The 284,678-nt window shown below is 42.0% G+C and overlaps 19 protein-coding genes and 3 long non-coding RNA genes across 30 annotated transcripts in view; 12 read left to right on the plus strand and 10 right to left on the minus strand.

The window, feature by feature from the left end:
• Window positions 1-10,278: 10,278 nt before the first annotated feature.
• On the minus strand, window positions 10,279-14,700 carry LOC114442002 (homeobox protein unc-4 homolog). Its single transcript, XM_028415238.1, has 3 exons — window positions 14,442-14,700; window positions 13,743-13,918; window positions 10,279-11,740 (listed from the first exon to the last, which is right to left on the minus strand). The coding sequence occupies exons 1-3, from the start codon at window positions 14,698-14,700 to the stop codon at window positions 10,583-10,585; spliced, it is 1,593 nt and encodes a 530-aa protein (XP_028271039.1). The 3' UTR covers window positions 10,279-10,582.
• A 12,536-nt stretch (window positions 14,701-27,236) lies between these two features.
• LOC114453137 (ubinuclein-1-like) lies at window positions 27,237-32,709 on the plus strand. The gene is made up of 13 exons (XM_028432871.1): window positions 27,237-27,480; window positions 28,531-28,635; window positions 28,713-28,811; window positions 28,922-29,062; window positions 29,148-29,230; window positions 29,316-29,901; window positions 29,993-30,063; window positions 30,248-30,377; window positions 30,480-30,604; window positions 31,617-31,700; window positions 31,776-31,919; window positions 31,994-32,044; window positions 32,115-32,709. Exons 1-13 carry the CDS (start codon window positions 27,262-27,264, stop codon window positions 32,707-32,709), a joined length of 2,433 nt encoding a protein of 810 aa, XP_028288672.1. The 5' UTR covers window positions 27,237-27,261.
• Window positions 32,710-33,483: 774 nt separating this feature from the next.
• LOC114442046 (intercellular adhesion molecule 1-like) lies at window positions 33,484-39,022 on the minus strand. The gene is made up of 7 exons (XM_028415318.1): window positions 38,774-39,022; window positions 36,809-37,007; window positions 35,651-35,726; window positions 34,790-34,928; window positions 34,383-34,715; window positions 34,072-34,302; window positions 33,484-33,880 (listed from the first exon to the last, which is right to left on the minus strand). Exons 1-7 carry the CDS (start codon window positions 38,826-38,828, stop codon window positions 33,810-33,812), a joined length of 1,104 nt encoding a protein of 367 aa, XP_028271119.1. The 5' UTR covers window positions 38,829-39,022; the 3' UTR covers window positions 33,484-33,809.
• LOC114442079 (pyrin-like) lies at window positions 38,931-42,219 on the plus strand. 2 transcript variants are annotated; one of them, XR_003671308.1, is made up of 5 exons: window positions 38,931-39,121; window positions 39,423-39,652; window positions 40,257-40,619; window positions 41,388-41,661; window positions 41,747-42,219. XR_003671308.1 is itself a non-coding variant. In XM_028415359.1 (3 exons), exons 2-3 carry the CDS (start codon window positions 41,397-41,399, stop codon window positions 41,923-41,925), a joined length of 444 nt encoding a protein of 147 aa, XP_028271160.1. In that variant the 5' UTR covers window positions 40,258-40,619; window positions 41,388-41,396; the 3' UTR covers window positions 41,926-42,219. The 2 variants fall into 2 exon arrangements, 1 of the variants encoding a protein (XP_028271160.1); XM_028415359.1 differs by lacking the exons at window positions 38,931-39,121; window positions 39,423-39,652 and having other exon boundaries at window positions 40,258-40,619.
• A 741-nt stretch (window positions 42,220-42,960) lies between these two features.
• LOC114442125 (uncharacterized) lies at window positions 42,961-44,609 on the plus strand. Its single transcript, XR_003671317.1, has 3 exons — window positions 42,961-43,179; window positions 43,661-43,811; window positions 43,915-44,609. It is a non-coding gene; the product is annotated as an uncharacterized LOC114442125 (long non-coding RNA).
• Window positions 44,610-45,348: 739 nt separating this feature from the next.
• LOC114442090 (pyrin-like) lies at window positions 45,349-47,197 on the plus strand. 2 transcript variants are annotated; one of them, XM_028415375.1, is made up of 3 exons: window positions 45,349-45,482; window positions 46,483-46,756; window positions 46,840-47,197. In XM_028415375.1, the coding sequence occupies exons 2-3, from the start codon at window positions 46,492-46,494 to the stop codon at window positions 47,001-47,003; spliced, it is 429 nt and encodes a 142-aa protein (XP_028271176.1). In that variant the 5' UTR covers window positions 45,349-45,482; window positions 46,483-46,491; the 3' UTR covers window positions 47,004-47,197. The 2 variants fall into 2 exon arrangements, with proteins under 2 accessions (XP_028271176.1, XP_028271182.1); XM_028415381.1 differs by having other exon boundaries at window positions 45,363-45,463.
• Window positions 47,198-48,482: 1,285 nt separating this feature from the next.
• LOC114442110 (pyrin-like) lies at window positions 48,483-50,275 on the plus strand. Its single transcript, XM_028415382.1, has 3 exons — window positions 48,483-48,616; window positions 49,618-49,891; window positions 49,975-50,275. The coding sequence occupies exons 2-3, from the start codon at window positions 49,627-49,629 to the stop codon at window positions 50,136-50,138; spliced, it is 429 nt and encodes a 142-aa protein (XP_028271183.1). The 5' UTR covers window positions 48,483-48,616; window positions 49,618-49,626; the 3' UTR covers window positions 50,139-50,275.
• Window positions 50,276-50,934: 659 nt separating this feature from the next.
• On the plus strand, window positions 50,935-59,223 carry gpr108 (G protein-coupled receptor 108). The gene is made up of 18 exons (XM_028415191.1): window positions 50,935-51,553; window positions 51,806-51,925; window positions 52,896-52,946; window positions 53,141-53,238; window positions 53,335-53,405; window positions 53,512-53,759; window positions 53,837-53,899; window positions 53,992-54,093; window positions 54,169-54,302; window positions 55,243-55,318; window positions 55,412-55,485; window positions 55,572-55,689; window positions 55,765-55,895; window positions 56,162-56,205; window positions 56,318-56,367; window positions 56,784-56,867; window positions 57,159-57,280; window positions 57,684-59,223. Exons 1-18 carry the CDS (start codon window positions 51,458-51,460, stop codon window positions 57,769-57,771), a joined length of 1,770 nt encoding a protein of 589 aa, XP_028270992.1. The 5' UTR covers window positions 50,935-51,457; the 3' UTR covers window positions 57,772-59,223.
• Window positions 59,224-59,840: 617 nt separating this feature from the next.
• Window positions 59,841-64,488, plus strand: soul5l (heme-binding protein soul5, like). Its single transcript, XM_028415328.1, has 7 exons — window positions 59,841-59,934; window positions 60,628-60,687; window positions 61,766-61,847; window positions 61,936-62,056; window positions 62,138-62,277; window positions 62,569-62,732; window positions 62,815-64,488. Coding segments are annotated over exons 1-7 (1,053 nt in total). The 5' UTR covers window positions 59,841-59,932; the 3' UTR covers window positions 63,299-64,488.
• A 217-nt stretch (window positions 64,489-64,705) lies between these two features.
• On the minus strand, window positions 64,706-83,798 carry LOC114441851 (calmodulin-regulated spectrin-associated protein 3-like). Its single transcript, XM_028414967.1, has 17 exons — window positions 83,597-83,798; window positions 74,079-74,332; window positions 73,841-73,981; window positions 73,392-73,478; window positions 71,726-71,864; window positions 71,366-71,505; window positions 71,071-71,164; window positions 70,892-70,943; window positions 70,500-70,552; window positions 70,384-70,414; window positions 67,746-70,215; window positions 67,538-67,659; window positions 67,146-67,432; window positions 66,955-67,054; window positions 66,742-66,854; window positions 66,511-66,629; window positions 64,706-66,393 (listed from the first exon to the last, which is right to left on the minus strand). The coding sequence occupies exons 1-17, from the start codon at window positions 83,730-83,732 to the stop codon at window positions 66,058-66,060; spliced, it is 4,674 nt and encodes a 1,557-aa protein (XP_028270768.1). The 5' UTR covers window positions 83,733-83,798; the 3' UTR covers window positions 64,706-66,057.
• Window positions 83,799-85,371: 1,573 nt separating this feature from the next.
• Window positions 85,372-86,247, plus strand: LOC114442132 (uncharacterized). Its single transcript, XR_003671320.1, has 2 exons — window positions 85,372-85,493; window positions 85,847-86,247. It is a non-coding gene; the product is annotated as an uncharacterized LOC114442132 (long non-coding RNA).
• Window positions 86,248-86,390: 143 nt separating this feature from the next.
• lpar2b (lysophosphatidic acid receptor 2b) lies at window positions 86,391-99,447 on the minus strand. The gene is made up of 5 exons (XM_028415305.1): window positions 99,060-99,447; window positions 95,589-96,060; window positions 94,168-94,662; window positions 91,888-92,147; window positions 86,391-88,253 (listed from the first exon to the last, which is right to left on the minus strand). The coding sequence occupies exons 2-5, from the start codon at window positions 95,842-95,844 to the stop codon at window positions 88,149-88,151; spliced, it is 1,116 nt and encodes a 371-aa protein (XP_028271106.1). The 5' UTR covers window positions 95,845-96,060; window positions 99,060-99,447; the 3' UTR covers window positions 86,391-88,148.
• Window positions 99,448-104,499: 5,052 nt separating this feature from the next.
• Window positions 104,500-118,559, minus strand: LOC114441861 (bromodomain-containing protein 4-like). 3 transcript variants are annotated; one of them, XM_028414995.1, is made up of 22 exons: window positions 118,472-118,559; window positions 116,437-116,528; window positions 115,545-115,785; window positions 115,358-115,450; window positions 113,220-113,357; window positions 112,945-113,077; window positions 112,056-112,537; window positions 111,596-111,967; window positions 111,034-111,162; window positions 110,509-110,730; window positions 110,114-110,331; window positions 109,927-110,027; window positions 109,584-109,841; window positions 109,373-109,468; window positions 108,903-109,271; window positions 108,167-108,763; window positions 107,738-107,835; window positions 107,502-107,622; window positions 107,210-107,343; window positions 106,879-107,048; window positions 106,437-106,680; window positions 104,500-106,362 (listed from the first exon to the last, which is right to left on the minus strand). In XM_028414995.1, exons 3-22 carry the CDS (start codon window positions 115,671-115,673, stop codon window positions 106,294-106,296), a joined length of 4,173 nt encoding a protein of 1,390 aa, XP_028270796.1. In that variant the 5' UTR covers window positions 115,674-115,785; window positions 116,437-116,528; window positions 118,472-118,559; the 3' UTR covers window positions 104,500-106,293. The 3 variants fall into 3 exon arrangements, with proteins under 3 accessions (XP_028270796.1, XP_028270778.1, XP_028270788.1); XM_028414977.1 differs by having other exon boundaries at window positions 109,373-109,471; XM_028414987.1 differs by lacking the exon at window positions 116,437-116,528 and having other exon boundaries at window positions 109,373-109,471; window positions 118,472-118,556.
• Window positions 118,560-119,081: 522 nt separating this feature from the next.
• Window positions 119,082-126,986, minus strand: akap8l (A kinase (PRKA) anchor protein 8-like). The gene is made up of 13 exons (XM_028415158.1): window positions 126,852-126,986; window positions 125,957-125,995; window positions 125,541-125,772; window positions 123,709-124,315; window positions 123,039-123,153; window positions 122,881-122,930; window positions 122,673-122,703; window positions 122,475-122,580; window positions 122,087-122,228; window positions 121,659-121,764; window positions 121,451-121,581; window positions 121,071-121,166; window positions 119,082-120,928 (listed from the first exon to the last, which is right to left on the minus strand). Exons 1-13 carry the CDS (start codon window positions 126,874-126,876, stop codon window positions 120,551-120,553), a joined length of 2,058 nt encoding a protein of 685 aa, XP_028270959.1. The 5' UTR covers window positions 126,877-126,986; the 3' UTR covers window positions 119,082-120,550.
• Window positions 126,987-132,281: 5,295 nt separating this feature from the next.
• On the minus strand, window positions 132,282-136,533 carry LOC114441983 (uncharacterized). 2 transcript variants are annotated; one of them, XM_028415212.1, is made up of 10 exons: window positions 136,444-136,533; window positions 136,205-136,267; window positions 135,047-135,346; window positions 134,739-134,972; window positions 134,548-134,640; window positions 134,155-134,370; window positions 133,407-133,733; window positions 133,019-133,273; window positions 132,815-132,902; window positions 132,282-132,663 (listed from the first exon to the last, which is right to left on the minus strand). In XM_028415212.1, the coding sequence occupies exons 1-10, from the start codon at window positions 136,454-136,456 to the stop codon at window positions 132,603-132,605; spliced, it is 1,650 nt and encodes a 549-aa protein (XP_028271013.1). In that variant the 5' UTR covers window positions 136,457-136,533; the 3' UTR covers window positions 132,282-132,602. The 2 variants fall into 2 exon arrangements, with proteins under 2 accessions (XP_028271013.1, XP_028271005.1); XM_028415204.1 differs by having other exon boundaries at window positions 134,548-134,652.
• A 2,213-nt stretch (window positions 136,534-138,746) lies between these two features.
• LOC114442011 (zinc finger protein GLIS2-like) lies at window positions 138,747-158,554 on the plus strand. Of its 2 annotated transcripts, none has more exons than XM_028415250.1 (7): window positions 138,747-139,156; window positions 150,884-151,072; window positions 151,547-151,740; window positions 152,750-152,935; window positions 153,758-153,891; window positions 154,375-154,493; window positions 155,928-158,554. In XM_028415250.1, the coding sequence occupies exons 2-7, from the start codon at window positions 150,907-150,909 to the stop codon at window positions 156,593-156,595; spliced, it is 1,467 nt and encodes a 488-aa protein (XP_028271051.1). In that variant the 5' UTR covers window positions 138,747-139,156; window positions 150,884-150,906; the 3' UTR covers window positions 156,596-158,554. The 2 variants fall into 2 exon arrangements, with proteins under 2 accessions (XP_028271051.1, XP_028271060.1); XM_028415259.1 differs by having other exon boundaries at window positions 150,888-151,072.
• A 2,899-nt stretch (window positions 158,555-161,453) lies between these two features.
• On the plus strand, window positions 161,454-166,673 carry LOC114442032 (beta-1,3-galactosyltransferase 2-like). The gene is made up of 2 exons (XM_028415295.1): window positions 161,454-161,852; window positions 164,789-166,673. The coding sequence occupies exons 1-2, from the start codon at window positions 161,809-161,811 to the stop codon at window positions 165,894-165,896; spliced, it is 1,152 nt and encodes a 383-aa protein (XP_028271096.1). The 5' UTR covers window positions 161,454-161,808; the 3' UTR covers window positions 165,897-166,673.
• A 2,252-nt stretch (window positions 166,674-168,925) lies between these two features.
• LOC114442066 (beta-1,3-galactosyltransferase 5-like) lies at window positions 168,926-171,835 on the plus strand. 2 transcript variants are annotated; one of them, XM_028415341.1, is made up of 2 exons: window positions 168,926-169,061; window positions 170,022-171,835. In XM_028415341.1, the coding sequence occupies exon 2, from the start codon at window positions 170,027-170,029 to the stop codon at window positions 171,038-171,040; it is 1,014 nt and encodes a 337-aa protein (XP_028271142.1). In that variant the 5' UTR covers window positions 168,926-169,061; window positions 170,022-170,026; the 3' UTR covers window positions 171,041-171,835. The 2 variants fall into 2 exon arrangements, with proteins under 2 accessions (XP_028271142.1, XP_028271151.1); XM_028415350.1 differs by lacking the exon at window positions 168,926-169,061 and adding an exon at window positions 169,076-169,350.
• A 2,324-nt stretch (window positions 171,836-174,159) lies between these two features.
• LOC114442127 (uncharacterized) lies at window positions 174,160-177,479 on the minus strand. The gene is made up of 4 exons (XR_003671319.1): window positions 177,345-177,479; window positions 177,018-177,258; window positions 176,848-176,932; window positions 174,160-175,099 (listed from the first exon to the last, which is right to left on the minus strand). It is a non-coding gene; the product is annotated as an uncharacterized LOC114442127 (long non-coding RNA).
• A 3,965-nt stretch (window positions 177,480-181,444) lies between these two features.
• Window positions 181,445-203,398, plus strand: LOC114441930 (vasorin-like). The gene is made up of 2 exons (XM_028415114.1): window positions 181,445-181,672; window positions 200,217-203,398. The coding sequence occupies exon 2, from the start codon at window positions 200,238-200,240 to the stop codon at window positions 202,356-202,358; it is 2,121 nt and encodes a 706-aa protein (XP_028270915.1). The 5' UTR covers window positions 181,445-181,672; window positions 200,217-200,237; the 3' UTR covers window positions 202,359-203,398.
• A 52,387-nt stretch (window positions 203,399-255,785) lies between these two features.
• On the minus strand, window positions 255,786-261,373 carry LOC114434418 (dnaJ homolog subfamily A member 3, mitochondrial-like). Of its 2 annotated transcripts, XM_028403665.1 has the most exons (12): window positions 261,148-261,373; window positions 260,507-260,643; window positions 260,174-260,257; window positions 259,871-260,077; window positions 258,908-259,060; window positions 258,625-258,772; window positions 258,346-258,410; window positions 258,092-258,220; window positions 257,771-257,886; window positions 257,409-257,503; window positions 256,623-256,759; window positions 255,786-256,488 (listed from the first exon to the last, which is right to left on the minus strand). In XM_028403665.1, the coding sequence occupies exons 1-11, from the start codon at window positions 261,350-261,352 to the stop codon at window positions 256,635-256,637; spliced, it is 1,464 nt and encodes a 487-aa protein (XP_028259466.1). In that variant the 5' UTR covers window positions 261,353-261,373; the 3' UTR covers window positions 255,786-256,488; window positions 256,623-256,634. The 2 variants fall into 2 exon arrangements, with proteins under 2 accessions (XP_028259466.1, XP_028259475.1); XM_028403674.1 differs by lacking the exon at window positions 256,623-256,759.
• A 20,810-nt stretch (window positions 261,374-282,183) lies between these two features.
• Window positions 282,184-284,678, minus strand: part of LOC114437875 (platelet-derived growth factor subunit A-like) — a 10,104-nt gene continuing 7,609 nt past the window's right edge. Inside the window, exons 5-6 of the mRNA XM_028408810.1 lie at window positions 283,337-283,463; window positions 282,184-282,674 (exon numbers count right to left, since the gene is read on the minus strand). Of these exons, the coding sequence (XP_028264611.1) occupies window positions 282,664-282,674; window positions 283,337-283,463 (138 nt within the window). The 3' untranslated portion in view covers window positions 282,184-282,663. The remainder of the gene's footprint in view (window positions 282,675-283,336; window positions 283,464-284,678) is intronic.

Genomic DNA, 284,678 nt, shown 5'->3' on the forward strand with positions numbered 1-284,678 from the left:
CAGCTGACTGACAGCCTCTGCTTTCAGTGTGTGTCACAGTGGTTGAAATCTCACTGAGGGGCTCGATGCAGATAAGCAGTGAAGATGTGGATAAGCAGTGACAGAGCTGGGGCTTGGATGGGGAGGAGAGAGGGAAGGAAAGATAAAAATGATTCAATATGTGTTGGAGATGCACAAATACACAGAAGATACCTGTGTCTTTAATGGATTTTGCAGGAAATCTTGTATCACACTTCAACAGCCAAAGAATTTAGTTAAACAAATCAGACCAGCAGAACAATTCAATTATTCTGCGTGGCTTTAATAAATGTTTGATATGCATTACATGGGAACTTTCTAATTCAAATTTTACGATTTAACAGTTAGGGCTTTTCCCATTAATTCTCGACACACAAAGTTACAATTTGAATTCGGAAGCATTTATTAAATAAATATGAAAAAGTCTAACAAAATTATGGTAGGTGCAGGGTAGGGTGGAGATTAGTGCACATGAGTAAAACAAAAGTTTCAACTACCGGTGCGTTTATAATACAAAACTCCTGGCATGTGCGCGCTGGGATCTGGCAGATGAAGTATTTAATTCTCTGCTTTAATAGATTTTTCCGCCTTTTTGGAAATATGGAAATAGCCCTGCTCCTTCAGCACGTGTAGTCTTTTCTACATAGTAAGAGCAAATCCCTTTGTTTGTCCTGCTCCCTCTTTTGATGAGATTTTGAGTCTCTGTAAATTCTATAGACATCCGTAATGATTTACAAATGACAGATTTACAAACACTAGCATCTGGAGACTGTGTGGCTTCTGCTGTGTGTTTCTCAGAAATCCAGGATTTTGCTACCAGAGATAATACTTCTCTGCCAAAAAACAAAACAAAAAAAAAACAAAGAAGAAAATTTTAAAGTGTTAGCACCAATTAATCCATTATTCTTTAATTGCTTAAAAACTGCATGAAGATCAGAATAAAAATCAGAATTCCTTTATTTATCCCCAATGGGAAATTCTTTTTTGTTACAGACATACAAGATTCCCGACCAAGAATCGAATGATGGCATAGAGTTTAAATATAACATGTAATAAATATAAGTAGCATCTCAATCCCTGAGTTTTATCTAAAAGAAACATATTTACCACTGTACACCTTTACCTGGTAAAAAGCATGGTATACAAGAATATACAAGACCAAGTATGTATGTTTAATTGTGACAGGCAGGAATGATTTCCTCTGCCTCTCTGTGGTGCAGCATGGGGGTGGAGTCCGTTGGAGTTTCATTACAGTCTTTAGTTTGAACAACATCCTCCTCTCAGACACATCTGTCAGAGAGTCCAGGTCCTCTCCCACAACATGGCCGGCCTTCCTGATGATTCTGTTGATGTCCCTCACCCTCAGACTGCTGCCCCAGCAGACAACAGCATACAGGATGGCACTGGCCACCACAGACTCACAGAACATCCTCAGCATCGTCCTGCAGATGTTGAAGGACCTCAGCTGCATCATACAAATAGATGCGACTCTGGCTCTTCCTGTAAACAGTGTCCATGTTCATGCACCAGTCCAGGTACACCCCTCAGTCCTGCACCCCCTCCATACGGCCCCCTTTGATGTTTTTATGGGTGTACAGACACAACATATAACAGTCTTGAAAATTTCTTTTACCTCTCATGTTGCACTGAATTTATAAAACAATGATGGGGTTCCTGTTGCCACCAGCGCAGAAATCTTCCAATGAGCGATCTAGGTAACGTACACAACCCTTGCTTGGGGCCTCCTTGGAATGACATGTGGCCGATGTGCCACAAAAATGCAGTATAAACCATGCTAGATTAAAAGCAACCCCTAGCACGTCCCTTCCTCTGCTAATCCTATTGTCAATGCTTCTGTCATTGTTGTATTCATGGTGTCATTCTTCAGCTGCTTGTCCATCACGATTGACAAGAGATTACAAGTGTAGACCAGATAAAAGGGAAACAACTTGATTAGCAGCACTGTTTCATCTTCTTAATGGTGTTGTTATTGATCAGACGACCTTATGTAAAATGCTTAAGTGTTTAAAAATAAAGTAGTGCATTTGTGTGTATTCGACATTAGGCCCTCCATGCATATTAAGCCCTCCATGCCAATCACAGTCATTCTTATATAATTTGAAACAAAAATTCATGCAAATTTTCTTCATTTCTAAAACAATTAATCTTAAAATGATGACGACTGTGTGCCGTCTGCGTTCAAACAACCCATTCTGCCCAGAGAGTGAATCTGTCCTCAGAGTATTTAGATTTATTAGACTGAAAGAAAAAGCTCATTTACATGGAGCGTCGGTGAATTGTTAGGCAGATGAATTTTCCAGCCTCATCCAGCAGCAGCAGAGAGTTCAGCTTCAGGTTCAAGTGAACTGATTTAAACTGCTGAATTATTGAGTTGTCAGCCTACGATCAGTGGAGAGGGCAGCACAGTGGAAGGTTTCATGATTTAATGCTCATTGGCACTTGCAGTTACTTCCTAAAGTTTTTCTATACCCACTTTTTACCTTGTATCAATGAGTCGTGATGCTGCTGATGAGTTGGGAGCACTTTGATGGCACGTCACCAAATATGATCAGCACAGAGCCAGTTTCCATCAGTCTGTCTAGTTTCTTGGCACCATGGAGTCATGAGTCACTCCATCTCTAGGCACATGTCAGTTAAATGGACCCCAAACCTGCCCAAAACAAATACCTGAACACCAGTATTTTGCTCAGTGTGAAACTGATGACACAATTTAAGCCATAAGTAACCAGGAGTGAAGAGTATGCACATTTCTTTTAATGATTCTAATTCTAAACTACTCACTTCAAACAGAAGCTCCTTCTCATGGGTCTCTCTGGCCGTTGTCATATCCCTGCCGGAGGCTGACACCTGCGAACTCTGCTGGTAATGCTTTTGTTCTGTTGGGCGAGGTGACCTATCTAAAGGATCAAAGTGGGCAATTTCCCTGCATATTTTCGTACATGTCCTGATAGTCCTTCAAAGACAGATTGTACAGCTGTGAGCAGTAGTGATCATCTTTCTAACAGCCTTTATTCAAAGTCCGTTTTGGTCTTCTGACAAATGTGCAGTTAGTCCTCCTCTGGTGATCACATTTACATCACACAGACTTGTGCTTTTAATTGTGAATAATAAAGAGAGAATGGCGTCAGCACAGACCTCAAGACTGTCGCCAATAGACACAGTCAATAATTCATCCATACCTGATACTAATACCCATACACAGCAATAAGGCACAAGTAAAATAGAAACATAGAACTCTATATTGAAACAGGGACTTCACCGAGCTAACCTGCACGGAAGATGGCACAGACACACATTTTATACACAGTCATTAAACAATCATTTTTCCAATCAACAGGGAAACACCTACAGAGAAGCCTGCTGGAGCTGCCCTGACACTCAGCAGGCTTCCACCTGCAAAAAGCATCCTGATCTGCATACTTCCAGTTGAACCTGAAACTGCAGTACAAATGCAGTGTATGGTTTTTCAACATTAACATTACAACAACCTGTCATGGTTGTTCTCTGTAATGTATGATGTCTGTGCATGTTTGTTCCTCTCTCGCTCTCTCTTTCTGCCTCTCTGTCCTGTCTCCCTCTTCTTCTCCTCCTCAGCCCGGCCAGCTATCAGCAGGATGGTTCTCCATTGTGAGCTGGGTCTTTCTCAAGGTTTCTTCCTGTTAAAGGGAGTTTTTCCTTGTGTGCTGGTGGGTTCAGGCTCTGGGTTTCTGTAAAGCACCAGAAACAATTTTGATTGTAAAAGGTGCTGTATAAATAACATTAAATTGAATCGAATTGAATTGATGTTGGGATGATTGTGAGCTCTATGAATGCATGGTATGGCTCAACAAATTTACACTACCGCTTCACAGTTTCAAATGAAATTGAAGCTCAACAGATCAAAGAGTTTTTCTGTCTGAAAAGTAAAGCGCCTGTAAAATCACTGCTTCCTTTTGTATTGTACTTGACTCCTGTTTTAACTGTAGGCTGCCGTGCTTGGTGGACTTACCATATTTGCAAACTCTGAGTCAAGCAAAAACACACAATGATACATAAAGAAAGAGAACACAAGTGTTTTCATGAGTATCACACTTATAATTGGCGTCTAATCTGCTGTCAAGGTTGGCAGGTTGGTTAAGCTTACAACATTACAATTTGTCCAATTAATTTACTATCATGGATTCCCTGTTGCCATAAAAAACAACTGTAGGTATACCTGCATTAAGAATAATGACTTAAACATACAAACCTTCCTTTTGCTCCTCCACTTAAATGTGTTTTGTCATTAGAAAGAGAGAAATGAAATGGTTAGTTGAATTTAGTCTGTGGTTTATGACAAATCCAATTTTAATCCTGCAAATAGAAAAGTCATAGTAAAACCTAGAACTGTATTAAACACGTGGACACTGGGTTTAAAAAAAATAGGAATTGTTACATTAGGGGCATGCTGAGGAACTTTTCTGTGATTATAAATACCAATATGTGTAAAATAAATACATTTAAAAGCCATCTCAGATTCAGACCCTGAAGACAACGGTGAAAGTTGTGGAGTATCCTGTTACACAGTGCGTTCACTGCAGCCGTCAGCTCACAGCAAGCGGGTTATAATGTGAAGCGGTTTCTTGAGTTAAAACTGTAATTGGCTTTTGGAAATCTTTTTATTCAGTTTCCAGGTGGCCTTTCAGCTACAGGCTAACAAGCATGTGAGCTAAAAAAATAGCTGAATCAGCACTGATTTACCCTACACATATAGAAACAATTTTTGGAAACTTGTGAGGAGGATGATAAAATATTCTTTATGTCAAACATTACTTTTGTGTCGTCCCAGTAAATAAATAGGAGGAAATATGGCAGTGTTATCTTACTCAGTTGTAAAGTCTGGCTACATTTTCTCAGGTATACTTGACACATGTTAGAGGTCTGTGTACTTTGGAGCATAGGTAAATACATTCACATCCATGAGACTCCCCAAAGCTTTACACCCTCAGAGGTGGAGTAGGGTAATGGCAAGCCAACTCAGTCACCTAACTTCAGTTCAGTAACTTCTTCTCTTGCTGAATAGTCAGTAGTGCATCAGGGCCTTAATGCTCTCATATTACCAATAGCTGCTACATATTGTCTCTAAAGTGCTTTAACGATGTGGTGGCACTGCTTTTCCTGAAGGACCTGAATACTTCTTCCATCAATGCACAGTAATGGTTATGGTTGTTTTTAAGTCCAGACAAATATAGCAAAGTATTGATGATCAATTCATGGGGAAATATGTGTTTGAATCTATTGTCAGGACATGTCTCTGTCACTCCTGAGCCTCAGTTAACCCCAATCAGATGGTGCCAAACCTTTATTGAACAATTTGTCTCCTGGATACTTTAGATAAATAAAGCTGTGCACCATATTTCTCCCTCTCTCTCTCTCTCTCTCTCTGTGTGTGTGTGTGTGTGTGTGTTTAACTCTCTGATGCTGAATCAATGCGACACCTCAGGGATGGCACGGTGGAGGGGGAGGAGGGGAGGGTCTGTGCCAGGCTTGTTCTTCACACTTTTTAAAAGAGGTGTGTGTGTGTGTGTATGTATGGATGTGCGTGCGCGTGTGTATATGTATGTGTGTGTGTGTGTGTGTGTGTTTTTGACTGAGTATGTGTGCGCGCACAAAATAATACCCGCTCATTAGGAGCGCGCTGGCTCCTGGTTAATTCATCCTGGACTGTCACAGGCTTGTGTACGACCCCCGGGTAACACATAAATCACACGCAGAACCAAGCGGTCGACCGGCAAGCTTCATGCCCCTAACGCCGCTGATTTATCAACCAAATTACTGCGAGTCCTGCTCGGCCCCAACATTTTGCCGAGGAAATCACCGACTAACCCCTGAGCGAACCGATTTATTGAAAAGCTGTCCCCCTCCACTTCCATCTCCCCGCCCTGCCCCGCTTTCTGTGTCACTCCACTCATCTCTCACTGACTTAATTAAAATCTATCCCGTTGGCTCGTTGGCATTTATTACAACCACTGGGCTAATGAAACAAAGAACACGACACAACCAAAGCAGCTTTGCGCCAATAAACGTTCATTATAGGCTGCAACATACAGCAGCCCTGACTGTACTTATTGGCAGTTAAACAAGGTGTGTGTGTGTGTGTGTGTGTCATCCCGAGACACCAAAGAGGGCCTTAAGTAAGTGAAAATTAACCTTGGTGTTTGTTGACACTGCTTCTTCGTTGTTTGCTGTCTAACAGATCCCACACATATGTAACAGTTCTGCAAACAAACACAGCTGTATTATAAGCACAAAGCAATATACCAGGTTTTCTAGATTGTACGAGCTGTAAGTGAACAAATGTAGCTTCATTTGCCAGAAACACAATTAAAAAGTGTTATCAGATTCTTTCTGCAGTCACTTTGTTCCCCATGGAGTTTAAACTCTCCCTTAAAGTGTTATTAAACATAAGTCTATTGATATTATTTTGGAGCAGGGTGGAGGGAACACTGGGTTAAATACTGATCTTGGTGACATTCATATTTATCCCAACAAATAATGTGACTGTTTTTTCTGTACCTGAAGGTGTCAAAGTGATCAAAACAATGTTAAGTATGTAAAGAGCTCCAACAACAACATAACGATTAAACATTAACCCAATACAACTCTATTACGCCCTAAACTTAGGCTGACAGGCTGACAACGTAATATGATAACATTTTTTAATGCTTTTAATTAGCTTCACCTCTAATTAGTTTTGACAGAATTAAGGGTTTCTCTAACATGGACGGGTAATTGATTTAAAAATTACTTTAGTTGGAAATTCAATTGATTTATTGAAAAAAAATTGATGCACTTTTCGTTCTCAACCCCACTTTGTCTGATAACATGATATATTAAGAATAAAAGAACATGAGCAAACTTTCACACATGATGGTGACGACATGACTTTTAGACTGATATGCTACACAACAAAGCAACACTTAATCTAAGTCAGTGAGGCCTATATGAATCTTTGCGCCACACTTCCGAAACCAGGTCTCACTTGCGTTACTGACAGTAGGGCAGCCTGTCACAGGTTTGTGAGCTAAGTGGGTCTAACGGAGGATCAGAGATGTCTGCTGTTGGCTGCAGGCCCATCCAGCACTGATCAAAGAGCCTTAATGACAAAAGCTGCTAATTTACTCCGTGGCGGAGCATGAGAGGTGATGGAGAGTCAGAGGCGGGTGTGGGTTGGGGGGTGGGTGGGTTGTAATAGGTTCTTGAAATTACACTGATAATTAATTGTGCAAATTTGTTTCTATTAAATAAAAATAGCACGTATTGAAGAACTCAATTAGCGTTAATTAATCCTGCCACTAAAATGCGCAAGAAAACCCCCACACTGGATTGGAGGACTCTTCTTCTTCTTCTTCTGATATTCTTTCTCTGATTCTAACCCCAGGGTTTTTTTTCTTCGCTGTTGGAGGTTAGGCAGCCATTGGACTCTCTCCTCTCCTCCTGTTATTTTTTTTTCTTGCCTCTTGAGAATTGGAAATGGGGGATGGAGACGGGGAATGTGGAAGGTGCTAAATTAGCTGGCTGATCCGCGCTCATTGCCGCATACACATCCCCCTATTACTGCGCCCCAGCGCCGCTTAATATTCCGGGCATGGCGGGCGCGTCTAGATAGCAGATTTATCAAATGGGAAAATGAATGTATGATGATCAGTTAAATTGAAAATCAGCGCCCGGGTGACAGGCCGCACTGACACCTCGGTAATTAGAAAGAAAAATGATGGCGTCCGAATGCATAATAGAGCAAAAACAATTTACGCTACGCCCCCCCCCCCCACCCCCACCCCACACGCCATAATGATCGCGCGTTCAAATTGAAAATTTCTCCCGGATGAAATTGAATTCATAAAGTGTGATGCATGAGCGGCACGGACACTGCGGGAGGGCCGGCCCGGTCCAGACTCGGCTTGATCGATTGGTCGTTTGTGTTGGTGTCACCAAAGTGCATCTCTCTCTCTCTCTCTCTCTCTCTCTGCTGCTCTCTCACCCAGTGTTTTTACTCACAGGCTTGTTTTCTTACCTAAGTCTCTTAAGTTTTTAAAAACACCTGAATCATTTGTTCTGACATGTCTGCAGCTCCATGAGATATTTTATTTCTCTGAAAGTTCCTGTAAACACCCAAATACATCATGGCTGAGCTGTAGGCCTGTTTCCAGAGCTGATGTGCACATATCTCTACCTTAAATATGCAATGTGATATTAACATTCCCAGTTTAAATAAAATCCAGGACACCTGCTTTCTGTATAGCAGTGCATGTATTATTGCAGTACTTGAAGATTAGTGATTATTTCACATCCACAGTTCCTATACAAGCTGCTTTAAAGTGACTGTGAAGGATCAGATGTGTTGCTTTGCAATATTTTCTGCCTACTTCTGTTTATTCCTGTACATTATTTGAGAGAAATGGATCCAATTTCTATAGCACAGACGCATTTTCTGCGTCTTAGCGCGCAGCCAGTGCCATAAAGGCCTTGCTAAAGGGAGATCAAACCTATATTTTCTAATTAATCGCACTCTTGAAACTAACCGATTATAATAAAGCGCTTTCCCCCCTTTCAAAAAAAAGAGAATAAAAGTAGAAATTTCACACAGCGCACGCGGAATGAACGATTTAATGTGATTGTTTCGGTCGAAGGGGACGTTTCCCGAGGCCTTATGGGAAAATAATGTCCTTATGAATTAAATAATAGGGTTATTACTTTCATTGATTTTAGCTGTCTGGGAATTTAGTGTTCAGCTTCGGTCTTAACCCATCCTCCTCCTGCTGTTTTTCACTCTGGCTCCCTCCTCGTCCTCTTGTCTAATTATTTTCCTGTAAGCCCCCCGCTTCCTACAGCGCAAATAGCAGAGTCACTGAGCGAAAATTATGTAAATATTATTAAAGGGACTCAGGCACGGAAATTCATTTTAGGTCGGCGCAGCAAAGTAAAGCTCTGTCCCTCGGATCCCCCTCAATTTATTTGCAAATAAAGGCGAGGTGACCGGGAGGGATCAGGGATATTTAGCCGGGCTGTCAACACGGCTCCTCTGTGCGCTGGCTCGCCAGAATTAATGGTTTTAATAATTGGGATTTCACTTTCCAGGGAATTGGTGGCGTTTACACTTCATAAGCTAAACACACTCTTTTCTAACCGGGCAGTGTGTGCACGCTGACTGTACGCATACACACCTGCACATGTGGGAGATGGAGTCTCCTAAACATCTTTAATTCAGCCATTCTTCACTTTCTCTATACTTTGGAGCTCACACAACAATTGGTCACAAAATTATGAATGCACGGCCTGTGCATTACCCGCCTCCTCTTCTTCTTCTCCTATATCTTTATCTGTCTTCCTCCCCGAGGGACTCGGGAGTCCTATTAGAACAAATGACGAGGGGCCCAGGCGCTTTTGTAAAAAGGCGCAGGCAGGCGGGCGCGCGCCTGTCCTATTATGTGCGACACATGATCAATAGGGCGATAACGCAGCAACATCAATATAAGCGACAGAACAATGAGGGATATCATCGAACATCTATCTTAATATAGCCGACTACAAGGGCCGTCTGACAACCGCGGCAGCTCATGAAAATTCCGCCCCACGAATCTACCACCATCTCATCCTCCTCCTCCTCCTCCTCCTCCTCGCGCTCAATAGACTATGCGCACTCACGCACACAAGCGCACGCCTGCACGCACGCACACATTCACGGTGCAGCTGGCGCGGCTATTATTTTCCCATTTCAATTTGACACCCCTGCCTTTCATGCTAATTCTATTATTGTAGGAAGTTTATGTGATTCCATATCACTAGAAATCGGTAATGTCTAATAACCCTTTGGGCTGAAAGGAGGAAAAAAAACTGCCTCGAGACCCGCGGCAGCCAGTGGGAAAATAATTACTTTCATATCAAAACTCAGCAGGAGGCGCAGGGTCCTATAGCCCGCGGCCACTAACCTCATTCCAGCTCGGCCTTTCAAATGAATAAATTTGTTAAAGCAATAAATACAAACAGCCAGACGGACTTGAGTCCCAGCTCCGGCTCACTACACAGAGGGAAAAGGGGGGATTTATCTGCTGTAACACGACAAAACTCCAGCCGCCATGATCCAAGCTTCTGCCACACAGCAACCAAGCCCCCCATCCCCCCCCCCTCTCACCATGGCCCTGGAAAGACAGGGATTCAATTTAAACAATAACTTTATTTATCAAAATGTTTACATATAAATATCATTTTCTCGGTTTTTTTTTACAATATCTGAGGATTTTTGTTGTGTGTAGGATGTTTATTGTAGCCTAGGTTTTGTTACAAGTTGGTCACCAAAGAAAAGAAACCTGCTTCTAAAGGTATTTGGGCCTAAAGCCTGAATATGAGGACAGCCACAGCTTTGAGGGGCCATCTGTAGTGATTACACCTTATGATTAAAAAATAAACGAGGATTAAGTCTCCTGATTCCTGATATGTTTTAGAGTGTCTCAGCAGAGCTTTGGGAATGTTTGAATAGTCTGAGCCGTGTTCCTGGTCCTTTGTTTATGTTTGCTCCTTGAAAGTGTTAGTCCATATCGACATCTTCTCCATCTGTTCCGGGTGTTTCTTGACAGTCTGTGTTTGCCTTGAGACACTCTGAGAGGTCTGGAGACGCTCGCTCCTCTCTTGCACCCTTTTCTTTTGCACACTGCTCAGCAGATTGGCAGCCATTGGTCGCTGTCTCTGTTTGAACGTCCGGACTCCTCTCCTCAGCTCTGTCACTGGACTGAGCTGAGCTCAGCCTGGCCAGAGCTGCACTGCCTGGCGGAGGAGAGACGGGGAATCTTCCATTGCTGCAGTCACCACCACACTCATCCGTGTCAGTTCCATCCACTCTGTTGCTAATGTGATTGTGGTGATGCTGCGTGTTATGCTCCATATGATCCGAGTTTAGAGGCTTAGTGATGCTGCCAAAGCTGGAGAGGTCAGAGGGAGCAGGGCTGCCTTCACTTGGCACACACCTCTGTCCCAAACTGTATCTGTTCATGTTGTCCTGACATGGTGCAGCCTTCAGGGCTGTTTGGGGCACTAGAAAGCCCAAGGGCTGATGGGTAATGGGGTAAAGCAAGAAGTGACCTTTACCCACCAGTGTCCTCTGATTAGGCAGAGAGGGGAAGTCCAGCTGAGATTTCCGGCGAGGCATGGTGTCAGAGAGGAGGCTCTCCACGCTGAAAGGGTTTCGTTTCTGCAGGGTGGAGGACCTCGGACCTCCAGGACTGGAGCTGTGCGTGCTGCCTGGAGAAACCTGCTCTGGTTCTCCTGTGGTTCTTTGGTTTGGGGGGTTTTGTAGTTGACTGAAGTCGTGTCGTGTTTGGTCACAGCTGGATTCAGTTTGGTGTCCTCTTGCACCCTTTGTTGCTGGCAGTTCAATGTGAATACTCCCATTAAGGTTTGAAGGCTGCTGCTCGCTGTCAGTGAACTGGGAGACCCCGCTATCGCTCTCTGAGCCTCCAGGTGTGTGGAAGCCGTCACCTGCGAGGAGTTTGTTCTGTGACTTCAGCAGCTTTTTCTCCTGTTTCCGTTTCTTCTTCTCGGCCCGCTCACGCTCCCTGCGTGCTATCTCCTCGGGGTCCATGGGCTCACCGCTGCATGTGGTCGGGTGGGAGTTGTGAGCAGGCCGCCCCGGCCCTTTCTTTGTGTTCTCCTTTTTTCTCCATTTAGCACGTCGGTTTTGGAACCAAACCTATGCACATGTACACACATAAACACATACATGAAAACCACACATACACATGTGGAAAAGGCTGCTTGCACATCAGGGACATTTTGTTTAACATCTGACACACAGCATTGTTACAGTTAGTGATTTTGTTTTCACTAACGCTGAAGTGATAAGTTATTCAAACAACTGATTTTTTTAATAAAATGTTTTAACCAAAGATTTGCCTAATTTGGAGATTCGCTGCTTTTATTGTAGTATCTGTGTGTTTTATGCCTGTTATCTATAAAAAATACTTTACGTTTCCTTGTGATGACAATTTTTACTATTTGCTGACATATACAGACTTTATCCTAAAATTATTGGATTAGTCAGTGAAGAATAACATAAACTCCTGCAGCATTATGTAATGTAAATAATAAAAAAAATAGCGCCACCTTAATAATATCAGCAACATTCATCTTTTGACAGTGTATCAGAAATGAGTTGATATTTAGGGTAATTTTCCAATCTTCACCAAGAATTGACTGATATGGTCTATATTAGGGAAAATGTCACTCTCACAGTGTGTCTGACAACAGCAGACCTCGCTGCCTTAAACACTGATAAACCAGTGTCAGGGTGGTTATCAGATGGTAAGGACACAAGCAGATTGCCTACAAATCCACACAGATTGCACAAAGCCCTGAAACAAGACATTTCATTGTGCTCTGACTTCCTGTGTTTTTGTTTACTGCATCTTCAAACATCTACAGACTACATTAGGTTAATAGGTCACAGCGGTGGACCAGCAGACGCACAGATGTGCCGCTGTTAATTACCAAAGAGTCTGTGTAATAGGCACCTCCGCCAATTACATTTAATTGTACCATAGCTAAATCAGCCATAGCCCTTCTGTGCAAATTGTCTCACAGTCGCCCGCTCGTGTGCATGGAAATAACCCGGCTCTCCTCCCTCTGCGCCGAGCCAAGAGAGGGAGCGTCACCCCGCCTAAGAGCTCTCACTGCCCGGCCTCTGGGCGCGCTGACGGCCGAGTGTTCGGCACTGATAACGCCAGGAGTTTAGCATGCAGAAGTAGGATCTGCGAACATTGCATAATAAGGCCGACACACCAACATCATGTGCGACAATGGCGCTTCTTATGAATTGTTAATGTTGGTTATATCTTTCCTCCGCAAACCTGCTGATAAAGGAGCGTTAAGCAGCTTGAGGCAACAATAATCTGAGGTTTAGGAGTAAAATCCCCAAACAACATACAGCAACGCAGGGCTCTGATTCTGCCCCGCTTTTACTCATGCAAGTGAATTATAGCACATGTGCTGCACTGTACATATATGGAAACAAATACTATATTAATATTATAATATTATAATAATTATTAAAGTAGGCACTTCTGATGGCACAGGCTATATATTAATATATTAATTATATTAAAAACATAAATAACATTATTAGTCTATTAATACCTAGGCCTGAGTCAAATTTTGTGAAAATCACTATGTAATAATAATAATAGCTTTAATTTTTATTGCTTCTCCAATAATAATAATAATAATAATAATAATAATACATTTTTTTGTTTTAATATATTTTAATATATTAACCTACAATGTTCTGTTTCAATATATTAAATGTACAATCACTCACAAAAGGGGTAGTTTTGTGAATGAACTTCAAATACTACAAATAACCTGGTTATAGTAAAATCAAGCCAAAAATAAATAGTGTTTACTATTTTTTACCCCTTGGTTTGCTCAGTCAATAGCCTTGTTTTTATTAACCCATAAATCAATAGGTTGCCTACATGCATAATTCAAAAGAGACTCCTTATTGATGCTTTGATAATTGACAAATAGCTGCCTCAGTATGGGGCAGGCCTTCATGGGCCAACACAAAACAGTGATTTGTAAATGACAAAAATAAAATAAAATAAAATAAAATAAAATAAAATAAAATCTCATGCTGAATATTCACAAATCAGAGAACGCCACTTCATCACATGTGACTAATTTGTTGGTGTCTTTACCTGAACCCTGGACTCCACGAGGTCCAGCCGGAGCGCGAGCGCCTCCCGCATGAACACATCCGGGTAGTGACTCTCGTTGAAAGCCTTCTCGAGCTCCTCCAGCTGCCACCCGGTGAAATTCGTCCTCGTGCGCCTCCGTTTACAACCGGGACTGTCCTTATCCGGGTCCCCTGAATCTGCAGACGTGTGTGTACGTGTATGTGTGTGTGTATGTATGTGTGTGTGCGTGTATGTGTGTGTGCGTGTGTGTGAGGTAGAGAGAGGGATGTTCAGATTTATGGCACAATAGTAAATTTGAACCATTTTTTTCTGGCCTATAACACATTTCTTTTCATCATTTTGCTGTCAGAGATGAGTTGGTTACAACAATGTGTTTTTTACTCTTTAGGTATATTTGCTAACCTTTGTAAACAGGGACTCTCATGATAAGTTGTCTTTTTTATTTTAGCATGTTTTAAAAGTCAAATATTCATATAACTGAGCCTGAACTTTTTAATTTCTGTCATTTTAATTCCCCAGGCTTAAAAAACCTTTAAAAAGTTTTCTTGTTGACCTTTCCCTTTAAACCCAGACACAACATATTATAAATTATTATTTCATGCAGCATCAAAATCTAGAGTAAAAGACACATTTATGTCACTATTTAAAAAACAAAGCAGCGCCGCTTCCACCCCCTCGGACAGACAGAGCCGGGCCTACCTGAGAGTTTGAACTGCTGGCTGTCGGATGAGAGCAGCGGGTTGGAGCTGACCACCGAGGCCGAGCAGGAACCGTTAAGTAATCCGTCTATAGAGAAGGGCACGGCGGCCGCGGACTGCAGCTGGTGTCCGCTGGCGAGCTCGTAGACGTGCTGGTGATGGTGGTGGTGATGGGGACCCAGCGGGTACGGGAAGCCCACGAGCCCGCCCAAGGAGCCTCCGAACTGGGCGTGAGGATGCTCGAGTACCCGACTGTCCATGCTCGCCCGGACTGCGGCGGGGCCGAAGTGTAGATGCAGAGGGAGGCAGTGTGGCTGAACATGCAGTCAAAAAAAAAGTCAAGGAGAGGAGGAAGAAGCGGCGAAGAGGAGCAGGAGGTGGAGGAGGTGCGAAGGCGGAGAGGGAGAGAAGGAGGACCCAGGCGGACGGCCGTCTCCCGCGGCCACGGTACGGTCTGTGTGGAGCGGTGGAGACCGGGCTTTGGGAGGTATTTCACGTTTACGGTCCAGCCGAGATGTCAACCCTGCTCTTTCTCTCCACGAGCCAGCTCATTAGGACTCCTCCATCTGCTCGCGGGACCAATAAGAAACGTTAATCGCCCTGTGACGTCAGAGACGCGGTTAATGGAGTAACGGAAGAGCAAGCGTGCGAGAGAGAGAGAGAGAGAGAGAGAGAAATAGAGAGAGAGAGCGTCCTTCTCCCGGATCGATCGCTAATTACACCTGGCGCGCGCTCCTTTAATTCAGTCCTGTCAAAACAGTGAGGACGAGGCGAAGCTGGCGCGTGGAAATCAGCAAGTGACGGAAAGGCCGGCTCCAATAAAGTCCCAGAGATATTTAACCCACATTTTTATGATAAAACCCGTTTTCTTCCAACTTTATTAAACAGAGGCTGCTCCTCTGTCTGTCTCCTCTCTCTCCGTGTCGTTCAGTCGTAAACGCGTGCGCGGTCACGCGTTTTTATATATATATATAATGTGTGTGTGTGTGTGTGTGTGTGTGTAAGTGTTTTTCGGGGGCATGCGGGGCCAGATTGATCCAATAACAGCGCCTTTATCATCCCCCCTTTTTCCTGAGCTGTCACATCGCATTTTAGACTACAAGCCTCTCTCCATCCACCCCCCCCCCCCATACATCACACAAACCCCAGCCAGCGTTAGTCCACCAAAGCCAAACTCTGCATTGGTTATTTCGATTTTCCACCTTAACAGCTTACACCGGCGTTTAGTTGTAAAGATGATTGTAGCCTACATGAAGTCAATATGGGCAGTGTAGCCTCCATCCAGCCTTATCACGTGAGCATGTGAGTTTAGTCATTTAGTCCATCATTTGAATAGGAAACATAAATAATAAATATTACACTCTTATTGCAAAACATCTGTGAGAAGTTTAAATGAATACTTTGTTCTATAACTAGTTCCCTTATAATGTTAGATTTAAAGATAATAACCAAAAACAGTTTAGGAGCTTTTCTGGGACTTTTGATCACATGATGTCCATCAGTAGAGTTTTTCCACCTTTGGGAATCATATCATAACTCACTGTGTCCTCAGAGCTGGGTGGCAGAAATTACACAACAGTTTGATCTCAAAGTATCTTTGCTAACTCTTCTGAAGCTTTCATTCATATAACCAGGATCTCAAATTCCAGATGCAGGTGGTGATTATTTAAACTCATTGAAAGCTCCACCTGTGGATCTCCATCTTGTGGAGAGAATGATCTGCAAGGAATGAACTTTAACCCTTGAATAACCCATTATTACCTCATATTTTTAAACCAAGACAAATTAATGCTTAGAAAAAAACGTAGAAACCCTGCTGCTTCCAGTGGACCATATTCCTCTCTCTCCTTTAGTCCACCAGATGTGGTGGCACTTTGCCTCAATACTACAGAAGACAGTGAGTGAAAAAAGCCTGCAGTTATAAAAACGTGAAGTCAGTTTGAGTTTTATTAAGCAAAAATAAAAAGATTATTTCAGATAGATTTGCTAATATTCTGCCATTACTGACAAAATCAGAAGAATTATTCTGTGCCTGTGAATCTCACTCATTATTTAATTCTACTGTTTGTTCTTCTTGAGTGAAATGACTTCATAACATTTTAATACAGGCTTATACCGACTCCACGTGTTAAACATGGAACATTCGAGTCATGAGCTCCTTTGAAAATAAAACTGCACAATAAGCACTAAGCTTTTGATTGCACAGCCTCACAGAGACAAACAGAAGCTAACTGGGGTAACACTATTTGACCCAAGTGGCAATAAGTTATGTCCCTCTACTACACCTTAAAGCACCTTCCAGCAGCCAATAATTCTGTGCTGCTCTTTATTAGGGTTAGGGTATATTCTCTGCTCTGACTAGCAAAACAGCCACTCCAATAAAAACAAGAGTCTGTTATGATCTCAGAGAAAGGGCAGAAATAAAAAAACAAAGCCTAAGAGCTGTTAACGTTGTGTAATCTGGACTGCTGGGTCAGAGTATTCAAAGCAGCACAGTCCTCACAGCAGGCATGGAGATGTTAAATTTGGATTATTCAGGGAGAAAACACAAAAGGCTGCTGTTCTTTGAATTAGTGTGTACAGACAGGTTAATAAAGATGTTGCCGGACAGAATATTGATAATCATTCTTACTGAGAGCTACAGAAAAGCATCAAATAAGCTTCCAGGTATTCTTGTAGGCTAACAGACTTAAATAAGGCTCCTGGCAAGAATTGAATCAAACACTCAACATGCATTACACACAGGTCTGTGCAATGCTTTCTTAGGATGTTGTAGGCATTGTCTATATATGTCATGCAGACCAAGGACGCATAAACACTTAATCTAAAAAAATGACACATCATGTGGCTGAGGTTGTTTTTGTTTATCCATTAAAAAGGTATTTCCAGCCCGTATACATGACAGGAAAATGTAACATGAGGTCAATATTTCAGTCCTTGAAAACAGAAGATGTGTTTTTGTGGGTCAGGACTCAGCAGAAGGGAAGTATTTTCTTTATAAAATTCATTTATTGTTATGAATGTGTGTTTTATGACAAACCACATTCTTTACCTAAACCTAAGCCTGTTTTTTAACACTCAACCTTAACCAGTGGTTTTTAATGCTTGATCCCAACAATGAGTAAAAACCAAACATGTCTCCTAACCCTGACTATACATTTAAATGTTTTTCAATGTCTTTTTATGCCAACTATGGTCATGTTATTATCAAATGTGACATTTTTTTTTGCTGTTGACCAGTATAAACATGTCTTCAGAGACACACTCCTCCCCTTGCCACAGGTTTCTCCACCTGTTTCTTTGCTTTGTTGGCCCATTGCTTACAACAACTCCTACAGTACATCTTCCTAGTGACAGCTGGCTGATACCATCAAGGTGATGGGTGTAGGCAGACTCCTTCCAGTAAGCTGAGATCTTAATGGTTATATGTTTGGAAAGCAGAAGGTACATTCCTGTCATGTTGTATTACAGACACTGCAATATACTGAGCTACATTCTATTGTTGTATGCTAACATGAGTTAGTAGCAATGGACAAGAAGTACAGTTTAAGAGGATGTCATCATTTTTCACTCACATATTTGATGATAGACCCAAAGTATTGAGCAGATGATATTTGACTGGGTGATGGAATAAGATTTAAAGTGTATCAAGATTATTATAATCCATCCTGTAGAGGAGACACATCCGTTTTATGTCAAGACATTTCACCCAAATCCAGAAAAATGTCAGCCTTGGGTGCTGTTGGAGGAAAAGTCAGCAGGTCACCAATGTCAATAGAATTCATCCTTTAGAGACAGCTAATGCTCACAGAAGATTTTGTCCCAATTCATTTTGTAGATGTTGAGATTTGATTCTGGACCAGCATACTGCTTAGCTAAACTGAGGTGAGGCTATATAATGCCATAGAATTACAGTGTTACTGTTATATAATTATTGAAGTAAAAACCAAACAGAACAGCAGTCTGTCGGTTCTGTCAAGTAGATGTTATGTGTAAAAAAAAAACAAAATAGTGAGATGACTGCAATTAATATCTCAAGTTATCCTATCGAGCTAAGGGTCTGGCCTAATGCAGGAGAAATGGTACTCAAATTGAAGTGTGCATTGGAAAATGGAAAATGAAAGGTTTAGAAATGTACAATCATGGCACAGGCCAGGAGCAACTGGGTGTCCAGGTGGACATCTTTGGGGAAGCAGTGGAGGGGGGGAGAGAGAGAGAGAGAGAGGGAGAGAGATTATACATATAAATTGTAAACGGTGTCGCAGGGGCCAAATCTTGCCCGAGGCGGTGACTGCTTCATTTTGTGTTAAATTTCTTGACAGAAAGCCACCCGCGTGCTGGTGAATACTGAATGGTAATCAGAGCTGGTTGAATAAGTGCCTCCCCCCTCCCTCTTCCATTACTGTGAATTAATTCGACTTTATTTATCCAATTTCTGGAGCTGACAGAATGTTAATTTGAGTTGAGATTTCTCTCTGCTGTTCTGCCTGTGACCCATAGCCCTGGGATTGGCGTGTTGTAATAACCTGAATCTTTCACCAGAAGCTCCGATAATTGTTACCTTATTAGCATGTAAATTGTTTAATTAATATTATTATGAAGAACCATATAATCCCTCCGTTACTTGACCCTTAGTCCACACACGAGCAAGCTTTCTGCATTTCAATGTCTAGCTTTTAAATGGACTCTTTAATGTTGGCTGCTCGTCGGGCTGTTATAAACCCCTTCTCCCCAATCTTAGTGCAACTTTGAACAGCTTGAGAGCCGCTTTTCATGTCGCCCCTTCTCTATCTCCCTCTTTTGCTCTCTCTATTTCCTTTTTATTTCTTTGCTGCTCTTTTTGATGTGTATTTATTTTCCTGCTGCAATTTTTGAACATCAAAATCCAACGCCTCCTTGTCATTTGCTTATAAAAGCGTTCTTTTTTTTAAACCCCCCCACCACCCTTCTCCTTCTAGTTTCCCAGTGGCTGTGTGAGCCAAACACATGCAGTGCTCGATGAAAAGCAGCCCTTGACATGAGGTCCTGAGAGACCGCGGCATTTAAATTCGCTTTTCTTCCTTCCTCCTCCTTTTTTTGCTGGGCACGAGTGACATTGTCAGATGCTAGCTTTAATTAACTTGATAATAAGATGGGCGACTCGCACACAGGCCATGGGTTCGGCTTGCCGTGCCTGCAGCCCTCCCTCCTCCCCTCTCTGCAGTCACTGCCACTAAACCCACGCTGAAGGAAGAGAAGATAAAACACAAAACACTGTGTCCCCACTGAGGTGACTAACTCAGAGTGGTTATCTAAGATCTCTGCCAGCCTGCTCGGGGGAAAATTACCTAAAATATTTTAATATGGTGGAAAAAGAAGACATCAGAAGCTTTGAAGTAATTAGAGGGGGATCCCCAAATCAAGAAGGAAAATTCTCCCAATTATCTAAAATAAAACAATTTCACCACAAATGCTATGGATTTTAAGTGACTCTCATTTTGTCCAGGACCAGGCGTTGTTTGGTCACATGTTTGGTTCAAACCAAAAAGAGTTTTTTAGGGAAGAACCTCATGCCAGCTGTGAAGCCTGGTGGTTTGATAGTTTGCTTCATTGCCTCAGGGACTGAGCAGCTTGCAGTCATTGATTTAACTATGAATCCTGCATCATATCAAAGAATGCTTGAAGATAATGTGAGCCCATCTGTCTAAGAATCTTCAATGAACCAAAGGGAAACATTTAAAGAGGATAGTGATCCTGAGCACACTTCCTATTGGCTTGAACAGAAGAGATGGAGGGTCTTGGAATGAACCTGTCAAAGCCTTGAGATTTGAAACACATTGAAATGTTAGGGGGCTGCTGAAAGATGTTTGTATGAAAGAGTGGTCATACATTACAGTAAACGCATGTCAGAGATTCTTTGACATTGGACTTACAGTAGTAGTACAGTATAGGGAAGTTAGCACTTTGTTGATGATGAGACATTGTTGATTTGATAGTCACTTCCCTTCCCTGATCATTTCTGGATTTTGTTTAATTCCTTTATTATTATTTTAGACCTGAGAAGCTACTGACCTGACCCACTGTCACACAAGTCCTTGTTGTGTATGATCTTGATGTATTTTCAGACTTAAATGAGTCAACTATCCCTGACACAGACTACAGGGGTGTGTTCTTGTAACAACCCAAAAACATCCAGGATTAATTCAACCCATATCAATTATCATCTACTGGATTAGCAAACAGCTGTGCACATGGAACCATTGAGCCTGGGAACTACCTGATTGCCCAGTTAGAAAACTATCATCCATGCCTTATACAGGGGGTCAGATTAAATGTTTAGCAGACTACATGTGAGCATCAGATGCTTGTAGAAACTATATGCATGAGAGACTTTGAAAAGATCAGGCGGTTCACTGAGAAAACGACCAGATGAACTGTCTTTTTTAGATGATCTTTGGTGGCACCTATCTCTATCTCCGGGGTCTGCATTAGAGTGGACACACTGTGATGGAAAGTTGACCCCATGGACTGTATATAAAGGTGGATAAAGTCTCTGTTCTCGCACAATCCTTATTATTAGTTTGTTGCGTTTCCTCTTTGGTGACTCATTGATGTGGTTGGTTGAAGGTAGCCAATGGTGGACAGTAGCTGAAAGATGCTTCATCCAATGACTGCCAAGAGTTCTTTGAATCGCCCGCTCTTTCTCCAAACATGTTCCTAGGGCCACCTCCCTGACGCTTCCCCATCATTCTAACCTAAAATACCTCAGCCATGTGCACAGAGGGAGGGGTGACTTTTGATCTTCCTCACCCATTTCTAGAAACAGCCTGGCCCCACACAGTGCGAATGAAAGACGTCACTGTCCAACAGTAAGCAAGTTCCAATAATACATACATTTTGGTGTGTCTATTTCTGCATTGACCAAAGATGTCCATGTGTCCAGAAATACCTGGACAGGAACAAGGCAGAATAACATGCTGTACATAACCTGAGATCACATGTCCTGTGGGGAACCATGCTGTCTATAATTACATGTAGGCTCATATGGAAAAAAAAATCAACCTAAGTCCATGAGGGGAATGAGAATCTCTTTTGAGCCTCAAACTCCTCAATATGCCTCCTGAGAGGAGGAATCAAGTCATATTTATTTTTTAATTAGCAAACTAAGGTGAAGCAGTGGAGAGTTAATTACTCAATTACTGCCTGCAAGTTAATTTTTAACTATCTGAAATGAAGTCAGTCATTATTTAGTCGATTGGTTGATAATTAAGAGTCTAATCTAAATTAATTGTTGGGAGCTGCTTTTGATCCTGCAGTGTGCTTTGTGCAGCCTTAAACCAGAAAAACTCTGCCATTCCAATTAAAAGTGAAGGGATTTTATGTATTGATGTTTTGTTTTGTTTTGTTTTTTTTTACTCCACAAATCTTTTTCCTGACACATAATGGAAGCTTTGATAATTTAGAAAAGGAAAGAGCCTATTTCCAGGCCAGTGCGTTTCAGCTCCCTCTCTCCATGCAATTAGAAACTTTCCCTCCATCTAATTATGAGCCTAATTGTGCTTCTGACAGAATACTGGGTGGAAATGCAAATTATAGCTTTAGTTATTTCTTTAATTCACCTTTAAAGTGATGTCTTTCCAATCTGAGTAAGTCTCCTTGTATACACATTTACACAACAGACTGTAACAAAAGCCAAACTTCCTCTGGAGCAGTAATTCCATTTCAATTAAAACTGACTTATCACCTTTTCCTAAAACATGCTTAATATGCCAAAAATCTGCAATGCTTGAAAGAGTCCAAAATGCCATTTTAATTGTTATCATTGAGTTGGATCTCTCCCCCCCTCCCCACTCCGTCTCCCTCTCACTCTTTCTTCTGCCCACCCTCTTTTTTTCCTTGGCTGTCTTGGCACAAGCTGCACGGAAATAGACCTAATTAACCCCCCCTACCCGCAGGGAAATCCGCTATGCAAATTAACATTTTCAAAATATAGTAATTTGAGAAATGGTGACGCCAATTTTCCACGCACCAGCTAAAAGTATTTGCATATACATTTAGCAGCTCAATCAATACCTCCGTCCTCATCTTTTGATAGTCTGGAGCTCGTGCACGTGGCTGCGTGCACTTGTGTGTGGACAGTGGAGGGGAAGGGAAGGGAGGTGTTAAAACAAATGCTCTGATCTGAAGAAGAATAGATCAGCCTATCCGGCTACTGGCTGGCTACTGGAGCCCAACAAAACCATCTGCTGGGAGTAAAACGATGGAGGAGAAGTCACCTCCCTCCCTCCCTTCCTACCTCTCTCCCTCTTCCTCCCCCAAAACAGCTAAGCTTAAAGCCAGCTCTGTAAACGAGCAAAGATGTTTTAATTAGGAAGCAAGTTCACGCGCATCTCATTTAAATCACTTTAATGAATAGCTCAGTCAGAGCAGCCTGTGAAATAGGGATGACCGATGCTGTTTGAAACAAAGGCCTGACGTTCATGTTTTGTTTGTTCAGCTCACAGAGGTTCACTTCAGGATTTCAGCTATAAACACGATTTTAATTTATTAGTTTAAATGTCAGAAATATGCAGGATTTTATTCACACAAGAACTCCAAATTATAGCATGATGTAAATATTCCACTGCAATTTATACAGTTCTTCAAATACATATTTGTAATTTGATGACCTTATCAACATGCCCATGCATGTTGTCAGTAAAAGCAATGAAAACAATGAATTATTATTCCTGTTCAAAACAGATAATATGGCATCTTTCAAGTCAAGATGATCAAGTTCTGTGTCTTATCCTCCTTTTGATCATGGATGAAAACAACGCAACATGTACGGATGGAACATGGTTTGTCATCATCTGTATAAAGTTATGCCATTATGTTCTTTACCCTGAACAACATATACAACATATGTCACAGTATCTTATATCAGAATACTCCAAATAGTGTCCAGGATCATGAGCAGAACATAACCAGGGTACTGTAAAAGCTCAATTTGATCCAAGTTCCAGGTGTGCACTGGTACATATACCTGTGAGGTAAACTCTAGCAGAAGTCTTATTTCAGTCATGTCATGGTTGATTTATCCAAACCAACACAGCTTTTGTTGATACAGTATATGGTTTTAATCAAAATGTATTTTACCGTGATTTCAACCAGCAGAAACTGTCTGTGGCAGTGAGCCATTTAAATAACCACACAACAGAGGAGGTAAGAGAGGCCTGCTGACAAGTGAGAAAACTACTACCACAGCATCACTTTTAAGGAGCCATGACACTGCAAGTAGTTGAGTTATTGCCATTAAAAAACAGATTTCTCTAAACCATGTCGTGCAAAATATAACAAGAAGGATGAGATGAAGTGAGCAGGATGGCTTTTCAAGGATACAGCGATAGATATCAGACATAAAATGACAAATATGATCGGCCCATATCTGCACACAGTTAAGAACCGTAGCTTCTTTGTCTTCTCATTTAAAACATGATTAGCAATGTTTTTGTTTTTCCAATGAGCTGGTTATCTGAAATGTTTCTACACACTAGTTTATGATAATCCGCCACTGTACTTTCTTTAATAGAGTCACATGTGATAATTAGATAAATATTTCTGACATTTATTACAACATATATAGTATGATAACACAGACAGTGAGTAATCTGTATGGCAGATTCTTGCTGGGTGCAAAGATCACCTTCTCCTTTACCCTAAAATTAAAGTTCATTTGTCTTCATTGGTGTAAAAGAAGTGTCTTTCATTTCTTCCCTGTCTTTCTTTTTGTTGCTGTGCAGTCGATGGCACGCAGCCAAAATGACAGGAGAGTTAAAGCAATTAATGTTCAAAGATATCAGTCAGTGAGAGCAAATAATTTCACATAAACTGCCAGTTCACCAAAGCACAGTGTGATGATACCCTCTGGAATATCCCATCCTAACATATGCCTAATTGTTTACCACTGCTTGTTTACATAAACAGAAAATGCTGCAGGGGGGGTGGGGGTGGGAGGGGAAGAGGGGGTGGGGGTTTAGAGGACGGTTTAGAGTCACTGCATTACAAGACAGAGCTCCAGAATTAATAACAATTTGTGGCAAATAATTACTTATCAATTAAAGCTGTTATCCTGCCTAATTAGGCGACGTTCATTAAATTCAGCCAATTTAAACCTTAATCAAAGTTAGCAGGGCCTGACAGCAGAGGCAAGGCTCAGTGGAGGAGCGCCCCCCAGTGGACCACAGAGGAGGGAGAATGCGTATGTGAGCAGATTTATATAGTTTGCTCATCTTCTTTTTAACCTTTTTCATATATAAAAACAACTTTAGTGTTTCTACATGGATTAGTATCAAGTTACATAAATTGTATATTTTATTATGTGAAGTGTATATATGGTAGAGAAATGTATAAAATATTCCAGTCAGGTATCAATTAATGCCTTCAAAATAATTAAGTTTCACTAGATTAATGCTGAGGGGTACTTGTGGTAAGTAATTACCTCCAGACCTCCAAAAAGTACCTTAAGTTCTGTCGACTTAAAGTCACAGACAAAGCTACATCATAACAATACTTAAAGGATATATGTACTTGATTATTTATCATTTTTCTACTCAAAAGCTCACAAATCTGCTCTCAGCCACACAATGACTCCCCCTTCACCCCCTGCCCTGTCAGCTCTGATTTTAAAGCTTTTACTTCCCAAGAACAGTTGTGGCCATTTGACAACAAAGCACGTGCTTCTTGGGGTGCCTCGGCACAAGGAATGAGTTAATTAATATTGGCTCTTGTTTGGTCTAGTTAATGAATGAGTAAATTATGCACCTCTGGGACACCGCCTCCCCAATAGGTTTAAATTATCCCCCTCACCCCTCTTCCAACATTGTCCTCCAATTTCCCCACTCTGATCCTGCACTGATGGGGTCCCTGTCACCAACCAGACCACCACACACACACACACACTACGGCTGCCCCTGCCGTCTCCATCTGTCCGTCTTTGTCCTGCTTTAGTGTGTTTAGTTCATTGTCTCCTGCACATTTATTGACGCCTTTCTCTCTCTCCTTTTTTTTAATTTAACACTTCTGTTCGACCCTGCGTTGTCAGCTCAGGGTGGCAAATAACTTCCATCCCATTAACTCGTTTGAGAGAGAAGACTAGTCAAACAAAGCTTGGCCGCAATCTGATCCTACACACACACACACACAGACTAACACCCTCAGTCCTGTTGGTGAGAAGGGGAAAAAAAAGATCCATATTATTTGCATTAAAAGCCTTGCACCGTGAAATTCATTTATAATTAGAAAGTGGGGTGCTGTGTGTGTTATGCAGATCAGGGACATGTGTGTGTGGAGGGGATCTCAGTTGGACTGGTTATTTTGTGATTTGCTAACACTGAATGTATGGTGACAGATTGCAATTATCCTGTTATTGTAATTGTCAAAGTCAATTCATTGCTGCATGTGTAACGGCTGCATGAAGGGTTTACATGTGGAGTTACACACAGGCCTTCACCTCAGACTCTCTGTACAATGCTTCCAAACTGGACCTGGTAACAAAGGTTGGTTGTTTATTAAATATGCTTTGTTAATCTCTCGTTGACTCTCTCTCACATATGAAGTTAAGTGTGATATAAGTATGCGAAGGTGTATAAATGAATGATAAAGCTGCTGACTGTGAGTTGATCTGCATCTCTACACAGCACTGTCCTGTAGCCTGTGTGTGACCAGGAGCTCATTTTACTGTCAACACTCTTCATCCTCATGGATCTCCAGCACCACAATGTGGTTAACAAACAGTTCAGGTTTCTATCAAGCTTGTGCCTCTCTTCCTACAAAATATACAGCTAAATAATATTAAACATCAAAATATTGATATTAATGAGATCAATTCATATTAAAATGGTTTACATCAAACAACCTGACGTAAACCAGGCAAATATTCTGATCTAAAGATGGATACCAGTATGGTAAAGCGAACAGAGTTATAAGTGACAAGGTTATAATATAAAAAGTCACATTAATACAGTAATATGACTTTATGAGTGGTCATGACAGTGGTGTGGTGTCGCCCTCTTCTGGTAAACCACAGGGTTTTTTTGTTTTGTTTTTCAAAAAATATACACTAAGTCAGGACCTATTACGCAAAACAACAAAAAATGTGGATGAACTCAATTAAACATTTTTTTTTTAAACTTGAAGTTGACCCGGAATGTCCTCTGTGAGATGAACATTTTGATAGTTGAATGGCTTAAATCGGCCAATGTATGCTGAAGATACGCTGCGCCAAAAAAAACATACGGAAGAATAAAGAAGAAAGGGTGAATAACAACAGTTTGATTGCCTAGCAACAGCAATCAAACTAAGTCCCAACAATTGTTTTAAAAGTAATATGCTTAATTACATTGACCAAGTGAAATGTATTTACATGCATTATTAATATACTAAAAAGTTAAGAATTATGAAAGGAAACAAAACTTCTTTTTAAAATGTAATATAATGTTTGTATTTTTTCCACAACTACATTTGGGGACCAAATCTTAACCTACTCTGACTTTACTTTTCTTGCACATGTGACAAACCTAAACCCAACTAATTTGTGTAACTACTTTTTCAAGAAACCAACGAATGGTTTTCACTTGACGCCCAGTTAGTCCTGTGTATTGTCAACTGTTTTGTCAACAAAGCTTTCATTTCTTCTTCAGTGGTTTAACTGGGGGGGTGGCGCACAGTGCGTGGTGACGCATGTATCTAATTGTGAGCTGAAGGCCGCGCGCACACCTGCGCCCATTTGTACCTAATTAAAACCCTCCGTGCCCCCCCACCCCCACCCCTCCCTGCTCTAACCAAAGTACCGAGCGTGCGTGATGGCTGAGTCCCGCAGGGTTCCGTTCACCACTCTGAGCTGTGACGTTCCGCCTACAGCCTCAGATGTTTCACGTTCGCTCCAGAAGTCTCAGGCTGAAGTTCTGCAGGAGAAAGAAAGCGGCTCAGACACCAGCACAGTCCGGCTCCTCCTCACTTTGTTTGAGCCGGACCAACGGAGCTTCCCTGAGTTCAGTTATACTCAGCTTATTGGCAACAAGGTGGGACTAAATCACACTTGGACTTTGCATTCTGGTTTGTTTTTATGTAGGCTACTTAAAGGCTTCCCAAACTTGCTGTGTCAGCATTTTTCAGGCCTTTAATGATGTTTGCTATAGTGATGCGAGTGAATTTAATATCATGTCTGGTGGTTATTAGGAGTTAGCTTTGTTGGTTTGTGTGTGTTTTGTCTGGAAAACATGAAGGTCAGGGTGATGGGAGACATTCATACTGATCAAGCTGGAATCCTAATGCATGATATAAAGAGTTAACTGTGACCGTTACACTAAACCAACCAATGGAGCCAACAGGTGTCATAACAACTTCTCATTTAGAGGTGCTGCTCAGATCAAATACACTCAACAAAAATATAAACGCAACACTTTTGTTTTTGCTCCCATGTTTCATGAGATGGACTTGAAGATCTAAACTTCATTCCAGATACACAATATTACCATTCCTCTCAAATGTTGTTCACAAATCTGTCTAAATGTGTGATAGTGAGCACTTCTGCTTTGCTGAGATAATCCATCCCACCTCACAGGTGTGCCACATCAAGATGCTGATCTGACATCATGATTAGTGCACAGGTGTACCTTAAACTGCCCACAATAAAAGGCCACCCTGAAATGTGCATTTTGTTTCTGCTTTATTGGCGGTCTGGGGACTCAGAACCAGTCAGTATCTGGTGTGACCACCATTTGCCTCATGCAGTGCAACACATCTTCTTCGCATAGAGTTTATCAGATTGTCTATTGTGGCCTGTGGAATGTTGGTCCACTCCTCTTCATCTCATGAAACATGGGAGCAAAAACAAAAGTGTTGCGTTTATATTTTTGTTGAGTGTATTTAGGCTTCATTGATTTTTATTAAAACCTGATGGTGTGTTATTAAGATATTTAACAAGATGATCTCTCTTTTTTATAGCTACCATAGTTCAGATCTCTGAATTAGAAATGTGGACATTGTTGTGATTACATACATATCTCTTTATCAGTTTAAAGTTCTCTCTGTTATTTTTGTATGAGGTTTATAAAGTTTGTTTATTCCAGATTAACCAATCCAAGGACAAGCCCCCACTGAGCAGACTGGAAGAGGAGGAAAGGAGAGAGAGTGATGAAGTTGCTGCCGTGGCAAGAAAATTGGAGGCGAAATATGTGAGCCACCCTTTGAAGGTTTGATTTGATGCCTTTTAAAAAATTTAGCAACAGTATTTTGCATCTTCTCTCTGCAGGGTGAAAAACCCAAGAAAAAACAGGACCGCATTCAGGACCTGATCGATATCGGGTATGGCTACGATGATGAGGATTCATTCATCGACAACACTGAGGCTGTGAGTGTTAAGATGCATGTTTAAACTTCTACAGAACTGTGAGGAGGTCATATCGGCAGCTTTTAACACACACACGCTGAAATATTCTATCACTTCTGGATGGTCTCTAGTATGATGAGTTTGTGCCGGCCTCCATCACAACTAAATTTGGTGGATTCTACGTGAACTCAGGCATACTGCAGTTCCGCCAGACCTCCGACACAGAGACTGACGACTTCACAGGAGAAGAAAAAACAGCTGAGCCAAATAAAGTAAGCAGCAACGGTTTGAATTTGTTAGACTTTGACGTGTTGAGTGTGCAGTGCTGTCTAATGCTTTTTTTTCCCAAACCATTAGAAACGTAAACTGGATGGCAAACAGGATAAGCCGAAGAAGAAGCAGTGTGGAGCAGGTGGAATACGTTTGAATGTGGATCCAAGGTGAGGCCGACCTTTGTTTGTTCTGCTTTGCCTCTTATTTAGACTCAGATTGACAGTGATGGAAGAACTTTGTCTTATCTTGTAGCACTTTGTCTGAAACTGGGCAGAGAAATGAGCTGAAGAACAAAAAGAGGAAAAAGGCAGCCAAGATGCTGAGTGTCACCAGCATGCTGAAAAAGTTTCAGAAAGAAAAGGAAAGGGAACGACAGAAGCTGGCGATGGCAAACCAGAGGGCGGCTGCTGTTATGGGTGCAGCCACACTCCCTCTGTTCCCGGCAGATGCAGCAGGGGGTGGAAGCTCTGTGATGGCCGACCCTCTCCTCAGTTTAATCGGCTCAACCAATGACCACGCTCTTTTCCAAGCAGCCAGCACAGTGGATTTTGATATCGACTTAGACTCGTTCTTAGACGTTGGTGAAGAGACTTTGTCGCCAAAATCACTTCCTCAATCTGCAACAGAGACGCAGCTGTTCCAAACCAAGACAGATGATCAGACCCAGTTAAGCACTGATGTCAAAGCACCAAATACAAAGAATACCTCCCAGCTGAAGAGTTTTCCAGAACAAACCCAGCCCCTGTCTGATGCCAGTTCTACAGCATCACATCAGTGTGCCCCCCTGCCAGAGGGTCTTCCCCCAGGACTGGAAGAAAGCATCGCAAAACTCACTGCAGTAAGGTTTTTTTTGAAGTAAAGATGTCCGTGTAGATGTTGACACATTGAATGGAGGATGGATGCACAGATAATGTTCAGTAATTTTACAGGCTGCAAAGACGTCAGAAGGGGAGTCAAAACTCAAGTTCTTCAGTCCAAACATCAACTCAATCCTACTAGAGTGAGTTATCACACAAATGCTGCACATTGTCTTGTTGTCACCCTAGAAAGGGTCAAATAAACAGTGTTGTCCTAAAATGTCCACTGTGCTTTTTCTATAAGAGAGCGTAACACCAGCAGGGCTGACCTGTTCTTCCTCCATGATGTCGAACATTGTGTTGTTCACTTCTCACTTGTGTCTGCAGTATTGAGCTGCAGTGCCGGGAGCAGAGCGGCCAGCTGCGCTCCAAGGTGTACACACACCTGTCGTCTTTCCTTCCCTGCAGCAGGGATACAATCCTCAAACGTGTAAAGAAACTTTTCGTTGCACATGTGGTGAGTGTGTTTTTGTGTTTCGGTTGTATCTCTGTTAGAGGTAACGGGGTTTGTTTGCAAGTGCCATTGATTGCATGTGTCACTACTTATGAATATTTTCAGGAGGAACCGTCTGACGTGGAAGATCTAATGCAGAAACTGAAGGAGGCCGTTGGAAGATCCATGCCTGAGCAGATTACAAGTTTCCATGAAGACTGTCAAGCATATGAACAAGTTAAGACTTCAAAGTAAGTTCCTTAATATTTGCTCTAGGCTAGCAAAAATCAATTACTAGCGAAATCGAGATGATTAATCTTTAATCCATTGTGTTGTGGTTTATTACTTAAGCAATCCTTCAAAATGATAAAAATGCCACTAAGAAGATGTTAAACCTGCCATTTGTGTAAAAACAATACTAAATGATCTGATTGTAGAACAAGTTATAACTTGTTACACTGTGCCATTATTAATTAAAGTCAGACAATTGGGAATTTTGTGCATTCACTTATGCAGAGTCCTCTTAATTGGGTTAAGGTCTGGACTTTGACTGAAACTCTGATTCATTGAATTTTCATTTGCTGCTGTGCTTTGGATCACTGTCCTGTTTCATGACCCAGTTTCCTCCAAGGTCTGGCTGTCAGACAGATGGCCTCACTTTGCCTCTAGAATAATCTGGTGTACAGAGGAGTTCATGTTGGACTCAATGAATGAAAAGTGTCCAGGTCCTGTGTTTGTAAAACAAGTCCAAATCATCAGTCCTCCAGTGCTGTGGTGGACAGTGTGTATGAGGCAGTGTGTGCACATTAAGAATGAAAAACTCCACTTTGGTCTGATCTGTCCATAGGACATTGTTCCACAAGTGTTGTTCTTTGTTATGTGCTTTTTCAATTCAGTTTTATTTCTATAGATTTCTCTCCTCACACACCTGCTGACGATCAATTCATCCAGGGATGATTATTAGCAGCCCAAATGAAATCTTATGGAAGCAGTAACAGCTATTGGACTGTTTCTGCTAAATAGATAAAGGCAGGCTGAAATAAGTTTAGGTATTTATCTAAAGTTATATTTGCCTAATACTAAGACCCACTATGATAAGATGATGTATGTTTTTGTTATTTCACAGAAAAAAATTGGAATCAATTCAGTGTTGCTGTTAGAGAAGTTATTTCTCTGTTTTTTAAGACGTATAAAAAACATAATGATCACTCTATACATGACGATGTAACTGGGCTTTGGTGTACCCTGTTTGATTCACATCAGGGCCACAGAGGAGGACAGTGTGGAGCAGAAAGGTGGGAAGAAAGGCGGTCCTAAAAAGCTCTTCAAATGGAACGAGGAGATCAGGTCGGAGACTGTTTCCTGTCTGAACACATGAAAACAGGGATCAGAATATTTAGCTGTTTGTTTTCTTTCATGCAGGCAGTGCCTGGGCAATGTGTTGAAGGCAAAAATGGACAAATATAAAAAGGACAAAAAAGGAGAGCAAGAGGTTGAGGAGCATCTCAAGGCCTTCCTAGACAATGAGGTCAAACCGCTTTGGCCTAAAGGGTGGATGCAATCAAGGTATGCGAGACCGATACAAACTCAGTCATGAAAACACAACTTTCTTTACCTATGTGTTCTGTTAACTGTTTCAGAGTCCTAATAAAGGAGAGCAGGAGACTGTTTGGCCTCTTTACATCATTACAGTGAGTACAGCTCCTCTACATTTGAGTATACCTATAATTTGTATACCAACATATTCTCATGTGTACTCAGAGTAAAAAAGGCCAAATCTGACAAGCAGCAGCCCACCACCAGTGGGGCTTCCACTTTGTCAAACAGCTTTGACAGTCCTCATGGAACTGCACCTCTGACAGGAGAGCTATCCCCAGTACCAGATCGAGTCTTTATCCAAAGCTCAGACACCAGCGATCCTGTGACACTGGGAGGTGTGCCAACAGAGGGCGTTGCTTTGAAAAATGCACAGGTTAAAAAGATGGAGGAGTTGGGTGGCGTTAATCCTACGACTGTACAGTCAGACGAACCTCCAGGAAGCGTCACACCCGCTCCCGCTCGCTCCTCCCTGGATCTCCTCGCTGATCAAGCGCTGGCTCGGGAGCAATCCCTGACAGTTTCCCAGGAGCTCCTAACAGCAGCTGTTGCAAAGTACAGGCATTCAGTTCAGCACTGGAGCTTTGACACCAAAAGTCCTCCTCTTCCCCCTCCACCTCCTCAGTCCAGCCCCATCAATTTCCCAATGAGCATGGTGTGTCAGGTGGTGTTGCCTCAGCTGCAGCAGACTGGTGATATCATACAGGTGAATCCCAGACAGGTGCAGACTGTTTCTGGGAATGCTGATGTTATACAGTGACAGCGCTGCATGCACAGTAAGTTTGTGTTACTGTCACCAATAAGAGCATTCTTTAAGAACTAAATATTGGCGTCTGGTGACTGGGATAAAGTGACACACTGGCTTATTTATCTTCTTTGTAGATGCACTAATAAATGACAGCAGTAGTGTGACATTAGTCAGCAGTTTGATAATAAAATAGTATGTTGTCTTGTCTTCATCACAAGCTGAGCTTCTCAGCTGATGCTGTGTGGTCTCTGTCATCTTTCTGTTTATAAAGGAGTTTCATGTTTTGACCAATGATTGAGACAAGTGATGTGACATCCAGGCACTACCTGTAATAGTTTGCCTGCCAATCACTTCTCTAACAAAGACCTTGTTTGTAATTTAAATGATTTACTTTCAATTATTAAATAAAAAGATTATATACAATGATTTCAGTGTTATTTTCTGCTTAGTATTGATACACTATACCAAAAAGAACTTTTTTCATGTTTATTGTAAGCAGTGTACAGTTAAAATGGCCAAAACCTCGCTTAAGTATTATTTACACATTATTATTCTACTAGGGCACTAGTCAGTCTGGATTCATACATGCACATTGGAGTATTACTTTGTGAGGTCACATCTTTGCACTGATTGCCACAAAATATGTTTTTGGCCTTACCTCACCTTTTTATGTATAATCTTGTGTCTTTGATTGTATCATGTGAGAGCACAACTTGATTAAATCTAATACCACAGCTGATTTGCTCTGCAGTGTTAAAATGTAGAAAGAAAAAGGCACACAGCAAAGACGCATCAAAAACAAGTCTCATGGGACCTACATCTGGATGAGAACACAGACCTGGATGACAGTGATTAAGTAACTATAGAGATGGTCAATGTGAATGTATACAGCAGCTTTCAGTCTGAAAAAAATGTGAACTCTTTACATTTTAGACAGATTACATAGAAATGTCATTTAACATAAAAACATGTACCTGAGCAGAAGCTCTGAAAAGAACTTCATCTGCTTTCAGCAACATTTTGAAATAAGAAAACACATGAAGCAATACGTCCTTACCAACAAACCAAAGCAGGAGCAGCTCATCCAAAGTAAGACAAATAAAATCAACAATTTACAGCCAGTTGATGATCTGAGTAAGCAGGGCCACCAATAAGAAAAGTCCATTACCCCCATGTGCAGTTCCTAGAAAGAGGAAGAAGAAATACTTTCATGAGTACATGATGACTTTAAACTTTAACTTTCCTTTTTGATTGAGCAAGATAACTGAACAAAGCAAGTGGAAGCAGGAGTCAGGACAATAGAAGACAATAGAAAATAATGCTTTTCAGCATTTTGTTGTGGGTGTGGAAAAAGGAAATAATGCGTAAACCTACCGCTGCCGGCGAGGACTTCCACCTCCACCTCACAAATCCTTTTTCCTTGAAATCCTATTGCTACTATCGTATAATTTCCAGACATCTCTCTGCTTGAATTTGCAGGCTGGGCAACTTTCTTTCCATCTCTGAACCAGGTCACTGTGGGTGGAGGGTTTCCCATCACCTCATATTTGAGACTTTCTCCCTCCCTTACTGGAAGTTTTGCAGGACAAATGAGCTGTGGACCAACTGAGAGAAGAAAATGAGTAACTAGGTGACAGGAAGTTGCCTATTCAAGAAGAATGAGTGCCACCATTGGATTCACTTACATTGGACAGCGACACTGAATTTTTGTGATGTCACCACTGGAGGGGGCTGTGGTCCTTCAGGTCCCAGTTCTAATTTGGCTTCACACCAGTAGTGGACTCCAGTGTCTTCTTTCCTGAAGACGACGTCCCAAGTGAAGGTCTCTGTCACTGGTATCTCTGTGTCGTTGTTGGACTGTAATTGACCCACTGCTGTCTTTCCTCTGTAGAGGGTCACAATGAGGTTCGCAACAGGTGCGACTTCCTGAACTGTGCACTGCAGAGTGTACAGCGTATGCTCTGTAACTAGCACACCGCTCTGATTAACAAAGCTGATGAACACATTTTTTGGAGGCTCTGTGGAGACAGAAAGATGGAAAAATGAACCTCACAGAAACTTTTACATGTCTGAAAGGAGGAAATTAACTCACGGTAGACTGTTAGAGGAAGACTGACGAAGCAGTTTCCTTGTTGGTCAGACACAGCATAGCACACAGGCTTGATCCTCCACATAGTTATGTTGTCCACGGTCCAGACCAGAAAATGTCCCATAATAGGTTCAGGACTGCCCTGGTGTTACAAAAGATCACAGGTAACCCTAAGCAATGTATTAAACAGATCCCTGCGCTAAATACACCTGTACAATGAAACTTATAAATCCTATGTTTGTGGGTATAAGAGTGTCCAGTCTTGAGTTTTTAGAGTTTTGCTTTGACATTTCATTGCTCATATGGGCGGCAACTGAAAAACACAGAGGGCATGATTTGTGCTTGAAGGATGCTCTCATCTAGTCTTTAACTGGCAACAACAGACAAGGGGTTCATACCTCTAATTTGAAGGTAGCCACATCAGATTGTGGCTTAAAGTTTCTAAAGTAAAACCCACTAACACATAGGATAAAACATTGTGATGTTCTGTGAGAGGGGCTCAGTGTAAAGGGACATTTGCCTGGGAGAGAACAATAAGAAGATGCAGGAAGAGAAGGCCAGAGTCTCCCCAGGCCTCCCTGTGCATGTAGTGTAGGCCTCTACACACAGCACATCCAGAGCACACCGGGGAGGTTACAGCTGCTGCAGCCAGTAAGTGCATTTTTTGTTGATATCATGCGGTATTTTGCAATACACTACAACCTCAGAGGATGAATGGAATGTTAGTAATTGTCTTTGTTTTGGATGTGTTTAAAGAAAATTGTGATTGAGTTTATGAGAAATAATAAGTCTGATATAAATATATAGGAACATAAAAATAATAAGATTCGGCGGTGGTCCTTCATCAGAATGAATTCCACTCACCAGTGGGGCTTCCCAGCCCAGAAGGGGAAACCCACTCCTTTGTATAGAGCAGTTAGCTTTGACAGGATCTCCAAACCTGTGACAGCAGAGGTAACATGATTAATTGACACTTATTGTATAGAGCACATCCAGGTGCCATTAGAACAATGGGGAGGAGAGAGTCTGAAAATAAGTCACATATCTGAATGACACAGGCCTGAGAGAGGATTATTATTTTAGATACACACAAGTAATCACCACAAACAGACCAGTGTTGGTGACACAAGCAGAGAAGAATGGGTTGCTAGTTAGAATGTCCTTTCAATCAGCCTTAAACTAATGTTATCATTTCTTGGAATAGTTAACACAGTATTTACAGCATACACTGCGTATCATGTAGTGTACAGTCCTCTCCAGAAGTACTGTAACAGTGAGGCCAATTCCTGTTTTTTGCTGTAGACTGAAAACATTCACATTAAAAGATAAATATAAAACAAAAGATTAACATTTCAGCTTTTGATACACAACTTAGAAGATAGCACCTTTTATTTGCACCCACACAGGATTCATGTCAGCAAAAGAACTGGAACAGACAGGCTCAAAGTAGATTCAAGTGAAAACAGAATTCATAATTAGTTGTTGGTAATTTTTTTTTTGGGGGGGGGGGGGGGGTTACTCCCTTCAGTGTCCTCTTTAGCAGGTGGACTGCATGCTGTATAGGGTTTAAGTACAGAAAATGACAATGACCAGTCTACAACCCTCCATTTCTTGGCCCTGATGAACTCCTGTTGTTGTTGTTTTGGCGGTGTGTTTTTGCTGCTGCCACCAGGTGTTATATCATCAGTGACAATTAATGAGCCTGTCCCAGCAGAAGCCATGCAAGCCTAAGCCATGACGTTACCTCTGCTGTGTTTCACAGATGAGCTTTTGTGTTTGGGATCATGAGCAGATCCTCTCTCTCTCTCTTTATTGTTTGAATAATCAATGTAACTGGACACACCAAAGGTCCTATCTTCTAAGTTGTGCATCAGATCCACATGTAAATACATGGAAATAAAGCTGAAATGTTGATGTCTTGTCTCATACTCACCTTTTGATGTAAAACCCAAATGTTTTCAGTCTACAGCAAAACTTAAAGGAATTGGCCTGATCATTTTCCATCATTGATCCCTGCCATACCTGACCACCAGGGTGGAGGGGTACACCGTCAGCAGACAGCTCTCTGTGGACTCTGTGCTGGTGACAGTGGAGAAGGGGGATGGTGTACTGAGGGAAGGTGGAGGTCCAGACGGGTGTCGCCTTGGAGACGGAGTGGGAGGTAAGATTTGTGATGGAAGAGGTGGAGCAGGTGTGTACATGGAAACAGGGGATGAGGTAGCTGAGGTCACAGGAGTGGTCGGGGGGGACAGGAAGCAAGACACAATAAGTCACTTAGATAAGTAAACATTAAGCAAATAGAACTTTAAGTCTCCCTCCCTTTTACCTTTAATGCTCAGAACAGATGGTATCTAATGATCATTATCTTTTAGCATTTCCTTGAATAGTTTTCTTACAGAGATCATTTTAAACAATAGTGATCATTCCTTTGTTTCTATTGTGTTTTTATCTGTCAGTAGCATAAATAAAGCGTCATTCTGTCTCCTCCATGCCTAAGCTTTGACATGAACTTTAATGTTAAGGACACTGTAATGTCATCAGTGGTTGTCATGTTACCTCTGTGCTGTCTATACAGACGAAACAGTAACCTTTAGAGAGAAAATGATGCCCAGCAGTTGTTTTCAATGGATCTTATGTGACGTTTTGTCTTAGTTGGATCTTTGGAGTCTAAATCTTTAGGGACACTGTTGTATAGAGTCTGACAGATTTTATCCAACACCATAGTTCCTAAAATAGTGGTTATTCTCTTAAAATGTGCTGGTAGTCATCAGAGCCAGCTGTGTCTATTCCAGCTGCAACTATTTTGGATTATGTAACTAAGAGAGTGAACATTGTTTCACACTGAGTCAGCTTCACTGCTCATCATTCCCATCATTTCAACTGTTTACTCAGTTTGGATTTAGTCCATGTTTTATGCGGTTTATGGCACAGTTTTGTATAAGATATTTTAGCAGTAATCAGGAGGCTGTGAAGGACTTTTTCACACACTTTGGGTTTGTGATGCCATTTGAATAATGTGGTGTATCTCTTCATATTTATCCTGGCACCACAAGCTGTGTGAACTTGTGGCTCATCTTCTCCTGTCCTTTACATAATACAGGCAGGGGTCAGTTGAGCTGGAAGGTCAGCTAGTGCGCATCCTTACAGCCTGATAGAATATATATCTGCAACACATATGCACATAATACCTCATAAAAGTTAAGTTGTGTTAATCATTTTTTGTCTATTTCGAAACACAGTACTTTTACTCTAAGCTTTGCTTTGCAGGCTGGGGTCAGCTGAATTTTGCCATCTCGCATAATAATACTCTTTTTAGCTGATCTATTGTAAACCATTGTTCCATAGCTCACTGAATACACCCAGCATGTTCCTCTGAGGAAGGAAGGACACCCTGCCCAAGTCAGAAGAACTCACTCCTCTTTTGAATTGACCATTGTTCCTCTGAATCCTGAGGCTGAGCCTGCCTATCGGATGATCTCACTCACAGTAGGCATGAAGGCTGTCAAAATTTATGTTTCCCACATGTCACTCCACAAAAAAAAGGCTGGATGAAGAGAAATCCCAGTCTCAGCCATAGAGTTTAATACTGTCAAAACTCTCTAAAACTGGGATTGAATTGTTTAAAGAACTTCATCCTAACCCTGTATTTAGTTTTCAGCAGCAATAGAAGGTGTCACGTTCCCCTTTGTAGTGGAAAGTCATACAAATGTCAATAAAACTGAGTGCTGGTATTTATTGACTTTTTATCATCATAATCAGCTCCAAATGTCACAAATATTTACACACATATTCCATTAGATTATATATCCAATAAAAACACTTTACCACAGTCAATTTAATTTATAACCTCAAACCACAACACCTGCAACTGTAATTTAAACTTCTGCCTTTTATGTCTTATCTCACTGCTGATCTGATCAGTAAATGGCTGTTTGGCTGTTTGCTCAAACATTAACCTCAATGGTATCAAGCTGTGAGTTCACTCACCTGAGCCGAAGAGGCGAAACAGCAGAAGTGTGATTGGCCATCCAGCGGCACACATCCTTTACCAGGTTTAGGAAACTACCTCCTTCTGATATGACGTCTCTGTCAGACGTGCATTAATAGCTGGCTGATGCTGGCAGTGAATGAGACTTCTGAGAAAACACAGGCTGCTTTGGGTTTTTATAGGAATGTGTGTGTGTGTGTGTGTTCTGTTTCAGTGTGTCTGAAGCTGATGATCAGGCAGTTCCTTTGCTTTGGCCTCTACAACTCGCCATGGGCGTTCTCTGTTGGTATATCAAAAGAGGAAGGAAGGGAGGGTCAAGAATAATGCAGTGCAGTGCTGCATGGAGGGTAAGAATAAGTGTGTGTGTGTGTGTGTGTGTGTGTGTGTATGAGAGAGAAAGAGGAGTGGAGCTTTGGAGAATACAATACAGTTCAATGAAGATGTTAAAGGATGTCACTAATAGAGACACAATAATAACTGATCAACTGCCAATGATCTTAAACGATGTACAAATATGGTGAGGTAGTGTGGGGACTGACATCATCACTCCAGACTTCACTCATTGTTTTAGTTTTAAAGGCTTTATGTGTGTGACCTGTGCTGCTTTCATTCACTGATTTCTTATATGTTTGTGTCTCTTTGTTACAGGTTGGTGCCAGTGACATCTTCTGATGTGACGAGATGTCATGAGAATCCAGGCGAGGTGCTAATACAGTGATGTGCTAATGTGACACCATCCTTCCATGATTCAGACTGAACATGACAAAAAGGTTCACATGTAAGTCATTAATGAAACTTTATGGCTCGGCATCACGCAGACTGAAGCAAACAACAGAGAAGATCAGTGATGAACTGGTGTGGTTTGTCCTACTTTACAGGTTGGTTGATAAGAGTTCAACTACAGTGGCTGAGCAAGTTATCGGGCAAAGATCATTATAATATAAGAAACGCAGTGTGATGTAAAAACTTGATGATGTTTTATAAGGAGTTTTAAGACTAAACAAAAATGATAGGGCTGGCTTACCACACCCTGTAGTGTAGGGGTGCTTAGATAAGAAATAACCTGAATCTGATAAAAAAAATGTGAAATATAAACATTTTTTATTTCAAAAGTGCACATTAGTATCTTTTCATAAATATAATTTAAACATTAAAAACTTAATAGAAATAGAATTCTGAAGAACAAAAATAATTAATACAGAACAATAAAAGATCAATAAATGCACCCCACTAACACAGTGCACAAAAACTCCCATATGCACCTTTCTTGTATATAAATTCTATAATTTAACATTTTTATCTTGACAGTGAAGCTGCTAAGTAAAGAAAAAGTATTGTCCAAGTTAGCTGTTTTTAATTCCAGCCTGCTATAGGCAAATGAGTCACTGCAGATCACAGCAGGATCAGCAGTGTATAGTCACCAGTTTCTTGCTTTCTTTTCTCCCCTTCCTCATTTTTCTTCTTTTTTCCACTGCCGCACAGGTAATGACTTCTCTTCATTTTGACGCTCGGACTCTCATTTGTTCAGGATGTCAGACACTCCCGGCTAGAGGTGAGGGTAGGGGCCCCTTTAGGGAGTCTGCGCCTGCATACCACTGTCATTGCAAACTTGTCATTACTGCCACAATCACTGCCTTAGTGATTCATCGTTGGTCAGCCCTCGAAGGGGCCCCGGACTGGGGCCCCAATGCTTTGCCTGCCTTGACTGTGAGTAGGCAGCGCCCCTGGCTCTGGCTCTGTATTCCCGGAAACTTCCTCGCAGAGATCGAAAGTAGCCCCCTTGGTTTGAGGTAGTTTCTCTACACGGGCTCGGCGTGAGCTCATCTGTGGGCGACGGCAGACACGGTAAGTTTCCTTTTGTGGTCATTTTAGAGCAGGTTTGGTCCTGTGGAGGTGGTGGTGCGATGAATGGATCAAATGAATGGATCAAAGAACTAACACAACGATCAGCCATTTATCATTGATGATAAAGAACTGCAAATGGTCCAGTTCTTCGAGTTGTGAGTTTGTATGATTAAAACTGACGAACTACCCAACGAACTGTGTAGAGCAGAGGTGGACTTTTACAGATAGAAACACATTCATGTCACCAGCATTTGCACAGGGAGCCGTTTTATAGGCGCCTGGTATCGATGGAGACCATGTGTAAAAGTTACAGCCATAAAGCAGCTTGTTTGACTTGTGTACCTTTGACCGTGTCAGTAACACAGAATAGAACAGCAGTCAGTACACGCTATAATAATAATACTACAAATGTTGACAATCTGGTATTAGACTCTTTTTAACATATAGATTTGAACTTGAACTTCTGCTTAGACTCATTTGTGTCATTATTAGTAGTTAAATAATATAAATAAAGATGTTATATGAAGTCAACACATTTAATGATTTATTATATCAATATTTTTAATGTTACAAATGCTGGGAGCCCCCCTGGAAGATGCTGGAAATCTTTTATCTTGTTGTGGCCAGCTTTGCAGCCATTGAAACTAAAACACCTTTTGGGCCAGTGCAAAACAATTTCTGTTGCAGAATTACCATATTGTTTTGTGATGTCACAGTGATGTACCAAAAGTCCATAGTTACTAACTTCTCTAACCTCTCCCTGTTCAGTAAGCAGACATGAATGTTCCAGAGCTGCTCCTTGGTGCTCTGGAAGACCTGGTTGATGAGGACTTCAAAAAATTTAAGTGGTTCCTCACACTGAATATTTTGGACAGCTGTGCACCCATTCCCAAATGTCGTCTGGAGAAGGCGTCCCAGTTTGAAACTGTCAGTAAGATGATAGAAAACTATGGCGAAGAGCTGGCTGTGGATGTTACTGTCCAAATCCTGACGAAGATGAGGATGAACAGTGCTGCAGAAGAGTTAAAGAAAGCACACACAGGTACACTCACCTAAAAAAACTATTTATTACAAACCTTCTTCACATATACTCATTCCTTGCATATATACCTTCTTGTCTCCTGCAGCGAGGAAAACATCTGCACCCTCCACCTCTTCTCCTGCTGTGACACCGGCTATCGCCATGTTAGAAATGCTCGGTCGCATAGGCACCTTGGATTCATCGAATAAGATCAGTGGGTCACAAAACACAATCAAAGGCTCAGGAAATAAAGTCACTGGGTCAGGGAATATAGTCATTAACTAACCACAAATAAACCAAAAAAAGGATACCTAGAATTTATAATTACTTTTTTATACCTATTGAAAATATTCAGGCAAACTGCTCAGGGTTTTGATTTGTTAAGTACACAGACACTGACTCTGGTCAAATCTTTGATCATGACCTGATCCAACTCTTTATGGCTACTGTAATAAACTGCATTACTACAAATAGAGAGCCTGCATACAGAAGTATTTCTTAATACAAATTTCATGCAGCTGTTACACACAAGGTACTGTCTCTGCACCCCCCCCCCCCCCCCCCACACACACACACACACAGGTGCAAGGTACAAATAATAATATAATAAGTAATAATAAGTAGCAGCAGCATTTTACTTCTTTTCTAGTTACAATATTAAAGCTTTTAAATATGCACTGCCTTCACCACAATAACCTGGATTGTTATCAGCAGCCTATTTTTATCATTATTATATTCTTACAGCCTTAAACTCTTTTATTATATAATTCCATTTTGTAAGACTCGGATGTAATGTCTTTTTTTCCCGTTTTTTTATGTAGTGTCCTGTTGTTTACTTTAAGGTAATTAAACATTGTGCAGTATCCACTTTGTGCTGTTTTTTATATTTTTGTTTATTTGACCATACATTTGTGATACACTTTATTTATTTATTTATTTATTTATTTATTTTAAGTCGAGTCAAATGTAGGCTATTCAATATTTAATGATTAGTTATTTTTATAAGTACAGATAATGAATAAAATATAAAAGAGAGAATATTGTTTTAGTGTGTGGCTGCTCTTCTGTGTGTTGAAGTTGAAGTTTGATGGTGACAGAAACTTTCCAGTAACTTTATAAATCTAGAGGTATAAGACTAGTGGAGCAGTTAGAAAATGCTGGAATTATAATAAAAACACTTTGAATGGTAAATGTGCCCTTTAGATTTGTAGGCATTGATTATTCTTTCTCATCGGCGCCCTGCTCCTTTCAGCTCTGCGCTCAGGTGCAGCCACCTGCTTCCTTCCTGCCTGGCACCCAGCGCTACTGCCAACAGTGAGTTTCAGGGAGCGGTTTTACGGTCTGATAGTGGGATTCCTCGACAAGCGTCTCTTTTCACTTCGTCAGTCATCTGTGCAGTCTCTGACTCTGAATTACCAGAACCTTCCGGGTAGACCGTCAGAGATCGAAAGCAGCCCTCTGGTTTGCGCGATTTCACTGCTTTTCTCCATATCGCGTGCAGGCTCTGCGTGGGCTTATCCGTGGACGGCTGCACACACGGTAAGTTCATCTTTCGTTGGTCGTTTTAAAGCAGTTTTGGTTCCGTGGCTGTGGTGTAGTGAGGCCGATTTCAACAGACAGACAGACAGAAAGAACTCTGCGCCTGAACAGACTGGACCGGCATGTGGACATGATGGTGATGCTGGTCCACCCAATACTAGAAGCTGACGTCCTTAGTGCTGCAATCTGTCTAACGTTACAAACTCATTTCATGTTATCAGCAGTTAAGATGTGGGCTCTATCTTTACTAGGCGCTGGTTTAGAGGCTACAAACACACATGATGTTAGACTTTAAACTGACTGTGTTACCTTGGACCCTGTCAGAACAAAAACAAGCACTGAAGAAACGTTACAATTAAAATATGTTCATATGTTAATCTGTGATTATAATCTGATTATAATGCAATAGCTAAAATACCCCCCCCCCCCCCCCATGTAATGATCACTGTTGACATCCAGCCCATTTCTAACTCCTGAACAGACACCTTCTCCTAACTGAAGAAGACATCCTGACACCATGAGTAATATGACCAAGAGCTTTGATGAAGAGCTGACTCTGGATGTTGCTGTCCAAAACCTGAGGAAGATGAGAATAAACAGTGATGCAGCGGAGTCACAGAACACACACGCAGGTACAATCACCTATGGAACAAAGTATTCATTGTAAGCCACTCGTCATATATATTCCTTTCATAGACCTCCATATTTTATGGAAATATATTTTATTTCCTGCAGAGAGAAAACCATCTGCGTCCTCCGCCTCCTCTGCTGTGGTGCCTGTTATCACCAAGGTTGAGATGCTGGTTCAGACACTTCACGGTGGCACCACTGAGTCCGGGAATAAGGTCACTGGATCAGGGAATAGAATATCCGGGTCAGAGAATAAAGTCTCTGGGAAAAACAATATAGTCATTGGATCAGGAAATATAGTCACAGGGTCAGGGAATAGAGTTGTTGGGTCACGGAATAAAATCACTGGCTCACAGAATATTGTCACTGGATCAGGTTTTGTAATTACAGGGTCAGGGAAAAAAATCACCGGGGATGAAACAGATGGGCCCAGAATGAGACAACTACAGGGGAATTTCTAATTGTTTTTTGTACTGCACACAGTGAGTACAGACTTCAAGGAAGCTTGTGTTTTCAGTGTTTACTTTATGGCCTCAGTAATGACACTCAGGGTGTGAATTAACATTATGAATTAACATGTAAAGACACTGATTCAGCTTTCTGTATTGGAACTTCAGCAGGGAAATAACAGTAGTGGTCATATCTCTGAGTGGACTGACAGCCAGTGTGCTCCCATTGGATCCTTGTGGTACTGTGCTTGCTCACACATGTGGCTAAGGTTAGGGTTGAGGATGGGGGTGGGAGTAAATTCTGCTACTCATCGTAAAGATCATTAGAGAGTAGCGAACTCAAAAAATAACACGTGGATCCAAAAATACTTTTGAAAAAAATGTGTGTGTGTGACGTCACATCAGATTTACAGCAATATCTGTACACTTTGTCATTTTTTAAATTGTTTTTTTTTTAATGTTAAATAAATAAATCATCATAAGTCTAAATGTTTGTTTGAATGGAACAAGACATCTGGCCTAAGGTTGTCTCCTCTCTTCTTGTTGCCCAAAACCGAACCAAATATGCACAAATGCTGCAAAGACTAATCCTGGTGCACATAAACAAAAGCACCAAACACCAAAACTAACCATCAGTTTATAAACGCAGTGGAAATATATCTGCATGTAGTTCACGTCTCCACCAGAGGGTGTCGCTCCTCTCTCTCTCTCTCATAAGAAGCCAGGGAACGCTTTGTGAAGTATGTGATCCTGAGTCTGGAACTTTAGGTCTTACTCCTTTTTTGTTTTCTTCTGACTGCACCTGAACTTCTACATCTGTGTGTGGCCACTCTGAGTCTGTGGATAACCGGTGAAAAGTAACTCATGTCCATGTTTCCATACAGGCCAGGGACATTAAAAAAATAATAAACAACACATTTTCTTAGAGTGGAAAGTTTATTCAAGAAACCAAATTGTGGTGTAAAAAAGCCATCCACTTTAGAGATGGAAAACAACACACACACGGACCTTAAAGTCCACATTCTCCTTTTGTGCCCCCCCCCCTTTTCATCATATTTTCGTTGCGTGTTTCACAGCACCTCTGTGTCACATCTGCTGCTTGGCACTGGACGGATGCACACTTCCTGTAAAAAGCGCAGAAATCGAAAGTACCCCGCTGGTTTGCGCCATTTTCTAGATTTCGCCTGCAGGCTCTGTGTCATCTGGTGCGTGGTTGGATTAACGGTAAATTCTCTGTTGTGGTCTTTTTAATGACTCTTTGATTGTGGTGTAGTGGCGCCACTTCCACAAAGTGGATCTGCAGATTAATCATCTACCTGGTGTTCGGTCTGTGGTGTTTACTCGCACCAGGAGCCATTTGTTGGAGTTGGAATCATGCGTGGATGATTTTTTTAACTCCAGGAGACCGATCGATCGATTCGGTCCTGAAACTTTTGAAGAGTCTTAGCCTAGTGTAAACTAGGACAGGTTTGACTTTTCACAGCACAGATGTTTTGGAGCAGGGCCTGGTCTCATGTGTAGGCCCTGTGTCCTCCGTCCTTTTAATTCTGAGCTTGTATGGACACAAACTCATTTTCCAGAGGAAATGTTTGAATTTGTATTTGAACGGATGTTGTTCCCCCTTAGTCAGGAGAAAAATAACACTAAAAAGTCAATAAAAGTACTAATAATGTTAATGTTTCTATTAAAATGTCTGACAATGTGCTGACATGTTATTATAATAATACAGAAATTATATTAGTCTAATTTCTGGTAAGTTTCCTTTGCTGCTTAGACTGATTCTGTGTCACAAGTGTAATTTATGTTAACATGGCTAACTATATGTACCACACAAGTGTTGGTAATAATCATTATAAACATCTTTAATATTATAAATGCCACAAATGCTGAGATTGAGACATGGTTCAGTGATAAATAAGCCACAGCAGCACTCCCTAATGAGTTTAAATATGTACGATGTGTTTAAGGTGAAATGACGGCCTCTAAAAATACCAGTCCGGAGAAGTAATGATATATATTATTATTATAGTATATATCATTTTTATAATAATGTAATATGCATAATTGTATGATGATTTTTAAGTATTTGTATAGTGCACTATTGAGTGTATTTCACGTCCACCATATTGTTTTGTGATGTCACAGTGATGTACCAAAACGTTGGTCAGTTTTAGTACAGATAGAACTCCACAGTTACTAACTTCTCTAACCTCTCCCTGTTCAGTAAGCAGACATGAATGTTCCACTGCTGCTCCTTGGTGCTCTGGAAGACCTGGTTGATGAGTACTTCAAAACATTTAAGTGGTACCTCTCAATGAGGGTCTTGGACAGCTGTGAACCCATTCCTAAAAGTCGTCTGGAGAAGGCGCTCCGGCCTGAAACTGTCAGTAAGATGATAGAATGCTATGGCGAAGAGCTGGCTGTGGACGTTACTGTCAAAATCCTGAGGAACATGAGGATAAACAGTGCTGCAGAAGAGTTAAAGAAAGCACACACAGGTACACTCACCTAAAACAAACTATTTATTACAAACCTTCTTCACATATACTCATTTTCTGCACCTCCTTCTTGTCTCTTGCAGCGAGGGAAACATCTGCACCCTCCACCTCTTCTCCTGCTGTGACACCTGCTACTGCTGCACCTGCAATATCAGCTCAGCAAGGGGGAGTGATCATAGCCCCGATGGTCCACGGTGGCTCCACGGTGGGGGCGTGGAATATAACCATCAACAAACCAAATGAATGAAATGAATGAATTCAGGACAGGACAACTAGAAGTTAGGTTTAGGTTGTTCTGTTGCCCCTGTCAGTCAGAACAAAAACAAGCACTGAAGAAACGTCACAACTAAAATATGTTCATATGTTAATCTGTGATTATAATCTGATTATAATGCAATAGCTATTATGTTAGAAAAATAAATGTAATCTTTTTAAATATTGCTTAGGCTCATCCGGTGTCATTATTAATTAAATATAATGTAAGCTGCTTTCGTGCAGTTAAATTCACATGGATCAGGTTTTGTAATTACAGGGTCAGGGAAAAGAATCACCGGGGATGAACAGATGGGCCCAGAATGTGACAACTAGAGGGGAATTTCTAATTGTTTTTTGTACTGCACACAGTGAGTACACAGCCTTCAAGGAAGCTTGTGTTTTCAGTGTTTACCTTACGGCCTCAGTAATGACACTCAGAGCAACAGCTCAGGGTTATGAATTAACATGTAAAGACACTGATTCAGCTTTCTGTATTGGAACTTCAGCAGGGAAATAACAGTAGTGGTCATATCTCTGAGTGGACTGACAGCCAGTGTGCTCCCATTGGATCCTTGTGGTACTGTGCTTGCTCACACATGTGGCTAAGGTTAGGGTTGAGGATGGGGGTGGGAGTAAATTCTGCTACTCATCGTAAAGATCATTAGAGAGTAGCGAACTCAAAAAATAACACGTGGATCCAAAAATACTTTTGAAAAAAATGTGTGTGTGTGACGTCACATCAGTTTTACAGCAATATTAGTACACTTTGTCTTTTTTTAAATTGTTTTTTTTAAATGTTAAATAAATAAATCATCATAAGTCTAAATGTTACAGCAGCAGCTATTTATTGCTATCATTTTCAGCTTGAAGGTTCTGAATGGAACAAGACATCTGGCCTAAGGTTGTCTCCTCTCTTCTTGTTACCCAAAACCGAACCAAATATGCACAAATGCTGCAAAGCCTAATCCTGGTGCACATAAACAAAAGCACCAAACACCAAAACTAACCATCAGTTTATAAACGCAGTGGAAATATGTCTGCATGTAGTTCACGTCTTCACCAGAGGGTGTCGCTCCTCTCTCTCTCTCTTATAAGAAGCCAGGGAACGCTTTGTGAAGTATGTGATCCTGGGTCTGGAACTTTAGGTCTTACTCCTTTTTTGTTTTCTTCTGACTGCACCTGAACTTCTACATCTGTGTGTGGCCACTCTGAGTCTGTGGATAACCGGTGATAAGCAACTCATGTCCATGTTTCCATACAGGCCAGGGACATTAAAAAAATAATAAACAACACATTTTCTTAGAGTGGAAAGTTTATTCAAGAAACCAAATTGTGGTGTAAAAAAGCCATCCACTTTAGAGATGGAAAACAACACACACACGGACCTTAAAGTCCACATTCTCCTTTTGTGCCCCCCCCCCCCCCTTTTCATCATATTTTCGTTGCGTGTTTCACAGCACCTCTGTGTCACATCTGCTGCTTGGCACTGGACGGATGCACACTTCCTGTAAAAAGCGCAGAAATCGAAAGTACCCCGCTGGTTTGCGCCATTTTCTAGATTTCGCCTGCAGGCTCTGTGTCATCTGGTGCGTGGTTGGATTAACGGTAAATTCTCTGTTGTGGTCTTTTTAATGACTCTTTGATTGTGGTGTAGTGGCGCCACTTCCACAAAGTGGATCTGCAGATTAATCATCTACCTGATGTTCGGTCTGTGGTGTTTACTCGCACCAGGAGCCATTTGTTGGAGTTGGAATAATGCGTGGATGATTTTTTTAACTCCAGGAGACCGATCGATCGATTCGGTCCTGAAACTTTTGAAGAGTCTTAGCCTAGTGTAAACTAGGACAGGTTTGACTTTTCACAGCACAGATGTTTTGGAGCAGGGCCTGGTCTCATGTGTAGGCCCTGTGTCCTCCGTCCTTTTAATTCTGAGCTTGTATGGACACAAACTCATTTTCCAGAGGAAATGTTTGAATTTGTATTTGAACGGATGTTGTTCCCCCCAGGAGAAAAATAACACTAAAAAGTCAATAAAAGTACTAATAATGTTAATGTTTCTATTAAAATGTCTGACAATGTGCTGACATGTTATTATAATAATACAGAAATTATATTAGTCTAATTTCTGGTAAGTTTCCTTTGCTGCTTAGACTGATTCTGTGTCACAAGTGTAATTTATGTTAACATGGCTAACTGTATGTACCACACAAGTGTTGGTAATAATCATTATAAACATCTTTAATATTATAAATGCCACAAATGCTGAGAGTGAGACATGGTTCAGTGATAAATAAGCCACAGCAGCACTCCCTAATGAGTTTAAATATGTACGATGTGTTTAAGGGGAAACGACGGCCTCTAAAAATACCAGTCCGGAGAAGTAATGATATATATTATTATTATAGTATATATCATTTTTATAATAATGTAATATGCATAATTGTATGATGATTTTGAAGTATTTGTATAGTGCACTATTGAGTGTATATCACATCCACCATATTGTTTTGTGATGTCACAGTGATGTACCAGAATGTGTCCAAACATTGATCAGTTTTAGTACAGATAGAACTCCACAGTTACTAACTTCTCCTCTCCCTGTTCAGTAAGCAGACATGAATGTTCCACTGCTGCTCCTTGGTGCTCTGGAAGACCTGCTTGATGAGTACTTCAAAACATTTAAGTGGTACCTCTCAATGAGGGTCTTGGACAGCTGTGAACCCATTCCCAAAAGTCGTCTGGAGAAGGCGCTCCGGCCTGAAACTGTCAGTAAGATGATAGAATGCTATGGCGAAGAGCTGGCTGTGGAAGTTACTGTCAAAATCCTGAGGAACATGAGGATGAACAGTGCTGCAGAAGAGTTAAAGAAAGCACACACAGGTACACTCACCTAAAACAAACTATTTATTACAAACCTTCTTCACATATACTCATTTTCTGCACGTCCTTCTTCTCTCCTGCAGCGAGGGAAACATCTGCACCCTCCACCTCTTCTCCTGCTGTGACACCTGCTACTGCTGCACCTGCAATATCAGCTCAGCAAGGGGGAGTGATCATAGCCCCGATGGTCCACGGTGGCTCCACGGTGGGGGCGTGGAATATAACCATCAACAAACCAAATGAATGAAATGAATGAATTCAGGGCAGGTCAACTAGAAGTTAGGTTTCATTCATTTGTTCTTTACACAGTGAGACCATATCTCTTTGTATCTCTCTGTATAAACATCCAGCAGCTCAGGGTTATGAATTCAGAGTTTTATATATGTACTGTATATATATATGTATATATATACATATATATATATGTCCTGTGGTGGTAAATTCAGTGCACATTGTAGTCATTAAAATATTTGCAGATAGGAGATTTACTACTATCATGCTTTACATGTTATCCAGGCATGTGGATACCAAGACACTGTTTACCCATGAATTTGTAATAAAATATTTTTTACCTCATGTAATGATGAAGAATGTAATTTATTCTTAATAGATAGTGTCTTCTCAAAACTTTATTGATTAATGTCTTCCCAACATAAAAATGTTTAGTGAGACTTTTCTATCATACCGTTGTCTGGCTGTTTGTATTATTTTGTGTAAGAATAATAAAACGACTGTAGTAGAAAAACTGTGACATCTCGCAGAAGTGAGGGTAGCAGGCTACACAGCTTGTGTTAATGTTTGTCTAAATAATCTGAGTTGTTGCAGACTTGGTCCTTATTGCAGTGAAAATTGAATTTTATAGATATTTCAATGTCACAGATGTAAATTCTAGATTTTCGCAAAACTAAAATGTTAAAAAAAAAAAAACGTTCCGCGTATCAATCGGTTTGACGTCACTGATCTCTGCAAACATGGCAACCCAGCAATTTCATCCGACGTGGAGGGTCATTGCATTCACGTGACGAGTTCTTCCGGAAGTTCTCTATCAAAGATGACCACGTGACCGTGTCTAGGACATCTCATACATGGTATAGTCACATCCGTACAGGTGATCAACTCGGTTGTTTGACAGAAACTGGGACATGCTGGTGGACTTTTTACATCGAAAGCGTTTTTTTTCTATACCTGGAGTCACACGTCGTTTTCTGATTTGTAGCCATGTTGGCACACCGGCTGTAGCCCTGCTGACGGCCTTGTCCGCTCCTTTCTTAATGTTTTGTTCGTGATTCAACACCAGGAAGCCGGACCTTTCCACCTACAAGCTAGTTATTACCTCGCGCGATGAAAACACAGAAGAGTCAGGAAACATAACATATGTGTTTATAATTTGACAATCAACGACGTCGGTTGGGCGCAGATACGGTGGCTCTGAAGATCAACATCACTGTAACTGGTCGCGTAAACGATCGAGCCCGCTAGCTAGCTTGCTATTTAGCCATCTGGCAGGATCGTCGCTTGCTAATATTAGCAGTTCATTGCCGTTAGCAGGTTTGTAGCTGCCTGGTGATGGCTGAGGAAAACAGAGTCTGTTTTGTGGCCGGGTTTTTACTTCTACTGCTGCTTTCTGGGTGCACGGCAAGAATACACACGCTCACACTGACGGTAAGGCGACAATCTTAAAAGTATACTAGTTTACGAGAATGTTAGCATGGGTGACGTCCTGACGACATTTTATTAGCTAGCTAGTTTCATTAGCTTTATTGTAAAAAATAGCTCCTAACATATGTCGTGACGTTGTGACAGTGTAAAGATGATTTAAAGGACGTTTTAAATTGAACCATGAGTACTGTTCACTCCAGCTAGGGAATAACTGAGCAGCTCGATTCAGCTCAACCTGTTTGTTCCTCTTCACAGAATGACACTCGATCCACTGTCGACCTCAACAACTTTGGGTTTTTTGCTAATGGAACTTTGGAAGTTAACCTGTCTTCCCTGCAACTCGATGAAAAGCGTGTGAACTACAGCAAGTATCCAGTAAGGACTGTTTTCTTTCTGTGTGTGTGTGTGAGTCTCTTTCGCTGTACAGGTGTTATTTTAAACGTGTTATTTGCTTATTGTGTGTGGATTAATCAAAATTGAGCTGTGTTTGTATACAATAGTCACCTTGCTCTCTACCACTACACACCCCATTGCTACTTAGCACAGCAGCCCTACATGAACTCTATATGCTGATGTGTTTTAGATTCACATTCACAGCAGGGGAAGGTGTCACAATATAATGAGTTAGTAATTTGATATTACTCTGATCATAGTGCTAGCACTATAGTTATAATGATTAAATGAATGTTATTGTAATGCACTTTGCCTTTGGTGCAACATATGAGGTTTTTTTCTTCATTTAAAAAAAGACACTAAAATCAATAAATGGTGGATAAAAAGAGGAACCAGTATAAAATAGCCTGGCTACGATATGCCATGCCATCCTGCTTGGTATTAACATGTTGCCAATGCCTAATGGAATTTTGTATCTTTGGCATCACAGTGCTCATTTCCTTAAAAAAATCTATTTAAAATGTCAAACACATCAGTACTCTGTGTGATCTGCTGAACTGGTTTATTTGTGAGCTGTTTTCCTCAGTAGAGTGGTGGGTAAGAAAATATTTATTCAATTGGGTACTACCAAGACACTTAATTGTATGTATGACTCTGCAAGAGGGTGACAGTACTGTTGTAATTACATATATAGTCATAGTTTTTGGCATGTCATGGTTTGTTCTGTGGGTGATGACTTTGATAATAATAAATACCATAACCTGTCACTTCTTTTATAGTATTACAATATAATAATACAGCTCTATGCTGCTCATATCAGGCCATGTAGGTTACATGTATTTATGTATTACTTTTATTTTGAAAAGAATTGAAACATATGTAAAACAAAACAAAACAAAAAAAAACATTTACTGACACAAACCACTAACTGATTACCTTTATATATTTTTAGGTTGGTTTCACCCTGTCCAGGTCACGAGTTAATGGAGTCTTGTCCTACACAGTAAGTACATGAAATTGTAGTATTTTTAGTATGTGTAAGTATTTTATGTAAACATTGCTCATGGTTATTTTCAGGTCTGAATTAATTATTCTCCTCTGGAAATAACATTTTAATGTACTTTGCAACATTGTTTTTAATTCCACTCCAGTGTTGTAATATAAGCTGATAATACTGTGGTGTTTTTGTTTAACTAGGCAGAGGAGCCGGAGACATGTCCTCTCACTCCTCCTTCTCCTAAGCAGGCCAATGATGAACCTCTCATTTTTTTTCTTATTGATATCAACAAGCTCAGGTTTGTGTGTTGCAGCACTGATGTTTACATTTTTTTATTTTACAGTGCCCTGATATTGCAATGTGAAGTTTGATTAAATAATGTCTGTTTGTGCAGTGTTATTGTGAAAACTATGGGTGTACAAGACAACATCTTGACTGCCGAGGAAAAGGATGGTGCAGAAAAAGGTCGGTTCTACAGTCAGTTTACAGTTTACATACCTTTGCAGTTGCAGATTTTAAACAGACTGCACTTTAAATTTGGGGTATTTGTGCCTGCATTTGTGTTCTTTAGGTCAAAGGAAAGCTAGAGATTCCCCTGCCGACCCTGCTGCTCCTGCTGCTCCTCCTGGCCCTCCTGCCCCTGCTGCCCCTGCTGCTCCTGCTGTCCCTGCTGCTCCTGCTAAGCCACCAGAGAATGGAGATGAACCAGCAGAGGACAAGAAGAACAAAGAGTCTGCGGTTCAGAAACCAGACGAGCAAAAAGGAGAAAAGCCAAACACTGAAGTGGAAGCTAAGAAAGTTGCAGGGAAAACTTTCCATGTAAGAGGTCTTTCTGCATCAGTTTGTTTGATCAATGCAAGATTCATTTCTAATCTGTGTCTTTATTCTTTTTTTAGCTGGACAAACCTACCCAGCTGGTCTTGGCTTTGAAAAAAGTTGATGACCTTTTTAACTTTAGTGTAAGTTCACCTTTTTAATCACTAAATGTAATCAGAAGATTTGCTTGCTCTTCTTTGTCCTTGTGTAAAATGCTTTCTTGGTTCCTCCACAGTTCCACATGGTGATCGGACCGAAGGCAGAGGGTCTGTACAGCCTCAAGTTCCACTACTGTCGGAACAGGGGGCCTGTAGACAAACTGCCCTACTCATTCACAGTGAGTTCAGTGAATTTGTGCCATTACATGTGTTTTGGTGTGGGCACGTGTTAAACTTGACCATATCCACTGCAGGTGGGAGTGAGAGAGAAGAATCCAGGCGGCTTCCTGTCTGCGGCAGAAATTCCTCTGTCCCGCCTTTACATCTGTATGGCTGGTGTCTTCTTCACAGCAGCCACGGTCTGGGTGTACACACTCATGAAGCACAGGTACACATGCACAGCAACGTGTAGGCTTACCATGTGCTGCATGCTACAGCTTCCTTATTTTAAAATGTCAGATCACTTTGTGTGGTCTTGTGGTAGGACGTGTTTTTCAGTGTAAACTGTCACATCGGCAACCTTGTGACAAGATTATGTAGCCGTTCTATCATCTCTGTGTCCTTTTATGTGGTTGCATTTTGGTATGTGATGACACATTTACCTGCTCACTATGCCTCAATGTATGAGTTTTATGTTACCTATATAGATTTAGTGTATAGATTAGATATAGATTGCTAATATTTACTGCTATATTGGTGCTACATTGAAAGCTATCCCTTTTCCATTTTATAGCTGTTGCGGTATTTTAGATTTTTTAATTCCAACTAATAAAATAGTAAATTGATGATGCATAGAAGGCTACCCAGGTAATCCCAATTCTTAATAATTATGTTGTAGAAATCATTTGAATATTTTTACATCCTTTTGTGATTTAGTAACCTTCCGCCAAACAAACCAGTTGCAATACCGTACAGTGCTGATGTGTTGCATATACATTACTATAAGGTTTACTTATTCCACTGTGACAGCTCATAGAATCAGTTGGGCATTACTAGCACAAGCATTAATGCTTTTTTTTTCAGTACACACCAGTGTAACATTGTCCATACAGAGAGCATTAAACGTGTGTTTTAACTATGCTGTGGATTTTAAATAAGTAAAAAATAAACAAATGATACCGCCCTGCCTAAGTCAAACAGGATAGAGGCAGGCCAGAGCATATGTTGTAAGTTATCAGCTGGAAAATGCAGTAAGTAAAGGAAAAGTCTCTAGCTGGGTGGTTTCATTTGTACTTGACACATATAGAAAAAAATAATAATTTATAATAATGTTTAAAAACAACACTGGTACATGACACATTTCAGCATCTTTGTGTATTTTCTTACAGATACAGTGTGTTTAAGATCCATTGGCTGATGGCAGCACTGGCATTCACCAAGTCCACGTCACTGGTTTTCCATAGTGTAAGAGCCACAGTCACCACAGTGCAGGCTGTTATCTCTTCTTTCATGTATTCTGTTTGTTTTGTTTATGTGACCACTGTCTGTCTATATTAGATCAACTATCACTTCATCAACACTGAGGGGCATCCCATCGAAGCCTGGGCAGTCATGTATTATATAACACACTTGTAAGTACAGCTTACTGCAGGATATGCAGATTAGTCTTGTTTTGTATTTATCCTTTAAACGTGCTTGGTGTTCATGTATTTTCCAGGCTGAAGGGGGCTCTCTTGTTCATCACTCTGGCCCTGATTGGCACCGGCTGGGCTTTTGTTAAATACATTCTGTCAGACAAAGAAAAGAAGATCTTTATGATCGTCATTCCACTGCAGGTACTGTATGCATGTGCATAAGAAACAGCTGCTGTGTGTTTACTTTTGTTGACTCACTCACCGGTCATCCTCCAGGTCCTGGCGAATGTCGCCTTCATCATAATTGAGTCTACCGAGGAAGGTTCCAGTGAATACTATCTGTGGAAGGAGATCCTCTTTCTGGTCGACCTTATCTGCTGTGGAGCCATCCTCTTCCCTGTTGTGTGGTCAGTGTGCTTTAAGTGGTGTCAGTTACACAAAAGTTACCAAAACTAGTTTAAGGAAAAATATATAAACTTACTCAGACCCTAATAAAGATCAGCGGGTCCTGTTAGGGACAGTACTGTACACAGTGTGTTTTATAGAAGAATATACCTTATTGGCAGGAACAGGAAAGTAGTAGATTTGCCAAGTGACCAACCTATGTTCGCAATGAAGTTAACAGATCTCAAACAAGTAAAGCATGTATATTTATAGTGTCTTTGTCTTTAAGGTCAATCCGTCACCTGCAAGAAGCTTCTAGTACTGATGGCAAAGGTAAGAATCTTCATCAGTTACAACCACGAGATGTCAATGAAGATTCTCAGTCACCAGATGTTGGAAGCTGTAGAGCTGGTGACTTGTGTATTAAATGTTTTTTTTGTTTCAGCTGCCATGAACCTGGAGAAGCTGAAGCTCTTCCGGCATTATTATGTGATGGTAAATATAACTTAAATCCTCCATCCAACTGCAGATCTGCTCATTACTATGTTGCTGATGATATTGAAATGAACATGCATAATTCACTTTTTCTAGCTAAAGCTGAATAATAATGAGGCTGTCGATGATGTTGCTGATATTGCTGCAATAGGTTTAATTAGATATTTGTTTATTTATCTGGCATCAAGCTTTAGTCGTTACAACGAATTATACTGAGTCACAGTCTCTGGCATCACCTCTCCAGGCTTCTGATTCAGCCGAGTCATTCCTGCAGAGCCTGAGCGAAAACATTGTGAAGAAACACATATGTAGTACCATCTGACCTGTATAATTATATGTATAGTATGCTCAGAAGAGCAAGAGTGTCCTGGAGTATAAAAAAGTCAGTTTAATCTTTGCTGTTCTCTTCATTTCAGATTGTGTGTTATATCTACTTTACGAGGATTATAGCCATTCTACTCAAGATCACCATGCCCTTCCAGTGGCAGTGGTGCTATGAGGTGAGTGACTTTCTGTATTTCACTCTGAATCGAAAAGCACTGGCACAATGTCTTGTATAAAGTTTGCAAGTGCATTACTTATTTAAATAATTTGATTGCTTCATTACAAATGGGAAACATTAGCCCTACCTTACTCGGGTAATAATGAGTTGATGCCTGATGTTTGGGAGGATGTTCATTTAGGACTGTGACAGTAGCTTATGGACAGATATGACTGGCAGCTGTGGAGTGAATGTGTAAGCCTGTAAACCCTGCACAGCGTTCATCCTTCTGCTCTGCTTGTTTCTTTAGTTTCTGGTGGAGGTGTCTACTCTGATCTTTTTTGTGTTGACGGGCTACAAGTTCCGACCAGCGTCCAACAACCCCTACCTCCAGCTTCCCCAGGACGAGGAGGACGTAGAGATGGATGAAGTGTAAGCATACACCGTGTGAGCCAACACTTTCCATTTAACCCTCTAAACCCCACTGTTTTTACCCCGTTAAACCAAACTGTAAGTAACTTCTCTCTGGTTTTATTGCGGTTTTCTCTACATAAAAATGTGATCCATACAAATTGACTAAACTTGGCAAATTACTATACACACTAAATAACATAACAAGTCTACCATTGGTTACACAATATATTCAATGACCCATCAGATTCTTTGTCCTGAATCTATGCAGCACTAAAGCCGGACACAATAAATCCATTAACATATATTATGCATCTTTCTTTTGGCGGAAAAACAAACACATAGAAGGGATGGAGTTTCTCTCATTGGTATCTTTCTTGGGTATTATAAACAGGAATAATAGATTGTCTTTTTGTGTTTCTAGAGTGACAGAGTCAGGTGCACTGGAAGGCATTTCCAAAGTTAAGAAGACGTCTAACGGACGTGAACGCCAGAAAGAGTCCACCTTGTGAACAGGAAGTGGCGTCTTTGGGAGAGACCAATTAAAACATCCCCAGGCCAGCCGGTGTAAGGGGGTGCACACGGACCAAGACTCCCCCACTTCCAGTGACAGCTGTTCTTTTGAAACTCTTTATGTGGTTGCAGTGGCCATGCCCACTGTCTGGCTATGCAAAAAAAAAAAAAAAAAAAAGACTAACTTAGCGGATGCTCTCGGTTTTCCTGGAAATCTCTACACAGAAACTCTGGAAAGATGCAGGAGGCTCCTGCTGGACAGGTGGAGATATGGAAAGGAGCTCTGATGTTCTTTAGAGTTTTCATTTTTCTCTCTCACTCTGTCCCTCTCCAAAGATAACTATGGTTTTAGAAAAGAATTGCTTTTTGGGTGTGTTTATATTGGCTATTTAAAGCGGTACTTCTGCGAGCCTCTTAGCTGTACCTTTTTGTGTGTGATGTGAGTACACGTGTGTGTGAATGTGAGACAACGCAACATTTGAATACAAAAGTTTTTTTTTTCCCTTTGGAGACAATAGCCCATACTCAGGTGAAAAGCTATTCAGAATATTTAAAATTTAGGCAACAACACAGTGTGTGTCCTTCCCACTTCAAGGGTCATCAGTCATTCTACTGCTTCATCACCACACAATACAATATGTTACTCTTTCTTATATATTAGATTTTTATATTGAAATATATGGATGTAAGGTGGGTATATTTCAATATATTGATTTATTGAAATTTTATATTTCAGTATTATTTGTTTTTTGGTGGAGAGGTAAGAGCTCCTCCCAATCCGTCACTTGGACCGCTGCTGTAATTTAGTGCTTTTAGTGATTGAGGACTACTTACAGCCCACGTGGAGACATGTGGACCTCTTAATGAATAAACAGGTTTTCAGATCAGTCACAGAGCAGTGGTCCTGCTTGTGGTTAATGATGGCCTTGTTCTTGTTTTTTTTTTCCCTTTTTGGCATTGCTGTGCCAACCTGGGCAGAGAAGTGAACTAACTGATCATTTTTGAATTTGCCTGCTTTGTTGTTATTATTATTTTGCTCTTGATGTGAAGCTTATTTTATTAATTATTAATGACTTGTTGGTTCATGAAAGATCGGTGACATTGTGCAGCCAGGCGGGGTAAGATGGCCATTTGTAAATAATTTAAGGCTGTACAAACGGAGGCACATAACATGTTCCGTAAGAAACTGAAGGAAGCTTTCAGACAGTTCTTTGTTCAGAGATACAGATGGGTTCAAGAAAGCAAAGAGATTTAACCACCTTCATGCCTGTTGGGAGATGACAGAGCTGTATAGTGTTTACAGACAGTTAATGTGTCTCCAGGCTCTTGGTGTCAAGAACTGTCAGTTTATCTTCACTTAAGATGAGTGAAGGTCTTGTGCTTGTTACAGAGGGATGTTTGGTGTCTGTAAAACTGTCACAATAAAGCTGGAGCTCTGGAAAGGTCTCAGATGGCAGTGTTAACATCCTGTGTGTCTGGTTTTAGAAAAAAAAAGAAAGAGGGGTGGCCACAATTGATGACAGACAATCCTGTCACTATTTTAGTCCTCTCCCCTACGAACCGTGGGTGTGTAACACAGACTTATTACTTCAGCTACACGAATATAACCCACTACATCACAATCACAACTGCATGTCGTCAGGATAAATGTCCCTTTCCCTACCATCAGCATCGTAGCTTGAAGTGAAACGTGGTTTAGTCAGAAACATAAACAGACAGATAAATATTTGTAGCCCCAGTGCAGAGAAGTGTTGATATCCATGGTAAATCATTGCCTTAAGACTGTCCTGAACATGAGGCTGGCACTTGCAGTGTGTCATGTAGTATTCATCCTCCCCCGTCAATCATTTTACAGAAATTGCTCATTTGTGCTTAAACATTCTGCACTATATATATATTCAACATTCGTAGTATCACAAGGAAAAGAATGAATACCCTCAGATTCAGTGTCCTGCATTCAGGAGGTGTGTGGAGGCTGGTGCCAGCAGCTCGGAGTCAGCCCCTCCCTGCTGTGAGCTGCACGCTGGTCCTCACTGCAGTCCGCAGTAAACCCACCGGAGCCCGTCAGAGTGCAGCAGACTGCAGTCTCCATCACACCGCTCCTTCCTGCACCCCCCTGGCAGGTGGAAAGGACACACACACACACACACGCTTGCGACAATGTAAGTACTGACTCCGATTTGTAATATATATAGCTAGATGTTATACAGAGGAGACTATTTTAGGCAAGGAAAGTTGATTTATGGGCCATTTGTGATGGGCTGTGCATGCAAGAAATCCAGCAACTCAGTATTTTACAGTCTGGTGGACAGTCTAAGGATAGGCAGTTCTTAAACTGAACTGATGATTGCATTTGGAAACACTGCTCCATCTTAAAATAACCTCATTTCTTATTCTGAACACGCTTTGTTTCCCCTCCTCTGTATTAGCTGTAGATATGGATGCGGTGAAGGAGGTGCAATCAGCTTTTGAATGTCGTTCTGTATGACCTCAAAACGTCTTTGATTTTCTAAAGACAGCCTGATGATGCAGCAAATCTCTCTCTCCTCTCTGGGAGCAGGGGAACGTGTCCCGTTTCATCTCTGCAGTGTAAAACACGGGGGGTGCAGGATACTGACGCACAGACTGCACATTTCACAGCTGTCACTCACAAAGTCTCTTCCTTAGATTTAAATCCTATAAATATTCAATTTCAAGTTCATAGAGAAACTGAGATTATACTTTTCCCACACATCCAGTAGAAGCCTTTATGTTAGGAATGACATTTGTTTATATGATTATTTGAGTTTTTTATAGATTTTTTTCTGCTGCTTTTCTGCTGTAAGTGCAGGTTTGTTTTGTGTTTCCTTGCCCAGGGCTTTCCTCTCAGTCTTAGTGACGTTGGCCCTGGCGGTCTCAGCTGATGGTAGTGTTGGGTGAGTCGACTGCTTCCATTTTTCTGCCCAGATAAACTGGATATATGACACAACACACGAGTTACATGCAGTATGTGACTGTCAAACACTCTTCCAACACAATGGGTATTAAAGCACAAAATGCCCTTCACCCTTATAGGGAGGCTTTTAATGAGATCTGGCTGGATTTGTTTCCTCATTTAGCTCTAAAAGCATCAGTGCAATCAGGCTGTAATAAGATGTTACCTTCAGCTAACAAGGCATTATAGTGTAATACAGTTAAAGGGGTGGCAGGTCCCCTGATTGCTGGGAGGAGCCACTAGTATTCACAACAGGCAACTTCTAGTTGTGCCAAGGTCAAAGCCAAAAGCAAAGGTGGTAGAAATGTTTCCTCTTTTATTCTTTGCATTCTATTTGTAGGTTACATGCTTATTTTTGTTTTTTAACCAAACTACCAGCATGACTGTAATGATATTATGGTTATTCTTTAGTCAGTCTGTTGATGGATTGCTATGAAAGTTGGTTCAGACATTCATGTTACCTTCTTATAATGAAGCCAGCACATTTGTGAGCTGCATGACCTTCCACCAGTCCAACCATGAGGATGACATTTTTACATTTGTTTTTCATTAAGCAACAATCATAAGGCAGCCATTGACTTTGGCACATCTGTTCCCTTTCAAATACGTTGTTGTAACTTTTGAATGTTTATGGGCACTTACTGTAAAAACTAATTATTACTATTTTTTTTTTAATTAATTTAAGCTTCAGCTCCAAAAGTTAGGATACCAGCCTGGTTAACTGAATAGGTAAACACCAGCTTGTCAACATTGTAAATAGTTGGACTTCAATGTGAATATTTTACTTAAAGATCAGTGCAACAAGCTTCAGTCTCAGAAAGCTGTTAGTGCATATGTTATATGTATTTAAAAATAATAATAAAATAATCTTCTACACAGTCATTATTTTAAAAAAGTGCATGATAATACTGTTTCACTAATCAGACCTAAAAAGTCAGCTTTTTGGGTTGTGTCTACATATCTTGCCTGCACAGGTCGAATAGATAATTAGTATAAAGTCTCATGTCATTCTGTCGTAGACTGAGCACCAACACCAGCTTCTGCACCGAGTCTAAAGAGTGTCTGGAATATGAGCTTGTCTGCAAAACTGATGAGTATGAAGTAAGTGAGTCCTCTTATCGACCAGCACAAACACACACGTTACCTCTGCACCATGCTTTTACTCCTCACTCACTGTGTGTCTGTATAGGTGCGGCACTACACGCCCACTCGCTGGGTGTCGACAGACGCCGAAGCCTACTTCATGGGAGTGGGTGCAGCCATGGCTTTCAGGAGACTTTTCCAGTACATCACTGGAGCCAATGAAGCAGGTACACGCAGGACAGAGGAGGGAAAAATCAGCTTTGAACGGGTTTGTGTTTGATCAGTGCGTCTGTGTGTGTGTGTGAAAGGCATCCAGATGGAGATGACCGCCCCTGTCCTGGTCAAGATTCCGGAGGAGACTAAAATGTGGGAGCCAGCTATTTACACGCTCAACTTCCCGCTGCCTGCAGCCTATCAGGACAAACCGCCTGCACCCACTAATGACAAGGTGAGCTGAGGGACGCTGCAGAGTGAGGTCATTTTTCCACAGCTGGCTAGTTTCCCTTGTCTGTAATGAGGTCAAATGCTGTTTATCCTTTCAGTGTCTGTATGTGATTTGATCAATGGTTTTTACATTAGGATCAATAAAGAGCATTGATGGATGTTACAGTTAATGTAGCTGACTTCAGTGCTACTGTCGCTCAGCAGATGGAACTAGACTGTGCTTACAGGAAGGTCTTGCTCCAGACATTTATATAGCTTGCTGTTTGCTGATTCTTCCTGTGTGTCGACCACACAGCTCTATTTCACCGAGATGCCGGATATGGACGTGTATGTGAGGAGTTATGGAGGCTGGATGCTGTCAGTCACCTCCAGGCTTCATGCCCACCTGCTGACCAAAGAACTAGAGAGAGTCCGAGCTTCCTACAACCACAGCTATCACTATGGAGTCGGCTACGACAGGTGACACACTCACATGATGGTGCAGGTTATTTTTGCTTTTCCTCCTTCCTCATTTTTCTTGTTTGTGTTTGTGTGTGTGTAGCCCCTTAAAGTTATTGAACAGGCACAACGAGGTGTGGTACGTTGCCGAGGGTGATCCAATTTGCACCGACCCACAGGAACCGACTCCGGCACACACACCCAGGTCCACCCCAACAACTTCGCCCACAGACTCCCCGTCTGACCCTCCCCCACACACTCTCTCTGATTCCCCTGCACTCACTCCCTCCAACCTGTCTTCAAATACAATGTCCAACTCGTCCTCACAGCTGCCTTCTGACATCCCCACTCTGCCCCCATCTAACCCTCCACCCAGTCCTTCATCCAGCCTGTCCTCTGAGCCAGTAGTCAGCCATGCCCCAACCTCTGCCCAGATCCTGCTGGACCAAAGCACCAACTCCTCTCTCTCTGTGAGCCCATCATTGGAGCAGCAGTCTGATAGTGCTGTGTGGAACAGCACAGCACAAAGCTCTGTGGACATAGCAGCGGAAAATACCCCCATGGTGGAGCCAGAGGATGCACATTAGCAGCAGTCAGAGAGGATTGATACAGCAATAAGTATGTTAACATGGAATCTAAACTGAAGGCAAACACTGGACGTGTGAGTGTGACAGATGGACATGCTTTTCTCTTCCACCTTATCTCTCTATCCCTGTATATTACAACAACCCCTCCTTATGGCACTTAGTGTTTAACTACATGTTCTATCAAAGCTTTGCACCTGCAGCTTTCTGTATCACTGAGCACACACCTTTCTACGTCGTTGTCCTGAAGTTAACACACAGCTGCATCATAGAATTCAGTGTGCATTAGTTAGAAGGTAAGTATTCAGAGCCGAACAGTACTGAAGGCACAAACAGACGTCCTGTAACGTCAGCTTGGAAACAAAATGTAGGGAATGACCTCAGCGGGCCATTATATACCACAAGAAACATTTATCTTAATGTGTTCTAGCCAGTGCAGTTTGTAACTTTATCTGTTTAGCATCATTGGTTACTTTTGTGATGTGTGGCAACATGTTGGTAAATCCTTATACGGTCAGTGTGCCTTTCATTGGGATCTTTGCTGCAGTCTTATATCTAAATCCAATCATTTCTCCTTGGATCAAACCTCTATGTTTTGCAAAATGTTGGATCGAGAAATTATAGTAATCTTATAACTTAATAAAGAGACAGTAACAGAGTATACAATGATTTAAGGGTATATCCAAATGTTCCATTATAAGCTCAGCAAATACAAATAAGAGCAAGCAGAGTAGCATTCTGATCAGCTGCTTGCTTTGCATCCAGTATGGATGGCCATGGTATGAAGTCAAGTATGATGTTATTTTTCTTGAATAATAGCAATTAGTGCCATAGCAGAGAGAAATATACCTACTCAGAAGAGGAATGTAAACACTGCAGTAAATGGTAAATCACCTAGTGTTTGCAAAATGCAGAAAATAATGCTAACACAGTCTGCCCTCATGTGTATCTGTTCTTAGAAAATCAACTTTCAAATTTGAATCCTTTCTGTGGTGTTGCTCTGTAAACTGTGCTGCAAACCCAATGTCTGTCTCATCTAGTTGTAGTAGGACTGCCCCAAAGATCCCACAGACTCACACCTGATCAAACTAATGCAATAAGACTTATATATGTTAGTAGATTACATTCTCAACTTAAGCATCTCTGAGCTGTATATGTTCTGAGGAAGATGCAATAAAATAACACAAACCCGTTGTGGACTCATTGTATTACTCAAACATTTGTTTAAAAAAAAGTATTATTAGGACTGTTCACACACATTTAAGTGTTTAAACAAATATTGTGCAAACACCTCAAAGGTGTGTGTGTGTGTGTGTGTGTGTAGAAGAACTGACAATATTTCACGAGCAGGAGGTTAAAAGAGTGAGGAACAAACAAGACTGACAGAGACAGACGCATGATTCAGGAGTTTAATCCATTTGTTATTTCACACATGTATGCTGGTTTGAAACACCGGTTTAAAAGTGGGCACTGTAACAGGAGCAGGAATGGGCTTCAATAGCATGTTACTGTGGAATCTCAGACTGAAGCCTTATAGGTAGATTGTTGCGTGGTAAGAAAGAAAAAAAAACTGTGTGCCATGATTTGAGTTTTCTGAGCATTAAAGAGCGGATTTTAATTGTGTAGTAAAATTCATTAACCCTGTCCTGACTGTGCATGTGTGCTGTGTGACACTTGCAACAGGCAGTGTGATCGCCCTCCTCAGGTTGGGAGAAGTATAACAAGTTCTTTCTTCTTTCCATTGGTACACCATGCTCCACTATCAGCCATTTCCCTGAGTTAGCGCTTCTTTCTATGCATCACATGCCCGCACTGTTAGAAAAAAAAAGAGGACTTCTTGATAAAAGAGTCATCACAGTCAGAGAATCAGAGCAGAGATCAATAAAATAGTTTTCAAAATAAAAGCTGCTATTGTAGCCCATCTCTACCTGAGAGCACCAACACTCCAGTTACTTCTAAATGTATGCTTGATTTGACACATGACACAGTATGCTCTTAGTTCACTGTAGAAAAAGTCATTTAAATTGGCATCTAATGCTCACACACTATCAACATCATCCACAGGGTTTCACTCTGATATTATTTCGAAAGTAGCTTATACCACATACAGGAAGTAATCATTCATGCTGTGGTAGTCATCTATGAAAACCACTGACACCTTTACACGTGTCCAAATTAACCAAAGTTCCCATCTGCATCACATGGTTATGGCTGTCTTTCATTTTGTCGAACAAATGTGCTTTAATCCACCCTAGAATTAACATACAAAATAAAAGTCCCGTCAGTCACTCTGACATGAAGGCATTTTCTTTAATGTTTGGCTTTATATATAAAACTGATTTTTTATTTTTAGGACTTCAGTCCACAGAACCAGGGTGGGATCAGATGTGTGTATTTTGAATGTTTTAATAATAAATGGCTCAATATTTTCTTTTCAAAGAAAGAAATGATACTTTAGATGACGGAAGTATATTGAGACTTTTTAAAAGTGACTCTCCTCTGACATTTTACAAAACCTCCCTCTGTATGAGGGTCACTCATCCACACCAATGGGAGTGCAAACAATCGTTTTATATGTTGTGTTTCTACTAAAATCCAAGGGCCACAGAGGTGAGGTGTATTTACTCACACACATGCCTATAGGCCAATCTGTGTGCATATAAATAACTGCTTCTGTGTCTGACTACAGTTTTCACTGTAATTACGGTTTAATTATAGTGTTTTCTTTAATAATGTGTGGATGTGAAGCTATGTTCTAGTCCTCACTTGGAAGTGACCGCCTTCTTAGTAATGCTTGCCCTCCTGCTTCCTCCTCCTCCTCCTGCTCCTCCTCCTCCTCCGTGCCAAAGTTGGCTGGGGATGGTGAAGGCGTCCACACTCATGCCCATGGTTTTAGAGGGGATGGCACTAAACTGCTTCCTGTCTGAGCTGTACTTGTAAATGGATTCCACCTGGGTGGAGCTGACAGTCCGTGGGCCCACGCCAGCCACTCGCACCAGCTCCTGGGAGTCGGGGTTCATGGTATAGACACCTCTGAACTGACAGTTGGTATCACGGAAGAGGATGAGGAAGTGGTTGCCGGGACTCTTCTCCATCTCCTGAGGATTGAACAAAGTGGAAGTAAGTGGTAGTTTCCATCTGCTTGTGTGATTGTCAACCAGACTTCACAAAATTGACTGTAAAAGGCTAACCGTCAAGTCAAATGAGCCATATACCTCAACTATCTTGTTTTTTTGAGTCTCGTTGACCTTCCCAGCGAGGCAGCAGCGAGAGAGGGCGTTGTGAATGATGAATTTGTTGGACTTGAAGCTTGGTTCTTTGAAGAGTTTTGGACCTGAAAATACAAACAGCAAAACTTGTATTGTAGCCCACATCTGCAATTGAAACCACTCACATTAAAGTCCTCAAAAACTGTGAGACTGTTAGAGCCCATCTGGACTTCAAACCTGTGTATTCCGGGGCAGGAGAGGTTCCATTGGAACCAGTCTCCCAGTCTTTATCTCCATTCTGGTTTGTCAGTGTGCTGGGTGTCACACATCCTGCAGGTGAACTCGGACGGCTGCCCGGGAGAAATCAATCAGTAAATCAATAAGCCCTTAACACATCAGGACGTCAGGACAGTGGAATGTTGTAGAAGCTGTCCACATGCAGCTGTGTACCTGTTGGGTTTCTTTGCAGAGTCACGACCATTGTTTCCTGTTTCCTCCCTGGCTGCCAGGTTAAGTGAGGAATGTGAGTAGACTTTGGTTAGCTTAGAGACTGTGGAAACAAAAGTTGATGTATTAAAATGATTTAGTGATTAAAATCATCCACAAACACCCTTGTGTACATTGTGTAATTTTGATGTTACCATTTGTTCCCTTGGCTGGACTCAGAGACAGCTGCGTTTCCTCCCTAGTCATACTGCGAGGACGGGACCGGGTTTTCTTAGCAGCAGGTCGGCCTTGACTAGTTGATTTCTGCTTAAGCACTTTGTCCAGGTCATCCATGATTCTGAGTTGCTGGCGCCGTGCATACTCCCCTCGTGTGAAATCTCCACGGCGAGCAGGAGTAGCAGGCGGTGTGGGGGACAGTGAGGTTGTGCCTGCAGCATGTGTATGGGAGGGAGATGCCACTCTTTTGTCTGAGGATGCTGGTCTGAAAACAATCAAGAGGGATTATATTACTTTACAAATGTGCAATTCTACTTTAGACAAACAAAAGACTGGAATGTTTGGATGCCTCTTTATACATGTGAGTTACCTATTTTCCCTTTCTGGCTCATGCCACTGTCTCCTCTTCTTCAGCTCTTCAGCTCTCTTCTGCTGTCTTTCCAACAGCATCGCTTTACGTTGTGCCATCTCACCTTCACTGTGTAGCTCCTCCTACAACCACACAAGTGCACATCAACCAAATGTCAAGACATATCCATGTGTATGTTTCTCTTCTCTTCTTGTTTGACTGCTCTCACCTTGAAAAAGAATCCAATTCCTCCTCTGGTTCCCACTTCGTTCTGCTCTCCACTTGGTTCCAAAGTCTCAGTGTCAACTATGTGTTCCTTAGATTCAGCTTGTTGTTCTGGTAGCTCCTTGGCTTCTGTGGCCAGGTTCAGCTGCTCTATAAGATCTAAAGGTTCTACTACAAGTCCTCTAGTAGGCTCCACAGCAGACTCTGTGTGGTCACTCATAGAATCAGAGGAAAACTCCTGCCCTTCATCTGTTGGTTCATCACTACCCCCCTCTGGCCCTCCAAGAGATGACAATGACACCTCAATCAGGCTGCAGCGCTTCCCTGCACCTCCACCTCTTTCCCCTTCACCTCCTGTGCTGTGTGCAGCGGACAAGGACAAAGTCTCACTCTCAAACGAGCACTCGGAAGGAGCACCAGAGCTGCTGCCGCCACCAGCAAATTTCAGGCGATCTTGTCTGGGCTGGGAAAAGATTGGCAACCCCCCCACAGCTTCTGTATCCTCCTGCTCCAACTCAAGGCTGAACTGGGTTGGTGTCTCACTGGAGCCTGCGTCTGAGCTCTGCTCATCCAGCTGTGGCTGCTGGGCAGGCTGTGGAGACTCCTGAGGAGTCTGAGGTCCACCGATACGGAAGGAAGAAGTAGTCTGCACCTGACATTTGCTGGGGGACACACGCCGCAGGTGGGGGAGTGTATCCACATTCTGCGTTGGAGTCAAGACACGATTGAGTGGTGGGAACTTGAGTTCGGAGGGCCGTGGGTGGGGCTGATTTTGAGGACGTGGGTGGTGTTTGGGACTGCGTGGAGTGGAGGAAGAGTGAATTTTGGTGCGTGGAGCTGGGCAGGAAGAAGAGATGATTGTTTTTGGAGAGGTGGAGGAGGGAAGAACATGAGAACGCCGCGATGGGGAAGAAGCAGAGGGAGCATTGGGACCAGCAGGAATCACCCAAGCTTTACTCGTGGTCCTAGTGGAAGCCTTTGTTGGGGTTCTGGGTGGTGTCTTTGTTGGGGTGAGTGGAGGGGTTCTGGGTGGTGTTTTGGTATTAATTCTAGTTGCTGATTTTGTAGTTGTTTTGGGTCTGGGTCTTTGGTTGCTCATGAGCTGCTGTTGCTGTTCAGTAAGTTTCTGCATGTCCTTCTGTAGTGACTGCAGAGCTTCACTCAGTTTCTGCACCACTTCATTGTATTCCACAAAGACAGCTTCACCTGCTGCCTCTGCCCCCTTTTCTTTCTCTACTCCTTTCTTACTTTCAATAGAGAATGTGACCTGCTTCTCTAAGCGAGGAGGATTTGACACAGATGCTTTCTCTTTTTCCTTCTCTCCATCTTTCTCTTTTTCTTTCTCTTCTTTCTCCTCCTCCTGCTTCAGTTGCTCCTCCATGTGAGTGAGACGCTCCTCCAGGGTCATGCTATCCTCCTCTGCTCCCTCCCCTCCTCCCTCTCCTTGCTCTCGTTTTAGTTGAAGGAAAGCAGTTTTTCCAAGCCTCTGTCTGTGTTTAGCAAAAATGGCTTCAATACGTCTTTTTTGGGCCTCAATGCTTTTGCGTTTTTCCTCAAGACGAGCTCCCAGCTCCCAGGCCTCAGAGCCTGGTTCAGGGCCTCTGGGGCCTGGGCTGTCCTGGCGACCGGGTGCCCCAGCTGGCGTCGAAGGTGTGTGTGGAGTTCCTGGGGTTGTCGGGGTTGGAGCAGATGCTGAGTCCTCCCCGGGAGCTGCAGGTTGTCGTCGTCTGTTATCTCGCCTTTCAGCAAAGCTGGTCATCCGTGGACTGTTGTTGGTGCTGTGGTTTCCTTGGCGACCGTTACTGGGTCGAATATTACCAGGGGCATTTCTAGGCGCATCATCCGATGCTTCAGAGGAGTCAACGCTGCCATCGCGCAGTACAGAGTCGTCATCACGTGACATGTCAGAGCTCCGTCCTGATCTCTCCCTCCTCTCGCTCCGTCCTTGCCTCTCATTGCTACCCACGTCTCCTCCGACTGGCCGGTAGAGGACTCCAGAGCGACAGGGAGCAGAGCTACTAAGCTGGGGATCAGCCTCGTCAGGAGAGTGCAGGAAAAAACCTGCAGGTGCACCCTCAGGGCGTAACCTGGGCTCTGCTCTGCCTATTACTCTCCCACTTTTCTCAGTGGTCCTTCCTTTCTTCCGATCTTTGCTGCCTGGTGTATGAACCACCTGTAGGGCCTCCTCAATGGTTGGCAGCTCTCCTAGAGGCGCTGTGTGCGCATAAGGGCCCCAGGAAGACCGCTGTGATGGGGCTGATGCGCTGACCAGGTGGCTGAGGTCCTCTGGAGGGCTGTAGGGGACACGAGTCATTCCTGCTGATGTCACCGGTGAGGTCATGGCGGGGATGCCAGTGGCGAGGCTGTCAGTGCTGACAGAGCGAAAGACAGAATCTATTGGGTTTCCCATCACAATGTCAACATCACTGTCCAGGCCAAATGGGATGCTGAAAGTCACTGCTGACAGAGGACGACTGCAGAGAGGTGGGTAGCAATGGGAAGATGGACACATGATGAGGGGTACCAACACATATGGAGAAGCAGAAACCACAGAAGCCAAAGTAAGAAGATTTAAGAAATTAAGATAAAATATGAATGCAACACAACAATTACAATACCACATACAGGATTCATGTATCTACCTGATTTGTTTCTTTGTCCAACTTTTGTTTTCTGGAAAAAAAAAGATTTAAATCAGATAAAACACAGTGGTTTTAATAATGAACAGAACAAATGCATTGGCAACAGTATTTCTTACCAGGTGAGGGGATGGGTACAAAGGGCTGTTTGAAGATAAAGGAAGGAGAACCACTGAAAAATGACGTTTTAAAATTCTGTTAGTAAGAGTAGAAAATGCAAGAAAGCACTATTATTTTAATTACTTCTAATTGATCCTTCTGGGGAGCTCACTACTAAATAATCACACAGTATATATGCGAATACTGCCAAATACTACCTCCTCTGCTTATGTATTTTATCCTCAACAATGATTAAAGTCTAGATCAGCTTCTCCTTGGCTTTTCCAGCTGCTGTCTGACAATTTTGTATCTGATTTTCCCCAAATAAATTCTGTAATATTTTAAATTTACTGGGCTTTATGACAGATTCTTAATCTGGATTACCTGTGTGGCTGCAGTGATAGTAAGTTACCTGTTGCTGTTCCCACTGACAGGGCTTGTACAGTCAAGAAACCCTGAGATGTCTAAAACACACACACACACACACACACACACACACACACACACACACACACACACAAACACCTAATGTCACATTCTGCTCCAGTATAATAAGAGATGTAATCTCATTAATGTGTAAAAGTCACAAACCTGTGAGGTCAATGGGTTGTATGGGCTGGACAAAATCAGGCTTCTTAACCTCAAACCACTCTAGCAGCTCTGCTATGAAGCCCATGATGTTCAGCTGAGGAAAAAAGCCATTTGTGTTACTATAGATGAAGGTGATGCACATACAGACTATGACATTCTAATAACTTTTTAAAGCATGACCACTGTAAAATCTTGCTTGTACTGCCACCTGGTGGTTTGCCCACAACCATCACAATACACATTCTGATGGCGAAGTTACATCCAAGTTATACCAAGTAGAATAACTACAACTTACATGCAGAACTGCTGGAGCATAGAGCAGGTCCTCCACAGCCAGGGGGCAGCAGCTCTGTAAGCTGCTCTCACAAACATCTTTGATTAGCTGCAGGTTGTAGAGACTGTCAGCCACTGACATGGTATCCTTCAGACACACATCTGGAAGGAGCGGATACAAAAAAAACACACACATTAATATGCAATGCATAATCTATACAGATCTAGAAACAAAGGAAGTTCCATGACATGCATTTATTCAAGACATGTTATTTAAATGATGGGCCTATAATTTAAGCTGTTGAGTGTCTGGAAGTGAAATATAAATAATTAATCATACAGCGTATGTTTGTGCATGTGTTAGTGTGTTTCATGTATATACCCTCTAAAGGCAGCAAGCTAGGGCAGTAGTAATGCATCACAGCAGCTACTGCACAGCCATTAGAAAGATCTTTGACCGCAGAGACCAGAGGGAAAGTAGGAGTCAGCTTAGACTGCACTTTGTCCTTCCTATAGCGGATCTACAGAAGAAATGAGGGAGGTGAAGAGGCGGATAATGGGATGGGGAGAAAAGGAAGAGTTTTAAAGAGAGGAGACAGCAGCATAAGAGAAGGGGAACTCATGTTAAGGAGAATTCAAATAGACATACAAGTGACAAAAGGAAATATAAAACCAGCCAGGGTTATCTTTCTATCAGATAACCAACAAAACCAGTGAGCCAATAAGCCAAGAAGATTGCCAAGAGAAGAAAACCCACAGGAAATAAAGCACAAGACTAATGACGCCTCAAGTAAAAGAAAAGAATTGTGCACATACACACACAACCAGACGGTGCAGCGCAAATAACAAAACCAACAGATAACTATGGGCAGAAAAATGAGAGTGAAAATGAAGACGTTTGTCCACCGGTGTCCATGCAGCAGAAACAGGCACTGATGACACTGTGAGCTTTAATTCTCATCCAAATAATCAAATAAAAAATAGTGTTGCATTGATCTTTAATGTCCACATGAGAGAAAACACACCCAAAATCAAACAAATGCTGCATGTCTATGATCTTCACTGAAAGTTAAACTAACTGTTACACAGCCTTGTTGGAGGAGGATTCATCGTCAAAGAGTAACACTCTTATTAAACCTCCTTTAACACGGCTTTGCAACAAGAGAACATAATAGATGTGTTAATATCTAATGAGTTTCAGTTGATCCATCCAGCCTCGGGGTTGGAGTGGTGATTAGTCTGCGGTCGCTCAGTCAGCCATAGTGTGGGTGAGGTGTGGCTGTCAGTCAGTCAGTCAGGAAGATTTGGAGGATGAGCGTGGAAAAAAAAGAGCGAGGTATAATACGTTACCACTGGAGGCTTATTCCCCGACTCCTTCAAACAAAAAGCGATAGCATGCTGGATGAGGGATGGCAGAGAGAGGGAAACAAGCATAAATGACAAGGGGGCCGGTCATCATGGAAACCGCCACACCACAAAGTCACATGGCCCTGCACAGTGAGAGAGGAGCGACGGAGGAGGGAGCGGAGAGGACGGGGACACACAAGGGGGCTTTTTAATAATCAGCAGACATTTCACCTCCCTCCCTCCTCTCCAACACTCCTTCTTCCCTTGGCTCTGATAATCTGGGCATTTTGAGATGAACCCTAATGACTGAATGTACCAGAAACACTGAAGTGTCCAAAAACATCAGCTGTTAACAGTAACCATACACAGGACATACAGGTCAGTAAAAACAATATCACCATCCTACTCAAAGCCACTTTTCATGAGGGGACAGATAAGAGGTGTGTGTGGCATTTCCAGCAGGCACAATAATGTCAGCCATAGCAGATGGACAGACAGAGAGAGAAAAGACAAGAGAAGGGTACACTTACGGGGACTAGTTTCCAGTACCAACGGGTGGACTGACACTGCCAGAGAGCAAGGAATGACAGAGACCAAAGAAGCAGAGCAACAACCGTGTTAGAAGCTTCAGCAACACACCAGTGACACATCAAAGCATGTGAGTATATTCATGTGTGTTAATGTGTTGGAGGTATTATTACCGTCTCCTGGACAGACTGCACATCTGTACACGTCTGTGACTTGGGAGGTTCTTCTTCTTCTGTGCTTTCTCTCAACATCTGGTTCAACTGTGCAAGACAGGACAAACATCTCCAACATTAGCATGAGAGTTATAAATGAAAGACCACTTGATTATCACACAAAAATAATCCACATGATACACTATATAAAAATAGTGCACATGCCACACAAACAGAGAATCATCCCTACAATAAGCCAAATCCCAGTAAATAATTTAATAGAAAACATAATGAGCAAAGTGTCAAGGAGCCAAATCATCAGCAGCTGGACTGTGACAAACTGCAGCAGACCTTTGCCATGACTAAACCTGCTGATAATCATGTTGAGTGTGATCATCTGAGGTGTGTTCTGTGTACCAGAAGCGTCAAGTGAGAGCGACATCAGCACTGTCATGGTTTCATCATCTCACCCGGTTGACCCAGAAGATCAAAGAGTTCTCCCACGGAGCCCCGACACCCATTTGTTCAGCCTCTGTCGCCATCTTCACCCGACCCACTGTCTCTTTGGCAGCCAGTGACATCAGCGAGTCAATGAGTGCAAGATGAGCTTTCTGCACCAATTAGAGACAAGAATAAGCGTCAGGTGATTTATTTCTATTTGACTGAGAACAAAAAGTGTAAAAAAACAAAAAAAAAGAAGAAGCATACCATCTTGATAGGGGTGCTGCTGAGGTCCTCCTCTGTGACGTCTGCATCCTGGATCTTTGGAGTGAAACCTTTCTTAATGAGGAACTGCAGCAGAGCAGTGTTGTCAGCAGGGGACCCCTGTGCCTGGGCCAGCAGGGCCTGCGCTCGGCAGTAGATCTCCGGGGAGAGGAGCAGCTTGGAGACGGCCGGCTTGAGATGCTCCTGTTCATACTGGTCTTTGTAAAGCGGATCTCGTAACTCCACAGGTACATTTTCTAAAATAAATAAATAAAAAAAGACAAATCTCACTGAGTTCTTTGGCCACAAGGTTTCTGTTTGGGCTCTATTTGAAGGTTTCTATTATTTGCAGTTATGGTGGCAACCAGCATGGTGCAAATTGATTTTACCTTTAGGAAATAAATACATTTATATTATCTTTAGTGATAGTTGGACTGAGCTTTGTTTGGGGGGAAAGGGCCTGGTGCTGTTGAAAACAAGCACTCAATCATTATCTACAAGCTGAGATAATTACCGAGCACAAGCACTCATCTACTCAACTGCTAAGAATGCTTTCTGAGCTGTGGGGAACCATGAAGCCGTTTACAGTGCAGATGTAAGATATCTCTGCAGAAGGAAAACTGTGTCAGCATCACACTGCATTGGTCTCTGAATGATAAAATGCCTACAGTATAACAATGAATTGCTTTGTCAAAGAATCGTTTCATGTAGAAAATGTTTCAGCCATCATGCTGCAAAGAGACTGCAGCCTTACTATAGGATGTGTTCCAGTAATAAAACTGGGAGACATTTTTCCACGATGGAAATAAAATAACCTGTGACAGTGAGCGACAGTGTCTGCCTGCAGGAGAGGATAATGCCATCATCTGCATGAGCAGCTAACCCAGACAAGAGTGTGTTTGCATGTCAAGTAATCTCAGTCCACTATGAATGGGTCATTTCATAGACACAAAAAAAAACACACACACACTTCCCTGACTGACCCATATTCCCATTCGGGATAATCCTGAGGACTCCAGTGGGCTTCTTAAAGGAAATATTAGGCTCTACATCTCTTTCAGTTATGCCACAGTCAGTCCTCATCACCTCGAGGTCTACAAAGTGTCTTTGTTGCTCTTTTACTTCTTCATCTGCATCCAACCGTGACCTGTAACAATGGATACTACTACTCTTTTTTTCTGTCACTGTTGAGAGGAGAGGAGAGGAGAGGAGAGGAGAGGAGAGGAGAGGAGAGGAGAGGAGAGGAGAGGAGAAGAGAGGAGAGGAGAGGAGAGGTTTGGTTTTCAAAGTCCTTTTAATGACCACTTACCAAAACTAACAAAATTTCAACATGTGAGTAAAGAACAAATACAAAAATTTTCAGGGTACACAATCAATCCTGACCAACACAAATGAAACAACTCTCAAATCATAACTTAAAGGTTAACTCCCCGTTTTCTGCCACAGCACACAGCACCCCTCCCATAGTCCATACATGTACGAAGTCCTGCAGCTTGTCTAGTGTTTTGTGAAAGGTGTACTCCACCCGAAGGCGAGATTTTAGCAGTCCTTCAAAAACTGGCACTACATCCACACACCCAGAATCCTGGGTTTTGTTCCTGCGTGTCAGCCAGATAGCCAACTTTGCACACCCAGATACAAAATTCACCAATGTACACACAGATTTCAACAATGCCTGATATTTTGGGCCAAAAATAAATAAATCAAAAGAAAACCTCATCTCAAACCCCCGAAACAGCCTTTTCACCAACTCAAAGAGTGGTCCTAGCCTGGGACACTCTACAAACAAATGTGCGAGAGTTTCAGTTTGCATGCAAAAGACACACTCTAATCCCACCCCAGGGTCCATGTGCGCTCTGTATCTGTTCGTAGCTATTGCACCATGTATAACCCTCCATTGGAGATCTGCTGTTCGCTTCTCAATGGGCGGCTTATACAGGGACCGCCAGCTGCCCTTCGGGGAAGCATCTGGGCCAAAGAACTCAGTCCACCTCGACTCCCTGACTTCCGAGAGGGACTGGAGATGGAGAACTTTCACACAGGTTGTGTACAGATCCTTTTTCCCTGCATCCTTGAACTTGTCCAGGTGTGGTGTTTTAAAAGACAGCAACCGACCCCCCTCCTCCCGCCACTCCCCCACTGCAGGAGAAACAGACAGAGCAGGGAAGCCATACTCACTGCCTTCGCTCCATTGCTCACACAGGGTAGAGTCTCTTACAAAAAGTCTTAAAGGGGGTGGAAAAGCCTCACAGACCTCCACCACCACCCTGTTGAACAGACGAACAGAGGTGAGTTTACTCCTCTCTCTCAGAACGTCCACCGGTAAAGCAGTCAGCTTCATTAAATGACCAACTTTAGTGCAACCGGCACTTCTGAGGTTAGCCCGCAGGCTAGCAGATTCCAGGGATAAAGTCTTTAAAAAAGCACTGCAAAACAGTGGCTCTTCAAAAACCCACATGCCCGGAGTCTCACTTCTTGCACGTTGAAATTTAAAAATCCTCCAGGACTGCAGTACAGAGCTGTAGAATGGTGTAAGTCCAGATAAGTCAAGAACCTCGCTCTGTATAAGGAAAAGTTGTTTATCGTAATCCAGCCGGCCAGCTCTTCTCATGAGGAGCCGAGCTGTGTCTAACCAGCTTGGACCACTGTTGTAGAGGATCTGTTGCGCTGTCTGTAGTCTGAAGGCAGCAATTTTGGACTGAATGTCAATTAGACCTTGCCCACCCTCGGCTACAGGTAGGTATAAAACTGCTGCCCGAATCCAGTGCTTTCCAGACCAGAAAAAGTCCAGGATTATCCTCTGGATGTCCTCTATGAAGCCCCTCGGCGGTGTCAGAGGGATGAGTTTGTGCCAGAGAGTCGAGGCAACCAAGTTATTAACAACCAGAACTCTCCCCCTATAAGACAGCTGAGGTAGCAACCATTTCCATTTAGACAACCGAGCGCACACTTTATCCCTGATTCCCTCCCAATTCTTAGCTTTAAAGCCCTCAGTGCCTAAAAACACTCCCAACACCTTCAACCCCTCCCTCTTCCAATTGAGACCTCCTGGTAGAAAGGGCACTGCCTGATCCCTCCACTGGCCTAACAGGAGAGCCTCACTTTTACCCCAGTTCACCCGTGCAGAGGATGCCTTCTCATAAAGGAGCAGGGCATCTTGCAGACGACGAACATCCTCCTGACTAGACACAAAGACGTTCACATCATCTGCGTAAGCAGACAATACTAATGCACGCTCAAGCCTGCAGGACCCAGGTAAAGAAAAACCCCTGAGCCGATCCCTCAACCTGCACAGCAGAGGTTCAATTGCCAGACTAAAGAGCTGGCCGGAGATGGGACAACCCTGCCTTATGCCCCGCTGTACAGAGATCGGCCTGCTCAGCCCAGCACCCATTTTTATCAAACACTGTGCATTGCAATAAAGTGTTTTTAACCACCTTACAAACCCTTCACCAAAGCTAAAAGACCTAAGCGTGGAAATCAAATACGAGTGATCCACCCTGTCAAACGCCTTCTCTTGGTCCAAAGAGACAACACCAACATTTACATTAAAACAATCACACACATCTATTACATCTCTAATTAGAAAAATATTGTCCATAATATACCGGTCAGGAACACAATAGCTCTGATCTGTGTGAATAATAATGCCTAGAGTTTCTTTTAGTCTATTAGAGAGTGCTCTAGACAGTATTTTGTAGTCTGAGCAAAGTAAGGCAACTGGTCTCCAGTTCTTTAAAAGTGCCAAGTCCCCCTTTTTTGGCAGCAGGGAGAGGATTGCCCTCTGACAGGACACCGGAAGAGATCCAGATTTAAAACACTCCAAGAAAACTCCGAGAAGATCATGACCAATGATATTCCAAAAAGTTTTAAAAAAGTCCATGGGCAGGCCGTCGATCCCTGGTGCTCGTCCAGACTCCATCTGATTGACGGCAGATGTCAGTTCCTCCAGGGTCAGATCTTTGTCCAGATCAGCCTTTTCCTCTATGCTGAGCTGGGGAAGATCTTTCAGGAGCTCTTCCCGACACTCCAGATCACAAGGTTCCGATCCAAACAGGCCTGCATAGAAGTCCATAGCATGCTTCCTCATCTCAACTGGGTCCGTGGTAGTACTTCCCCCCGGCAGCCTTAGGCATGTCATTAGCTTTCTCTCCGCCACCGATCTCTCAAGATTGAAGAAGAAAGAGCTCGGGGCATCCATGTCCTTTAGCTGGAGAAAACGTGATCGGATAAGGGCTCCCTTAACCCTCTCCTGCAGGAGTGAACTCAGCTCCGACCTTTTCTCCTTCAGCAAAGGGGCAGTGATGTCATCTGCACTCCTATTTAGGCCTTTTTCTATGTTCTTAATATCTAACTCTAGATCATTAATTGCAGCTTTAATCCTGGCAGAAGAGTGGGAGGTGTACTGCTGACAAAAAGCACGTATTTGTGCTTTACCAACCTCCCACCACAACTTAAGGGAACAAAAATTAACCTTTTGAGTTCTCCAATGATCCCAAAAGCGTCCAAAATCCTGACAAAAATTTTTGTCCAGCAGTAATTTATTATTGAAATGCCAATAAGACTTGGGGCGTGCACCTAAAGAAATCACTATTCTCACCGCTACTAAATGATGATCAGTAAAACCAACTGGATGAATACTGGAGGAGAGCAACCTTGGGTTGAGAGACTTAGAAATGTAGATTCTGTCTAATCTAGCTGCACAAACTTGATTATTGCAGACCCTGACCCAGGTGTACTGCTGAGATTGTGGATGTTTGACTCTAAAAGAATCAAGCAGGTCTAGATGTAAAATGACGTTGCTCAGGGACTGAGATGACTGCGGGTGAGGTTCTTCACCAATTCTGTCAATAGTGAAATCTAAGGTGCAGTTAAAATCGCCACCAATAATAATATGTTCCTGTTGATGCATTATCAGCTCATTTTTTAACTGGGTGTAAAAAATAACTCTCTCCGCTCCACTATTTGGGGCATAGATGTTAACAAAGCAGTAAACTGCGTCCTCTATGGCTACTCTAACAATGAGCAGACGGCCTTTCACTACTTCAGTGCAAGATAAAAAAGATGTAGCGACAGCTTCTCTAAAAAGAATAGCTACCCCTGCACTAAAATTTGTTCCATGACTTAGTCTAAAAAGACCCTTCCACCATAAACCCCACTCTGTCTCATCGTGTGTGACTGTGTGTGTCTCTTGTAAAAACAACACATCAATCCTGTTTTGATTGGAGACCTCAGAGATTAATGCCCTTTTCTGTCTGTCCCTCCCGCCATTTATGTTAAGAGAACCAATGTTAAGGCTCCTCATAGATAGGTCAAAGAAAGAACAGAGACAGATAAAGACAGTTAAAAAACGGAGGAGCGAAAATAACACCCAGTGCTGCATCATCATTTACATTTTTTTACTCTTCTGGCTTTGCCACCGATTTTCCTCAGAGTAGTGATGTGTTTCTTAAGCCGGAAACGCTTCTTTTCATCTAGTTGGTCGAAACCAACTTGTCTTTTAAGGATGTTAACTGATCTGATGAATTTATCAGTGTCCCTGAAATAATCCTCCACTCTGACAGACTTTTTGAAAGTTTCATCCAGAAACAGATTTATCTCTTCTAACGAGTAAAGGTCTGTGCTCAAGCTGGAAGAGCCAGAGATGGATGTGTTATCTGACTCATAGTCTTCTTCCATATCTTCTCTGGTACATGAAGCCTGGCTGGCAGACAGCAGGCCCTCTTCACTGCAGGCTGCTTCCTGACCAGTGTGAGGCTTTGCAGGAACTTCCATGTTCCCAACCAGCTCTGCTGCAACGTTATTGTCTGCAGCCTGAGAGGAGCTCATGACACCACCTGCAGGCTGACTTTCACTCCTGCTCAACCCGGTACTGATGAGATCATTGGACCTCTCTGACTCTGTAACAATCATCACGTTATTTACATCAGTCACCGGAGCAAGAACTTTAGCAGAGGCGGCGGCTTCCGCCGCGCCGGGGACAGACCCGCCAGCCGCGGTGTCGGGCGGATCCGCCGCCCCGGCGCGAGCGGGGCCGCCCGGATCCGCCGCCCCGGCGCGAGCGGGGCCGCCCGCACCCGCTCCCTGCTGCTTATGAGGACATGCAAACCTCTTGTGTCCCACATCACCACACTCAAAGCACTTCATCTGTCCTGAGCTCGCGTACACCATGTAGGAAGCGTCACCCTGCTTCACACGGAAAGACACCTCCAGAGTCTGTGTCGGGGAGTCCAGGAACATGAACACCTGTCTCCTCAGAGACTGGACATGCTTCAGTTTGGGGTCCTTGCACCCCAGGCTCACCGTTTTAAACCCACTGGCAAATTTTCCAAAGCGGCGGAGCTCCTTCTCTAACAGCTCATTAGGTATGAACGGCGGAACGCCGGATACGGTGATCCGCGTCGAGGGAGCTGTGAGCGGGGACACCTGCACAAACAGGTCCCCGAAGAACACGCCACTCTCAATTAATTGGTGGACCTGAGGTTCCGTTTTTAGGAACACGACAACCGCCTTGTTCATACGAGAGGCGAACAAGATGTTGTCGTGTCCTACCTGTTCACCTGCCGCCAACAGAACCTCCTCCACGGAGACCGAGCCGTCAGGAGGGACTATCCGCGCACCTTGCCGGATAGTTGGAGGCGGCGTCTCAGACGCCATACCTCCCGAAAGCAACCAGACCCCACAGAAAAGTAAAGAAAACCGTCTTACCTGATGATGCAGAAAGTAACAGTAGAAACACCAGTTGAAAAACCGACCAGAAAACCAGTTTGAACTCCGCGCCACTCACACACCGCCACCACCACTCACGCTCACACTCACCGGAAACGGAAACGAGAGGAGAGGAGAGGAGAGGAGAGGAGAGGAGAGGAGAAGAGAGGAGAGGAGAGGAGAGGAGAGGAGAGGAGAGGAGAGGCTGCCACTGCATAAAAACTATTTGAGCACACACTCCACTGCAGTGTGACACACACATTTGGGGTTGAACCTTCGCCTTTCACACTCTGCAGTACTGGGAGGAAATCGGCCTGCTGTCACTATGGGAACGATGCAAATGGAAAGAGGCCATTTGTCCCAATCACAGCAGAGGCAATGAGCCCAGACTGCAGAGTATCCAGCTAAACCATTTAGCATAATACTAATTCTATCTGGGATGAACAGAGACCAGCCTGAGCAGCTATAGCCAGCACAGCAATAATGTATTATGGATTTTATGAATATAAGCATGTGCTAGAAATCATTTCAGAGCAAATGTTGGAGTCTTCAGATTCTGAATCTTATGCAAATATCACTATCATTCAAACTGAATGTAGTCTGTGCTTCCTGCCTTACTCAACAAGACAGATGAACTGCTCTGACAGCAAACACGGCAGAGGATTTAACAGCTAGCAAGGGCCAGATCATGTCTTCAGGAGTTATAGAGACCCAAAACAGAGCTAAAGGAGCAGAGGCCATGCATCTTTTGTTTACCAGACATTCTGAAAAAAAAAATCCCATGTCACTGATAAATCACCATTCAGACCTCAGATATTTAGTTAGCCTCAATTATTCTCTCATCCACTAGAAATACTTCTTTGATCATCTGTAACTCTTATGTGAATTCACTTACAGCAATCGGACAATCCTGTAAAGATTAAGGATAGATAAAGATATATAATCCAGGCAAGCACATTTTACTGTAGCCTACCTGACTGAGTGGTACTGAACATGTTTACATGTGCACTTGTATCCTGGTTATAATCAGGTTTTTGACAGTTTTTGTATTAACTTATGTGTATAGCCTATGTAAGGGTCTTATTTGGTTCTTTTTTTTCTTTTTCTAGGAAATCTGGATAAACTGTGACGGTTGATGAAAATCCTCTCCTGGCAAAGAACATGTTGTCACCACGTGAGTGTATAACCAGAAAACCTCATATCTTTAACATGATCAAAACCAGGTTACAAATCCTAAAATGTAAAAAGTCACTGGTACCCTGGAAATCTCTGGTTTGATTATATCACAGAAATTAGAAGAAGCAATGAAGAAATGACAAAGCTTTTTTTTGTAGCAGTCACCCATTGGCCACGTCAGGCACAATCAATCTTAGCAGCACCAGGAGTGTCTGTGTGTGTGTGTGTGTGTGTGTGTGTGTGTGTGTGTGTGTGTGTGTGTGTGTGTGTGTGTGGTGAATGAACCCCATGTGCAGCTATATTGGTGCTATTTTATTCTAGGCTTCCATTAAAATTCTATGAGGCACCCAGTGGGCATTTTCCAGTTAACAGATAACAATGAGGCCTCCCTGCTGAGAGGTTTTCACTCATCTCTCCATCCTGTCCGTCTGATGGACACAAACGTAACATGAAACTCTGTCTAAAGCTATTACTACAGCAAAAAGCATGGATCATTACATCAAGAGAAACTATGCAACTTCACGACTGCAGGCTGACAGTTAGTCAGCAGAGCCTGACTGGACTGTGTCAGCATGGGGGTGGACAAAATACCAGAAACAGAACAATGGCAGTTGGCTGGCCTTCAAGGTGTTTGATAATCAATATCGTTCAATTATCCATTAAAAGCTTAATGTGAGGACTGGACACGTCTCACATGTGTTGTCAATGGCTGGCCAGACAAAAGGAGGAGACAGATGGTTAAAAAAATGACACCAATCACTGATCACAGCTTTAAGGAGCAGTATGATGTCATCCAATACAACAACCCTCATAAGGACCACAGAGTAGACTGCACATTTCTGGCACTAAACATAGTAATAATCTTATTAAAGGTTACTTTGCTCACTCAGATCAGGATTGCACATAAGTGTTTGTATCCCCTCTACATGTTTGGACCTCTAAATATCTTCTTATAGGGAAAGGTGTAGTATGTCTGACTTACAAGAACGTTGTAAAGTTCAGTGAAATGTTTGCATTTGGGGCAGCTGCAGCCAAAATCCACTTCATTGTCTCACAATGTGTCACCTTCACTATACTGCCACGCGCTATAGCACAGCGTGCGTGCGTAACACTGACACAAATATTATGCGGTCCTGACCTAGATGTGGCACCCACACATGAGCTGCATCTTAAAAAACACGAGTAAGGCTGGTTTATTCAAGTCTAAGCAATAAAGACATTTTTTTCTGTCCCGCGTGGAAAAAAAAACCTTCCACAGGCCCGATGAAGCCCTGCTCTGACAAAGGCTTTGTTGCATCGCAACGATTGACAGCCTGCATCACACAGCGCTGAGGAGATTCCTTCTGACAAGCCTCATATTCACGCAATAATTGGCTGAAGATGCGCTTCGGTAATATGGGAGCTTACATGCCGTATTGAAAGGCTGCACGCCCGTGGGGACCCGCGGGTTGACTACAGGCATCGGGGCAGCGGTTGATAAGGATGGATGCTGAGCAGAAGGCTTCTGGGGGTTCGATGCAAAATAACAGGACGAGTCTAACTCAGAGATCCACATATAGCAGGATAAATTATTGAGCGCCCCACCCAAGCGGCGCCTCGCTGATGCTGAACAGCGGCGGGCAGAGACTGGAGCCTACCTGCAGAGCCGTAGGATTTCGACAGCAGCCATCGGACGCTGGCGCAGATCTTGGCACGGTTGAAGTCGTACTTGTCCAGCGGTTTGATCTCCGGCACCGAAAAGGTCTTCTTCATCGCGCTGGGAGAGTCCACCATGGCCGCGCTGTGCCGCACGGAGGACGCGGAGGCAGCAGCAGCAGCACCGCACCGGGAAAATGTGAGGAGGAGGGATGGAGGAGGAGGAGAGGAGGAGGAGGAGGAGGACCCTGTGATGCAGACACAGACTGAAACAAATGGATAAAGACAACGAAAGTTCAGCAGGCCTAAAGGGTACAAAAGATAGAAATTTATAAGCCAGCAACAAAATCCAAAATTTGGTTATGTGAAGAAACAAGAGGCTGGTTTGTGCCACCAAACGTCACATGTCTGCCAATCAATCAGGGTGTCACAGGAGATAAAGTATTTTCATATTTGTTGCAGAAGCACAAACAGACCTAATCTCCAAGGAAGTATAAAACATTGTCCTCAAAGAGGAATTTGATTTTTATGAATAGGAGCTTCTGTAGTGGTAACAGTGCATCCTCCCTCCACATGGTGGCGCCATTGAGCAAGGCATCATCTTACCTTAACCAGTATTGTGGATGTTATGTAAGGGTGCTGAGACAGCTGACACAGATTCACATCAGGACTACAAACTGCTCATCAGACTTACAAGGTCCATCAGGACCAACATTAACATTTTTATCAGCAATCTTAGTGACAACAGATGATGTGTGATCAGACCCCACAGGCCAGCCTCCACCCTCTGTTTTAGAGACGCTCTGACCCGGTAATCTATCCAGCATAATTTGTGTCAGAGTGATTTTAGGTCCCTAGTAAACATACCATAATAAGTCTGCAACATGTTACCGGTTACAGCAGTGTAGGTGGCTGGACCTGCAGTATGATGGACAGATGAGCCGTCCTCCAGGATCAGAGAGGACGACTCCTGAACACACCTTAAACATAACACATAACATAACATACTGCACAGTTTAGATGCTGAGTTTACCTTTTAGTGTCTCTGTCCTAATTGTGTGGTTGCGCTGTGTGAGGACCTGCATGTATATCTGTGTGTTGGCTACTTAGAACCCCATTTGGGGCAACAGTGGCTTGGTGGTTCGATCCCAACTCCTCCCTAAGTCATTGTTGTGTGTCCTTGGGCAAGACACTTCACGTGTGGCGCACCTTGCTTGTCATTGTATGACACTGCTTGGCAGCAGCCTTAAACAATGTCCCTCTGGGATTACTAAAGTATCTAAAATAAAAAAATAAAATAAAAAAAATACCAGCAGACCAACAGCAGTACTATGGGATTGTTTGAAATGAGGCCAAAAATAGCTGGAATTCAACAATCTAAATGAATGTATGTTTACATATGTTTGATTTACGAATTTTTACTCCTCACCAGGTGCTGTTCCTCACGTTCTGCTTGGGAGGACTACTCATGTTACATCTGCCTCATACAGCAGGTCGAGCCAACTGTGTCACTTTAACACACACAGGATATGCCCAAACCTCAGCTGAACTCCAGTAATAGCTATGGCTATTGTCAAGAACCACTAGAGATCATAGTGTTAATAATACACATAGGTTAGTAGTAGTGCATTACCTTCAATAACTTGTACTTTGTGTCTATGACATACAGCTTTTTAAAAGCCAAACGTGTTTGGTGTCTTCACAACAGGTGAAGTGTCAGGCTTGGAGAATGTCACAGAACCAGTTTGGTCTTCTTGTATGTTCTGCGCAGCCTGTTCAGGAAGTAAATCACAGAAAAGAAGACTTAATATACCTTGGAGCTGACCAGTTCTCTCAGAGGAGGAGTGGATAGTGCTGCTATCAGATCTGCTCAATCATACGCCTCCCACCATGATAAAGGTAAGAACAGGCTCGCTCTTATTACACTCAGGATTAAGGTCAACGCGGAAAACGCAAAACCTGTGCTCTGACAGACGGCGGAGAAGACTGGAGGTAAGTTACATTTAGGTCTGCATGTAGTGAACATCAAACATCTACTGCTAGGCTGTAATGTCCAAAGTATTAGAATACAAATAATTTGATTACCATCAGTGTTCATTTATTAACATTGACACTTTTGAGTTTTTATATTTTTTTTTGCCGTTTAAAAACTAATCAAATCCTGTAATAATCTAAAACAGAACTCATGACTTTCACACATTGATCTGCTGCGACAAAAAACTAGACCCGTGTTTTCATTCTTCCTCCTGCAGATCAACCAGTGATGGGCGGCTCCTCCTCCAAAAGAACTTTTTTTTGGCAAAAGAAGAAGAAGAAGTCACCTCTGGACAAAGGCTGGGATCAGCTGAAGAGGGCGCTACCCAACAAAAAACACAAGAGGAGTAGTATCCCATCTCTGGATAAACTCAGCCTGAAGAAGTCGAGGAGGGACAAGCATTCCCAGAAGAGATTCTCACTGACAACAGACAAGAAAGCACCGATATCACTGAAAAGACTTTCTCTTGGTAACACGAGGAAGGAGTCGATTCAAAATGCTTCACCGCAGAGGGAGGAAAAGGACAGAGGGGGGCTGGAAAACTTTGGAGAGCAGATAAAAAGGAAATTTTCTCAAGATCACAAAAAAGGCTTTGCAGCCCAACCAGAGGCCACTCTGAAGGAAGCAAAGGAGGAAAAAGTGTCCAAAAAGACACTCAGTGAGGTCATGAAATCAATTCGCCCGGCAGCATCCAAAGCAAAAGGACAACAGCCTTGAAGCTGGCAGGAAGAGTGAAGAGGCCAAAGGAGAGTCAGAGAGACTTGGATCACATGTTTTTAATGATGTCACTGTGTGTTACTGAAAATCAGACACAGAGCAGCTTCCTTCCAAACATGTCGATGTCAGTTTGATGTTTACATGAATCAGAACATCTTACTTGTGCTGTTTGTTCAGTCAAAGGAAGCGTTCAAATCAAAACATGGATCATCAAGTGGATATACTAGAAAAAAAAAATCTACTGCTGAGAGTATAAAAATCTTCTGTACATGATATCTACAATCACAGTGTGATCATAAATAAAGATTTATATCACAATAAGTCAGTCCAGCAAAGACAGTGACAGAAAAAAAACACACGTGTCTGCTAAAAAAAAAAATACAAGACTGATACTTAAAAGTCAAATTTAAAAGAAAAAAACAATCAGGTGTGTATGATGAATAAAAAAAAACTTCTACATGTTTGTAGGATGATTTGTACACCCACTGCAATAATTTCAATTTAAAACAATATTTACTATTAATAAATAATATATCTCGCTACACTGTCAGTGGTAGGCCATTAATAAAAAAAATATTTGGGTTGCCAGGTAGTGATCTGAATTTACTTGTTGTATTCATTTTGAGTTTAAAGATGGGTGACACATTAACACTGCAGCCACAGAGTCACAAAGATTCAGTGCAATAATCACACAGGGTGTTTGGTTTGGAATGATACCATCACAATAATCAAATACACCACAGCAAATCAAATGATCACAGCAGAAAATCCAAGGAGCCAATGCAGGATGACAGGGCTCAGCAGACAGACCAGACGCCATGATGATCCCTAAACTACTTAACATGCGATTGCACCATAAATGATTACATGATCAGTAGCTCTATTCAATTTGCATCAGACTGCTCCAATCCGTTTGTCCTTGTGTTCATTTAAAAGCCATAAAACACTTAGTGGATTACACAACCTGGCAACCCACATGTCATGTCCATAATGGCCCCTGGATGATCAATAAAGCATCAGAACCCAACAGTATATCTTCTTTGCAGCTGTACACGTTAAGCTTAGTGAAGCAGTGCTGGGCTTTCTTTGACATCCATTGTCTTCTGACATTCAAGGTATTCGACCTCCACTCAGCTGCCAGTTCATTTACAACTAACATAAAACATAGGCAGTCCTGCAGTTAATCCTCTGCCATCAAAGTTTTCATGTTAAAGCTTTTAAAAGAGTTTTAGCTTTTGTATCATATTGTTTCTCTCATTGTGTCCACCTCACTGTTAAAGACGTGGGCAGAACCAAACCTCCAATGGCGGAGGATTTATTGCACCGTTTAAAGTTATGATTACAAACTGTGCATGCAGACATGTGGTGGAGCCTTCTCCCCCCAGTCTCAGCCTGTTCCAGGTGTTCCTCTTCTGCTGTCGTCTGTTTAGGGGAAAAGCCGGCAGGTCACATGTGTCCTTACAGGAAATGAGCTCTCAGATGTCCCCCCCCCCTCTTGTTGTGTAAATGGCTCAGTAAAGTGGAGGGGGTTTGTCTGCTGAAGGTTCAGGACGGAGCGTCTAAATTCAGAGATGCATTCACTGTCATGTTGGCCAGCTGGTGTCAGAAGGTAATCCCTTCTTCTCTGTAGCTTTAGTGGACACAGACCGACTGCTGCCCACTGACCTCAGAGGTAAAAAAAAAAAAAAGATCTTGTTTCACTCCTGTTACAATAGTCTGCTGGCACAGCTGAGGATCGTTCATTTACACACACACACACACAGTGTGTGCACACATCTTTAAAATGTTGAGAATGTTTTGAGTTAATCCCAATTTTCTGAAGCGGCAGGGACGTCTGCTGGGCCGTCACGGATGAGAGGTGTCCCATTCTTCTTCAATACCGTGCCGGCAGTACGAGACTTATAGGTCTACAGACACAAGTGGAGAGACAGATAAAAGTATGAGGAAATGAAGTCAAAACAAAATAGAGAAATAAAGAGAAAAATCCAGAATAGAGATTAGTTTTAGTAGAGGGAAACAGACAAAAACAGAAAAAATGGGGTTAGTAATATCAACACAAAGATCAAAATTAGTTGAAAACTAAAGACATTAAATATATTTTTGTCCCACAGGTGGTGTATCCACACAGATATTATCAGAAACGTGGCTGTTTCTAAATAATAAATGTGCTTTTTGATTATCACAAAGAAAGCAACCAGAGACAGCAGGCAGACCAAACACACCACAGATGTAGACAGGTTGTGCATTTATTAGTTAGAACAATGTTTGTACAAAAATAAACCCAAAATAAAGTCAATGTGTTGGTGCGCCGGAACAACACAACACACAACTGAAATATGAAATAAGTGTTAACATTTGAAATCTGAAGACATCCCTTTAACAGCTACCAGTAACTGAATTCCCCTTATGAGTCCTAATCATTTACTTTTGGCCATAAAGTTCTTTAATGAGATGAGTCACTGCATGTTTTACTATCGGCACACAGTCAGGACGAAACATGCAAATATGTCCTAACCAGCCACTCTTCCTGCTTCCTCTCTACAGCCTCCTGTCTGATCTTAATGTCACTTAAACAAATGCAAAACAATGTTTTTCTGACTCACGCTCAGCTATGCACGTGTGCACGCATAAGATTACACATTATGACTGCGCTTCCTGTGTGTGTGAGAGCGTGAGCGTGCGTGTGTGCGCATACTTCCAACATACACATGTGCCAGAGTAACAAGTCAGAGGAAATGTGGCAAAAAGGCATGACCCACTCTAACCACCAGCACACATCTGGACTGCTTTAAGACTGTACAACATGAGCATACGGACTCATGCACGCACACACACACATTAACAAACTACACAGCGGACACAGAAATTTGTGGTCAGTATAAACAAAGTAACAACTGCAAAAAGCTACAGGGTAATTCCAGGTATTTGGGTCATTCCAGAAAACAAGTCTGTTTACAGTAGAAGGCAGCGAGGCCATTAAGACTTGGTTTTATGGGATTAAAGGAGGTTTTATCAAGGTCACCCCTTGATGTTCTGTTGAAGTTTGACTCATGGAAACATGACATCTTGGCTGGATGAACATCCATGTGTGTGCGATTATGTGTGTGCCTCAGTTCTGCAGGAGTGATGGGACACATTTTGAGCACAGATAAAAGATGACAAGAGACATTTTTGATCAAGCAACCTCCAGTTGTTACTGATTCTGATTAGATTTGGACAAAACTGAAACGTCAGCCCGACAGTGTGGCACTTTGTAGCCAGAGAGAGGAGGCATGGAAGAGAGGGTTAAGTTGAGCAAGGAGGTTTATAACCCACGAACAAGCAGAAATGTTTTCCTGAACTCAAAACGTCCCACACAAATTTAATACTGCACACATGGAGAAAGAAAAAAAAGAAAAAACATTCAACCAGCAACCCGAATTAATCACCCTCCTTCTTTCTTCATCATTTAGCTGCAGCACATTTCATATGAAACAGATTTTTAACAGGGTGAGGCCTGTCAGAGACGAACTGACAACGTCCCAATGTCAAATCTTTGTCCTAATGGACACTGTGATGTCTTACTGCATGTGTACTGAATGTATGCCCAGAGGGCTCCAAACGTCACTGATGCTGTTTGGGGCGTCAGCGTGGCTCTGCTTTGTTCACACAGGTGACCAAAGGTCCAGCAAACATTGTATGCAGCTGATTGTGTGTTGGCTCCATCCAACAAGAGTGCTGGGAGCATCAGCTGATGTAGTTCGGCATGAATATGACTCTAAGCAGCATTGGTTTATGTTGCAAATGCTAGTGTCAATATTGAGTCAATGTCACGTGTAGTTAACCTAGAGACACCATGCAGATTTGTCTGCATGCTGTGATCACACATTTGGAAGAGAAGTATAAGTATGATTTCTCCATTTTGTCAAGCATCACCGCTCATTCCACCTCTGTGCTCCATTCTGCTGTAGTAGGAGTTGAGGCATATACACCAGGAAACTAAGCATTGGATACAAATGCCAAGCGCACAACCGTAGTAACAAAAACAGCACCGCATGGAGTGCATGTGTGTCGGGCAGAGAACGTGACACAACTACACACAGAGCAGAAGGAAGCTGCTCTGCAACTGAAAGAAGAGAAGAGAAGTGAAAACTTCTTCTGACTCCTTCAAGTATAGACTCTTTGTTCCTGCTGAACACAGCTTTTCTTTCCACATGAAACTTTGAAGTTCCTACATACAGTGGCACTACTGGCCCTACAGACGTCACTGTTTATTTTGATCAGGTTGAAAAGAGGAAGTGAAAGTAGGATACACACAAACAATGTGTGTATCCTACAATTCATATATAAGTGCATTTATAGCTTTATTTAGCTTAGATTACATTTACTTATTTTTACCCCATGCTTGCTTCTTATTATTATATTTTCTTGTTTTATGTATGTACTACATCGCTGAGGCCAATTCCTAGTAATGTGAAACCTCTTCACTTACATGGCAATAAACACAATTCTGATTCTGAATAAGAAATCCTGCTCACTATTATTAGACGTGGTTATTTGTTCATTCTCGTTCAGGATGCGGCTTTCTGCAACAGGCAGTGCAGCACAGAGCTCAGCAACCTGTGCTCACATTTCAATTAGTTTGTACAGAAGAGTCAACCCAGTCTTAGGTTGTGGACTCAGTGCCATGTACAGAGAAAATAAAGAGGGTAAAAATGCCAGAAATCACTTTTACATTGTAACACTGATCAGGTGATAACTTTTTACGCCACGCTCATCATTTTAGCTTTCTAAGTTATGCTGCTTTGCTTCCATATTGTTGCCATTTGTGCTGCGCTGAGCATGAAAACCTCAGCTCAGAAATTAACACCAGAAATAGAGGGAGAAAAGGAGCCTCTGATTATGTGCTCTCTTTAAAGCCACAGACCTTCCTGTCTACTTGTGTACAGCTGGGGAGAGAAGAACTGCCATACCATAATCTTTCCAATCACTTTAGAACTCTTTTTTTTTACTGTCACAAACATGAATTCTCTTTTAGCTTCATGTTTCGTCTCTATGTGAGAGCTACCTGTTTTACTGTGTACATATGTGTGGCAGGTTTGTTGAGATAGGGGGCTGGTTTTAACAAACGGCTGCAGGGTTTCTGCTGTTGTGCATCAGGTTAAGCTGAGGTTACAGACGCTACCATCAAAGCACTGAGTTAGTGAGAGTACTGTGGAACACACAGTTGAAACTCTCTACAAATAGGACCTTCTTCCTCAAAATCAAGTAAAATATAAAAAAGTAAGTAAGGGTTTTTAGCCCAATTGCACCTGGATGCTTTCCCTTTTGTTTTCCATTAACTGATTTAATTATTATTAACTGAGTTGCATTTGTTGGAAGCCAAGCAAAGCAAGTCGCATTCAGCTAAGCTATCAAGTTGTCGCCACGCCGCTCGCTCATACAGGTATACATCGTCATCTGTCTACGGTCAGTGTGATCTGATTCTACAGAGAGTCTTTAGTGCGAGTGGTTGTTGTATCTGTGACTGAGCTCATCGGCTCTGGTGCTCTCAGACAGTACCTCGTGGTCCAGGGTGTTAAAGTGGACTTCAGAGAGGCCTTTGTGGTTGCCGTTTCGCCTGCACAGGCAGCACAGGATCTCCTTGAAGGTCCTCCTCATGTCTTTGTCCCTGAAGGAGTAAATGATGGGGTTGACGAAGGAGTTGCACTCCGCCAGCACCAGGAAGTACTTCTCGTAGAGCAGCACCTGACACTTAACGCAGCCCAGGCCGTCGAGCAGGAGCACAACCAGGCCGGGCGTCCAGCAGAGCACAAAGAAGCCTGTAGAGGGCAGAGACGGAAGGGAGGGAGGAGATAAAGGGTAGATAAGGGCATTAGATGACTTAATATAACACCGGGAATCCACGAGACAAAGTTACAGATAATGAAAAAAAAGGAGTTACAGTACACGGAGGAAAGAAAATGAACAGGGTAGTAAAGAATGTGAAGAAGTAGGGGGAGAAAGGGATCGCATTGTAAATTCCTCTGTAGACAAAGCGCGTGCACACACACACACAGATGCACAACATGTCAGTATGTGGAGCGGTTTAGTCTGTATGATCACATTTCATTATCATAATACTCGATTAGGCAGCTCAGGAATTCACTATGTACACACAATCGCACCACGTTCAGCACTAATATATGCACACATAGAAACTGTGGAAGGACATGGGAACACACACACAAACACACACAAAAGTGTGTAATGCATTCCACAGGCCCGGCCATCACCTTAACTACACACTTAACCTCCTGTCTAAAACCTAGAACCTGACCCTTGTATTGCAGATTTGAAGACACCAAAAAAATGAAGGAACAAACACGTCTCCAGCTGATGCCTGCAACTTGCAACAAAATGTCCTCAAGTCAAAGATTATACCCCCCCACATATACAGACACTGGGCAGGAATGAAGCTGTTTTCTGTCACAGTAACTGAACTATGCAGCTCCCTGTCAGGGCATGCTCAGGGTTTTCCTCACCCTCCTCACATGCCAGAGGTGCTGAATCGTGGCTGCTGAGCGACGGGAGAAAGCGCGTAGCATTTTTTAAAGTTTTGAGGAATTTAATCGAAAGTTCAAAATACCTAAACAAAGGCAGGGGAGGCTGGGAAGGAGAGTGGAGGAGCAAGGGCAGTTTAGCAGAAAAACAAGAGCAATCACTGAAGAAGGGAAGTGTTGGATGTGTGTGTGGAGGGGGGGGATGAAGTCTGGTTTTACAAGTACAAGCATGCCAGGAGAGGAGCCTGCATGGCAGCCTGTGAGTGCAGCCATCGGCTGACTTGTTTGTTCCTTCATTCTGAGAATATACACATGTAGATTTCCCTGGAAACTGCATCTGTGGTACAATGAGGAAATAATGCCCCAGAAAAAAAGAACTTCCACCAATCATTCTCACATTTTAACCAGAATTTGTTTTTTTTTTTACACTCTCTAATCACAAAGTTCTCTTCAGAAAAGGTCGTGCACTCTGAACAAAATGAGTGCATCCTGCCAGACGTCCCTGATAAAGATCTAAAGTGTGAATAGTGACCTATATATGATGCACTAAATTATTATTTAAAAACAAAAAAGGTTCAAGATATGATTGTATTAACCCTGGAGGCAAGTAAAGTCATTACAGCAGCAGCACAAATAACAAGACAAACTCTTACAAGAGTGAAGGGTTCACCGCTCTCTCACCCTCTGAACAGAAGAATCACCACGTTATACTGATACCAATCAGTTGTCAAAAGAGTAGGTCTCTTTTCCTCTATGAGCTATTTCTGCTCTGTTCTCTTTGTCACTTCTGCTTTCCCATGCTTTCATAAACCATTCTGAATTTCAGACTTTCTAATTTTCTCTTGCCCGTCTAACACTCCTGGTTAGCCAGTGTGTCTCAACCGATGTCTTCATCAGCCATACGCTGCTTCTGCCACACTGCCAGCACCACCACTGCCATCATTTGGCTCCTGTGTGGTTGAACCACTAAATACTTCTTTTCCTAGTTACTATGACAACACTGTCAATTCATTTTGATCTTATTTAAAGACTTGAGGTGAAGATGTCACCTTAAGTGATGTCGTGGTGTAGGTCGACCCTAGGTCGACATGTCAACATTGCAGCAGCACAAAACATAAGCGACATCATACATTATCCAGTGGAGACCATAGGATGAGGTGCGATTTATAGCTTGAAACTTGTTACTACTATGCATGTCTCATGTTTAACTTTTCTTCAAGCATGTTATAATTAATTGTATGTCATATATGAAAGTAAAATATTCCCAAACAATGTGGATGTACTGTGTGTGCTTCCTCACCTAGGATCATGGAGACGGTCTTCATCAGGCCCAACACTGTCTCTCTGTGTCTCATCTGGGAGGTGTGCTGTGACATCTGCTTGCTCTTGCGTCTCACGTAGACAAAGATGCGGGTGTAAACGGCCACCATGATGGAGAAGGTTAGCAAGTTGAGAACGGCCCAAAACACCAAGTAGCTGCGGCTGTACAGCGGCGCCATGGTGGAGCAGTTGGGGAGATCGCACAGGCAGTGCCAGCCCATGGTGGGAACCAGGCCCATGATGATCGCCACCAGCCAGATGAAGACGATGATGACGAACACGCGCCGGGTGCTCATCTTGCTGTGCAGCTGCATGTTGAAGATGGTTTGGTGGCGCTCCACAGCCACAGCCAGGAGGTTGAGGACGGAGGCTGTCAGGCTGGTGTCGATCAGCCCCTGCCGCACAAACCACTGGTACTTAGACAGCTTAATGGTCCAGGGACCAGTGTGAAACATCAAGTGGAGGTAGGAGACACCTGAGAAGAAGAAAGCGACGGTGTTATCGCAATACAGAGGAACTCTATTAACCGTGTTTTCCCCTAGAAAGTCATGTAGTCAGGGTATGATGAACAGAGATACTGGCCAGTCACAGCACATCTCACTATCTAGGGGATCACTTTGAGCTCAACTGAAACTCAAGAACTCTAGGTCAGATTCAGTTCCCACTAACATGAAGCCATCAGCGACAGCTGCAGAAACAAGAGATCTGACAATAACCTCAGGATGATTACCATCATCATGCACGCCTCACTGCGCGTACAAGGTGTCACACTTCTGCCAGCACTCATACAAACATGGATAACAAGTGGGGCAGCAAAGGGTGGTGCAGCCATCTTCCTCTACACGCTGCAGAGATTATCTGATCATCAAAGCAGCTCCTTGGGATCAATACCCATCACACTAAACTGCCGCCAACATCACATTTAAAGAGAAATTCTACTTTGTTAACAGATTTTTCTTTCCTAAACAGTGACATTGAGAAGACACGTGATATCATTGCAATTTTACCATTGATTTTATCAGTTTAGACAAAAGATCTTTGTGAACACATAGGTCAATCTTTCAAAAGCTGTGTAGTAAGAAAGGTTATCAGTCTTCTGTATGACCAAAAAAATGGGTTGTTTGTTTCAGTTAGTGTTGGGGGTAGTCACAAGATTTGCTTGTAAATAACAAAAATGTCTGACGTCACTTCTCAATCCATCAGATCCCGAACATCACACCGAGCGTGATACTGCCATTCTGCTAAAAGATGCTCCACATGCAGATTTTATTAATAGTCTGTAAATGTATCTCTGGTGCATGGGTTGTGTGCAATCACACAAAAGGTCTTGCTGTGGATTCATAGCAGTAAAGATAGTTATAATAACAACAGAAGCTCTGGAAATAAGAAGCCAGTGGTTACCTGAGAAGAGGTCTGCCAAAGCCAGATTACCCAGCAGGTAGTAGATGGGGAAGTGAAAGCGTCGGTTTTTTAAAATGGCCGCTATAACCAGAAGGTTGGAAAAAATAACAATGAAGCAAACCGTCATGCCCATAGAGACGATCACATAGTCACGTGGGCGCCAGAAGTCACTGATGTTTTTGCCGCTCTTCTCGTAGAAAAAATCAACAGTCCGATTGTAGTAGCATCCCTCTTTGTCTGGGGTCTGTGTATCCATGCTGAGATCTCAGGTGGAGGCAGGATCAGAGAAGAGTTGATTAGGAAAGAGAAGAGGAACAGAACAGGGCGGCCGACAGGAAGCAGATGGGACGGACTAGGGCGGGATTCAGATTCGCCCTCTGAGATGGGTTGGAGATCGGCATGCCATCATTTGGACAGGTGATGACTGGAAGGATCCAGCTTGAAGTCTGAGGCCTTTAATGTACACAGCTGTCTGTGGAGAGAGAGTAATTATTAGCTTGAGGTAACAAACGTGATGCATTCTTTACAACATAGTCAAAACGTTACTCAGCTGATGTCTCATAAGCAGTTCTTCCCACTTTTAATGTAATATTGCACACAACACAAATGCACTGGGACCCAAGGATGAACTGGTAGCACTTAGCTAAAGGTCTTTTTAACAATAATAAATAATGTATGTAGTCATTAAAAACAGTATATATATTTAATATATTCAAAAGTGTAACTACATATTACACCTTAGAGAACTGTGATCACTGTCAGAGGTATTCCATTTTCATATTAATTAGTCAACAAGCCCTAACAAGAACATGCAAGGTTTTATGACTGATGCTTAAACACCAACCGCATGTCACTGCACAACTCGACCTTCCCTTCACTATACATGCTGCGTTTGATGCTCTGTTAGTGGTAAACTACCACCACCATCTGCATGGTGGGTTTTGAGACAACAACACTCGCTCACACATTCTCCATTTCCCTGTGTAAGCCAGCGCAGCATGACGACGACGCTGCAGCACCGTCTGCTCCAAGCTCAACTCTCTCAACAATGGAAACAGCAGAGCAGCTCCCTACAGCAAAGAGACACACCTCACAATTACACAATCCAGCTATGAAACTCAATCTCAATCCAAACATACACACACACACACACACACACAGGGAGGGAACCTCAGTGACCCACACTCCAACCACGGGTGTGTGGAAAGAAATGCCAAATCAAAAGCAGAGACATGTGCAGAAAGAATGAAATGATGGATGAGACCTAAGTGTAAGAAAAGGCTTTGATTAACAACAACAATGTAGAACAGGAGCCAAAAAAAAATGTGGTGAGCAAGCGAAAGTGTCCAGAAGGTTAAAAAAGAGCAACATGGGTGATCATTAACAGAATAATAATAAACATCTATGTCACATGTGGCTGCATATATGGTCAGTATGACTGGCTGGTGCATAAGTTCTCACACGTCTAGTGTGCACAGATGAAGTGGCCGGTTTTTCCATTGTAGCTGCTGAGCTGTCAATCAATTGTGCCTGATACTTTAACTGAAGTTTTACATCCCTCCCCTCCTCCTTTACCTGGCATTAAAAGAATGTACGTCCATTTTGCATGATGGTGGAAACTAAGTCAGAGCTAAAAGGACATATGGGAGATATTTGGAGAGATTTTGTGTATTTTAATTCCTGCTGATAATTAGGTGATAAGATTCTGAGATCATCTTCACATATCATTCCCACTCACCCTCCATCACTTCGCCCATACTTGGATTAACCAGGAGTTATATACCTGCTTAGATGGCGTTGGCCAGAGCCTCTGTACCCTGAGGTTTAGAGCTCCATGTTTATTTACACTTGATGGTTTGCTCTGGATTCAAACATACATGGGTGTTTGTATGTAAACAACAGCCTAGTCCTACATGAAAAAAGCTGACGAGGTGTCAAAACAAGCATCTCTTACGGGATGGGTCTAAAGTAGTGGGTTGCAGCATTGGTCCTTGCATCATTTGTTTGATATGAGAAATCAGAAATGAGTCCTGCAGTTTAAAACCAGTGAGAGGATGTAATGATCTAACGTTAACCTAAGGATCCAAATAAGTAAAATGTTGTGTTGACCATCAGGACCCTCAGCCACACTATCCGTGTCTCTTCCTTTTAACTCTTTGTGCTTTGTTTGTTATGCCACAACTACTGCGGTGAGGTGACAACAAAACACACATGAATTGTGCCAGATTTAAAACACACCTATCTGTCAGCACCGGCTAATTACAGCATACTGCTTTGTGTACACTGAACTATACCCCTATACCTGATCCCCGGTGAGCCTGTGTGTCTCATTGGACTGTTTTGTCTGCATGCAGGATTTTTTTAACATGCATCTTGTATGTGTATTTGCGTGTGAATGGACTGTGCTGAATCAGTAAACACCAGTTTGAATGCAAACCGGTCATTACCAGAGGAGCCACACCCAAGTCACATCTCCCTCCTCCCCCTCAGGCTTTAGCCAACATACTTTCTTTGGAAACAAACACACACACACTTCAGTTTTCACCCCATGACACAGACACATGCTCGGACACTTCCTCTCTTCTACCACACAGGGAAACCAACCTGGTGACTGCACATCTGTTGAATAAATGAATTATACAAAAATCTGTAATCACAGATTACAGACACTGTGTTCTGAAGATATGTTGGGATTACCATACATACATAGACTGCTCTGCTCCGGTCACAGGAAACAGGTGTCATTTCTCACTATGAGCCATGTGATGTGTTTCAGGTTTATACAGGATGTACCACAGGTTTCAGTTAAACAATTCATACATTTTCCTTCCAGTGACTCATTAGGTAACTGATACCAGCGCCAAAACTGTTCATGTTATAATCTACATAATCTGAGTTAAACCGGCAGACAGAAATGCACCCTTTATATAAAAAAACTAGTTTTTATTCTCTCATAAATTCACTGGTGATATGAACCTCAGATTCAAGAGCACCCACACAAACTTCAGCATGACCCACAAAAACATTTTTACATCAACTAAATCATCTGAATAAACCACCTTTGTTGTAGATTATTTACGTCTCCCTCGTGGGTATTAGTAGAAACTCGAATTTTATTGCAGTCTAACACAACAGCAGCAGTATTTACAGCCACTTGTCCTTCCTCACTAACTGGCTGTGACAGTGTGTCAACACTATCTGAACAACCTTCAACTTTTACAGCAGGAGGACCGTCCTCCCCACAGAACTTTGTAGAATCTCGCCTTTCTGTGTGTTGTCTGAGCTGTGAGGGGACACGGCAAGTCTGAAGCCACCAAATCCAAATCCACCACAGCTGAGGGTGTCCAGACTGTGAGGAACTCCACACATAATAATCTAACACACATTGCAAACATTGCAAACTGACTTTCACACTCACACTGTAACATTTTACACAGAAAGACAAACTGGCGCAAAGAGAGCGGCGCTCACCTTTGTTTGAGTGTGAACTCGTTTGTCAAGTATGCCCAGATTAGATCTCGTCGAGTTGAGAAACAATGTGCTGTCGCACCTGAGATCTCCTCCTGCGCACTTTCTACGCCCTCTGCGCGCAAAGTGGTCAAACCAGGACAGCGGCGCAAAACATCCAACAGCTTCTTGTGTTTGCTTCAATCAATTAGGGCTGCATTAAACTCTTGCGTCCCACTCTTGAGTTCCAGGCAGCGGTAGACTCCGTCACCTGTGTGGAGGACTTTTCCCCTTGCTTCCGGTAGTTGGAGTGGCTTTTACCTGTGCACAGTGATCTGCGCGGGTGGAGCAGAAAGGGTGCGGCACGGCTGTAGCTGCTGCTCTCTCTCTCTCTCACTCTCTCTCTGACCGGCTCTTCTCACAAAGGAATAGCTGAAGCTCTTTGGTATCCTCCTTCTGCCAACCTGAGCGTCTGAACCCGCCCACAGCTACCCCCTGTCAGCCAATAAGAGTAAAGCTGAAAAGTGATTGACAGAGAAGAGCCAGAACTTTGGAGGGGTTATGATTTAAGTGAGGAGGAGGAGGAGGGTGAATTATTATGGTTCAGGTCAGCGGGAGAGATTTACAGTGCTGTGCTAAAGTTATTATTTAACACCTTTAAAGATACACTGCTGTTCAAAAATGATTGTAAATCAAGAAAAAAAGGTAAATAACAATAAGAAGCCTAACATAGCAAGAAAGAAGAAAAGGCTCATTATCTAATCAAAATAAAACTTTTTCCAGAATTATTTACCACAAAACAATATAAAAAGATGCATTATTAAGACTATTAATTTCTTTGTCTGTGTTTTGGAGCGGCCATCTTGTGTTTAAATCATCCTACAGTCACTAACTGTGCTCGCTGCAGAGTCCAGGGCTCCAGTGTTTGGAGGAGCGTGTGCAGGAGAAACTGCAGGTTCACTATGATGCTCGTAGTGCCCCATGCTCCACAAAGCCTAGTAGGCAACGTTATCCCTTATGTCCATCTATCCAGAAGTTTGTTCCGTGCGTCTTTTTGATTTTAACAGAAATGTGACTCAGCAGCTACTCAATCACTCAAAAAAGTCCCATGACATCTTAAATTCCATGACACAGTGAGCCTCTGCTTTATTTATTTGGAGCTCATTGTGGGCGACTGTTTGGACACAGGGTGATATCAGCTCTGTATGTAGCATCGAGGTGATCCTGCCAGATGCTGGCTTGAAATGACTTAAAGTAGAAATATGAAGTGGATGATGAAGATAAGGAAAAAGCAGATGTAAAATCTTTATGTGTATAATTTATATATTTACACAATCAAGCACTGGCTCCACATACTGGAACAGGAAATACAGTAAACATGATTTTTTTCTAAATTTATTTGTGCATGTGGTTGTGAAAGTTTTGATGATGGATATTTGGCTTCCACTGAACTGAACTGTGCCTCTGTTTTGTACAATGAGCACCATAGAAAGATCGGTAACAATGGGCTGTAAGGCCCGTCTTTAATTCAGGCGCCGGGGTCACGAGGTCCACAGGCATCCTGCCAAGTGAGGAAAGACTGATTTTACATCTGACAGACACGTGTCGGAAATGAAGCCTGGTTATCTTATCATTGTTTATGAGCGGACCTGCAGCTTGGGATTAATGTAATAAACTGCATGGAGCTCCAAGTGTGATCTCCCGTCTCATACTAAAAACGAGCTGAGGAAAGTGGGGTGAAAAAAGATAACAGGAAGATCGCACAGCAGGCAGACGTGGAGGCAGGGTGATGTTAAAAAAAGTGTATACCCTTTCCTGTTTACACAAAAGTTAACAACTGTTAACATGTGAGACATGTGACAGGCATGTTTGTTCAACATGTTCATGCTGCTTTCCTTATTAGGTTGCAGTGTGCAGCTGTTGCCGTGTGTTCCAGCAGTAACACTTTCCAGTCCTTTGTACAGGCCTTTCCGGTCTCTTGCTCGTCCTCAGCGTCACGGACAGCTGCCTGGAGGCTGTGTATGAGGTTGTCATGGTGACAGGGATGCTGATGATCCTCTTTGCCTTCCACACCTGCTGGACACTGTACACGACCAAACAAATGCCTCACATTAAAGCAGGCCAGGGTTTACACTATTGAATTCAGTTTTTTTTAAATCAATATTGGACCATGAAATATATCTTATGGCAGCTTTTATTGTATGACTGACAAATTGAGCAATAAGACCCATTCAAAGCTGACTGACAATATGGAAGACTGATTATTTTATAGATATATGACTTGGATCTGATCTCATCAAAGCCAGGTCATGGCACCATTTAAAATGGAAAACATATATTAGATACTTACAATGCAATACCCTGTACAATTTAGTGTTGACTTCAAAATGTGCCATATTTCTGAATAATAAATGAACTTGTGGGATTAACCTGAGAGATTATATTCTTCTTACAAAGTAAGATGGTAGCTTCTGTGCTAATAATCAATGCAGAGTGTTTTCGTAGTGCCACAGGCACCCCACAGTGGGAAAACCTGAAAACCTCCACGAGTTTTCACTGTGATTAAACAGTGAGAACTGTGGACAGTGAAATGGTCATCAGACCTTCCAGCCTCTGACACCGCTCACTGTCTGTTGAATGGCTTCCGACTTCAAACACTGGACCATGTGCTGGTCTCTTACAGGTATCGGTCTTTGATTGAAGCATCAATGTGAGCTGGCACACATTCTTAAAGGTCTGACAGATTAATCAGTATCATATTAATGGGTTATTAAAATATTTGAGCTGTGCAATATTTTGCTGATTTTCTTTCACTCTCTAGTGTTCGCAAGTCATGTTTCTGTTGATTATAGCAGGCTGTGTATGTATTTATGTTGTTATAGTTGTGATCGAAAGACAGGCATCAGACAAAACCGAAGCTGCTGTAGTGTTCATGCTAAACTATGTTGTGCTATTTAGGGTCCTAAAAACAGAAACACAGCAAACAAAGCAAAAACAAAGCCAAAAAAAAGTCAAAATAGACAAAAGGAAGTTCTATTTTCAAACAGGATGGAGGAAAAGGAAAGGTTGTGTGGCTCCCAAGACGACATCGGAGCAAAAGCAGATGAGCTTCGGAGTGATTTATTGAGGAGGGTGTGGACCTCTTCAACCAGTGTAGGGTGAACCGAGTGGAGACAGAGAGGGAAGTCCCAGTCAACAACCAAATGACAGCCAGATCAGCTCCCACAAGAAAATATGTGCTACATAAAGCAGAGCACGAGAGCTCGCGTGTCAGCAGCAGCATGTGTGTCTCTGCAGACTTATGTGGGGTCTTGTGTAACATGTCCAAGTCTAAATTGTGACTGTGTGTATTTGCGTGTCTATAAATCACATGTGGAGTTGCTTACTGTCATCTGGCACCAATTTTGGGAGAGCCTTGTCCCAGTGATTACCCTCATCAATGATTTCCAACCCCCCACCTCTTTTAATGTCAGTAACGGGAAGAGCGATGCAGTTACTCAATCTGAGAGGGGAGAGGTAACCATACAGAAACATCGCTGCCATGCTGCCGTGGAGTACCCCACACATTTAAATGCACACATTTTTTCCCTTAAGGAATGACATCACAATTCTCAGAAACTGTGCTGTGATTGGACGGAGGCCAGATGATTAAAGGGGATATCTGTGTTTGCCTAACAATAAACAACACAAATGTATAATAGTTTGTTTTTTACAGTGTGGCAAAATGAATCTGTAAAACTGCAGATGACAAGAAGTGGATCTGAGGCAGTACCGCTCTCATACTCAAAGCACACATGTATTAATAATACATAACTTTCAGCCTTCAGTAAACGTGTTCTAAAAAAAGCATTGTGCTTACAGAAATACATGAGCACAGACGTGTCATCACACTCTGTGGGTGCACCCACACAGGTGACAAAAATTAACCTACCCAAACCCAAAATAGTGCAACACACTGATGAGGTAAAAAAAAAAAGTTTAAAAAAAGCAAAAGAGGAAGAAATGAGTTTGAAACTAAGTAAAAAGAGGAGGGTATGAGAAGAGAAAGTGAAGAATGTGAAGAGCTGTTCTCCTCCTGCTTCTGTAAGAGGATCACATGACCTCTCAGTGTACTCACACAACCTTCAAGTATCTGTTGCCACATGCAATAGAAACTAATGTTTATCATTCCTTTTCTTTTATTCATTCACCTCTCAGCAGATATTTCACTTCATGAACTCACTAATGTTTCAGGATTCAGACCAAACGCCGAGCCCCTCCATTCTCTGACTTCCTATGGTGTGTGTTGAAGTTTTGTCTTATCAGGAGTGCAATATATCACCATCATCCCTTATCATCGTTACATTGTCCTGGTCTCATCCTCTCACCTGATAAATACAGGGGCTTGCTTGGCAGTTTTCCCATATATAGTCTCACATGTCAATAAAAGGGGGTTCTGCCTCTGTTGATTGAATGTGAACCTTTTAAACACTATGCAAAACCACAGGGGCCCTCATTTGAAAGTCAAACATGAATAGTGAGTAGAAGTGCTTTCTGCTTGCAGAGTAAGATAAAGAAATATAAAACAGATTCTCACAGCAGCAGTGCTATCACTGCAAGGAGCTGCTCAAGGGCAGAGAGCAGGATACATTTGAAACAACACTATTTATCTCTGTGAGCCAAGGCTGCAAATGATCCATACTGGAGGCTCATCTTTGAATGCACAGCAGTGATTTCTGAACTCTGTGAGAACCACGTGAATGACGGCTTCTTTCCAACCTGTGGCTGGTTTGAACTGGTCTCAACCACAACATCCTCTGTTCTGCTGTAAAAGCAGCACATCCTGCAACACTGGTCTAATTACAGAAAAGTCTCTGAACACCTTTTTCAAATCATAAAACGCTCTTCCTCTTGCTTATTGTTTATCATTTACAATTGTTTAACAGAGGTGTGATATGACTTTCTCCCACACAAGAGGCTTTACTTCAAGGATTTTAAACATGTATCATCTCATTTACATATTTTTTCAAAATCAGAAAAGACAAGTAATGACAAAATCTTAATGTTATGGACAAACATGGGAATTGTACTTAAAAGTATGTTTATATATCGATCCATCCATCATCCGGACCTGCTTTGTCCTGCAGTACAGGCTCACAGGATGTTTCCGTATCTGTGTTGTATAAAACAAACTGTCCTGCTGTCTATGTTACCTCTAGATATGTAACTGCATATCTAGCTCAGCAAGCTTCAAAAAGGCTACTGCCATCCTGTTACATTGAATAGAACATGTATATTGATGTTTATGAAGATTCAGTTCCCAGAGTGTTTACTTGACTCTTGGCCTATTTAAGTACCTGAATTGACCAAATTGCATCTCATCTGTCTATACAGCTCCCCCCCATGGCAGAAACCTGACAATTCACACAGCTCACTATCAGAGACACAACACAGTCTAAATAACAAAAACACATAAGCAGCAAAATATTTTTTAAATATTATTTTAATACTTTTCTTAAAAAAAGATGCTGTACTCCATATTCTGAACAAGATGGATCTATTGACCTCAATGCCTCACTCACCAACATATCAACACATTGTTCTGGGTAAAATAAATCAAAGAAAAATAGTAAAGGGAAAAGGAAAAACAAACAAACAAAAAACTCAAAACAATCAAATATGAAAAGGGAAAAGAAATGAATGAAACATAAAAAAGGTGATTACAGAACACTCACGGATCTCTGGGCCATCCTACAGAAACCGGGGAAAGCACCCGCTTCCATAAAAACACAACATGGCACACAACATCCCAAAACTGTTACCATGGACAAAAATAAAAACTGAAAGAATCAGAAACAAGAGCCTATTTTACAGACTGCAGAAGCCGAGAAGAGGGTGGTGGTGGACAAGATAGCGTTAACAGATTAAAAACATGTACAAGATGACAAGAAATGATGAAGAAAAGGAGATGTAAGCGATTAAATAGTTAAGTGCAGATTCATCAAACACCTACAGAATGTCAGGGGCTAGTAAAGTAGTCACATAAAATTATTTTGGAACCGCTTCTTCAAACTATTACAGAGCAAACTGCTGCATAACTTCCAATTTAAAAGGGGATAAAGGAAAATTAAATAGCGATAAAAACTTAGCCTTTAATATAAAGTGAAAAGAAGATGCATTTTACATGTAAAAAAATGTGAATGAACTTTCAGCACTCAATAGATTGGTTTTGGCATAGAGTTGAGAAAACAAAACAGAAAAAGGTGTGAGAGAGAATAAGACAGACAAAACAATCCTCTCAATAGAATCATAAAAAAGTTTTTTTTTTTCATCTTTACAGTAAATTCTACAAAATCAAAACCAGAGCTCAGAGCTGAACACAGAGACAAGCTTTGCTCCCCGCAATCCAAATCCCTCTCATGTTCTTTTTTTTTCACTGACGTTTTGTCGTATATAATATATATTTATGTATCTATGTATATATAATATGTATAATTTGTAGGGTGTGATCATTAGTTACAGGCCAGAGCGCTAAGGCAAAGGACACACTCTGCAACATCGTTCCTGTCTGGTTAGCCTCAAATGCTGATGCACACACCTCTTCCGTTTGTGAGAAAGCCGTTGAAGGAAAGTGAAGGTGGTCTTAGAAAAGTGTGTGAATGTGAGCAGGGTGTTTCATTCCCAATGTGTCCTGTGAAAACAACAAACTCTCAGATGACAGCTGAACCTGACAAACTTGACCACCCCAGCCCAACCCTCCCACTTAAAACCCGACTTAACGTAAAATCGTAGAGACAATAGGAGAGGAAAAATAAAAGCAAAGTGATCTATCTGTTCATTAGTTGTTCCCCTGCCCCATCTCACCTATTACACATTAGCGATCAAAGCTTTCTTTATTTTGACTTAAATTACATCCTGCTCTTTAACACTTCTTTTGTATTTTTGTTAAAATTCCCCTCCTTTTCACTAATTCTTTGAAGGAGCCAACATTTTATGTCTGTATTTAACCTGTTGTCCCTGAAAATCAAGAACCAACGACCGCACAAAACGAGCCAGACACCAAAATGTATCTGAGGAAAACAGTTGAAATTCCAAATTCACCTCCCCCTCTCTCATTCACATGACACAAGCCAGCTGTTTCAACTACTGAGAGAAAGGGACAGTTACTAAAAGTTTGTGTGTGTGTGCATTTTTGTGAGCAGCGACCATATGAATGCATTTTGTAAATATGCTTATGTGTGTCTATAGGTCCTTCTCTCACATCTCTGTTCTTCTCATCTCAGAAGAGATTCTCTTCAAAGATTGCCATGAGGTCGCTCTGGAAATTGATGTCAATGGTGTCGGCCATCTGCAGATAAAATGACAACAGGATTAAAGGCTGCTCTAAAAAAAATGCCTGACTGTTTAGAGTTCATGTCTTACCGCCTCTCTCCTGCGCCTCTCCTGCTCACGGCGCCGTGCCATCTCCCTCTGCTGGTCGAGGGCATTCTGTGCAGCCGAGCTGGGTGGAGGTTGGACCTGTGGCTGTGGTGGTGGGGCCTGTGGAGAGTGAGTGGGCGGAGTGGAGGCCGGAGGTGTTGGCGCAAGTGGGGACTGTTGCTCCTGGCGTCGACGGGCATCTTCTTGCACCCGACGAACGTGCTCAACAGTTTCATCGTCGTCACGGCTACGATGTAGGAACACAAACCGCGATAAAGACAGCTGGCTGTGGTGGTTCGCTCAAAACCACAGATCTGACCAGTGACATCACTTTATTAAAAGCCACTACTACTACATGACTGGAAAGTGGTGGCTGCTCTAATTAGAACATGCTGTTGACTTCTGCTTTCACTGTTACACACTTCTCCATCTCACTCCCACTTACCGTAGCTTCTCTTGCTCTCTCCTGGCCTGTTTCAGTTGTCTCTCTCTCTCCTCCTTCTCCCTGGCTGCCCGCTTGAACTGCTCAAAACTGTCACTGGAAGAGCGCACTGAAGAGGCAGGTGTGGACTGGGACTTCTGAGCAAGGCTGGCCCAAGAGCCCATGTTCTTTAACTTCACATCCCAAGAGATGAAATGTAAGCACAAAGTAGAGGGTGAAGGGTTGATTGAATTTAGTTTTACTGTAGGTTAGAGATGTATGGGTTGAAAGGACAGATATGACAGCCTTGTTAAATGTGGCTTGTTGTATTGTTTTGTCTCATGGTGCTACACACCTGTGTCTTTTTGGGAGCAATGGGAGTTTTGGGTTCCTGCTTGATTTTGATGTCCTGTTGAGAGCAGGGCGGTGCTGGGGAGTCTGGGAGATGGGAAATGGGGCGAGAACCATCCAACGGTTTCAGATCTAACCCTGTAGGAGATATTGAATGTGATCAACTATACATAATAAACCTAAAAATCCAGACAGGGCATCACACTATATGGAACAGATCTAAACTACTTCTCAGGTTACCATCCTTATCTATGGTATGGTTGTCCACAATAAGACACAACAATTCTTATACTCACTGTGTTTGTTTTCTGGTTTGTGTGTGTCCTGACGAATAGCAGGGCTAAAGGGTGAGTGGGGTAGTACTGGTGAGTGAGAAGGCTTCTCTTCTTTGATCCCCACCAGGCTTGACTGATGCTCCTACAGAAAGGCAAAGTTGTACACATTTTAGCATCAAGACACAAAGCTTACTGTGATTTTTACATTTCTGTCTCTAATATGTAACCTGGTCAATTTACGACGGTGATTTACTTACAAGCTTCTTGGTCTGAGATGGTGACTGCTGTCCCATTGTATGGAACTGAGGCATCTGAGGAGAATGCATCAGAGGAGAGGGGCTCTCACGCAGGCAACCTGGAGCAACAAGAGAGCAATGAAGCATAATCAGTCACAAATGATTCAATGGATCTCATGCCTGGGGGTCTATTTGCATAAACAGAAAAACGGAATTAACAGTGCTTCAGGTTTATTGTGAAATACTGTTTATCACAACCATATGCACCAATGCTGCACAATTAGCAAGGCTAACACAGAGATGCCTCTGGTGCCAGTGGTCACACGACTTACTGTGCAATCTCCTTGGTGAGGAAACGATCTTGTGCCACAGAATTGCCACATGCTGTTTGTAACATGTTTAAATGTGTGTGTGTGTGAGAGTGGCATTTTAAGTACTGAAGCACCTTACCTGATGAAAAAGGCTCTCCTTTGCTTCGTGGTGATGGTTGTTGTTGATGTTGCTGCAGCTGCTGTACCTTCTGCTGCAGGACCACCCCCTTTTGTTGCTGCATTGTTGATGTGTGCGAATGTGGGTACGGCTGCTGCATATGCACATGGCTTGAGCTGTGTCTCTGCGTAAGGACAGGGGCGGCCGGCGTCATAAGCTGTGTATGCACTGATGGCACCAGCTGAGAAGCAACTTGCACAGGTGAATGCGGGTGCAGCGGCTGTGTCTGTGTGGTAACCTGAAGGGATTGTAGGAAGGTGTGAACTTGACTTAGCGGCGGCGTTTCAGAATTGGTGGCCGTGGGCTCTTCATCATCCTCCAGCAGCGCTTGAGGAGGCTGCGCTGAAAGGGTGCCCAGAATGCCGTGCGATGGCGGCGAAGGGACACGAGGGCGGGGAACAGGCTGGGGGAGGGTGAAGGGTAATGAGGGCTGTGTCTGTGGTGAGGAAGCTGGAGGCAGCGAGGGAAGTGATGGAGGTGGCTGAGCAGGTTTGGGCGGAAGCGGTGCAGCACGGTTGCTAGGTCTTGATGGTTGCTGAGGAAGAGTATTGTGGATTGCTGCAGATAGAGAGAGGACAAGAATGAATGAATAATAAAATTGTATTAATTACACTTTAGGAATCCTTGGGATCAATTCAAATATTACCAGTCCCACAATAATGCTGAGAAGTACAGAGCCTTGCTATAGTATGCATACCTGGGGAAGGTATAAGGGGATGTTGGTTTAGGAAAGGGTGCGTCTCAGCAGGCGTCTGGCTGGTAGGTGCGTTTGCGTTGAGGAGGCCAGAGACAACAGGGGCACCAGCAGTAGTAATGGTAGCATTGGGCTCTGTGGTCGACTGCGTTAGCTGAGGGTTCATGAAGTGGGCCAGAGGATCAAATGCTGAGGTCAAGAGCTGGGAGTCCAGAGAAGGAACAGGGGGGCCAAATGGGGGTTTGGACTGGACCGCCTGAGGCTGAGGCTGAGGTTGAGAAGCAACTGGGCCCACTCCACTACTCTGGGACTGGTGCTGCGGTCTCTTGTCCTTGTTAGTCAAGATCTTCTTCTGTTGCTTGGGAACCAGCCCTTTACACAGATACAGGAATATTAAATATACTGTACTAAAAAAATTACAGCTACTAGTTGTACAAATGGAACTTGCTGGTACAAAGTGGTGCACACATTACCAGTCTCAGAGTCTTCACTATCAGAAGAGTCACTGCTGCCTGAAGATGAAGATCCTGTCTTCATCTTTGTCACATTTGTCATTTCCAGAGGCTTATCTACTGCAACAAACAGGCACAACATCTAGAAACTACATATAATGTTCCCATACTATTCAATTACACATGGAGTAAGTGCTTTAAAGCAAATGTTGAGCCCACACCAACAGCTTACCTGATGGTTTTTTCTTCTTTCTCAGACAGCTGGACACATACTTCTCCAGTTCCCTCAGTGTGGAGGGCTTCAGCGTCTCAAAGTCAATCTCAATCTCATCTGGGTTGGAATTCTTTAGCGAAGGCTCACGGGTCTGTATTATGTGCACAACTCGGCCCAGTTTGTCACCGGGCAACTTGTTGATGTCTAGGCTCAGCTGGCGCTTCTCCTCATACGACATTGGCTTGCATCTGTCAGCAGACATGTTACCAAATACATCTGGAGAGAAAGGCGTTACAGCCTTTGTTAGAAGATCTAGTCTAACATGAACAAAACTCATCCTCCAACTATCTTGGATACCTACCAATGTCATCCTCTGCTTCAAGAGAAGCTGAGGGGACAAGAGGCGTTGGCATGGGCTGAGTGGGTGCAGCTGGGCGGCTGTTTTTGATTCCTTCTTTCTTACTGTGATTGACAGATGATTAGATTAGCTCCAGTTAATACAGAAACAACACCATCACTTCTTTTATTATTACTTCTGTAAAACTTACCTCGGCTTTTTCCTGTCTTTCTTTCCAGGTTCCTTGCTGTTCTTGTTTTTCTTTGACGTTTGAAGCATTCCAATGGGAGGGCTTTCCACAGGTTCATCTGCACCCATCTTCTTCTTGTGCTTTTCTTTTTTCTTCTCCTTCTTCTCCCTCTCTCTCTTCTTGGGCTTGGTTGCCTGTGGCTGGGAGAGTGCTGCCAGCTGCTCATGGACCGCTTTCAGCTAAGGGACACAAACACATACAGCTGTGATCTTAAGAGGTGAAAAGACAGATTGATCATCTGCATTTGCTTCTCTGTGTTCCAGCCTTTACCCACACTCGGCAAAGCTGTTCTGCATGGCCCACCCACCTGTTGTGTCTCATTAGCCTCCCTCCCCCTTCATTTTCCATCCTCTAACCTGTTCCTGTAACTCAGCCAATCGCTGTTGCCTTTCTTGTTCTGAGTCTCCAGCCGATGACTCCGAGTCGGAGGAACTAGAGCTGTCATCTTCAGAGACAACTGAAGGCGGCGGGGCTTGTCGAGTGGAGGGGGCAGGGTGGAGGGCCGACGATGGGGTGGGAACTGATGTGGGCTCCTCTGGCTCATCAGGCATTTTGGCAAAACGCATCTCAAACACGTCCTGTTAGGGGAAGACAGGCATCCCTAAGCTCAGCCGGAACCAGAAATGAATCTACAAGGATCCAGGACCTGCCACATAATCACTGAAAAATTCTGCCCCGCAACCACTATAGAAAGTTTTGATTTTGCTAAATCTCTGCATTTGTTGTAAAAAAGCTACGAACAATTTGCACCAACAATATTAACAGGCAAACTTTTGATGTCACTCACTATATCTGTGGCATCAAAGGTATATTGATACCTTAATATTACGCGTGCGTCTTATTGACTGCATAACATACAGTTTCATTGACTGTCTCCCAACCTGTAATTTGCGTGCCATGGCAACCACATCATGGTCTGGAGGATTGTACTTGTAACAGTTGGAGAACATCAATCTGACATCTGCTGCAAATTCTTGAGCATCTCTGTACTGTCTGTTGTCCAGCTTTTTCTGAAGGAGACAAGTAATCTTCAGTTAGTTTAAGGGTTTATCCTCAATTTCCTTGAATTTTAAAAACACATTTAACTTGTCATTGGATCTCATGTTGCTAAACAAAAAAAACAAAGAGTACATGTGCAGACACCAACCCCCCCTAAACGGAACCCAAACGGTAGCGCCAGCAACTTCATAGAGTGAGAGCAGTGAGTTGTACAAGCATACTGAAGGGTCAAAATACGTGCCAAGTACGAGAAATGCGTACATGTTGGCAGGTCTGCATCTGTCCCATTGCAACCAACTTTTTCACTCCGTTTAAACTGTCAAATACACCTCTACACTTAATTTTCTTGTTTGTACTGTAATGATTCAGACCTTAACACCATATACATAGCCAGGTTCCAATGAAACAGGGATGCCACTTGGCTATCCATACTTATAAAATCACCTTGATGGTGCCGAGATCCATGGGGTGCTTGATGATGTCATAGTAGTCATGGAGTCCAAGGGCTTTAACATCAACAGGTTTGTAAAAAGGCCAGGCATATGACACGTGTTTTTTAGAGAGCATCTCTCTGACAAGGCGCGCACAGAAGCGCAAGTGCTCCTGACGTTTTGGTGTTGCTGCCCCTCCCGACTCCAAACCTCCTCCCAGGTGGTGCTGAGAGTCTGGCTGTAATGTGTCTCTTTTGGGTTGCTTTGATGGGCGACTGCTCTCTCGACGTGGCCGTGCCTCAGTAGAGACAGGAGATGATTCACTAAGCTGGTCGTTAGCTGTTGGTGTTGTGGTATCAGCTTTCCTCTTCTGGCTCTTCCTTTGCTGTTAGGACACAGGAGATTAGAAGTTAGAAACTAAAAAAACTGCTGTCTAAACTGTCTAACTAGAATAGATGCTGACTACGTCTTACCTTGATGAGGGCAGGGGAGCTTTGCAGCATGGGGGCAGAATGGAGGCCTGGGTGTGTGAGAGCTAGAGGGGGAACAGAGGTCATGCTTTGGGCCAGAATATCTGGAGCAGAGAGGGTAAATGGTTGTCCCAGATGGGGTGCATGGTTGGTGGGTGTAGGAGGCACACGTGGGGGCTGAGTCTGGGAAAGAGGTTGGACAAGAGGCTGGACAAGGGGTTGGACAAGAGGCTGGACAAGAGGCTGGACAAGAGGCTGGACAAGAGGCTGGACAAGGGGCTGGATAAGGGGCTGGATAAGGGGCTGAACAAGAGGCGAGGATAAAGGCTGGGATAAAGGCTGGACCAGAGGCAGGGTAGGAGGACCTTGAGGGGTGGTGGTGGCACGGGTCTGTGGAGTCGTTGAAGGGGATGAAAAGCCTCGTGTGTGTGGGGTGGTGGATGGGGATGATGAATCCTGGCCTGAATCTGACTTTGAGATTAGAGCTGTAAGAAAAAATACAAAGTGTAAACATAAAAGAACAACAAACATGAAATCATACAAGATTTGTTGCTCGGCCTAGTTTAATAGATGTTGGACCAATTTCTCTGGAAAGGACATGTCTAACAGCAATGAGGCAAACACAAGTAAATTAAATACATGCAAATGTTTCATGCTAGAAGTGGCTTATTTATGGCTTTACATCATACAAACCTAGCTGGCTTCACTTGTCACTGTACAGAATCGTAACAACTCGTTATCCCGGTGTTCATAATATACAACAAGGACACACAATCACAACCTCAGTCATAGTGGTGCATTTTCCACAACGTAGAGGAGGGAGAAACCTGTGGTTCAAAAATACTCACTATGCCAACATTTTAGACCAAAAAAAAAAAAAAAAAACTCATACCTGACTCCCGCCTGCTGCCTCTGCGGCCCTTAGAAACCACAGCAATCTCTGTCTCCTCTTGCGGCATCTCCGTAATCTTCTGGAGAAAGACCTTTTCCAAAGCCTCTGCCATTAGGACAATGTCGTCACCAGGCTAAACACACAAACACATGGATATGTTTAGAAGGTGTAAGGTCTCCGTATAGAGGCTCAATTCATGTGAAAAAAATAGTTGAGCAGGGAAAATGTGATATTCATGGACATCACACAGAACTAGAACTTTAAATATGGCTGACCTTGTTGTAAATATAGCAGTTTGTGAACATTGCGCTGAAGTCTTGGATACACTCCTGGGCATTCCAGTAGTAGTTGTTTTCAAGACGTTTTTTTATCGTGCCCATGTCCATAGGATTCTTTATAATCTTATAGTAGTCCTTGAAGGGAAGCAGGTAAACAGAGTTAGATTAGTATTTGTCTGAACATTAAATCAAAACATGGGAAAAACAAAGCATTAAGATTCTTCAGGTTGTTAAATAATAAAAGTGTCAACATCCTTGAGTCAAAAGCAAGTTTAAATCACAAATATAGTGGTACCTTGCTTTGCAAGCATAATTCATTCCACAAACAGGCTTGTAATTCAAAGCACTCGTATATCAAAGTGAATTTCCCCATAAGAAATCATGGTAACTCAGATGATTTGTTCCACAACCCAAAAATAATATACAAATTCTACAAAATATAAAGGAGGAGGGTTATTGTGTAGACAACTTTTACTATCACTAATGGAATTGGTAACATACACTGACAAGCGTTTCGCTGCTGAACAGCAGGAACCGTAGTTTAGGTGAACATGCAGTGGAGGAGGAGGAGGAGGATTTGTTGCTACTTTGCGGGTTTTGCTAATTTGCAATTTACCTGAATGAGTGATGATAACGAGTCGGTAATGTTCAGGGAGGGGGCGTGACGTGCTCGTAGCATTATAACAGAGTGAACGGCTCAGTCAGTATAGTACATGGTTACATTTAAAAAGCATTATTTCGACAAGGTTCATTTGGTCTTCACCTTATTTGAACTATGATAGTATTCTTTTAATCAGACCAGTGTTTTTTGTGTTTTTTTACCTTGACTCGACATGTTTCGACTGCTTCCTGCAGTCTTCCGAGTCAAGGTAAAAAAACACAAAAAACACTGGTCTGATTAAAAGAATACTATCATAGTTTAAAAAGTATTGTTATTATCCTGCTATAGTGGACCATTGTCTGCCAGTATGATGTCTGCATACAGCTAAAACTGTAACAGACAGAATGAAAAGTCTGTCAGCTGGAGCTCAGCTTTAGAAAGAGAGGAGACACTGAGGCAGAGAGGTGAGGAAGATGAGAGAAGAGATACTGTAGCTGCATTAGAAACGTGTTGAAGAAAACAAAATATATATCTCAATCACAACTATTAAATAAATAAAGGTGTATATATTTTAATCATTTTTAATTCACATTGGCAGATAGATAAGTGAGGAGCGACAGCCAGAAAATACAGAGAGAAAGCAAACAGGGAACTGAAGAGTTCTGTAACTTTGAATCTTCATTATGGATTTCTGGCAGGCAGACTTGTTGGCTAGTCTGTCCATAATTTGAATGAGTACTATCGGTACATTTTTTTTTTTTTTTTTTTTATTTACCTGTGTTCATTAAACAAGGTCCAACGTCAGTTTAGGTTGATATGTGATTATTAAGCCCGTTCATATTTCCTAGAGATCTCTTTTTGGACCTCAGTATTTCTAAAACTGTGGCTACAGCCCTGCGAGGCCCGTCAGATAAACAGTGGATGTAGCTGCAGATGATGAGAGAATCTATCTCTATCTTATTTTCTGCGTTAAGATATGTGTCAAGTTAAGGCCTGATCCATAAAATATATGGACAGCGATTAAAAAACAAACTGCTATGTGATGTGTGTGATGTGTGATGCGGTGCACCTAACTTTTGTGCCGGTGCACCTAAGTAAAAAAGTTGGGCGCACCAGTGCAACCAGTGCAAAAAGTTAGTCTAGAGCCCTGATATATACACTCTACATTTCATGTTGCAATCTTCCTCCTTAAAGCCTATTCATACAGCAAATAACAAAAAGGAAGGACTACTGCTCTTATGACATGACTTGCCTTGGTGACTTTGACTACGAGAGCTCAGTTTTATTTAATTAAAGAAAGAGGGAAGGTCTGTTGTGCCAATTTAGGAACTGAATCTGACAAAAATGCTGTAGCTTTGGAAAACAAAGGGCAGTGACATTTTTTTTACTGGGTGGTACATCCACCTGCACTATTGTGTGATGATTTGTATACAAAATTACTTGGGCAGTGGCATAATGCCATTGGTGTGCTCTGGTCAATGTGCTTTGATTGTGATTACAGGCACATGAATACATACATAAACATGTCACTCACAGGCAAATTGAGTTTGACAGCATCTACAGGAGCTTGGAAGGGCCATGCAAAGTGGTTTTTCCATAATGTCTTCAACACCACTTTAGAAAGGTACTGGAAAAAGAGCAAAAATATACAAAAAATAATTCAAATACAAGACACGCCAGTAACATGTACTTTACATGTATAAACACTGATGTTAGCCTACCTGTAGCTGGTTGGTCTGTCGTTTGGGTCTGGTAGGGTTCCATGTTTCAGGGGGTGGAGGGTTGAAGGAGAGAGGTGTTGGAGCAGCAGGAGGGTTCTGGCTGCTGCCTGCCTCGAGTCCGTCTCCCATCGCAGTGGTGGGTTGCAGTGGCTGAGCAGACAGTTTAGGCAAATTGGACCTGGCAGGGGCAGGTGGGACCGGGTGGACCCCCCTCAGGCCATTACACTCTTGATACGACTCTCTAAACAGATGACAAAGTGTCATTACAGCTGCTGTTACTAATACATGTCACACATCACACTTAGCCCCAATGTCACATTAAATCTGAACTCACACCAATACAAGCCACGTTGTGTGTGTTTTGTGTTACTTATGGTGCTGACATGAACTTAAACTGTCTTCATGAAAAGCTAAGACAACCCAGCAAAAGGTCAGCTCCTTCCCCCTAACAAACAACATAAAAGCTCATCTAGGGCACTATAGCTTCTCGGACAGCTGCAAATTCAGATGGCACAGATTTAGTCTGTAGGTACTAAACATTCTCTTACTTGTTGTAGTTCGCCCTAAAATTGTAAGCCATTTGCTGCCAAGCTCTTACAAAAGCAACACTATTAGCTTACTATCAAATATCTAACTGTTGCAGCCTTTGTTATTAATCAAAGGTAAACACATTACAGACCAATTCTCTACGATTTCAACAAGCAGTGCTCAGTTACTAACAAGAGTTCATTTTTGTAATGTAAGCATAAGGTAAGAATAATGATTTTTAACAACTTAACACTGTGATAATAGAACGATTGACTCTTTTGAACCTTAGCCATAAATTAGCTCAAAACTTCTTGCATCTGGTTGGACTCATTAGAAGTGCATACATTATTTTCTAGGGACTCACATGTTTGTGGCTGTGAAGCTGTGGTCTAATCAATTGCATGAACATATCTCAATTGGTGGCAGCAGTTTCCTGAGATGACATGGGATGTTTGTCTGTGGGGGCAAGAAAACCACTAGACAGGGTTAAAAAGCTGATTACTGTATCACACTTGTGGGACAGATCAGTGATGCCACAATAAATAAAGGTCAATATTAGGTATGGATAGTTTACAAAAAAAGATTAAATACATAACAGGTCTAACAGACATATGACTTTTAGCTCAAACACACCCTTTTCTAACTATATCTGTACAGCTGAAGTGAGACGTATTGTTGCACAAAACACAATTCTGACCCCAAGACAGCCTCTTGACATGTTCATGATAAAAATCTCCTGAGTGATAACCCCTGACCTCTCTTCCAGTCTTATGTACATACAACACTGCAGCTGCAATCAAATCACCCATGAAAGCCTCTGCTGAAAATCTACATTTTCCCAGTTATATTAGGGTAGAAAATGATACCATGCACACTTTGTGGACAATGAATATACCCTGCATTGTACATTCCTTTTCTTCTTTAACATCTGAATAGGGTTGTAACATGTCATTATTTGTAGAGACATTTTAATAGCTGTCTCTTGATTCTGAGTTGTGGGTATCTTTCTGCATTAGGACATGAATAAAATAGTTTTTCACTGTAAGTGTTTGTGCTATAGTTTATTCATGTGGTTTTAGTATATTTCAATAACTTTAAATAAGCCAGAAGACAGGGATGTGATCAATACAATTTCCATGAATATATGTTTTAATACATTGCACTATGACTTTAAATCTTCTGTCAGATGCTTTTTTAAGGTGCAGACCACTGTGCTCAAAGGCCCCTTTGGAGTTTATGTTAGACACAGTTTGGGTCAAAAGACCCTGTCTATAGTATGTTGTGTAGCTAACTAACAACAACACAGCATTACTGTATCTAAGTTTCATAGGTCAAATACACATATATTATACATACTTGTATGCATTTCAGAACAAATGTTTTTTCCCACTAGAATCTTTTCTCCAGAAATTCTTAAAAATACAGAGCCCACAATTGTGACTTTATGCTCGTACATAATACATTTCGTAAAATATTTCCTATTTGTTGTATAGGGGAAAAACTCACATCCAATGAATCTATTAAAAAGACCCAGTCATTCTGTGCAAGAGTATTCCTATAATGAGTACAGTAGATTAGGCGTCTTGGCTAATAGAATAAACCAGGCATACAGACAGAGAGGGCAAAATAAAGCACATTTTTATGGTCTCATTTTTCTACGACACGCATCTGACCTATTGCTACAATCTTGCAACTATCGCTAACACGGTAATAGTAAAGCAAATAACGTGACGATATTAACCTTAAATTGCACAAACAGTGAACACACAGGCCTGATTCAGTGGGGAAACAAGTTAGCTATCCGTCTTTTCCTTGCTAACCTTCCATGTCAGTTCGTCGCCATGTCCACTGTGATCAAGTGACAGCTCCGCACGTAAACGGCGTTTCAGAATACAACTTGGACAGGACTGATATTCTCGAAATGATGTACGTCGCGCTTCACATGAGCTTCTGCGCCATCGCGCGTAAACTACGCTGCAGAGAGAACGTAACTTATGTCACGAATACGGCCTACGGGGCTACAAACAAACAGCCTAGCAGCTAACTGGCTAGCAGGATACCGACCTGCAGCTAACATGCACACTGACAGTTCAGGGTGACCACTACCACAAAAATGACCTCACCACAGGTATTGAGAGAAGACCGAAACAACACAAAATACGCACAATAAGACCAAATGGCGTACGGTTTAAAGATAAAAGAATCATCTATCTCGTGTGCCCGAACCGGTGCAAGGCCTGCGGAGACAGCTCATGCTCCGCTTGCCGAAGCGCTCACTGACAGCGCGGGAAATACGCCACCAATGCCCAGTGTAAACATTTCACTGTATCCACAGGCTTGAAAGCTATCGTTTGATATACCAATGTAACCTACACAATGCCATAAAATGCTATTTTTACCTTCTTCAGTCGGTTGTCAGCGCTCGTAGACCTTCCTCGCCCCAAATCCAGAACAAACAGTCCCGTTCGACGTCAATGACGTCAGACGCACGGGGGCAGGCCGAACGTCTGTCAGTCGAAATGTCACCTACAACTCCTCCTCCTCCTCCTCCTCCTCCCACGGGTAACATCATGCAATACCTTGTAATTATTTCAAGCAGAAAACAGGTACGGAATTATTTTTATTGCTTCGATTAAATAATTAAATATTTATCAAATTATGCAGTGAAGACTATTAAAATAATGCAGTTATTACATATTTCGTGTAAGAACCACAAATATTTATATTTTTAATAAAATCACTTCAATGAAAATTTGAACGTAAAAGTGTTTGATATTTGTGTCAAGGAAATTGAGCTCCACCATGTGGTAAGACATTTTGTTAAATAGAAGTACCTTTCAAACCATTTAAGAGGTTGAAATTTATCCAAAAATCATCAACTGGAAGCATTGTCTTGCAATGAAAAATGCAATGAGCTATAGCATTGCAAGCCTGCACAGATCCTCAGCTTTGATGCCATTGTCTCCCCCAGTTTTCATTCATACCGTAACTATTAAACGTGATTAAAAGTGATGTATTCAACAAGTTTATTTCTTGCTCAGAGTGAAACTATTACATGACTGATGTTTATTCTAAACATGATATTCAGAATATTCCATGCTTATTTTACAGACTGTTGCCTCCATTATTTCAGTCGCATCATCTGCAGGAAAAACAGGCCACCCTTTTCTACATTTTACCTAAAGGCTTGGAAAAAAAAACAAAAAAAAACATTCACCATCACCAACACTGGCAATGGACTGAATGCTAAGTAATCTGAAAGTAGTACACAATAACTTCTTGGAATTACAACACTGTCTTAGCCAATTTCAAACAACATAATCCAACAATTTTAACAAAAGGCACAAGAAAAAAAGCATTAGGGGGAATAGGCATACAGAAATACACATTTGCTTTCTCCCCAAGTTATTAAATGAAACTATCAATACCACTTAAGTTAAGAAAATATGGAGCCAGTGCAGGGAATTGATCAGCTTTGCATTAAGACTGAAAAAAAGGTTACATAAGCAAAGGGTTATCGTCTCATCTAAATTTTAGCAAGTCAATAACAGCAGTACCCAAAACCTGACACATTATTCCTCCACCAACTTTGTTCTTTGTGGCAATTTCCGTTTGTTTAGCTATCCAAGTGCTTGGGTATACAAAGTAGAGCTGGGCAATGTCTTTTTGCTTTTTATCCAATTCATGTCAGCTCAGTGTGAGTCTCTCTACATTTGTGCTTGTTTGCTCTTCTTCATATCACCATGTATGTGTGGGTGTGGTAGAGGAAACAAAATAGATCAAAGGAGAGACGGCTTAAAGTAACATTACTCATTTACGGAAAATTTGTTACATTACAAGTCTTCCAAAAGTGCTAATCGATCTGAAACGAACAATGGACTGGCTTCCATCAAACATCCAAATATCAGGACAAAATAGCTGCAGCTGGCAAACACACTATACCCGAGAATCTGTGGACAGTGGCAAGGAAGCACTGCCGCTAATGGCACAGGAGCTGGTCTGTGCCAGAGCAGCCATGATGCTATGAATTACACATATTTAGGGTTAATGCCCGTCCATTTTCATACAATAAACACTGGTTTGGAAGCTGTAAAGTTAACAAATTGTCGTCAACCTAAATAAGCATTTACTTTACTTGCTGCCACCCCCCCCCCTTCCCTCCTTCCCCCTCCCCCCTTGTAGGAAGGGTTTCGATGCACACAAACACTGTTAAACCCACACATGCTATAAAACAGAACAGGATAGGAGAAATTAAAGACTGTAAAATAACAGCGAAATGCAGAGCTGAAAAGCCGGCACAAATTTAGGGGAAAAAATCTTGACCAAGGCATGGTTCAGGAGACTGAGATTAGAGTCATTAGACAGTGAAAAATACAGAGGACAGGCTGTACGTATTGCTCCTAAAACATGCCTGAAAGGGACAGAGAGGGATTATCGACTGGTCCATACAGATGTTCGGGTGGAGAAGTCACACATTGTCATTCATGAACATCTTCTCCTTTGACCTCCGCTCCTTCCTGCTCTTCCAGGTCACCCTGCAATCCCTCTTCACCAAGCTCATCATGCACTATGTATCCCTCCTCATCCTCCCCAACCTCAAAACCTTCCTCTTCCATTTTTTCCTCATCGTTCTGCTCAACACCATCTGCCTCTGCTGCTGTTACTGTTACTTCTTCTTCTTCTTCCTTAAGTGCCTCCTGGCCTATCTCTCCTGCAGTCTCCGGCTCTTCTTTGACTGGGACCTCCTCTGTCTGGTTGTCTGCTGTCTCACTGGTTAACTCCAACTCTGACACATCCATCACCATGGAGTCTTCTGGATCATGTTCGTCCTGGTTACCAGTAAACGGGTTTTCGCCCTGACAATGGAAGAATGTTCATGTGACTTTGTATACAAGTTTTAAAAAATATAAGAAATAAGTGCAACATTCTGAGTGTGGCATGAAAAGGATGCAGATAAACCTTTTTTTCTTGCCAGGCCACACATAACATTATACACACCTTGAGGTAGCTTTCCAGTTTCTTGCCAATAAGTTTGTGATTAAGGATGCTTCGAGCAACTGACAGACAGGCCCTCTTGGATTGCTCCATCATACCCTAGAATTAAACAAACAGTCCCACGTCATACACTGGTCAGGAGAATGCATGCAAAACACCCAAACATTATCACTACAGTAGTTTAATTTTTGTACTGGGCTGGTCAGTGCAGCTTAGCACATCCTTATAATCCACTTTATAACAATTGTGACTTACTACAAATGTGAAACAGCTAAAAGGTCAGATGTTAAAGCACAAATTACAATTTATTTAAAAAATATGCAATTACATTTGAATCATCTGCATTTGCACATGTTGGTGTAGTTGTGGGTGAAGTGCCATACCTTGCGGTTGTAATTGTGGTCAGGAGACTTGATGTGTTTTTGTATCAGGTGAGGCTGCATGGGAATGAAGAGATCACATGCTGCACAGTGAGCAGCTTCCACCTTCCTCATGAAGTGCTCCATACCAAGATCTACACAAACACATGAATAAGATCTACAGTGAGCAAAAGTTAACATGGGTACATTAATACACAAAGCTGCTGCTTACCCCTAGTAAGATCTTGCTCTTTGTACACCTGGCAAATGGCAGCACTATGGTTTTCCAACTGGTTGACCCTTTCTTGTGTCTTTTTAAACTTGTTCTGCAAATACTCCTAAAAAAAAACAAAAGTAAAACTCTTTGTTACATTGCTGTGTGGACAAAAATGTCAAATTTAACACATGAAAGTTGCACAAACTCTACAGACAGCTGAGTTATTTCAAACGTTATGTATGTCAAATAGTGTTTATACTGAATACTATAGAAGAATGTGGACCTTGTGTAAAGAGTATTCTCAGCTCAAATGACATGATAAAAACAAGTAGTATAGTATACTGTCAATTACTATATAATTAGCTAATCTAATAATACATACACCAGAGTAAGAGCCTCTGAATCCGACTTGAAAATAAACATGCACAATACATCTCAGTCACCTGTAAGAAGTCTGTAGTGGGCTTGGACAGCTGGCTGGAGAGGAACTTAAAGTGGTCCTTGTGAAAGCGACTGTCAAGATGAGTTTCCATTTCTTCTTTGTAGAATGAACGGAACTTGCACACAGAACATGCAAACATCACCCTGGAAAAGTGTGAAAAAGTCTTCATTTTAAACTCACAGAAGCGGATAACACGCCACACAAAAGACATTGCTTCAAAGATACAAAAAAATAAGATACACCGAACAAGTCAAGATGATGAATTGGTCATTACGATAGACCATAGGCAAACAGACGAAGGACAATGCCATATAAAGCAGAGGAGAAACAGATGATACACAGTTAGGCCACTCTCATAATTTTTTATTTTAAGGATTTTTTTCTCTCACCTTTCCAAAAATCCCCGTCTCTTCCTCATTTTCGGATGCTTGTCCTGACCTTGGGCAGGGTTCTGTTTTCCTTGCATTTTTTTCTTCTCCTCCTGTTTGGGTGTAGCTACAATTGAGAGCAAAAGAACAAAGGTCACAATAGACTGACAATTCCAATTGGTGAGAAAACACTAGTTAAGTTAAACTAGTTAGGCTTACCTTTATCTGCATCTTCAGTAGGCTGTGTCTCCTGTCAAGAAAACGATCACATTTTTTAAAGAGTAACAGTAGATTACAGTCGCTTGCATTTTTTACCTACAAATATTTGTTAAAAGTAAAAGAAGAATTTTAACAAAGTTGTATCCTATCATTATTCCCCACTTAGGTCAGCAACCTTATTTGGAATAATGACATAAAAATGACTAACCACAGCATCAGTGTTTGGTTTGCTGTCATCACCATTTTTCTCTGGTTGCTCTGTGGAAAACAAATGTAATATAAACATGGGAACAATATGCTGTGTGGCATATTATGAAGATATTCCTTCTGCGTATACCACTTTTCTAAATGTATCTAGCAAAGTACCTTGTGTATCCTCTGACACCGTACACTCTGTCTTGTTGATCTTTGACTCTGGCTCGTCAGATGTAGAAGGGGTCTGCTTTCTCTTCTTCTGAACATCACGCTGTGGCTTTACCTGCTACAGTAAACATAAATCCATTTGCACACAATACATTTCAAACACAGTTTCTGGTGGGAAAAAAAACTAGTTGCATGAAAATTGATCCAGAACATATTATCAATAATAAAAAAAATCATGACTGTTGGCAAAGCCAATTATCTAGGCTAAGGTTTTTTCCTCTGAAGCATTTTGACAAGTGTTAACTTTATCTTAAAACTACCCAGGACTATAGAAGAAGGAAAAAGAAAAAAAAAACTCCACAAAGCCAAATCCACACCCTCATAGCCAACAGGAAGGATTGTGGAGAGGTGCAACTTCTCTTTACTGTGGAAAAAATACCAAGTTTCATGGGACATTCCAGACCATATTAATTAAGAGCTTGGTAGATGAATTAAGGCCATATATGTCAAATGCGTGCTGGGGATTACATGTAACAAACTGCTTTACATGGCAAGTAGCATGTTTTAGCACTTTAGGTTGACTGGCCAGTTGGTGGAAAAAGGGAGCGAATTGGAAAAGGGCATAACCTTTGCCCAGTGTTTGAGGAGGTCTTATTTGGCTGGAGGTACTTACTTTGTTGAGGGGTCTCTTGCGGCCTCGCTGGCGGCCAGCCCGTGGGCCCCCTCCAAAATGCCTCCCAGGAAAGTCGTGAGGCCCTTGAGTAGAACCCTGGAAGCCCCCACTCTCAGGGTACATGCGGTTGGACAGGAGGGATGGGAGCTTTCCTCTACCACCTCCTGGGGAATGGCCGTGGTGGGACTGGCCACCACTACCACTTCCCCTCAAACCTCCGCCTAATGGAGTGGGGTCAGACCTGCGGCTTCCAAACCCTCCTCCAGCTCCTCGACCCCCGGCACTTCCACCCCTTCTGGGGGAACGTCGGCCTGCTCCAGCCCATCCTCCGCCTCCAGAACCTCCTCCCTGGGTACTGGTGAAGGATTCTCTCATATTCTGTCGCATTTTTGCGACTCCATAGGAAGAGAATGGGCTGTCAAAGCCGCCTCCTCCTCCTCCCCCTAGCCCAATTCCCCCTCCGAAGCCAGAGCCTTCTCGCTGACCCAACAGCATGTTGTCCCCACGGCCATCGCCAAAACCATAGCTACTGCCGCCAGATCTGTAGAGATCTCGGGAGGAGGTGAGAGCGGAGGAGCGCGAGTCGAATGACTCGTACTGGTCAAACCTGCAGGAGGGAGGGAGAGGGTTGATAGAGAAAAGCAGAGAGCAAGGGAGGGCAGCCAGGTTTGGATTTCTCCACCTGCTATTCCTTTTCCTCCATGGTCTTGCTTTCTCCATTTTTTCATGTCACTCCCAGCTTTATTTCATAAACCACATCAGATCAATTATTGATGACAACTTAAAACTCTGCTTGTGGTCTTTTATTAAATAGTGACACTTACTCTTCAGTTTAAGGAAACTCCTGCAGATTAGAGAAATGCAGTTTATCGTTACCCATATTCCTTGGTAAAGGATAGTCTGGACAACATGAACATGGCTTCTCAAAACCAATGCTGTCTTGAGAGATGGTCATTGGTCAATAATCCAAATATCCTGGTATGTGACTTAATTATAGTGGCCAAAAAAGCTGGTATATGAAGTAAAAATTTTAAGGGGTATGGATTGTTTTCATAAATAGAGCAAGCATCCATCACTAAACATTTCAGCTTGACAAATAAAAACCAAGCCAGCAGATATAAACTCATCGCTCCTTCAACCTAAAGCCAGGACACATGGTTAGGTCACATGGAGGACGTGTGTAAACAAAGGGTGTGAACACAAGGTCAAGACATAAGTAATGTATAAGGGGTGATACTTCATGACTTTCATGTGCATGTTTAAAAAGAAAGGTTGATTTGTAATTACACTTAAAACATCGGAGCAAAACAGCTGCTAAAGGTTTCAAGGTATTGCAATATTTTGGGGGAGGAATGTTTACGGGGAAATAAGATGCAGCAAACAAAGCTTCCTCAGATGCAGAAGTGATCAAACGCGGTCTGTGAGTAGCGCAAACCTTTTTCATCCCAAGTCTGAATTAAGGCATACATATTTTCTAAGGGTTGTGTTAGCAGGCCAAAAGCTCAATTTGTTACGGCAATCTCACTAGGCCGAACCATTACCAGTAGCACCAGTCGCAATCCACATTTGTGTATACATTTCTAGGAACTTCAAAATCCCAACTTTGGATGTGTCTTACTCCTATTTGACACTTTCACAATTGCGTTACATTTAATTAAACTATTTATCTGCCACAACTGGATGAGCCAAAACCACATCAATGCTCTACAATTTTTTGAAATCAGAGACAACTAGAAAACATAAAGCTTTTCACTGGTATGGATGTGTGGTAGTGGCTGTTGTGATGGTGATGATGAAGACAGTATAGGGCAGAAAAATGCAACAATGATTACCTGTCACCTCGTGACCCTTTCAACCCCCCCTCCAACTGGGTCAGCATGTCCAGGCGTTGATTAATCTTAGCAATGACTGCATCTGCATGAGTGCCCGTGGATGAGAGCAGGGGTCCTCCTGAGAGCCCTCTTTTCATATGGCCACCTCCTCCTCCTCCGCCTCCTCCATAGCCCCCAAGCCCAGACATCGACTCCTTATAACCTCCCCCATATACATCAAAGCCACCAGAACCTAGTAAAGTAAAGAAATCATTAAACTAACATTGACAGACAAAACTATGTAAGCAGAAAACATACCACAGGGGTCATTTACTGTCTCACCCAATTATAAAAGTATTACTAGCTCTGGTTTAATAGTGATGCATGAGTGTCCCCGTTCTTTATGATGAACAGGGTGCATACACTCTTTTTCTCACCTCTGCTGCCTGAGCCTCCACCTCCCCAACTGGAATATCCTACAAAGGGAGAGAATTTTTGTATGAACAAAAACTAAGACTTTCAGATTTAAATATCACACAAATCTATTACAATAATAGAATATTGTAATTATACAATAAGACTAGTAGAACGAAATAAGTAAACACTAAAAGAAACACAGCAATACTAACTAAATAAGACCATAATGAAGTGAATGTAAACATTGTTAATTCAAGTAAAATATTGCAAATATTATATGTGGGATTAGTAAGGATTGCCTAAAGAAGACGGGTAGGCATCTTTTTACCAACTTCGTACAAGCTGGAAATTAACAAATATTTTAGATCGCCACAATAAAACTGACAATAATGTGAAATCGACTTAAGTTTGGAGGCATTTGAAAGAGGCGGCCATTTTATTTGCAAGTTTAAACCTCGGCAATTCCCATACAGACTCCATTTTAATAAAATATAGCTAGAAACTATCTCTAAAAGAGCTTTTAACACCCCTAAGAACAAATCAACAAAGGGCCACGCAGCTATCTGTTAGCATATTAGCAATTAAACATTCGACAGTGAAAAGGATAGGCTGCCTATGATTCGTCAGACAATGGGCCTGGTATAGCATTGAACATATATATGATTTCACTAAAATAAACGTACATAAATAACTATTACCACTGCATAGAGGACTCAATGCTTGACTCGTAGCTAGATCTATGCCTCATTGTTTCAACAACAGCCGGCTGTAGAGTGGTTGTTGTTGCTGCTAGCTGCTCTGTATTAGCTTAGCTAACAGCTAAGCTAACGGCTAAGCTAATCATCCCCTGCAACAAAATCTGAATCTATCAGCAAAATATCACGCTTAATCAAAAAAAACACAGTAGATAATTACCAGAGCCATAGCCTCTTCCGTCCATGATGTTAGAGCTGTAGAAGACGATACAATACAATAGGCAAGAGCGAAAACGTGAAGGACCTGCTGGGTACACGTCTGGAAGCGACTCTCACCCGAGACAGGATACCGACCGATGTATCGGCGCATACCAAAAATCACGTGACCACCCCTGACCAATAAGGCGTTACTGCGTCACATCTTCATTTTCTACTACTTTCTGCATTTTCCGCCAGGGGTCGCCACAGCGAATTGGATGAAGATCATTAAAGTGGAGCGCTTCACCAAACACATAAATGCAAAAACATCCAATTCACCCGAGAGAAAGTCAGAGACTAAAAGTCTGGCATTTCTTGAGGTTTATAGGAACTCATTCCGACTCATACGGACCAGTATATACTTTTTGATTCAGACCACCCAATGGAGCATGGACCCATATACTGAGTGTCATCAGGACCCAACAATACCCACAAAGACAGGAGGAAGAACTAAGGAGCAAACACAGCTCTCGGAACATGTAGCTACCCAATACTGGGCCCTGGTGAAAGCTGGCAAAAGGAAAGAACAGCAGGCAGCCCAACCAGAACAGGAACAACCACCCCGGAAAAAACATTGTCATCCCATATATTTCAGGACTATCTGAGAAACTCAGAAGGATTTTCAATACACATAAGATCCCAGTACACTTTCTATATTGGTGACAACAACCACTTCACAGAAGGATGGCACAGCACAGGAGAGCCACCTCCTCAGGACAAGACTCAACAGTTCACCTACACATCAAAGAGATGAGGATAATAATGTCCAAATTCTGGACAAGGAGGACAGAAGGTATGAAAGAGGAGTCAAAGAAGCCATCTATGTGAAATTGGAAAAACCCTCTCTGAACAGAGGGGGAGGGCTGACGCATCAGCTCTCACTGTCCTTTCTTCCCCATTCAAACCCTAACGATGGGCCGTTAACTCGCCCTGCACAGGTCCAGACACAGTTTCTGGTTGTTAACTGACCATTAACCACTTTCTCCTCTGTACTCTGGCATCACACCAAATAACTTCATGTCTTCTTTACCACATCTACATGTCTCCTCTTTGGCCTTCCTCTGGACTGTCTGCATGGACAGCATAGTTTCCTTTGGTGCTGACACTCTTCTGTCACACACCACGCCTGACACCGTCTTCCTGTCTGACCTCAACCCATTCATCTCTTTTCAGATTTCCTCTTTAAGAAAACCACGTGTCTTGTGATATTTTTTCTTTAATGTGTTTCAACATGAATGAAAAACATCCAACTGAACTTAGTAAAACATATTAAAAAACTGAATAAGAACAAAGGAGAAAACTACATAGTGAATGTAAAGGATGCAGGCATGGTTTGGCAGGTCTTACTAAGTGGTTTGTTGATAGACCTGCTTAGCAGAGTACATTGCTAACAGGCTGATCTGCATTAAGCAACCAGTGAAGTAACTCTCAAGTACTACTATATAGTATATGATACATCTGAATATTTAGTTTGACTGCTGTTGCTAGGCAATCAAACTATTGTTCTTCTCCCTCTTTCTTTTTCTTCTTTCTTATTCTTCCGTATGTTTTCTGGTGCAGCATATCTTCAGCACACATTGACCGATTTCAGCCATTCAACTATCAAAATGTTGACATTCCGGGTCAACTTCAAGTTTTTTTCATAAAATTATAATTTTTCAAATATTAAGCTTTGTCATTTTAATATGTAATGGTGCTGTTGTAGCTACATAACTTTGTTGCATGTATTTTGTGCAACCCTGTACATAGACATCTACAGTCTAACCAGGTTTCACACAGCTTCTTCCTTCTGTTCTGCATGTTCCCTCTGGGCTGCAGGACTCATGACCATGAGGGCAAGGCCTTCATTCATCAGGTCCACCTGAAGGGAAAAAATACAGATGACTAAGGGAACATATAGCTACGCCTAGTTTCAGTTTTTTTTTAATGCTCATACTCACATGTCCAGTTTGTACGTTGTCACTCACTTCAGAGGTATCGGTCACATTTTTCCTTTTTCTGGATATTTATTGAGCAAACAATAGACACAATTGATATTTGACTCATTAGGTCCATGATGCAAATTGTATCAAGCACACACACAATAGAAAACAACAAAATCTTTCTGTCTTTTACCTCATCTTCTTGTAGAGGACAAAAACAACTAGTGGGATGAGAGCCAAAGCAGCCATTTTCACTCGGTTCATTACTGCTATAGATGCATCTGGAGCAGGAGAGAGAGCTATATGAGAGATGCTGTAAGTTATACATCTTTCAAAGCAATAAAACATAGAATCTTGTTGTCTGCAATTATAATCATAACATAACAAAACATGTGTCATTTGGTTTCAAATACACACAAAATAAAACAATATTTGGTCACCTTTTACAGTGAGAGCCTCTTCAGATGAGTTCATATTATGAGGACTCCCGAGAGCACAGGAATAATTTCCAGCGTGTCCAATGCTGACTTGAGGCAGAATTAGGTGTTTGGTTTGGTTCTCTGGCAGAGTAAGAGCTTGACTGTTAAAGTACCAAATGTAATGTGTGCTGTCATTCAGAGGACAGCTGGTGCTGCAGGTCAGTGTGACTCTCTGTCCCACAGTCACCACTGCAGCAGGGGTCATGGTCACTCTCAGGTCTAAGACATGGTAAGAATGAACAAAATAAAAAAAAATGAATTAGAGAATTGCATTTTCTCATAATTTGTTTAGAATGTGTTTAGGAACGCACTGAAAGATCTTTATTTAGGCTATTACCTGTAACAACTAACATCACTCCAGGTAAATAGGAACAGTCACAGTCTTCCAGTCTATTGACTGCAAATGTGTATTCTGCTGAATCATTCTTCATGACGTCATTAATTTTCAAAGTGTAGCGGTCTATCTTGTTGTCATAAAACTCTATACGGCCAGCAGCTTCAACCAGGGTCTCCTCACCACTCCTTTTTTTGTACCACAGTTTTGAGTATGGCTTTTTGGAGTATACACTTAAAATTTCCACAGAGGAACCTTCCAGGGCACATATTCTCCTTCTGACATAATTTAGAGTCAAGCAATACCCTTTACCGACGCCTGAAATGTAAATTAGAAACTTTTAGTAACACATAGGAGCCAATTTTAGGATGAAAACCCATACATTAGTTTTCAGCACAGTCCCCTATGTCCTCTCCTATAATAAAAAAAATGTACTCACAGATTTCATCAGAGCGCAGCTCATCGTTGTGCTTTACACCGCAGGAGAAAACATTGAGATAGATATCAGAAAGAGTAATATCTTGGCTGTCACAGTCACCGAATAACCTCCTGTTCCGGTACCAGCTGTAGGCAGTGTCAGGGTCAACACTGGGGCAGCTGGTGTTACAGGTCAGTGTAACATACTGGTTCACATTAGTCCAGTGAATGTGTACATCTGTGGGGAGATGATGAATGTTCATTAACATTTTTTTTTGTCCCACAATTAGGAAAAACCTCATCTGATTTTATCAAACAATTCCAAAGAGTTAGTCTTTGGAACACTACCTCTGGGGTATGTGATGGAGCAGGACTCATCCACTGGTGTCTGGGTATAAGAACACATCCTCCCTCCAGCATAGGTCACAGTGAAGCAGGTCTCTGTGACAGAATCTGAATCAGTTCAAAGAAGAGGTTCAGTATTGGTGTATTAATCAGAGCATTTGTAACATGAGGAGGAGACGTCCCTTGTCACTCACCCACTGAGACTTCAGGGGCTCTGAGGTCCTCGTAGCCTTTGATAGCACAGGAGTATCTGACTGCTTCCTCACTGCTGACCAGCTCTTGGTACCAGGGAGACCAGTCCTCATAGAGGAACTCTCTGTTCTTGTACCAGATGTAGGCTGCAGGCTTTTCAGTCAGAGGACAGCTGGTGCTGCACATCAGTGTTACTGTCTGCCCCTCAGTGGTGGGAAACACCTTTACCTGCAGGTCTGAGGAAAAGGACGAAGGAATTCATGAAATAATGTCAGTGATATTGTTGCAAATAAAAAACCTGCAGCTGCTGTACCTGTAACTTGGAGCACAGTTCTGTATTGCCAGCAGAAATGTGGATTGTCGGGAGTTTCTTTGCAGCAGTAAGAGTTTGCGTGACTGTCCCTCACGCCTTTGATCGTTAAAGTGAATTTTCTCTCTTCACTTATGTTGTATGTTCCATCAAATCCATCTTCAGAAAGCTCTTTCATGGAAATTTCGGTGCCATGTTTGTTTACAGTGTACCATTTCCAGCGTTCAGTGGGATATCGAGCTAAGCAGGACAGAGTCGCCGATGAACCTTTTGAGGCACAAATGCTGTTTTGTCCTGAACCCCCTTTATCAGAGACAGATATGTATCTTGAGAATGAAGGTGTTACATATTATTGCAGTATAGAAATGTTTTCTTTAGCTTCTTTTTTTCAAGCTATTCTCAATTCTTACAAATATTAAACGGTATTTCACATGTAATATAAATGTCCGTAATGGATACCTGAGATGTACAGGATGAAACCCATAAACACAGCTTCCCTCCAACGCATGCCTGCAGTGGTCCTTATAATCAGAAAATAAAAAGACAGGTGTGCAACTGCTTTCCAGCATGCATCATATAACCCATATACACAGATGATAAAACCCAAACTTACCAGTCAAAAGCCTTTAAGCAGAAACTAGTTGAAGAGTGGTCTTTTGGTTAAATGAGAGCACAACAAGCGAACCGCAATTATCAGAGGATTGTGACTTCCTCCCTCTTTCAGCTCTATTAACGTCATCATCAGATTAAATTATTATTTATCCTTATATATTCTTTTATTTTCACGACATTTTATATTTTTTAATAAGGGTTGTATTCCTTTTATCTTTGTGTCACCACATCACTTTTTTAAAATTTTTATTTATTAATTAATGGCTGTGACTCCCCCAGTGTGGAGTCAAAGTGTCACAGCAATGTGTGGCGTGTTATCTGTGGTTAGGTTGTGATGCTGAAATGGACAGGAAGTAGCTGTGTATGCAACCTGGTTAATGACATTTATCATGACATTTGTTACACTATGATAATATAAAAAAACAAGGAAAGAAAATGTTTAAAATGTGAAACACAAAGCAAAGAAATTCCATCATCCAAACACATCAAAATCAGATTCAGTGTTAGGACATTTATAATAAGGCAAGCTTTCAGACTGTAGGTTCAGACACAAAGTTTGACTGTGTGTTTATTACTTCTGGCTAAATATGTGAGAAGAGAACTCAGCAAAGTGGTGGATGGATAACTGGTCAAAAAGCCTATCATGCCATATGAGTCTGCTGTTAGGAAGCAGTACCAGTCCCACAGTAACTGCATATTTTTACTTTATTAAATAGCACTTAATATAAATAAACAATTATGGTAGATACAAGCAATTTGACATTTTTATTACGGTGTTACATTATGACTGCATAAATGTGAAATATTTTAGTCACAAGAGTCTGTGGATGCTCTCATTCATCCATCTCTTAAAAAAAAATCCTTGAGTCCGGTTGCCTCAGTTTAAACTCTTGGACATAGTTGTAAGAGAGACAAAAAGTTGAACATGCTGGGGGACTTGTTTCATAAGAATATCTCATGCATTTCATTTCAAACAAACCTAACATCAACAACTGCAACAAAAAGCCTTCTTTCTGGTTATTTGTGGCTTACAGTGTTCTCACTACATGCAGCAGTTAGGCAACCTAACTGTAGCCACAGTATGTTGTTGCTTTGCTGGTTTTCATAGGGCTGAAGCATTCATCATTGACCCAAAGTGACATCTTCCCATGGTGTGAGTTCTTCTGCAGGGCAGCGAAGAAGAAGAAGAAGAGACAAGATTTAAAAATACTCATGCATACTCCAAATCCTGTAATTATAGCAATGCCAGTAACTCATAATAGTATATAAATAATATGAAGTAAAGATACAAAATATGAAAAATGAATATATTACCTCCTCCAGAAGTAGAAGAAAAGTGGAGGAATGGGGATCATCAACACAACTGTCAGTCTTATTGCATTACTTACTGCCATCGACGCCTCTAGACATGAAAAAAATCAATGCAAGACTTCCATTAGCAGCAATAATCATAGCTCCAAAGTTGTAAGGGACCTTCTAAAGCCCAATTTTTAAATTCAAATAGAAGGACACGCCCACCTTGAACAGTCAAAGTCTTTTGGGGAGATATGATGTGTTTGACAGCACAGGAGTAGCTCCCCACATGCTGTCTGCTGACGGGGTCTAGAACCAGGTGTTTGTTTCTGTCCTGGTCCTCCAGCAGGCTCAGAGGTCGGCTGTTGAAGTACCAAATGTAGGATGTGTCGTCAGTCAGAGGGCACCTGGTGCTGCAGGTCAGTCTGATGGCCTGTCCCTCTGTCACCACTGCACAGGGAGTTATCTTCACCGTCAGGTCTAAGAGACAGATATGTCTATTTTCATTTTCATTTCTGTGATGTGTTGTAATTTATGTATGGAGGTTTAGTCAAAAATAATTTTCAGATTTTTCAGTTTTTCAGAATTAGAAAAATTCTAATTTCAGAATTACCTGTGACAACTAACATCGTTCCGGGAACATCCGTTTTCCATCTACGACTTGGCTGGAGTTGAAATTTATATTCGGCTGAATCATTCTTTGTCAGGTTTTTGATCGTCAAGATACGTACGACATTCATGATGTGATGGTACTCCAGACGATCTGCATGTCCTGTCAACTTTTCACCTATCTCACCTTTTGACCTTATTTTATACCAAAATTTAAAATGTGGCGTGTGATTCTGAAAAAATTCAGCTGTAATGTTCACTGAGGAACCTTCCACAGCACAAATTCTGCTGCTGCCGTAATTCACAGTAAAGCAGGTCTCATCTGTGCCACCTGAAATACAAATGTATTTTTTTGTGTTTTACTTTAACATACCGTGTGACATCATTAGTTATAACTGTTGCTAAACCTGCTGATGAAAGGTGCTTTGAGCGTGGACCACCTTAGCTCAGAAATGCAAATAAAGCATTACCTAACCAAGGAAGCTATTGCTTTGAAAACACATATTTTTGCCTTTGACAGGCTCAGATTTGACAAGTGACAAATGTAACAGAGCACTAAAAGCAAAAACAGTCACCCAGCAGTATAAATTCATGATCTTTCATTCAGGTATAGGTTATTATCCATAAGCATAAAAATATTGTAACTGTTAAAACTGGATTTCTGATCAGGTAAAAACATTATTGCCTCTTGAGAACTGTAATTTAATACCACAATATTGTTTGTAACATTTGAATTTATGGTTCATGCTCACAGACTTCAGCAGTGCGCAGATCCTCGTGGCTTTTCACGGCACAGGAGTAGTCACCTGCTGCTGCAGGAACGGTCAAGTGCTTTTTCTCTGAATATTTGTAAAGGACTTTGAACTGGTACCACCTGTATGCAGTTTGAGGATCCGTCAGGTTACAGCTCGGGGTACAAGTCAGTTGGACAAAGTCTTTGGATAATGGAGTCCTCAGGACATGCACTTCTGTGTGGTTAAGACAAACACATTACATTATCAATTGGATGTTAGAAAGACATGAAATTACTATTTTACTGACAGTAAACATCATTCAGGTAGCAGAATTTGAGTTGCAGCTCTTTAATTGGTCCGGAGGTGAATAATGCACAATGTGTGCATGTGTGGATATATTTGGCAGTGCACCTCTGGGGTATGTGATGGAGCAGGACTCATCCACTGGTGTCTGGGTATAAGAACACATCCTCCCTCCATCATAGGTCACAGTGAAGCAGGTCTCTGTGACAGAATCTGAATCAGTACAAAGAAGAGGTTCAGTATTGGTGTATTAATCAGAGCATTTGTAACATGAGGAGGAGACGTCCCCTGTCACTCACCCACTGAGACTTCAGGGGCTCTGAGGTCCTCGTAGCCTTTGATAGCACAGGAGTATCTGACTGCTTCCTCACTGCTGACCAGCTCTTGGTACCAGGGAGACCAGTCCTCATAGAGGAACTCTCTGTTCTTGTACCAGATGTAGGCTGCAGGCTTTTCAGTCAGAGGACAGCTGGTGCTGCACATCAGTGTTACTGTCTGTCCCTCAGTGGTGGGAAGCACTTTTACCTGCAGGTCTAAGATGACAAGAAAACTAAGAAGTCATATAATATGTGTACGATTCTAAAGCTCTAAAAAACATTCACTGTACCTGCAACGATGAGCTTCATACTATAGAACCAGCAGCGCCCTGGAATCTCAATTATGTTCCCACAGCAGTAATAATTGTCATCATTCCATGAGAGGTCGCTGATTGTCAGAGTGAAGTTATTCTCTTCAGACACATTGTACCTTGATAAAGTTCTGTCTCCAGCAAAGTCATACAGAACATAGCTTGAGTTTTTCAGGTGTACAGTGTACCACGTCTTGCTCGAAATGGGATATGTAGGTGAACAGCGCAGATCTACTGACTGGCCTTTCAGAACACAGATAGTTGCTGGTCCTTGAACTCCTTTAACAGACAAAGAAAAAAAGAATGCACATGTTTAAATATGTTAAATAAGTCATTCATCATAGGAAGAGACCATAAAAACAGGTAGAACTGTCAGACTTTGAATTTTCTAATGGTTTATGAATGCACGAGTCACATATTTCCATTGGAAAATATATCAAAATTCTAAGCTACACAAAAATACAACAAGATTCCATTGAAAGAAATGCAGCTCACACCAGGTTTTTGTCTGATTTGCAGGCTTTCAGTGTACAAATGACAGTAATACAAATGTGTGTTTATAGCTGTATTATACTTCACCAAAATAAATCTCTCTACTTCTACTCATGATAGTGGTGCAGGTCTTTATACTGTAATTAAAGTAAAAAAATAACCCACATGTGAGTTGAGTGAAACTTTTTGCCATTAGCCACCTTAACCTTGGACACTGTGTGTATTGATAACATTGTTGACTTCACTGCTTTGCAATGACAATGATATGCTGATTGGTAGTTTTGTGTATTTTTTAATCATGGTACATACAAAGTTAAGGTGTGGTTAATGGCAAAATGTTTCTTTCTGAGTGTTGTGGGTTATTTTTGTCATTGCAAAGCAGTGAAGTCAACCATGTCATCAATACACACAGTGTCCAGACCGTTACTCCACCTACTCTAACTTTTTCTGCTTAATGTCCAGCTCGACTGATCTGTTCATTTCTAACAGCTCCTCCGAGTGTTGTCTGATGGTGGCAGTGTTTCTTAATCTTGCCTCAAACCCGTCATGGGTGGGTCCTTGTTAAGAGTCAAAATTGGTGGAAAAACTGTTTATCGCAGTATTTTATCAAGAATCATTTTAAAAATTATAGAAAGGGATTCATACCTGGAGTATGCACACTGCAATCCACAAACAAACAAGCAGCTTCCACCAACAGTATGACAGTCCCTGAAATGGTAATTATAGCATATAATGACACATTGTAAAGCAGTTTCCGCACACAAAAAAATCATAGGAAGAATGTTAACATTTATCTAGTATTTAAATAAAATTACAATTTAAAGCTTTTGGTTTAAAATGTTTCCTATAATTCATGAAACAGTGGTCTGGAATAGGTTACTTACTGTAAATCTTCATGGCGACTTTTAGTATTTCTTATTATCACCTACACTCTTGTTAGAATGATCTTCATACTTGGGTTTCTTGACACATATTCTGTGCCTGCCTCATTATCTCAGTATATTCAACTTCCGGGGTGTTCATATTTCTGAGAAACATATCAGCATTAGTATATCTTATATTTCTGATAGCAACCCTCCATCTCCCAGCTGTGGGGTCAGCATTACGCAAGATTGAACCTTTTCTGAACGTAATAACCATGAATAAATGTATTAGAATTTACAGAGTTTTCAGAGAGATCAAGCTCCTGATCCCAATTATCTTAATCATAATTATTTGCAATGTGGAGCAGGGTAACCCATGTCGGGGGATTTTCAGTGTATGGTCAGATATACTGACGAAGGACGTGGCAGCAACAAGCTGCTGCTGTTATCTGTACTGCTATAATATGCTCGTGTAACACATATTTGCAAAACAGTTTTTACCTTCACCTATGCAAATCATTTTGATTAGCGTATCAGAAACCAAAAACAACACACAGCTGCATGTGGAAATATGCACCTGTGAGTTCGAAGTTTCATTGAGGTTGCATATCAATGTACACACACAGAACTTTACATGTTCCATGTGTAAGTGCATTAATACACAACGTTTGATCACGTCATATATGTATGTATGTGTCTTCTCTGTCCTGGTCCTTTTAGGGATCTAGGTGCACCATGTAGTGAAATCACTCAGTAAACATCTTTCACTAAAGAGCTACTGTCAACAAGGTGAGGACAAATTTCCCATGTCAAAGTAAAAAATACCAACTGAATATGTTTTGTTATTTTCTTCTTGAAGACACAAATATCAATTATTTAACATTTGAAACTGTTAGAAGAGAGAATAAAGTGTTTGGCCAGACTTTAGTTACAGTGCTGCTTCAAGCTAACTTTAAAATATGGCTAATATTAGCAAACATGGCTGTTTGGGGCAACTTGTCACACTACTTGAGTATATGCAATAACAGACACAGAGAATCTGCAGGTTAATGGTTGTTCAATTTGTGATTGTTTTTTGAAAGAACAAAGAAAAAACTCACAGGAGAAGAAATTGTCAGGAATTACACAAGAAAAACAGCACCTGACGTGACAGAGGGAGGTGAAGTTGGACAATTTTTATAACCTTTTTTAAAATTCAAGTTCATTGATTAATCGAACTTTTTCTAGCTAAATTTAATTTGGAATAATAATTACTTCTTTACTACTTACTGAAGTGTTCTTGTTGTATTCATGCCAAACATGTGTGACGTATGGTGTGACAACTTACCTGCTAATGGGGCAGCATGTCATATGTGCACCCCCTATTTAAATGCTGATAAGTCTGCACAGAATAGAGATATCAAAACGAAATAAATACAAAGTTTGGTGAGTATTTTTTTAAGAATCTGATGAACTAATTTTAAGATATATAACAGAGTGTAAAAAGTGTGACAACAAGCCCCGGCCTCCCCTACATGTAATGTAAATTCAGAAGGTCACCATCAGCCTTTATGGAGGCATGAGCAGGTTTTAGAGCATGATCACAAAACGTTACAGTCTTCTTACTTTCTGCATGGCCATTTAAAGTTGATCTGGATTTGATGTCATTTCACCTTTAGCCAATCAGCCCTTATGTTGTGTGTTAAAAAAACTTGACCTCCATTGACTTTTTATTCAAATTACACTGTCAAACCGTTCATCAGTCAGTTAAAAGCATTTAGCTTTAGTCTATCTATAATTGTTTAGTTTAGGGCTGTAATCATAAATATTTAAATTCCTTAAAATCAAAGCTGCGGTTTATGAGTGGTCTCTCAGATGTGAGTTCCACCTCATCGCCACTAGATGGCGACAATGAGTGACCCTACTGCAGGGACAGGCGTATGAGGAGAGCGTTGCTGTCTGCGCAGGTTCTAGAGTCAATGTATTAAAATCCAACCACGTCTAATGTGTCCTAGTTTTATGACGTTTTATAAAAAACTGCAGTAGGGAATGACGACGTCACATATGTGAATATGTAGCCTCACAATATGTTATAATGGTAGAGTAGAGTGATGTAATAGGAAGTGTTGAAACACAAGACTCCAGTCTGTGAAAGTCAACAGCTGGCTGGATCCGAATTCTGGCATTTCTCCTACTCTCTCTCTCTCTCTCTCTCTCTCTCTCTCTCTCTCTCTCTTCCATTGCCAGCCTGTGTCTCTCCACCTCCTTGTCTCACCGCCTCTCTCTCCCTCCCACACAGCCTCTTTCCCTCTCCTCCTCTGCTGGAAGCTCAGTTGACCAGCGTCGCAACTGAGCGATGCACCTCCGGGAGAGCTCCTACCTTTTTTTGCGGCTGATTATTTGTGTGTACATCCACACACCTGAGTCACAGCTTGTGTTTCCCCCTCACCCGACATTTATTGCTTTACGTCAGAGCCATTTAGTCTCCTAGGACAAGGTTTTCGATCTGAAAACTGACCACTAGCAACAGGCTTTTCTTTCTTTTTCTTTCTCCTGAACGATCCCCCCCTCTTTGGGGATAGAGATTTATTTTTTGAAACCAGCCACTGACAACAGATGACTCAGATGAAGATGGAACAGGAGACAGCAGCTTGATTTTTGGTGATCTGTGCTCAGTTTGTGAAGGCTCAGGAGCATCTTCAGGCAGACTACAGGGAGCATAGAGGAGACTGTCTCACAGGCTGGTTTTTATAAGGTAAGTCCTGAAACTCAGCCCCTGTCAGGCTACCTCTTTCCAATGTGTGTCTATAGCAGTGAGTGGAGTTTGTTGCTGCACTTACAGGCTTTTATCTGGTGTGAAATGTGCTAAAGAAATAATGAATAAATGTAATGGTGGCATAAGCTAATTAATTAAAGTAATAGTTCCTATAATGTGTCTTAGATCAATATAATACTCTGCATGTGGAAAATCAAAACATCATGTAGTACTTTTTTATTAATTTAGGGGTCTTTTGCATAAAAGTCATAGTTTACCCACTTGCTGTGCATCTGTTTCTGTCCACATCTACCAGATTCTGCAGTCTATACGTGTTATTGACAGAGATCCTCGTCCACTCTTAGTTTTAAAGAAGAATGAGGGTAAAATCTTAAGTTAATGGAACACACACAAAAAGAAAACCTCTTAAGTTGGAAAGGCCATCCTCTGGCCCATAACAGGCATAAAACACCTCAAGGGTTAATTCAGGGCCTTTCTGTATCTTCCTTTAAATGTACGGTGCAAACTGAAATATGAGGAACTGGATAACAAACTAGTGTAAAGTGTTTACATAAGGCCACTCAACTATTGCATTGGCCAGTGGAAATTAAGTCAAGTAATGTAAAAAGTAGTACAAAAAAGTTTGTCTAAAAGACATGACATGCAAAGTGTCAATCACCATAAGTGAACGACACATGTTTACATGGCACAGACAGCCTACATTCTTGATACCAGATCGGGAAGACTCGGGTTCACAGGCTGTCAAATCTTCAAAATGTGACTAAGTTGCCTGAAAATGCTGTAAAGGCCTATAAAGAAGGTATGGCGAATGGATGGATGTAAACTATTTGGGTGGTGTGGGCACCACATCAGCATTAAAAAGCAAACTGTTATGTCAGTGATATGTAGACAACCACCCGGTGTGGCTCTGTACACATACGTCTAAGGCCCTATAGATAACACAGTGGCACATGCCGTCTCCCACACACCACCACTCTGAGTGAGACCTTTACTTCCCTTGCAGTAAGTCACCAAATTCCACAACTGCCTCACCACCCAGACACCATGACTCCTCATCCTCCCTAATAAACCAAACACGACTCAAAACATTCAGCTGATTTGTTTTTTATATTTCCTCTTAAATTCTACAGTGTCTCAAAAGCAAGGGTGTTTTTCTATAGAGCTTCACTGAAACCCCCTCACTTAGTTTTCTGAGATGTGGTGGAGTTTTTGAGGTTCTAAGGTTTTCATGGGACGGCAGTGATGTGCAGGTTGCAGGCTTGTTGCATCATGCGGTTCTCTAAAGGCTGGGCAGACGCTCAGGGATGGATTTTTAGAGAAGGCCCAGAGCCAAGCAAAGTCCTTTCCTGTTGTTGTTGGGTGCATCTGTTTTACAGCCCCCTTCCACCCACACTGTCTGCTGCAGGGTCATATTCACATACGTATGATGTAGATGAGTGAAGACAGGAACAGGGGAGGGAGGGTATGAAATGTAAAAAAAAAAAAGGAATGACAGTAAGCAGGGGGAAGATCTGAGGAAGACAACAATGCCCGAAAAGACAAAAATGAAAGACATAATCAATGGTGGACTGGAGGACAAGAAGAAGAGGACAAGCAAGGGAAAATGGGAGAGCGACAGAAAAGTAACTAAACTGGTGATGTATGGTAAAGTGGAGCACAGGGAGGCCAGGGACAACTCTCCTCCTGCACCTCCATCACTCTCCTCCTCCTTGTACCTCCAGCCGTCTTAGCTCCCTGACTGAAACCCCCCCCTCTGTGAAGCCCCCCACGTGGCCGCTGGCCTCGGCCCCTCGGTCGTCTCCGTACTTTTCCCGCTGTTTGTACATGATGGGTTCAGTGGGTTCAGCCCAGCTATAAAAGCACCACTCCCCCTCTTTCTCCCCTGCGGCAGAGGCAGGAGTTTGCAGGCCTCATATGGGAGGAGGGTGTTGCAGGAGTAGGAGGCGGAGGAGGCGGAGGAGGCCTCCCTGGTTCTCCTCTTCTCCATAACTCTTTTTGACTGTGCTCTCCTCTCCTCAGTCGCTTGGCTCGTTGGCTGGTTGTGGTAAAGTTTTTGGGCCCAGCCCTGGACCAGACATTCATTTTTCTCTTCTTAGTTTCAAACCACTAACTAACCACTGGCTCCCTGCATCCCCCTCCCCTCCTCCCCCAGCTTAGGAATGTCTAATTCACCTCCTCTCTCTCTCTCTCTCTCCCTTTTCGGATTGTTACATGCTAAAGGCTCACATGCATCTGTGCCAACATCTGCAAGTAAACAGACACACGCATGCCTGGAGCGCAGATAGCATTACCTGTGCCAACACGCCGACACAACTCAGCAAACACACATGCGTTCTGACACACACAAAAGGCCCCCCCATCAGTGTGTGCCGACCACCTGTGAGGGTACACACACATCCATAAACCTCCCTTTCTTCTCCCTCTCTTTTCCATTATCCTCCTGAGAGCCCAGCGCCGGGGCCTTCGCTTCCAAACCAAACATAGACCAAATTCCGAAAACCCCAACTCAACACCCCCCCTCCGTCTCTCTCCCTCTCTCCCCTTCATATTCTCCTCTCCTCTCCCCTCCCTTCCACTTGCTGTTTCTCTCTTTCTTTTTGGTTTGCTGGTCTCAATGAAAAAAAAAGCCTGGCATAGAGAAGGAGCGAGCTGTGAGGGGAGAAAGAGGGAAAAAGGGATAAAGGAAAAAAAAGAATGTCTCCTCAAGGCTGGGAATTATGATTTTAAGGAGAGATCAAGTGATGAGATGGGCGTGGGATCAGACATTGAGCTTCATGTATGTTCCACAGGCCCTTGGATGTTGACGTCAATAGATGGGCTCTTATTTTTTCAATGGTATTGTTGTTGTTGCTTTAATGATGTTTAATTTTGCTTTTGTGTTATAAAAATTATGCACTACAATGACACTGAATATTTGTAGCCAGTTTCAAATTTAAAGCACATCAAAAGAACTGTATATACCACACTTGGATAGACATACAATCAAAAAGTAGAAAATCTCATAAACAAAGAACATCAGTTTTTTGTTTATTATCAGTTTCAAATGGTGTAATTTTAGTTTTGTTACTTGAAAATTAGCAAATGTTTTTGAACAAGGCAAGCAGGAAGTCTTCACATAAAGCCCGACTCATTTTAGGTTACAGTGTGATAGGGTGCCTCCTGAGTGGAACTGGCTGTGAAGAAAAGGGATTCAGACACATTTTATGGAGAGAATTTTCATGAGGTGATTGACCAGGCTACACAGAACCAGCATGGTGGTGGAGATGTGAGGGCTGCTCTGCTGCATCATATTACTGCTTGTACTTGAATATAGAGTGAGGCAATCTGTCTGCAACAATACAGCAGTCAGACATTTCCACTGTCCCAGGCTATGCTTTCTTCCTCACACATTGCACATTACTTCTCACAGTCAAGTGCATACAATGGTAAAATAGTTAATAATGGTTAAAAGGATCAAGTAGTTAGATTTTACTTGCGTTTGTAACAATTAGATTTTCAGCTTAGCTGAACTTTTAAGGGTGATTTTAAAATGGAAATTTAACCACCAAGCAAAAATAAATAAATGGTTAAATGGATGTACATCATCCTGTACCAGGTATTCAAACTCAAAGAGAGAAAAACCCTGCAAAGGACAGAAATGTCCAAAATACCGTGCTGGAAGATCAAAGTCAAAAAGTCTTTAAATCCACATGCACTAAAAAATAAAGATGAAAAATGCTCCAACACTGCTGGTCAAGGCTTAAACATGGAGTATGGGTAAATATGTGCTGACACACTCCATCTTTTTGGTCAGTCACCCCCCCCCCCTCTCTGCTTGCCTTTGATGCTGGGTGGAGGTTGCACCTATCAAAATAAAAGCCTCTGTCAGAGTGAATCAATTAATTTTCTAAGGTTATTTATATGTAAAAACACATAAACCAGCTGATAATCACATACATGTTTGTTCTAGTGCCCCACTTATGTTAAATTATTAATACCTTTTTCCCCTTCATGCCTGATATCTTTCTTTATGCAGCGCATTCCCTCAGCTTTGTGGCTTCTTCTCTCTTTTTGGTTTTTCTCCCCTGAAGGCAGTACAACACAATGCTGCTTTGGTTTAAGTTCTTTCACGCAAAGTCCAGGAAATCAGTATGAAATTGGCAGTTTATTTTTCCTCAGTGTGAAAAAGCCAAATTAGTGATTGATTACTTTTTTGGAATTTAGGAGGAAACTGCAGTGTTTATTTACCTGAGCAGCAGCTTCCCCTTCTTTAAAAAGTGCTTGCTAGCAGCATGGAAAAGTTTGAAGGTTGTTTCACTCTGAAACCCCTCCTTGAAATGTGCACACATTGGATATTTTTCAAATGGCATGTAAGTCCTATACTAACTGCCACTTCTACAGGATGTATAATGTCTGTTAGCATTAAAACGTTATTAATTCTTCCTGCTTAACTCTCTGCTGACTTTTTTCCAGCTCATTACTCTGTTATTTGATGGAGTCTTTTTCCTTTCGCTCCCTCTTTGTTTCCCCACCGAGAATGAGAGGATTGGCCTACAGTACAGCTGGGATTGGTTATTATTTACTGGCTTGGCACACACACACACACACACACACACACACACACACACACACAGTGGAAACAAATTGGGTGAATCTGCTCTGCACGTAGGAATGTGAGGCACATGTGTTTGTGTGTTTTACGTCTGGATGACAGAGCTGAGGGAGTGAGAGAGAGGGATGCTGAGAAAGAAAGAAAGAAAAAGACAAAACTGAAAGAGAGGAAAATTAGTAACAGGAAAAAAAACTGATTTTTGGGAAGCAGACTACTCTTGGCCTCATCTGTCTCGCCTGAGAATGAAGGTTAAAAACACTTTTCTCCCTCAGTCTTTCAGTCTGTCTCCACTAACTCCCCTCCTTCCTTTCTCCGTCTTTCATTTCCTGATCTTTTTTTTCCCCTTTTTTTAAGTTCATTCTGTCTTATTTTCAGCACAACCTAGAACGTCGGCACTTTTTAAACATCTCTGGACTTATTCTCATCCTCCTCTCCATCTTTAGTCCGTCTCTTTTTTTCCTCAGCGGCGGTGGATGAAAAGATCAGGGAGCGGGGAGATCTGTTGCTCTGCTGATGGCGAGGAATTACACAGGGAGAGAGAAGGCAGGGAGGAGAAACGAAAAGGTTTCAGTGTTGACCTTGTCTCACTGCCAAATAGTGGGATGGTGGCGGTGGTGTGTTGCAAGGGATTGTGGGTGGGGGTTATGAGTGAAAAGGGACAGAGAGGGTATAACATAAATAGGGGAAGGGACTTTGGTGGAGGTCTACACCTATAGAAGAAGCAACTAATCAAATGCAATGTAAGTGAAATGTATTAAGGAAGACGGGGAGATGATGGTGTGTTGTTGTACCTGTACTTGCTCTGATGACACAGGATAAGTCCTCAGTTTGCATAGAACTGGCCAATATTCCATCTACATGCTGCTACTGACACAATATAGGACATACTACTGGTTCACCTTCAAATATTTACTGTATGTCATAAAAAGGAAAGGGTTAATATTTGGTCAACTAGGCCCCAAAACGATCTCTCTGAAATGAAACATATCACCATGTAAAGTTATTTCATAAACACACGCATTCCTTTGAGGTCAAGTGTCTGGCTCGCACTGATTTCAGTCCAAAATCTCACTTATTTTAGCTGTTTGTCTTTAAATCGTCACGGAAAAAGAAAGCAGCTGACTTTACTTTTCTCCCCCACTTTCACCTCAGGGAGTTAGATGATCGACACAAATGTGCTCCATACTGGCACCAGGTCGAAGCTTACTATACATGGTTAAGTTCATCTTGGAGCTACAAAGGGATAAACTGTGATGAGATGGGCTTATCCTGCTGTAACTGCCCCTCCTCTACAGCTGATCTCCTTTCCATTTGTTTTAGCTCGTGCCTACTTCCAAATATTTATTATTTGCATGTCTCCAGCTTGTGTGTAAAGGAACTCTCTAGCTTTTATGTGTAGGATCATACTTGTCAGCCTCTTTACATATATTTTTTAGATCCATATATTGATGCCGGCTTGTGCCTGAAATTGTTCATACAAAGAGTAAACTCATCTTTTTTGGAGTTAAGACAAACATAGGTCAAACATACAACAACCAAGCTGATTGGAAATTCTATCAAAACTGTCAAATCTATCAAAGCTATCCGTTTGTCAAAGGTGCAAAGAACTCAGCATCAAATAAAGGTCACAAGAGCAATACAATTTACAGTGGTAATTAGCTGTCTGGAGGCACTGGAGAACCATCAACCATGACAGCTTGTGCAGCATTACTAAGGTGTTTATTGACGTCCTGTGGACAGCAGCACGGATACAGTGCAACCTCTCCGCAGAGCCTTGTGTTACCCCGTCAATGGTCATAGATCCAGGAAGTATAATCCTGGTGTCGGATGACAAAGTTGACTTCCTGCTACTTGAGTGTCTATAATAATATTGTGAGCTTTAGTTTTATGTCATAATATGACAAGAAACACTGATTAAACATGGATGTAAACTGTGTGGATCAGAGTAAGACGTTTTGCAGCATGCAGCTTTATCAAAATCTCCCATATAGATTTTTGAGACCAATATTGTAACTGGTCACAAAGCAAGGCAGCTGGGCGGCTGCTTATCTTGATACAAAGGGATTAGTGCTAATTAAGAAACCTTTATTAGTCCCACAATGGGGAAATTGCAGGTTTTAGATTATAGTTTGGGGTTTAATTTTACCTGATTTAACATCTCTACAGCACATCTCTTTAGGAAGCTTTGACACACCTTGTCATGAAACTTTACTGTTGGAGCTTAATCGGTGTTAAGTGTCCACCCCAATCTCTTAAAAATGGCCATCTAAGTCTCAGGATGATTTGGAAATCAGTTGGAGACAAACAGAGCACAGGGAGTATTTTTCAAGTGAAAAGTGCATAATCCCTGTCCTGAGAGGTTACTCCCCCGCCCCTCCTCCCCTGACAGCCGCCACCACTCCCTTCCTAAGTAGTGAAGACGCCAGTGTCAGCGAGAGAGACAGTGCAGACTGTACTGGTGGCTATTGCAGACTTTCTCTGCAAAGTTGCATCACTTAGGACTCTCGAGATGCAAGAGAGAGAGAGGGGGTGAGGGTAATACTGAGACAAATAATGGGAAAAGTGTGAGGAGAGGAAAGGGTGGGAGCCCATGTCTGATGTCTGACTCCTACAGTCTCTGTTTTCTGCTTGTCATTTTCACCGCCTACTCAGTCTCAGTCTCAACACGCCGTGCCATTTTTCTCATCCTGAGGCACACACACTGTCCTGAATGCTGGCAGAGAGAGCGGGCTGTGAATCAGAGCTGACATCACATAAAACAGTGGCTCAACACATTCACAAGTTGTGAACATTGACAGTAAATTTCCTTTTTCGCTGCCGTGGCGGTAGAAACCATCTAACTACAGCAGTGGCGGTTTTGTTTTTGTGACTCGGATTTGAAATGTGATATGGTCATTAGTGTTTTGGATGATGTGCTTCGTCTCATGCCCTTGAAAAGAGTCAAAAACATATTGTGCTGTGTGAACACTCCTGTTTGTGTTTCTTTCTTTTATAAAATGTCCCTGTGTCCAGCATCCCACCACAGTCTGTGTGGTGAGAGTGACCCCCTGCTGTCTTCTTCTCGTCCCCTCTCTGTGTCCTAAGAATCCCCTTTTCTCCCTAATGCAAACTCAATTTCTCTTTTTGTTTTTGTCCACTGTTAATATTATATTATTTAAACAGGTGTCCAGTTTCGACCACCGATTCTCATGAAAGCTCCTCAGCCTTTAAAGCCTTCATTTTCTTGTCTCTCTAAGCCTCCAAGTCACAAAAACAAAGCCTCCTCCTGTCATCCTTGCAGTTGCAACAGCATTGTGTAATACCTTAACAGGATGTGGGATGATAGATGAAAGGACATAACCCCTAAAAAATAAGGACTGACATGGTTCCTGGAGTGAAGTGCCTTCTCCTGTCCTTCTCCCCTTTCCTCCCCTTCTCTGCTTGCACATCAAACATTGAAATTGAATCCTCCTCTGCACCCCTTCCCTCCCTAAAACCTCTTTAGATCATCCTCCAAACCTGCCTCAACTTTGCCCTTTTTTGGTGGCAAATGGTTCTAAACGTAACAAATTCAGAAAACCCTTGTTAATGGTGCCATGAGACCATGACAGTCTGACAGGGAATCTAGGGGCAGGAACTGTAACCATGGTAACCAAGACACAAATTATGATGTTAACCATAACCAAATAGAGAGTAAAATCAGCATATTAAACAGAAAGTGAACTGAAAGTGAAAATGAAATGGGAACTGACCAGAATGATGCTGGTTGCTATGGTTGCACATCAGGTAGATAAAAGTGCTGACCGAATATGTGATGAGATGGGGCCACATCATTAGTATAAAGTATAAAGACAGTCAGAAAGTCAGCTCTCACATTGGCAATAAGTCTTTTTATTCAAATACGTCCTTTGGAACTTTTAAAAGACAGCTTTATTCTCAAAGGAAACTTGTGTGCCATATGTATAAATAAACCAGGAATGACAGTAATGGTTTCTGCCACACAAGCAAGACAAGGAATTGAAGAAATTCGAAAAAAAAGGAGCTGAAAAATGCACTGGAGAATGAAAACTGGGAGAGAAGAAAAAGGAGTGGGAGGTGCAGGGAATAGGAGAGGTATGCTCTGCTGGAGGACTGGGAGAGGAAAACCACAGGAAGGAGAGAGAGAGAGGGAGGAAAGCAGAGAGGGGAGTGAAAAATAACGGGGGGGAGAGAGAGCGAGAGAGAGGCCAGATCAGGGCACCACAGAGGCAAATGTTTCCTGTGAGAGGAGGAAAGACTCCCTTATATGTGTGTAACACCTGAGGGGGGTCATCAACTCTCTGTGTGAGTGTGTGTGTGTCTGTACTGTTTCACATATAATTGTATATAACATTTTTGGCGGAATGGTGCTTGTTTGAAAGGGCTCCACAGATCTGAATATAGGAGGCAACACACAGTGTACGTACAAATGTGTTTAAGCACAAAAATTCGCAGTCCTGAGAATATGGGCGTGACCAGGTGTCTATGTTCTGAGTGTGTGTATTGCCATCTCTGTGAGGACCTACTCGCAGTTTTAAAGCACTGTCGTGAGGACATTCGGGACGATCTTCATGCCTGGAGGACAGAATAGTTTCAGGTTAGATAAAATCATGACATATAAAGTTAGGAGCTATGAAATATAATATGTTGGTGTGTAACACAAAGTGTGTGTTGCTGTGTTTGAGTAAAAATGTAATATGCTGTACTCCTTACATGTGTTTAGAATAGATACGCTATGTTACTAGGTGTGTGTGTGCATGAGTGCATATGTTTGAGTGCAAGTGTGTGATTAGTAAAAGTATGTGTTTTGCTAGACTGCAGAGGATCCATAAGAGAGTCTGGGCATGCTGCCCAATTGCAGGTCACTGAGGGAAAAAAAGGGGAGGAGCTGCAGGAGGATGGGGGCTCACGTGTGGTTATGAGTCTTGCACATGTCTACTGGTGTGACCCTTTTCTGTATGCGTGCCGAAATACATATGGTCCTGTATGTACGTGCCTTCACAATACCTCCAAATAGCAGTGTGTGTGAGAGAGAGAGTGTGTGTGTGAGAGAGAGAGAAATCAGCGAGGTTGCTGTGGAATGTGAAACCAGTGTGGTGCGGTAGCTGGCAGGCCAGCAGAAGGACCTAAACACTGACTTCATTGTGGTTTAGCCTCTGCCTTATATTATGTCGGGGGATTGTGTCAGTGATTGTGGAAGAATTTGTGGCGACAGCGAGTTTAGAAGTTAAAGAGGTGTACATGTAGCTGGAAAGTTGCCGGTTTTAATCCAGCCTGTGAGAGTAAATTAAGAAAGCTCTTACTGCCAGCCGTTATTATAGAGCCATACAGTGAGACATCCAATGGCTTTGCAAGTTGTGTCACAAATCTACTTGCAGCCCACGTCTGGCGCCATTTAGGAGTTCCACTGCAGACAAAAACTGACTAAATACATAACTACAGGCTAGAAGAACAGACACACTACAAACAGCCTGTGCTGTGGGTGTGAGGTTTCAAGTAAAAGTAAAAAGGCAGATCTGTTTCCAAACTTTGGTTAAATTACAAGTTACATGATGGGATTAGGGCCGCTGTAAAATGCAGAAATTAGTTTGTTTTGTTTGTCTGAGTCAAAAATACTTCTAGTCTACTATTACCTCATAGTGGGGTAGCTTCAAACTGCAGATTAGACAATTTAAAGTATCTCTGATGTCATCAGCAGTGTGGGATTGCAGGGGTTAACACAGCAGATAGTCTGACCTCCATCAGCGTCACAGTGTGACGTTCACTGGGATGTTGGTAAGTCGTTAATAGTATTTCAATGAATACCCAGATAATTAGGTTTGAGGTGTGTCATACCACTCATGTCTGTAACCATGAAAAGTTTTCTTAGCTGTGAATGTGCCCTTGATGTTGTTGACACCTCATAGCGTCTTATTAGCATACCTGGAATACTGGTGGAGCATGGCAGCTGCATGTCATAAAAACACATAAGCTAAGTAGTAAACTAGTTAGACTTCCAGAAATGATATTAAAGCACACAGATGGCTGTCAGGTGTTAAAAAAAAAACTGTCAACTCTCCCAGCAGCTGTCAAGCTGCTCCCTGCAGGTTGGGTCCACTTGACTGCAGAGTTTCCCCCTCTTTGGTTTCCTCCTGCAAGACTTTTTTCTTTGAAGCAGATATCTGTGTCCTGAGTCATTCAGTCTAACAAGAACCCAGGAGTTTAGTCATGGCCGGGGATGGCTTTTTGTCTCATTCTTCACCCGGACTATCAAACCATCAGGGGTGGAAAACTACTGTAAAATCTTTCTCTTGCCCCTGAGGAGCTGACCACAGAAATGTAGAGGATCACAGAAACAAACCCACATCGTAATGCCTTACAGAGGTTTTCAAGGACTGAGCAACTAAAACAATGTATTAACAACACAGTACTACACTCTGCTGTTTTCAAATGTTTTTCTAATGGGTGTGGACTCATTCAGACGCATTGCTATTTGTCACTTTATCTAAGTTTTGCTATAAGAGTGTCTTAAGATTTAGTAAAACACTCACTTGAGACTCCAGGATGAATGATTTCCTAACATTTTATTCCTAAAGGTCGAAGGTCATGTATTCTAACATATTGACATGACTTCAGATCTATTTCTCTTTGGACTGAAATCATGTGACAAAATAGTGTCTCCTGATTGGTCAACATCCTCCTGTGTGAGACATCATCAAGTTGTTTTGATCACCGGGTACCAGACATATGTTTGGACTGATGAATAAGACTCTTCTCACCCCGCTGTGAAAGCACAAAGCCACTTCCTGTTGTGGTCGACACCCATAAGAGTCTCAAATCTTTTCATGGAACTTTTTTAAATTAATTGAAATATGTGTCAGTTTAGTTTTTTTAAATATTAGAATAAACATAAACAAATAATTAGAAGTATTTTCTTTCCTTAAAAATAGCTTAGCATTGGCCTTTTCCATGCCATATCCATGTCAGCTGCAAATGTCAGCATTGAAAAGTAGTAAATTTAGCATTAAGATTTCCTAACTTAACAAAACACAGAGATTTAGCTAAGCTAATGTCAGCATGTCTGTGGTCAGCAATGGAAAACCATTCAGTTTCTTGCTGACCTGTGCTCTTCTTCTCAGACAGGTAGCAGTAAGCAGCCGCCATGCTGTCATTGGACGAGCCGCTGGACTTGAAGCTTCCCTCAGGACGAACACATGGCCCAGTGGCATTTCGAAAGAGGGCTTATCCTTCCTCGATCTGTGCCCCCCTCAGCACTACGCGGCCCCGGCTGCAGTGTACAACCTTCCCATCGCCCCCATCTTCACCGGGTAAGAAATTTGTAGCACAACAAACACACAGACGAAGCCAGATAACACACGTGACACCGCTTTGATGATGCCATGGTGCGATAATTAAGTCTGTGTTAATGTAATAGGGGTAATAAGTTGATTCTCTGTTCTCACTTTCACAGTAACTTAATTTTGTAAATCTGATGAATGAAAGCTGTGTTCTGTCCTAAAACAGACATTGATTGTCCTCAGGCTTGTCGGTGTTGCTCATAACAAGAGGAGCGTGATCCTGAATGTTAGTAATAGACGCTGCTACCTTGCTTACGCTCTGCCTGCACTACATGTACAGACAGCAGTGCAAAGTCATCTTCATGAGCTGCAAAGACACAGCAAGCACAATCCTGTGCCTGTGCCTTATTTGATGCCACTGTCCTTCTGTCTTCTTTCTACCTAACATAGACTGAAGTGAGTGGTTGTTTCAGGAAACTCAATTTGAACAAATCTCCCATCTAGATTCACAGTCTTCCTCTCAAGAACGACCCGGGTCCTGCTTCACTCCACCAGCCATGGATCTAAGCTTGTCACCCTCCTCTCGACATGCCTCTTCCCTCTCCCCGTCTCCCTCTTCCCCTTCCTCACCCTCTCCCTCCTCACCTCTGGAGTCCCCTCACAACAGCAGCAGCCCTCAGCCACATCTCTTCTCTCGGGTGAGTGCAGGCATCAGAAAAATAACACTGCACTAACACATACAGGGACTGCTGCACTGAATTCTGTCATTTCGTAGAGAGGACTGTGAGATGTCATTGAATTCCCATTGAAGAGTGTGGTTCAGTGAAGCATGCTGAGCGTCTGTGACCCCTTTCACAACAGCAGTTTGAGACCACCAATCAATCACATTGCTCAGAGTGAAGATGGTGACAGGCTAACAAATGTGCATGGAATATACAGCTTTGCTAAGCTGCAGGAATATTTGTGGAAAAAAAAGTGTTTTGACTATTCCTTTACTGCTTTTGGAATGCACCACTGTCCGTATCGTATTTCCTTCCTGGACTGGTGCATCATTATAACTGCAACCCGACCCTGTCTTTTGTCTTCATGACAAAAAGATACAGCCAGTGTCTGCTGCACGAATAAAACTCTTCTGCTTCATAAAAATGCACTTCAGGGAAAACTGTCCTTCTGGGTAGGTGTGTGCCTTCATATAATCAGTTAATCTTGTGAATAGGCATGACCACCGTCTTCTTAGAATAATCCAACTGGGGACTGATTGTGGCTGAATACGCTCTACTCTTCTTCTTCAGCAGCGCTGAATTGAATTGGGATCCTGGGAGTGAATCTAATTTGTCGGTGCAGTGTCTGCACACAGCACACAGCCATCCAGTGACTCTGTCTAAATCTAATTCTAGCCATGCTTAAATGGTATAACATCAAACACACAGCTTCTTTTGTTGGAGCACCGAATCTCCCCACTTAGCCCAGATTAATCATTTAGCTCAGAAAGTACCTTGTCTTCAGTGTTAAAAGTTGACGTAAGACAGTTCTTTAAAATAGTTTCTGTCCATAATAGTTCTGAGTAAGTTTCCATCATTTCACTGTTTAGGGTTAGAAGAATTTATGCATAAAACAACACAAATGTCAGGTAGGTTTCCCCACATTTAGCATGACCACAGTATTGTCCGGCTTTATAACCTTTCTTTCCATTCTCTTCTCTTTCAGGAGGCAGCTTATCATCGAGGTGTGGAGGGCGGAGCTTCACCGCAGGGTTTTCCGTTTTACCTCCCAATTAGCAGCCCACCAAGAGGCTACAGCTTCCCATCCTCCATGTTCATAAGTCACAACAGGGAGAAGCCTGCCTCCCCCGAGCCCTCGCTGGACGGCCAGTTGGCCTGCCGCTGGATGAAGGTCAATATAATTATAAATTTTCTCTGCTAGGCGCCGAACGTTTATGTGTTTTAAATTACACCAGCAGTTGAGTTTGAACAATACAAGCCACAAGCTACATGCAGTTTGATTCAATTAAAAGCTTCTGTTAAGCAGACTGCAATCATCACTGTGACCACTAAGTGGTGCTGAGAATAAAAGTATATAAACACAAATAGAGACGGACGATGAACAACAACAAAGGCCTGTGTAAACGGACTATTCTTTGGTTTGGACTGTTTTATTTTAAAAAGCTACAAGCTGGTGTGTAAGCTGTGAACAAGTACCGATCATACAGCATGCATGCTGAGCACAAAGGCTTCTAGACTAATAAATCTACCTTAGACTCATGTTCTTCTAACAAAGTGCTAAAGGAGGAATTTTGAAGAGAAGACTGTCAACAGTATGTGCATCATGTGTTTGGCAGTAGACATCATCATGTGATGGAATCAACACCAATGAGTACTAGGTCCAAAAGCATCTAAACTCCTGCTCCAACCTGATGTCAGCTACATGTTTGATGACTGCATCTTGCACAGCGACTGTATGACGACCATGTTAAAAGAATCTGTCTACAGACACTCAGACTAGGCTGAAACATGAGCTGCCATGTTGTTACAGTATTCATGCTCCTTAGTACTTAACAGTGATTCGGAGGATAAGCCATCCTGAGCATTTTATTGTTTTACAGTGTTCTCAGTGATTTTGCTATGTAAGTAACGTCTTTGGGCCATATTGCAAAGGAAGCATCAATCATCAGCCTGCTCCAGTTTATGCAGTTCTCTCTTCCTTTGTGTCCTACAGTGCCACCTACTGTTCGACTCGCTGCAGGACTTGGTGGATCACATCAACGACTTCCATGTGAAGCCTGAAAAGGACTCTGGTTACTGCTGCCAGTGGGAAGGCTGTGCCCGAAATGGGAGGGGGTTTAATGCCAGGTACTGTGTCAGTAGTGATGTCTGGTTTGAGAGTGGTGTGAAGTTACTCATTTGTTCATAAATAATGAACTGACCGTCCTCTGCAGCTCTTCAATTAACTATTCAAAATTTCCTCAGAAAAAACATTGTTGTACCTGTAACATTTGTGTATCTTCCACGAAGCATGATACTACCACCCCCCCCCCATCCCAAGTACACACAGTGACTATGTCAAAAAGAGCCAGCTGCTGAACTAGCTGCTGCTTACTGCTGTTAAATTTGACCACACAGTGTAATTGATGCTAAGTGCAAAAGCAAATGTGTGTACAGCTAAACCTATCTTAATTATACACAGATGTAATAATTGTGTAGGAAAACAGGTTGTCTGAGTGAATCATGATTAGCAGCCTTGTATGGTAACGCACACACAAAATGCTGCCTTAGCAACAAAAAGGCAAAGTGTGTGCAGCATATGTCTAATGTGCTATGTGTTATATTTTATAGGTATAAAATGCTGATTCACATCCGCACACACACCAATGAGAAGCCACACCATTGTCCCACCTGTAACAAGAGCTTCTCACGCTTGGAGAACCTGAAGATACATACTCGCTCTCACACAGGTGGGTCCACACCTTAACTCAAGTTACAAAAATAGAATGAGGAGTAAAACAGAACTGTCAAGGACAAACAAAAGAAGTGTGTAGACAAAACACACAGATAAGGGTAATGAGACACAAACAGAAAAAAAATGAGGGCAGAACAATCACAAAGGGAAAAGGGGGAACATGACAGGAAGTTAGCAGACTGACACAGAGCTGCGTCCCTAACCGAACACTAGAGGGCAGAAGTTTCAAAATACAAACTCATTTAATCAGATCATGAAATCTACCAAAGTAACAGGAAGACACAACACAAGGTTATTACACAAGAGAGAACACATCCATCCAAAGCTAAGCATCCTGACACCTCTGTACGGTTACATTTTCACTTTAAATCAAGGATTTAAAGACACAAAGATTAGGATTAAGAATTACTTTATTAATTCCCTGTGGGGAAATTTAGTTGTAGTATAGCAGCATATCAAAGAACAATAAGTACAAGGAAAACTCTTGTCTACACATAGACACACTTAGTAGCAGACAAATGCCATGATTAAAAATGTTAAACAACAACAAACATTGTAACATTAGCTGTATCTGGTTTATGTCATGTTGAGGCTTAGACACATACTGTACAAACATAATTGTTTACACACAGCTTGTGCAAACAATACTGTAGCTTCCATCCGCATGTAAAGAAGAACCGGACGGGAAAGCTTCAAACAAGCCGGTGCTTTATTGGAGACCTAGAATGGTTACTGTTGGCCATAACCACAGCAGAAAAACATTCTAACTCACCAGCTAACTGAGGCTCCCTCCTCATTCACGCTCTACTTGCACACACAGACCCTCTGGCCTTCTTAGCCAATTGTATGCATGACCCTTTACACATGCACCATGTCCGTTAACAGACTGCAATCACATAACACCTGAACAGCAGTATAACAGGACAACATTTAACAAAACATTACTGAAGGATCGCTACAATACATTTTTGGAACTACAATTACAGGAACCTGCTGCCTGCGATCAGTAAAATATTCTTCCTCTCTGAGGTATTGAAAACTGTTTAGTTCTCACACATTCCTTACTCATTACTTCCCCTGTTCTTATATGTGTGTAAGAGGAACTGTCATGTGGCTGTTAGACTGTTACAGACGTCAGCTGAGGAAATAACTGCTTTCTCCACTTTTCTTTTTAAAGTACTGACTGAATCTTCAGAAAAATATTATTGAGTTATAACTCATTTTGTCAGGCTGGAAAACAAAATGCTGGTAGAGGTTTTGCAGTTTATACATTAAATGTTCCTTTAGTTGTGGTTTAGTTTTTCTTTGGGGCTCAATAAAGTCTTGTTTTCTCTTATCTTACAAACTTGGTTATCAACTAAATTGTTCATGACTCTTCTTTCTATGCCTGATTTGCATTGTCTTCCTGTCTCTTCCTCATATCCTCCAGGGGAAAAACCCTACATCTGCCCATATGAAGGCTGCAGCAAGCGCTACTCCAACTCTAGTGACCGCTTCAAGCACACGCGCACCCACTACGTGGACAAGCCCTACTACTGCAAGATGGCAGGGTGCCTGAAGCGCTACACAGACCCCAGCTCACTGCGTAAGCACATCAAGGCACATGGGCACTTTGTTGCCCAAGAACAAGGCAGTTCAAGCAGGCTGGGGATGCACCTTCCTGGGCATCAGAGTGCCACAGAACTGCCCTCAGTAGGTGGGGCTCATGTCATCATCCCTGGAGGTGCTGCAGCTCTCCTTGGGGGCCTCGGAACCTCCTTGCCACTCTCTGCTTTCTGCCATGCCCGGGCCCTTGGACACCATGGTGCCCCGCTGTTCTCCATAGGTGGAGGCAGCAGCTTGGGCCCACTCGGCCTTTCAGACTCCCCACTGTTACACTTTGGACTCTCAGCTGCATCAGTGTTGGGGTTAGGAGCGCTGGGAGGTCTAGGGAGGGTGGCACGGAAGGAGCCGGATGATGAGGATGAGGAGGAAGAAGGAGAGGAGGGGGAAGTGCTAAACCTGTCCGCGGGAATGGGACCAAGACATGGTGACCCTTTGTCCTGGGTTGTTGTACCCTCAAGGGCACTCCTCCTCAAACCAGCTGTTGTCAGCTAGAATGTGCACACAGCAGTGTGTGTGTGTGTGTGTGTCAGCGTGTGCATTCATGTGGGTCTGTGTGTGACATAAATGCAGGACTGAACAGGAGAACATGTGAGTGTGTTTATGACAAATCAAAGACAACTGCCACTGTCAGAGCCATAAAAACTATTTAGACATTCCAGCCCAATAAGACAGACTGAGTACAGGAGCCTGCAAAGCATGTACGAGGCACCACTGAGTTCAAGTGTTTGCACCATATATCTCTTAAACTACAGCGTGAAGTCCATACTGAGCTACAGTATGGACAGTTACACTCTTACAGCATATTTTGTGGCTCATCGGGGCTAATGACACATCACAGTTGTTACCATTTGATTAGATATTACAGTCGTACAACAGGTTTTTATTCTAGATAATCTGCAGACCTCCTTCTTCCATAGCATCGCATAGTTTGAGCTGCTTAGACTGATGTGTCTGACAAAATGGAATTCCATTGAATTACAATAGTTGACCAAACCAACTCAACGATCAGATAAAACACTTCTTTGTCTTTATTGGTGACAAATGTTTAACAAAGGTTAACCAGATGGCCTGTTAATATATAACTGGAGGTAGAGCTACAGTTAATTTTTCGGTAAATACAGAAAACAGAACAGCTGCATAATTTTGTGGTTTGTGTGAACTGTACGAGTCATATATGTATTTTTTTCAGTTCATTTGCACTTTGATATTCATTTTTTTTTTTATCAGACAGCACCCTGTTTTGTATTTACCACAGCAGATCATGAAAACGAGCAGGTGCATGGACCCATCCTGTGGGCTTTTTCATGAGCGTCAATCTCCACTGCTTCCTGAAACAGGATTGTGGGGAGCAGTCCATGTACAATAATTTAATGTAAACTCATTTTAGACTTTATCAAAAGCCACCTTCCATCTAATAGTTTAAGTCAGCATCTGCAAATAAACAATCCATCAAATGACCTAGAATATTACAACAATGCAACTGTTTGCAAAGTGTTGGAAAAGAAAATTGTGTTTGTGGAAAAGATTTTGCACATTTGCCAGGACAGATTTAAGGTGTGTGGGGAAGCCAACTGTTGGATTGATTGACTTATAATCCAGTACAACTGCTATGTGTGATACCTTAGGTGACTCCCCACCTGCTTTATTTCCTAGCCAAGAGCAGAAAAACCCCATGAGGAAAACCAAACCACATCATTTATGACGGAGTTACCTGACTGAAGAAGTGAAATGATTAACCCAGAGTGGTTCTCAGCTTGAACTAATGACTCAGAATCTGTTTGGTACAAACCCTACATTGGATAGTAAAATAGTAGAAGCCACACTGAGCTATGTGTTTGACAATGTGTTTTTATTATTAGTCACAAGAACAAAGAAGACAATGTGTTGACGCAACTGAATGTAGGTTTGAGGTTAACTCCTTCGCTTGCTGTTTATCTTACATTATTCCTTGCGCTATTTACCTTTCCATGACAATGGTCTGGCCAGGATCAGCCCTGCCTTTTAAGGGACACCTTTATTTACAAAAAGAAAAATGTAGACAAAAGTGTGTATTAGGCAATAACGAATACACATTTGCTTTAAATGACACAAACAGGTACTTAAGCCAATTGATAGTTAAAAGCAGTGTCAAGTACTTTTGTGGGAAAATGACTGACAATGGCCTCATGTGGCCAGTATCTGTCGATTTATCTTGTATTCTTGTTTGCACATTGATTTATAATCAATCTTATCAGTATTTCAGAGGTGTTCAAGTGCCTTGCGTTTTGACTGAAGTATATCACACAGCATATGAAAATTATTTACGCAGATGTAAAGTGTATAAATGTACTTTGTTTACATTTTAGAAACCTTTCTAATAACTTGACAACAGATGTGATTTGTACATCAGGGCCACTGCAACTCTTTCCAAGGACATCACCAGTGTGGATGACCATGACAATGACTCAATGTCAATAAACACATGAATGAAAAAACTGCTTGTTTAAACTCCTATTGTGTGTGTGTTACTTGAAAGTGTGTGTTAAAAATGGGTGGTTGGTGACACAGTTTTTTTGTGTGTAGGTGTTTTGCAACTGAAAAAACCATTTCCTGTAGGCTCCACACACACATGGGGGTGTGCTCTGCACAAGTGATACATTTCTGGAGTAGTAGATTTTCATACAAATTACTTTTGTAGTTGTGAAATAAATGTTGTTTTCGATTATTTGTGATTTACCTGGAAAACACAGTCACCTGCCTCCTTTTCTGAGATTTCTGCATTTCTGTGTATCCAGACAGTAGAGATAAGAATGCCTGGCAACTAAATAAATAAGGCTGGCAGAAAGTGGCGGAAGTGGACCCCCATGTGTGTGGAGCCTACAGGAACCGGTTTTTTTCAGTTGCAAAACACCTAAACACAAAAAAACTGGGTCACCAACCAATTTTTTTTGTGTGTCTCATTCAATTCACATGCAGTTCAACTCATTTAAGCTAATACCCTTTGTGGCATTTGTTTTGAAAATGAATAATATTTGACTTCAAATGTGGCTCATCTTTTATCATCTTTTACAAGGGGTGGCCAGATGGTGGGGAAGGCTTTATCAGGGGGTCCATATACTAATAAAGTAAAATATTCTGTTTCTCTAACCTGGTACCTAAGGAGTGTACCTTTCTGACAGAAGAATGGCTCAGCACAGGAGAGCCACCCCCTCAGGACAAGACTCAGCTGTTCACCTCCCCCTCAAAGAGAAAGGACACTCCTTTGAGGACAACAATGTTCACATCCTAAACAGAGAGGACAGATGGTTTGAAAGAGGAGTTAAGGAAGCCATCTGTGTTAAGCTGGAAAAACCTTCCCTTAACAGAGGTGGTGGCCTCAGATGTCATCTTTCTACCACATACAATGCAGCTTCCATCCATTCCCAGGACATTTCCAAGTCCCATGTGACCAGCAAAAACAATGGGCCGTCAACCCTGCCCTGTAGTCTCCTAATCTTTAACCAGTCATTACACACACTAGACGCAGACAGTCAGACCAACACAGGTAAGTATGGAGACTCTTAGAGCTACTGTTTGTGGGTCCTTCCCACAGACCCACCCACTGAGGTCTGCAACCACATATAAACCATGTTTCCCCACCAAACAGTTAGAACTGATGAAGCTGCTAGGATTAGCAGTGAAATGTCTTAAAGAAAACTCAACAAGTCCCACACTACCCACACTCCCCTCTTGATCACCCCGTCTTTATTCCTCATTTCTCTCTCATCATGCGTCTTGCAAGCCGACCTGTCAATCACCTGGGGTTGCACCTGTGTGGCTACAAACCTAAAAAATATAAAGAATTACTTAGTCATTGTAATTAATTACCCACATGTCCACATAACCACGGGTTCTTCGTTAAAATGCCCTGGTTGTGGGAAAAAGAAGAAAACTGTAAACAACAGTAAACACAAAGGAAACGTCTTCTATGTGCAAGAAACATTTTACATGTAAATATCCCCATAACTAAATGTGAATATTCACATATTTACAGGATTAATCACCCTCAAAATTATTGAAAAATCACTGTTGATTTATTAGCAAGGATCTAAAAACTCACAGTGTTCTATGCCAATACGTGAATTAACAATTTTATGCAGTTTAAAGATTATTGTGCTGCCATGTTACTTTAATGGAATACTTTACTCTTAGAGTGCTGTTTTATTTGTGGTTCCGAAAGGTAAAAGGGACAAATGCACATTCTATACAGAACCAGCTCCAGACTGTGTTGGGATTCATTTTAGGAGTCATGGGCTCAAAGCTTTTCTTAAGGTTTTTCAAGGTAACCACCAAAAGGATTCATCCCTTAAGTTACTGCTACAGGCTGCTGAGGGATCACTTGTATATATATCAATATATACTATTACACCACACTTCTTTATGTAACCTGGATGCCGCTGTTTCCCAGGAGCTTTAACCCACTAGATTTTCATGTTATTTACATATTCACAGCCACCATGCCTGCAAACAGGTTTGCCAGTGTCTTTAGAACATTATAATTGTGGAATTACTGGGCTTGGCCCCTGACTTCCCTGATGCCACGCTGGCTGTGTTCCAAGTAAGTAAACTTATTATTATGATAGACACATTTCATTATTTGGCTATACTGCTTGTAACTTCACCCTAACAGTGAACAGAGTTGCACTAGTAGTCCCAAGTTGCACTAGTAGTCTCTTAAGACATCACACTAAGAGTCTAAGGGACTAAACCTGGCAACCATTTACACCCTAACCACTCATATGTGTTCTAATAATAGAGTGGGACAGATAAATAACATTATCAGGCTAAAAGTTAACACCGGAGTGTGTACTGAGGCTAGAATTGGAGCAGATAAGCATTGGGCTGGCAAAAGTTGGACTCCATCCAGTCCACTTCCTGATCACTTTTTCTCTCAGAGTATAATTTAAAGGTAGTTATAATGACAATAATCTAAAACAACCTTTCACAATCCATTAACCAGACCATCTCCAATCCATGTAAATATGCTAACTTCCAGTGCACAGTCACTGTAAACATCAGACTGTATCAGCAACATGACTGGATGACCTGATTCTTATTCTGTGTCTGTCTACTTCTATACAGCAACAGCCCACACATAGAAGAAGGAATGGACACCGTTTCATTTCAACACATTTGGAATACACATTTTAAACAGAGACAATTACATGGTGTTTCCTGCCTTAACATTAACAGGAATCCAAACCTCTGTGGCGAAGCCCCTGCCTCCTCCTCTTCCTTCCACCAATACACACTCATAGAAAATACCACAAAACAGCATGAGCCTATTCAATTTTCAGATCACAATTAGCTTGAGGTGGTGGAAGGATGGGCTGGTATATTCGGAATTTGTAATCATCATCATCATCATTATCACCATCTCTCTCTCTTTGTCTCTCTGACGTGTGTGTGTGAAACCAGGTGAACAGCCTCACCCTACACGAACAAAGTTCACGGAAGGTGTGGAAGTAAAGGGCACAGTCTCTGTCCGGGTGCGCCCTCCTCCACATCCTCTCTCTCACTCTCTCTAGCTCTCTCTCTCTCTCTCAATTAAGTTTTGAAGCAAACGCGTGTATAAACTGTTATTCTGGGATGAGTTCCGATCCGTTTCTGGGCTTCATTGCCGAAGTGAAGCACATAGAGAATAGTTAAAGAAACGAGGAAGGAAAGAAGGACGGGACGCGGCAGTCATGGGGGATCCAGAGGGTGGCTCAGGTGGGAATAGACTGAAAAGGTAAGTGCTCCATGCAGACCTTACCTTCGCCAAACACCCAGTGAAGTGGATGAAGTTTAAAAAATGACGCTTGCTATTTGTTAGTAGACCTAATCCTGCATTTCCTCAGGTTCAAATTAAATGAACGATTTTGGATCAGAGCACGCGGTCGCGTGTCAGCTGACTGGGTTGTTTGAGAGAAGCAACAGGTCGGCTGAGTGCTTTCATTTTTTTTTGATTAGTTCAAAAGTGAAACAAAACACAAAACCTATGTGTCCGTGCGTAAATTACGCGCATTTAAAATGCCAATATAAACATAAATTATAATAACCGAAGATGTATTGCGAGCTTTGACATCATTGCGCGTGATTCTAGGAATCAAGGATGTGACAATTAAAAGCTCTCTGATTTATTCATTTCTGGGAGTCTCGTTTGTCTAGCAGGACTGGAATAACAGGAACACGAAAGGTCTTGTCAGGTTTCAGTTCAGTAGACAACTTTGGGTCATTTATTAAAAGTTATTACCAAACTTTCTTATAGCAAGTGCACTAGCTTGGTGCCTCCTTTTAGTTTTATCTGTCCATCAAATGCTGTTAATAGAGCTTACACTGCCCCGTGCTGTTTAAGTAAAATGTCAAATAACAGAGAAAATGATGAAATGAATTTCAGACTCTACCCTCTCTAAGCCACAGTGCAGTTTCCCCTTCTCTCTCTGCCTAAGTCTGTCATAAGGGTAAGGCCACATCAATAAGCCTGGGCACCACAGTACCATAGAGCCACACTCCTCTGTCTCCTCTGGTGGATCAGTCATCTGCATCAGTAAAGCACAATAAAAAACAAAGTTTGTATGTTGTGTTAGTGTGGAGCATGTCCCCAAAGACACATATTAACATACAGTGAGAGCACAGGAGGTCTGGTTGCACAAGACTCAGTGGGGACTGTGACCGGACACGAGAGGCGTTGGTGGCGAATACTTACAGATGCAGCCATGATTATGACAGAAAGACTAGGAGGCACCCTTAGATCCTTGGGATGAAAGCATCTATTATTATCTATTATTTGCATCTAAGTCAGCAGCCCATCCAGTGACATAATAAACAACATGCACGACAAGATGAAAGATTAAAGAACCCCTAAATGTCATAACAGTTGTAAAGTATTGATGAAGCTGAGGCTGAATCATTTGGAAGACAAATATGACACTGCTGCATGACAACGTCACTCCATTCAGCAAGGAGGGTGATCATGACTTTGGGCTGCGTTGCTGCCTGGAGAGCTTCTGGAGGGTGAATTCCCAAGTTCATAAAGATAGCTTACAATATAATGTTAGGGTTGTTGTGAGCCCTCTAAAGCTTTACGCTGGATTCTGGGCATGCAAAGGTGTGGGGTTGTCTGACTCAGTCATTCATCCACTCACTGCTCGTACATCTGCTTTTTGCAGATTCCTTGATACATACATTTCTTTTCTGTTTTCAACAATGGAACAAGCTTTTTTATTTTTTTTCCTCAGTCATGTGGTGGAGTTGTTGGAGCAGCACTGGCCTGGTAAAGCTCAGAATCATTTTAAACAAACAGTTGGCATGATGAGATGTTTTAAATAAGTGCCTATATTAACACTAGCAATGGTTGCAGAGGTAATGTTTAGTTTAAAGCATGCTGATGCATGTGTCTACACTTGTCACATCATCTGTCAGACGGCTTCCAAAGAGGTTATGCACTTTGTCGTGTTGTAGTTTTTGTTGTCCTTAGTGTTAAAAATGTTGAAAACTATGCTTGTAGGTCTCCCTAAAAATGCTGCTATTGGCACATAGTCCACCTCAACAGCTGACAACACCATACATGGTGGTTCAGGATGGACCCACAGACCCTGATTTCTGTCCATGTTTGGATAGGCTCTCAGAGGCCTCTTTCGTGCCTTCTGCCTCTGAGAGGACCGCATGTGTCCATGCTATCCACATCCATGATGGTACTTCATAATGACTTGTTTTAATTATGTCAAGGTGCTGAGTGACATAAATAATACAGTTTCACTTACTCCACCTCTTTTGTTTTATTTAAATTTACTCTCCCGGTGCCAACATGGCACCAGTTGGGGCCTGGGTTATATGCAGTCTATGTCAGTCTGCTGATGGGTTTTAAAGCTGTTTATTCAGTTCAACACCTGCTGTATGTACTGAAATGTTCGGGTGTGAGCAGGAATATCTATTTTCAAATGATTAATGGATTTACGTACACTATCACTTAGCTTTTTGCATTTTGAAGGTTGACATGAAAAGGGCAGATGGTTGAAAACATCCAGTCTTTAATGTGGGTGAATTGTGTAACTCAAAACATCCTGGGGCCGTAGTCACAAAGATTCTTAAGATCCCCTCTTATCTTAGCCTAAAAAATTGTACTAAATTGTACTAAATTGTACACTAAACCATGAAGTAATAAGTGAAGTGAACACATCTTTTTAGGCAATAGTTAGGAATACATTACTGATTATTTTACTGATTGTTTTAAACTAATTTAAATGTTTCTGTGTTGCTGAGCCACAGACATGATTAACAGTGACATAAAATGTGGCAAATGAGCTCAAATTTGAAGCTCATTTGCTCATTTGCTGTGTGTGAGGTGTTTAGCTAGTAGCCTATAGATCTGAAAATAATAATAATCCACCGCCAGTTGAGGTTGGATTTCTGCCTGAACACATCAAGTGGCTGATGTGTACACATGGGAGGTTTCTTTGGTGCACAGACAAGCCTCAACAGGTTTCCTTGCGACATGCAAAGAAAAAAGAAAACAAAAGACATGGACTGACCGAATAAACAGTAGGAACAGGACTGACTGCAGTCAGTCCTGTTCCTACTGTCCACACACATGCACATGCACAGAAATGCCAAACAATACTTTCTGTCAAAATGTTATTAGAAAACATCTTTCTGTGTCTTTATCTGCTTTTCCTATCGTTTCAGACCAGTTGAGAGTCATCAGAAGAGGTCTTTGTTTCGCTCCTGGTTCCAGTTCCTGCTGCTGCTGAGTCTAGTGGTTTTTGTTTGTTGCTACACCCTGTCCAACAGCTCTCTGTCATGGTGGGAGTACTTTCCTCTACAGAACAATTACACGTGGTTTGTTAGCCAGACTCCTCGTCATATTTTTCCTCCATATTATGTCCACCCAAGACACAGAGGTCTAATAAAGGAAACCTACACAACAACTACAACTACAGAACCTCCCACTGTACAGCCTACAGGGATACAGTACCACCAAGCCTATCCTCGTAACTATCACTTCATTATGGATAACACGGAGGTTTGCAAGAGCAAGACTCCTTTCCTGGTCCTGATGGTTCCAGTGGCACCACACAATGTTGTAGCTCGTGATGCAATCCGCCAGACATGGGGCAAAGAAAACCTGGTCCAGGGCGAGGCGGTGATCACTCTATTTTTGTTGGGCATCTCTGGAACAGCTGATGTTGAGAAACTCAAACAGGAGAACGAGCAGCACCATGACCTGATCCAGAGCGACTTCATAGACACGTACCTAAACCTGACCATCAAAACCATGGTGATCATGGATTGGCTGGCCACAAACTGCCGCTCTGCCGCCTACGCCATGAAGGTTGACTCAGACATGTTCCTCAATATTGACAATCTGGTGATCATGCTAAAGAAGCCAGGGATCCCCACACAGAACTACCTGACAGGGATGCTGATGTGGAACAGGCCTGTTGTCCGTTCAAAAGACTCCAAGTGGTACGTTCCGGAGGAAATGTACCCAGATCCTCAGTACCCGACATATACTCTTGGCATGGGATATGTCTTTTCAAATGATCTCCCGGAGAAATATGTGCAAATATCAAAATCAATCAAACCCTTTAACATAGAGGATGCTTACATAGGGATGTGCATGAAAAAATTAGGATTTTCACCCACATCGCCACCAGATCCCTCTCAGTTCAAGGCCTACAACACAAACTACAATCGCTGTGAATACTCCAGAATCATTACCTACATTCTTGGTTCTTCAGAGGAGCTGGTGAAATACTGGACAGACTTGAAGAAGCCTGGACCACCTTGTTAGGACTAAGAGTTTCAAATATGGACAAAGAAATCCTGCTGGGGGTTTACTTTAGAGCGTCCTATTTTGAAAGTGTATTTAAGGGTTAAACTCTAGTAAACTCTACAGAAGAAATGGCAAATGTATTTGTACCAATATGAAGGGAATATGTATTTTTCAAGATGCACAGCTGTTGACTGCTAGGTCTGTGAATTAATGATTTTCAGAGTATGTTGTGTTGGTGTCTTCCTCCCTTTATGGTATGAGATGCACAAGCACTAAGGACTGGGATACAGGGAATATTTTTTAAAACAGGGAAGGAAAGAGCATGTTGTCAGTACTCAGGAATGATCAGGAACAATCCTGAAATAAAAAGGCGAATGTAAGTCATTTAGCTAAATATGGACTTAATATAAAGATGAAAATATTATTTCTAATTGAATTAAAATACTATTGATGGCATATCTGAATTTGTATGAATTGTTACAAATCATTGCTTTGCTTCTACATAATAATTGTGTGTGTGTGTGTTATTTTATTTGTAACTTTGTTGTTATAATCAGCATGTCCCAGCCATGTTAGTCACTTTTTGGGGTCCCAGGTAATAATTTGACTTAATTTGTAGCGGTTTTTTGGTCCGTTATTATCATAATATAATCATATTTTTGGTCACAGTAAGTCCCATAAGGCTGTTTAGTTAGTATCTGCCACTAACCTGTACCAAAAGATGGAAAGGTAATCAGATCGATCTAAGCAGAAAAGAAATGTAGCCTGAAACCGGTTTCTACTAAAAATAGAAAGCAAAACAAGGCCCAGGACTGATGTTCAAACATACGCAGGTCTGCTCTGTTTGTGAAGCCCTCTTAACAGTATTAAAGCATTCTCAGTAGGACTATTTTTCATTTGTCAATGTCAGTTTTATTTATATAGCACATTTATAAATTAATAATTTATATCGCCCACCAACGTGCTTAAACATTAAAATACATAAAATAAACTCAAACTAATAAAATACATAAAAGAGACAAAGTGGAGTAAAATACAATAAAACAAAGATACAATCATGAAACATAAAGTCCCCAAGAGCTGCCAATACTCAGGCGAAGGCAAAGGTGAACAAGTGAGTCTTAAGTAGAGATTTAAAAGTGGTGAGGCCATTTGCCGACCTCACAGCTCGAGGCAGAGCATTCCACATTCCTGTTTGTGCCCACAGGAATACTTGTATTCATTTGATAAGGAAGAGTAGATTCAAAACAAAGATGTGACAGGAAATCTAATTTTACCTCCATTGCACATGCTGTGGTTTATGAGGCCGTCTTGTTGAGAAATTGTCTACTCACTTTTGAAACAATGCAAGTTACATGTTGAAAACGTGTGTGGAAATGTACATACATACAACATCTGCAAATCTCTCAAGGGTTGAAATAAACACGTTAACTTCGTCACTTTATAAAGTTCATGGAAGTGGTTAGATTGTTAGTGAAAATGTTTTAGCATTATTCTTTCATCAGGCGTGTTCTGTTTCAACGTGACTCTTTGAGACGTTCATAAACAGCATATCAAGTTGCATTCAAGGTCTGAAGTGTCTTGTCCGGTGCCAATAAAAAAGCTTCAGAGCTCCGTGTGTGCGCGCGTGCTGTGTTCTTTATCTTTATTGGCTGTGTTAGAAAAAAAGACAGTAAAGGCAACATTGTTATCCTTAGTGTATTTGTGCATTTCACTTGTGTAGTAATACAGTTGGTATTTAAATTTTGACATTAGAATGAGTGTGCTGTCTACAGGGTGACATCTAGTGGTAGAAAAATGCTCTTGCATTAAAGATATGGGGTTGGGGGCCTCGGTCAGACTAAGTACCTACAATTTTAAATTGTATTCAGTCTATTAACTATCATATTATTGGTCAACAACATCATAAGCAAGGTAAATACACCCAACCCTCAGACTTTAGAGTCCATAAAGTAAACCTAAGGTAAAGCAAATCAACTCCAAAGCACTCCCACCCTCAAGGTTCTCCTGAAATCATTTCTGCTGCTGCTGGGACCTTTCTGGTGATTCATCTGTCCAGATCACAGTATCACAGTATTCTAAAGGTCCCGGGTCTCTTCACTGTGAACTGTAGAAGAAAAGGGCCCACCTCTCATGCAGGTAATACAATACAGTACGTGTCATAGATATTTTTATGGGACAGCAGTGACTGGAGAACAAAAAAAGGACTACAATAGGTAGGAGCAGACAAAGAAACAGAGAAAATAGAGTGTCGCCCTCCGGCTTCTCACCGTATACTGTAACATTCCTCATATTGTCACATGTGCACTCCCTTCCTGGAGGAAAAGCTGGTGGAAACTTTTAGTGGAGGAGCCTGGAAAGTTAGCAGCAAAGGAAGCACAGCGATCCAACTCAGAGCCTGATCCACAAAGATATGATTTGTGACTCTGTGCAAAAGCTTACACACAAGTAGTCTACACAAAAATGCTTATGAAACGCACATGGTAACATATCTGGTTGATTATCTAGTCTAGTGTCTGCGCTCATTAGAGAAGGAACGCAAGGAAGAAGGAAGAAAATCCTTAACTTGAAAATTCTCATATTTCAGAAGCTGGTCGCAATCATTGCATTTTGTATTTTTTAAGGTTTAAATAATATCATTTAGTTGTGGATTCATTTTTTTTTAGCTGTGACTGAATCATCTGAGGCGGCACGGTGCTCACCTGGTTCCTGGTTGGATTCTGACTGGGGCCTTTCATTCATGTTCCCCCTGTGCCTGCCTGGGTTTTCCCCCTTGTCCTCCACCCACATTCTAAAGGCATCATGAATAATTGGTCAATCTGTCTGTGTGTGTGTGTTGCCCTGTGATGGACTGCTGACCTGTTCAGGGAGATAGCTGGGATAGGCTCCAACCGCCCTCCCTCCCTCCTGGGTGGATGGATGGGTGGATGGATGAATGGATGGGTGGATGGGTGGATGACTCATCTTGACAGAAAAATGCGGGTCACATATGGGCATGCGCAACAGGTTTGATACCGATAGTGGCTCAGACTATATAAGTGTGGGCGGGGCTTCAGTCTCAGGTAAACTGTCAGTATTAGCGGATTTCCAGCCTGTAGGACCACGGATCGGACCTGTTGAGAAAAACAGCGGTACGGACAAACGGTGCATGTAGGACAGCGGGACAGGGACAGGGACTCTCAGGTCAGTCTGAGGCAGACGTGCCTTCATGTCGGCTGTTCGCTTGACTTTCTTTGTTTTGAAACTGAGCGTTTCTCTCAGACTTTTTATAAGCTGCCACTGCGCTATGAAGGAAGTCAAACTGCGCACGAATAAAACTTCCTGGTTTCATTTATTCCGCCTCCTCCACTAAGACTAAAACAAATGTGTCAGTGAGCTTATAATGAGCAGAGCACGTGTTTAACTTGGTTGTGTCCTTACAGCCGATTCAGGCCGATATCACATGGTTGTAGCTGCTGGACACTCGCTGCAGGTATGTAACAGTAGTCCGCGTTTGTGCCAGCTCAAAGCAGGAAATTGCTCCGTTGATGTGGCACACAGCACCGTGCGCTGGGGCCCGAACTCTTTTTAGATGTGAAATATTTCTATTCATTGTTTTTGTTTGTTTGCTTTTGCCACAACATGCATTTACTCCAGCAGTCACTTCAAAAGTATCGAGACGACTGTTCTATTAAAACTGGTTAACACGCTTGAGTTTTTTTGTTGTTGCCGGGCTTGGATTTTTTCGTGTAGCCTGCAGCTGTTTCAGCATGTGTAAGCCTATGTTGTAGGTGTGTTATGCCATTTATAGCACAAAGTTTGAGTTGTGCATAAAGACTGAACTTTGTTTTAAAAAAGTGTTTTCAGCCGGTGCCATTTCATTCAAGTACAAATACAAACTTGGGGTTTTCTGGGAGAAGATATTAAACATCAGCCAGTTTCATCTTGTTAACCTGACAAAGATTGAACTGGACTGAAACCTCAGTACGTGTTGGTGTAAGCTTACTCTGAGGATGGATCAATGGTGTGTGGTGTCATAATGCTGAAAAACAAGTTTGTAGATAAAGTTTTAAAACTTGACTGTGAGGTGTTAAAGTGTTAGTAGTTGTTTGTTTCTAAAATGTAGCCTGCTCATTTGATAATGTGACTTTTTCTTCTGCCTAGTTGTAATGGATCGCAGGATCAGGATTCTAAAACGCATCCTCATAGGTGCCCTGGGATCCATGACTGTTTTCTTCATCTATGTCAATGTGGCTGGACAGAGTGGGCGATGGCAGCCTCCACCTCACAAAAATGTATTCTCACCATCATCATCACCATCAGCTGAAGCACAGTGGAAGGATCCTGGACCATATCATGTGGCCTATCCACGAAACTACAAATTCATCATGGATGACACGCCAACATGTAAAAGCACGACTCCCTTCCTGATTCTGATGGTTCCTGTTGCACCCCATGACCGGGCCAGTCGGGATGCCATCCGAAAGACTTGGGGAAGTGACAAGGAGATTCAGGGTAAACTGGTGGAGACCATCTTTATCGTGGGCCTTCCTGGAGGAGCGGATGCTGAGCTGCAGCAGGTCAGACTCAGAAAGGAGAACCAGGAGCACCACGACCTGATTCAGAGCAATTTTCAGGACAGTTACCGTAATCTGACTATAAAGACCATGGTCATGCTGGAGTGGCTGGTTAAGCACTGTACCCAGTCTTCCTTTTTTATTAAGATTGACTCGGATATGTTCCTTAATGTCCCAAATTTGGTTAAACTGTTGCTAGATCCTAATACAGCTCAGGAAAACTACATGACAGGGTTAGTGTGGTGGCACAGCCCAATTTTAAGAAACCCATTCAACAAGTTCTACATGCCCAGATATGTGATTGCGGAACCAGAGTACCCACCATATCCTCTGGGCATGGCTTACGTCGTGTCTTTAGACCTTCCCAAGAAGATCCTGAGCGTCTCCCCTCAAATCAAACCCATCTACATCGAAGACGCCTACCTGGGCATGTGCCTGAAACAGCTGGGCATTTCTCCTACTGACCCACCTGACCAAAATATGTTCATCGTCACCCCCGTTCATCCTCTGAGCAGCTGCAGCCTTTCTAGAGTGATCGCCGTGATGACGACAAGCATCCCACAGATGACAGAATACTGGTGGAGGAGCAAACATGCTCAGTGCTGAACTTTATCAGAGTTTGTGGTGGTCGGGCAGACCTTCAGGTTTAAGTTAGATTATGGAAGGTCTATTTTGTGCCAACCTGAATCGGATCAAAACATCGAGTTTACATCAGATCAGGAGGCCAAAATATCAGCATGTCCCATCATGTACCTGACCAGTACATAAACGTGAACTAAAAGCCATAACGGACATTGGTATTAACATATTATTATATGATGCCAGTTTATAGAACATGTTTTGCATAATGCAAAGTGAACAAACAGCACATCCTCATACAAACTGGTTTCTGTGTGAGGGTCAAATTTGAATCCTTGGCTTTTAAATTGTGCTACAGAATGTAAAATACTATAAAAACAATTTATGAATTTCAAGTCAAGATTTGCACTGATACTGTAAAAATGATCAGGTTTCTAACTCAGTGATGTGATGTGAGAGATGAGACATTCAGTACATATAATTTATAATTGTATATGTGCATTGCACTTTTGATAATGTGGAACTTTGGCTGTTATTGACATGTAGTGTGTCCCTTGTGCCAGCAGAGGGCAGGCTAACATCAGATAAAACAAGTTATTTCTGCTGCTGCTCAGTGACACAAAGCATCTCAGGAAATGATCATTTAAAAATGTTTACAATATGAGGCACTTGATTGTGTCATAAATGTTTTTATATTAGGAAACAAACAGGATTTAAATTTGCTTTAGAAAAATTGTCCTTGATTAAAAACAATCAACAATTTCCTGTGTCTGAATCTACAAGGTATTTTTGTAAAACTTTCCATGCTAACAATACACAAAGCCTCACACCTACTAGCTAAACATTATATCTCTTTCATAAGAAAGTGCTTTTTTTCCTACCTACTCAAAGTAGGTACTCAAAGCAACTTGGGGTTAAGGTGGGGGGGGGAGGTCAAGCCCCCCCACACACACACATTCAGGTATCTAAATATGTAGTGTGGATGGAAGCATGTTAAATGAACGAGCTTCCTGTGTCTTGGTTATTTGAATGTTGGTTATTGGATGATATTGTCCGTTGCATCATGTTCTTTACATTGATTATGTCACCATGCTCGATAATCTGCTCTTGTTTTAACTGAAAACCTCCCTCATCATGTAAGCACATGCAGCCAGGCAGGGTGGTACACTGAAGTAAATGTGACTGGATGCTTCTGGTTCATTATCAATGAATCCAGTGCGGTTTCATATGGATTAACTGAGTTAACTGTGTTTATTGCATTTACTGCTCATTAATTTCATGAAAAGTGAATGGCAGTGGCATGGCAGCGACTCATGTTATTTGTCCTTCATCTCCAGCGCACCATGATCTGTTTACTGTTTTAAGGCCCTGTACTTATTCACATGCAAATCACACAGCTGATAAGCAAACACTGGGCTTTCTGTTATCTATCATCCGTGTTCTGGTTTAGGGTTGGCATCATGGCTGCATCCACAAAAATTAACCCGACAAATAGACGTTGGTGTGCATTTCACAACTCTGAAAGTTAGAATCATTGCCTTTGCTGAGCCTTTTTTCTTTTGCTTTTACAGACGTAGTCCATATATTTCCTCCTCTGCTTCCTGTCTCTGCCCACCAGACAGTTTGTTTGGGTCTGTTTCTGCTGTGTGTGTGTGTTACCAGGCCCATTTATTGTCTTGCTGTTTCAGGTATAAACACAAACCTTCACAGAGACTACACAGACTGTCCAATTTGTACATACACAACAGAGGAAATTGCTTGTCTTCTGGTGTTCCTTTGATGCTTTCAGATGGGCTTGAGTTGATGGATTCCTGTGTTATGTGCTGTGGGTAATAACTGTGTGTGCAGGACAAAAATTATATTGAAGATCAGAGACTGAATTTAATAAGAAGCAGTTGACAGACACACCAAAAGAATAAAACTACAGTTTGCACCGCTAAAACAACAACATTTAGGGAGATAAATGGCTAAGATGGATGGGAGGTGGAACGAGAGAATTATAGTGACGGTGACATTATCATTCTTCATCAAACTTCATTTGTAAATTTCGTTTACATTTTAAAATACAACACACACACAAACAAACCCCTGCTCCAGACCGGCTGTCCTCTCTATCACCCTGAAAAAAACAGATTGCATGGCAGGGTCATAAACTTCAGCTGGTCCTGTTTCACACACACACACACAAACAAACACACACACACACACACACACACACACAAACACACACACACACTCTCCTTGAGTGAGTGTAGAGTAGTGTAGTAAGTGTTCCAGATACATCTAACTGGACCAGTATTTCTGGTTAAAATAAATAATAAATAAATAGGAATAAAGTGTTGTATTGATCCCTTTTTTTCACAATACAAGTGAAAATAAAATAATTACGTATATAAAAGGTAACGGCTTGTAACAAAGTAAATATCCTAACAGTTAATTGAAGAGCAATAATTAGGCCGACAGTCTCTCACCGTTCATCTGTGAACAAAGCTTATGGTGGATCTGTACAGTAATCCTGCTCTATTGGAGGACTACACAGTGAGAAGTGAACACTGAAAATAAGTCAGAAAATTACCTCTAACTATGAGGAACAATCACTGCTAACAAACCCAGCCTAAAAATCCTCAGTATGTCATTTAAACTGATCTAATTACATAAAACTGTGGTGGGAAATGTTTTAACACTCTACGCACTATACTTTAAATTTGTGTTTTATAAATTGACTTTTTGTTGTTTTATGTTTTTGCCATGCTACTAAATGATTTTTGTATGTGCAGGAAACGGTCATATGCTACACACTAATAACACACATTCATCCTCTCTAATGGTCCAGCTCTGATATGTGGCTGAAACCTCAGGTGGCTGTAGCTCATGTGTTTGTTGTAAGTTTGAAATCTTCAGGACTCAGCAGTTGGATTCTGATCAAGTTTATACTCTCTCCTTTCTAAGAATGTAGGAACAGTGGACATCATTTAAAACAAAAAATATGTAGCAACAATTTTGTGGGATGGTATTTTACAGAACTGAGCCCACAGATCGAGCAGTAAGACAAAAGTGGTTAAACAGATCTCTCAGTAGAAGCTGGCTGTTAGAGCGACAGAACATACATGAGAAGGAAACAGAGGCAAAAATGCTGTGGTGGATACTTTAATACTGGTAAAGCACATCAGAGTAAGTCAGACTAAGATGATGTGTCGTTCTTTATCTTGGACTTTGTCTCTCCCCCCCCTCACACACACACACCATGAACAAACCATTAATGTGAAAGTAAGCCAGACCCTGTGGTGATTTAGTGGTAACAGACATTGTGAGGGTAGAGGCCAACCTCTGGGTCTCATACTATCTCTCTCCATTCACCAGTCCATAAATAATCCCACAGACACACTGACATGAGGGAAGCTGCAGCTGGAGATGAGGGATGGAGGCAAAAAGACAGAGAGAGATGGTGTCTTTTGATGACCGGAGAGAAAGAGCAAACACAGCAAAGGAAAGAGACAGGTGTGGGAACAGAGAGAGATCCTGATGTCCCGCTGCTTCTGGTTTTGGGTCAAAGGCAGAGAAGGGACCTGCAGCACAGAGACTGGTCAGATCGAGTCAATGGAATTTGGAATTTTGAATTTTGAGTTGCTGGAATGATGTGTATTTTTTGATCTTTATAGGTGTAGTTTGAGTCTGGTAGTCTAAGAGCATATGAACTCTCGAAGAAGCTGACATCTTGAACCCCATGAAAGTGGTCCACAGCCACAAAGAGGACCAGCGTCATATCTGAAGAAATCTTTTGGGATCCACTGAAAAAATGAGAGGTTGCCCTAAAATTTGCATCTCCGGAGGAGTTTTTAAAGCCAGTGAGCTGACACACAGGGCCATTTGGGGTGTAATGATTATAACCTCTTAAGCTGTTGACATCTTTGAACACTGAATGCTGTTTTTCTTCTCTTTACATCTTGTCAGGGTTTCACCACATGGACCCCTGCCACTCAGGTTCTCACGATCCCTGTCAAAAGAGTCACTCCGCAGGCTGTGAGAACCACCGACGGCCTCGGCTGCTGGGGGGACCTCGTGCTGTGAATCTGCTCCCACGACACCCTCGTGCAGACACAAACAAAAACACACACACACACAAACATGCCACAAGTCAATGTATGTTGTATATACACAGAATCAAACAAGCATACATAATGGCACACACAGCCTCTTTCTCCTGACTTCTCTCCACTATCCTCTCTTTCTCCATCATAATAAACACAGCTGTTCAGGCTGCTGTGCTACAGATGCTCAGTAGTCCTCAGGCCTGAATGTGCTTTTTCAGGAGTACCTGATATTCACTCTGAAATGCACATACCTGTCAAAATTTAAAGGATAAACCTTACACTTGCTAACAATAATCAGTGATCTACTATTATTAGTCTGAATCATATAATTAGTTTGAATAACTTTCAAGTGTAAATGGTTTGATTTCCCATTCAGTTGTTTTGATTGATTGATGACATAAATAACATTATAAATAATAATGTATGGAATAATAATATACAGATAATGTTATAATAGATGAAACTGCCACAGTCACAGTGTTCAGGCTTTGCAGCCTAGTGTGGGGCCACTAGACACTGTAACTCTGTCCAGGGCCATAGTGGAGACGCATAAACTACTTTACATAAGAAGGAACAAACAGCAGCACCTACAGCCTTCATCTGTTTATTTAGCTCATTTAAGAGGAGAGTAAATAAACTGGAGGAGTTTCAGCAGTGGTGATAGCTCAGTCACATCACTGCTATAGTCTCACAGCTGACCCAGCAATTAAGGCAAAGCGCAAGACTTCCAGAATCCTCACATGGTGTAAAACAGCTTACACCATCCACTGCGGTTTGAGCCAGGCCTATTCTGTATTTAGAAGTTTACTGTAGTTCAGCGATGAGACTGAGCCTTTTCTCTCACGCTGTCGTATGGTTACACCCTATCTTCTATCATCTCTCTCCCAATCACTGCACACATTCTGGGACCCTGTTACATGTCTCCTCACATTCTGTGCACTCTCTTTCTCAGTGTTCCTCTTGCTTGTTTTGCAGGCACCCACCTCCTCCCCCTCTCCACCTTTCACCAGGGGACTCAAGACTCCACACCGGGACGGGCTCAGAAACCTCCTACAGAGTTCTCTTACAGGATCTGCTGTTCCATTCAGGGAGTCCAACTTTTAGTTGAATTAAGGTTTTAGTTAAGGTGATTAAGGTAAGATTTTAGCAGTTACAGGATCATGTTAGTTATATTTAAAGGTAGGGTAGGAGATTTTGAAAACTCAGTGAGAGTCAGCCAGAGTTCAAAAGTAAACACACGCCCCTTTCTCTCGGAGCTCACCCCGAAGCCACGCCTCCCAATCACATGGACGCGCATTACCTGAAGACGAGCTGCGGTCTGTGACTTCGGCCATCATGCACGTACCTCTCTGGTGCGCACAGAGCAGGAAGAGAGTGACAACCAGCCAATACTCCACCCGGAGGATTGGCTGATGTTTTTAGTGTTTTATAGCTTACACAGATGATTCATATTCTTCGTTTTAAAGCGAAACTGCCGAACTAATCGGTTGCTATCGGATTGTAAAGAGAAGTTACACTAATTTAACAAAAATTGCATCAGAAGGAAATCTGCTGTATGTTCCAATTATTTGTAACTTTACACACTCCCCCTCTTACCACACACAGAGTTTTGTTTGAGTGTGTGCAGATGCAACATTGATTGATCTTGTCTATTCATAAATAACATACTGCATATCCACCAATTATCTCTATAATAAAATGTCTCTATGTTTTTGTAAGTCGGGTGTTTCAGAGTTCTCTTACTGTGTTGTTTCTTCAGCCATGGCGTCCATCCTCAGAGAATGTCTCACCACAGCCCATTAGCAGCGCTGATGACTCTGAGGACAAACTGCAGCGAGAAACATCATCAACATCTGTTTGTGGTCCACACAGGGAGGTTGAAGGCCATGTGAAAACAAAACAACAACACTGACAAGGTCTGGAGCAGGGACCAAACACGGGTTCCCATGACTGTCACCCTCCTCCCAAACATCTCACCCTCCTTCTCCTCCCTTGTTGTTTTTTTCCTCCTCCCTTTGTCCTACTCACTGCACATCGCTACATCTCACTGTGTCTTCCTTATTATGTTCTTCTCTTTCTCTACTGCTCTGTTCCCTTTCAGATCTCTGTCATTCTCCTTCTGCTACTTTTCTTCTTTTCATCCCATCCTTCTTCCTGTCAAAACATGAAGATACCCAAGGTTATCTGTCTGTAAATACCACCTGGTGGAGGAAAGAGGAGGTCACAGAGGCAGAACATACAGTGTTTTGACATCTGACTGAATCCAAGGTCTGTCTATAGTTGTGTTATATACTTATATACTTTTTTGTGCGCTAAAATGTTGCTACAAGGCAATATTACTGCACACATGGAGTTGTGTGTGTGTGTGTTTCTACATGCCTCTGAGTGTGCGTGTGTGGCTGTGATAGGGTGCAGGTGGCAATTTCATCATCAGCAGAGAAAAGTGCTATTAATACACCAAGAGTCTGAGAGGAGCACACACACACACATACATGAGAAGGATCACACAGTATACAAGTAAAGAAAACACATGTACACAAGAAAAAAAAGACTTGTTGTGCTAAAGTTCCAAAATCAGACAAAAGAGTACTTTCACAAAAAAGCAGATGAAAGACGGGAAACAGGAATAAAGCATGGGCGCTGGTCTTGTCTTGCCTTAGTGCTCCTGGCTCGGGACCAAACACACAGTCTTACTGCCTCCCGTGGGGAGAGTAACTCCAGGCTTGAATTCCTTTGTGTTATTTCATGTTTTCCTCTCTGCCGCAACAATTTTTCCCCGAGACACAGTCTGTGCACCAGCCCTCATTAAAGGAACTTCACCAATGGCAATGTTGTAAAACACACTTGTACAGGCAGCTATGTGCAGTATACAAGCATGTGCAGCCTGGCTTACATACACATAAACACAAGTTGTACAGAGTGTACACACACACACACACACACTTTAACCCTCCCTCTGCTTCACCCGCTTTGTTTTCCTGTTTTATTTACATTCCTCTAAAGCTACAACTTGAGGGGTTTTGGGAGGGACTGAAGGAGAAAGCCAGGGCCAGAGACAGAAGTCATTTCCGCTGTGATGAGGAGGTCTGTGAAGGGTCAAGCTTTCCACAGCCCTGGCTGTGTGAATCACATAAACACTGACTGTCAAACACTCCCACTTTGTACCCAACTACAGCCCCCCCTCGGGTGCTCACACAGCAGGAGCCACACTTAAGCTATTACGCACCATGCTGTACTGTAAAAATCATAGCATTGCTCCAGTGATGAAACATCTTTTGAGTAAGCTTTTGACCTTTCACAAGCAATGCTGGGTCACAGTTATGGGAAATTTAAACAAGAGGTACTGTTGCACACACCCACCATCTACATTTTAAACAGATGGACAGCTTCTATCTTTTCTTCATAGTGTATATCAGCTGATGTAATTTCGTGCAGCTCAGACCTTTAGCATTCTAAAAAAAAACCTCATGTATAGACCCTCTATAGATGCAAAAATAAACATGAAGAAAGCATCATAGCATCCAGCACTGATATGGCTTAACTCTCCACCAAAAGTAAATATTCTAGATAACTGTGTGACATCATGGTGGCTATTTTCTCAGAAACCACCACAGAAGAAAACACACACAACTGTTTCACAGTAAATTTAACCAGAGGCTCTTACAGAGTTTTACCCTTAGATATTGTATCTGCATATCATAGGCATGTTCACACTGTGACATAATCATTTAAAAAAAAGCTGAATTGTCTTTATGTGTACATTTTAGGCTAAAGGTGAATTAGAATGAGATTGATTGGTGTATTGATTTCTTCCCATGAGAAAATCCCACTTTAGTGTTTCGTTGTAAAGCAGCAGATCAAACAAAGCTGTGAAGGATTTGGGTTGCCGTGTTTGTTTTCTCGCACAGGATCACACACACACACACCAGCAGACGCACAAACACACTTACAGTGTGACACAAAGCAGCTCTTTAATGGGACTGATCCCACAGTCCAGCTGACCTTGATGAGGCCCTGAATGTTGACATATACAGTAGATTAAGAATGAGATTAAATATTAACATGAGTCCTTTAAAGGTAAATTTCCACATCAAATTTCCCACAGTGTTCCCTGTAAGCCTGTAAATAACAATATATAAGATTAATGGGTTACATAAATTATAATATTATAATACATAAATTCAGTAAGATTATAATAGATTATAATCTCAGTACAATTGTTTTTATCTGATGCTCTTTTAAAGTTCATGTCCAGCATTTCAACAAACAGTTTCACTGCAAAATGAGACACATCTTTGTGTTACAGTGAGCACATTTGTGGTGTTTTTATTGTGTGTGAGTCATATAGATCAAACAGGATTTCATCTGGACTCATGCATGCTCTGACTTGTCTGACCGTCTCAATTTAGACTCTTAGAGGTGTTAATGTGTGTGAGTGGGCAGCTGTGTGTTGGGTGATGCAGTTGTACATGTATACATTGTATATACTACCATTTACATGCCTGTGTAATTACTCTGTTTTATTAATTAATGCATATTAATGCATACCTAGCGGTGTGCTTGACTGTCAGTGATGCTGTTGAAGCCACCCCAACACACACACACACACACACTATTTGGATTTACTGTCTCCATCCACAGCTCATTTACAGTTTAGGTGACAGGCGGAAGTATTTGGTTAGTGGTGCACCTGCAGTTACTTTCTCAAGACTGTGTATAAATACATGGGCTTAAAATGGAAAGGCTGGGCTGTAAATAAAAAGAAAGGTGATAGGAGGGTGAACCTTACAAGACACACATGGCTCAGCGGTATTTAAAACAGAATGGCAGGTGAACATGGAAAAGAATTTCCTTGTGCACTTTCCTCTTTTATCAAGAATAATACTGACTGCCCCTGATGTGTATATATTGTGAATTGTAAGGATTTATAGAAGTGTCCTCACAATAACAACAAGGTCTCATGGTACAATTTTTGAGGTGAACAGCCATACAACCATTGTTTACCTAGGTAATGCGCCCCCTTGAGGTTTTTTGTGTATGCCAACATCCTCTGGATCGGATGGACTAAGTTCCTAAGTCTGCATTACCCTAAACAAATTGCCAGGAAACTCTAGGGATGTCTAGATCAGGTGTTTTTGCCCTTGAGTCCGAGTCATTAGATTTTGAGTCCTGATCCAATACTTTTAGGGTTCTCTACAAAGGCAGGTCACTCAGGCAATCATCTGTGCTATCTTATTGGCTCTGCTGTACTGTGCCTTCGCACTGTCAATGGGCATTTTGTTCTCTCCTCTTCAAACCTATTGCCTGTTACTGCTTGTGTTTCTTTTTGCATATTCTGTGTGTGTGTGTGTGTGTCAAGAGGAGGGCTCGCCACCACACCAACTACCCATTTCCACTGGCACAATACTTCAAACTGCCTGAAATGCATGGGAACGCTGGGAAATTTCGCAAAGGAAACGGCTCGTCCGAGTCTTAAACCCAGGACCTCTTACACCCAAAGCGACAATCATACCCCTGAACAAAGCACCAGAGAGTCATTGCTAGCCCTAATACATCCGACATCCGAGTACTGATCAGGAGGTAACATCCGATTCCGATCGAGTCTGAAACCACATAATCGGGCCTGAATTCTGATCACGTGATCGGATCTGGACATCCCTAGAAAACTGTCATTGTATAGGAAGAGGTTTGCCTTGAAAAACATGTTTAATGTATGTTTAATGTGTAATATATTTTTTCCTAAACCTAACCAAGTGATTTTAATGCTTTAGAAACATAAATAAGTTGTGGTGCTTTTCAGTTCGGGTGCGTCCTTACTTATTGTTTATGCAACCTCCAACCTCACTCAAATAGTCATATAGCCTATATATATGACCATAACCTCAGTTCCATTTTCTATATTTCATTAAGGATTATATTCATTCAATTTAAATGTGAGAGAAAGATTTGCATTTTCTGCAGGCATGATTTACCACCTGAATGTTTTCATTCAGTCAAACAAATCTGCTCTTACAACACTTTATCAGTAATAATCTATTAATACATAATTAATTACGCAGCATGACATAACTTTTTTGCCGAGGTCCCTTTAGGGGCTCCGTGGGCTTTATGTGATTATCTCTGCAGTTTTAACAGACTGCTCCTAACGTGTTTGCACAGACTGCGGCGGACATCTCTGAAGCGGACGATAAACCATCTTTCCTGCTGTGGATATTTTTTGCAGGTGCAGCCTCTCTCGGGGACGCGCAGGACTGCGCGCTCTGGCCTCGCACTGTACCTCCCACTTCCACAGCCTGTTTAAGTGCTCGTCTCCCTTTACTTCAATGAGCGCTATTGTTGAATCGTCTGTGCGCACTGATCGCCGCAGTCCTGGGTCTCCAAGCGGAGCGAGTGCGCTGCAGAGACACAACTTTTAGGTTGAACTCCGGGAGAACACGAACTCTGCTGCGCCGCATGCAGCTTTTTTGGGGGGGCTTTTCGTGTGAGTTGCATTGAGAGACTCGCTGACAAAGTGGATAAAAGTTTTGGGGAGAAGCTGCGCGAGCGGACTTTGGATTATTCTGCCAAGGTAAGCCTCCCGTGCGCTCTTATTGTGATGTTTAAACTTTGTGCTCAGTAAAGAACGGGGTAACTCAGTCAGCAATAAATGGGATCTGCAAGCTGTTACAGCAAAGCAGCCCCGCTCCTGCATGAAATCTCTCGGATGCTGTGATATCGATTAGAAGCGCAGAGAACCAGTTCTGGGACGCTCTGATAATCGATCCAACCTCGGCTCCTCGCCGTGCCTTCATCCATGCCCCCGCTCCACACGTGAAAAGCTTCCCTTGTGGTCTCTGTGTGTTTGTCAGAGGATCCTTGCATTCCTCTCCCGGCGCACGGGTCAGTATCTCGGGTCAGGATCTGCCGAGCAGACGCGCTCAGGGGGACGCACGAACAGAAGAGACACTGAGAGGAGTGTTTCCTGCGGAGATATGTGGAAACAGGGTTAACTCTTATCTTTGTCGTTCCTTAAGAGCGCGTCGAATGTGTCGGATTAGAAGTCGTTATCTGTCCCTCTACGGGTCCTCTCTCACCTCTGGCTGTTTGTTTTCAAATGGGAGACTTTAATCTTTATCATTGGGAGATGATCCTCAGAGACAAGTCAAGGTGTCCCCCACTGGGACGTCAGATTATCTGCTGTTTCTGCTTAATGTATGTCTTGTACACATAAGGCAATACTTTTATAACCAGAGGGTTTATTGTAGGTACTGATTGATTTTTATTTTATTTCTGGATTCCTTTTCTGGAGAATGAAGAGTTATAAGAAATAAATCAGAGAGCGCTGACTCAGCTCAAAAAGAAAATCATCTTTCAGATCACGTTAAATTCGTTTTCCATGTCTAGATCACATCAGTTTGCAAGTCATGGTAATGCAGGAGGAAGAGTAGAGTTGTTCAAGTGCAGAGCTGAAACAATTGATCAAATAATTGATAAAGTGATGAAAACAATTAATCATAAAGGAATGGTTCATACACATTAGCTGCTGAATTCTTGATTTTCTTGTTTTACATCAGTGTAAATGAAAAAAAAATTGTAGAATTTGAAGTTGCAAACTTTTTTCTGCAGTATTTTACTTTTGGAAACAGTTGTTCTAAAGGATGAGGCTAATCATGGAATATAAATCTGAAATCTTTGTCCAGATTTAGAACAATAGTAGAGGAAGGCACAGTTACACTATCAATACAGCAAATTCCATTATTATTATTATTTATTTATCAGCCACTTCTAAAGGTTTTATCAATCAGCTGCTTGTGATGACATATTGCACTGGTAACATGTATGAAGAATGTCTGTAGTGCCTGACTGAGCTGCTCGTTTAATAACTCTGGTGATGTGCGGAATATGACCTGCCGTCCCTTCACCACCCGCTCTGCGAGGAGGCTGTAAAACAAACCAGCATGGAGTATGAGTATGGGAAAAGCAAAGAAAGGTGGAGACAGAAGGATGGATGGCAGTATACGTACAGGAGAGAGAGAGAGGGAGAGCAAAGCAAACATTCCTGACTTGGTGTCTCAGCAATTTAATTAAGGTTTGTGTGAGATGCTGCAGTGAGCACCTCGAGGTGAAGGCTTAACCCCAACTCCCCTAGGTTTTAAGCTTGGACTAATCCCGAGGGTCAGCTAATAAGTGTTTGGGTCACGCCACCGTGACAACTAAATAGGGGGGAATCCAAAGGAAAGCTCCCCAATCAGGGAGTTAATAACCCTATGAGGGGAGGTAAGAGGTACGAGGTGAAGAGGATTGGATTGTGTGTGTGTGTATGTGTGTGTATGCATGCACGTGTCTATTGAGAGATTTCAGTTCTTATCATGCACACCAACTGAAAACCTTCTTAGTGGGGTTTAAGTGTGCAGTGCAGTGCTCTGATGTTGCACACACACACACAGATACACCCAGCCTTTAGGTCAGATTTTGGTCAATGTACCACTTTGTTTTTATAGATAAATATCATCACTGACACAACTGGCTAAGCCTTCTTTTGTAATGCTTATAACTGAATCTGGCATTCCTGAATGTTTTCATATATCTATTTCCACTGTGTTTTTCTTGGCTTTCAGGGACAGAAATCGCTGTTTTTTTTCTTTGCTGTCTGTCATTGCTTTCCTTGACATGTGCACATGTGACATTTTTACCACTGTGGAGCGGCTCGTTTGCAGCCTCACCCCTTCGCTCTCTCTTTTTTCTGGTTTCTGTTCAATCTGTTTTCCATCTCAGCTTTCCGCCGTTAGCCTAATATTTTCTCTCATTTTTTTTTCAAGTGGAACACAAATGTCACACATTAGAGCAGAAAAGAGTCTGTAGAATTCAACTTTTTAAATAAGCGGTGCCAACTTTTCTGTCTTATTTAATATCAGTTAGGTTACTAAAAAGTGTGTTAGAGCTTAAAACACTATGGGAGACTCCTCCACACACCACTATGATTTCCATGTCCTGTGGTTGTCTTTTAGGCCCCGTTCACACTGGAGAAAATTAATCCTGCTAGAGTAGGATTGTATCTGGATAGTCTTTAAGCTGGATATGTTCAGACCTATTTTTAAATCACACATGCGTGTCCACACTCAATCCAGTTTAATCCGGCTTGTTTGCAGTCCTCCAGAAGTAGCGCGTCGCTAGCCAGATTCGCTAACTGCATTTGCGTTCAGACCTGAGCCACATTTGAGCCACCTCCGAGAGGTGGATTGAAATCAAGCTGGATATAACCGGATTCGCGGTGTTCACACTCAGAAAAAAAATATCAGGATATATCCAGATATCCCGAATCCCACTCTAGCCGGATTGATTTCCCCAGTGTGAACGGGGTAGTATTTAGCTCTCCTTTTCTCTTCCAAATCTGGACTTCCTAAGTAAACAGACTGTTTTCAGTCTCACAAACATGACTTTCTGTTGTTGGGTTCTAGAGCACAAACTGCACATACATGCAAGGAATAGTGATCTGTCCCTCTTGCTGCTGTGCAGATGTCTAGGTGGGGTGGGCTGAGCTGCTTGTCAGCTCATTAGGGAACGTTTAGAGGAAGCAGGGACCACGCAGATGGAGTGGAGGACCAGCGTCAGGCCTCTGACTGCTGATAAATCATTCTGCTCAGTTCAGCCATAATGCTGTTCCAGACAAATGTATTTTTCCAGACCCCACGGATATACATGAAACGACCTTACTATTATCTGGATTTGAAGCTATTGTTACATGTATACATCCAAATCTTGCATAAAGCTGTTAAACTCCTGTTTAAGTGAAGGCAGAAGGAATATTGCTAAATTTGGTTTCTCTTTTCAGCGACATAAAAAAGCTCACATTACATCTTAACAAGCTTCTTTGACACCAGAGGAATTCTAGACTCAAACAACACGCAACAGGCTGAGACTTAACATGCTCACCAGAGGGGAACCTCTGCTTTCCTAGAGCTCAAAGCCCCATGCCTCCTCCCCCCTGTAATCCCCCATCTCCCCCAAGGGACGGTTTAGGGGTTGTTACTCCTTTACTAACCCATGAAGCGTGTCTCTAAGTACCTTCCCCCCTCATCCTCACAGTGTGTTGCATAAACACGGCGGTTCAGTAGGAAGGTAAAGAGCATGACATATACAGACTCCTCATAACATTCCTCCGTGGTACCAGGAGACACCAGGAGAGAGAGAGAGAGAGAGAGAGAGAGGGGGATGCCTCCAATGGGAGATCTGTGGGCAGGTTTCCTAATGCAGAAATGACAGGCTGAGATTACACCATTCAACCGTTTAATAACCAGCCCTTACAGTCATATCCCTTAATGAGTTAATGTTAATGGAAGAAAATCTAGATACCCCAACTGAGAAATATGAATATTAAACTATGATCACATTTTTCTTGGTGTGTGATGGAAGCAGACATTTCCATAGTCTGTCTTGCTACCTAATCTGTCTGAAGTCTTAAAGATAACACCCCATTCTATAGCAGCAGCTATACCATTACCTGAGGGCGAGTGTGTGTCTGTGTGTGTTGGGGGGGTGGTGAAGAAGATTAGGGAAAACCCACCTTCCAACCCCCCCTTTTCTAAAACCCACTCTATCTTTTTTGTTTCCTGAGGGCACATAGTCTGGCTGCACACACATTACACCCTTTCATCCCCATTCAACAGCCCTCATTCCCCCCAACACACACTCAAGTTGCAAGTAGACAGTAGCCTGGAGACTGCAGGGCCTCACAGACCACTTCAAAGGACTAAGGTCTGGACCTCTGATATTCTGAAAGAGTCGACGGCACAACAGGTGAGGAGAGATGCCATTTGACAAACAAAAGGTAACCGGCAGTGTTGCTTACCATGGGCGTGTGCACAGGGGTCGGGTCTTGTGTGTAACATGCTGTATGGGTCAGGACGTGTGACACACTTTTGAGCCACAGGTGCCTCAGGTGTTTAGGGGAATGTGTTCTGACCTCTGCATTTAGATGTACAGAGTATAGTGTTTCCATTTGCTCTCCTTTTGTTCGAACTAAACACCTCATCATTTTTTGTCAAATGTCAACAAAAACATCACAAGAGTGACATCACTCAGCATCAGTGTGTGTACACTAAAGCTAAGGCGACTTAACATGGTGCAATCTGCAAACGCCTGACTGCATTATTAGGAAAAAATTTTATAGCTCCCACGATGTGAGGCAAAAAAAGGCACAGTAGTCTAAATAACACTGTGCGTATGAAAAAAAGTTGTTTTAACTGTAAGCATCTGGATCACTACAATCAATTAGATGGCCATTAAATTATAGATGACAGAGTATTATAAGTGCCTGATGAGATAAGATGTGTTGCGGAACCCTGTAGACTGAAAGGAGTTGTGCAACAGAACATATATCACCGACTCGACTGTATTGTCAGCTAAATAACAGCGTTGACTGCAGGTGTGAGTCTGTGCTTGTTATGCTCAAGTGTAGCCTCAAGTGTATTCGCAACCACTTTTAGGGGTGTTTGTGTGCTCGGTTTTGCTACTTAAAGATCACACAAGATACCTATGTGCACATTTATAGGTTGCATAGACATTCTCTTCTCCTGTCACTCAAACACACTCACACACTCATGCACGCACAGTCACGTAGTCCTCCTCCTCCTCGGAGGCCTCGCTACAGCTGGCAGCGGATTAAGAGGTCAGGAGTGGAAGGGTGAACCAGTCAGCTCACAGACCGGGACAAGAAAGTGACAAAACAGTAGACACACAGCCAGGGAAAGACGCAGAGACAGTGTTGAGTCCAACTTCTATTCCAGATTATTATAAGTAAAAAAACAGAACCGACCCTGTATTGAGTCTGTTCACCATGATTTCATTTGGCCAGAAGCCACCTGATGACACCTAGACCACCAAAGAAAGAAAAACAAAAAGCTAGCAAGATGAGGCTTGTGTCAAATTTTTAACAGTTACTTGCTTGTTTGTCATGATGAGAGCAGGTTCAGGGCAGGAGATGAGACAGATGAGCGTCATCTTTTCACCAGAAAACCTGGTCATTTGTCTTTCTTGCCCAACTATGTAACAGCTGTCTTTTTATATAAACAAACACATAAAGCTGTTAGTCTTTTTCATAAAGGACGTACAAACACGCCATGTGGGAATGATGAGGAAATAATCTCTGGCTTGTTGACTCAGGCCCCGTTCACACTGGAGAAAGTTAATCCAGCTAGAGTAGGATTGTATCTGGATAGTCTTTAAGCTGGATACGTTCAGACCTAGTTTCAAATCTGGCTATCACACAAGCCTGTCCGCACTCAATTTGGCTTAATCCGGCTTGTTTGCGGTCCTCCAAACCACTAGGTGGCACTTCGTAATATACAGAGTCCATTCAGGCCGCGGTAGGACCACGTGTGCGCATGCGTTGTGAGTTTTTTTGTCCTGTGTCGCTCCCCGTGAACCGGAAGTGGCGCATCGCTAATCGGAAGTAGCATGTTGCTAACCGGAAGTATCATGTCGCTAGAAGGATTCGCTATCTGCATTTGCATTCAGACCTGAGCCACATTTGAGCCAATCCGGCTAGATCCACCTCCATGAGGTGGATTGAAATCAAGCTGGATAAAGCAGGATTCGCAGTGTTAACACTCTCAATTTATTGCAGCCAATCTGAAGACACCTTTTACTTTTAGATAACCACATGCTTTAGATGATCCATCACTTACAGCCCCGTCGACTGTTGGTTATCTGAAAGTAAAAGGTGTCTTCAGATTGGCTGCAATAAATTGCAGTGAGTTTGTAAGAGACAGAACTAAGCATAACTCAGGAATCAGGAAAAAAAGATTAAAAAAGCTTCAACACTGTAATGTTGTTTCTTTCAGTCAACAAGCCACTGATTATTTCCTCATCATTCCCACATGGCGTGTTTGCACGTCCTTTATGAACAAGACTAACAGCTTTATGTGTTTGTTTATAAAAAAAGACAGCTGTTACATAGTTGGGCAAGAAAGACAAATGACCAGGTTTTCTGGTGAAAAGATGATGCTCATCTGTCTCATCTGACTCAGTTCATTTGCATCTGACTCAGCATTTCCCAGATCCTCCTCCTGCTGAAGCCAGCGTAGCGAGCTGTGGCTGTGGGCGAGCCTGTGGTACTTTTAATTTGGACATCTTGCCCACAGATGCCACTTCAAAGAGAAGGGTGGTGGATCAAACGTTAGGTTGCAGCAGCGAGAGGTGGGGATAGTAGAAGTGTATCTTAATGCACTAACTTCAGTTATGTTTGATAATTTAAGCCCTCAAACTAAAATTATACAGACAGAGCCATGTTAAATGGAAGCAAAAATCACAGCCTGCCTCAACTAATGCCGTGGTCTGTTTAGTCCATTAGCAAGAAACTCACAGTACAGTAGTTTTGTGGGTCATTTGGCATCAAAAATTACATTTTTTATTCAGTTTTATCAAATTATTAAACAGTTTTACACATTGACATGTACAACTTCATACTACATTGGATTTCTTTACAGCAGTATTTGGTGGTGTTCCATTTGTGTTGGGCATCTACAACAATTTGGACAGTACAAAATGTACGAACTTATTATGGACGGACGTGCAGATAACCACTATTTTGCTACAGTTTTCACTTTGATGTGGGCAGGGCAGCCATCTTGGATTCTGGGTTACTTCTTCTGACCTTCTGTGTTTGTTATTATGATGCTTTAAATTTTAACTACCAGTTCAGATGCACCAATTATCTGCTCCTGCTAACACACACACACTACTGTGTAAATGAAAAAAAAGAAAGGACGTTTATATGACCAGCTGTGCAGGGATACAGTAGTATGAGTTGTTTTAGTTACTGGGTGCAACATTGTTGAGACCTACAAAGAATTCTGTGTGCTTTGTTAATTTGTGTTTGATGGAGCTATGTCAGGAGTTGAGTAATTAATTTTTTTTGGCCGCCTCAATTTAAAGGTTTGCCGGTCTCAGTTTTAGGAGAGAGGACAGGGATTAATAGTTTGAGTCTATCATGTGGATGTGCCAATACATTAGCAACAGCCAGTGGCTAAAGCAAGACACTCCATAAACACAGACAGACCAGTGCAAGTCCAAAACAAGCAGTCAGCAGGTCACTTAGATTCGTACCTCAGATGAGGCCAAGACACACCAGAACAGATGGGAAATATTAGACAAATTGAGGTTGCAAGGATGGATGAAGCAATTATACTGACTGGATCTCAGCAGAAAATGACCTGGGTGTCTGGCATCCGGATTGGGTTGTTAGCCAGTTCAGAGTTCTGACCTTCCCTGAACTACCTGCTCATTAAAGGTTGGCTGCTGCCATTATTCAAAGTGATTGGAAGGAGTTTGTAGTGCGGGGAACAGGAAGGGATGAGTTCACATGGATCTGATCAGATCACCAAATGCACCACCGACTTCTTGTTTAGTTTCGAAAGTTACACAAAACATAACAAACTAAATAAGGAATAATAAAATATAAAAGTTTTGTTGTAGGCCTTCGAGGTCCATGTTGCATCTTTAACTGAAATACAAAGTCTACAAAGATTATGTTTGTGCTCATTTTTTTTATCATAAATGTAACTATTTGAGCATATAATTTGAAAAAAATGTACCGGATATGTGTAGTTTGTTCTAAGTTCAGCAGCAATACAGAATGATATCAGTTATAGTTTGAAGCTTCTGCAGACCAGAAAGAATGACGGAGAAATATCACTTTAAGACAGAAGAATCCAGGTTTGGTCACAAAAATAATATCTTAATAATATTTTATTATACTAAAAAAAAAAGAGTTGGCAGATCTTACAGCAGGTCTCTGAGTGTGCAACAGTCTGATTCAAAGGTTCTTGATTGAAGTGACAAGTGTGTGAAAAAATGTAAGTTCATGTTTTTCCAGCAAACTCTTCCTGCTGAAAACCAAGAGCAGAGACAAAGCTTATAAAAGAAGAAAACGTATTCTAATGTAGGAATGTCACTGTCTGTCAGCTGAGGACAGCAGCACATCAGGATCAGCACCCAGGACAGCTGAGAAAGCAAACACAGGGCAGGAAAAACTTCGAAGCAATACTGAAAAAACACACTGTATTTTTATTATTGGCAGCTGAGCGTAACTTTCAACCACGCTCACAGTGAAAAGTGATTTTACTTAAAGCAGCATTTCCATATAAAGAGCTTGGATGGAAAGAAAACCTCATAAAGCTGAGCAGAGCCACTGTGAGGTGGACTTGTTTATGTGTTAATGTAGAACTTTGTGGACTTTGGTGTATGGAGAGGGAATCAGAAGAAAGTAAACCAGCTCATCTTAAGCACAAATGTTCAGCCTGTGATGGTGGAGGCCTCGTTGTGACCATGCTGTTATTGACCTGTGTGTGTACATCTGCATACATTGGCACTGAAACACAACAGCTTGTCCTGTTCAGTTCAGTTGAGCCTCGGCATTTTTCTGGACTTGTTAAACCCTCACATATCTTCCCATGAAATCGAACAGTGTGATTTTATCTTTAAAGGAAATCGCTTTAAAGTCAGAAGCGTGCTATCTCTTTCACTGGGCCATGTCAGCTCCTATGAAACTGATTTCAGTTACAAAAATACTTCAAAGGATGACATTAAACAGTTTAAATGAGGTTTAGGCAGCTGTTTGGCAGCATCCAGATGGCTATTAGAAATATTTGTGACTGTGTTTATGGTCTGATCCTCTCATTTTCATGAAAATCTACAACCAGAAATATGACAAACAAGTTATCTATAAAGTACAGTGTTAAAAAACTTAAGGCATGATGTATACTATCACTGTCAAATCAAATAAGGTCACTTCTGTGTGTGTGTGTGTGCACTCCATAACACAACACCATTTTTTTCTCCTCATTCCCTCTCCAAACATCTCTACAAGCCTCGGGGTTTTTCTCAGAGTCGTGTGTCAGCGCCTGCTCTGCAGTGGAGCGTGTCAGTGCCATTCCTCCACATTGCTCTGCCTCGGAGTCCAGTTTCACCGCACAGTGTGCAGCGAGGCTTGCAGTTTAACTGCGAACACATGGAGTGACATGTTGGTGATCAAACAAGGGTATTAAACTGGACTCTATCACAGGCAGGGCACACCCTTGTTCGCCATCATCCAGCGGTTACACCACTGTCTGCCATTCCTCAAGTGTGACAAGTGTCATGCGACAGGCTGCAGTGTTCATATTTTTAGCTCGGAGTAATGACTTTTTTGTGCATCTCTAAACTTCTATGATCAACATCAAATTTCCAAAAAACATCAGATTCATCAGTCCTGCTGCTTTTCCATTCACATGTATAAACTGTGGTTGCCGCAGTTTGTTATTGCAGCAATACTGTTAGACCCCATTCGGACTTGTGTAATTAATCCCGCTTCAAAAGAAACCGCACAACCTATGCGCGCATGCACCCCATCCTATCCAAGTCTTTTACGATACAACACCTAGCAAGGAGGAAAGCAAAGAAGCTGTATTGAGCGGGACTGAGCATGGACATGTGTGTGCAATAGCCAGATTTGAAAACAGGTCTGAATGTATCCGGCTTAAAATCAGTCCAGATTCAATCCCACTCTAGCCTGATTGACTTTCTCCAGTCTGAACAGGGTCTTAAATAATAAGCCTAAACTGATGATCTGTGTATTTGTCCCTCTAACAGCATCCCTGTACCTTTTTAGCTTGTAACTGAAGACCTATACCATTCCATTTAAAAAGAAAACAAACACAGGGAGCAAGAGTGTGAACGGGACCTTTAACCTTACACAACTCAATCACTTGTAGGGTTTTTCCTGCTGGGTTACAGTTGCAGTGTAACACAGCAAATTGTGTCCACCACCCGCCTTCATGGTCTGAAGTGTTCATGAGTTTGATACCTGTCACTGCTAATAGTACAGCATGTGCAAACAGAACGCAAGAGAGGGAGAGACTGGTCTGTGGTATGATTGAAGAGATAAGCACTCTGATACTTGTGTGTGTGTGAGTGATGTCATTAGCGGTCTGAGTTCAGGTCCAGTAAAACCTCTGAGATGCCAGATATTTCAGGCTGATTTCAAAGGACTCCAATAAAATGTCCAACTGAACAGCAGAACAAACACGTTTACAGCCCGGTACAAAACCTGAGATGGTCTCCTGAGTGAGAAACAGCTTGCATAGCCTCTACCTAGTACTCAATGTGTCCTTGTGTTTTCACTTCTGACTAAGGTATAAAAGTCCGCCAGTGGATGACATCTATGCCCTCCAGTAGAGGTCCAAACTTGGTCACAGCTCTTTCATATTTTTCAACTTTGTCCAAACTAAAATGAGCTCCATCCATCTCTTGCAGACAGACTCTCAAAGAGTCGCCCTCCCAGGACACATTTTTATGTGCTTTCACACTGTGAAAATAATGGCAGGGAACAGGCCTGGTCTTGTTAAGTTTACGGATCAAGATGGAGTGGCACTGAACAGCACCACAAAGAGTTAAAAATCTGATTTCTGTGTAAAATACAGCCTTTGTTTCAGGGTCATGAACCAGTCAAGGTCAGTGGCTTTAACCGAGCCAAACAAACACACACAGTTCAGTTTGCACTAATTGATTCCACTTCCAGCAGGGAAGAATAAGTGTGTGTCTGTGTCTGTGTGCGTTTACTTTAAAGGATCTGTCAGGAGTTAAAGTAAATAGATAAGTGACAAAGTAAACACCCATCCCACACACATGCCAAAACAACATCCCTCATCAGTTACACATTTCTGCACTCAAACACAAAGTGTTTGGGCTCCATATTCATGAATGGTTCTGTGTTCGCAGATTTCAGACGTAGAACTCATTTTCCAATTATAATCCAATTAGAATTGTGTGTGTGTTCTTACTGGCAGTTTCTGTAGAAGTCTCTCAGCAGTAAATCCATCCACACTCTCTGACCTAACAGTGGGTTAATGAGGTGACCCAGCTGCGGGGGACATTTAGCAGAGTTCTCTGGGCCTGTTTCAGTATCTGTGGGGGGGTTTGATATGCATGCAAGGGAATGAATGAATGAATGAAGCATATGTAGTATTCATTATGGAGTAAAGCTGTGTTTGCACGGGGCAAATATGATCTGGTGATGTTTGATTGTAAATAACAGCGCTAGTTGTTGCTGATTTTCCAGTGCAAGTCTGTCATGCTTGTAAATTTCCAGTGCAAATTGCTTAGTGGGCTTTAGTGAAGGCAAAAGTCCCATGATGATACAAAGACTTGTAAAGTGTAGCTGTAGCATTCTATTCATGTACATATTAGTACAGAGGTGACAACCCAAACAAATCTGGGAGGATGTAAAATAGATGTGAGTTTATACAGTCTGCACAATCTTGCAGATGTGCAGCATTAGTTGTTGTGTAAAGGCACAGATGGTGCAGTATCTGTCAAGACTTGTACAGAGGGGAGGGGAGGCATTTACCACCCCCAGTCATGCCCCACAGTCCAGCCCAACCTGTACCCTGCCAGAGGCCAGAATTTAGCAACTGATGGCTGGGATTAAGCATGAATGGGCCCGCTTTGAGCAAGAACCCTGCAGGTGATCATCAGTCAGTAATGAAACCTGGAGGTGTAGGGACTGACAGATGGATAGATTGAGAGAGACAGGGATAATAAAAGAAGTGCAGTGACAGGTGATGTGTATTTGACATCGCATGGCAATGATAGTAGGAGGCAGTCAGAAAATAAATGCAGTGGAGATTATTGATTGAAAACAATGCAAACCCGAGTCAACCCTTGGCTGAAAGATGTTGTTCCCAGATGTAAACAGCTCATTAAGGTGAGCGACAAGAGACGGCAGGCCAGGAGCTGACAGACCTGAGGGAAGTGAAGGAGGCACTAATAAAAGACTTCAGTGTTTGAGGGAGGAAAGTGGTGCATTGAAGCTTTAAGTGTTATATTCTAGGAAAACCACTAAAGACTACTTGACGCTTCAGACCCAGTTAAATTAATTAGAACTGGATGAAGCATGTTGAAGGAAGTTGGGCCAGATTTTGTCATTTTATTAAAGTTATGTGTGTGTACTTGGCTCTAAGGACCTTAAAACAGATTCCCAAGCATATGGAGGATTTGTAACCTACCTGGAAGGATTTACCAAATTAGTACCTGCAGTAAAAAGAAGTGGAAGAAAATAAATCCATTGTGTCTGACAGACGTGTGTCTGCTGCCAGTTGCCTTCTGGCTCACCTGTGTAAAGCTCACTGCAGGTGACAGACCATATTGCCAACTGTTGACAGACAGAACAAGCTCTAAGGCACAGACAGTGCTTACAAGTACACACACAAACCTTACTGCTTAACCACTGCCACATTGGCATGGCATTTATACTTCTATCACAGAAGTAGATAAATCAACAAGTCGTCAAAAGTCATCTGAAATCAAGGGGTGTGACCAAGAGTACCAAGAGTAAACACAAACAGGTTGCTCTTTCTTTTCTGTATGAGTCAGCCTGTGTTTCCACTCTCTCAGTACAATCACCATAAACTGTGTGGTCTGTTTTAGAGAACCACACAGAACAAATGCCCATGTTTTTAAGTGCAATGGTAGCCAGACATCAGAGAATGGCTCTGGGTAATAATATGTAATAATTATATATTATAGTGTCAAACAGCTGCCTGCTCATATAAATAAATGATAAACTACATTGTTTACAACACTCATGCATGTAAATAAACAGTACAACCATAACATCTGATAGATCAAGATAACATTTTACCTCCAAAAACCATGTGACACCCAAAAATCCAATATTTATCTGGCTCGACATCTGTTTTTTTTAACCTTCGCAGAGGCTGAGATGTCAGATAAGCTATGTATTGATGTGTACTTTTGACTTCACTTAAGACAGCTTTACCTTATAACCTTTATGATGGAAATGTCTCATTTAGATATGCCAGGAAGTGTGTGTGCTCACAGGCACCGTACCAAAGCCCCAGCACAGACACACCAGTGGAATGCAGCAATTATCAGTGATACTGTCTACTCTGTTCTAGTATTTGGCTGTGAAAGGATCTGGATCTCTTTACAGTAACGTTCCAAGCATCAAGGTCTAACAAGCAGTAGCAGCACACCTAAATGCCACTCTGCATTTTCATCATAGCTGTGGAAGCATAGCTGGCATCTCTGCCATAGCTGAGTCAGATACCAAAACACTGAGGCACCACTCACACCACCACAGAGGCCCACACTACATACAGAACTGCAGTCATGTGATGTACAAGAAGGCAACAGTTTATCATGCCATTGTCACTGCAACACTATAGCTATCTGTTCAGTGGACGGACCAGGTTAATTATTTTTGCTTATAGAACTACAGAGCATACCACCTGGTCCTGAAGCAGACGCTGGCTCTAGCCTTACCCTGACCTGTGACTCTGTGTCACAGAAGGCAAAGTCCATTGACACTGTGTCCTAAACTACTTCTACAAAAGGTTGTCTCAGCAGGTTTCCAAAATTAAAAACAGGTTTCTGTGGCAAAATTAGAGAGCCAGAAAAGGAAACGAAAGGCTTTTTGAACTCATCATCTTCCATCATGTTGTTGTCTTAGTGCAAATACACAATTGTATCACTCTGTAAAACAATAAGGTATGGCAGTGCAGGGTCCACCTATAATCAAAACATGGGAAGGCAGTGGAGTGTATAAAGAGGCAGCTACCCATATGAAACCACACCTACCTGTCACTCAAAGTTGTCATGCCCTTATGCAACATTTTAAGCCTTAATACACTTAAGACAAGTTTCTGCTATGTCTATGGGTATGACTTTTGGAGCTGGCCTCTTGTGGGCATTTACTGCAGTTTGTTTTTATTTTTTCATTTCCATTTTGAAAATTTTGCTACTTTTGGTTGAAGTCATAAAAAGTCCCATCCTTTAATTATTCTAAGCATTGCTGAAGCAGCAGTCTGTGTGTCTCCTCTTTAGTTTTAGATGTTGTACAACACGCTCATATCTGGATTTTCTCATGTACTTCAGATTTAGAGAAGTCAGTCGGTGTTTACAGCAGACTGTAGATGAATGGAGGCAGTCGTCAGCTACCAGCTATTAAAACACTAAATTTCTCCTTCTCTGTCTTCCCCCCTCTCGGTTTACCTCTCCCCCTCTCTTTCTCTCACTACCTTTTTCTTATCACAGGGGAGGACAAAGGTTTATGTGGGCCTCTCATTCTGTCTCACAGTGAGAGATGGCTGCAGTGTATTGTGGGTAACAGAATCCAGCTGTGTTCTAGACTGTGTGTTTGTGTGTGTGTGTGCTGGTATGAACGTGTGCATGGACGTGTGTGAGTGTGTGTTCCTTGCTGTGTGCTGTGCTGCTATGCAAGCTGTGGGTGTGTGTTGACCTGTTTCACGTCATTTTGATGGTGATGTTTCTCTTTCATCCTTATCTCATACAAATAGCTGAGGATATACTGTGTGCCATGGAGTTGTACTCTAACAACAGAAAACCCTGTCACATTTAATTATAGATGTATGAAAGTGAAGAGCGAGTGGGTTCTGCAACTCTAAGTCATGTGATTACATGGTAATTGATTGCACACAGACTGTAAGTGCTCTGTGCTTTTATTGCTGTGGGTAATATGCAATGTGGCAGATTCTTGGCTTTATGATGTGGGGATGCGGTCAGTATCAAACAACAGAAGAGGGTCAGGATGTTAAACAAAAAACAGACGTACTTAAAATGGGCATGCACACACTGAGCTGGAAACGTTCCTTTTTTTGCTCCTACTTAATTCCTTTAAAAAGCAGAGCTAATAATATAGAAGAGGTGTTTTTGAAGCAGGCCATGAAGCATCATTTTAAGCATCAGTCGTCATTTTCATTTTGTATGTTGGTCTGATGTTGCTAAAAAGTCTTTGAATCTCAGTCTACACACACAACCCACACCCAATTCATAACTAGTGATACACAATATCCATTATGCCGATAGCATTGAACTTCAGGTCAATTGCCAGAACCAATATATTTACATATTTGACCTCATTACACAGAGCACAACCTTTCCTATTGTAAAATGAACTTATTAAATTAGGTCATTGGGAGTGTTGACTGAAATGCAGAGGTATTACTAACACACACTTTAAAAACCTCCACACTGTAGGTAAACTTTTATCCAAGTAATGATGTCTTTTTGGAGTGTGGACTGCAGACAGTGAGAATTAATCAGTGCCAACTTCTCTAATGCTATCACCATGTTATTGGCTGTTGGCCGTTTATTTGAAGGTCAATACCTACTAATACCAATGTGTTGCAGATAATATAGTGCGTTCCTGTGTACAGTTTCAACCTACCAGTTGCCACGACCTGGCAACTCACAACCTGATTCAAGTCAGCAGGCCTGCTGAATGTTGAATAAAGTAGCCAGTAAACTTAGCTGCTGTCACAATGTATGACAGCGGCATCCCATTTGAAACGAAAATGGTTGCATGTTGTTATGAGGGCCAAGCCCCTTCCCAACTAACTGAAACCTATCTGTTAGTGTTTATGAAACATGCTCATCTACCGTGTTACACAAACACTTTGTTTGATACTGTACCACACTGGTGTCAATAGCTCTAAAGAGTTTTGGAAGTTCAACCAATGCACTGTTTGTTTTGTTTTTACAATCCTAAATATATTACTGAGACGAACATCTCCCGACAATATGTTTATTTATCCATATAATGTTGTTAACATGTTTTTGTGTGGAGGGGACAACTCAGAACATTAACAAAATATGAAGATGGTTCTTGACAGAATTGACTACCACAGGGCAATCAGCGGTCAGGTTCAGCTGCAGGAGGGGGAGGTTCAACTTTTTCTGAACAGAAATGCTTCATTGGGGTAGATGTTTGATGTCATGCAGGCTTAAACACCCATCCCCTGCGATTAAAGGAAGTTGTTTCTCTCTTACCAACCAGGAGTGGGTTTTCCTGGATTGAACTTCCACAGAGGCTGTAAATGACACATTCTTTTGGAAGGGGTTTAACTATCTACTCAGAGCATGTCCTGGCACTGTTTTTTGGAAACAGCAAAGCCTCAAGACCACCATTTGGGATTTGAACATGCAGATACGTGTTCTGTAAAAGAATATATTTGTCTGTGAGATACAAGAAACAGCCACAGGGGTAAATTCATACTAAGCCACATTCATATCAGTTGACAGTACAACACCATGTCCTCTCATCACATTATTCATATATATGACAAGCAGCTATGCTGTTCTATAAACAGAAAGTGACTGCACACAAAGAAAGGTTTGGATTCCAGGACAGAGCGTCTTTAAGCCACAGTGTCTGTAACAAAAGCAGTCCAATGCCTGGTCATAGCAGAAATAGTTTGTCATCAGCGGAGCATGTCTCATTGTGTGCAAATGTCTCTGTCTATGAAGGTTTGCACTGTTGTTAGCATTTGTAGCTTAATGTCTTAATGTTGAACTGCTCTTTGTGGTTTAGATACAGACCTACACACAGCATAACATCATTTGTGACATGGACTGCACTACAGAGTATGTTCATTCATTTTTTTTCATTTTGTCAATTGCATAATGATACATAATGGTTCTCTGCCAGATCCCCTTCTCATCCCTGCTCCACTCCTTCCTCTGACCCAAATTAGTTACATAAAAATGACATTTTTGGCTGCAGGCCATCAGTAAGCATCAGGGAGGCTACATTTACTTCTCATTTCAACTGTGCAGTTTTTTTCTTGCAGTTTAAGAGTTAAAAGAAAATGATCCTGTTGTTAAAAGTCTCTATTTGACACACCCATTTCCTCCAAAATAGCTTTTCATGCCATTTTCATGTTTTGGCCCAAGCAGACAGACACTGTACCAACAAGACTCAAACGGAAACAAAGCTGCAACTTAAACTTGATTTATAAAACCTAGCCTGTCAGGAACCAGACATCACTCTGTGGTTTGTTACAAGACAAAAAAGAGTACTTACTCAGAACCTATTGTATCCCATAGCAATTCTTTAGTGTCTGTTGACAATCTGTTGCTGCCGTTAGTGTGTTGTGGTGATCTTCTATAAAACACAAAAATGCATTAGCAGCATACTAAGAACTGGTTTTCACAGGCCAGCCAATTAAAACTTAGTGGTAGTAGCAGGTTAGAGGTTTGATCTTTGTGTCACTAAATCCCAACCACAAAGCTCTGGCAGCTTCTGGCTCATTTTAGCTGCACGCTTGTATTTGTCATTAAAATATTGTTTTTGCTTCTGTCAGCTGTCACTTCTGTAACATCTCTCTTTCCCTTCCCCCCTTTGTCCCTTCATAAGAGGGAATATATTGCAAATTCCTGCCATGCTGACAGGCTGTGACCCTGGCTGTTATGAGGAGAGGGAAATAAATGGAGGAGACAGAGGGCAGAAAGGAAACAGAGGCATGGGGCCGGGGGTCGCTCCTGATTTTAATAAAACATCTTAGGTTTCTTCTCAGCTTCCACCTCAGGAGTCCTGGAAAGGGCAGGAGTGCAAGAGTTTACTAACACAAACCAGGTCAGAGGAGTGGAGGACAGAAATAGAGGAGAGAGGAGGACAGAGGGAGGTAAAGGGTGATCAATACACTTGCAGTTATTCTTTTAGAATAACTGCAGATTTATACAAGTGTAAAGTGTTTTGGGGCTCTGGCAGGGACATGGGAAAGAGGACAGACCGGGTCAGTTTGGAGGTGTGAACCATGCTGATCCCTTCACACATACAGCCTGTGTTAATGTAATACTTCTTTCTGTGTGGGAGTGCACAAAGATAGTCACTCCCACAGCATTGCCCAGCAGCATGTGATGTGTGTGCCCTCACACCATATTTGCTTTGGATATGTTTGTATGTAGAAGCCTTGTGGCTGTGGGTGTCCCGCTGCAGTATTGCAGACCAGGTTTCACGAGCTAAAGACTGTGTCATAAACACAGGGAAGAGGCTGAATGGGCTCCTTACCTACACAGGAAGAGTCACCCTGGGTGGGCTGTGTTAACCTCTCACTTGGCCTATAGGCCCTGATCCCAGGGGTGTCTGCTCATTTAGGATATGAAACAGTAAATCCACTATGACTAGTGATGGCATAGAAGCAAGGGTTTGTTGATTTAGTAAAAGTGTGTATATCTATGGGTCTAACTTGGGTTTGTCTAAATATTACCAGTTTAACAAGCAAAAATCATTGTGAATAACTCAAAGCTTTTTGTCTCTCCCTTTTGTCTTTCAGAGTCAGGAGCCTGTTGTCACCATGTTACGTTTCTTCCTGCTGTTCTTCCTCCCCTTGTTGGTGTTGTCCTCCGACTGCCCAGCGGACTGTTCCTGCAACCACCCAGAGCATATATTCTGTTTCCATCGTCAATCCAGCACTGTGCCCCGTGTCCCCACCACAACCAAAAGTCTCTACATCTTTCACAATGGCATTTCCACTTTGTCCCAGGATGACTTCAGAGGTCTGGTGGAGTTAGGGCTGCTTGATATGAGCCAGAATGAGCTGTCAGAGATTCCAGACAATGTATTTGAGATGCTGTCGAAACTGAGGAACTTAGACCTGTCCTCTAATCAAATTACTCATATCTCCAAAGACAGTTTTTCTGGGTTGGTTCAGCTAGAAAGACTCTATCTCCATTCAAACCGCATCCAGAGCATTCACCAGGAAGCTTTTGAAGGTTTGGAGGTGCTCTTGGAACTTAAGTTGCAGGGGAACCTGCTCAGCTCTCTGCCATCACTGCACTTTCCCATGCTTCTCCTTCTAGATCTGAGCAACAACAACATCCCAACACTTGGACCCTCAGATCTTAAAACTCCCCACGTAGAAGCCCTTAAGATAGCCTCTTTAGGACTCACATCTTTAGATAGGGATCTCATCGCCTCCTTGAAGAACCTCCATGAGCTCGACATCTCGATGAACCAGTTAGATGAGTTTCCCCAGGCTCTAAAGCAGGACTCCCTTAAGGGGCTGATCAAATTAAACCTTGCTGCCAACCTGCTGGGTGAGTTGAGGTTGGAGGACTTCCAGAAACTGTCTGGACTTCAAGAACTGGATCTCAGTGGACTTAATCTACAGGGATTGACCCAGAGTTTTTTCCAAACCTTTCCAAAACTGATACACCTGACAGCAGCTGAGAATCCCTTCAATTGCTTGTGTCCTTTAGCCTGGTTCCCAGTCTGGTTAAGAGAAAAAAGTATAACTCTTGGGAGGCCAGAGGAGACCAGATGCCACTTTCCACTAGTTAATGCCGGGAAGATGCTGTCAGAGCTGGACCACAAAGATTTTGGATGTCCACCAACCACAACAGTGCTGACTGGCTCCCACATTGGAAGTACTCCTGTTCCCCAGATGCCAACCACATCTCCAGAAGTCACCCATACCAATGCTATTCCTCCTCCACCACCACCTAGTGAAGAAACCATCTCCTCAAAATCACCCAACCCCCTTCCACCAGAAGCTCCAGTCTCCCCTAGTTCCACCAGTGGGGAATACGAGCGGCACATCTGTCCATCAAGCATCTGCCTTAATGGAGGAACTTGTAATTTTGACCCACTTGGCCTGGTCAGTTGTCTGTGCCCTTCAGGAACATCTGGCCTCTACTGTGAAAATGTGGATGAGGTTCCTGAGCTGCCAAAAACTTCACCAACTGAGGTTTCTGTAGTCCCTCCAGTGATGCCTGGCAAGCTTGATGCCATTAGCTCACGGCAGGTGACCTCCACCTCGATACTTCTTGACCTCCACCGCTTTATCGAGACAAGGCCACACATCCGCGGCATCAGGTTGACCTACCGTAACCTCTCTGGGCCTGACCGCCGCCCCATCATTTTGAGTGTACCAGCATCCTACCCGGAGTACACCTTGCGTGGCTTGAGGCCCAACTGCACCTACTCAGTCTGTGCTAGTCCCCTGGGTGAGAGGATTACCTCTAGGAACAACAGTTCTGCTGAAACTGGTACATGCACAGAGGCTCGCACTGAGGGGCTTCCATTGACATCCTTAGAGCCCTGGGTAGAGACAAAGACCTCCGGGACCTATACTCTCATTTCTGCTCTTGCTGCCCTGGCATTGGTGTTAGGGTTAGCCGTGGTGGCTGGGACAATCATCTGTCTGCGAAAGAGGAGGCAGGCCAATGCAGGAATGGAGTTAGAGCTGGGACCGGCTGATCCTGACCCCATGGAACTGGAGGGCATAAAGGCCTGTCTGGAGAATGGGGGAAATGGTACACTGCCCCAAAAGCAGCCTGAGATCGATCGTTGTCACACTCCACAGCCACCTCCATTCTTGCAACAAAATGGAGGATTAGACTACGAAGTACCCTTGATGCAAGGACACTGCCCCTCAAATAACAACCTAGCATCCCTAAAACCGTCTTATTTCTAACACATGGGTAAATTCCCGCTTATCAGATATTTACAGTTGGAGAAGCAGCACTTAGGTTTGTTGTCAAAACAACGATACTACAAAAATGGACGATCTGTTACAGAGACACTGAGTGATATTGGAGGCTAAATCACTATGGGACAGATGTCGTTTAAAGACATCAAGCTGAGTTTCATGAAACCTAGCCAAGTGATTAAATTAAGTGCAATCGACTAGAAGGGTCTTAGTAGTAGACTGAAAACGGAAGTGCCTTTTTGCATTGACACAACTGTAACTGATTCAAAATTCTTTGTTGATATGTAAAAAAAAAAAAAGAAAAACTGTGTGAATGAGCTGTAATCGTGTTGCTGGATCTGGGAGAGATGGTTTGGAGAAAGTGCCTTAGCGTTTAGGAGACAGAACTGGAGAACATCAAATGAACATAGTGATGGAGACTTGCCTGGACTACACGTTTTGGTTTCAACTCCAACAATGAGGATTATATTAAAAAAAAAAAACTTGCACTGAAAGTACATGATTATCCTCTCCAATGTCCCACTCACAGACTGCCATGAGACTGATGGTCATAAGGAAAATCCTTTTAATAGGTTTATGACCATAAAAGCTATCCGATCTGAAACAAAACTAACAAACTTTTCCTCATTTGGATTCTTCCACATCAACAAAATGACCAGAATTCTCTCGCTTGAATCTTGCAGCTTTGAGCTTTGTGGGAGATGCAGTTGCTGTGAAAGATAAATGAGAATGGACTTTGCCTGCTTTGTTCTGGGCCATAACAGACAGGCTGTTTGGTTTGTTGATATTTTTGTCATGTGTTTTTGTATATTTTTATCATGTTGTTTTCTGTCCATTTCCATTCAGTATTGCTGTTGTTTTGAACTTAAATATCAAATGTCCCTGTTGGAAACAGCCTGCATAAATCACCATGGACTTTCTGTTTTAAGGTCACATGTTGACAACAACAAAAAATGAGCAACCAGCAAAAATAAGTTAGAAATGAAAAGTTTATATTTTCGTCTTTTCATCAAGTACAGAATGTTTTTTTAGTAACATATGTCCGAGGAACTCACCCGCTGAATGTAACTGTAAAGTGTCAGACACTTTATTCTCTCTGCCAGGTCTGCCGGCGCTCCATAAAGACTATTTGAACTGTTTTTGAACACCAAAGCTGTGTTCAAAAGCCTCTTACCACAGATCCCACTCCAATGAAGCAGCACACACGTGCCAAGAAAAGAAAGAAAGTTCAAAGAGATTTAAAGCAATTTGCTGCGAGTGTCAGTAAATTTAAGTCACCGCTTTCCTGTGGGCGCCACTGACCGTATCGTCTCAGATATATTGTCTAGACAGGGTCCCCCTGCAGCTTTTCTCTGCCCCATATAGCCACTTGCTGGATGTCTTTCCTTCCACTTTAACCATCCAGAGCGTTTTTTTTGGTCAACAGCGATTATTGGCTTGTATGTTTAGAGACTATTTTGCTTGTTTACTACCAACCAGAATGTGAAATGTACAGGCTAAAAGAAACAATGTGATGAATTTGTATTCTCTACTTCCTGTCTGGAGCTGGGAACATGACAAACTTTTAGCGTTTTTTTATATATCTTGTTTCCCAGAAGAAAAAAAATTCTTAGTAAAATGGGTTTACACAGACATGCCTTACAACACTGGTACAAAGCCTTACTGACATTTTGTAGTGTCACGTTTCATGCTGATGTGTATTTGAAGAACAAAAGGGCCTTTATTTTGTCACACATCACACTATGTTATATTAAAAACTCGAAAAAATGAAGAAGCATGAAATGTAATGCAATTCATTAAGTCAGGTTCTAAAACCCATTCCTCATTATCTAACAGGAGAAAGCTCAGATGACCAGGTGTTATCAGTTAGTTTGTTCAGGTGTGTCTTATGTGTGTGTTTGTATATGTGTATGTGTGTGTATGTGTGTTCATGCACTAATACTCCAGCACTGTCTGGAGTCAACTTACCATTTTCTGGCTTCACCACTTGCTGTCAGTATTCCAGTAAAAACACAGACACAGATGCTCATATATCTGCTTTCCTCCAACATATCAACTGGAAGACTCTTTGTGTTGTGTTGGACAGAGAGAGGGGCAGGAAATGTTTGAAATATTTTCAACATGCTTGTTACAGTACCTTCCCTGTTTATTTTGAGAAATATGTCTTTTTACTTTATGTTGTATGTTTGTCAGTTATTTAGTTTGTCAATAGCATTTCTGTGTACATGTTTGTTTTTTGCCAGAAAAGCAATGCTGAGAAAACAGTATTAAAATGATGTCGAAAATATGCCTGCAGTTTTGTGCTTAATCACAAATGGCTGAAAAATCTGTTAAGTCCACGTTCATGTGCTCTGCAGTGAGGGCCCTGTTCAGTATTTTCCCTTCCTTGTGGACCTCAGGAATGTAAGTAAAACAAGTTGGTTCTGTATGTAAGAACTGAGAAAGGATTTCCATCAACAGCAGAAGCTGATTATGCACCGCCTGTATCTCCTCATTACCTCATTACACTCACATATGCGCACATTTGTACTAACCTCAACCACAACATGATTACTGTTTGACGTTGTGTCGGTTTGTGGATAGAGGTCATTTCAGTATTTTCTCTCCTATTAGCCAAGAACAGATGCCAGTGGAAAAAATTACACAACAACACACAGGTTTTAAATCACTGCTGCTCTCTGCTAATGGCTGCTTTCTTGTTCGTATTAGCTACAGTGCAACAAAAACAGTACAATGGATTAAGATTCCAAACTCAAAGTGGCATTTTTCTACTTTTTTCCCTTTAAGTATTTTGTTGCTTAGGTGTCTAGGTTAAATCAGTATATATCAGTATAGTTCAGGTCATTTCAAAAGTCTTTTTATTTATTTTTTTTTGCATGGGGGTACATGCAGCATGTTGAGCTCCATGGGCCTGTGTATCCACATGACAGGCAGTTTGTACATAATTTTATTTTATACTTGAATGTTTTTCTAACAATCTTACTAATTATTATAAAGTTTTATTTATATTTTAAACTAAGCCATGACATTAAACCAGCCTGTGACATTAAATGACATTAAATGCACACGCATGTTTATTTTAACTGTACATATCAATGAGTTTGGGTGTGCACAGTGAAGTGAGTAATTTACAGTTTGGCAAAATATATTTTTTAGTATAAGTTCCATGCACCTTCTGATATAAATGCATTCTCATTGGAGCTCCAATTGACACACATCTCTACACTGAGGCAGAGTTTGCATTTAAAAACACTACAAAGTCTTCACATACATTGTATATGTATGTTAATTGGATTGCAACCTAAAATATGAAGAACACTAAAGTTATGGGGATTTGTTGTAAAGAGCTGAAGAGCCGTCAAAAGCCACTGTGGCTTGGAAGGCAGGGTTTTTTACATTATCGTCCTTAAACTCTGCAGAACATTATAAGGGGGTAAACATTTTTGTGAAAAAACAGCCGCTTCAAAGGGTGGGGCCTGAGATGTGAGAAAATGGGAGAAGATGGAATTACAGAAAAGTTGTCTTCACACAACAGAGCTAATAAAATATCATAATGGGGAATGGAAACATGTGAAGTGTGTTTGGAATGTCTGGAACATTTTTGTTGACTTTTCAGATCAGTTAAGAAATTTCCCTCAGCTACATACAGAAGCTTCTCTGTTATATTAGCTTTAAAATTCGCTGGAAAAACTGTCCAGACCAAACATAGTTCATCAATGACAAAACACTGGTAATGGCAAGGTGTTACCACAGACATAACACTAATGTAACGCTACAGTGGCATTCACCTTTATGCTGTCTGAACCTGTCAAAACCATAGATACAAGCAATGTGTGGTGATGAAATGGGAAATATTTCAGAGGATCTTCTCTCCTTAGATTACAGCAACGGACCCAACAGATGAGCTCAGGGAAGGAGCAGCTATAGCAAGTCTGTACTTAAGTTCTTTTTATAGCAGTGTGTTGGTAGATAAACACTTTCACTGGCTGTATGTTTGCTCCCTTTTACTGCAGTGAATTCAACAAGAAACTAACTTAAGGAATTACCTGTACACATAATGTTTAGGAAAAGCACCAACAGGTTTTATGTTATCAAGCATGTGGCATGTATTAAATTGTTTCTTTCAATGTCAATGTTTCTGGGCTTTTAACTGGATTACACCAGCAAACCTAGCTGATGTAAACAGTTTACTTTATGATTCCAGATCAAAACAAGCCCCAACTTCACAGCCCATCACCGTCATTATAGCCCCTAAATGTGCTTCTTGTTTAGAGACCTTCCTCCACATGGACTGCTGCAGGGTGCTGAGAGAAAAGAGAAAGAGGAGAGCAAAAGAAGGCAGCTAACGGGGGGAGAGGCTTGATTTATTTGAACAATCTGGTTGTAATGAAAGCAGTCAGGACTTGCTGGGGGTGGATGGATGGAGTGAGCAGAGAAAGGAGTGGGGAGGAAAGAGTGAATGGGGTGAAATCCAACAGCAGACAGATTTTTGGACTCAATCATGGTTTAAACAGACCCTACAAGCCTCTTAAGATTCTGGCTCAGAGTGTGTGCATGCATACCTCTGCATATGCTGCATAAAACTGAACGTATTACAAGTATTAACTCCATATGCAACTCCTCTCCTCTGCTGCAATATATCCTTTCATTAGTGTTGACATACCTACCTGTAATTTACAAGATGGACGGAGACTGTTTAACATAGCTGCTAACAAACTAAAAGAATGTCTTTTAGACATGAAGGCATTTGAAGAGAAGAATCTGGCACTAAGAGCTTGGATGTCTCAGTCGAAAAGGATTCACATACTTCATAGTATTTGTAATCATTTACAAATGCACTAAACCTTTGGCAGTAATTCATAACACAGATCTAACATCCTTTTCCGGAACACATATCTAATGTTTAAAGGGAAATTCTGGACTTGTATGACTTGAGTTTTAACTTAACTTCATGTCAGTTCAGAAGCCGCATGTCAAAAGAAGTGAACACAATTTATCCTCTGACTGGCTGAGCTTGATGGCCAGAACATCCAAAATCCAGGACATCCAGTGGTTTTTAACGTGTCTCCTGGAGTTCTTTGACTCCTTGCTCTCATTCTAAAACTTAATCTGAACTCGTCTTGAATTACCTAAAACAGTTCTGAGATTTAATCGCAATGATGGAAAAAAAAACGCATTCTGTTTTTCAGTTTAGTGAAACTTTAACATTGGAAAGGAACTGGCTGATGGTCACTGAAGTGTTTATATCACTGCTTTTAGACTAAATTAATCACTAGAAGAGACACAGCACAGGCTTGCTTTGTAGTTCTCTCCAAAATGGCTTCCCACACTGTCTGGTTTTAGAGCTCATGTTCCTCATTCTCATGAGAAAAACACAGTGGATGAAGCTGTGGATGGCTCTTTTCCTTTCTGAAATGCTATACAGGTTTAATTGAATTAGCTTTAATTGCCATTCATCTGCCCATAGAACCCAAAGGTCTCCTCTTACCCAGGGCCATAATGACTTCCATGTTCTCTGAGGCAGAAGTTAAAGTTGAAGTCTTTAACACAGCGTTTCACAGGGCCACCCGAGGTTAAAAGCTTTTCCTAAAAGCATGCAGCCATCTCTGCTGTAACCAACCAAAATTAAATGATGGTGATGAAGAAAGCAGAAATGAGAACCAAGCAGAATTCAAATGGTTCTGTGGTTATACTATAATTTGTTTTATTTGTCAGAAGAGGATGTCATATTTACGATGAAACCAAGAAGAGACAAAAAATAAAAAAAAGAAGCACAGTCACTTGCAGGTATATGAAGGGAGGAGCCGTGCCCATTGGGGCCCTTGAAGCAGCAGCTGGGGGTTTATTGGGCTCTGGTATTTTTGCAGCACAACAATAGGCCTCGAGGGCCAGGCAGGGTCATGTTGTGATAGGAGATGACATGACTGCACAGAGCAAGGATTATGAGGGGCTTGCACTTTTTTTAGGCCTTCACTGCAAAGCATAACAGGCAAGACTAATACTACATCACGGCGAGGCATACGTGCCTGTAAACCATATGCTTATAATGTGCAGAAAGCATAAATCATGCATGAGCACGGGAAAAGCCTATTCATGCATGCAGACGTATCTAAAACACAGATGCAGAGATCAGTCACAGTGCTGATAAAGCCTGTAAACAGTCTGTCATCTATGTGGTTTGTTGGTCATCAGGTTGTCCGAATCAATTCATGTATATTATTTTGGGCTCTTTGGTCAAATTTAGGGAACAACTATGTGCAAATAGGTATGTCAGGACCATGAAACTTTACATTCTACCTAACCATCCATCCATCCATCCACCCATCCATCCATCCATATTATAAACTGCATCTCAATCTACATTTACCCTGCAGACCCACCATGTTATGTAAAGTCCTGCAGCTCAGTGGCAACAGTAAAATAATCCCCTCATCGGTAGGGAGAACTTTAATATGTATGATACACCTGTTGTTAAAGGTAGGGTAGGAGATTTTGAAAATTCAGTGAGTCAGCCAGATTTTGAAAATAAAAACACGCCCCGTTCTCTTGGAGTTCACCCCGAAGCCACAGAGCAGGAAGAGAGTGACAACCAGCCAACTATAAGCGCAGGGGCGCCTCGTAGGATTGGCTGATGTTTTTAGCGTTTTATAGCTTCCAGAGATGATTCATATTCTTCGTTTTAATGTGAAACTGCCAAACTAATCGGTTGCTATCGGATTGTAAAGAGAAGTTACACTAATTTAACAAAAAGTGCATCAGAAGGAAATCTCCTACCCTACCTTTAAATTACAGCTTCCATCCACCAAGCTAGCACGTTTCAGACTCAACAGAAAAGACGTTTACACCATGTCAGCATTTGTCTAATTTTATTTACCTTAATGTTACAGAGCTCCTCTCTAAACACTTCACTGCTACAGGGCTTGTTCCCCTTGACCTCTTAACAGGTGACCTTTGACCCCTGGCAGGAAAAGGCCATGACCATCCTCTTTAAATGCCCACTTATACAAGAAAGGGTATGTTTAGAGTATCCAGCTATTTTCAGTAACACGTCTCATCTCCTTGTCAGCTTTAATTACTTGTTTTCTATCATTCTCGCTGTTTTTAATTTTCTCTGCCGCTCGTCACTCCGCTCAGCGTGCTTTCAATTAATTTTATGAGATTCCCTTTAAATCTTTTTCATCCTTCTGTCATCCAAAATCAGACACGAGTTAAATCAGTTACTTTCTGGTATCTTCTTTAAACCTGCTGGTTTTCATGATGATCTTTCTCTTCATGCTGCTCTCACCCCGCTGTTCTTCCCCTGCTCTGAATTACTGTCTGCTGAGCCTCAGGGCTTCCCCTCACCACACCTCATTAAATTGATACCAATTGAATTATTGAACAGCCACCATCATCAACAACAAGCACCTTTCTATTGGTGTTTGTCAGGCCAGATATGAGGCAGGTTTAAACACGACTTGGCAGGAAGGAGAACAGGAAGGGAGGTGAGGAGGAGCAAATGTGTGTGAGACAAGCCCAAGTATTTGTTTGTTTCACAAGTAAAACCATCTTATTACAATTTATCAGGATTTCTTGGGGTATTATTTAGCACTTAAATCAATTCTCTTTCACCAAACATGAAGCTTGCAGTTAAAGGCTCAATGTGATTAGATTTTAAACCCTAATTAACGTCGTATTGTGCCAAAACCCCAGGCTTGAAATTAAACATTTGAGGGTGAATGCGGGAAACGACAGAGCAGGAAGAGAGATGACTGACAGGCATAAGGCAGTTTATTATTATTTAAAGAAGGTTTCATGTTTTCATATTTCCTCCTTGGCTTTGAGTTTGGATTCTGTGAAACCACTCCTGCTGATCCACACAAATCTTCTGCCAGCTAAAGCCACACATGACACTTTTATCTTCTCTCCGCATTTGTTTTCCTGCCATTCAAAAGCAAAACCAAACATTTCCATTAACTGACACCAGAGGATGAAGCACAGCATTTTGTAGCCACTGACAAATCCTATGTCGGATTAGCAGCTCTGGATTGAAGAAAGGAGCTGAAATTTATTTCTCTCTCTATGATCCCGGATTACACGTAATTGTTTAAATTAATAGTTAAATCATCTGACATCTTATAAATGTAACTTCAAATTATCTTGCGGGCTCTAATTACTTCACAGTTTTATGACTGAAATTAGTTTCACACTTTGGGAACATGTTTCACCGTGCTGACAGATGAACATGTTTACAGTAAAATCTGAGAGCAGCGTGGTAATATTATTAAATGTACAATAATCACAGGGGAAAAAGGACAAGCAGTGGTTGTAAGACAACGCTATAAAACATCAGAAGAAGAAACAGAAGACTTGCACTGTTAATACTCACAACACAGGCAAACAATGCAATGTGGTGCAAGTGCAAGGAAAAAAAAATCATAGTAACAGCTCCTGCATTACATTAAATCTTTACATGAGCCCTCATTGTACTGTACTGTGTATATATTATATATATTGATAGTGTTGAGGAGGAGCTCCTGAACTAACGTCAGGTTGTTTTATGCAGCCTTCTTTGAGTTTTCCAGCGGCTCTTTTCACATCATTATGCTCCTTCACTTTTAACTCTGGGAGGATGATGTTTTTTCGGTGTGGTTTCTGCAACCAACTCTGGGCACGTCTTCTCTACACTCACTGTTTCCTACCGATGGTTTCGGCTGCTGTCTCGTGGCCTTGATGAATGACATTTAGTGGAGGTGAGCAGAAAAACAGAAAAAGACCGAGTGACATTTTGCAAAATTGAGTGAAATACAAGCTGGGGACATGAAACAGAGCTCGGTGTGCCATGCTGTGTGCAGACTGGAAATGTCCGGTCTCATGTAGGGTGGAGACTTATGTCTTCAATATTTCATAAAACCCATATATTTCCATGCTTTTCTATTAACTTTCCCCCATTATTTTTAACTTTGTTTTACAATGGAGCAAAACTTTCTAACTTACTGGCTACATAATCAGCCCCTGATCTATGCTGAACTGCAGCCAAGGCAGGATGTCTGAACTGTCCTGAGAGAGGCGCTGAAAATACTTTATATACACTTTTTATATACATTTTTAAATTTTACATCTGCACTCATTGTTTGCCAAGTAAAAGCTTGTTGACTGACAAACAGCAGGTCATTTCCTTTCACATAGATATAGTCCCAATGAGCCTCTGAACAGAGGAATGACCTCCTCTCTCAGATATGAGATTTTCCTCCTCAAACAAAAGACATTGTGTCTCACTGAACTGAAACAACTGAGTGTGAGGACATGTTTAACCTTTGTTATACAATGTGCAGAACAGACTTTTTTAGCAGGTGTAGTCCAATGAAGGCACAATGACTTCGGAGATGAGACAGACAAGGTCGGCTATGCTCCCATTGTGAGAGAAACATATACTCACAGTGTGCCTTACTTCCTCTGTCCCTATGTTTCCATGACGATCAAGCAACACTCAATAAAATGACATGATGTATTAAAAAACAGCTGTTGTGTTTCCTTCTGTTGGGTTCACAATTCATTAAGTGTGGATTTTATATGGAGCTGTTATCAGTGACAGTCACAGTGAGTCATGGTGCTCCACTGCCACACAGTGAGGCAACAGTATGGTTCATGTGTGAGGATGTGTCAGGTAAAAATGTACCAGACTTTGATGACTGTACAAAGGAAATGACATTTATTTTGTGATGGGTTGCATGGTAGCTAACTTATTTAAAAAGGGAGTCTACACAACACTAATCTGATAATATCTAATGTACAACATGAGACTTTTCATCACATACTGCAGAACAATAACGTAAAGCAAAGATGTTTCAGGCGAGAGTGAATCCTTTACGCCTTTATGTCCTGCACAATCTAATCACTTTCCCTTTGTATAACACACAGGGAGATTATGACTGTGGGATCAGCAGTGAGCTGTGTGAGCACTGACAGGAGATTGTGTATTAAAATTTAGCAGCAGGGTGGGTGTAACGTGCTGGGAGGTGATATGAGTAAGTATCATGCTGAGAAACAACATCCATGTGTTTGTAGGTTGTCTGGGAGAGAGCAGCGACAAGATGTTTAAAGTGCTGAGACAGGACACACAGCAACGAAGGGGAGACTGCGGGGGAATCATGACTCAGCTAATCTCATTAAATCAGATTGTTATGTCAAAATCATGATTATTATTGGAATTTGGGTGAAAACATTTTGATGAAAAATGTCTCTAAATGTCTGTGTTTTAAATAATCTTAAACTAATTATAGTTTAAGGTCAAATGGTGTTCTGTATTTTAATGACCTTGCACACATTTCCATTTATGTTGTCGCACATGTAGCAGCTTCCTGCCAGGCTCATACAAACACTGTTACCTTAAATAACCAAAAGGAAAAAAAATAAAAACTTCCATTGTTCTTACGCCTCCATTTCAGTACCTGTGTAATTTTGCTCTGGCAGACAGTGGAAGAAACTGAAGCAGTCGAACAGGAAAAACAGAAGAGCGTTCCAACAAACAGAGGCTAAAACTAGTACTGTGATGACAAATTAATCCTTCGGCCTGTGGCGTGCTTCTGAGAAGGCCTCCTGCTTCTGCATGAAGACACATGCACATCCACACATCTGTGAAGCTGTTGAGCAACAAAAGCCACTGTGTTCAAGCCTCAAAGATTTGTTAGTGTTGAAGTTCACTATTAGTATCAACACATCTGGATCACACTGAAAAGAAAATCTCATATCATTGTTCTAGGATGAATTTAATGTATTGATTCCCACATGCAAAATACTCAAAATGCTGAATCACACAGACTGACATTACCAGGAAAACAACCTATCCCTATTGTTTTTAGTTGAGTGATGACAGATTCTGAATAAAACATCAACCCTGCTGCTGCCAAACATGAAGGTCTTGAGCACACCCACCAGATACAACTCATGGATATGTTTCTGCTACAGAACATCTGGACGTATGTCCTGACATACAACATTAAGTTACGTTTACATTAATGGGAGCCCTGTGATGGACTGGGTGTACCCCGCCTCTCGCCCATAGATAGCTGGGATAGGCTTCAGATGCCCAGTGACCCTGTACAGCACAAGCAGGTTTAGAACATAAATGGATGTATGAATGGAATATATGATCGTATTGGCCAAAGTCATCCTAACCTGGGAACCATAAAATCACAAATGTCTGACTGCGGTGGTGGAGGACGGTGAACGGGTGAGTGGGTGGAATATCACTAAGAAATCTGAGGTTCAAGTTCCCAAACACTGCCAGCTATTCTGTTGTTACTTGATCTTAGGTTTTGTTTTTAATTGCAGCTATGGCATAAAAAAAATCATGGTTAAGGTTAGGCATTAGAAAACAAGGTAAGGGCTCAGTAATGATCATCTTAAAGCACAGGAATTCATAACAGGAAACACATTTTACAAGGAAATCCATTTCCCCATGGTCTCCATTTTGGGCTGCCACTGGGACGAGTCTCTGCCCCCACAATCATGAAGAGATGCAGCCTGAGAATGCATCTATCTTTTGGTGCTTCAAATTTTAACCAAGTGGTCTATGATATGAACTGAGAGTGTTAAGAAAATTATAAAAAACAATGGTTCAAAACTGGAGTATATATCTTAGTCTCTTGGCTGCTATTGCTACCATAAGTAATGGGGCTAACACTGACATAATAATGTGTGTATATATAGATCTGTTTTTGGATCATCCTGCTAACAAGCTCAGATTCTATAGTTTTATATAGCATATGCTATACATGAAAACTATATATTAGGCTGAAAGGTTCTACAACAGTTTTCTGTTTCACCGCTGTTGGTTTGAATTCACTAATGAGATTAATTCCCTGCTTATGCCTAAAAGTCATATCTGCTTTTCTCATTCAGTGTCCCTCTCTCTCCCTCTCTGAGGTACGAGCAGAGTGAGTACTGACTGACGGCCGGAATTATGAACGTGCAAACGCTCTGGCAAGCCTCCCTGTAGTACCTCATAACGTTTAATCAAAACCATGCCCGGTGCTTGCCCCCGACTTTTCCACAGCAGCTCCTCCAGAATTCTCAAACAGAAATTAAAGCAGTCCTTTTTTTCCCCTTGTTGATCTTTTTTTCATACAGTGGAAAGTTTACACAAAGGAGAGCCTTATCCCTGGAGCCTCCCTTTCTCTCTCCTTTCCAAATACCTGCAGGATGAAATCAAACTCCCCTTTGAAAATAACATTATGACTCTCCCTCTCTCTTCCCTTCTCTTCTCTCTCCCCTCTGAGCCTTTCAGATCAGTCCAGCTTTCCCACTCTCCAGGAGGGGATCAGCCATCACTCTGTGGGCGTCAGGCATCGTAGCAGGTCTTAATTAATGCATGGAGGGGATTCATGAGAGAGGGCTGCAGCCGTGAAGGCTGGTGCCAGAGAAAATACAGGCAGCTGGAGCAGGTAACACACTGTTTACATAGATGGATGGTGCATTCTTATCAGATGCCACAAGCCGAATTATGTATATGTGTTTTTTTTTAAGTCATACTTGAAACATACAGTAACAGGGGGAACTATGGGTTAGAGTGAAAAGTTTGTTTGGCTTTTAATCAGAAAGTATTCATATCATTCCAGGCTCCAATGACTCTCCTCCTGCTCTGATCAGCAGTGAGCATGACCGCACAATCATGACCTGCATTTGTCATCTGTCACTGTTAATCTCTGAGTGGACATTATGGCAGAGCCGGCATAGAAATCAGAGAGGAAAAAGTCATAAAATGAACAAGCAAGCCCCTAAAATAGACTGAATGTTGAATGCTTACACTGGCGAGAGCAGAGAGATGAAAAGGGATCTCTAGAATCTCCACCCCCACCAACACCTCCTTTCCCATAGGATGTAGAGAGCATGGACATATGTGGTCATGTGCATGTTGGGAAGTATGAGCAGGCAGGTATAAGGATAAGCTCTGTAAAACCTTAACTAAGCTTTAGGTATGTGTTTACCATTTACGTATAAATCATTTTTTGTTGTTTGTGTTTTCCCCCAAAAGTCTCTTAAAAAGGAATGAAAAACTCTTTAAGATTGTATCCCGGAAAGTAAAATAAATAGATGAAAAAACCCATTTTGGGACATATCTGAGGACAATGAGAAGAAATACTGCAGGAAAACTGGGACTATTGTCCCATCAAAAGACCACAAATTACAGTGCTGTCATTCTGCTGGACTCAGATTCCACAAATTTCACTCTTAGTAAGCGTTTCTCCAGCCTGCAAAGAGGAATGATGAAGACTCATATCTAGTTTAAAATGATGCATAGGAGGCAGTATTCTGTACGATTCACTGATATTTTGATTCTGTTGTTGATTAGTGAAAGCTTCACATCCAACATCAAGTATTCATTGGCTTTATAAAGTGGAAAAAGGGAACACACTCAAAAATATGATCCAAGGAGCAGCCTTCTACCTGCTGTAAATCTAAGGTGTAAAGTGTGATGGATTTACTGCCGCCCTGCCAAGTGATCCAAGTTTCCTGTCTTAATTTATGTAACTCAGTGATGGATTTATTCATAGATGAAAAAAGAATTCTTGGGCCTGTATACACTATCATCTAAGGTTCATATTTCGGGTCCATGTCTCCTTCAAGTTCACATCCATATGCCGTTTATGCCTTCTTTGGGCTGGGCATTTTTCCTCTCAGTTCTTTCCCTCTAAAACCTCACAGCAACCATTCACACTGGAGGGCTTTCTGTAAATCATGTTTTCAGGCTTTAAAGCTGAGAGTAAAATGGGCCTGGAATATGAATGCATGTGTGCATGTGTGCATGTGTGGGTCTGCAGCTTTACTGCATAAATAAACATAAACAGCTCTCTTCAAGGCTCGCCACTGTTACAGCCTGAGGGGGAGAGACGTCATCTGTCTGTGATTTGCAGTGAGAGAGAGGGACGTCAGAAGAATAAAAAACAAAAAGGAAAAAATAAACTATCATTGCTCTTTGTATTCACATTACTTCTTGAAATATGCTGTGCATACCAACATATAGGGTACACATATCCATCACAGAGAGATTCACACCTCATGCATACCTGGCCAAATAGGTTAAACTGCATGTAATGCAGAACATGGGAGGATCCATACATGGAGGTTTTTCCATTTCAGGTTAGAACTTTATAGCAAACTGAACCCAGAAGGAGCAACCACTTAGCTTTGTCCAGACTAAAAAAAATCTAGTGTGTGTGTGTGTGTGATTCACTGCTTTTGTTTCTCAGGAACTGATTACAGAAGCACGGGTCACTTTCAATCTGAGAGAAGGAGTCAAGCACGAGTAAACTCTGACAAGGCAAACAGCCAGGTCACAATGTTACATGACCCCGACCGCTTAAATCAGACAGGCAGTGTGACAGACAGTTCAGATCTCACTTCTGTCCTGTTTCTGACAGGACCCCCCCACAGAGCGCCTGCTTCAAAAGATCAGACCCTAACACCACCTTTCCCATAGAATATAGAGAATAGAAAGCATGGACATATGTGGGCATGTTGGGAAATCTGAGCAGGCATGTATAAGAACAACCTCTGTAAAACCTTACCTAAGCTTTTGGTATGTGTTTTCCATTGCTAATTATGCTTCACCCTTCAGTCATATACCTCCAGCTCATGACAGAGAAAATGATCAAGCTTTGTTGACAGTGTTCAGATATCAGGAAGTCCCTTTAAATCCATCTTAGTAGTCTGAAGAGTATCAGGCCACCAGCTTCCAGAACAGGTTTAGTACTTGGCATCAGTGCTGAAACTCCACTCATCCAAAAGATATTCTTTCAGTAAGTGTGATGATGAAGGCAGTGAGAAAGCACAGACTAACATGTGACTCCAAAATCCTGCCTGTGATACTGAGAACTGCTGAGCCATCATTTTCATACTTAAAGCCATTTTATCACCCTATCAGCAAGCACCTTTTTATAGTCAAACTGATATACACTCACTTAATATATCCCAGCTGTAACGTGTGAAAGCAACGCAAGGGCTAAACTGTAACTACATTTTTATTTGTAGCGCTGTCAGTCCTGTCACGCTTCATCTGTAACTCAGAATGTTATTTTACTGCAGAGACACTGTAACACACTCCTCTTCCCACACACGGGAGGTCACAGGTCGCACTCACTCACACACACACACACACACACACCAAAAACACTTCTTTCACCACTTGCATCACTCACATTTTTACAATCTGTTGATTATTCAATTATCCGCAAAACAAATATTTCTCTAATTCAAGCTCCACACATCCAACACTTCATTCTTCAAAATAAAACAAACGCAGTACAGATTTACATTTTAATTATTTCTGATTCATGTCATGCAAAGTCAGCATGCTGCCTTAATAAGTTCACATTTAAGTGTTTTTTTCTTTACAAATAACAACAAAATGTTGTTTCTCTCATGCTTTGGTGGCACCACACAAACATACAACAACAAACCAGTGCTGCAGAAAACATATTTGTCAATGCACTTTGTTTCTGTCTTGGTTGTATTAAATTAAAAAGCCTCTGAAACCACCTTACATATTTAAAATGTGATGACAGTGGTTTTATAGCATTCTCTCTATGATCTGTTCTGCCATATTGTTTTCATTTAAGAAAAGCTGATGTGGCAAAGAAAAGCAAACACACGCATTTCTATCCTTGTGAGAACAACATCATCACATTCCTGTCAAACTACTAACCCTGTGCAATTCAAAAAACATTCTTCTTCACACATACACAACACATAATACTCTCCTTATTCATATAATAAGGGTTCCAGCAACACCTCGGGGATAACTTACACTGATTTTATTGCTCTGCTTTGGTTTAGTTCCATATAATCCGATGTGTGTACCAAAGCATTTGGCTTCATTAAGTAAAATTACCATGCATTTTTTTACATGTCAACAAATGCTTAACTGTGTATTTATACCAAAGTAAGTCAGTCTAGATCCTATAAAAAAATACTTCTTGATTTTTTATCATTTGTTAGTCTGACTAATTATGCTGAAAATAGTCAGTTTTTAGTCATTTTCTTATGGTAAAAAGCTCAGATGAGTCACAATCAAATCACAATCTGGGGTTCCAGAAATTTAGCATCCTTCAAGCATCATCATATCCAACTGGTTCAAACAGGCAGCACATGTGAAAAAATCCAATAAATCATCTTGCAGCTAATAACAAGGTTATAACAAGGTTATATCTGCTAAAGCCAAAGACTGTGTGTGCAGTGTTGCTTTTAAAGTTGCAGTCTATCTCTAAAAACCTTCACAGAGCAAACCACCAAACCATCTCCAAGCTTGCCTGTCACCCCTTATGACCTCACTAACTGATGAGAGGTCAGAGTCTGGCGTTTGTCAGTTGTTCTATAAAAACAGTTCTAAAAAGAGTCTCTGCTGCACTTTGAATGACCAAGAAAAAACAACATTAGCCTATTTTTGTCTTTAAAAACAAACGGAGGGCTGTGGAGCTGTATAAGACAGAACTGTTTTCTTGGAAAATTGCTTTAAGAAACATTAATCTGACAAACCTGTCAGCCTTCATCCTCCCCCTGACCTTCGTTGGATCGCATCTGTGGCACTGCTGCAAAAACAATACAAGCCCTAAAACTGGGTTCAACAAAGTGATGTGACGACATTACAGCAATGGGCCCTAAATTTAAGACAATTTGGGAGAACTAGTGAGAGCTAAAATTACTTAAGGACAACAATGAACTTGGCCTTTAGTGTCTGAACAGTTGTGTTTTCATGTATAGGTTTTACACCATACGGGGAACAGGAGACAAAGAGAGGGCTCAGCTTTCACAGGACGGATCATTGAAGACCAGGGACAAGGAGTGTTCCTTCACCATCAATGGTGACACCTACTAATCTTTAAAAATACTTGGCCATTTTTAGCCTGGATTTTGTTACCTTTGGTCTTCTTTTTAGGGTTAAGACAAGATGGCTGATGCTTTTTATGTACCGCACACACAAACTAATGAGATGTAAGCGAGGATGAAGTTTACAATAAACAGGCCTAAACTGTTCTTTGTAATGAGCACCGTCACACAAACAAAATCTAAATACAGGAAATGTATGAATTATCAGCAGATGGTGGTGCATTCCATCTCCTTCTGTTGTGACTTCAGAGTGATGACCTGAGCTACTGCACATCTGCCACATGCGTTTTTCTAATTAGACATGAGCAAAGATATTGTAAGCAAAAAAGTTAGATCATAAATGCGTTTATAGAACCCATTCTGTCTGTAATGAAAATAGAAATATAATAATCATACCTTCAGCCAAGTCCCAGCACAAACCAAACAGACCTCCTCACAACAGTTTTGTGTTCTTGAAGAAGAGATGGAAAGAGAAGCTAATGGAGAAAAAGCACAGTGATGACAGCTTCTTGTTTTATCTTCTCTCATTCACCCATTCATGGGTTTAAGCTGTTGGAATGCTCTGAGTTTCAAACACAAAACCCCAGGATGATCATGGCTGGTATAGAAAAAGACAGTGTGGAAGAAGAAGAAGAATTAGAAAGATGGGCAGGTGATACTTGTTGTAGGACATGTAAGACAAAGGAAGCGTTAGACGAGGTCTGGAAGTAGTCACACATGAGAGACAGGGGAGGGGAGGAAGAACAACACATTGTCACCACATGAGAGATCAGTCTGCCTTTAAAATGAAAAGACAAATATTTTCACTGCATCTGTCAAAATGCATGCGCTCAGAATGAACTCATGCTTTAGGACCCTGCATGCATATGGCTGGATCATGTCATAGTAATCAGTGATGGAGCCCTAACTCAAAAATATAAATTACATTTGGAGTACTCCTATCAGAGCTAATCATTGTGCGCTGACTGAAGGGCAGAGGCAGGTTAAAGTTTAGGCTTCAAACCCAATCCTGGAATGCTTTGAACACCAGTATGTGCGATTTGGAGGTATATAAAAAACAGTATCACCATTCAGACAACAGTAGCTTCCTTTGTGCAGTGCAGATAAAACATGTCACACTGACAGTACATGAATGTTATCTGCCTCCATCTCCTGATGTATTTTTTTATTCAATACAGAGACACTATGTAAATATATGACAGCCTGAGGGCATAACAGCAGGTCCGGTTACTTTTATCTCTTCAATGGAATGGAACAAGTCTACATTAACCCACATAATGAACCAAAAGACCACCAATGATGCTGAACTTGGATTTCATTCAAAATACAAAATGCACACCGGCACGTCCACGTTGGTTTCTGTATGAAGCAATGAGATTGAATACAGATTTATTTCACAATCTGCAAAAGATTTTCTGATTTTCTGATTTGTGTGTGTGTGTGTGTGTGTGTGCGTGTGTGTGTGTGTTACTCGCTGACAAGCACACAGTGACAGGAGAACAATACATACAAAAGCAAGAGCTCCACATTTGTTGAAAAGATGTTTTCTCTGGTAAATCTGCCTCCGACTGAACTCTGTGGTTCTTTTTTTTTTCTTTAAGAGTGCATGGTGCCAGACCATATATGTAAACAACCAAAACTTTGAAGGAACAACTTACAAGATTGTTAGTTCTTAAACATTTTCCAGATCTAGAAACTTTAACTACTAATAACAGCAGACCTTTCTCTTTATCAGACCTCAGACCGCACTGGATTGTGTCACATAATTGCTGAACTTAGCATAGTAACCAGCTAGCTGCAGGCAGTATCTCCATGACCCTAAAATATAATATATATATAGAACAAGAAACAATCTGCCTATTCATCAGCCAACCATCAAGAATCATGTAAATTTAATTGGAGGCAGACATATGACGCACATTATAACATACACTTGTCCATATGTCCCTACCGTGCAATGACCTATTTTGTATACGATGTTTTCATAATGACTTTAGTGCAGTTTTCAATTTAGGCCAGTTTGATTTGTCATGTACACATTAACACAGCTCAACAACTCAACAACAGCAGAATTTTCCATACTTCTGCACAAACATCATGACCCAAAACATCAGTCCTGAAATACAGTATGAAAAGATAATAATGGCAATTGGAATAAGAAGGGTGAGGATTGTGCAAGGGGATTATAGTGCATTTTGCCGTTTTAGGTGTGGAATCGACAAAGGATGGAGTGTCAAGTCTTGTTTTTGTTTAGCTAATAATTGAAGCCCAAATCAATAAGCCGAAAAAATGTGTGACTCATGATGTGTGATGCAGAACAGAACAGCAGTGTCCAAAGAGCGTCCTGAAGCCTGCAGGCCGCAGAACATCCAGTGCTAGAGCAGCTTTAATACCGTTTTCCTCATCAGAGGTCAAATGTGTTGAGGTGGCGGTCATGTTGGTGTTATTGTGTAAGATTTCTTTATATCCCTGCAATTGTCTTGCGCAAACAGCTGATTGAGTTCCAGTGGCTCCCAAGTATTTTTACTCTTCTCCTCTGGCAGTCAAACTGTAGCAAAGTTCATAGACAGAGAGTGGCTGGATAGTGAAATAACTTTAGAACTAGTTTTCTATAGCGATTTGCAACTGCAACATGATGCTTCTTGTTTTACTTTTTACAACAAGATTTGTATCTAAGGGATTTAGATGGCAGAAACATTTTTGTTCTTTTCCTTTTTCAATTTTAGCTTTTCACTTTCTCAACGTCTTCTCCTCTTTGTGCACTCTCTAACAACACGTTTTTCAGCTTCTGCTCTGCTGGCTTCTTTCACACTCTGCCCTGGGGTTGTTGATGCTGATGGGTAATGACTTCTCCAGGCTGAGCATTACTCTCAATGTACTGTAAAACCACTGGCCAAAGACAACAATGAGCTCCAGAAGCTTCCCATATAATCACTTTGATCGTTGTGACGGTCGGCCTTAATGGCTACTTAATGCTGTGGTGTGGAAAACATTTGGCATCGGGCCGACGGTGTGATCCATGCAGGAGTGGAGGACCATTTGTGGTACAGTGACCCTGTTTGTCGTCCCTATTTTCTACATACTTGTTATAGTGCCACACAAAAGAATTCACACTTGGAATCTCCCGACTGTGACCACAGCTTTGACCACAGTAATGCCTTTTCTTTAGAAGTTGGAGGTTTAGGGAGATATTCCTCTACACTAAGAAGTGGTTTTAATGTCTAACACTGTAAATCTTTGTGTTGTTAACCACACTGGCACACACCCTCCTTCCAACCTGCCAGGTCTGTTTCCACTTGAATGCTCAGTGAAAAAGTGGCTGATTACCTGTAAATGGAAAAACTCATCAAACATTTGGTTTAAGCTGCACTCAAACCAAATGCCATGATGCACACTGTACTGTGAGCAAAGAACTACATAGGCAAGGCTCTATATATATATATATATATATATATATATATATAGCACCATTCATACACAAGGCAAGTCCATCATCTATCCTCACGGTGCTGCAAAGATCCAACTCCCTCCTGATCGCATGCGCGTTTGTGTATGTATGTACTAGCATGAATGATCGAAGGAGTGAGAGCTCTTACCGTTAATACAAGATCAAAACTACACACGTTTTTTTTTTTTTGGCTATTTTAACAAACCGGACAGACAGCTAGATGCTGCGGCCGTGAGAGAGGACTGTACTGATGGACTGAGTACAGACTCTGGATATGGATGAAGCCGAATGTGTCACGCTTTCATTTAAGAGAGCTAAGTTTAATGTACTAAAAGCCTTGTCCTGTCTATGTTCATGGAATAGATTTAAAATTTGATGATACATTTCTTAAAAGATGGGGCTTTTTTCCGTTTACTTATCAGTCCATGAACTGATGAATCTTCCAGCACATTGGGTTCTGGATTATTCTTGGATAGGTCAGGAGTAACATTCACTTTGCTGTGTGCTGGAGGTCAGAAGGGTTTTGGTGCCTCAAAGAGTGGAGAAAATTATCTGTTAGTCGCCTCAATCCACGTCAATTTAGTTGAGGGCCTTTTCCTTTGACCAGGTCATCATGTTCCCAGAACAGGTTGAAGTTATCTATAAAGATTGAGCGGCCTGCTGATAAGTATTGTCAATTATCTCTAAAAGTTTGGATAAATCTGTTTTCAAAAGTTCTGATTTGCCCCTCCTTATATCAACTGCACCCACATACAGAATAATATGCTTGACATGACCTGGGGGAGAAGTGAATTCTTTCACTCTTTACGTCACTGACTCAGCAAGATATCTCTGTCCTTCACTTTTGGCATAGATTCTTTGTCTCTGTATGCCCGATGTCTCTCTCTCTATTTCCTGTTTTTTATTGGCTCGTTTAGAGTCAGCTCAAACAGTGGTTGAAATGTATTTCTGAGCTGTACGCCTGGTGATGCATATACTCTGTGATATCAGCATTCATTTTCCTCTTTCTGTGTCTTTTCGGCTTGGCATCAAGGTTTAGCTTATCAGCAGCAGGAGTATCATAATTAACATTACTTTTTTGGATGTAATTTTAGCCTTCTTACCACCAGGTGTGATCGGGAGATATGTTTCCAAAGCAAAAATTTTTGCCTGCATATGCATATGTTTGTTAGGTAGAGTAAAACAGCAAAGTGATCAGGACTAAGTTGCATGTAAACTGGTTAAGCAATTCACAGTGAGAGGTGGACATGTTGAGCCAACAGTGGACATGTGTGATTACTTAAATGGTTTCTGGCAGCTCTGTGAGTCCAGTGCCTAAAAAAACAAAACACCAGAGCAGAGAATGAAAAAATGAAATAAAAAACATGCTGAGTGAGTCCAAGAAGCACCGAGGTATAAAAGATGAGAAATGAAACAGGATAATGGCCGAAGTGCAAACGGAGAAGGGAGAGACTTTTTATTTTGATTTTCACTGGTTCTACGAGGATTATCTTTTTTCATGACATCAGCAAAGCTGAAAGGCGATGCTGGCGCTTTCTTTCCTTTCACTTGTTCATCTCTCTTCAGTTCTGCTAAAAAGACTACACCCTGTTAGTCTCATCCTCCACTCTCCAACACCATTCCTCTGACACTTGGTGTTCTCACTCCCGCCTTTGTCTCTCTGTCCATAAACTCTCCTAACCTACTCCTCGTTTTCCACTGTCCTCCAGTTATTCCTGTTATTTAAGTTGTTAAGTTGCAGAGCTCTTTACTCAGTGTGAAAAAAGCCAAGGTGAAATATTGCCCTGCTAGCTGTTTATCAGGCTGTTAAGCACTCTCCTGCTGACAGAGAATCATCTACACTACCTCCAGGAGAGAACTCAGCACGGGAGGCAACTTGTTATTCCCACTCTCCCATTTCACTAATAATCCTGACCAAGCATTCCCATTTCACAACACAATATTTTCTCTTTATTGACCTGGGAATAATTGACCTGGGAAAGTTTGCAGGGCACAGTGTGCAGAGATTCAGTAGGACGAAGGGAAAAGACAAAATGTACACTTATATTTCACCAAAGTAACACACACACACACACACACACACGCTCAATCAGTTAGAGTTCCAATAACCCCTTGGCAAATTAAAATATATAAAAAAAAAACTTGTCTGACGGCGTGGTTCATTTGAACAAGTGACAACACAGAGTCAGGGTGTGCACTGAATGTGCTGACTGAGGCTGAGCTTGAAAAGGTGGGTCATGGTATGCTTCCAAACTCTGATAAAGCAGAGCCTTTGGAAAAATGTGTCAAGCTCCAGAAGAACTCTGTCCTCGGAGGACGGACTACAGTTTAAAAAGCAAAGCCTTCACTTGAAACAGTTACGATAGGTGTGTCTTCCATTGTTGGTGATCTTTGAAAGAAGTAAAGGGACATGGATGTCACTGTGCTCATTCACTGGCAAGTCTGACAGTAGGCTATATATAAATCTGCAAGTAACTCTGTGAGAGAGAGCCATGTTCAGATCTGCCTTCTCTTTCTCTTCTTTTATGTGCAAATGCTACATCTGCATCTATTACTCAACGTTCTGCTTCTGATTGTGTAGGGGTTTGTTTTTTCAGTTACTCCCATCTGATGAGGTCATCACTCTGCGTCAGGTTGGCGGCACACAGGGTGCCGTCCTGCAGCTGTGCAGCATCAGGCTGGAAATCCCCGCATCTCCAGCTCTGGGCCTCTGAGTGTGTACATATGAACATGAGCGTTCAGTGTGTGTGTGTGAGGCTGACCGTGCCTGTCGAGCTTGCCGACGTGTGTATTTAGGTGCTTACTTTTCGTTGATGAGGTATTTGTGACTGCTTCATTTAGGGTGTTTGTGCGACTGAGTGTGTGCGTCGTTATGTTTGTGTATGTGGGTGAATTCTGGATTCTTTCAGCACATGTGGGCCCGGCATGTGGTTGTGTGTGGCCCACTGAGAGGAGGCGTGTGGCACGAAATGTGTGTTAAAAAGGAGAGCGAGAGAGGCCAAAAGAATACAAAGACAGTTTGTGGTAACTTTCAGAACTGTGTTATCTTTTTCTGCTTCCCTGTGTGTGTGTGTGTTTGTTTGAGAGAGAGAGAGAGAGGGAGAGAGGGGGGGAGTGGACAGAGAGAAAATGAGGACACAGTCTGACTGTATAATAAACTTTTCTCTGCTTCGTTTCTCTCCTCCATCATTCATATCTTTGACATTTTTACCCCGGCGCCCCCGCACACGTTCGTTCATACACTGGCTTAATATTTACACTTGGATCTACAGAAACAGTTTCCCTCCTAATCCTCATCCCCGCTCCAATCCCCTCCTCTCTCTCTCTCTGTATCCTCATATTCCTTCACTTTTGCCCTGGTTTTCTGTTCTCCCTCTTAACTTCAGTACTCTCCCCTGGAAAGCTGTCCCACTCCCCCTGAGCTCAGACGCCCACATTTTCCCCACTGCTCATTCACACAGAAAGCCTCCACATAAACTCTCACACGTAGACATCACAAGCACCATTTCCTTCAGTTAAAGTTTTGTTATTGACTTCTATGCAGCTCTGAATGGTAAGGGATGAGACAAAAGTGAGGACTCATACAGGATGTAGTCTTTCAAATTCAAATTAGTTTTAGTAGCAATCCTCAGTAATGAAGTTCTATTTCGTCAAAAAGCCTTGCTGAATTGATTTTCACAATGCATTTCTCATTAGTCAACCACTTGTCAATCAAATGTGTCCACGTGGGTGGTAATTGGGCACCTTGTCAGTCGTGATAAGTGTCTGTGAGAACAGCCAATATTCCAAATCCCCCAATGAAGCCTGGGAACCATGCTAAGTTTTAGGTCTGTGTATACCATCTTACCATTTGTTGTTCCCTTATGATTAATAAGCAGAATAAAGATCGCATTTAAAGCTACACTGCTGAGTTTGTGTGTTCCTAGAAGGTGTAGCAGTGAGAGTAGTTACACAAACGCTCAGAACATGATGTAACACTGGGCCGATCCAGCTTAGAACCAAAAGACTTGTTTCCTTTTTAAAAATCTGAGAGGATAACTGCTACCATTTCCTCAAAATGACACTAGCTAGCTGGCTAACATCATTACGTCTGATGTTGCTTTTCCTCATTGAAGAGCACTTTCACATTTACTTTACCTAAATAATGAATCCTAGTGTTGTAACTGTGTAAAAGTCGCTGTATTTTTTCCGTTTCTTGATAGTAGCATGTGACTGGTTGTTTTGATCTGATGTGGAGTTTCTGCCTACAGCTACCTATAAAGGAATATGTCCAAAATGAAAACTGATGTACAAATAATTCTTGCCATCATGGGTAAGCAGTTATCTCTGGTTAAATGGTTAAAAAGCTGGTGATTTTAGGTGTATCCCAAAACCAAAAATAAGGCCGGGAAGGAGCACAGTGCCTGAAAAAAAAGGATTTAATATTGCATACATTATTATTTAAAGGTTCAAACCACATTCTCTGCTGTACTGTATTGGTACAGCTTGTTTTTGATCCAGTTCAGCCGACCATATGTAGATAGAGATCTATATACAGACCATGCACGTCACTCATTCATTTCCTTTTTCAGCCTCCTTTTAATTGAAACCAGCGCTCCCCCTCTCACTCTCGGCTCTCCCTCCTTTTCTCTCCTCATTATTTCTATATCTCTCCCAGTTTTCACCTCATCAGCCTTCACCAAAATGTACTGCTGAAAGCTTAGCATTCAAGCATCACAAATGACTTGCAAGTTCCTACCGTCTCACTACAAAACAGCATTTGTCTTTTTCCTGCTCCTCGCAGCAGTCTAACCTCTGGGTCAACAATGTGAAGCTGAGCAATTCGTTTGAGGACGCTTCAAAACAGTGGTGTGTGGCTGCAGAGGCCTGCTGAGGATAAATTCCATGCTTGACGAGCCGCCGTGGAGCCAGTGCTTGACCCTCCTCTGTGCTGCTCTGGCTGACGTGACTGGTGACATTGGGGCACAGAAATAAAAATATTCTATTTCACAAAACCTTGTATTTAAATTGTATTATAGCCTTAGAGTGCCATCAAATATTGCCGACTGTCTTTGCAGCATCAGCCTGCCTCAGTACACTGGATGTTGGGAGGACTCAGGCCAAAAATGGTGACATCCATGCCACATTAGTATTATTATTATTTTTTCTGTTCCCTGCATGCTATTTATAGCATTATTTTTGGCTCCACATTACTGTATATTCACACATGCTCATTTGCATGCTAAATTTCACACAGTGATACAAAACCCTACATCTACAAATGAAGTCAATGCTGATTGGATGGATTCCTCCAGTTGTGTTTGAATGGGTTTATTTACTTTATCTCATTTTATTTATCTGTTTGTTTTTGTTTTCAGGCAGGGGTATCTTCCCACGATCTGGCTGGGATGGAGCCAGGAAGAAGGAGATCCACTGCTGTCAGAGGGGAGGAGAGAAGGGGGGACAAGTGGTGCTAATAGTAGACCAAATAGTCCTCCCTTCACTCATAGTCCATGCCTCTACTGTCACCACACACACGCAATCACGTTCCAGTCACTTCAGAGAACATTACATTGACTAAAGAACATTTCCGGGGGACCACTTGATAACAATAAAGTTTTCTCCCTATCATTTAGATATGAGGATGTATTTTTCTTCCCCTTATATTGAGCTGTCGCCAACCCATCCACATCATGACTGATAACATTTCAACTACGATATGTCTGTCTAAATAAATAATGAAGAAGAAAATGGAACAGATGGAAGTTGCGGTTGAGGTGGCAAACAGAGGCAGAGCAACAAGCCTTAAAGGTAGGGCAGGAGATTTCATTCTGATGCACTTTTTGTTAAATTAGTGTAACTTCTCTTTACAATCTGATACAACCGATTAGTTCGGCAGTTTCACTAAAACAAAGAATATTAATCATCTGTGGAAGCTATAAAATGCTAAAAACATCAGCCAATCCTGCGTAGAGTTGGCTGGTTGTCACTCTCTTCCTGCTCTGCGCGCATCAGAGGTACGTGCATGATGGCCGAAGTCCCAGACTGGTTGGGAGGCGTGGCTTCGGGGTGAGCTTTGAGAGAAAGGGGGGTGTGTTTACTTTCAAAATCTGGCTGACTCTCACTGAGTTTTCAAAATCTCCTACCCTACCTTTAAGTTACCTGGTGCTTTTCCAGTATGCTGATCCACAACTAATGCAGTCCAACACACCCTCACAAGCAACTAGCACTTCTTAAATTAGAAATGTTTACCAAAATGTCCATTGGGTGCCAAATGGTCCTGCTCTATAATCAAGCCTGAACAGTGTTTGTTTGTCTTACAGCCGACCCCAGGGTGACTTTCAGCTTCCTATTGTTGTGCTACAGTCCACAGAGGGAAACACTTGGATGTTTACTGAGGCAGACAGGTTAAGTGCTTCTCTCTTTCCAGTAGCCCAAGTGGGTCTGACTAACAGGACCAAGATGCAGACCACTGGAAACTGACTTAATTTCCGCACTTATTTCTTTTGGAAGGAGAAAACTCGAGGCTGGCTGAGCTGCAGGAAAGAAGCCAGTTTACCGTTTGGTAGCGAAGTTACAGCTCACGTCAAGGGTTGATCCCATAAGTGGTGAGATTTGACCCTTGTTGAGACATATGAAATCAAAACTACAACTGACACAACTTGGCACAGGTTATTGCTGCATCTTTAGCTTTATATATGTATTTGTGCTGTTAATAAATCTGTGCGAGGACAAACTGTGAAACAAGGCAGGTTCTTGAGATTAATCATACACCAGCACAGCATTTAAAAACGAAGGGCGAGGAGGGCGAGGAGGAGGAGGAGGGAAAGTCCCGAAAAGTGGAGATGAAGAGAGAGGAGCATGCAGGAAGGATTGAGTCAAGGTCTGGGTTTGTTATTGTTGGAAAAGGAGAAAGAGTGGGAGAGAAATGTGTTTTAGATTCTGTATTAGTGTGGTGGACCACATGAATATCTGTGTACTTGTCTGACTGAGTGCACAGTTACCTGATGTATCAGCCAGTGAACACTAAACAAGAAAATAGATAATGAAGGGAGTACTCATTTGTCAAAGATGTGTTACCGTTGGGGGAAGTATGAGTCGCTGTGATGATGAGATGCTAGTCTTGCAACTTTAAATTTTGAATAATGCTACATCTAGTTAGCTCAGCACAAAGAGCAGGAAAATATAGGCTTTTAAACACAAGTTGTGTCCCAGTTCAGGGACTGCATCCTGCACTGGTCGGGTTGCAGTGCCTGTCCTTTTTGTCCATCATATCCCAAGATTCATAGTGGACTTCCCAAACAGAGCTATAACAATTATGGTCATGCTATTGGAATATATGAATGTCCTACCTGAAATATGACATTATGTTACAATAATGGAACATAAAATTGCATTGCCGAACATCATCCAAACACGTCATCATCCAAGTAATATAGCTGCAAAAGTCCGAGTAAGGAGGCAGGTTGGGGATGGTGGGAGTACATGCATCGAGGCAGACTGTCACTGAGGAGTAGAAGTTGAGTCTTTGCCCTGTCAGGTTTCGTTTTTAATCATGGCTAAGAAAAAAAAATACATGTAAGGGGTTAGGTAAAGATCATCTTTAAACACACAAATTCATCAACACATTTTATGAGGAAAATCACTCCCTTGGAGCAGATGTCATTTTTGTCTCCATACTCATGAACACACAGTTGTGGCCAGAGAAGTTTGCACACATTCCTTTTTAAGGACTGAAACTATTACCTCAATGGTCTATCTCGTAACTGCTGATCTGTGATCTGTTGTGCAAGCAAAGGCTGACCATCGAGACAAGTCACAGATCTGGATCTCATTGTTGGTTAAATATATTATGACTATGAAAAAAATCCTTTTTTTTCTTCATAAGGAAGTCATAAATTCAAAGGTCATTTGGATTCTGCCTGTGTGAGAACTTTTGTGTGTGTGTGTGTGTGTATGCACAAAGAGGGATTAAGCCAGAAAACAACATTGGGAAATCAAGCGAGCTGAGGTAAGATCCAGGCTGTATTTCTTCCTTAAGCTGCTAAAAATACCTGTTCGTATGAGAGCGGGCGGTCCGGCAGAGGCGGGGTGGTCTGTGCTGCTGATATGGTGGCTGTGCCAGAGCTGCTTTCTCACCAGTGTTGTCTTTCAAGCATTGGCACTGAGCCCTAAAGTAGACCACTGGACTCGCACTGCTGAATCACTGTAGTGCTGCTGCTTTTCTAACTATGCTGATGATTGTGGATGAAGGTTGAGCATCTCACAGACTGAAAATATTATACAAGAACAACTTTGTGTCTGTGGTGTCTGCCACTGTCTGTGTCCACATCCGCAGAAGCATTCCTACTTAAGACATTTTCATCATTGTTGATGTGTAAATGTGTATGTAGGGTGGTGATAATGTCAGACAGCGTGTCCCTCCCTGCTCTGACTGTCACCACTATGACATTCACTGAAGATTCTCTTCATTAAACTCCACATTTCCCTAACAACATCAGAAAAAAACAGACAGAAGGAAACATTTAAAAATAAAGAGAAAGGCACATTAAAAAGAGAGATAGAATGGGAAAAGTTGAAGTAGATTAATTAAGAGCTTAAGTGATAGACAGGGTGGTCTCATGTTTTAAACCACACAATATAACCCCAACAAGATCCAAATGGGCAGTGAAGGCATCAAAGTCATTAGAGGTCTTTCAGCTCTTTGAAAAAGGGACCACTGACCAAGACTGTGTAAGTAAACAGCACCGCCTGCATACTGTACATTACATGACATTGGCCTCAAACAGGACTCGCTGATCTGGTGTCATTGTGTTGGTGAAACCACTAATTGAACCCTTCTAGCTGTAGTCTTAATTCATCAAGGAGTTTTTGCTGTGAAAACACAGACTTTCCCAGGAACATTACCGATGGTTCTCTTCAGTTGTACAATTACACACATTCACTCTGGAACCCTCAAAACACAGAAACTCTTCTACTGTCTGCCACTAAGCAACAAGAGTAACATATCTATCTCACGGTAAAGCTGCACTCTGAGCAGGATGATCAACGAGTCACTGGAGCTCCATTGGGTCTGTGCAGTGAGACAGCAGGGGAACGTGCTGAAGTGTGTAAATCAAGCAGCCTTTTGGAAGTGCTTCAACTCCCTAATTAGTTGTCCTGTGGAAATGTTATATTTGTATATTTACTATGTGAAAATTTTAAGGATGCAATTTATAATCTATTTAGGGTATTGCAGAACACTACCTCAAAATAGCTACAAACACAAGACACAATATACAGGCATAGATGGTCCAAAAAAAAAACTATATAGCACCACTTTCGGTAAAGCAAGGCTGATTCTTATATATTGGATGATAAGGCTATGTATTTTATGCTTTATCTATAGTATTTCCAGCGTTAAAAAAGTAGAAAAACCTCAACAATGTAAACAGAACCGAACCCAAAACCATGACCTCTGAACTGTGATACAAACCGAACCATGGATTTTGTGAAACGTTCCACCTCTAATACATAAATGTATATATGTCTATGTATATATACGTATATATACACTGCTCAGAAAAATAAAGGGAACACTAAAATAACACCTCCTAGATCTCAATGATTGAAATACTCCAGTTGAAAATCTTCGTTCATTACATAGTGGAATACGTTGAGAACAAAATAACATAAAAATGATCAATGTAAATCAAAATTATTAACCCATGGAGGTCTGGATTTGGAACCATACTCATTATGAAAGTGGAAAATCACATTACAGGCTGATCCAACTTGAGTGAAAATTCCTCAAGACAAGTCAGACCTGGGCATGCTCCTGATGAGGCGGTGGATGTTGTCCTAAGGTTTCTCCTCCCAGACCTGGATTAAAGCATCAGTCAGCTCCTGGACAGTCTGTGGTGCAACGTGGTGTTGGTGGATAGAACAAGACATGATGTCCCAGATGTGCTGGATTGGATTCAGGTCTGGGGAACAGGCAGGCCAGTCCATAGCATCAATGCCTTCATCATGCAGGAACTGCTGACACACTTCAGCCACATGAGGCCTAGCATGGTCATCATCAGAAGGAACCCAGAGCCCGCTGCACCAGCATATGGTCTCACAATGGGTCTGAGGATCTCATCCTGGTACCTAATGGCAGTCAGGGTACCTCTGGCTAGCACATGGAGGGCTGTGCGGCCCATCGTTCCATCCACCAATGCCAAGTTGCACCACAGACTGTCCAGGAGTTGACTGATGCTTTAATCGAAGTCTGGGAGGAGATCCCTCAGGAGATCATCTGCTGCCTCATCAGGAGCATGCCCAGGTGTTGTTGGGAGGTCATACAGGCACGTGGAGGCCACACACACTACTGAGCCTCATTTTGACTTGTCTTGAGGAATTTCCACTCCTCAAGTTGGATCAGCCTGTAATGTGATTTTCCACTTTTATTTTGAGTATGGTTCCAAATCCAGACCTCCATGGGATAATAGTTTTGATTTACACTGATCATTTTATTTTGTTCTCAACGTATTCCACTATGTAATGAATGAAGATTTTCAACTGGAATATTTCATTCACTGAGATCTAGGAGGTGTTATGTTGAGCAGTATAGGCTATATATTGATGCCCCAGGTCGATGCTGAGCTTAAGACTTCTGTTTAGAAATATATAAGTGATGTCAGAGCATACATCCATTTTTTACTTTCTATTTGGCACACTTCACTTGAAAACATTTCACATCTGTTTTGCTCTCAGTTCAAACTAGCTAGTATTAAGTATCACTGGTGGCTACATTGTACAGGTAAGTAACAGTGTAGGCACAAGCCAATATACTCACATTGTGTAAGGTTAAGTGGTTTAATTCAAGTAAAAACTAAAAAGGGAGTTTCCAACACAGGTAAGGGGGAAATCCTGCAAACCACTAAGGCTTACTGTGTAAAGCTCTGGTATTTGGTCAGCTAAACACCTCCAATCATGTCCCTTTAAGAGAAAACACAGCCAACTGCAGTTATGTATACACACCATGCTGAGTAAAGCTTGTCACCATACTGAATGTGTGTGGAATAAACAACCTGCAAAGCTACATATTAAACAACATACTCATAGTTACTTATGGTATGGTGCCTTAACTAGCTCTGAATGTCACAATCAGCTGTTAAACTCACAGTTTTTGCAGTACATAGTACTAGTAATAGTACACAGTGGATATGAAGTCAGGTTTCATATTTGGAAACTGTTCTTGGCAACACACAAACATCTCACCACAAAGCCAGCTTTTGCCCTATTCAAGCTGGAATTTGTCAGTTGTTTACAAAAAGCTTTTATTTTCTAATAAACCAAGAAGAAACACGAAAAAGCTTCTCAAAAGAACCCTCGAAATTCTAAACATTTTGCACAACATCTGAACAGCGGACGCTCATGAGACAGACATGTTTACACCGTGTGTGAGTTTGTATGTCTATCGATAGATATGAACACACACACGCCTGACAGATGGTAGAGGATGAGTCTGTGGAGAGGAAATTAGTCAGATCAGATGTAGCAACAGCCCTGTTGCCATGTGAATGCCCTGTGTAAACACACGGACATCAGCTACAGACACACTCCTCTCATTAACTCTTAGTGAACTGTGATATCCTTATGAGTGTGTCTGCTGTCATGTAGGCTACTTTATTTTGCATTTTCTATGCGTGTCATGAACCATCTGACAATGATTGAACTTGGCAGAAAGGGTTGAAGTGAGTAAAAGGTGATGAGAGTGAAAGTCAGCGATGTTTTACCAAAGAAGGGAAGAAAGATGGGCAGAGAGGACGAAAGAATGAGATGAACTGCAGCGAAGGGCAACGGTCACATCTGGCCAGAGTTAGTGTTTAAGAGTAGAATGAATGAGCCAACAGGAGGTCTCTCTCTCTCTCTCTCTCTCTCTCTCTCTCTCACACACACACACAAGCATATTTATTACAGCTCTTGCATAAATGTCCTTTCTTCTCTAAAGTATTCAGATTCATACACTTTAGCGAGATCAGCCCTGTCACTAACACTAAGAAAATCACAATATTTTCACCACGCAATTCCAAGCTGCATGACACAAATGCATTTTATCTTCGTTACTGTGTGTTTAAAGAGCTTCCCAGAGGTTCAGTTCAGCAAAGGTTCACACAGAGATTAAGGTCAATCTTTCTATATTCCAGGAAACATCTGAATTAGTCGACAGATATGAGGCGTTCTAAAGCTATACATATCAGCTGATTCCGTTATTTGATTTCTACTGATTGGTCTAAAGCCACATTAAAATACATACATACGTTCACTTCTCGTTTTTCAATTGGCTAAAATAAAAGCTGCAGCTTTAATTAAAGGGCCTGGGGGAAAAACATCCCTTTAAGAATGAAAGAGTCAGCTATCTCTGCAGACATTCTGCATCATGTTCCAGTGAAATTTAGACAGACTAAACAGTTATACCTGTTACACTGTTTATACGGTCTTCTGGTGTCATTTTCACTTCTTTGTGGCTTTAAAAAGTTCACAATGTCATCATTGCAATCCAACAGAGACCCAACAAAAGGCAGTGCAAACACCACATCAACCTAATTTCTACCTAAAGAGAGAATTTTCTTTTGAACTAGTTTCATTTTTCCAGACTTTGACAGTACCACATAGTGGTGGACCATCATCCAGCTTTCTCCATGTCTGCTTATAAATCCTGCACAGATCAAACACCTGGAAATCCTCTGCAGGGAACAGTTAAACATCATCAACAAACAAAGACACCTGAGAGAGACGCTGGTGCGGCACCAGCTAGAATCCCACCTGCATGTGGCCAAATTCTTCGAATGAAGCACGGATTACACGGTCTAAGCAAACAGAAGGATAGCTCGGTAAACAGAGGGAGGAGGTGCTGTAAACTCTTCAGTGCACTAGACTCTTGTTAAAGGCTGTGAGAACGGTGGTGTCCTGGTGTTTACAGCAAACTGGAAAGAGGAAGGTCAGATGCTCCTTTCACAAACAAGGTGGACTGTAAAACTGTTTGGTTTGGTCACTATAGCAACAAAGCAGCACTGGGCTGTCTGAGTGGAAGACATATTTGCAGATATGTTTCAACAGAGCATGTTGTGTTATGGGGGGAGTTTAGACCCAAATGCAGACACTGAGGCTGAGGTGAACTAAAAGAGCTTTTAATGAAGCCAAAACAGGTCAAAAACATAAAATCCCAGAACACAAAGTACAAATCAAAGGAGTAAAAAACAACTAACTAAATCACCAAGAACAAACAGTAAAAAACAAACCAAACCTAAAGGAGATCCAAAAGGGAGGAAGGGAACACACACAGGAACATGGCATGGATACACGGACGGACTAACAAGAACAAAGGGGAGCACAGGACTTAAATACAGAAGGGTAACAAGACACAGGTGAGACACATCAGGGTGGGGCAAGCAATCCTAAAGGCGGGAAACACAAGGAAGTAAAACACACAGGAACACAAGGGGAAACATGGACTTTCAAAATAAAACAGGAAACACAAGACACAGCTGCAAACACACAGATCACAGACTCAGGGCAGGAATGAAAACTAAACAGAAAACAAATCAAGAAACACAGAATCCTAACAGTACCCCCCCTTCAAGGGACGGATCCCAGACGTCCCAGGGAAAAAAAAAAACAAAAGTCACAGCTGAGCCGGGAGGGAGGGGGGAGGTCCGGAGGAGGGATCAAAACAAAACCACAAGGATCAGAGTTAAAACAAAAGGGGACCCAACGGGCAGAAGTTCAGGAAGAGGGAAACGAAGTTCAAAGTGGCCACTGTGAGACCACAGAGTCAAAAAACGGCCAGGGGGCCAAAACAGTCAGGGGCCTGGGACTCTCTGGGTCCCGGCAGAAGCCCAACAGAGGCAGGGAGAAGGGCAAAAGTAGAGGCAGAGTCATGGGCCCTCCAGGGTCTGGTCAGAAGACCAGCAGGGACAGGGAGGTGAACCCTCCAGGGTCCGGGCGAAAGACCAGCAGGGACAGAGATCTGAACCCTCCGGGGTCCGGGCGGAAGACCACCAGAGATGGAGACGCGGACCCTCCTGGGTCCGGGCGGAAGACCACCAGCGATGGAGATGCGGACCCTCCTGGGTCCGGGCGGAAGACCACCAGCGATGGAGATGCGGACCCTCCAGGGTCCGGGCGGAAGACCAGCAGGGACAGAGATCTGAACCCTCCGGGGTCCGGGCGGAAGACCACCAGAGATGGAGACGCGGACCCTCCAGGGTCCGGGCAGAACACCAGCGAAGACGAGGCAGCAGACCCTCCTGGGTCCGGGCAGAAGACCAGTGGAGACGAGGAGGCTGGCCCTCCAGGGTCAGGGCAGAAGGCCGGCAGAGACGAGGAGGCTGGCCCACCAGGGTCAGGGCAGAAGGCCGGCAGAGAGGAGGAGGACCCTCCAGGGTCCAGGCAGGAGACCAGAGCCGAGGACCCTCCAGGGTCCGGACAGGAAACCAGAACCGAAGACCCTCCAGGGTCCGGACAGGAAACCAGGGACGAGGACCCTCCGGGGTCCGGACAGGAAACCAGGGACGAGGACCCTCCGGGGTCCGAACAGGAAACCAGAACCGAAGACCCTCCAGGGTCCGGAAGGAAACCAGGGACGAGGACCCTCCGGGGTCCGGACAGGAAACCAGGGACGAGGGAGGACCACCAGCAACGGCACTGGAGGCCAGAGGCGAAGGGCCACCGGCGTCGGGTCTGCAACTCGGGAGCGGTGGAACACCAGGGTCAGGGCAGGTCACCAGAACAGAGGATCCATCAGGATTGAAGTGAGAAGGTTTCCCAGAGTCTGAGCAGGCAGCCCATAGTGGCTGTGATGGAGCCCCCCCATAATCCAAACTGGCAACCCCCAGAGTTACAGTCAGAGCCACCACTGTCCCAAGATATACAAACTCCAGTACCTCAGCAGGAACTCCACTCAAGGCAGCACTGGTAGCCTCTGAAACAGGTGGTGACACGTGGAGTCCAAACAGCATCAGGTTAGCCTCTGGTCCACCAGCTAGCTCAGGAGCAGGAACATATGAGGAAGGGGGTTTAGCTGGCTCCGCAGACGATGGGGGGAGAGCCTTAGCGGGCTCAGGGAAAGAGGAGGCGGGGGCCATAGCAGGAACTGGGACAGACAGGGAGGGACGAGCAGGCATCAGACCATCAGCTGGCGCAGGAATACGTGAGGGGGGTCCAGCTGGCTCCGCTGAAGACGAGGGGTGAGCCTCGGCAGGGCAAGGGGATAAGGAGGCAGAGACAGCAGCTGGAGCAGGAACTGGAACAGCTGGCGTGGGCGAGGATGTGAGGCTACCAACCTCTGCAGAAACCCACGAAGGAGGAAGTCCAGTTGGCTCCATAGAGATTGGGGGGCGAGCCCCCGTGGGATCAGGGGATGAGGAGACGGAGACCAAGGCTGGAGATGCAGGAGATGCTGGTAATGGCGAGGATGTCGGATCACCAGTTGACACAGGAACACACAGTGTAGACCCAACCGGCTCCATAGAAGGCTCAGGATCACCGGCTGGCACAGGAACTAACGGGAGGAGTTCAGCTGGCAATGGCGTAGACGTCAGCCCACCAGCTGACACTGGGACAGGCGGGGAAGGGAGTCCAGCTGGCTCCGCTGAAGACGAGGAGGGAGCCTCAACAGGGTCAGGGGAAGAGGTGGCGGAGAATTCAGCTGGAGCAGGAACAGACAGGGAGGAGTGAACTGGTGGACATGAAGATGTCAGACTACCAGCTGCTGCAGAAACCCATGAGGACGGTAATCCAACTGCCTCCGTTGAGGACGAGGGGTAAACCTCGACAGGGTCAGGGGACGAGGAGACGGAGACTGCAGCTGGAGCAGGAGTAGGCAGGGATGGGCCAGCTGGTTTGAGAACAGGCTGGGCGAGCCAGGGGGGAAGCATTGGGGCCACTGGCGTGGGGAACCTCTCCATCTCCTCATACACAGGTAGGAGCAGGTCGATTAGCCAAGGCTGAGCCTCCAAAGTGTCCACTATCTTGGTAGAAAGTCTGTCCTTTTCACTGCATAGGTCCCCCAGCAACTGTAAAACAGAAATCCGGTAGGAGACCCACTGCCGGATCTCCTGATTGTCTTGAGGGGGAGGGATTAAGGAGTCCACCTCGTCCACCTCCGCTTGGAGGAATCTCCACTGTCTTTTAATTGCCTTCCAGGCTGAAACACAGTCTGCTGGGTCCATTTTCTGGTTAGTCCGTTCTGTTATGTTATGGGGGGAGTTTAGACCCAAATGCAGACACTGAGGCTGAGGTGAACTAAAAGAGAGCTTTTAATGAAGCCAAAACAGGTCAAAAACATAAAATCCCAGAACACAAAGTACAAATCAAAGGAGTAAAAAACAACTAACTAAATCACCAAGAACAAACAGTAAAAAACAAACCAAACCTAAAGGAGATCCAAAAGGGAGGAAGGGAACACACACAGGAACATGGCATGGATACACGGACGGACTAACAAGAACAAAGGGGAGCACAGGACTTAAATACAGAAGGGTAACAAGACACAGGTGAGACACATCAGGGTGGGGCAAGCAATCCTAAAGGCGGGAAACACAAGGAAGTAAAACACACAGGAACACAAGGGGAAACATGGACTTTCAAAATAAAACAGGAAACACAAGACACAGCTGCAAACACACAGATCACAGACTCAGGGCAGGAATGAAAACTAAACAGAAAACAAATCAAGAAACACAGAATCCTAACAGAGCAAACACAAATTTAAAATGATTTACAAAAAGAACCTTTAGGTTAAAAGAAAAATGGCTCAGCCATACTTGTAAAGCCGATGAATTATGGGTACTTGTGTGTGTGGAGCCTTTCTCAAAAGTTTAGAGGTAAAAGTGTCAAAACTGAAATTACTCTTACAACCTTCATAATGCACAACTGTTTCTCATTATATAAGATGAACTGGATCTTGGACGGATAATGATCCATGAAGCAGCAGGAGTAAAATATACCCGTGTCAGCATTAAGTACTGTGGAAAAAAAAGTATTATGTGCTGCTGTTGGTTTCCAAAAGGGAAAAAGGGCCTGCCTCTCCAAAGATCTGTTATATGACTTCAGGGAGACAAGCATCCAAATCTAAATCCAACCAAATCTCACTTTCACATCACTTGATTGCAGCAACGAGCTTCTATCCAAGTTTATTCAAAGCAGAACTTGACAACTGTGCTCTCAAGAGAATGTTTGATGAATAGGACCATTTTCATCAGGTTTAGAGTTTCGGTGTTCTTTCTTTAGGGACGTTTGTTATAATCATCCACTGCTGGGAGTCGGTGGAATGTGCACCGTATAAACAAATTACAGGGTGTGTGTGTGTGTCTTTTATCAGGATAATCAACGCCTCCACCATTTACAGGCCCGGTGCTGTAATATGTTAATATGTGGTGATGACTTTCTTTCTGCTTGAGCACAGCTGTTATAACACAGGAGAAAACAACCCCCTCTGTGTCCAGTATGCAGCACACGTTCCTCTCTTTCATCATTTCTTTCGTCTGTGTTTCTTCCATTTACATCTACCTCTGCTGTTTACTTTGGACACAAAAATTACATGTTTAAATGCATCCTTAAAACAATCCTAGGGTGCCCTAAGAGGCATGCATTGAAGTCTGTATGTGTGGATTGACAGATGCTTGTATGTGACACTCTTGGTATCACAGCCTTCTTTAGACTTTTCTGTGCACAGTATGTTGTTGAATATAAAACTTGAAATAATCTAGACGTAACAGTAGAAAAGGGATGTTATTTTTTTCACCCAGCTGACCTTTTTCTCTCTTATCTTTTTGGTCTCTACTTGGTTAGGTGTGTATTTAAATAGATTCTTTTACAACTTCAAACACACATTCACATATCTACAAGCTTTCTTGGCAACCATGGTGATACCTCTCCTCAACCAGGAGACTTTAAATGCACTTAGGCACCAACAGAAGCCTAAAAAATTCAACTAAAGAACTACAACCACAGTATTCAGACTCAATGTCAGCACTACGGGACTACCATTGTAGTTCATCTACAGATATGTAAGCCATCTTGTATCCTAGTATTGATTGCTTCTACGGGAACCTGAAACTGATGCTGCACCACTGTTCTCTCTAACACTATAATATTATCCTGTTTTCTTTGTTCTTTTTACTTACTCACACAGTTACTCAATCAGTCACTTATGCACTCCCACATTTTTCTTACCCCCAGCTCCACCTTCTTCTGTTTCACTTAAGGCCCAAAGCAGAGCAGCAGAGGCGGTGGAGAAATGTTGAAATGTTGGGCAGGTTTCAGAACTGTTCTGTACAGCCGCCTCCCTCCTCTTGCCCTCCATCCTCTTAACACATAATCACAGTGTTAAAGCAGATCCTGTGTAACATATCCACATCTACACTGCAGCTAATGCAGTAATACATACGTGCACATCTGTGGACATACATATTCTGGATGGTAAACACATTACAGAAGTCTTTTTTCTTTCCCTTTAAGTTCATAGAGTTCAAGTCTTGAAGCTCCTAGGTCTGACTGAAGACTGTACAATAGAAGTGTACAGCTGTTCAGTATACTCTGGGTGTTATGTATGAGTTATTGAAGAGAAGCATGATTGATTACAATTCTGTCTAATACTCTGAATCATAACATGCAAAATGGATGCAATGAAGTCCAACTGGCCAGTGATTATCCAAACCACCAGTAAAATGAAATGTGTGCTCATTCACATGGAAAGTCAAAGATGCAGAGACAGCACTGGTTACCAATAATAACACATATTCAGTAATTGATTTAGAGTGAACAGTATCATAACCGATAGTGATGGTGGCCAGAAATGTAAAAATAAATTCCAAGTTCAAAATGGAAATTCTCTTTTAAGGGCTTGTTATATTTAGTAGTGGAGGACAGAATTAATGCTTTTTTTATCCATCATAGTCTCGTCTATATGGTGTTGGAAATATGGCTTTAACAATACTACAATATGCATTGTATGCATTAAAACATAAACATTTTTTATAAATATCTCAAGAAGAAGACATGAGAGTTTTGTGGCAGAGGTGCAAAAAGACTGCCGGCTCCACTCTTGGGCACATTGGCTTCTGATCAGTAGCACACGCATGGCCTAAAAATGTGTGTAAGTGTTTCAGTATCAAAGTCATCACCAAGTGACAGTTCCTGGAATTTTACATAGCTAAGGGTGCATTAAATGACAGGTGGGTTCCATCACAGGTCATAGGCATCACCTTCCTGCCTCAGCTCCACCTCTTCGTACAGTAGTACAGTAGCTCCTAGGTGTGAATGGGTGTACCTATAAATGTAAAGCAGGATGTCTGTCTGCGTTTACTCTGTCTGAACATGCAGTGGTGCACATCTCACTTCTTTTATAGGACCCCCTCTGGACGCCCCGGCATGGTAGTGTTTACACCATGGTGTCAACATCTGTGTACATTTCAGCCAAACATTAGCTGTGCCAAGCGCTCTGCTGGAGTGAGATGAAGGCAGGCGTCTGCTCTAAAGCTGACAGGAGAGGGGAAAGAGAGCAGGACCTTCTTAACCTCAGCTCATGTTGCTCCTAAAGACACACACACACTTTGATGAAGTCTATAACAAGAAGCCCACAAGCTTGAAACACTCACATCCTCCATTTAAGTCGGTGACATTTTAAGTAGAGTAAAGGAACTCGCACACATAATGTTAAACAATGAAGCCACAAGTGCTCAGAGTGTTTGTGTTTTTGTGGTATAGTTACTACAGAAACTGTAATGAACAGGCAATCAGGCCACAGTCTAAACATTACAATCATGAAGGCAGATAGCTAAATGTGTCTTAGTTTACTGACATTCTTAGAGCAGACAGGCCTACTGTGTATGTTAGTTGTATTCATGTCAAACTAAGGTTCGGGTCAATCTTAAGACTGAGTGAGAGGAGGACTGAATTCATGTTGGTTCTAGGTCAATAAAAACTAAACATGTCCAAAAAGCATCAAAATTCTATTTAAGCACCTGTCTCTGTAATGATCTCTAACATCTGAACATTGTCTAACACACTACCATAGACAACTATAAACTGATTTTTAGATTTTAATGATGTTAGTTTTAAACAAGATATTTTTTCTCCACTCAACTCACAAAGCAACTGCTGGTTAAAATCATACAAAGATGACAGAAAATAGTAATTCCCCTTTGGTAGTTCATAGTTGTGAATCCAATTTAATATACATTCTTTTTTTTTTCTATAATCACATTATTGGTTTGATTATCCTAAGATATAAACTCAATAAATCAACATTCAAACACAATCCGTGATGGCTCCAAGAGCAGACATTTCATGCAAAAAGGAGCCTCGAGATGTCAAAATACCCTGGTTACACATTTGGCCTGCATGGAAGGCATGTGAAGAAATTTGCATCCTTTTGCTTTCCAAAATGAGAATTTGGAAGAGACATCAGTTTACAGTGAATATAGAGATAAGGGCTTTTGCAATGTTTAATCAGGACAGGTGGATCCAGATAGAGGTATGTGGCTACAGACACATGTTTTTTGCTTCTTCAATTCAACAAATTTACCTCAAAGTGTGCTTTGAACAGGACGTGGACTTTTGGCCAATGCAGCTAGCAACAAAGGAACTGAGCATTATGGAATGGATTCGATAAAGCTACCGTGCTTTCCTTGTTATGGTGCACAGGTCGCTGTGAAATCTCCCTCTAAATTTTTTCTGCTTCAAAATGCAGCCGCAGCATCCAGGAAAGCTTTGCTGAGGCAGTGGAAATGTCATGTGATTTCACTCTGTGAGTTGTTCTAGAAATATTGCCTTGGAGTTCATGTACATATTAATTAATGATAAAACTGCAAACTGTGGCGCCACTGGAAGTGAATGATGTGTGTTGGTGAGCTTGGTGCTTCCCACTGACTATGACCCATGATGTACGACCACTGCAGACACAAGTCAGAGGTAGAGGGTCATTTTGAGGGTTACATGGTTGTTCAAAGCCACACTGACCCAAAGACAGAGAGAGAGAGAGTCTGATTCCCACGGCCATGGACACAGAGCTCAAATTGTGAAATTAGAAAAAAAAAATTAATATAAAAACATATTTCACCTGCATGTTACAGCAGCACAGTAGTTACTGAGAAGCTATTTTAGCTTTGGATGGTAAGAATAACAATGAATAAACAACAATAATTAAAGCTGCAAGCAGCGATGACAAGCCCTTGAACTCCTTGCAGTCCTCTGCTATCGGCCCACGTCCTCTCTCCACCGGTACCGGCACGGGCAGTGGTCTGCACGGCAGAAGAGTACACTAAAATACATATACAAAAGACAGGTCATCCAGGTTTTTCAAAATGGCGGACTTCCTGTACATTTTAGAAGGTACCTCCAAGAGATGTCTTTTCTCATCCAGAGGAGACACATCAGTGTACCGATTTTCCTGTCTGTAGGTCAAAGTAGGACTCATATCTAATCCTAGGGGGCACTGACGAGCCATGTGGCTATGCCCGCATATGCATATGGTTATATCGATCTGTTCAGAATGACAGGCTCAGCATGCCTGATTTTTTTCATCCACACTGGATGAAGTATGTGGGAGATACAGCCACAAAAACATCCATTTGCTGTAAGTTGGTGAAGGCGGCGCCACAGCCAGACCGTATGACAATGTGCTGCGGTTTTCATAACGTTTGGTTCCTAACCCCTTAAAGGCAAGCACACCAATTTTCAGCCCGATCAGACAAGTCTCCCAGGGGGAATTCGCAAAGGTGCGGGGAGTGCAAATTGGAACATGGAAAAGGGAAAATGAAATTTTCGCCCAAGATGCTTTTTTTCTCGTCACAAACCGATATATACTGTGTACCGAGTTTCAAGTCTGTAGTAGGTGTGGTGAATATTTGCACAATTTAGGGGGCGTTGCAGAGCCATGCGGCCATGGTTGCCAATGGCAGACAGAAGCAGAGACATCATGACATGAAAAAAAATTGAGGATGTTAGGACGACACGTGGTTATAAGCAGTTGATGTTTCATGTTTCAAGGTTCAACAGTAGCCACGCCATGGGCAACCTGATTCAGGAAACCACACAGGTGTCTGTGTTGGACTTCAAGTCCGTGATCCTCATTTGGCTGTGTAATGACGGGCGAGGGTTAAACAGTGTAGAGAAGTGCATGTCAGTGTTCAAAATTCAAGGGGGCGCCATTGAGCCATTTTGCCCAGCCCACTTACGAGACCTTCATCAGTTGCTAGGACACACCTCTGTAAACGTGCGTATGAATTTTCATGATCATACAAGGTCATTAATGTCATTGAAAATGCAAATGTAATGCAATGGCGAGGGATCAACAGTTGCCGTGCCGCCACACAGACCCCATTGCACGCAGCTTTATGGCCTTCATAGTGTAGCTTCACCAACTTAAGGATGCAGAGTGAAACAAAGTTGATGCTGTGAACTATGTAGGAGTAGTACACGTCACGAGACGAGTAAAAAGAGGACATTTCCTGTTACCAGCAGGGGGTGCCACGAGTAAGGCAAGACTTTGACATATGGAGGTGTTCAGGGCAGAGCCCTTATCATGCTCATAAATTTTGAAGACGTTTGGATAAAGTATGCGGGTGTGAGAGCCGAAATTTTATAGCAAAATCATGAATTGTCGCCAGATTTTGGCGAGCCACAGAGGCCACGCCCTTTAAGTTAGAGAAAAGCTTTTGATAACTTTTGATCAGCAGGTCCTTCAGGTCACATTCCCAAAATATTAAGTCAATCGGGCGAAATCCCTAGTAGGAGTTCGTACCAATGGTGGAAATCGCCAAAATCGCCTTCGCACCACTCGGTGCTCGGGCTCTAATAAACGTTTGCATTTCAATCAATAACATAATATTGATTAGTCTTTGTAAGTGATAAGATAGTGAAGCCAAACAGTACATTCTCCAAAGGGAAAAATCTGGATCGATAGAAAATGAAATCAAATTACAGACATCTGTCCAGAAGCTGGTAGAAGAAGGGCAAGACCAAAACAAATGGAAGACATCTTCAGAGGATCCCAAACAAAAAGAGCAACTGGTATCAGTAATATTTTTAAAACGTTGTGCAAAAAAGAGAGTGGTTACAGATCAATGAAGAAAAGCCAGAAGCCGCACACTATGTATTGCATATGTATTGACTCATGTGAAATATACTAAATATATTATATATTAGGATACATTGTAAACAAACTAATTAGTGTCAGTAACCGTGGATCAGGCTGGAAACGGCCAGGATGCAGTGTTCTTTAAAGGTGGAAGCAGAGACTACTTTAGCCAACAATAGAAAAAATTGTCATACATTATAGCATTATTCACTGTACAAGTGCAGAAGCCTGGTTCAAGGTTTTGAATAAAATACGATCATTATTACGTCTGGCAACACCATTGTACCGCTGTTTTCAATAGAGAACAACCCACCACTCTGTCACCACCAAAAACGCACCATGAACCCCAACTTCAAAGTAATACAGTGGAGCATCATCTTTAATAGAGCTATCTTTGACTGAATTTTGCATTCACGTGATCAACTCCAGGCAAATGTTAGGTATCAAGCTAGCAGCTCCCTGAAATGCTAATATGCCTAGCTGCTAAATAAAAAGTTCAGCGAACATAACGTCACTTCAAAGTAGCTGCTTGCTGAAAAGCTATCACTTATCAAGCTAGCTGCTAAGGGAAACATTTTGCTCATGTCAGTTTGTCAAGATATGTTTAACTGGTGGAAGGTAACTTCAGATGTATCAAGCAATTCCCTTAGGAGGAGTTCGCAAAAGTGTGGGGAGTGCAAATTGGAACATGGCATGGTTTTTCCAAGATGGCCGATGCCCTGTAGGGGGTGGAATTTTTTTTCCCCAAAGGCATGTCTCCTGGAGTGAGGTGATACATCTGTGTACCAATTTTCATGGTCATAGCAGAATATCTTCACATTCTAGGGGGCGCTGCAGAGCCATTTCGCAAGTCACTGTCGCGGCAAGTGTTGGATCGCCATTTTTCGCAATCCTGACCTGTGTACCAAATTTGGTGAGTTTTCGAGCACGTTCAGGGGGTTAAATTTGCGCCTGGACGCGGGCGCGGAAGAAACACGGAAGAAACATGGAATAATAATAACCCCTTGCATTTCAAAAAGGCTCTTGCATGTTTCGTGCTCGGGCCCTAATTAGACAGCTTAAAGGCAGAGACATCTCAGTAAGAACATGGCCACTGAACATGACATGGTCACTTTCCTAAACGGTGTTGACAAGTTCAATTCAGGGTCCCTGTAGCAACAAAACATTTATACATGCCTGCCCACCAAATGACAGAGTTAAGATCCAAAAATAAGAAAGCAGGAGAACTGTATTTCAACATTTTGACACCTTTGTCTTAAGTAATCTATTCAGAATAACCCAAAGTGGCTCTATTTCCATTCCAAGTAATTATAGACCCGTACGTCTTTGCGCTTGCGTGTTCCTGTAATTAAAGACAATGTGGAGACATATGAGGAAGATTCCCATCCGTTCTAAATGCAAGACCACAGAGTGTTGGTTAGGCTGGCATGTTGCTTCACTCGAAGTCCAGTAATTATGACGGAAAACAGAGGGAAGCCCTAAGCACAGCGATGAAGTCACAGAAATACACAACTTTCCTTTTTTTAGCCTTTGTGTTTTAAACCTTTAAGAGTATATCACAGTGCAGTGTTTGAGAAGTCCCATGCTTTAGTTTAAGCTGATATCCAAATGACTTGCTCATTACAGCATCATTTAGTTGAATCAGTCTGATTTTTTTCACACAAGTGCAGCTCACAGGGGGGAAAAAGCAGAAAGTGCAGTTTGGATGATAACGATGATGATTCAATATGAGGGGGAAATAGTAGAAAGCAAGGGTTCTAAGGTTGTACTATAAATATTAACAGTATTACGGCTAACAATAAAATAATCATTTTAGCTTTTTTCACACTACTGAAATGAAAGATTAATTATTACTGGTTTTAGAAGAGGAAAAAGTTTAAACTCTAAATTTTTGAAGAATTTAAATTTTAGAAGAAAGTCAACAATGTCTGATTTAGACTAGGCATTGAGTCAGAACCCCTGCTCTTATGTGAATTCATTTTATAGGGTAATACTGCAGCTGGATACATAGAATAGAATAGAATAGAATAGAATAGAATAGAATAGAATAGAATAGAATAGAATAGAATAGAATAGAATAGAATAGAATACTTTATCTATCCTAGGAAATTACATAATAGCAATTTGACTTTTCATTTCATTCCAATGTCTTTCTACTTGTGAAAACCAAGCACGAGGACAGAAAAAGGATACATCACTAACCTGAAAGTGTGCCTCTATTCCAGAAGGTAACATGTCCTCTTGCTTTATCACATCAAGTTCAAGAGATTCAACATCTCTGTTGATTAATCTGTTACAGATCTTTTAACACAGCGAGTTCCGAGAACATCACAAAGAATGCAATGTAACTTCATCTGTTCCAATGAAGATGATTAAAGAAATGTTTGTTTCAGACAAGTGACTACTTTAACCTCTGTGTGTGTGTGTGTGTGTGTGTGTGTGTCTTTTATTGCTTTTGGCAGTATTTTATTGGATGGTGTGTTTCATCTGTTAGCATCTGCTGAATGTAACCCTTTGTCTATTTACTTTGTCCCATTTCCCCCCCAATACTTCATCAAGAGCACTGCTTCTTGCCAGACTATCATTATGAATAATTAGTTCTTAATTGACTGTCCTGGTGAAGTAGAGGTTAAGTAAATGTGGAAAAAAAGTCAGCTCAGTGAGATTGGAACAGAACCACACCTGCAGCCTGGGAACAATCAGACTGGGTTGGGTTGCGTTTCTGCCCCAACAGAACAGTTCTGGCTCACTACAGAGATGATAAATCAAACAGACCCCACCCACCTAGCCAGTTACAACATTTCTGTGCACACTGTTGCCAAAAGGCTACACAATTTTGGAAATCTGTGATTGCAGCTTCTATCTGCTTGAATGAAGATGTGGTGATTGTAGCCAGGACTATAAACAAGATTATTTTAAATCCTCATACAGACGTACTGACAGATTATAGCATTTCACAGAACATAAATAGGAGTTAAAGAGCATGGTAGGTATGAGGAGTCATCACCTCTGATTGGCTGGAGAGTATGCATTTGTGTAAAAATGCTCAGCTGATACAACTGCATCATTTAGAGTAATGTAGTCAGCCAAAGGTTACAAAAAAATGTATTTATATAGTAGGATTATGTTATACAGCTTAGGCTGCTTGACTTCAGATACAGATAAAAAGTGGTATCAACATTCTCATTCACAGCAAAATAACACATTTTCTTAAAAAACAGCGTGCTCTAAGGATGATAAACTGTGTGAGGCTACTGATTAAATTGTGTTTTGATAACTGTCTCACACAGGCATGATTATGGGTTACAAAATAAAAAAAAATCCAAGATGTGAGGAGGCCTGTAACATATTTCAGTCTGGTAAGAGGTTTCAAATCAAGAACAATGTTGCAATTTGAACCTGCACACACACACACACACAATCCTCCCAAACACCAGTGGTCCACCTTCAAACAGCAGTCAGACTTCCTAGATTTACCATAAGTGGCTGCAGTTAGTAATATTAGTTCATGCTGTGCTTGTAGCTGACCAGGCTGCTAACGCTGTGTGATTTATAGCTTGGGTTGTTTGCTGTGAGGCCGACACAACCCACCAGAGGACACCGGCTGGGAGAGAGCGGGTGGGTGGGAGGGACAGCAGGGGAGATTGAAGTGAATGATCAGTGTGTGCAGAGCAGAGACTGTAGGCCTGATGATATTTAAGTCCTGGCACAGGCAGAACAACACATGCACACGTGTATCCACTCAAATCAATTTGAACACTATAAATTCAAAAGTAACTGCATGTATACATCTGTTATGACAGATACAGTATACTCTATAACAATGGTCATTAGTTATCGTTTCACATATTTTCAAAATGTATAGTATATATGATAGCTAAGGTTAGTACAAATGGAAATAGACTATGTAGTAGAAGGAATTAATCATACTGTTCAATCTTAAAAGACTTTCTAAAATTCTGGATCTGTGTAGTGTGAGTTTTTCAGGGAAGTGTATAGCTAGCAGTGGTGGAAGAAGGACAATTACCCAGCAAAATATATATTTAAGTAAAAGTAGAAGTGCTACATCAACAATCCTACTTAAGTAAAAGTCTTAAGTACTTACTTTTAAATGTAGTTAAAGTATTAAAAGTAAAAGTACTCATGCACCGAATATATATTATTGATTTCAATTGCAAAGGATCTAAACAGGTTGAAATAATCAAAGAAATTATCTTAAAATTAAAATGGACCATGTGTAGTCAATTTACATTTTCAGTCTAGAAGCAGCTAGGTACAGGTCTGTGTGTCATGAGGCAGGCTGTGGGCATCAAGTGAACAGAGAGGCTGCTAATAAAAAACAGCCATTCAGCATTTTTACTGTGTCAGTATTCCTGCTGTAGATTAATGTTATGATTCATGTTAATCAGACATTAATGGATGGACCTGTGTTAGCAGACAGTAGCTAACTAGTTAGCTAACTGAGCCAGTGCATTATGACTGAGGCTCATTATAGAAACACAGTTGGCAGCGTGACACCACCTCCATGCAGGGTCTGACCTCACATCAGTCCAGCACTGTAACTACAAACACTGTAGAAATGTAGTGGAGTAGTAGTAGTAGTAGTACAGATAACAGCTGCAACATGGAGTAAAAGTTTAAAGTATGCACTATTATTTTTACTAAGTAAAAAATAAAAAAATAAAAATATTATTTTTACTAAGTAAAAATAAATACATACAAATTATTTAAGTACAGTAACAAAGTACAAATACTTAGTTACTTTCCACCACTGAAAATCAGCAGCAGCAGAAGAAGAAAACGAAGAAAAATAGCAAGTCTGCAGCTGTTCTGACACTGGAATATTCATTTAAGTAACAAATTCAGTTACATCATTGTTTTTATTTGGTATTAATTGCAGGTATAAAATGTGTATGTAGAGAAAATACAGTTCACACACAAATCACAGTTTCAAATCCTTTCAGCACATTTTGTTTTTGACTAATCAGGTCGTCTCCCAGTGGCTGCCTGCCTAAATGGCTGCTGGTTTTCTATAACAACCACTCAACCACAAGAACCTGTGAGTTCACCCTGATATCCCTCTTTTCACAGCAGGACTATAAATCAACCAAAAACCTCAAAACTTGTGTTTTTTTTCACCTTTCCAGGCAGGCAAATTGGTAGCTGGGCTGAAAGCTAACAGGCAACTCGGTCAGCGTTACAAATCTGAGGGAAATGTCTGAAAAACATTACCAGTCATGAGGTCATCCAACTGTGTGCTATATGTCATTGTGTTTCTGGGGCTGGGTGCGAGCGGGAGAACTGGGGCCAGGTCACAACATGAGCCAAAGCTCTCTGTACCGATATGGAAAGACCATATGGAAAACATTTGGAAATCTGGTAATCTGATACTAAATCTGGGGTCAGCCTTATAATAGTTGGAGAGGTAAGGAACATCTCCTTGACCCCTTGAGATGGACATAAATACACATGCATACACACACAGCAGGGTCTGCCCACATGCATGTGGTAGTGATCTGGAACCGTAATTAGCCAAGGATGGGGGTGGAAGGAAGGGGAGGGTGAAATTGGATGAGAGGTTCCTCTGATTGAGGGGAAATGGGAAACAGGCTGGAACCGATGTTACCCTTTGGCCTCACACACATATGCGCACACTGCCGCCGAATGATCGTTACTGGATCAGCACTGAAATATCTGTGAGTTGGCCTGCTGCTTGGTGCAGGATCCTGTGATTACGGCCTCCAGTCCCTGGATGCCAATATCCGTTGGTCTGAAAATATGTGAGTTTGGAGGCTGTGATTACAGAATGAATCACTGACTAATCTGATTTGGATTACTCACTCCTGCCTTTGCTTCTGCAGCCACAAAGTACAGAGACGACTTGTGTCATAACCCAGACACTAAACCTTTTGTACCATAGGAGCTGACACTTTTATCTAGACGAATTAGAGCAAATAAAGGAAACACTGGTCAAACCTTCATATGGCAGAAGAGAAGAGGCCATGTGGGCAGGTAGATGAGTAGAAGCATGTTTGGGCTCCATGCAGCCAGCATCTGTCGTAGTGAGGTGTCCTTATGCCTCCCAGCTCCACGTCTGCTGCAGCCAACCATGTCCTGTGTGCCTGTGTGTATAGACGGAGAATTGTTTTAGCACAGCATGAAATATCTGCAGGAATACAGTGTGAAGCTTAGACATCACACCATGTTATAATCCATAATGATAGTGTATCAGCTTGAGAATGTATCCTACTTATTTACACTTTCTGGTAAAAACAGTGATACAGCCCATTTCAATCTTTTGGCTTCAGGAAACAGGTAAAACAAGAGAAACACTCTTCCCTCCTGGCCACCACGCTCTAATATACTTTGGTCGTTCATTTGTATTTTTTGCTATTCAGACATTAAAAATGTCAGAGTTGTTGGTCAATTAGTGTCTCGAGACAAAAGTGTGGTCCTTAAAGATCCCTCTATGATGGTCATAGATGGACATTTTGCTGTCTATCTATGACCATCATAGAGGGAGGCATAGACACAGCAGAGAAGACCTACAGCCACTTCTCAAAGGTAATTACTACAGCACTCAGTTTCTGCAATTTGTATTGTATCAGGAATGAAAACTATTGTTGTCCCAGTTACCACTTCAAGTCATAAAAGTTGTGAGAGGCAGCCAGCCTGTATGGTGCACACCTTCAGCATTTCATATGAAATCAAAGCAAATCTCTAAAGAGATACCATCATGATTTGTAGGCCTCAATGTCTTCCAGGGACAACAAGCACAGGCCCAATCTATAACCCTCAAGTGTCCTCCTCAAGACCTACTGGGAACAAAGCAGACAAATCCCAGGCTTCACATTAACTTAAACCCATTTCCCAGTGGACAGAGCAGCCATGCCGCTGAGTAGTAGTCCTGGTAAGGACTGGCTTAGGATGGGTTGTTTCCAGGCATGGAGAGTACAAAACCTCAGAAGCTGGCACCAGCTGGGAGATAAACCCATACATCTATGCACTCTAATGCAGGCAGGGGTTGTCACAAATAGGCATTAATTATGTGCCCTCAACCTCCCACACAGACAGCATTCTTACAAAATATAATTATCAGTCAGCCAGCAGTTGTAACATAAGAGCACCCTACAACTCCAATTACCCACCACGCTGCCTTTAACCTTTTTGTGCTGCTCCGTGAGAACATGTGCGGCTGTTTTTGCACCGAGATGCTAAAGCCAAAAGTCAATTTGGAATCCCCATGATGCCTTTGTATTCTTCCCAGTGACTCCCAGCAACCACACGTCAGTCAGACATGATTGGCAGACAGGAGCTTTTATCTGTTTGTATAGCTGAGGGTCTCTATAGCTTTTGGCATTTATGGTGTCTGTACATGGGTAGTTCTGTCCAGCATTTAATTGCCTTTTATTGACTTTGGTAAAGTCTGTGTGTTGAAGGTGGAAAAAAAATCTGTCACTTCATAATGTTGTAAAGCTTTTTGTTGCCTGTGTGTTCCCATTCAGCATTTAACACGTATAGCAGTGGATGTGAATACCAAGTTGTTGAATGAAAGCCATGTATCTATGGACTCTTGGCCCTTAGGTAGCTTGCTTTTAGCATGGTGAAAGTATGGAAAGTTAAAGGCCATATAAAAGTGTCAACATGGAAATCATCACACACAACTCATACACATACAAGTGTGACTGAATGAAACAAAGAAATAAAATAATAATTGTGCAATTTTGGCTATAAAATGTCATTTTCATGTCAGACTGCAGCATCAACCAAAACGTGTCATAAACAGGTGGGACAGGGTGCATGAACATCATGGACAGGTTTCAGGGGCCAAACAACCAAATAGCTTTAAGTTAAGATGGTAATGTTTTTTAAGTAAAAATATTACCATCACACTGCCCAGATACACACAAGCAGCAATAAGTTTTGTAAATGTATATTTACACTGACCATCATGCACTGCTCTTCTCTGGATTAGGTTCAGCAGCTTGAAGGCTGAGGCCATGTTAGAATAGTGAAAACATGGAGATTATCCTGTTAGCTGCTGATTGAATAACTTAAGACACGCATTCAGTCCCAACATTAATGCATTCAATCTGCTTTCATTCATTTTCACTCACTGAAAGGTTGGTTTGCATTAGCACATGTATCACCTGCTGATCCAAAGGCCTAACAGTCAAACAGGAAGTGGCAGCATCCAATGGAGTTTTAGAGTAGAGGCAATTCAGACTCTACCATGTTGAGGTGAGTACAGGGGGAGTCTGTTTTATTTTTGTGTTTTCTTACATATAAAACACCTATAGGCTCCAAAATACTGTGACCAACAATTTGGAACTAAAATCCAGCACCAGTAAAAATCTGTCACATCACAAAGTTGTGAAGACTGGAGCTACAAAAATGTTCCTGGTTCCCTAACCTAGCCTGTTGAACAGGTGAACGCATGCAATTAATGATAGAGTAACAACAGTTGAAAATAAAACTTGTCTGTTGTCCACTACGTTCTCCATGATTGCTTCTAAATAAAAAAAGAGCTCTTCACAAGCCCATTGTTGATTAATTATAACTAATTCAACATTCTGTAGTTTATGCAGAGATGATGTAATGCATTTTATACAGACATCTCTTTCCCAAAAGAGGCTGTGGTGTTTCACCATAAAGGGTTTTGAGAAGGGTGACAGATAACCTATTCATTGTGACATACTGAGTGATTTGCAGTTTCACAGAGAAGACAATTCCCGGTACTGAATTATAGCGTCTTCATTTCCTAGAAAGGGAACGTGCTCAGGCTCATATGAACCTTACATCCCTATGTCATGTTATCAAGACTTGAATCATGTTTTTTGAGCCTTTACTTATCAGCATTCGTCTTTGTTTATGGGACACTTGGCTTCTAATCTCTGCTTTCCACTTTTGGCACTAAGATGCATTCATGCAGGACTTTAAGTGCCCACAGAAAGGCGAGAAATGTAGCTCAATTACCTCTATTTTCAACACATTTCCAGCTAAAACATGTAAGCTTTGACACATGTAATCACACATAAAACTTGAAATTGTGGGTTTTCTTTTGCACGTCTTGTGTGGTCCATTCTGTTCTGTGTGAGTTCTTGTTTTCACTGAACCATCATACACGACAGAGTACATTACATGGTTTAATGTCTTATCTCTGCACTGGTGGAGCCAAGACTTGTGCAGTCACCATATTTGGAAAAATTATCTTCATTATATTGCAGGAAGTTGTTCAGTTAAATCATTTTGACAGCACTCCATATGTCCTTTAGCAAATTAGCAGGAAAGAGTGTCCATATCATATTCTTACATCTTTGTGAAAGCAAAGTTTCATTTAAAGTTTATTTGTGTGTATTTTGTAATTGTGCAGTCAACAGGTTAACACTGGTTTTACAACATTGTTGTTTTCCAGGCCGTGGAGGAGTAAGGTATTAAAACTCGATAACAGCAATCTACAACAGCTATGAGGGAAGCTGTCCATCAGGTTCCTGAAACAAAACTATAATCTTTTAACAGTGACTTACGCAGACTACTAAATCCCATTTTAGCATTTAAAAATGCTTAAAGTGTTATATACACAGCCAACAGTCTGTCCTGCATGTACCTGTGACTTCACATTGTATATTTTCCCCTGAGAAGCTGTACAAATCATGTTTGTGAAGACTGACCACTCTGAGTCTGAGCATGAGTTGGAAAACCCCACTCTGAACCCAGCGTCTCTGTTGACCCTTTGCGAAGGCTTCTGTTCAGACGTGGCACACGGTGATGAAGTGGGTGGCTGAGCACATCAAACTGAGCCGAACCGTCTCAGAGCGTGGATGGGTGTGTGTGTGTGGAAGCACATTCTTCAGTAGTGAGATTAAACACAGGCCAATCATTACTGACTCAATGTTGCTCTCTGTTGTTGCTCTTTAGTATTACAAACATGACTCAAAGCTGTTAAGATTCTTTTTATTTAAATTCATTCTTGCAGTTTTTTTGGCACACACAGGTACATTAAACAGAATTAGTCTGGTGTTTTCTCAAGTTTTTACTGCCGGGGACAGCACAGAGAAAATAGGGAACCACTTCATCGCAGGACTTTGTCAGGTTGCGGTAGTTGTCGCCATTTAAAGAATGATACAGGGACAACATTCATACAATACACATATGTTGTCAAAAAGTGTCAAGTTATTTAAAAGATACATAAAAAAAGTATATTTCATAATTTACTGTATTCAAACCCTATAGTCTACATTTGCTGCTTTATGACTGGAGGCATGAATAATAAAACTTGTCACACTACTATTTACTTCCTGAAACCATTTCAAAGTGTTAACTCTGGAGCAGTTCAAACCATTACCATTTCCTGTCTCAACCTTCATCATCTGCCATTTTGTAATATTTTGTGTGTGTTTCTGAGGCAGGTTTCTGTCTTAGGTGGAGCTTCAGCGAGTGTTTTCCAACAGTTTTACCACAATCAGTGGTCGCCATGATGTTGCTGAGTTTCTCAGCCCTGTACCTGTCTGTGGTGACAGACCTGTGGGTGTGTGGGTGGACCTGTCATCTACATGGCCTGTTTGCCAACCGCAGCTTCAACAACGTGTGACTGTGTCAACACGAACACGGCTCAGCATTTTTCTTCCTCCTTTCCCGAGCAGCCAGGGGAGGAGAAGCATGGAGGCGCAGTCAGCGAGTTTCTTTTTTTCTTTTACCTGGTTTATTTTTACCTGCAAAGGCAAAACATGAATAGATGAATGATAATAAAAGACCGCCAACAGTGACTGTGTGTGCTGTTTATGTTAATTCAACATCATTTTAAATCAATGCTTGTCTGTCTACCAGGTAAGGAGTTAGATCCAACCTGCAGCCTGTGTCAGCTAAACATGTTCTTTAGTTTGGAAAAGAAGCCCTCCTCCTCCTCCTTTGGCTGCTGCTTGGCCTGCCCCTCCTCTGAGCTGCCCGCCTTTGCTCCAGAACCTGAGGTGCTGCTGCCCCCTCCTGGACAAAGACAAGCAGTTCAGCAGGTAGGCATGAGGGACTGGACATCTGTAATTATGTGGGTGCGTCTAGATGTCAACATGGAGTAATAGAATAGAATAGAATAGAATAGAATAGAAAATACTTCATCCCAAGCTGGGAAATTTCACTGTTGCAGCAGCAAAAACACTCAAGCATAGGCCTGTCACGATAAACAATAAATCAATTAATTGCACGATAAATTAAATGGGCTCGATGCGTTTTCCGGCCATGATAAATTACATTCGCATGCTGGTTTGTTTTCCTCTCTCTCTCTCTCTCTCTCTCTCTCTCTCGCTGCCAAAGAGACTGGATGACAAAAGGCGTCACTCCGGTGCGTCGTAGCATATAAAGTGTGCAAAGTCCGGCCGTCGGACTTTATATGGCCCGCGGCTTCCGTCTTAAAATGTGTCAAATCAACAGGTAGTTCTTATTTTTTTAACTCATTGTGTAACGTTTACGGGATGTTCTGAGACTGTCAATATACCTCTAACAGTAAAATTAAACAGTATAAACATTATTTACAGCAAGATAAAAAATAAATATATGTGCAGAAGCAAAATGTGCAATTGTAATGCAGGTATACATATAGTCTAACGATGATGATACGGTGCTGATACACAGTCCTGACCTGCTGAAGGTTCAACGCCGTTGACGGTTCCCTGAACATCCGTCTCCTCCTCTGCATAACTCAGCAGCAGGGAGCGCTGCCTTCTAGTTAATTTCCTGCAGTTAACATAGACCACAATTAGTGACACAAACACACACTTCAATCAAAAATCACAGTCTGCAATAAATAAAGCTTTAAGCACAAAAAAAGCAATCTATTATCCAAGAACTAAAACAATAGACACAGTAATCGTGTTGGCTGACCACAACTTGCCAAAATAAGTAATTCATAAGAAATATGTGTTCTGCAGTAACTGAACACGTACTTAGGTGTGTGATGTGTGTGTGTGTGTGTGTGTGTGTGTGTGTGTGTGTGTATCTTACTTAGGAACTCTAATTTTAATGTGTACGTAGTGATCTCCATAGGTGTAGCTGTTCACTCTCCGAATGCCTTTCCCCTGCAGCCGGATCACCTGATCAGCCTGGCAACTGGGAGGAATCTGAAAACAGATTTTAAAAACAGACCATTTTATCGAAGAGGAAAGGAGGAAGAGGAAAGGAGACTTACTCCCACACACTGCAACCCAAAATAATACAAAAAATAATTTGGGGAATTATTTAATTAATTTGTAAACATGATAATAATGTGTTAACTTGCCAAGCCCTCAACTATAAAGTTGCTTAATGTTTAACATTCTTACTCACCATCATACTAACGGTTTCATAGAGGCCCTGGGCAGTGGCTGTGCCACCCAGGATGGCTTGAGCTACAGAAATGAACGCATCAGAATGGATGTCTACTCCATTACGTCTGAACACCGGGCTCGCCTGGACCTGTACAATTCAAACATAATACAACGTAACATAAATATGTATATAAATAATGTCAATGAATTAAGCTTTAAACTTGACCACTGCTAGAATTCAGTTGGTTGTTTGTCGAAACAAACACAACTCACCCTGAATGTGATGAGGATTTCTTTTGTCCCTACTAACATGCTTACTGTCTGACCATTGTCGACTCCTGTAAGACATCATAAATCATGTGTACATGTCAATATTTTAAAATCAGACCCGTGTTCACATACAGTCATAATTAGGCACACTGAATTCCACTGAGGTGGACTGGGATTATTAGTTCAGCAGTGACTGTTTTAAACACTGAAATTGATTCATACTATTAAACTGCAATGTGAAACTGTTTCTTGTGTTTGTGAGGTTGCAGGATAAAAACCCACCAGCAGGTACAGGTACAGTGATCGTCTGCCTCTTCTTGTATTGGCCTGAACCTCGGCAAAGAGCACAGACGGTGATTATGATCGATCCTCTCCCACCACAGCGCCGACAGGAGGAACGCATCATGAAAGGACCCGTGTTGATTGACTCCTGCAGTGGGTGACACAGACTGTTACACATACACCAACAGCACTGTGGGAGTGTGGGGTGATGTCTGTTTAAGAAGAGCTTAAAGAGTTAAAGGACTCTGCTGAACATGCAGCCGAGGCTCTGTCCGAAACTCACCATGCCTGTGCCATTGCAGTAGTGACAGCGAGACACTTTGGTGCCTGGCTCGTTGCCCCTTCCATCACACCTTGGGCAGTCATCATCAATGTTCACACTCAGCTCCTTATTCACACCCTTCACTGCCTCAGAAAAAGTAAGCTCCATCACAAACTGTGGAGGAAAAAGTGAAAATGCATTCCCTATTAAAGATGATACATCAGAATAAAATAGTTAAAACATCTCGCCAGACCTGGGCAAAGTACGGCCAGCGGGCCACACCCGGCCCGCTTGCGTCCTCAATGAGGCCCGTGGACCGTGCACACAATATTAAACAAAAGCAGCAAAAGTCAGCTGTTGAGCACGGCATTACCGGTAACGTCTTTCCAACCCTCCTTGTCTCTTCCACGCTTCTGTACTGCGTAATCTACTCTCTGGAGAGACACGGTCGTGCTGTGTACACTTTAAAAATGCTGCGCGTCTATGCTGAAATGTACGGTAAAGCACGCGGAAACTCTATGGCGCATTCAGATGTTACCACGGTGCTGCAACCGACACATTTCATCGTCATCTGCTCTTAAAAAGCACAGATCTTGCCCGACTTTCAGAACTCTGGGATTTGCTACTTTCACTTTTACTCCAATGGTTTTCTTCTGTAAAAACATCCTCATCTGTGCTGCTCTGCACTGTGTGTGTGTCTCAACATACAACCAGCACACACTCAGAGTAGACATGGACACACAGAGAGGACAGAGGAGTAAGCAGTAAATGACAGCAAGAGATTCTTACAATGATGAAAATGTAACAGGAGCATACTGTGCCAGTGATTTCCAATTTATATTATTATTTATGAAAAAATGTGGCCCTTTGCTTTTCTTATGAAAATCTTTGTGGTCCTTGCACAAAAAATAATTGCCCACCCCTGATCTACGCACATAAACATTCCCTTAAGTCTAACATGTCCTTGCTACAATGATTTCTTACCTGGGGCGTTTGGTCAAACATGCTGTGAATGTCTCTAAACCCCATCCCCCCTGAAAACTCTCCAAAGATATTTCTGAAGAGCTCCTCAGGGTTGATATTGGTCGTCCCAGCTCTGTACTGCTGCTGGCCCGCTCCAGCGCGGTTTGGGTCGAAGCCTGCTGCTCCATGTGTGTCATACTGCTTCCTCTTCACCTCATCACTCAGCACCTTTGCACAACAAACAACAGCAGAGGAAGAAAAAATATTATAGCACGTCTGGAGAACTGCATCATAAATAATGTGTGCGTTTGTGTTGTTTTATACTTCATAGGCTTCAGCCAGTTTGGAAAACTTCTCCTTGGCCTCTGGGTCATCTGGGTTAGTGTCCGGGTGGTATTTCTTTGCCAGCTGGAGACAGACAAACATAAAACTGCATCAGATTTAAATGTCATTCCATATTGTTGATCTCCTACATATAGTTTAGCTGATATCTGACATTCACGAAGAAAATCTTCACAACAATGTTTTTCTATGAAAACACATGATCACATTTCAAACTCTTTTCACACTGAATATTGAGAAACTTCTGAGATTCTGAGAAATATACATACTGTTATCAGGCAAAAATGTATTGATACAATAAAGGGAGTCAGAGACCTGGTAGTAAGCCTTCTTTATGTCTTTCTGTGAGGCACTGCGGGAGACTCCCAAGACTTCATAGAAGTCCTGTTTGTTTGCCTGCCGGCTGCTGGAGTGGAAACAGTGGCTAGCAATGCCATGGGGACAGCTTCTGCCTGTAGAAAAAAAAGAAAGGACTGATTGTACAAGAACAGACTCAAAATAATCGCTCAGCATGGTATAAACTGACAGAGAGCATACCTGCCTGCATTAACAGTCCAGGTTAATGGTGATGTTATGGTGTGGGGAGTACTGATGCTGATAAATGCATCTCTTTATGACTGATATACCATCTTATGTGTCTTTTCAATGCAAACAGATGTATTTTTTGGATGTGGTTGCTGACATAGCGTCGGTATGAAGGTGGATGCAGACAGTTCTCATCATATAATCACACTGCAACACTAACATAGCAGTTACATCATTCTTACACCACAACCTTGGAGACCCATGCTAGCATGCGAAAAAGCACAACAGTGTCACGTAATGAAACTTATAATGTAATGTAATGAAGCTGACGGGGCATTAAAACAAAACAGCGGGGTAAGGTACATAACATGACATGTTGATGTAATGAACTCATACAATGTTTTGCTAACAGTTTAGCTAACTTGTCTCACCTGTCAGTCCTCCCAATGTCACGGCATTTCCACGTGTCCACGAGCTCAGACTCGCTGATACCCCTCCACGGTGATTCTTCGAGATCGTCGCTTGAAAAGTCCCCCCATGTTTGGCTGGGATAATGTTAAAACGGCAGCCACGATGTGCAGAAGAAGCTGATGTTGCTAACAAGCGTGTGGTTAACCGGGCAGCAGAGGACGCCATCTTTGCGTCACTACCGGTGTCAGCGCGTCAGCAGTAGTCTGCGCATGTGCGGGGTGAAAAGGAAATAGAAAGTGCCAATGGTTACAAAATTAAAAGTCTTAATGCAAAAGTGCAATGCATAATTACATTTGCCTCAGAACAGGCCTGTTTACTGGACGTATTTAATAAATCATAGAAACAAAGGCACCTTCCGCATACCCTTTTTTTTTAATTATCTTGCTTATGCAAAAGAAACAGCAGATGGCGTCAGTGAGCTTGTAGCTGCCTGCTTGGTGCAATACATGCCGTTGATTGATCCAGTCTGCTTCGTAAAGGTATTTGAATTTGATGTGCTTTTAGATAATGATAAAATAGCAATGAAAATAACAATAATATAGGGGATCAGCCATTTCTCTGACACAGCAGCAGTCACTTGAACGACCTTAAAACCATGATATAGGACACTGACCTCTGTGTCCCTGGGTGAGGGTTTAAAGGTTACTTAAAGGGTGTTGGGCTGCAAACAATGTTCAGTCAGATGTCAAGGCTGGGTCATACATGTTTTGTACACCTCAGTCAAGTTACCCCATGAAATGACTGAGAATGTAGCATTTTTCCCACAACTCCCACACACATTTTATTATCTGCAAAGAAAAGCCCATTTTATGTGAAAACATTTGTGATGTCTACATGAGAAGCTAGTCTCAGTGTTATTCATATTTTTTTATAGTAAAAGTAAATTATTTGGATCCTAAGATAGTTGTAATTTAATTTCTTATTTCTTGAGTTGTATAGCAACATATACAAAACCCATCACTGTTTCTATATTTACTTAACAACCCCTGACAGGCTTTCTATTGATGTGACAGGAGGATGGTATGACAGGACAAAAGCTGGTGCTAAAGATCAAGACTTTCATATCACGAGTTGGCTATGTCAGGGATTGTATGAAGCCAACTTGTTGAATGGATGTCAGTGTGTGTGACCTGATGAAAGACAAGCCCACACTCCCTTTCACTTTCCCCTCCTTGTTCCCCACCATCTCCCTCTCATTCCCCGCCATCTCCAAGACAACCTGCAAAACAGCATCCCAGCTGTGTGTGTCTGTATGGAATGTATTAGCAGAGGAGGCGGACATTTGCCACAGATAGTAATGTAAATATCACTCTGAGTGACGCTCCAATATCCATATTCACCCATACACAGAGGCAGGGTGTGAATGCTGACAGCCTAAATGAAGGTATTTGAATCACTGAACATGTTAAACCATTGCTGCTTATCCTCTGGTAATTCTTTGCTGTTTAATCTCTCCAGCTATGAAGGTGGAGGGTCCGAGGTCAAGTCAGCCAATCAGTGGGAGGTGGGGTAGTGGTGTCAATCTTTACTCAACAGCTTATGCGCCTACCCCTCTGCCTCCACACCCGCAGACACACAGAAATCCACTGTATTATCAGAAAGTTCAAAGCGGCAGTGCGATATTGCAAGCCTGTGGTTGTAATTAGTGTCATGGGGTTATGAATGATGGTAACCAAGTTCCATATATCAGCCTCGCTGTCAGGCTTTAGCAAGGCCACTTCATACCTAAGGCTAAAACACAGGACAGACGGGACAACAACAGGACTGACCCAGATCTTGAGCAGCTAAAGAAAATGCTGATGATAAATGGTGAGTCAATGCTTTATGTTGCAGCTGCACATGTGAAAATTACGTGTCAGCATGGACTGCTGTTTCTCTTATACTACACTGGACCCCTTCATGATTGAGGGTTTTAAAATTGCACATCAACAATGAGCCACGTGGGGCCTTAAAGCTCCTTAAACCGGTGTGCCTTTATTTTCAGTATTTCAGTATTATTTTCAGTTTTTTCCCCAGAAAATCCAGAATTATGAATTGTTGTAAACTGACCCTCCTCTTAAATTAAATGTAGGAAATGTAAAGCATGTGGATAAGACTGTCTTTAACCTCATTACATTGTAACACAATCATTTTGTCCCACTGGGGGGTGTGAATCATGAGGTTTTTCCCATGAGGCCCATCCTGTCCCCCCCTGCAGCCACTGTGACATTTTAATACAATAATAAATAAACATCCGTCAGAAGGACATCACATGTGATCAGTTTCCTTTTAAAGATGAATCAATTTGTGCTGCACTAATTGTGGGTCTGTGTGTTCGTGTGGATACAACACATAATACAGGCAGCAGCGGAAACTGAACACATCTCACATTCATCTTCCAGAAAGACGCAGCTGCTGATGTAGCTCAAGGGCAGGACACATATTAACAGAGAGAGACAGAGAGCAGAAGTCAAACCATGTCCGGCATGACACTCCACACGCCTCTCTGTTGTGGAGATGATTCGGCTGTTATGGTTACAGACTATGCTACTGAATTACTGAATGGCCTCGCAGTATCTCTGTGTTTATGTGTGCGTACAGCAAAACAGGCATTCAGATGGTTCTCAGTGTTTGCTCTGTTTCAAGGTTTGTATAAAACAGTTAGTGCAAAACATTTGTATTTTCTTGTATGTCTTTTTAAAAATATTTAATAATTGATTAAACTGATCTTGCTTTGTGAGTATGTCCCTTTCTCTTCCTCTGTCATCTTTGTGTCGCTTCTTTTGACTTGAAGTTGTCCAAACAGTGCTGACAATCTCCACAAGAAACTGCATCATATGTCTTTGTTTCCTGAATGCTAAATTAGTTGCACGTTCTAAAACAAAAGCATATGAGCTAAATTCTTTCGGTTGATTATTAAGACCATTTTATGCATTATGCATCAGCAGTTTCATCATCTGCCCAAATCTATGACAGTCTGCATGAACCCATCTCCGGAGCTCTAGATGCAGTCAAGAGCTTTAAGCAATGCAAGTGCACCTACTGCCCATACCAGCAGAGGTGCTAGGAGATACTGGCTGTTATCCATGGGTGTGTCTGTGGTTCTCTGGTGTTAAAGCTAGGGTAGGAGATTTCCTTCTGATGCACTTTTTGTTAAATTAGTGTAACTTCTCTTTACAATCCGATAGCAACCGATTAGTTCGGCAGTTTCGCTTTAAAACGAAGAATATGAATCATCTGTGGAAGCTATAAAATGCTAAAAACATCAGCCAATCCTCCAGGTGGACCCTGCGCGGAGTATTGGCTGGTTGTCACTCTCTTCCTGCTCTGCGCGCACCAGAGAGGTACGTGCATGATGGCCGAAGTCACAGACTGGTTGGGAGGCGTGGCTTCGGGGTGAACTCCGAGAGAACAGGGCATGTGTTTACTTTCAAAATCTGGCTGACTCTCACTGAGTTTTCAAAATCTCCTACCCTACCTTTGACGTCCATGTATATATATCTATTATGGTCAGACGCTTTGATGACATTTCTTTTCTTTTCACATTTCCTTCTATGGTGTTCCATCATCTATCATGTTATCAGTCACTATTTAGTCTGTGAGATGAGGGGCTGGTCTCCAATCTTTGCATGAGTAACTGTATCCTCCCAACAGCATGCAGGTGGTCTGCTCCTTCATTAGATAACATGTTCACTCTGGGAGTACTTGCATTACACTTCCCTGTTCCAGCTTCCCTCAATCACATCATTTTCATCTGGCTGCTGAAACCCAACATCCAATGCCAATCAGACAGTGATGACCTCATGTGTTGAATGAAAACATGAAATTACAGGACAAAAGGAACAAAAAAAAGCATGTGAAATCAAGCACAGTGTGAAAATTTGAGGCTTATATGATGTGTTATCCTCTGTCAGTCTGTATGAATGGTGGAGTGGCTCCAATTGTCTTTAAAGTAGCCGTTAATAGAGGCTTGGCTGTTTTTCAATGCAGGGTTTGATGCTTTGAGGGTCGTTTTTCAGGGGTGGGAGGTGCTATTATATCAGACATGTAATAGGAGCCCAATCAAGTGTAGCTTACACCAGCCATGAGAAAATATGTAGCAGTTATTCTTCCAGATAGCATCAGCAGTGAGGTCTGTATTTTCAGTGTACATTTCATTTATGTCCATTAGTGAGAGTGATAGTAGAAGAAAACTGATTCTGTAACCCCCGTGGTTACTCGTCTGCATATTCCCTGAATGCACCACAGAGAAAGAAGGTATTTGTGTGGTTATATTAAGTCAGTGATCTGTGGCGTCCACAGACAGAGGGCTTCTCGGCCCCTGCGGTTCTGTGGCAGCGGTCCTGTTTTTGTGATGGCTGCCATGGTGCTGCCCATAAATGTTTTTGTGGTTAACTAATTTTCTTCTTCTCATTCACTCAAGCCTATGTGTGTGTCATGTCCAAGCCTATGTGTGTGTCATGTCCAAGCCTATGTGTGTGTCATGTCCAAGCCTATGTGTGTGTCATGTCCAAGCCTATGTGTGTGTCATGTCCAAGCCTCTGTGTGTGTGGGTCTGAGTGTTTGTGTGGCTATCCCGCAGACTACATTTGGGTTCTGTCTATAGTCTATACTTGGAGTATTACAAAATTTTGTCAGTATGCATAATAGAAGGACACATGCATTACATGCAATGAAGTAAAGGTATTCTGGTTCAGATATGCAGCTTGTGTAAACACCTAAAATACAATAAATATGCCATATATCTTATCCTGAAAGCCAGTTTTCCTGCAGAAGGTATTAGCAAACCTAACTAGCTGTTAGCACAACAATCCATTGTTTTTTCCATTTCTGATTGATGATAGTCAAAAATTTTTAGCAAAGACTCTGCTTCTTAAACTGAGGGCACTGTTGGAGGAAGAAGTAAAAAAACAGTGATGGGACTGAAAACCATATAAAAACTCTTTAGGCTCTGAGGGCAATTGCAATAATATGGTGGATGCATTCATAGAAGTAACACTTTCAGTACATGCTTTAGTTGCCATGGCCAGCTCCTGTTCAAGTTGTGTTTGTCTAAAAGTCAATCAAAAATATGATTATTTTCCCTTAAACAAAAATGACTACAATACCCACATGTACCATGAATGAGAGCCTTTGTGCTGGACTTTATGGAAAATCATTTTTCCCCTGCTGAATCCAGTCCAGCCCCCTCCTTATTTGTTTCTGTTTTTATCCCTCTATCACTCTACCAAACCTTATCCCTCTCTAAATCTCAGCCCTAAAACCATTTAAACGGCACTGTGACGTCTTGTGGTTGATTGTTCAAAGAGTTTGCCAGTTGGGTTCTCAGTCAGAGGAGAGAGGATTTTTGCGGTTAGCCAACTGGTGGTTTCCACAGGGAAAATGTTTTCATATTAACTGATAGAAGTTCTCAATAAGTGGAGCACACTGTAATTCTTGTATATATTGTTGTATATGTGTGTGTGTGGCTTGTCAGTGTATGTTCAGAAGTAAAGGAAACGTATGGCATATAAACCATGTGCAGATCTGGATGAGGCCACCCACTCAGAAACTGTGGACTGAGTTGTTCCCATGGGCTCCTACACAGCAGGCCAGCCGACCAAGCCGGGCCAGTTTGGACGGCTCCATCCTGACCCTGGGAACATGCTGTACCTGCACTAATGAACAGTGAAGTGTTTGCTTAAGCAGTTTTTATAAGGTCTTATTAAAAATGGGCTATTGACTTCACTAAATGCTTAAAATGCCACATTCAGAAAAATCAAGTTGGCACCATATTTATAGCTCCCTGCTGCTTCATATTCAAACATTTTTCAGTATAGCACACAGTCGCTCTGCTGTGGCTGCTTCCACTCTTAAGAAAAATGATCAACATGTTTAGCTGTCAGGTTTATTGAGTTATTAAGTGTATGAACTTAGATTTTTTGTTTTTTGTGATCAAATTGTATTTCCATCAGAATGAGCTGTGTTAAAAATATTTGTGTAATGACCCAATGCGTAATTAATCAGTGCAGAAGCAGAATAAGGAGCATTTTAACTAGGAAATGAAGTAGAAACCTGACCTGCTGAGTCAATCTACTACTTGTAATTTGACACTATTATAGGACTGCTTAAACACACCAGCCACTGCACAGAATTGCATTTCCAATCAAGCAAAACTAGACTAGCCTGCACAGCAGTCACCAAACTCCCACTGAAGTCAGATGTTGTCCACAAAGTCGTGATCCAGCATCATCATGCAGTTTGGTTGTAAGATGACTTCGCCTGTTTTGTTAGTCTGAGGGCAGACCAGATGTAACCTGCTGACTAATCTAAAAACAGACATATTAAACACAGCATCATGGCTCTTATTTCTTCACTTTCTATTGATAAACTTTGTTATCTTAAAACCTCCTCCCCTGAACACAAACAAATTCTCCTGTGGTCTGCTTACAATAGGTTTGTTGAACAAACACCTGTGTCATACATTGCAACACAGTTTTCAATGTCCCACATAAACCTTGCGTGCACACAAACCCCCCAAAAAAAGTTGCAGGCCATAACAACTACAATAATATACATCAAATATGTAGTGTGTAACGTTAGGCTGCTACATTCAAATGTGTGTAAAATCACTGTTAGCATGTTAGAATTCTTAAGCAAGCATGGTACCTACCTTCAGAAAATCTTAGTATGCATCTGCTCCGCTGTTAAACTCTGCATTTAACCTAGGAAACAAAGGCAAACGATAGCAAGTGCTATATTCTAGGTGTCGTCTTCGTGTGTATCCCATCTCTCTGTTTCTCGAGTGACGGTGAGATCCCAAAGTGGCATATGCCACTGCCATGCCTGATCTCAAAGTGCCATGCCAGTGACATGTCTGGCTGTTTTAGTGGTATGTGGCGATCTGTGGCTCACATGCCTCTGTTTGTATGCAACATGCCATTTTGTTGGGGGATGTTTTGATGGCATTTAGTGCCTGTTTTGGACTATCGCTTAGACAGTCTGCTCTATATGTACCACTCATATGGCGTTTGTACCGATGTGTCAGCGCTGGGTGTTTTAGTGGTATGTGCCGCTTTGTTCCATGCCACAGTTTGGGGATGATTTGGTGCCATTTAATGCCCATTTTGGACTTCATCAGTTTCACAGTCTGCTCTAGCGCGTTGTATCACTCAGTGTATGTTGCAATCATACATACTGTTGCTGTTTTAGTTATGTGCAGCTCCTTGTCTTCATGCCGCTCACAGACAGTGGCATGCCAGCTTCTGGGGATGTTTTGGTGCCATTTAATGCCCATTTTGGGATTTATCAGTTGGACAGTCTGCTTTAGCACCATGTGTCACTATATATTATGTGCCGCTCAAATTGGTATGTATGGATCTTCCAGTGGTATGTACAGATCTGTGGCTCATATGCTTGTTTTCAGCGGAATGCCACTGTCTGTGTCAAGGAGCTGCACATAACTAAAACAGCAACAGTATATATAGCGACCTCCTCAAACCTCCAAAGTCACCAGATGAGAGGAGAGACAGGCCCTACCTATTTGTATCACGCGCTGTAGCCTAATGTGTGATAAAAAAGACGCTGAGGCCGTCTACCTCTTGATGAGATTTCGTATAGTAGATGAACATGAAATAAAACACTGCATTGCGGAGATGAAAACTTAAGCCACCGGTGATGAACGTGCAAAGGTGTGCGCTATGGTATGTTACATTATGATATGCTGCGTTATATTACGTTGTGGTCAACAAAAACTGTGGCCACCCAGCTTCCCACCTGCACCTACACCCACGTGACGCAAATATTCCCCATCACCATGACAACCAGACTGACCAGACAAAACGACAAGCTACTCACTACTACTGTGCCGTCCTCGGTATATGTCTGCTATACTTTGACAGGCCAGTTAGACTTTTCCCTCTTTCCAAGACTCTGAAGACGACAGTCCGCTTGTCTTAAAGGTAGGGTAGGAGACTTTGAAAACTCAGTGAGTGTGTTTACTTTCGAAAGTAAACACACGCCCCTTTCTCTCGGAGTTCAGAGCGAAGCCACGCCTCCCAATCACATGGACGCGCATTACCTGAAGACGAGCTGCGGTCTGTGACTTCGGCCATCATGCACGTACCTCTCTGGTGTGCGCAGAGCAGGAAGAGAGCGACAACCAGCCAATACTCCGCGCAGGGTCCACCCGGAGGATTGGCTGCTGTTTTTAGTGTTTTATAGCTTCCACAGATGATTCATATTCTTCGTTTTAAGGCGAAACTGCCGAACTAATCGGTTGCTATCGGATTGTAAAGAGAAGTTACACTAATTTAACAAAAGGTGCATCAGAATGAAATCTCCTGCCCTATCTTTAACAGGTTTATTGGATAGCAGGAAAGTGTGAAACCAAAAACAAATAAATACAACTAATTACCGCTATGAATTAACGTTTTTAACAGTCAATATGCATTTATGAACTAAAACTGAATAAAATATTATTGTTTGTCTAACAAACATAAACCTGCAACATTAACAGAATAATATATCATGTTATAAACAACTCTACATTCGCACATTTACATTTAATCTGTATCCACACACGCTGCACGGCAATCAGTCAAAGAACTGCTCGATCAAATGTAAAAAAATATCAACACAAGCACAAAACAATAGCATCAGATTCCATCTAAAGATCAATAAGATAAAATAAAAACTACATACTCACGATGCTGCGTTAGGCGCGAGACATAAATTATCTACACTGTAACTAAACTAACCAACTAAAGCTGAGTGCAGTTATCCATAGAACGCTCTCTGTCTCCATGGTAACATGACGCTCTAGCTAAGCAGCTGGGATTCTTCAATAACCACGTCATAGAATGCAGTGAGTGTCTAAATAAATTATGTAAATAAATCTGCCTTTTTTATATAACAAAACAACTACACTAACACAATCTATGGCTCCTAGTATATATGATTGTGATGATGATGATGGTCCCACCAGCGGTCTCCAGGGCCGAAGGGCGGTGTCCTCCGGTGATAACTCCCTAATCCTGACTCGGTAGCAAAGAATGATGGAGGTGGTGGTGCACTGAATAACGGACCGTGGTTGCTGGAAGGAAGCTTTATTGTTGCCAGTGCTGCACATCAAACATGGGGTAAACTAAACTTCCCTACGGTCGCCAGCTAACTTCAATAGGTGTCACCCTGTCTCACCCTCAACACACTTCTCTCGCTTCTGCGGGCTCGCTCCCTACACACGCGCGGCGCACCTCCGGGCGCGCGCACGCACTCACTCTCTCACACACATTCACCCTGAGCTGCCTGGCTTACAGATAGACACGTCTCACAACACTACGTACGCTGAGTGATACAACACCTGTTTGATTGGATGATCCCGTAACCATGACAACTGACATCAGACTGACTGGTATGATGAGGATGACAAATGAGTACATCAGATGCTATAAACTGTTATTTCTAACCTCTTTCTTTTGAAATATAATCTCCAATGAATTCTGTGTGATTAATTAAACCACTATAAATGAACTTATTACAAAATGATCTTATAAACATAAACACATTTACTATTGTTAAAGGGAGTTTCAATTTAGCAGGGCTACATACATTGAATTGAAATGATGCTAATAAATAATGACATGTGCAGCATTCTCATAGAGGCCCTTTGAAGAGCTTACAGGTCAATTCAAGTCATTTTACACAGTGCAGTGTTCCATAAACTTGGACTGATCATAGTCCAATATACAGAGAGTACATTTCTTTAAGGCAAGCCACAGCAGGAAGCAGCATCTAGTGCTGTACTTATCCCTGCTCTCTGCACACAGTTGGATGACTTCCATGTTATGATTCCTCATCCTTTCTTTTCATTTAAATCTTCAGGATGTGATCCAGTAACACCTTGTCCTCAGGTTGCCTGTACGCAAAAGGAGTCAATTGTCATCAAAACATGTGACCCACGTACTGCTGATAAATTATTACTTTGCACAAGAAGACTTGTATCCTGCCAACCATCAATTTACAGGAAGTCCCTATCAGCACATCAGCTCTGCTGGTCGTGGCCTGCAGCGCTGCAGTAACTTCACCACCTGTGTGGTCCAGCCCATCGTTTGTGATCTCCCTCAGGTAAGGGTTGAACCATTCAGGGCAGCACCCCACCTGAGCACAGCCTCTGGCTATAGGTCAGTGATCCCTTCACTGTCGACAGGGGAAGATCTCACTCAGGTCATGTCGGACGTGTGATACCATATGACAGAGACCAGAAGACAAACCTGTACAAAAAGGTTAAAAACAAAGAGACAAATTGCTAAATGATGCAGTGTTTTCTTTGCCTCCCTTTCACCCCTCCACATCACAGACCACCACAGATCCTTTTATCTTTGGGAAAGGCATCTCACTTTGACACGTTAACTTAAGCCTCACGCCGAGTGGAGCGAGGCTCCATTAGTGCACGGGTTAGAGATGAAAGATGTTTGCAGAGGGGAGGAAGGTGGAAGGGTGAACATGGGTGAAAACACAGGACTTGGCAGGATGTTACTTTCTCTGAGCTGTTTTGTCAACAGGTGAAGATGTAATTGCACACTTGACTTGTATTTGTTCTTGTCAAAGTCTTCTCACAGCTTTCTGCAGTGGCTGCCACGAAGAGCGGAAACTCGTCCAATTGTGTGTTGATGGGACAACAGATTTCCCCGTCAGGGTGAATTGTGTTCGTGACAGGGTTCAGGAACAAAGTCACACTTACAATTCCTAATGTCTGAGCAAGTGTAAAAAAGACTGAGGAGAGACTGACCCTTATTCTTTAAAAAACAGAGCAATCCAATGTGATCCAAAGCCCTCGTCGAGGTATCATCTCACCTTTATGTGTTGCTTGCATAGACTGTAAAGGGATGAAATATCCATGAGGTCACCAGTAGGTTTTTTTTGAAGAATCATTTTTAGGTGGCCAATAAATTGCCAATGCCTAACACTGCCAAAGTGGGCAGAGTGAAAAGAGGTGAGGAGGTCCCATCAGCCCAAAATAATATGTGCAATTCCATGACAACATGATAAAACACTCTTCTGGATAGTGTGCAGTGGATCTGGAATGAATACAGCTGCCTGTGATAAGACATGACATTTATGACAGTACACATCACAGGACTGAAAACTCTACAAACCACAAGTTTGGCAATCAAGAGTGTTAGAGCAACACAACCAGTGAGACCTTCTATATTATTGATGCTTATTTCTGTAGTGCAGTAAGAATCATATTTTTATATATATTATTAGATGTGACTTTCATTGAGAGGTTATATTGGAAACACAAAACACTCTCGGAGTTGAACTTTTGTGCACCTGGCCTAAATCAACTCACAAGAAGTATGGAGTCAGTTTTTTCCCTTTTACTGTTAAATGATGTACAAAGAAAAATAGCCTTAATAAATTTAAATGATCCGACGTCATAAAATGACAACAGATGTTTTAAAGTGCAGAGACAGAGTGGAGGAGCTATGGTGAAGCTGAAGAACCATTTGATATGACCACATCTGTGCAGGACTTGCTGTGTCAGGCACGGTAGCATCTGTGTGCATGAGAAGTCATAACCCGGCATCATCATCCATCACTCATACAGTCTGCTGCTGGAAATCCCAGGAAAGCCTTCCATAAAATGACCTGTCATCTTCACAGAGCAGCCCCTGCTCTGCTGCTAACGCCCCTTCTTGTTTTATCTGTGCTACGTTTGATATCAGGTTCTCTTTAGTCATGTTACAGCTTTACATGTGTTCCGACATTGCATGCTACCATTGTAAAAGAAATATGAATGTAGTTTCACATTTATGCTTTATGATACATGTAAACATGCAGCTGCACTGCCCCCGCTGACGTGAGCAGCAACATGATGATGTATAACTTTGTAACCTTAAAAGTGATCCTAAAAAGTGAGAGTGTGACATCTCTTTCTTACTGATGCCAATATGACTGACACTAAATTTCATTCTGATTCCTGCTTTGGGGTCATTACTTCAGAGAACTAGTTATTTCTTTTTCCATGTAAGTGGTATTCCATCAAGACTCTGGCTGCAGTTTATTGAAAGTCTAATGCCTGGTTCAGACTGCATAATGTCATCATTTTCCCCCAAATTGTCCATCAAAGTGGACACAACCTACTGCTGAATCTATTTAGCGCCTCATATGCCCTTATAAAAATACTTCTTGCTGTTTTTCCTCGTCTCCCTTCATGTCTGTGACATTGACCATAGAAATGCAGCTTGCTACAAAAGATATGGCAGAAATGCTGGCGCAGAACTGGTCAGTCATTTCTAACCTGGTGTGTCTGTTAAACATTCTCAAAGACAGTAGCTCCTCAAAATAGAGCTCAGCTAAAGTTCCATCAGGAAGACCGTCTATATTTCTCACTTTCGTAGCAAGCTAACTGAACCACTCACTCCTCCATCGTCTCCTATAAGCTCCCTCCTCCCTTCCTTTTCATACCGTTCTTCACCCTTTCTCCCCTTTCTACCGCTCTAGTTAGCTGATTAGTAGAAGCACCTCCTTCTCCTATCAGAGACCATGACCTTGCTGACGCAACCAATCACATCTGAGCGTAAAATTTATTTGTCCTCTCTGCTGTCAGCGTTCTTTTCAGATTGAAACCCTTAGCCCTCCTCCTCCCCAGGCACCACCAGTCAAAAGCCCAGTCCAGGTCAGCTTCTAGTCCTTTCCACCACCACCAGGTCTAGACCACGGGGGAAATATTTTTTGTTTTTCTATACACCAAAACACATTAGTATTGTACTTAATCGAATACATTTGTACCTTCTTGTTAATTGGTCTCTTCTGATTGAAATGATGACATCACAGTTCAAATGTACCTGTAGACCTACAGTAATGAAGCCCATGTAGAAATGTCAAAAACTGCAGAATGACAGTATAGTCCTCTTATTGTGATCCACAGATGATCCTCAGTTGCTTTTCCTGTCTACTTCCTGTGAACAGAATCATTTACACATTTTTGTATCTAGAAGCTGGACCTAAGAACCTGTTTCACCTTGACCTAATGCATATTGTCAAGACAAGATGCAATGTGTGCAAGTGAAATATGCCATAATATTTTTTTTCTCTAACTCTCCGGCTCCATCTTCTGAAACATGTCCCTTCTTTGGCTGCACAGCTGTCCGCTCTGTCCCTTCCTCCTCCATCCATCTCTCTCTTTACACCCTGCAGACATGAGCAGGCTTTATGACTGCTCCTCAGAAGTCTCCTGGCCTTAATCCTACCCAAGCTCAGCAGACAGAGAGACACTCTGCTTTTCACTTCCCTTCTGTTTGATCCCACATATTGTGCTTTTCTGGTCAGCATAGAACAAAAGTGGAAGGCCTGGTGAGCGAGCAAGGTGGAGAAAGGAAAAAGACAAGCAGCAGAGAGGGGACAAAGAACAAAGCCGAGGAGAAAAAGAAAATGCACGGCAGCTTTGCCAATATGAAACAAGACGTAAATTCACCTTTGCCAAGATGAATATCTGTTGGCTTTGAAGTCGGGGATGATTTGCCTCAATCCCTGGATTGAAGTTTTGATGCTGTTATTATGTATTGCGCTGAGAGAAGGATGAAGAGCAGGAGGAGGGAGGGAGGAGGGATGTTTGATATGAATTCCTGCTAAGGAGGACAGCCATATCAAAGCCAGTGGGCAAATACGACTGGAGAAGAAACCTGCAAAATATTCATAAGAATGATATCTCAGTATGTCAGAGGTAGCACTTTGATCCCAGTTAGGAGTGGCTGACAAGATCCACACAAGATGTTACAAATCAAAGAGGAGGCAGAAAGATTTCATACTTCCCTCCTAATGCCTGTCTGAGGCACGTCAGAAATTCTCTGGAAAATAGCCACATCAGCTAACTGTAATGTTTGATGGGAGAATGGAGAGGGCCGAGAAATGATAAAAACCATGCAGGACTATGAAAACAAAAATGTGTGAACACCGAGTTGTTTGTGGGTGTGTGTGTGTGTGGTTGGTGATTTTTTTTTCTTTGTCCAGGAGAGACAATACTATACCCCCTCCAATGAGAGCATCTTGAAGGAATCCTGATCCCTGTGGAAGGCAAGCTGGCACCTGACGGCTGGACAAAGCCGAGGTCAAGAGGTTGGGAGTCAAAGGTCAGGAGCAGAGGCCTGATGTGGAAGCCAAAAAAAAGAGACTGGTGAATCACCTCTGATCATTTTGTCTCCTTATTAACTGTCTAACTCACTGGGAGGCTGGAGAGCAGCTGCTTCTTTATTTCTGCTAAAACTTTGATTGATGCAGCAACCTGTGACTTTAGAGACTTTAGAGACATCTGTTGCATGTTTTCTTTCTTTGTTTTATTACTTTGCCTTTCCATCATCAAGTTCTATTGATTGCTACATCTACAACATAAACAATATTATATCTAAAGTTGCATGGTTATAGTAATGCAGAATAGAAACTCCATGCTCCATATTCAAAGAAAGGAAAAGGCAGGTTTATGGGTAATAAAGTGAAAAGTCATTGTAGTCTTTAAAGGGTCAGTGCAAGGCTTCTTCTCTGAAGTCAGTCCTCCTTTATGCAGACTTGAATGAGGTGCATTTATTGGCTTTGGTCACGTGACGGTCATTAATTTTATTTATGTTGGTCGCATGTCTTCCAGAGTCAACAAAACACGAGTGGATGTAATGTCATGACACGTTGTCCTTCCTCATGCTGTGATGCATTTTTCATATTGCTGTCACGCTTGTCTTTGAAGAAGACATTCTCAATCTACGTGGTGCTAACCAGGTTAAATAAAGAGCAAAAAATGACTAACTTCACTGTTTGCACTGTGGCAAATCATCAAACTGTCAGGCTGCAGAATGGTTCATTCACTGGAGCATGTCACCAGATAAAACCTGATTTACTATCAGCCCCACCTATGCCTGCCTCTGTATCCATGTCTCTGTGAGAACATTGTTTCCTCTTCCAGCCTGTAGATGCCTTTCTTTCTTTTCTCACTGTTGACAGGAGTTTAAGTGTCTACTCAGAGAGCTCCATAATTCAAGTGAGCTCTGTCCAGACGGGGAAAACAGAGTTCCTGCTAAAATGAATACAATGAAAAAAATTGTCATTTACATTAAACAAACGTGATGTCAGGGCAATGTAAACAGAATAGACATTACCAAATCATACTCATTGTCATGGAGACCCCCTTGGTTCTGATAACCAGACTCCTAGTTTGATCGGTCCATGTCTCAGGTTCTTAGTGATTTCTTTAGTTGGACAACACTGACAGTCAGACTGACTTACAGACCTGTGTGCTGTGGCTCACTATGACTGTTGGCACTTCTCTTAGCACACAGTATCCAGCATCTTCTGTGTGCTTGAAGGACCTTGGAGAGAGAAAGAGTTAAGTATTTCTTTATTTTGTGGATGAAACTTCTGCCTTCCTGACATCACACAGTAGCCAGGTTAAACAGTGTGTTGACTTCCTCGTCTAAGAAAAAGACTAATCCCTAGATTAATCCCAGTAGGGAAATTAGGTAAGGAGAAATATAAAGAAACATAAGACGGTGTTTCTGCATGAGGTCTAGTGTCTAAGAAACAATGTTTGTGCACAAGTTCATCCAGTTTTTGGCCACTGCCATTCAGAACATTGTTGCTGAAGAGCAAACTTTAGGTTCTCACAGTGCAGCATGGAAGTCCCACTGTGGTAGTGTAAATAAGTGTAAAATCTAGTCTGTGTGGAACTAATCACCATGGCAGCCAAAAAACGGAAAGTTTATTACAGATGGAAGAAGTGTGATATGGAACATGTTTGATGTTGTGAGAAGATCTGTTGGACACAAAGCCTCCTGGGTGAAAGTGTGGAGATAATACCAGCAGCTACCCCACCTCATCTCCCGGTGAATTTTCTTTTCTTTTTTTTAACTACGCTGGCCAGTTGATCTCAATGATTCACTACTAACTGACTCATTCTGCCAGATGTGATGATGTGTTGAATTAAAAGATTCTGAAGCTGTAAGGAATGTTCCTTAAATGCAAACTGAGCACAACACGAGTTTTATAAACTTTCTTTTAACTTTGCATATCACCATAATTTCCAATATTATCATCTTTTGAGCCTCTCTGACCTCATTCCAGCATGTAAACTCTAGCTAATCCTCTTGTTAAAGCAGCGACCTTTGCTCCTTTGCTCTAATAGAAATGCGTGTATAGTAGTGTTTTTTTTTTAATCTGACATTTGAATTGGCAATTGATGAAATAATTTTTAAGAGAACCCACAAGAATAAATATGTAGACGTTTAATATTCACTAAGTGTAGCAGCCACTGAAATGTGAATGTATTAAACATCAGAAGACTGGAGTCCCACATGTATATGCATGCACAAAAATTATATAAATATTCCAGAGGACCTAAATATCTTTCAGGCAGATGCGCTTGTTGATATCACAATGGCTCTTAATGGCTTTGTGGTAAATGAGAACCCACCCACAGAGGGATTAAAGAGAGAGGACATGCTAGACGGACATAAAAATAACTATGATAACCGGCCTTTGCTCACAGAAACATGTGGCACCAGGCTTAATCTCCACGCACACTCCTGCAAAATAGGTTAGAGGAAGCATCTCTGATGTGCTTGTTGAGTCTGTGGAAGTAAAAGTATTAACATGAACTAAAGTTGTGTAATAGCACTGTGTGACATGATATCAGCCCGGTTTGACACAGCCACAGTGAACGTACACGCTCACACACACCTTTATCCTTTAACAATCCTGCTCCCTCCTCCAGTGAGTCCATCAAAAAGCACTTAACCCCTCCCGAGCTCTTTCCCCCTCTCTGTGTTTTATTTCTCCACAGCTTTTGTGACACTCAGCGGAAGCAGCGGGCCTTTTCGCTCAGTCCAACCAAAGACAATAGTGGAGCCACAGGGGATGGAGACGACGACTAAGGGGGTTTACTTTGTGGAGTGATTTGGAGTAGCTGACAGCAGGAGAGCTTTTTTTGTTGTGTTTGTGTGAAAGAGGTTTATGTCTTTAAAATAGCTCAAGTCAAACAGTGAGAAGCAGAGCAGGAGGTGTGTGGTTAGGCGGTGAATTGGGTGTCTGAGAGAATATCTGATAGTGATCGAGCAGCTGTTTTCCCTGAGGCTGCTGTGTGACGAAGACCTGCTGCAGCTAGTGCCTGCTTCATGCTCCATGTGGGAACAAACCCAAGGTCAAAATCAAGCTGCAGCTCAGTGTATTGCAGCTTTACTCCTTTACACTGTAAGGTCCAAGTCAATATAACGACTCATAATGAAAGCTTCCCGCATCCACGACTCATCCTCACACTTCCTCCTCTTTGCCTCTATGTGGATTAACCTGGAATTTATGTGGACTATGATGCTTTCAAGAAGGCACCTCCCACGAAGGCTGAAAATGGCTTTTCAGAAACCACTGGGTGATGTCATGAATAGTTTGTCCATGCAGTGTAAAACTGTTTGAGACTGTGGAGCTGTTTAAATTAAAAATACTTGCAGACCTTTGAGTACTTTAAGTCTGTCTGCTGTGAGGGGTGTGTGTAAGATTCTAAGAAGAGCCTGGCACTATACTGGCAGCTGGTTTACCTGAAGGCCCTGGAGGAGGAAAACAGGAAGCAGGCGATCCACCATCGGAGGAAATGACTTTGGCCAACATGCAGAAATGGATTTGTTACGCTCTGTTAAAACAAGAACAAACTGTGAAAGCTGCATACATCAGGAAGAGAGAGCTTTAAGGGAACCCAGGCGAGCTGGCCTCCATTGTTTAAACATGTGCGACACAGACAGATATTTGAATAATCAGGTAGCAAGTAATGGCAAAAACAAGAAGTGAAGAGTTTTTTTAACGTCTCTACCCCTCTCTCTTTCTCTCCCTGTCTGTGTGAATCTTGTGTTTTTCATGTTGGACAGCAATCATTCACATCACTGTTCCCTGGAAATAAAACCTCCACACAGGATCCAGCACCAAAAACATCAGCTTTGACCACACAGCAGTAAATTTTAATCCTACTGTATGATGCCAAACCTCAGTTCCAGTTCTTCATCCTTGCTGTATCCAGCGGTGGGAACAGGCCTGATGGTGGTAGGAGGATGTGTTTATCTGGTATAACAGCTCTGTGTGACACAAGGAGAGGCAATAAATAATAATAAAGAAATACATAATTTAACACTTAGTCTGACATCATCAATCTCAGCAGGGTGAGAGAATGGCGATATTATATACTGACCTGTAATTTGTTGCTTGTGTTTTCAGCAGGAGATTCAGCCTGTGTATACTTGAATATGACATTTACACACTTCCATGACCTCCAACATGAGTCTGAAACTGGCAGATCTGTGGTTTTACTTCAGCACACGAATGCTTTAAGCCAAATGTTAATGCCAACATGCTAACATTTCATTCGTAAAGCACGGACTCTCAGTGCTGGTCATAAACAGCCAGTGATGGGGGAAAAAGACAAAAATTCAAACTTTTCCATGACTTTTACAGGACCTATAAAAATAATTTCCATGAGCATTCGTAATCATTAAGTACATAAACAGAAGCAATAAAGCCCACATGTGCAGCCAACAACTATATTGAGACAATATTACATGGATAATTACTCTAGGCTACCATCATCTAATTTGCAATGTGTGCTCATGTCGGTGGTCTTGTGTGGAGTTTGACTACCTAAAGCACAACAAAATACCCGCTTTTAATAAATGATAGTTGGATGACATACAGCATAAACTCATCAGCCCACACTGTGCTGCAAGGTTAAATCGTCTGCACCTAGCTGGTTAGCATGCTGTAATGGAAACAGTGCGTAACTCCACACACTCTGTCGATAACTACTGATAGTCACTGCTGCATTATCATCTCTTCATGAGACGTGGAGATATCTCAACAGTACATAAATCAACTCTGGCAATGAACATCCAAGTATGCATGGGTGAGTAGTGCACATGCCATAATCCCTCTACTTCCTTATTCCACCCAAGATTAAACAACCAAATTGACTTTGGTTATGGCTGTAAAAAGAAAACTATAGCAGACGCTCTCATACAGTGAAGGATGGATGAGTGTGAAATGGGAATGGGAACACTAAACTCAATATCTCATTACTTTACCATGCAATTTCACCACATAGTATTACATGACCAATTTCTAATTTGGTAAATATTATAGCTCACACATGTCTATTCTCCAAAATGATGAACTGATCCTTTAAATGTATACAGTGAACAAAAGGGGCGGAAAAAAACCTGCTGACCTTAAATCAGATATATATATATATACTTTCAGCTTCTTAGTGGCAGTGTGTAGAAACACAGAGGTTTGGTAATCTGATTTGAGATCTGCAGCTGAAGGGGGAGAGTTGGACTTCCATCAGCTTATATCAGGTTGTACTTGACCTGTGGAGCGTTCAGCATTTTAGCTAGCCTGTTGTTAATCTGCTTAACTGAGCTTTAGAGAGATGGAGTTTCACACACACAAGCCCACTGTTATCCCGCCACACTTACACTGTATTCTCTCTCTCTCACACACACACACACACACACACACTGTATTGCATCCTGTCTGATTTCATTTCCTCCCTCTCACCTTTCAGACCTTGTTACACACAGTCTTATCCCCATCTGTCTCCTTGTTCCCCTGGTTTTCAGAGCTTTATGTCCACATGGCCCTGTCTGTTTTATGCATTTACATGTTGGATATTTAGCTGGATCCTGAGAACACAACAGATGAAAACGCAGCGTGTCATTCTGCAGATTTGACAGATTGGAACCAAAAACCTTTTTTTTTTTTTTCCAAATTACATCCTAACAGTATCGCCTTTGTGCAGCTCACATAGAAGCACTCAATTATAAAATTTATGTATTTATACCAGCTTCCCACTCTGGTTAGTCTGTTGGCCAAAGTCTACACATGGTTTACACCAGCTCCTCCAACAGCAGGATGCCAACGCAAAGCGACCTCAAACGTGTATGAAGTCACCCGACTGTCTGCCTTGTGTGCAGCCACAACCAGCAAACATTTGTTCTGTTGTCTGTTTGTTGTAAATGCAGTCTGCTGCTGAAGCATGTCATAAGAAGTGTTTAATGTCTGAAGCATAAAGAGCTGTTTGAGGCGGCTGAATGCTGCACTGAACCGCAGTGCAGCACTCCAACCGGCAGGTTTGCGGGATGCCAACAGGGGCTGGAACAGCCTCGTGGGGACGGGGGTTCGGCTCTGTGCCTCAGGTCTGGATGAGGGGAGGACAAACACAAGCCTCTACAGTCGACTCTTTATTTTGCTGTTTGCTTAATATGTGCTTTTCACAAATCTTTGTATCGGGCTGTGTATTTTAAATTACACAGCCTAAACAAAAAATTTAATAATGAATGAACGTCTTTGTTGTGCATGACATGTCGCCCGTCATGAAGTGAACGTGCACTTGAATAAAATACAGTGAGAGAGAGAGCTCCTCATCACAGGGACACTAATGAGAGGGAGCCCTAAGTGTGGCTGCTGACGGATGTGTCGTGTTTTGATATGAAGTCACCTTCTCCTCAGCGTCGTCCAGCAGTTGCCAGTAGAGGGATGAAGTCACCTCTGAAAACATTTACCTTCCCCTTTACCAAAACAATTGTCATTTCCTTGACCTGAGTTTGAAATAACAACAGAGAAATCACCTGTTAGCTGTTAGACGTTCCACTGACAGCACCTACTCTCTCCTTTAGTACAGTTTTTAAGTGTGTGTCCATGTGTGTGTAACTCTCAGTTACAAATTCACAGCGGTTTTAGCTTCAGTATTATGATCCTCCAGATAATCTCTCCCACACACAGAATCCTGCTCAGCTCCTCTTTGTTTGAAATGAATTCTTAAACCCTTCGCTCACTCCGCAGGCCGTCTGTGACCAACCTGCTGCTTAAAAGCTGTTTCCTGATCACCACACCCATTTCTGTTTCCATATAAATATTTTATTAGTATCAGTAACATGTCAGGAGGAGCTCCTCCCCCTATCCTTTATGTGGATAACATACCAGAAATAGAAACAGACAACAATAGAAAATGAGGGGTTATAAAAAAATAAGAGGATATATATATATATATATATATATATATATGTGTGTGTGTGTGTATGTGTGTGTGTGTGTGCTTTGCTGAGGAAGAGTAAATCTTGGAGTACAAAAGCCTAATCCCAGTCACAGTTTCTAGAAAGGATTCCGCCCAGTTTATAATCCCAGTCTCTGAGCGGTTTATACTCTGGAGAAGGAGCAGAGAACAGACAATAAGTTCTTTGACATCTTAGCAGCCACCTCAGTTTTTTCCAGCATCAGCCTTAACATCATCTAATCACTTCTGTTCTCCATCGAGGAAGTGTCTGGAAGTTTGAAGTAAGGTCCCCATGAGTCAGTTATCCTCCTCCAAACATCCCAAGAAATCAGGTCCCTAAATATACTCCGTCAAACCTTTCACTGTCCCTTGGAGCTGCTCGTCCCTGTCTTCTGTGTCTGCCTGTTGTCTCCTTTCTCTGCTCCACTCCTTCATCTGTCGCTCTTCACCTGATTCCTGTTGAAAAAAGGGTGAACATGAGAACTGATCCATAAACCAATCTTTTCATTTCAACTCAATGAAATCACAACTTTCACACATTTTACTTAATGATCACAAAAATGCCACTACAGGTCCAACTCTATTTACTACTTTGGACACTCATTCAGACATGAGACCAGCACATCATCATATTTACATAAAAAGGAGTAAAACACACATCTTAAAATTCTGCTGCTCTCTGTGTGACTTGCAGGAAGTCAGCAGGCATGTAGGTCAGCAGGAAGTCACATGACTGCTGCAGGGGGAGACCTTGTGACATTTAGAATACAACTGCAAGTCTTAGTGCCCTAAAATATGTGTGACATCATTGATTTAGTGATTTATTTGATTGTAAGAGCTCAACAAAGGCTTTTTAGAGCAGTGTGCGGTGGTTCAAGAGAGACATGTCAGTGTTATGGAGAAGGGCGCATGTGTGCGCACGCGTGTGCGTGTGTGTGTGTGTGTGTAAAAGGATGTTCCCCTCAGGGAGGACTAATTCAGGCAGAGAGGAAAAACATTGTAAATACCTCAGATCACTTATCAGCTCTGCTGGTGTCAGTCAACACATTCAAACAAGACAAGCCTTCACATTTGAAATGGGCCAATGCAAACATACACACACACAGCTGTATGCTTACCATTGTCCGTGTCTGAGTTGGGGCTGATGTGCCGTTTGTTGGTGCACATGCACTCTAAGTGATCCTCCAGCCTCACCTGCACCTCCCTCAGCTTGGGCCGCCGCCGCACGTATTCCACCTTCGCCACCTGGAGGGGGGTGGTGGGTGGAGATCAGTCAAGACATTTTTCTTTTTCTTGAAAAACACAGGAGCAACATTGATAGGAGGAGTGAGTTTACTACATCTTACTGTCTCCATTAAAATTAGCTGTACTTCAAAGTCTTAACTCAATCAGCGAACACTTTGAAAACATGTTGCCATTTTCTACTTCTAGCTTACCAATTAGCTCTTGCATAATTAGGTACAACACACCAACATGGCATTCATTGGCCTTTGTGTGCTTTTGGCTGCGCAGCGCTGTAAAAAATGTTTGGCTCATTAAACACCCACACATCACTTTCAGATGCTAAATTTTATGTTTACTAGAGAGCCTTCATCTCTACACATGTCCAACCCATTGTTGCAAAACAACATTACAAAGTCATGACAAGAAATCTGCCTGTATTAGCATTGTAAACTGTATATGTGCTACAAGACAACACACAGCTAACAGTACTTATTGCATTGTGTTTGTTGTGTGTAACTGTAACATGTTTGTAGATCGCTGTAATTGAAAGGAATTCCTGAAGCAGGAGTTTGCAGAGCAACATTGAGATAGAATGAGACACTACAGACAAAAATGCTTTTCTTGAGCATGTACCTGTGTAAACACCCAGGTGTGTCTGCTCTTGTTTACATGGCTGAGTAGAGCATTAACACTGACAGGAGGTTTGATTTCACTGACACTAAGTGAGGCATATACTGTTTTGTGTCAACACACGTCATACTTGCAGCCAGCACTGAACGTCTGGCCCCAGCTGCTGAAACCGCAATAACACACATCCACACGCAGACTCATCACAGTGAAAATGTACACAACCAATCACACAAACATGAACACACAGTCCAAACTTGATGCTGATAGGAAGCCAAGACGCTGGGGCTGCAGGTCTGATTACACAAGCGTCTCCGCTTCAAGTCTGAACAGACTCTGAAACAGAGACTTCAAGAAAACAGCAGCAAAGGAGGTTCAGCTGAGGTGAGGAGCTGTGCAGCTGGAGCACTCAACATGCTTTGGATGCTAACAGAGTGAGACCTCAGACTGCTTAAACCAGAATCTTCTTTTTATCACCAAAACCTGCAGCGGTGTATGAACAGCACCTGTGTGCAGCCACAGGATCCAATGGGAACAACAGGACAGTCACTCATTCATCACAAGGCCACTCTAGCATTGATGTATAAAGCAGAGACCATGCTCACAGGG

The sequence above is a fragment of the Parambassis ranga genome, chromosome 1 (assembly GCF_900634625.1).
Source record: "Parambassis ranga chromosome 1, fParRan2.1, whole genome shotgun sequence".
NCBI classification, from domain to species: domain Eukaryota; kingdom Metazoa; phylum Chordata; class Actinopteri; family Ambassidae; genus Parambassis; species Parambassis ranga.

What these genes read in the sequence shown, in the direction of transcription:
- LOC114442002 (XM_028415238.1), bottom strand. Translation starts at nt 14,700, where the DNA reads ATGGACAGTCGGGTACTCGAGCATCCTCACGCCCAGTTCGGAGGCTCC. An exon ending in CCAGCAGTTCAAACTCTCAG is followed by an intron (nt 13,919 to 14,441) that starts GTAGGCCCGGCT and finishes ACACGTCTGCAG; the next exon opens with ATTCAGGGGACCCGGATAAG. An exon ending in TCGTGGAGTCCAGGGTTCAG is followed by an intron (nt 11,741 to 13,742) that starts GTAAAGACACCA and finishes ACATGTGCATAG; the next exon opens with GTTTGGTTCCAAAACCGACG.
- LOC114453137 (XM_028432871.1), top strand. Translation starts at nt 27,262, where the DNA reads ATGGCTGAGTCCCGCAGGGTTCCGTTCACCACTCTGAGCTGTGACGTT. An exon ending in AAACAGCTGAGCCAAATAAA is followed by an intron (nt 29,063 to 29,147) that starts GTAAGCAGCAAC and finishes CCAAACCATTAG; the next exon opens with AAACGTAAACTGGATGGCAA. An exon ending in AACTTTTCGTTGCACATGTG is followed by an intron (nt 30,378 to 30,479) that starts GTGAGTGTGTTT and finishes GAATATTTTCAG; the next exon opens with GAGGAACCGTCTGACGTGGA.
- LOC114442046 (XM_028415318.1), bottom strand. Translation starts at nt 38,828, where the DNA reads ATGTGTGCCGCTGGATGGCCAATCACACTTCTGCTGTTTCGCCTCTTC. An exon ending in GTTTCGCCTCTTCGGCTCAG is followed by an intron (nt 37,008 to 38,773) that starts GTGAGTGAACTC and finishes CTGTGACCTCAG; the next exon opens with CTACCTCATCCCCTGTTTCC. An exon ending in ATTCAGTGTCGCTGTCCAAT is followed by an intron (nt 34,303 to 34,382) that starts GTAAGTGAATCC and finishes TTCTTCTCTCAG; the next exon opens with TTGGTCCACAGCTCATTTGT.
- LOC114442079 (XM_028415359.1), top strand. Translation starts at nt 41,397, where the DNA reads ATGAATGTTCCAGAGCTGCTCCTTGGTGCTCTGGAAGACCTGGTTGAT. An exon ending in GTTAAAGAAAGCACACACAG is followed by an intron (nt 41,662 to 41,746) that starts GTACACTCACCT and finishes TGTCTCCTGCAG; the next exon opens with CGAGGAAAACATCTGCACCC.
- LOC114442090 (XM_028415375.1), top strand. Translation starts at nt 46,492, where the DNA reads ATGAATGTTCCACTGCTGCTCCTTGGTGCTCTGGAAGACCTGGTTGAT. An exon ending in GTTAAAGAAAGCACACACAG is followed by an intron (nt 46,757 to 46,839) that starts GTACACTCACCT and finishes TGTCTCTTGCAG; the next exon opens with CGAGGGAAACATCTGCACCC.
- LOC114442110 (XM_028415382.1), top strand. Translation starts at nt 49,627, where the DNA reads ATGAATGTTCCACTGCTGCTCCTTGGTGCTCTGGAAGACCTGCTTGAT. An exon ending in GTTAAAGAAAGCACACACAG is followed by an intron (nt 49,892 to 49,974) that starts GTACACTCACCT and finishes TCTCTCCTGCAG; the next exon opens with CGAGGGAAACATCTGCACCC.
- gpr108 (XM_028415191.1), top strand. Translation starts at nt 51,458, where the DNA reads ATGGCTGAGGAAAACAGAGTCTGTTTTGTGGCCGGGTTTTTACTTCTA. An exon ending in TACACACGCTCACACTGACG is followed by an intron (nt 51,554 to 51,805) that starts GTAAGGCGACAA and finishes TCCTCTTCACAG; the next exon opens with AATGACACTCGATCCACTGT. An exon ending in AGTGGCAGTGGTGCTATGAG is followed by an intron (nt 56,868 to 57,158) that starts GTGAGTGACTTT and finishes TTGTTTCTTTAG; the next exon opens with TTTCTGGTGGAGGTGTCTAC.
- soul5l (XM_028415328.1), top strand. An exon ending in GCAAAACTGATGAGTATGAA is followed by an intron (nt 61,848 to 61,935) that starts GTAAGTGAGTCC and finishes GTGTCTGTATAG; the next exon opens with GTGCGGCACTACACGCCCAC. An exon ending in TATGGAGTCGGCTACGACAG is followed by an intron (nt 62,733 to 62,814) that starts GTGACACACTCA and finishes GTGTGTGTGTAG; the next exon opens with CCCCTTAAAGTTATTGAACA.
- LOC114441851 (XM_028414967.1), bottom strand. Translation starts at nt 83,732, where the DNA reads ATGGTGGACTCTCCCAGCGCGATGAAGAAGACCTTTTCGGTGCCGGAG. An exon ending in TGTACCCATCCCCTCACCTG is followed by an intron (nt 70,415 to 70,499) that starts GTAAGAAATACT and finishes TTTTTTTTCCAG; the next exon opens with AAAACAAAAGTTGGACAAAG. An exon ending in TCCAGCCAAGGGAACAAATG is followed by an intron (nt 67,055 to 67,145) that starts GTAACATCAAAA and finishes TTGTTTCCACAG; the next exon opens with TCTCTAAGCTAACCAAAGTC.
- lpar2b (XM_028415305.1), bottom strand. Translation starts at nt 95,844, where the DNA reads ATGGATACACAGACCCCAGACAAAGAGGGATGCTACTACAATCGGACT. An exon ending in TTTGGCAGACCTCTTCTCAG is followed by an intron (nt 94,663 to 95,588) that starts GTAACCACTGGC and finishes TCTTCTTCTCAG; the next exon opens with GTGTCTCCTACCTCCACTTG. An exon ending in TTAACACCCTGGACCACGAG is followed by an intron (nt 88,254 to 91,887) that starts GTACTGTCTGAG and finishes TTGTGTCTGTAG; the next exon opens with ACCTATAAGTCTCGTACTGC.
- LOC114441861 (XM_028414977.1), bottom strand. Translation starts at nt 115,673, where the DNA reads ATGGGAGACGGACTCGAGGCAGGCAGCAGCCAGAACCCTCCTGCTGCT. An exon ending in AAAGACAGGAAAAAGCCGAG is followed by an intron (nt 110,028 to 110,113) that starts GTAAGTTTTACA and finishes TGTCAATCACAG; the next exon opens with TAAGAAAGAAGGAATCAAAA. An exon ending in TAGTGAAGACTCTGAGACTG is followed by an intron (nt 109,272 to 109,372) that starts GTAATGTGTGCA and finishes ATCTGTGTAAAG; the next exon opens with GGCTGGTTCCCAAGCAACAG.
- akap8l (XM_028415158.1), bottom strand. Translation starts at nt 126,876, where the DNA reads ATGGACGGAAGAGGCTATGGCTCTG. An exon ending in TGGAGGCTCAGGCAGCAGAG is followed by an intron (nt 125,773 to 125,956) that starts GTGAGAAAAAGA and finishes TTACTTTACTAG; the next exon opens with GTTCTGGTGGCTTTGATGTA. An exon ending in AGAGCAAGATCTTACTAGGG is followed by an intron (nt 121,582 to 121,658) that starts GTAAGCAGCAGC and finishes GTGTTTGTGTAG; the next exon opens with ATCTTGGTATGGAGCACTTC.
- LOC114441983 (XM_028415204.1), bottom strand. An exon ending in TCTGCGCACTGCTGAAGTCT is followed by an intron (nt 133,734 to 134,154) that starts GTGAGCATGAAC and finishes TTTGTATTTCAG; the next exon opens with GTGGCACAGATGAGACCTGC. An exon ending in TTCTTCTACTTCTGGAGGAG is followed by an intron (nt 132,664 to 132,814) that starts GTAATATATTCA and finishes GCTGCCCTGCAG; the next exon opens with AAGAACTCACACCATGGGAA.
- LOC114442011 (XM_028415250.1), top strand. Translation starts at nt 150,907, where the DNA reads ATGCTGTCATTGGACGAGCCGCTGGACTTGAAGCTTCCCTCAGGACGA. An exon ending in AGCCACATCTCTTCTCTCGG is followed by an intron (nt 151,741 to 152,749) that starts GTGAGTGCAGGC and finishes CTTCTCTTTCAG; the next exon opens with GAGGCAGCTTATCATCGAGG. An exon ending in TGGCCTGCCGCTGGATGAAG is followed by an intron (nt 152,936 to 153,757) that starts GTCAATATAATT and finishes TGTGTCCTACAG; the next exon opens with TGCCACCTACTGTTCGACTC.
- LOC114442032 (XM_028415295.1), top strand. Translation starts at nt 161,809, where the DNA reads ATGGGGGATCCAGAGGGTGGCTCAGGTGGGAATAGACTGAAAAG. An exon ending in GGTGGGAATAGACTGAAAAG is followed by an intron (nt 161,853 to 164,788) that starts GTAAGTGCTCCA and finishes CTATCGTTTCAG; the next exon opens with ACCAGTTGAGAGTCATCAGA.
- LOC114442066 (XM_028415341.1), top strand. Translation starts at nt 170,027, where the DNA reads ATGGATCGCAGGATCAGGATTCTAAAACGCATCCTCATAGGTGCCCTG.
- LOC114441930 (XM_028415114.1), top strand. Translation starts at nt 200,238, where the DNA reads ATGTTACGTTTCTTCCTGCTGTTCTTCCTCCCCTTGTTGGTGTTGTCC.
- LOC114434418 (XM_028403665.1), bottom strand. Translation starts at nt 261,352, where the DNA reads ATGGCGTCCTCTGCTGCCCGGTTAACCACACGCTTGTTAGCAACATCA. An exon ending in TGTTTGACCAAACGCCCCAG is followed by an intron (nt 259,061 to 259,870) that starts GTAAGAAATCAT and finishes TTTCCTCCACAG; the next exon opens with TTTGTGATGGAGCTTACTTT. An exon ending in AAATCCTCATCACATTCAGG is followed by an intron (nt 258,221 to 258,345) that starts GTGAGTTGTGTT and finishes TGAATTGTACAG; the next exon opens with GTCCAGGCGAGCCCGGTGTT.